This window comes from Antechinus flavipes, chromosome 1 (assembly GCF_016432865.1).
Source record: "Antechinus flavipes isolate AdamAnt ecotype Samford, QLD, Australia chromosome 1, AdamAnt_v2, whole genome shotgun sequence".
Classification (NCBI taxonomy): domain Eukaryota; kingdom Metazoa; phylum Chordata; class Mammalia; order Dasyuromorphia; family Dasyuridae; genus Antechinus; species Antechinus flavipes.
The window spans coordinates 420,877,973-421,166,330 of NC_067398.1; positions in this window are offsets into that span (position 1 = coordinate 420,877,973).

A 288,358-nucleotide genomic window follows, 5' to 3' on the forward strand; every position below is an offset into this window, starting at 1 on the left:
AATATATGCATACTTTCAAACACTTTTATTAATGCATCCAAGGGGTAGTTCATCATCTTTGCTATTAAAAATAGATAAAACACGGTGGTGAGAGTATAATTCTAATTTGCATAGTCCATTCAATCAAGTCATGTTATTTCCTTCCCCCAGTTTTAGTTCATCAGAATCATTCTTTACAATTTTATGAATATTTAGAGCTCAATGACTGAAAACTCTGGTATTTGATAGGGATCACTATAGGATCTGGAATGGGGAATAGCAAGTAATACAAAAAAGAAACAGACAGTCATAGGGCAAGAGAAAACTTGCATAAATCAAAGACTAAGAAGGAGACCGGGACAAAGAAAAGGATGACCTTCCCCTCTCAGTGGTTCAGATCATACCCCTATAAGTAACTTTAATCCTATAAAAACAGCAAGAAAAAGTGTTCACAGGAAAGAGAGTGAGACAGAAAAAGAAAGACTACTTTATTCTGGTCAGTTTAAAGATTTTATGTTGTTGTTGTTGTTTCAGTTATGTAGTCAATCAAATAAGGCTAAACTCATTTAGGTTAGATGCAAAGTGATTCCATTGTAGTTATGAAGGAAGGCTTCAAAATCCTCTCAGAGAATTTCCATGTTAGATCAATAACGTTTACATATGGCAACCTTTCAAGTACTGGAATAACATTGTAAAATCTTTTCTTCAATTGGTTAAAAGGTCCTAGTTTTTTTTTTTTCTTTTTTAAAAATTTAAATAGTATAATCTCAAGGCTTTTCACTATCCCAAGTATCCTCTGAAACTTTATAACATAGTGTTCTCCTTCTTAAACTATGGGGCACACACACACACACACACACACACACACACTGAATCCAGTATTGCAGGTGACCAAGAAAGAGTATAATAAAAATTTAATATATCAGTTCTGGAACCTCTACATCTAGTCTCATTCAAATAATTGTTCTGTGTTTGTTTTGAATGTGTTATTGCCCTGCTGACTTATTGTATCTGCATACAAGGAATGCCCTAGATCATTTTTTCTGACAAAATATTTTATAATCATGTCTCTCCTGTCTTGTGAAGTTTATTTTTTCAACTCATTGTAGCATGCTGCAGAGATCTCTATAAAATTCTAGCCTATATTTTGCTCAATATTCTACTACTTTGTGATATCTTTTATTTGGTATAATCATTATCCATTCCATCTTAAGGGAAACCATAATAAGTGGTTCCAAAAATCCTCCATCAGAACCATTTTCATCACTGTAAATAAGTATTGATTTCAAAATAACAGTTCCCTTCTCTGCTTCCTCCATAAATTAATGGAATTTAATATCATTAATTAGTTTTTATATTTCCAGGAGAGAGAATACTCATATGTCAAGAAAATTATAACCCTCTATCAATCACTGCTCTATACCATATATCTGTTTCAAACTTGTGGTGTATTTATATATGTACATGCATAGATTTGCATATAAATGTGTGTATACAAATATAATCTATGTGTATATACATGTCTTTATATATGTGTATACACACATCCATTTCTTTTGCCTGGGTGGTCAATACTATATTCTCATGACAATATTGCTTCTTATTTCTGCTTCGAATAATTTTCATTCAAATACTTTCAACTATGATTTAACATCAAATCACAAAATAATTCATGAAATTCAAATTTTCTCCAAGATACCATGTTAAGTGATTTGGAAATACAGATAAATCAGACAAGAGCCCTAATTAAAAAGTTGTTAAAACATGTTTAACAAAAAAAACTAAATTATTTGGCTAAATGTTATGAATTCAAAAAAAAAAACCTTCAAAGACAAAATGCAATAAGAATTCTTAAACAGGAAAAGGAAGGAAGGAAAAAAGTAAGGAAAGAAAGTAGGAACAAAGAAAGAAAAGAATGGACAATTAAAGAAAAGACTGGACAATGAAAGAAAAGAAGGAAGGAAAGAAGTGAGAAAGGAAAGAAGGCAGGAAGGAAGGAAGGGAAAAAGGAAGGAAGGAAAGGAAGAAGAAAGAAAGGAAGGGAGGAAGGAGGGAAAGACGGAAGGGAGGAAAAAGGTTAAGGAAGGAAAAGAGAGAAGAGGAAAAGGAGGTAGGGAAGAAGGAAAGGAGGAAGGGAGGAAGGAAGGAAGACAGGAAGGAAGGAAGAAAGGAAAGAAGGAAGATAGTAGGAAAGGAATGAAGGAAGAGAGAATGAAAAGAAGGAAGGAAGGAAGGAGGGAGAGGAGGAAGGAAGGAGGGAAGCAAGGAATGAGGGAAGGAAGAAAGGAAAAAAGAAAGAAAAGAAGGAAGGAAGGCAAGAAAAGGTGTAAGCTTTGGTCTGAATTGACATCAACAGCTCTCTCTTTGGGATTGTCTTCGATCATTCCATTCCTGAGAACGTTAAGTCATTCACAGTTTTATTCCTACCATGTTCATTGGTTCTACTTATATCATTCTGCAGCAGTTCATGAAAAAAAAAAAAAATTCCCACTCTGTAACTCTAATTTCAAAATTATTGAGAACATGGGATTTTCAAATGAATGGATCATGGAATATTCAGTAACTGTGAAAAAGTCCTAGAAACTCATATTACAAATGAATTATTAACATCACTTTCAAGTGAAAATAACTTAATCAAATTCATAATTAGTTACTGCTTATACAGGTACTCTGGGATAGAAATTTTTAAAAATGATTACAAAAAATTAAGAATTCTCCTCCCTTCCCTTTGTCAGAGAACTTCATTGTGAAATTTGAAAGATAACAGTAATTTCTGTTTAGTGTCCTTGCAGTAACAGCTTGCAGTAACAGAAGAGAGGAAAACATATCTACGTCAAGATCCCAGGAAAAAATAGGCATTGGGAGAAGAGTAGTCCCAGGATTTAATAAGAATCTTAGGGAAAAAAAAAAATAGAACCTACGTAAATGAACCTGCCTGAGGGTTATGCAAAAGGGACTCAAATATAAAGAAAAAGGACAGTTTATTTATCTATAAATAAATAAATATATTCACACAGACACACATATATGTACATAGCATGTGCATGTACAAGCATATACATATATATATACACATGTGTGCACAAATATAGATCTCTCGTATGCATCTCACCATTTCAAAAAGAAATGAAATAGAAAGAAAACTCTTATAGTAAACACAACTAGATTTAGTTTTGTCAATGTCAAAAAATATCTATCTTGTTTTAACTCTTGAATCTATCACTTCTATATTAAAAAGCAGTTAGCAAAGAACATCATAAATTCTGCAAATCCATAGTTGGTCTTTTAACTAATAGTAAAGCTTAATTTATTAGAGATTATTTGTGTTGTAGTGTCACTCTGAATATTATGTTAATAGAAAAAATGAATTTTGTAAACTCAAAAATGTATAGTAATACTTGATATAAACATAGTTCTATAAAGTTTGGAAAACATTTTCTTGAAATTAAGATGCACAATTATAATCAACACCCTTTAGTCAGTAAGAAGTGTGGGTTCATATTTCTAATCATATGAAAAGATGCTCTAAATCACTGTTGTTTAGAGAAATGCAAATTAAAACAATTCTAAGACACCACTACATACCTCTGACATTGGCTAAGATGACAGGAAAAGATAATGACGAATGCTGAATGGGATATGGGAAAACTGGGACAATGACAGATTGTTGGTGGAACTGTGAATGAATCCAAACATTCTGGAAAACAATATGAAACTATGTTCAAAAGGTTATCAAACTGTTCATACCATTTGATCCAGCAGTGTTTCTACTGGGATGATATGCCAAAGAGATCTTAAAGGAAGAAAAGAGACCCACATATGCAAAAATGTTTATGGCAGCCCTTTTTGTAGTTTCAAGAAACTAGAAATTGAGTGGATGCCCATCAATTGGAGAATGGCTAAAGAGGTTATGATATATAAATGTAATGGAATGTGTAAGAAACAACCAACAGGATGATTTTAGTGAGGATTGGAGAGATTTACATGAACTGATGCTGAGTGAAATGAGGAGAACCAGAAGATCATTATACATTGCAACAACAAGACTATATGATTGTCAATTCTGATAGACATGAATCTCTTCAACAATGAGATTATTTATGCCAGTTCTGATGATCTTGTGATAAAGGAGAGCATCTATACCCAGAGAGAGGACTGTAGGAACTGAATATGGATCACAGTATAACGTTCTCACTCTTTTTGTTGTTATTTGCTTTCATTTTCTTTCCTTTTTGATCTGGTTTTTCTTGTGCAACAACAGAATTGTACAAATATGTTTACTCATATTGGATTTAACACATATTTTAACATGTTTAATATATATTGGATTATTTGCCAACTAGGGGAGGGAACGGGAGTAAGGAGGGGAATATCTGAAACACAAAGCAATGCAAAGATCAATGTCAAAAAATTATCCATGTATATGTTTTGAAATTAAAAAAAAATTTTAAAAATAAAATTAATGTAGGTTAAGAAAGCTTGTGATTTATTATACATAATTTCCAAATGATGAAGAATTAGCAGCATCAAAATTTGAACATGTTTTAATGCTTTCTCACCATTATTAATTTAAAAAAAATGTGAACATGATTCTTCATGAAAGTGCCTTCACTCTTATATCCAGCACTCTAGTATTCTTAAGTGTTCTCTAGCTCTTAAGCCAATAAAATGATTTTGCGTTCAAGTACATAACAGTTTCTTCAGTTGCTTCAAACTTTTTCATCATTTTGTCAAATTTAGCAGTGGAAATACTTAAGGTAGAATACTGCTGAGATTATGATTAATGGCAACAAGCAACCTGGACCCTCATTGATACATAAAACTGAAAAAAGCCAAGGTTTTTCTAACCACTTATGAGTGACATATTAAGCAGATTAAATTTTTTTGAAAAATGTGTTTATTCATATTATGCTTCATTAGAATATTAAATTTTTAAAGCATTAGTGGATATTTTATTCCTTGTTTTTTATAAGGTTTTATTTTACAATCCAATCTAACTATATTTGGAAATATCATATACACACATATATGCATGTATGCATGTACACACATATACATACATGTTCATGTTCTGTTTTTTTTTGTTTGTTTGTTTGTTTTGTTTTGTTTTGTTTTTGTTTTTACCCTGCAACTGAATGTGTGTTATTTCTCAGCCTTGCTTATTAGTCTCTGAGGGGTCATAATAGACTTGAGCAAAGTGAGACAGTAGACAAAGAGTAGAAATTAAAAAAAAAATACTGCCATTACTTATATTTAACACATTTTAAATGAATTCTCCAAATTATTTATTGAACCCTTAAATAAAGTGGCATTTAAGATGCCCTCATTTTCAGAAGTGCTTCTGGCCTTATTCTATTTCCAGCCAGGTGGCCCAGTATGATTTCCCTAGTGTTCTTGAGCATGAATATAAATTTCAGTTTTAATCAAAGATAAGAAGGAATCACAAACAAAATATAAGGAACTGACACTGAGACAAGAGCTTTTAAAAAAGTATTTGAAAGTTTAATTTAAAGCCTTGTAGAAATAATACAAAAGTCCTATATAAACATATTGAGCAATATCTAAACTTTCTTATAATTTACTGGAAACTGTTTCCACAGAGCACAATAATTGATTCATTATGAAAGCAATCATTCTTTGAGTAAAGTAATAGAATGCCCTAAAATGTTTACCATGATATACAAGATGGTCCAAGATAAAGTCAGTTTAGATAATATTTTCTTAGTTTAAAACACATTGACTGCTGTGTAGCCTAAAATAATATACATATGTATAATTAACAGTTGGATATATCATGTATGTAGTATTAAGTAATCACGTTAATAGTGAATATGGTAGGAAGGCAAATACAAATAGAATTTATACAAGGAATACAGGGCTAGATAAATATAAAAAATTACCATAATTCATCATATCAATAATAAAACCAACAGAAATCAAATGATAATCTCAATAGATGTAGAAAAAAATCTTTTGATAAAAAAACAACATCCATTTCTATTAAAACACTAGAGAGTATAAGGGATAAAGGGAGTTTTCCTTAAAATAATAACAGTATCTATCTAAAACCTACACTAAGCATTATTTATAATGAAAAGAAGCCTGACTCATTTCCAATAAAATCAGGACAAAACAAGGATGCCCATTATCACCACTATTATTCAACATTATTCTGGAAATGTTGGTTTTAGTAATAAGAAAAGAAAAAAGAAATTAATGGAAGTAGAATAGGCAGTGAGGAAATAAAGCTATCCCTCTTTGCAGATGATATGATGATATACTTAGGGAATCCTAGAAAATCATCCAAAAATCTACGGAAATCACTTCACTATTTTAGCAACATTGGAGAATATTAATAAACTCACACAAATTTTCAGCATTTCTATATATTATTAAGAAAGTTCATCAGCAAGAGATAGAAAGAGAAATTCCATTTAAAATTATTGCAGACAAAATAAAATATATGGGCACCTACATACCAAGATAAGCCCAAGAACTATATGAACACTATTACAAAATACTTTTCACACAAATAAAGTCACATCTAAACAAATATAAATATAGTAATTAATCATGCATGGCTAGGCTGAACTAATGTAATAAAAAGTACAATTCTGCCTAAATTAGTCAACTTGTTCAGTGCCATACTAAACAGTCAAAACTTATTTTTTATAAAATTAAAAAATAATATCTAGAAGAATAAAAAAGTCAAGAATATCAAAGAAATTAATGAAAACAATGCAAAGGAGGGTAGTTTAGCAGTACCAAACCTAAAACTATATTAGAAAGCAGCGGTAATAACCATTTGGTGCTATGCAAAAAATAGAGTGGTAGATCAGTGAAATAGATTAGATACTAATCAAGGCCTATAGCAATTTATAATTTGATAAATCCTCAAATTCCAGCTTCTAGAATAAGAATTCTCCATTTGATAAAAATTGCTGGGATAACTGGAAAATAGTTTCAGAAAATCAGCATAGATCTATATCTTCCACCCCATACCAAAATAAGGTCAAAATGGATACATGATTTGGATATAAAAGTTGATGCTAAGATAACAAGGAATAATCTACCTGTCAGATCTTTGGAGAAAGGAATAATTTATTGACAAAGAATAACTAGGAAACATAAAAGGCAAAATGGACAAGTTTGATTAAATTAAATTAAAAAGGTTTTGTACAAACAAAACCAACAGAAAGAAGATTAAAAGAGGAATACAAAGCTGGGGGAAAAAATCTTTACAGACAGAATTTCTAATAAAGATCTCATTTTTAAAATATTTAAAGAACTATGTCAAATGAATAACAATACAAGTAATTTGCCAATTGATAAATGGTTAGAGGATATTACCAGATAGTTTTCAGATGACAAAGTTAAAGCCATTTATGATTATATGAAAAAAATGCTCTAAAACACTATGGATTAGAGAAATGCAAATTAAAACAACTCTGAATTATCTCCTCACATTTTTTTTTCTCAGATTGGCTAAAATGAGAGGAAAAGATAATGCTAAATATTGAACGGAATGTGGGAAAACTGGGACACTAATGCATTATTGGGGAAATTGTAAAGTAATCCAACCGTTCTGGAGAGGAATCTGTTTGAAGGGCTATAAAACTTTGCATACCCTTTTGACCCAGCAGTCCCATTATTGGGTGTGTACCTCAAGAAAATCATAAAGGAGGGCAAAAGGACCCATATGTGCAAAAATATTTGTAGCAGTTCTTTTCATGGTAACAAAAAATTGGGAAAAAAAAAAGTGGATGCCCATTAATTGAGGAATGGCTAAACAAGCTATGGTATATGAAGGTAATGGAATATTGTTGTTCTACAAAAACTGATGAACAAGCTAATTATACAAAGACCTGGAAAGATTTACATGAACTGATCCTGAATGAAAAGTGGAGAAATAAGAATACATTGTACACAATAATAGCAAGAATGTGCAATGATCAACTATGAAAGGCTTAGTTCTTCTCAGTGGTTCTATGATCTAAAGCAATCCCAATAGACTTTGGACAGAAAATGCCATCTGTAACCAAAAAAAAAAAAAAAAAAAAAAAAAAGATCTAAGAAGACTAAATATAAATCTACACATGTTATGTTCACTTCTTTTTTTTTTCCTGTTTGTTACTCTCTCACATTATTTTTCCTTTTTCCTCTGCATTTTCTCTCCCAACATGATTCATAAAGCAATGTGTATTAAAAAATATACTAACTTACACAAAAAAGAAATAATTAAGGTGAATTGTCCTGCTATCCTAAAACCAGAGGATAAAATAGAAATTCAAAGAATTCATAATCACTACGTGAAAGAGATCTCAAAATGAAAACTCTCATGAATATTTTAGCCAAATTTCAGAACTCCAAGATCAAGGAAAAAATATTGCAAGATCCAGAAAGGAACAATTCAAATACAATGAAGCCACTATCCGGAAAACACAAGATTTAGCAGCTTTTACATTGAAGGCCTAGAGGACTGGGAAAATGATATTCCAGATAGCAATGTATCTAGGATTGCAACCAAGAATCACTTAGCTAGCAAAACTGAGTATAAAATTTCTGAAGAAAAGGTGGTCAATCAATGAAAGAGAGGATTTTCAAGGATTTGTGATGAAAAAAAAAAAAGAGTTGAATGGAAAAACTGATTTTCAAATATAAGATTCTAGAGAACCATAGTCAGGAAAATGCTATCTTAAGGGACTTAAAGTTTATCTGTTTGCATTCTTACATGGGAGGATGGTACTTGTAACTCATTAGAATGTTCTCATTTTTATGGCGCTTAGAAGTACATATAAACAGAGGGTAAAAACTGTGAGTTGACAGTTTCAATTTATCAAGGATGGATAGAAGCAGCTACACTCAAAGAAAGAACACTGGGAAATGCATGTAAACTGCATTTTTGTTTTTCTTCCCAGGTTATTTTTTGCCATCTGAATCCAATTCTTCCTGTCAACAAGAGAACTTCAGTTCTGCACACATAAATTGTATCTATGATATACGGTGACATATTCAGTATGTGTAGGACTGCTTGCCATCTTGGGGAAGGGGTGAAGGGAGGGAGGGGAAATGTCAGAACAGAAGTGAGTGCAAGGGACAATGTTGTAAAAAAAAAATACCCAGGCATAGGTTCTATCAATCAAAAGTTATTAAAAAAAACAAACAAACAAACAAACTGTGAGTTGAATGTGAAGAGATATTATCTTTTTTAAAAATTATGATAAATAGAATACTAGAAAAATTAGATATGATAGATCTCTGGAGAAAATGTAAGGGGGACAGAAAGGAGTACACCTTCTTTTCAGCAGTTCATGGAACATATACAAAAATTGACCATATATTAGGACATAAAAACCTCAAACTCAAATGCAGTAAGGCAGAAATAGTGAATGCATCCTTTTCAGACCATGATGCATTGAAAATTACATTCAATAAAAAGCCACAGGAAAGTAGACCAAAAAATAATTGGAAACTAAATAATCTCATACTAAAATGATTGGGTGAAACAGCAAATTATAGACATAATTAATAACTTCATCCAAGAAAACGATAATAATGAGACATCATACCAAAATGTATGGGATGCAGCCAAAGCGGAAATAAGGGGAAATCTCATATCTCTAGAGGCCTATTTGTATAAAATAGAGAAAGAGACGGTCAATGAATTGGGCTTGCAACTAAAAATGCTAGAAAAGGAACAAATTAAAAACCCCCAATCAAACAGTAAACTTGAAATTCAAAAAATAAAAGGAGAGATCAATAAAATTGAAAGTAAAAAAACTATTGAATTAATTAATAAAACTAAGAGTTGGTTCTATGAAAAAACCAACAAAATAGACAAACCCTTAGTAAATCTGATTAAAAAAAGGAAAGAGGAAAATCAAATTGTTAGTCTTAAAAATGAAAAGGGAGAACTCACCACTAACAAAAAGGAATTAGAGCAATAATTAGGAGTTACTTTGCCCAACTTTACGCCAATAAATTCGACAACTTAAATGAAATAGAAGAATACCTCCAAAAATATAACTTGCCTAAACTAACAGAGGAAGAAGTAAATATCCTAAACACTCCTATCTCAGAAAAAGAAATAGAACAAACTATCAATCAACTCCCTAAGAAAAAAACCCCAGGACCAGATGGATTTACATCTGAATTCTATCAAACATTTAAAGATCAATTAACTCCAATGCTAAATAAACTATTTGAAGAAGTAGGGATTGAAGGAGTCCTACCAAACTCCTTTTATAACACAGATATGGTACTGATACCTAAACCAGGTAGGCTGAAAACAGAGAAAGAAAATTATAGACCAATCTCCCTAATGAATATTGATGCTAAAATCTTAAATAAAATATTAGCAAAAAGATTAACGAAAATCATCCCCAGGATAATACATTATGACCAAGTAGGATTTATACCAGGAATGCAGGGCTGGTTCAATATTAGGAAAACTATTAACATAATTGACTATATCAAAAACCAAACAAACAAAAACCATATGATCATCTCAATAGATGCAGAAAAAGCATTTGATAAAATCCAACAGCCATTCCTAATAAAAACACTTGAGAGCATAGGAATAAAAGGACTTTTCCTTAAAATAGTTAGGGGCATATATTTTAAACCTTCAATAAGCATCATATGCAATGGGGAAAAACTGGAACCTTTCCCAGTAAGATCTGGAGTGAAACAAGGTTGCCCACTATCACCATTATTATTCAATATTGTATTAGAAACACTAGCCTCTGCAATAAGAGTCGAGAAAGAGATTAAAGGAATTAGAGTAGGCAATGAGGAAACCAAACTATCACTCTTTGCAGATGATATGATGGTATACCTAGAAAACCCCAGAGATTCTACTAAAAAGCTATTAGAAATAATTCATAATTTTAGCAAAGTAGCAGGATACAAAATAAATCCCCATAAATCCTCAGCATTCTTATACACCACCAATAAAATCCAAGAGCAAGAGATACAAAGAGAAATTCCATTCAAAATAACTGTTGATAGCATAAAATATTTGGGAATCTACCTACCAAAGGAAAGTCAGGAATTATATGAGCAAAATTACAAAAAAGTTTTCACACAAATAAAGTCAGACTTAAATAATTGTAAAAATATTAAGTGCTCTTGGATAGGCCGAGCGAATATAATAAAGATGACAATACTCCCTAAACTAATCTATTTATTTAGTGCTATACCAATCAGACTTCCAAGAAAATATTTTAATGATTTAGAAAAAATAACAACAAAATTCATATGGAACAATAAAAAGTCGAGAATCTCAAGGGAATTAATGAAAAAAAAATCAAATGAAGGTGGCCTAGCTGTACCTGATCTAAAATTATATTATAAAGCAGCAGTCACCAAAACCATTTGGTATTGGCTTAGAAATAGATTAGTGGATCAGTGGAAAAAGTTAGGTTCACAAGACAGAATAGTCAACTATAGCAATCTAGTGTTTGACAAACCCAAAGATTCTAAATTTTGGGATAAGATTTCATTATTTGATAAAAACTGCTGGGATAACTGGAAATTAGTATGGCAGAAATTAGGCAAGGACCCACACTTAACACCACATACCAAGATAAGATCAAAATGGGTCCATGACCTAGGCATAATGAACAAGATTATAAATAAATTAGAGGAACATAGGATAGTTTATCTCTCAGACTTGTGGAGGAGAAAGAAATTTGTGACCAAAGATGAACTAGAGACCATTACTGATCACAAAATAGAAAATTTTGATTATATCAAATTAAAAAGCCTTTGTACAAACAGAACGAATGCAAACAAGATTAGTAGGGAAGCAACAAACTGGGAAAACATCTTTACAATTAAAGGTTCTGATAAAGGCCTCATTTCCAAAATATATAGAGAACTTACCCTAATTTATAAAAAAATCAAGCCATTTTCCAATTGATAAATGGTCAAAGGATATGAACAGACAATTTTCAGATGAAAAAATTGAAACTATTACCACTCACATGAAAGAGTGTTCCAAATCACTATTGATCAGAGAAATGCAAATTAAGACAACTCTGAGATATCACTACACACCTGTCAGATTGGCTAAGATGACAGGAAAAAATAATGATGAATGTTGGAGGGGATGCGGGAAAACGGGGACACTGATGCATTGTTGGTGGAGTTGTGAACGAATCCAGCCATTCTGGAGAGCGATCTGGAATTATGCCCAAAAAGTTATCAAACTGTGCATACCCTTTGATCCAGCAGTGTTTCTATTGGGCTTATACCCCAAAGAGATACTAAAAAAGGGAAGGGGACCTGTATGTGCCAAAATGTTTGTGGCAGCCCTGGCTAGAAACTGGAAAATGAATGGATGCCCATCAATTGGAGAATGGCTGGGTAAATTGTGGTATATGAATGTTATGGAATATTATTGCTCTGTAAGGAATGACCAGCAGGATGAATACAGAGAGGCTTGGAGAGACCTACATGGACTGATGCTAAGTGAGATGAGCAGAACCAGGAGATCATTATACACTTCGACAACGATATTGTATGAGGATGTATTCTGATGGAAGTGGTTTTCTCTGACAAAGAGACTTAACTGAGTTTCATTGGATAAATGATGGACAGAAACAGCTACACCCAAAGAAGGAATACTGGGAAATGAATGTGAACTATTTGATTTTTGATTTTCTTCCTGAGTTATTTTTACCTTCTGAATCCAATTCTCCCTGTGCAGCGGGAGAACTGTTCGGTTCTGCAAATGTGTATTGTATCTAGGATATACTGCAACATATTTAACATATATAGGACTGCTTGCCATCTTGAGGGGGGGGAGGAGGGAGGGAGGGGAAAAAACAAAACATAAGTGATTGCAAGGGATAATGTTGTGTAAAAATTATCCTGGCATGGATTCTGTCAATACAAAGTTATTATTAAATAAAATTAAATTTAAAAAAAATTGTGACATTAGAAAGTGAGAGAGCATTGTACTGAAGAAAGGGAAAGGCAGAAGTAGAATGGTACAAATTATTTGCCTTTAAAAAAAAGAGGCAAGATAGGGGCTTACCCCTTCCTGGTGTGTATCTCTTGTAACTTCCACTTCTGTCTAACTGTGACCACCTCCTCAGATTGTCAGCCTTCATAATCTAGAACCTGTTCCAAGTATTTGCATTGACTTGCCAGGAGTCGATGATTTGAGACCCTCCTAACCTGATCTGACCTCTAGGTGCTGCCTGATTTTGTGGATCAGGAAGGACCTAAAGACTCATGAATTGGTTAATAACTGACAAAGGCCATTTCCTGAGAACTTCCTGTGTACTTGTTGCACTGACAGGAGTTTACTTGGTGTGCCATCCAGAGGGACCTCAAGGGCTACCTTTGTAAGCCCTATATGGGTAATGAAGGGGATTTTTCAAATCTCTGGTAATGTCGACAAGTTTTTCTACAAATTATAACCTATAATCACAAAGCAGATCATGTTTTTGAAGTAAATATTGTAACATTTTCAAAAAGAGGACTGAGATATCAACAGTTCATGACCACCGAGCTTGAGTTGAAGTAAAAAGAAGTTGCTCACTCCATCACAAACAGCTTAGTTTTATGTTTTTGTGGGTTGACTTTTTCTTACCAAGGAGGGAAAAATGCAACTTTCTTAAAAAATCAAACTCTACAAAGAACTATGTTTTTGAGGACCAAATGTATTCTCTGACAATAAGATTGAAGAGAAAATGTCCAGCTCTCATCCTAAGAAGGTTAATAATACACTTGCTGGGAACTCTGTAGGAAACAGTGCCTATCGTTAGCTGTGACCTCAGATGCTGCAGTCAGTGAGATGCTGCAGTCAGTGAAATGGCCTCTGGAGGGAGCGGGGCCACCAAGGATGCAGAAGATGCCTTGGAGTGGATCCAGGGTCTGCTCCAAAAAAAATCAGGGAATGTTTTGCCAGGATTTTGCTGCTCTATATTTTAACAGTATTTTATATGGAAACTATTGGATTTTATTGTATATCATATGCTCTATAAATATGTGTGTGTATGTGAGTGCTTATGTGCATATATCTTTTGGTCTGAATGACTGACTTCACTGAGAAATTTTACACATGTGTACTTTGAGACACTTCATGTATAGTAATAAAAGTAAATCTGATAAATCTAGGCAAAAAAAAAAAAAAGAGGCAAGAAAAACCTTTTACAATGGAGACAAAGACAGGGAGCAAATTGAAAATGAGTGAACCTTATTCTCATCATAATTGGCTCAAAGAGGAAATAACATATATACTCAATGGGGGTATAGAAATCTATTTTATCTTTCAGGCAAAAAGGAGAGGAATGAAGGATATGAGAGGATGATAACATCTTTAAGGAAGATCAGGATGAAATGAGAATGAGAATAAATGGGGGAGGGTATGCAATTAGCAATAAGTGTAAAAAATTTGAAGCAAATTTTTCTGAAAAGATCTCATTTCTGTTTCTCTCTTTTTTTCTTATTAAAGCTTTTTTATTTTCAAAACATATGCATGGATAATTTTTCAACATTGACTCTTGCATAGACTTGTATTCCAAAATTTCCCTTTCTTCCCCCCACCCTCTCATATATGGCAAGTAAGCCAATATATGATATGTATGTTGAAATATATGTTAAATCCAATATATGTTTATACAATTATCTTGCTGCATAGGAAAAAATCAGATCAAAAAGGAAAGGAAATGAGTAAAGAAACAAAATGCAAGTGAATAACAATAAGAATGAGAATGTTGTGTTTTGATACATACTCAAATCTCACAATCTTCTCTCTGTAGATGGATCTCTTCATCACAAAATGATTGGAACTGTCCTCAATAATCTCATTTTTAGAATCACATCCATTATAATTGATCCTTGTATTATCTTGCTGTAGCCATGTAAAATGATCTCTTGATTCTACTCATTTCACTTAGCATCATTTCAAGTAAAGGTTTCATTTCTCAAACAAAAGGAACTGTGTCAAATTTATGAAAAAAGATCCATGCCCCACTTGATAAATGATCAAAAAATATCATCTATGTGCAAAAAGCTGCAAATTCAAACATATCCTTTGCCCTAACAACAGCATTTACTAAGCATAAATTCAAAAACAATTTGGGAAAAATAAAAAAGGAAAATTACCTATATATTCAAAAATTTTTATAGCAGCTCTCTTCTCAAGACAAAAAAAAAAAAAGAAAGAAATTATGGGGATGTCCATCTGTTGGGGAATGATTCAATAAACTGTGGCATCTGTTTGTTATGGAAAATTATTGTTCTATGGAAATGAGCAGAATGCTCTTAGGAAAGAAAAAAATAAGAAAAACCTGGGAAATCCTCCATGAATAAAATGATATATATTATATACAAAATAATAGCAGTGTTCTAGCATAATTAGTTCTAGTATTTTGTTATTCTCAAGACTAAGATCATCCACAACAACTCTGAAGAACTTATGATGAAAAATCCTATCAATACCCAATAAAGGAACTAATTGTATCTGAATACAAATTAAAGCTTTCTTAATTTCTCTATTTCTTTTTAGTTTAATTTTTTTCTTAAAGGTTTTTATTTTAATTAGGATGGATGTTCTGTTTTCTTTAACAACTTGCCTTTAACAGAAATGGTTTGCATACCTTCACATGTGGTTTCTTAATTGTAGGTCAGGACAAAGGAGAGAACTTAGAACGCAAAAAAATCTTAAAAACAAATCTAAAAAAAGTTTTGAATTTAACTGGGCAAAATATATATATATACACTTAATTAAGGCTGTGATGATGGGACTTTTGTCATAGATTCAAGTTTGGCGACCATGAGATTACAAGATCCGTGAACCTCCATCTGAGCTCTCTGAAGGGTGAGAGATGAAAAAAAAAGTTTTTTGATTAATTAATTAATTTAATTTAATTATTTTCTTTAGAAATGTGAATAGAGCAGAAATTAAATGCTAAATGGATATAACCTCCTTCCATATAAAGAAATTCCCTGATTATATCACAAGTTGGTAAACTATAGATCATTGGCCAAATACAGCCAGTTGCCTGTTTTTTATAAAGCTCTAAGGTTTGTATGAAAGTGGGTTGTGGAGCAGAGGTGGTCCCACAATCTATACAATGCCAAATTTTGCTTTAATTTTTCATTTAACCTTGTTAACTTTTAGACAAATAAAAAGTGTTTTATTAAAATTTAAAACTGGTTTCTTCAGAGACTTTCCAGTACATATTTATTCCAAAAATTCTACCATTCAAGTTATGCACCTTGGGAGAAAATAAAGATTTCAATTTTTCAGCTGTCAAAGCTGAAAGTATTTTTGATCTGTAAATTTTTTTCAGAAATTATAATGTTTTCCTTTGTTCCATATAGTGGTAATGATAATGTCTTGAGTATGCATTTTATTTTCCAAACTTCCAAGGGTCCCTTTATTACCAGTTCTGGTTAATAATGTGAGTAATCAATGTAGGCAATACCATTTGAAGTACTGTTTTCAATTCCAGTATCATGTTTTGATTGAGATGTTGACAGGCTGAAGTATTTGTAGTAGACCCAGTAGGATAATGAAGGAACTAAAAATCATATTGATTAATAATAGTTGTCATGTACATGGTAGTCTAACATTTATGAAATGTATAAGATATATTTATAGCATTTAAACCACTGAACAAACCCATAAGGAAGATATTGTAGTTATTATTGTACTAGTTTATATACAATGGCATAATCAGTGCTCTTGACTGTGCAAAGGGTTTTAGCATGGAGTAGGAATTATACTTTTTTAGTAATGGTTGGCTTTTTTCTGCTTTGCCTACAGAAAATAGCTATAGGAACAATAGGTGAATGTTAAATGTAGGGAAATTTCAGTCTAATATAATATTTTGTATATTAATTGTTCAAAATTTTAATGGACTACTTCATCAGGTAGTGAGTTTTATATCAAAGGATGTGATCAAAGATGACACTGAATGATGATTTGTCAGAAACATTTTAAATTAGGTTAATGATTCACCTAGAAATTGGACTAAATTGCCAGTAAGTTCTGTAACAAATATTTAACAAAATATTTGGGATAAAACAATAATTAAATTAGGTTAATGATTCACGTAGAAATTGGACTAAATTGCCAGTAAGTTCTGTAACAAATATTTAACAAAATATTTGGGGTAACACAATAAAGTTTGAATTTGATAATGAAACTTGTCAAAAGAGAAAGACAAAAAGAGGGAAGAGAGTAACAAAGTTGGAAAGACAGAGACTAAGATAGACAAAAACAGAGATAAAGAGACAATGACTAAGAAATAAAGAGGAAAAAATCAAGACAGTATGTGTGTGTGAGAGAGAGAGAGAGAGAGAGAGAGACAGTGACAGAAGAGAGAGAGAGAGAGAGAAAGAGAGAGAGAGAAAGAGAATATGTGTTTATTGCTATAAGTTGGCTCTAAAAGACATTCCAAAGATGAGTTTAGAACCATAATGAATAAAATGTCTTCAGAAAATGACAATTTTGGAAGAATGACATTCATTTTATATTTACTATTCCTCACATATGAGTAACACTTATTTATAATGAAAATGGATACCTAGAGAAAATTGTATGCATCTAGAAAAAATCACTTTAATCCCTCTCCCAATATTAGGGAATGTATAGTATAATATAGCATAATAGTATAGTATAGTATAATAACTAGTATAATACACTTATGCTGTGAAATGAAGGGAAGTAATACATCCAAAAATCAAGATAATCAGATGAGCAAAGGCAAACAAATCTATTTGGGGAGTTAACCAAGAAGAACAAAAGAGATTAAAGTCATCTTTGAGTCATATTCTAGGTTCCCATGTCAGGCATGTCTGATAGCTCTAATATTTACCTAGTCAATCCAGCAGTGAACATTAACAAAGAAAACTGAATAAACTTACTCAGTTGAGTTACATGACATGATCTCTGGGGACCAACTTACTCAGAATATCACTGGCAGTAAAATTTCTAGTGATGAATCTCTAGTTTCATAATAATAGGAATTAGGAAAACATATATATATATATATACTTCAGGGATACTTGATTGAAATAATGTGGGTGGTCGTTTCACATATTGATACTCATAAATTCAATTAGTCAGAAGTTTTTGTTGTTGTTGTTGTTGTTTTTGTTGTTGTTAAATACTACTCTGTGTCAATCATCAAGCTAAGTACTGGGGATAAAGGAAGAGGCTGATAATAATTCCCGCTCTCTTGCCAGCAGGTGTAAATGAGGTAGGATAATATTCCAAGCATGAGAGAGAGAGAGAGAGAGAGAGAGAGAGAGAGAGAGAAAATAATAACTTATTACCAAAATAATCAATGACTGGATAATCTATATCTAATGATGAGTGAATGAAATGAAGTCTTCAATTCCAAAGTATTTCCAGGTTGGCAACACTTTATTGGATTTTGATAAGCATTTTTATTTGCTTACTCTATGTCTACCTCTGTGCTAGTCACTATGGATACTGAGACAAAAATCAAGATTTCCTGTGCAAAAAAACTTCAAATTTTGAAAATTAATGCAAATTACATGCAAAATAATAGATGGTATGTGCTGGGGGAAAAAATGGTAAGGGAGAGGCGAGGGGAGCCTGGGGGGGAGAAACAGAGACACAGAGACAGACAGACAGAGACAAAGAAAGACAAAGACAGAGGCAAAGGGAAAGAGACAGAGAGAGGGAGAAGGAGAGGGAAAAATTGAGATATAACAGTAAAGCAGCTAAATAAGAGAAGAATTACCAAGAAAGATTCGTATTTGAATTCCGTAAAAGGATGAATTCATTTGGAAGGGGTGGTTAGAAGTGCTAAACGTGACAGAGTTTAAATGTATTAAGCCTAGGAAAAGATCACATGATCAGTCATTGAGAGAGAACAATTTCAAATGAGTGATCAAGTCAGAATTCAGAACATAAGGAATGATCCAATGAATAAGATAAAAGAAAGTACAGTGCATAGTTTGGCTGATTTTTTTTTAGGAATCCAGTAGGGAAAAGGGATAAATACCTAGAACAATGTGTTAAAGTAATAGTAAGGACAAGTGAAGGATCTCATTCATTCAATGATCTATCCATTTATCTGTCTGTCTACCAAATTCTATCTATGCTTCTATCTATGTTTTTTTTTTTTTCTATTTATCTATTTGTAGGGTAAGAAATTTGTGACTATTTGTTAACAGAAAAATGACAATAAGTGAAAAGATTAAAATTAGATAGATAGTAAAGAAATAACTATGGACCCTGGACCCTGTTCTTTGTCTTTATTTTTGCAAAAAGTATAATGACATTAGCAAAGAGATGTCATGACTTGAAAATGAATCTAATGTAAGTGATGAAGGACTGTACAAAGTCATCAGCTTCATTTTCTCCTTTGAACTCATCTCAGTCCAGTGGCAATATATAGTTTAGGACAAGTAGAGATGTTCCCTAATGAAGTGGAAGTCCTTGGTCTTTTGTCTCAGTTGACTGAGGCAATGCTCATTCATGATTAAGATCAGGTCAAAAATGAGCTAAAGAATTGGGGTCTTTTGCCTAGTTTAAAAAAAATCAGTGGGGAGTGTTTGGGGAAGACCCTCAGAATTTCTGGCAAAAACAGGAACAATTGCTATTTAAAATTTCTACAAGCCATCAGGGCCCAAACAAAGACTAAGCAAGACTTGAACTGGGAACTACTGTTGGCCAAACAATGAAAGAGAGTGGCTAAACAAAGAAATAAAAATAGCATTTTAAGGCTTGGTCCTTAAGGGAAAAAATATACCTGGTAAACACCAATATATCTTGTGAGATTTTAGCCATAAAAAAATTATTTTCTTTTGGACAGAAAATCTTAAAGTAAGGGTACAATACCTTAAGTGGACATAGGGAAAAGAAGGAGGGAGAGAAGGGGTGGAGTATAAGAGGGAAGTAAGGAAATAAGGAAATAAAGAAGCACGGAAAGAAGAGAGGAAGAAGCTATGGAGGCAAATAGTTTGAGAAGATAGGAGGAGACTGAATTAAAGATACAAACAGAAGATTTCATCTTGAGGCAAACATTAAGAATTTTATTAATGAATGGAAGAAAATAAGGGGAGAATAGATTCAAATTTGGAAATATATTTTACTTGACTTCTTTGATAGAATTTCAGATCTTCTATATCAGTAATATCAAATTCAAATAGAAATGGATCTCTGTTAAAATATAAAGCCACAAAACTGAGTGGCTTTCCCTCAGTTGGAGAATGGTTGAATAAGTTATGGTACCTGAATGTTATAAAATGTTAGTGTTCTATAAGAAATGATAAGCAGGATGATTTTAGAGAGGTCTGTAAAGACTTACATGAACTGACACTAAGTTGTTATGAGCAACAACTTGAAACAAGGTGATAACTCAATGGAATTGATAGAAGCATTGCTTGTGTGCTTGGGTTTGCACCTTTGAGAGTTTACACATTAGCTCACACACATTAATTCACAAGTTTGGAAGATTCACAAGTCTTTACAAGTATGGGAGATACACAAAGTTAGCTTTGTAACTTTGTGAATTCACATCTCCCATAATCCCACTCTCCCAGGAGGAGTCAACCTTTGAGAGAATATAAAAAGGAACTGAGTCAGTGAAGTCAGTTCAGTTTGGAAGATTGCCAAGAGTAGGAGTTGAGCTAGAAGCAGAAGCTGCTAGAGGCAAAAAGATTAGCAACGAGAGCTCTCAGAACCAAAGAAAACTCAAGTGAGTTCAGTTAAGGAGATTGACAAGCTAAAGACTGCAGTTGAAGCTGCAAGAGCTCTTGGAACCAAGGAGGGAGAGAGGCCTCTAAGAAAGTTTTCCAGGCCCAAAGAAAGAAAAACTTGGAAGGAGAAAATAAATGTTTGGATTTTATCAGCTGGCTGCATCTGTGATGATTACTACTTGGAATTGAAACTAAGGCTGCCTCCAGAAAACCTCCCCAAGAAACCTGGTCCCAGAGAACCATCATATATTATAAAAAAGAAGAGAACACCACACTAAGTGAATTGAGTATAAGCAGGAAAGCATTGTACACAGCAATAGCAAAATTATATGATTACCAATTCTGATGCACATGGTTCTTTTCAAGTGAGGTGATTCAGGACAGTTCCAATGGTTTTGTGATGGAGAGAGCCATCTACACCCAGAGAGATAACTTGGATACTGAATGTGGATCACAACATAGTATTTTCACTTTTTTGTTGTTTTTTGCTTTCATTTTGTTTTCTTTTCAATTTTGTTTTCTTTTTGACCTGATTTTTATTGCGTAAATATGTGGAAATATATATAGAAGAATTGCATGTGTCTGGCATAAATAGGATTATTTACCATTTAGGAGAAAGAGTGAAGAGAAGAAAGGGAAAAATATTGGAACACAAGGTTTTACAATTATTTACGTATACGCTTTGAAAATAAAAAGCTTTAATTAAAAAAAACCACTCCTCTCCCAGGACCTTTGGTGTAAACCAAATTAGATAATATTTGTAAAAAAAATTATCACAGTCCCTGGCCCATGATAGATTATTAATATTTTTTGTTTTCTTTTTTTCCTTGGGAAAGAAAAAAAATATATATATATATATATAAAGCCACATATAGATGGGTGAGAATATAGGGTGTGTGAGAGGGTGGATAGGGAGGGTATGTTGGTAGTATGTGGATACACAACCTTATTTATATATATGTACTTAAGCATGTGTGTATATATACATACATATATACATACATGTACTTTGTTTCAAATATTTCCCTATTACCTTTAGTCAAGTTCTGATTGTTTTCAAGGCATTTACTGACCTAACTCTCCCAAAAGCAAATTTGATGTCTCAGGTGTATATGTATTATAATCAATAATTATTGGAACTGTGCCTAGAATAAGGAATTCCTCAATGAGAAATCTTCCTTCACTAATAGAGATTGTCAATTTCACTACAATCTACAGTATTAAAGATTTAGTTCTTAACATTTTGGTTCGATTTGGTATCCTTTCACTGATAAATCTAATGGATATTTTTCATAATTTTACATATATATGTATATGTAAATTACAATAAACAGTATGTAAAAAGAAACCAATTCTATTGAAATGTAATTATCTGTTTATCATATATCCATCCACCCATTCATCTATCTATCTATCTATCTAAAGTTCACATTCCTCAGGATAGAAAAAATTAAATGCTGTCTAAAGCACTGAGAAGGTAATTCTCAGGGTCAATAAGTCAGTTATAAGAGGAAGGACTTGACCTAGCAGTGTGATCCTGGGCTAGTCACTTAACTCCAATTGCCTCAGGGGGAAAAAAAAAGAGGAAGAACTTGAATACATACCTTCTTCTCTTTGAAAGAGTTAATTTACTTACTTTCTCATTTAATAAGGAAGAAATAGTTATGTGAAAAACAACAACCAAAAACTGCAGGTAACTTTGATGGGGAAGAACATCCAGCTGAGGCATAGATAACTTTAAATGAAAGGGTATTATCTCATTACCAAAGAAGATACTGAGCCTTTATTTTTCTATTTAAGGCTTACTTTTAGTCATATTTTAGAATAAAACGATATTGACTTTATCATAACATTAAACAACAGGAAGAGCATCTGTCTATTTGATTTATTTTATATAATTTATTTTACCTTTTATATTCAATTGATTTATTTTACAAATGAAATAAATTTTTAGGAAATATAAAATTAGAGTCTGAATCTCATGACTTTCAATTCTTTCCTTGTTCCAATATATTGTATTCTTTATTTTCCTTCCATTGCATTTTAATTGTGCTTTACATATTTATCTTGAATATTCCTATTGGATTCAAAATTTTAATATTCAACATCTCTGACTATTTTGAGTATGTAAGTAAAATGTTTTATACTCTAGTGACCTGCCATCAATAAAACAGGTGCTTGCTTGACAATGAAGCCATTTTTGTTTTTCATTCAGACACTACTTATAAGAGAGATGCATCTGCTTTTTGCAGCTGCTTGATTACTCTGACATTATTTTAATTGGGCATATTTTAAGCACTGGGAAAAAAAAAAAAAAAAAAAAGGACATTGGGATACAAAGTCCAAGTCAAGATTCTCCACTCTAAGCTCAAGACTTCTGAAAAGATTTCCAATCAATTTGTTAATAATGACAAAACTTCAATGTTATAAGGTTTTTGTTCAATGCTTTTATTTTGAAAGAAAAGAAGTGGCTTTTTAAAAACCATATAAATTTATTTAGGAATATGTACATTTCCTCTGGAAGACTATTGTGAAATTATCACTCAGCTTATAACTATGTAACATTATATCTCCTTTCTCGTCTTGATTTTTGCTTGTCTCTTACAGAATTCAGTTTCCTACAGTCCTGGGACCAGTTAACACTTCCTACATACTATAGATAGATAGATATAGACATGTGCATATGTATATACATGCAGATATATATATGTGTATATATATATACACACATGTTACATGCATGTATTGTATTTGATAGGTAGATATAGGCCCTATTTAAATATACCTATATTTTTTCTTTCTCCCCTAGTAGAAGGCATGTTCTTTTAAGGTTCTCATGCTTCGTAAGTGATGGATAAATGCTTGTGACATGATTGAATTCTGTGGAACATTTTCTTTCACACTCTCCTTTGTCCCTGTATATTAGACATCATGTGACACTTTTATAAATGTTTTATAGCTCTCCTATTAGATTTGAATATCCTTGAGGTCAAAGACTTTGTTCTCCTTCATCATTTTCACTCAACATTTAGTGTACAGTTTTGTTCATTGTAAGCACTTAATGAATATTGAGTTATTGAAATCTTTTGAATGACTTTAATAAGAGTTTTCAAGTTAGGCTGCATATAATAACAGCAGAAATTAGTATTTCATTCATTTTATTTATAACATGGATGATGAAGCAGATTAAAAACAAAGATCATGCACTTCACTAAGGAAGGTTCCCTCCTTCCCCCCTCTCCCATCCCCCCCCAAGGTATTTAGTATTAAGTGACTTGCCCAGGGTCACACAGCCAGGAAGTGTTAAGTGTCTGAGGCCATATTTGAACTTATGTCATCCTGACTTCAGGGCTAATGCTCATTTATGAAATTTTCCATATTAATTATGCCTAAATTCATTATTACAATGCAATGTAAACATGACCATTTGAAAAGCTTTGTGTTCAATAGCACTGATAAAATGACAAATTGACGATACTGACATATACCTTGAGTATATGTTTTGGGTTTTACATATTTTTGGTACTGCATGAACCACAATTTTGTTATCCTATTAATGACACCTAAATAGGAATAATTTCTTTTTCATTTTTTATTGAATTTATTTTTTCTCCATTACATAAAAACATTTTTAAAAAATAATCAGTTCCATATTATCTTTTTATCTTTCTCTTCTTATCACTCCTTGAAAAAACAAGTAATTTGTTATAAATTATATATAGAATTTCATGCAAAACATATTACTATATTAATTATTAAAAAGCACCAAAACAAACAAACAAACAAAAAACTTCAAGATAAGTAAAAGATATGCATTTAGTTCTTTTTCTAAAGGTAGATAGTATTTTTTATCATGAGTTCTTCAGAACTGTCCTGTAATATGCGTTGTGAAGAATAGTTAAGTCTTCCAAAGCTGATCATTGTATAATATTGTTGTTACTGTTTACAAGGTTCTCTTAGTTCTGCTCAGTTGCATCTGCATCAGTTTGTGGGCAACTTTGTAGGCTTTTTTCAATCTATCCTGCTCATTATTTCTTACAGTACATTAAGATTCCATCACAATCATAATGTACAAGTTATTTAAGGCATTTTTCAATGGAGTATTCCCCTCAATTTCTAATTCCCTAGCAACACAGAAAGAATTTCAATAAGCAATTTAATAAATAATAATGTATATATTTTCCTTTGATTTTTCAGAATTTTCAATTTGTTGTTTAACTGGGGAATTTCTTTTATTTTTATGAGTTTTTTTTTTTTTTTTTTTTTTTTTTTTTTACGTTCATTCTCAATTTATTGATTTTCTTTTTTTTTTTTCTATTTTATGATTTCAAGTATTTGCAGATGTAAAATTTATCCTAAATGCTGCTTTTGTTGTACTCCACTCATTTTTATATATTGTCTCATTATTATCATTTCCTGTTTGTTTTCCTTTTGATGTATTTCCTGAGTTTTGTATTTGGACTTTTCATTAGGAATGCTTGAAAAGTCTTCTATTTTACTGAATAACCATTTTCCTCCAAAAGGATTATACTCAGTTTTGCTAGATAGGTGATTTTTGATTGTAATACTAACTATTTTTATCTTCTGGAATATCACAGTGCTCTGATAATTTAATGTAGAAACTACTAAATCTTGTATTATTCTGACATTAGCTCCATGATAATTTGAGTTATTTCTTTCTGGCTGCTTGCAATATTTTACTCCTTCACCTGGAAACTCTGGGTTTTGAGTAATTATGTTTTTTTTTTTTTTTTTTTTCCCTTTCATATTTACTATTTTCTTTTGGAGTCATTATACGTAAAAACAATTTTAACATTCATTTTTTAAATGTTTAAATTCCAGGTGATCACACTTTGACACTACTCAATGTTTACCCCATAATTGAGAAGGCAACCTTTTTTTGTTTTGTATTCTCAACACCTAGCATTGGGCTTTCAATGCAGTAGATACTTGATAAGTGCTTCTAGATTAATTGATTGGTTGTTTCATCAAAAAATTTAAATCCTTAAAAAGACCTACATGACTTGGAAGATACGAGTTATAATGCTTTTTCACACAAATTTGTTATTAGTCATGATGCATTGAAATGTTAAGGAACTGGAATAAGTTAGCATATGAAAGGGATCTGATCTAGGATAAAGATTATAACAAGAAGCTTTATGTAATGAGATATATAATTCCAAAAATAACCAAAAAATGTTGGGAATGGAGAGCAAAAAAAATGAATTTTTATCTGGAACATGAGAAAAATTTGTCGACCTACTTCTCTTGCCCTTAATCTGAACCAACATAAGTGGAATTCTGGTTTGGACCCTGAAGAAAACTATTAAAATTAAATTGAGGATTTAAGGAGCTGGAAAAGGGTGAAGGCCTTCTGATTAATGTGAATCCTACACATTCCCTTACTGCCCCATTTCCTTCTGCATTTGAAAACAACAAGAAACAATGAAGAGATATGGTTAATACATGCCATTAAGAAATGATACTTATTTTAGATAAAAAGAAGGGATTAGGCCCGAGTTGTAAGAAAGAATTATAAAAAAGAGAACAATTCCTATTACTACTAAAATTTAAAACTATGATTTTAAAGCACAAAATAAAGGATCTATTTTTACTATTACTTATTATACCTATTAACTTATTACTTACTATTCATATTACCTATTATTACTAATATCTATTATTATTTTTCCCATTTCCCTTCTCTTAAAATATGATAAAGCTAGCACAATAAAGTGTTAAATACCTCTTCATGGTAGGGTATTATATCCCAGAACTGTTAGACATTGTTATTGCCTCATAGAAATTATAGGTGACCCGGAGTCCCTGTCTAGACTATTAGCATGGCAGTTGGAGCTGGTCAACAGTTGATTAATTAGGTGAGTCACATCTAGTTACCATACCATACCAGTGGAATTGCATGAGAAGACCAAAGGATATAATCTCTTGATGATCAGCTCTCACATGATACATAGAATATGCCGCCCCCCCCCCAACAAATACACACAGGAGATATGCACATATGTACACACATTGACAAACATTAATACTATTGTGGACATATGTGTATATATATTTATATGGAAAATAAAGCAGTAAAAGATATTGAATTTAATTTTTAGAAATAAGTTAAAATCCCAAGTCAGTTTCTCATTTGTGACTTCCACCAGAAAATTCTGCATTATAAATGAGACAAATGACCAGAAATACATAATGCTACTAACAAAATAAAGATATGAATTAGGGACATTTTATATTCATTTGCAAGTAATCCCTAATGTTGGCACTGTAGTGCAAATCAATTAGCTCACATGCATATAAACCAGCCTTAATTTGTAATCTGCTTTGAAACTAAATGTTTAATAACCATTTTGAAAGACAGTTAATTATAGAATGCTCACTTTCCAAATAAGATTTCATGCTATTAGGATGATTTATCTGATTAACCATGTTTAAAGTGCTCTACCCACATTTGAATGCTCAGTATTATCTTCTGTGAATTAGAAGAAAAAAAAAAAAAAAAACCTCTATTTAAAATGTATTAAACTAACATCTATATGTGTTTTATAAATAAATGCACATCTATATGTTTATTTTCATATGTATTTCTGTATATACTCTCATTATTGCTAATTTTGTCATTGTAAAGTCATAGTCCTTTGAGTGTGACACCATATCAGAATTATTAAAAACAAGCCACTGAGGAGAGTACAAAATAATCATTAAGCTTAAATCTAAGCAACACTAAAACATCCAAATAAATGATTCAATAAAAGGCAAAATATTTTATCTGCCTCCCTCCAAACAAAAGTATAATTTTTTTTTTTCTGCTTCTGTCTCTCTCTCCATATATTTATTGGACACTGCTCTTAAATGACAGGGCCCACACCTACTCTGTACTATATCTAAATCTGATCCATTCTTCAGGGATAAGCTGAATTGTAATTTCAGTTTTAAAAATCAACCACAGATTATGATTGTTGATTTGACCTCAGAAATTATCAATAATAATGACTAGTGATATTTCAGATTTTTCAGAACAGCTATACATATATTCATACATGGATACATATGTGTAGATATTAAATACACACAAACATGCACACAAATACGTGGGAGATTGGGGATGGAAGAATCTGGGTCTAGAGATAAGTAAATAAATGATTTATTCCTCCTCATTCAATATCCTGCCTTTAACTTGTCAGTGTGCTTTCTGGACCCACAGACATTGTTATTCCCCCGGCAATGAATACTTTAGAACAACGGAATAGTACAATTCTATATATCAAACCCTTAGGGACTTAACTCTTTACCTCTGAAACTTCCATTCTGTGACTCAAACTGCCCTGATTAGTGATTTCACCTTATAAGTCACCCTAGATAGCTAGTTTTAATCATGCTTCACATTCCACCTCAATTATCTTGTTTCAATCCACTGTCTGCTATTGTACAATTCCCTTTCTTTCCTAATTTCTAGTTTTAAAAATGACAATAATTTTACTGATACTAGAAAGAATGGTCTATGAATCAACATTCTATGAAGCTTTATTTAAAATCACTGTGACTTTGAGAACAAAATATGTAATGTAATACATTTCTTATTTGTATAAATTTTCTTCCTTTACTAGAAGGCAACCTTCTTTAAGGCAGAGTCTTTTCCTGCCTACTTTTTTGTATTTATGTTCTCAGTGCTTTTCATGCTTTTGGATACATAAAAAATAACTTAAACACTTGAGCATTCATTAATTGGAATTGCCTTTTGATTTAAAAGTCACTTGGTGATAAGAAACTAGGCTTATAAACCCTTACATACCCCTTTGGGTTTAATATTTTGAAAAATAATTCATTTGGATTCCTATAAAATTCCAATCAGTATTCATCAATGTTTTGGAATCATAATTGTATTCTCTGTATTAGGCCACAGAGCTATGAGCTTCAGATTCTAAATTTACTTGATTAATTAGAGTAAGTTAAGTAGAGGCTTTCCACCCTTGTTTTTCCTTATCATGGTGACAAATCCCAGTGTGATAGAGATACAATGAAAGTTCTGCAATTTATTTCTGTACCTCTAGAAAATTCTCCTTTGTTCAACAAGTGACCATCTTATGACCATTTTATGACAACTTATCTCATTGACTGTGATAGCTTGCCAAGGAGAATCCTATCCATCTTATGTGTAAATATTCTTTGCTTTGCATAATTCTTGACCCTGCTCACATGTTATTTTGTTTATCTTAGCTTATGTATTGCTTGTCAATTGGTTCTGTGTTGTAGTCATTCTGGAATGTTTACACATCTAATCCTATAAAAATAGGAGCCTGGAAGTAGAGGGCATTTCAGAGCATAAGGAAGATCTAAAGTCCAATTTATTAGAAGGGAGAAATTTTCCCTTAAATAAAGTGCTATTGGCTCAGAGTTCTGTTTTCATTTATTCCAGATAGGACAATTTTAATCTCCACAGTATATTTTACTGATCTTTGTAGGCCCTTAAAAAGTATCTGTCAAATGAGTAAATATTTATGGTGATATAATTTTAGCCATGTAAAATAATTCCTTTATAATTTGATTTGTTTCACATATTTATGTAATTATATTAGTTGCATTTTAGTTATTAATATACATTCAGGAATTAATTGCAAATAGACCAAACACATACATATTAAAATTAGAATTCAGTGTGTAGCTTTATATATATGTAATCTAGACATTATATTTGGAGTAGAAATATACATTCATGCACCTATGTATATACACATACACATACACATACATGTATATATATATATATATATATATATATATACATGCACTACTGTAATGCCAAAGAAACTGAGCAAGACAGAGATTAGAAACCAATTCAATAGTTTATTAAATGGAGAGAGATACTGGGAGCAGATGGATCTTGGTCCCAGGGCTGGACTAGACTATCATCTCAAAGAATCAAGCCCTGAGTACTGGGACAGCAAGCTTTTTTATAGGATAACAAGAACAGTGACATAATGGGGGAGGTACCTGGGTGGAGATAACCTAGTGGTGGGGAGGCCCCTAGGATGACACAATAGAGAGAGGTTACTAATATTCTAATGACATCTAAAATGGATAAACCTTTATCCTGTCAAACATTAAGAAGAAATGTCTATAACCTAAAGATAAAAAACCTTCATCTCATCAACCATTTAAGAGGGAATGATTATAACCTGGGGTTTTGGATCAGACAACTGAGGTAGACCTTTATCTCATCAAACATTAAGAGGGAAAGGTTATAACTTGAGGCAGAATAACTAAATAGGACAATTGGAGAAACTGGATCATGACATTAAAAGGAAACTTTGGCACAGCACTACAAATATAATTCTTACACATAAAATATTTTATATTAAAATCTTTAGATTTTATTTTTAAAAATGACATGACATGAATAAGGAAGTATTCAAAAATGCTACTGAGTGAATATCTTTAATTTGTTTTCAAAATTGCTACTTCTGCTATCAATGCAGAAAGGTTTAAAAAGTTAGAGGATAATCATTTAGAAAAAGAATCAATATGTAATGTTGGAGAAACTGAGCAAGATAGAGATTAGAGAACAATTTAATAATTTATTAAATGGGAAAGATTTACTGGGACCAATGGAGCTTTATCCCATCAACTAAGATATAAGACCTTTATCCTAACATTAAGAAGGAATGGTTATAACTTGAGGCAAAGTGACTGAATAGGACTATTAGAGAAACTGGATCAAGATAGTAAAAGAGAACTGTGGCACAACAAATAGTTGGAAAATTTGTGTTTTTAGGAAAAGTAGAATCAACTGAGTTATCTTCATAAAGAAACTAGTAACAAAATGTATGTCTTCAATACATATGTATGAAGTTATACTACTGAATACAACAGCTATATATCTGTTCAAATAAATATTGGGGAAAAGCCAAAAGATTCAAAATGTGTATGAAAGAATGCAATTTCAAAGAACTTCCTATGACCAATCTTATGTCTCTTTAGTCTGCCAAATTCTGATTGTCAACTACATATAAGATACTATGTCAGGTTCTAGGAATATAAAAAAAAACAAAATTTGAAAAAAAATTCCTCAATTACTTTAATAATAATGATAGACTGAAACACATTTTCTTTGCACAAGGCAATATATTGTTAATATTTTTTTAAACAGACTACCTGTCAATAGGATGGATCAATTGATCCCTCAGTTTAATCAAAGATCTTCAGCAAAATAATTCCTCTTTTATAGGTTTTGAGGAGTATAGAACATTTTGCTATTATATAACCTTCCTCAATGCATGAATCCCTCCTTTATTGTCTCTCCCCCCAAATTTTCCATCCCTCTTTATCCCTTTCCTATTAATATACAGATCTTACTTACTCACTTCCATTAATCTAAATACATTTCTGTACACCATCCTATGCCATCTTTTCCTTCTCTCTTTATTCCTTTCCTATCAGTCTATACACTTGACCTACTGCCATAAATTTCCAAACACTTCAATAACCTTCTTTATCCTATTCTCTCCCTTCCTTATTTCTGTAAAATCTATACAGGTATATTTAGGTTGCTAAATTGTCATAATGATGCAGTTAGTGGCAGTGCAAAGAGTTGTGGGAATCCCTTCTTTGGTCAGAGACACAGATCCAACAGGAAAGAATTCATGAACCTGAAAAGGCTGACTGGCAAAAGGGAAGTTTATTGTTGGCTGGGAAGCCAGCTTTCCTCGGAAAACAGACTCCTCAGTTGCAAGATGTCCTGGCAGAGAAATAACAAGAGGTTATTAGTGGGTTTTGGGAAGGTTTTGGGAAGCAAAGGAGTCAGGAGTCCTGTTAGGCAGCTGTGCCAAGAGGAGAAGTCCCTTGGCAAAGCAAAACTCTACTTCAGACTTCTGTAAGGATTTGGAGTTTAAAATTGTGTTTTTATAAGAAATGTGAGACTGGGATTCCTACTGAATGAGATTCCTTCAATGTTGTCATTGCCCCCAGGCTTAGATTTCCAGTTAAAAGAGACCACTTAATTTATATCAGGTCAGATCTCTGGCTGAATGAGAACACTTAAGTTTGAGCTAAGTAGGGAGTGGTCATGGGCTAATCCAGAGGAGAGTTTCAGAGTTCACCCCAAAAGTCAAGGAGGAAAATTTGAGGTTTCACCTGCATTTACACACACACACACACACACACACACACACACACACACACACACACACATATATAGCAGGCTTCAAATTCTGATTTCATTTCTACCACTCTATAACTGAAGCGCCAAGATGCCTCTATCTCAGGCTACATTACCCCACATGCCCCTTTGTAATATCCCTAATAAATCACCTGTGAAAACCTATCTATTTTAGTCTCAAGTTTTTATTGAGAATATTTTCATTGGAAGATGGCAAACTTGAAGCAGCAAACAAACTGAACGTTCCCAGCATTATCCACCAAACAACCTTATTTTAATCTTTCTTTTTTATTATTATTATAGCTTTTTTATTTACAAGATATATGCATGGTTAATTTTTCAGCACTGACAGTTGCAAAACCTTTTGCTCCAATTTTTCCCCTCCTTCTCCCCACCCTCTCCTGCAGATGGCAGGTTGACCAATACATGTAAAATATGTTAATGTAAAATACAATATATGTACACATGCCCATACAGTTATTTTGCTGAACAAAAAGAATCAGACTTTGCCATAGTGTACAATTAGCCTGAGAAGAAAATCAAAAATGCAGACAGACCAAAATAGAGGGATCGGGAATTCTATGTAGTGATTGACACTCATTTCCCTGAATTCTTTCACTGGGTGTAACTGGTTCAATTCATTATTGCTCTAGTGGAGATAATTTGTTTCATCTCATTGTTGAAGAGGGTCACATTCATTAGAATTGATCATCATATAGTATTGTTGTTGAAGTATATAATGATCTCCTGGTCCTGCTCATTTCACTTAGCATCAGTTCTGTATTCATCCTGCTGGTCATTTCTTACAGGAAAATAATATTCCATAACATTCATATACCACAGTTTATTCAGTCATTCTCCAATTGATGGGCATCCATTCAATTCCCAGTTTCTGGCCACTACAAAGAGGGCTGCCACAAACATTTTTGAACATATAGGTCCCTTTTCCTTTTTTTAAATCTCTTTGGGATATAAGCCCAGTAGTAACATTGCTGGGTCAAAGGGTATAACTTTTTGAGCATGGTTCCAAATTGCTCTCCAGAATGGCTGGATGTTCCTCCAACAATGTATCTGAGAGAGAGAGAGAGAGAGAGAGAGAGAGAGAGAGAGAGGAAGAGAAGAAACAAGAAACAGGAAATGATTTAGTGGTGAGAGCTGGTCCTCAGATGGTCTATTGAGTTTCAGAACCAAATAACAAAGCACACATCAGAAGCAAGACCAAAGTGTGATATAGATTATTTATTAGCCAGATGAACTTCTCCATTTTAAAAACAGAGAAATTGATAGATATTTTACTTACCTTGCTAATAATTTCATCTTTCCAATGATAGTCCAATAGTCCAATAGATTTTTGGACTAGGATAACAGCAGTATGACAGCAATGAAGAGGATACGCTAGACATGAAATAATTATGTGAAAGAATCAACAGGAATAGGCAGCTAATTGGAAGAAAACTTTACTTTCATTTGCTAATTGAAAATGTTTTATCTAGGAAGGGAAATATTTTGTGTCCTCAGGTGGTAAACTTATTTTAAGTGTTACAAATGAAATAGTAAATTTTCTTCAGCTATTACTTGATGTGATGTACTGTATTTCCATTATTTTCCGCTAATTTCTTAGTATTTTTCTCTTCCTTTACTCCTCTTCAGTCATTATATATTAGCAAGATATACTGCACAATTATAATTGTTCTGGTGGGGAGCTGAGGCTTTTCTTTGGCTTAGCTGGAGTAACCTTTATTTGATTTTTTTTTTTTTTCCCCCTTGGTTCACTCCTTCCTTCTTATACCATTGGCAAATTGAAATAACTTCTCATGTTAAACTGGGGAATGCATAAAGGCCAAAAAAATGCAGCAAGATGTAGTTCTTTCTTTTGCACTTAAATATATTGGAATTATAATTTTGATTACTTGTTTTTAATTTTAAACAGATTTTTATGATATCATAACATTGAATTTCCTATTCCCTGGGAATCATTCCTAATAATATCATTAATGACAAAAATAGTTTAAGCAATCAATGCATTGAAAACTGTTCATCATTAATACATAATGTTCAAACTTGAAACAGGCTTTTCTAAGGATTGGGGAGAAGATATGTTTCTTCTTTGGGGCCAAATTATTATTATTTTTTAATTTCTCAACATTTAATGAATTGCTTTTCATATTTGCTGTTCTTTACATTTCTATATACTTGAACTGTGTTCCAAGCAAAGAATTCTCCCATTGAAATTATATAAATATTTTTAAAAAATATTTGTCCAATTCTAAATTATTACCAGAATAATTATATTAATTCAAAATTTAGAATGCATTATTTAATTTAATTTTTTTAGTTTTGAATTCTCTCTTCATCTTCCCCACTCACTGAGAAAGAAAAAAGTAATATTTATAGTCTTGAAAAATAAATTCTTAGATTCATCAGATCCAAAAATTAAGAAAAAAGAAAGAAAATAAGTCATGCTTTAATTTATACATTGAAGGCATCATTTCTGTCAGAATGGACAATGCAATTAATTAGGGAGTATTTGTTTGTATGTTTGTTTTTGTTTTTGGTTTTTTTTTTTTTTTTTTTTGCATTGTAAGGGGACATTGCATTGATGAGAAATCCTAAGTCTTTCAAAGATCATTTTCTTTATAACAATTTTGTCACAAGACAATAGATTGTTCTATTTATCCTCACTTACTTTTCGACCTTTCATACAAGCCTTTCTAGGTTTTTCTGAAGCAATCCCTTTCATTATTTCTTTTTTACCATGGCTGCACTATTACATTCATATAGCAGTTCAGCCTATCCCTAATTGATGATAACCTCATTGTTTTTCAATTCTTTATTACTAAACAAAGAAAAGAAAAAGCAAAACAAATGCAAATTGATTGTTTTTGTATATATGGAATCGTTTCCCCCCCATTCTGTTATTCTTTTGGGGTACATTTCTAGTAGCAGTAATTCTAGCAATAGAAGCTTAATAGTTTTTGAGTGTGGTTAAAAATTGCTTTCTAGAATGATTGAACTAGTTCACTTCTTTAGTGATTCAGTATATGTTTTTCCATATCCCCTCCAACATTTGACATTTTCCATTTTCTATTAAATGTTAGCCAACTTGATGGATATGAAGTGATACTTTACAAGTTTTTTTAGTTGCATTTTTCTATTAGTGATTCAGAATATTTATTATTTGATTACATTCCGTTCCGATTTTTTCTCCTGAAAACTGTCTATTCTTATTCCTTGAATGTTTTTAAAGTAGGAAATGACTCATTCATTAAATTGACTTAGTTCACATGTATCATAGAAATGATGTTATAATAGAAATTTACTATAATTTTCCACATAGATTCCTACTTTGTAAATTTTAATTTAACTTATATTTGTACACTTAAATATGATGAAATGAAATGCTATTCATTTTTATCTCCTATTAACTTAGACTATCTCTTGTCCCTATGCTTAGATCTACTAGGTAATTTTATTCTTGTTTCACTAATTTGCTTTTATGTCAATTGTATCCATATTATTCACATATTGGTATATGGTGTGAATATTTATCTGTACTTTTTTTTTTCAGATTGTTTTCCACTCTTCCAACAGTTTCTGTTGAGTTATGACTTCTTGTCATAATAACTGGGAGATTTGGAGTTTTCATACATTAGATAAATATCATCCTGTGTATATTTTGTGCTTAATCTGTTCCACACATAAAGCTTTTTTTTTATTTTTTATTCAGGATGAGATTGTTTTGGTGATGGTGGTTTTGTAGTGTAGTTTAAGGGCTGATATGGCTACTACACCCTCTTTCTTCCAATGATACTTCATTTATTTCCTTGATAGTCACTATTTAAAATACTTTCACCAGATGAGCTTTATTTTTTAATATTAATTTAATCTATAAATAAATTATTTAGTAGTTTGAGAAAGTTAATTAGTGATTTTTATTATATAGACTCAGACTATTCTGAAGAATTAATATTTTTCATGAGCAGAACCAGGAGATCATTATATAGCTCAACAACGATACTGTATGAGGATGTATTCTGATGACAGTAGATTTCTTCTACAAAGAGAAGATCTAACTCAGTTTCAATAGATCAAGGATGGACAGAAGCAGCTACACCCAAAGAAAGAACACTGGGAAATGAATACAAACTGCTTGCATTTTTGTTTTTCTTCCGGGTTATTTATGCCTTCGGAATCCAATTCTCCCTGTGCAACAAGAGAACTGTTCAGTTCTGCACACATATATTGTATCTAGTATATACTGTAACCTATTTAACATGTAAAGGACTGCTTGCCATCTGGGGTAGGGGGTGGAGGGAGGGAGGGGAAAAATTGGAACAGAAGTGAGTGCAAGGGATAATGTAAAAAATTACCCTGGCATGGGTTCTGTCAATAAACACTTATTAAAAAAAAATATTTGATTTGAATTATTTAATATTGTCTACATTTATTTTAAATTAAAGGTGTTTCTTCCTTCTGATTTCTTTTTTTTTTTTTGTATCAGAGAAAAGGGTTATATAGGGTTATTGTAAATGCTGCAGTTTTTCTGAAAATACTAATTTGATTGATTAGTTTTTTTGAGTTGATTCAACATGTAAATCATCAATATCATCTGCAAAAAATAATAGATGTCTTTATAATAGATGTCTTTCTTCTTTAAATATACTTTTCCCTTGTAATGCATTTTTCTTATCTTTTTTCTATAGATAACATTACTAGTATAATATTCAGTAATTTAGTGATAATGGACATCCTTCCTTCAACTTGATTGTATTTGAAACCTTTTTAGCTTAGCTGCAGTATAGATAATGATTGTTGTTGCTTTTGGAAAAAAATACTGTCTGTCTATCTATCTACCAATCTATCATATACACACATATGATGTGAATCCCATCCTGCTCCTTTGTCAACTCTGATGAAGTCAGTTTCCCAAGACTATACAGTTAGCATAACCTTGGAGAAAACCTAACTTTTCCAGACTGTCTTACTTTGTTGTGAACCAAATCTTTATTATACTATATTTGTATAATTTCTTGTATAATTGTATTCCTGAATTTATTTCTTATTACCACTGTTGGTGCCTGCTTTATCACTACACACATGTATGTAAGTATATATGTATCCGTGAGTGTGCAAATATATATATTTTTTTCTTGTACAGCATGATAAAAGTGGAAATATGTTTTAAAAAATTACACATATCAAGCCTAGGTTGGGTTGATTGTTGATTAGGGGAGAAGTGGAAAAGGAGGGAAAACATTTTAAAACATGAGTTTTTGAAAGGATGAATGTTGAAAACTATCTTCACATATATTTTGAAAAATATAAGGCTATTACTTAAATATATTGAATTATTATATTTCTAAGAATAGCCAAGTATTTCACAATTGATAATCATATAATATTTCTATTTATGTCTATTCCCTTCACCTTGCATCAGGTCATGTGAGTTTTTTAGTTTTTTTTTTTTTTCCCCCTGAAAACATCTTCTTATCTTACAACAATATCTCATTATAATTATATGCCACAATTTGTTTAACCATTCCCCAACCGATGGATGTCCCTTCAATTTCCACAATTAAAAGAGCTATAAATATTCTTGTCCAAATAGATCCTTTACCCCCCTTTAAAAATTCTTTTTCATATATAAAAATATTGCTGGATCAAAGAGAATACACAGTATTATAACCCTTTGGACATAGTTCTGAATTTCAGAATGTTGACATAAGCTCACAAATCTACCAGTAATGCTTTTATGTATGTGTTTTCCAATATACCCTCTACATTTTACCATTCTTTGTTTGTTCTATCAGCCAAAGTGGCAGATAGAAAATGGTTCTTCATTGTTGCACTGATTTCTGTGTCTCCAAAAGATAGTAACTTACTTTTTATAAATATATAGATAGATAGATAGATAGATAGATATAAACATATATCTATATCTATCTCTCTATATATATCTTTGATATTGTCATCTGAAAACAGTTTATTTATCTCTTTTAACCCTTTACCAAGGCATTTATCTTTGAAACTTGATAGCACTGATTTTGTTTGTGCAAAACTCTGTTATTTATTTACCTTTTTATCTATGATTTTGATGTAAATGTTTAAAGACATGTTTTCCCCTAAGTACTGCTTTGTCTTCATCCCAGAACTTTTAGTATGTTTTCTGGTTTTTATTATTCTTTTTAATGAAAATATTCATTGTTTGCTATGATTAATATTTTACCTAATCATTCTTTAAAGTAAGTTAGTAAGTTTCTAAATTATTTTTAATTTATCTTTCTATGACCCTTTATTGGATGTGATTTTTTATACTTTTTGATCTGAAATGAATTTATTTAATTTTTCTGCTTTGTGAATTTAATTTTAAAATTTAATGACCTGATATATGGTCAATTTTTCAGTAGGTTCCATTAACCACTAAGAAAAAGGTATATTACTTTTTATTCTCATTCAATTTTCTTTTGGTATCTATATTATATAACTTCTCTCATATTCTAGGCAAAACCATAACTTTTATTTCTGTTTGAATTATCTACAAATGAGAAGAAAAAAGATGAATAAACATAGTTAAAAAGAGTTCTGCCACAAAACAAAATTATATATTCCTGTAGCTTTTAAATGTTTTTTTTTTTTTTAATTTTTTATTTTCCCCAGTTACACATAAAAAACAACATTTTGGGGGTAAAGAGTGTACACTCTTTTTTTTTTTTTTTAATTATTGTTTTGTTGATTGTCCTGACTTTATTTTTAATTTTTTTTTATTATAGCTTTTTATTTACAAATTACATGCATGGATAATTTTATAGCATTGCCAAACCTTTTATTCTAATTTTTCCCCTCCTTCCCCTAATGCCCTCCCCCAAATGGCAGGTTGACTAATACATAATAAATATTGCACATTCATTTTTAAAAATATATTTCTATATGAATTATGTTGAGAAAGAAAAGTCAGAACAAAAGTGAAAAACCCTGATGAGGGGGAAAACAGAAGAAAAAGAAACAAAAATGAAGATATCACTGGATAACATTTAGTCTCCAAGCTATCTCTAGATGCAGATGGTGTTTTCCATCAAAAGTTTATTCTGATTGCCTTGGATCACTGACCTGCTAAAAAGAAACAAGTCTATGATAGATGAACATCTTAATCTTACAATCGTGCTGTTAGTATGTGAAATCCATTCTAAAATCAAGTTGTTCATCATTTTTTATAGAACAATGATATTCTATTGCTTTCCTATACTGGACCTTATTCAGTCATTTTCCAATTGTTGGGTATTTTCTCATTTAAAAAAAAAAATTGCCCAGAAAAAAAAAAAAAAAAAAAAAAAAAAAGAGTTGCTACATTTTTGGTCCAGTGGAACCTTTTTCCTTTTTTTCTGATTTCTTTGTGTTACAGATTCTGTAGTGGCACTCCTTCATCAAAGAATATGCATAGGTTTATAGCTCTTGGGACATAGTTCCAAATTGCTCTCCAGAATATTTGGATCATTTCACAACTCCACCAACAATGTATTAGGGTCCCACTTTCCCTACGTTGCTTAACACTTTTATCATTATCTTTTCTTCTCATCTTATCAATCTGAGAAGTGTAAGGTGACACTCCAGAATTGTTTTAATTTGATTTTCTCTAATCAATAATGGTTTAGAAGATCTTTTTCATATGACTGTAGATGTTTTTAATTTTTTCATCTGAAAATCTGGCTATTAATTATATTTTTTATAAATTTGACACAGTTCTTCATATATTTTAGAAATGAGGCTTTATAAGAAACATTGTTTGTAAAAAAATTTCCCATAACTTTGTGCTTTCTTTTTAATCTTGTTTTTGTTGGTTTTGTTTGTGCAAACCTTTTTAATTTAACATGATCAAAGTTGTCCATTTTGTATTTTATAATGTTCTTTAATTTTTCTTTCATTATAAATTTCTCCCTTCTCCAAAGATGTGATAGGTTAACTACATCTTGTTTTTCTACTTTGCTTATAATATAAACTTTTGTGCCTAAATCTCTTACCCTTTTTGAACTTTTGATATGGTTTGTGAGATGCAGGTATATAGTGAGTTTCTGACATATTATTTTATAGTTTTCTCAGCAATTTAGTGAATTCTTATTCCAGGAGCTGGAGTTTGTGAGTTTATAAAATATTAGATTACTATGGACTTGAACTTTTTCTAAATATTCATCCATTTCACTTAGATTATCAAATTTATTACCATACAATTGGTCAAAATAGCTACTAATTGTTGATTTAATTTCTTCTTATTTGTTATTGAGTTTACCCTTTTTATTTTTTACACTGATCATTTGGTCCATTTCATTCCTTTTTTCTCGTCAAATTGACAAAATGTTAACTATTTTGTTGGTTTTTACACAAAACCAACTCTTATTTTGTTAATTAGTTCAATAGCTTTTTTAGTCTCAGGTTTATTAAGCTCATGTTTGAGTTTCAAAATTTCTAATTTGGAACTTAATTGGGGGTTTTAATTTGTTCTTTTCCCAGCTTTTTTAGTTGCATGCTCAACTCATTGATCACTTTTTTCTCTATTTTATTCATGTACTATTTAGAGATATAAAATTTTCCCTAAGAATTGCTTTGTCTGCATAGCATAAGTTTTGGTATGTTGTGTCATTATATATGTAAATTTATTTTTTCTATGATTTGTTCTTTGACACACTCATTCTTCAGGATTACATTATTTAAATTTCATTTGATTTCTAGACTGTATTTTCCCTGTATTTCAATTGATTTCTAGCAAGTATGTCTTACTTGAAACAGGTATACATAAATATATTAGCATGGGAGATATTATACAAGCATATAGTAATATAATACAGATTAGTAGTGATGGCTCTTCCCACAGATGGCACAGGCTCAATGTGGTGTAAAAAACATGAATTGTACATGCAAATAGTGATATAACAAACAATATAAATCAATAAGGTATTGTAAAAGATATCCATAAGTCCTAGAAAGAGGGTATATAAATAACAATCACACATATGCCTCCTTCAGCAGCCAAGAGATAGTCCAAAATCAATCTATTGTCCATTGCTTCATGTGTCAGGGAATCCAATAACACCTGCAAGTTTTAAAGTCCTGCAGCAGTCTCATCATATATTAGGAAATCCAATGATTGCTACAGATTTTGAAGTCCTGCAACAGTTTTATTATGTGTTAAAGAATCCAATGATTCCTGAAGGTTTTCAAGTCCTGCAACAATCTAGAGAATCCATATGCTAAACAAGATAACTTTGTTTATTGTCTTATCCATTCCACTGAGTTAACACTTAGTTGTAGAATTAAATCAATCATACTGAGCCATAAGTATATTTCTCCAGAGTTCCTGCCCTTTATATCTCCCATTTTTTGTTTGTTTGTTTGTTTTAGAACACAGGTAGTCATGCCCTCCCTGACTTCTCAAGGAGGTGAAAACCCCAAAAAGGAGGTGAGCATGCACTCCCTGATATCTCAGGGACAGAGATGAAAACACCAAAGGGAAATGGGGAGTCAAACCAGATTTTGTTAGTGGGTTTTCTGAAGGGGCTCATTTGAAATAGTTCGACATCCATCCATCAGCATGAGAGATATTATTCAAGTACATAGTAATATAACATAGGCTAGTAGTGATTTAACAAACAATATGAATGAACATGAGGTATTATATATGTCCATAAGTCCTAAAAATAGTTCAAAACCAATCTATTGTCCATTACTTCATGTGTCAGGGAATCCAATGATTCCTGCAAGTTTTGAATTCTTGCAATAGTCTGATTGTGTGCCAGGGAATCCAATGATTTGTGCAGATTCTGAAGTTCTGCAACAGTCTTAACAACAACTTTTGATGTTTATGGGTCAATTGCCATACACATTGAATAGTCATACTTTTTCAGTGGCACATGTAGTCAGAGGTGGAACTACCCAATATTTCTTGAGTTTTCTCTTTTGTTTCAAGGTTTTTTCTCTTTTTCTGTCTCTCTTTGATGGACAAGGTAAATATGGCTCATTGGCACCCATCTGATTCCTTCTCCATCTATAAAGATACAAGAAAACCCCCTCCCCCAAGCAGTTAATATATGCGGTCAATTCTATTTACTACTTTCTGGATCTCTCCATGTCACCTAGAAATTACATTGAAGCTGCTTTCACTAGATACTGTCCTTCTGTTGGATTATAAAACCTTCATTTTCCCCAATTGTAATCCCTTTCTTCCATCAGATTGCTTTTTGGTTGATTGATCATATCAGAGTACTGAACTTCTAAAGACTCTCTGGGTGTAATCTCAGCTGCCTTCATGCCCCCACTTATTTTTTTTTTATTTTTTTATTTTTTTTGCCTGGAGCCCTAGAGCTGGGCCCTGCCTCTCATTCCCTTGAGTCAATCTACATTCTTAGGCTCAATGGAAGCCTCTGTTGCCTTTTGGACATAGAGTTTTGGGTCTTGTTCTCTCTCCCTGTCTTTTCACTTTATTTCTATGTCAACATTGAGCTTTCAATTGCCCTACTTTATCACACTGAAAGCATTGATGAGTCTCCCCGGAAGCCCCTTTCCAAGAGGGACTTGTCTTCTCATGTTCTGAATCATAGCCTGGGTATAAAAGGCATTTGTGCCCACTGTTGCTCACTGTCTTATGATCTCCTTTAAAGAAGCATCCTTGTGTAGTCTTAGCATAATTCTTCTACAAACCTCATTAGCATTTTCTCTAGCAAGGTGTTTTATCATTATTCCTGTTGCCGCATTTTCATCAATTGTTTGTATGACAGCTGTCTGCAGATATACCACAAGATGAGCAAAGAGTTCATTTGGACCTCGCTATATTTTTGTGAAGGCTTCTCCTCTATCTAGTTTTCTTGGGAGGGAGACCCTTGCTTTGATCGCAGCAGCAGCAATTTTCTCATATACTTTCAAAGGGTAATTAATCTGAACTAAAGTGTCTGCATAATAACCTATATTTGCTAGTTGATCAGAGGTGATTGGTATATTAACTCCAATTTGCCTGTTTTGTTGGTTTTGTAGTCTACAGAGTTCACTATACTCAGAAAGCCACAAGTTTTTCCCAGGTTCTAAACATGTCCTTACTATAGATTTCCTATCACTAGGGGTTGAAATATCAAAAGTCAAATTCTCTAATATCATCTTAACAAAAGACAATGTAGCCCCATAAAGAGTGCAATCCTTTTTCAGATCTTTGATAATTTCCAGATCAAAAGGAGTGTATCTTCTGGCTTGCCTGAAGAATATAATTCTTCAATCACAGGGTATGTTTTTATTCTTAAATCAGGTAAATCCTGTCATTCTTTTTTAGCTTTAATTAGTTCCTTTTGTAATTGTGTCATAAGGGATGGACAAAACTGCTGTATGGGTGATGCTGATTGTGTCACTGACCCTCCTACTCCTTTGTGGAGGAAGGGTGATGAGATGGGGACAAGCACTAGGAACTTCGGAGATTCAGAGTCATGGTTCAGGGTGAGATTCACTAGTCCAGGAGATTCACAAGTCAGGAAGGACAAGCCCATAACCCACAATCCTATTCTTGGAGGCGGAGACAGATTCATTCCAACTTCAAACTTTGTGCTGGATGGAGACATTCGGGAGAAGAGAGGCTGAAAGTGGTAGAGGCAAAAGACTAGAAGCAAGAGCTCTTGGAACCAAGGAGAGAGATAGGTTTCTTAGAAAGTTAACCAGGCTTTTTTGGAAGAGACAATAAATGATTGGAATTTTTAACAGCTGGCTTCATTTGAGATGATCATTACACTGAACTGAAACTAAGGCTGCCTCCAAAAGCTCCCCAAGAAACCTTCTCCCAGAGAAACAATTATAATTTAGAGAAGAGAACATTGTATATATATATATATATTATATATATATATATATATATATATATGTAATGTTTCTTTAGGAATTGAATCAGAACCATTATCATTGTAATATTCAATTTGTTGATCCCCTACTAGTTTTCACTTATCTGGTTCTAATTTTTCTTCCTTAGAGAACCAAGGAGACATGTACTTTAATGTTTCTAAAAGTTCAATGATCTACTTCTAAGTTACAATCAAACCTTCTTTTTCATTAGCTTAACTATACAATCATGTCAGTTGAACTGTTCAGGCACCAAAATGTAATGTCCTGATTAGCTTTCTGGAGGTCTGGGGACTAGCCTTGGGTTCAGCAGAATAATCACCACAAGAATAGTCAGGAATGAAGTTCAAAGTATTTATTATCTCCTTCACAGTCTGTCTTCTTCATCTGGAGCCAGGATAGCTTTCTGAGGGACCTTCAACTGGACTTTGGTCTTACTGGAGAAGTGGTGAAGGGAGGAGAGCCATCATGAGGCTAGTCAAATCTTATCTTTTGTGCCTGAGTTTGTCCCTAGTTTATATACTCTATTACAATTCATTATGCTGAGTAGAAACCAATCATTATATTACTAAGGAACTATTATTTGTTGTAAGATTAAATCAGTCATACTGAACTAGAGAACTATTAATTACCGTGCTAAACTAGATAACCATTGTATTATAAATTCCACTGATTTAAGACCTTGATTTAAGAATTCTTGTTTCAAGTACATTTCTCCAGAGTACTGGTCCATTACAGTCCATACTCAGTTCCCATCATCCTCTCTCTGGGTATAGATGACTTTTTTTATTATTGAACAGTTGGAACTGGTTTGAATCATCTCATTATTGAAGACAGCCATGCAGGAGAGATAATTTAAAATATTTTTTATTTAACTGAAAGTCATGATCAAAGAGAGTGGACATCACCTTTCATGAAATTACCAAGGAAAGCTGTCCTAATATTCTAGAAACCAGAGTATAAAATAGAAATGGAAAGAATCCATTTATCATCTCCTGAAAGAGATCCCAAAATGAAAACTCAAAGGAATATTATAGGCAAATTCAAGAACTTCCAGGTCAAGGAGAACATATTGCAAGCATCCAGAAAGAAACAATTCAATTATTGTGGAGCCACAGTTAGGATAATACAAAATTTATTAGCTTCAATTTTAAGTCCTAGAGGGCTTAGAATATTATATTCCAAAGAACAATGGAGCTAGAACTATAATCAAGAATTACCTACCTAGCAAAACTGAGTATAATCCTTCAAAAGAAAACAAGGGATTTTCAAGAATTAATGATGAAAAGATCAAAGTTGAATGGAAATTATGCACAAATTAATGTATGCTGTGAAACCATCCCAGAGTGGCAGATTTTATTGGCCATGGCTCCAAATTTTGCACATGGATCTCCATTAAAGATAACCAGACTACTGCATAATTGGCAATGGATTTTTGAAGAGAAGGTTTCTAAGGTTCCTCTTGAAGGACCAACCATCTTTACAGACGCAGCCAAACAAAATATTTGTGCTGTATACTCTCATGATTTAACCGTAAAAAGAGTAGTCAGACCTCCTTTTCAGTCCACTCAGCAGAACGAATTATATGCGATCATGCTAGCTCTCACTTATTACCCAGGCAACATAAATATAATATCTGATTCAGCCTATTCAGTAGGTGTGGTACAAAGAATTGCCACAGCCCAAATAAAATTTGCAGCTTCTAATATATATCAGCTCTTTAAGGAACTTCAAGACAAGTGAGAAAGCATCCAGGAAAGATTTATATCCTGCATGTCCACTCACATAGTGGACTTCCAGGTCCTATTTTTGATGGAAATTCAAAGGCAGATAGCCTTTTAACTATGTTGGCCAGTACGCCTTTATTTCAGGAGGCCCAGGAATCCCATTCTAAATACCATCAGGCTACTCGAGCTTTGCGTTTACAGTTTGGGATTACAAGAGAAGAAGCTAGGAGCATAGTGAAAAGCTGTACAGCTTGCCTTCCCTTCCACGCTCCTACACTGCCTCCAGGGAAGAACCCTCGTGGTTTGAGACCCAATGAAATCTGGCAAATGGATGTGACTCATTATAAATCTTTTGGTCGTCTGTCTTTTATCCACGTTGTGGTAGACACCTTTTCAGGATTCACTTTTGCCATACCAGCAGCAAAAGAGACAGCCCGAGTGGTCACTGAATTCCTCATTCAAGCATTTGCAATTATGGGTGTGCCACAAGAAATAAAAACAGATAATGGACCGGCATATACCTCCAAACATTTTGAACACTTTTGTGCACAGTATAAGATTTTACACACTACTGGCATACCCTTCAATCCTCAAGGTCAAGCAATAGTAGAAAGAAGAAACAGAGACATTAAGACACTCCTCCAAAAACAAAAGAAAGGGGGAGCCACGGGTAACCCTAGAGAACTTCTAAATTTAGTTCTCTATACCATTAATTTTTTAATCTTTGATAAAGATGCACTGGCTCCAGCAGACAGGTTTTATAACCCACCAGAAGAGCAGTGTCCAGTGCGAGCAGCTGTAAAGGTGGGAACACAAGCCTTGTCTTGATTAGTTCTACTTAGTACCTTGTTTCAGGTTCTGGCCAAAACAACTTCTTGTAAGATTAGATCAACTCTAATTACTTAGCAGTTAATAAGGATTCCAACAATCCCAAAATGAAAACTCAAAGGAATATTATAGGCAAATTCAAGAACTTCCAGGTCAAGGAGAACATATTGCAAGCATCCAGAAAGAAACAATTCAATTATTGTGGAGCCACAGTTAGGATAATACAAAATTTATTAGCTTCAATTTTAAGTCCTAGAGGGCTTAGAATATTATATTCCAAAGAACAATGGAGCTAGAACTATAATCAAGAATTACCTACCTAGCAAAACTGAGTATAATCCTTCAAAAGAAAACAAGGGATTTTCAAGAATTAATGATGAAAAGATCAAAGTTGAATGGAAATTCTGACTTTCAAATACAGGACTCTGAAGAAGCAACAGGAGGTAATCAGGAAATTGATATCATAAGGAATTTAATAATGTTAAGTGGTTTATATATCCCTACATGGGAGGATACTTGTAACTCCTTAACTCATTTTCATTATTATGCTAATTAAAAGAGTGTAGCCATTCCAGACCTTAAACTACACTACAAAGCTGCCATCACCAAAACAATCTCATCCTGAATAAAAAATAAAAAAAAGGTTTATCTGTGGAATAGGTTAAGCACAAATTATACACAGGATCATATATATATATATATATATATATATATATATATATATATATATGCACAAACACACACACACACACACACACACACACACACACAGATCACAGGTGTGAGTTGAATATGAAGGGATGATATCATTTTTTAAAAAATGATAAAATTAAGTGGTGACAGAGGAATGTACTGGGAGAAAGGTAAAGGGAAAATTGGAATGCTGTAAGTTATCCTCCATAAAAAGAGTCATGAAAAAACTTTTGCAGTGTAGGGGAAGAGGGAGAGCAGGGGGTGAGTTAGTGAATCATACTGTCTTCAGAATTGTATCAGAGGAAATAATATACATACTCATATATATGGCTATTAAAATCTAACTTATTCTGCAGGAAAATAGACAAAAGGACACCGGAAGTGAGAAAAGTAATAAAAGAAAGGACATATTAGGGGAAGGAGTGGTCAATAGTAAAACAATTTTTTAGGACAGACAGGGTGAAGGGAGAGAAAGACAATAAATGGGGCAGAAATACAATTAACAATAGTAATTATAAAATATTTTAAAGAGAGTTCCTCTGATAAGACCTCATTTTTCAAATATAGAAGGAAGTCACATTTATAAAAAAAATAAGTCATACCCAAATTGATAAATAATCAAAAAATATGATCGATGCTCAAAGGACCATACATTCATGCATACCTTTTGAGCTAACAATCCCATGTATGAATATTAAAAGAGATTTTTGAAAAGATAAAGGATGTATATGTACACAAATATTTATAGCCACTCTTTTCTTGGGACAAATATATGGAAATTGAGGGAATGCCCATCAATTGGGGAATGACTGAATAAATCATGTTATGTGTTTTTCATGGAATTATTATGTGAAATGATGAGTAGGATGCTCTTAGAAGCAATCCAGAAAGTCTTCCATGAAGTGAAGCAAAGCAAAATGTACTATATGCAAAATAGTAGCAATGCTCTGAAATGACAAGCTGTAAATGACTTTGTTATTCTCTGCAGTAAAATAATCCACTGCTATACTGAAGTACTTATAAAAAATTTTATCCACACCAAGAGAAGGAACTGATTGTGTCTAAAGACATATAGAAGCATTCTCTCTCCAACTTTATTTTTCTCGAGGACTTCTTTTTGGGGGGCAAAGATTGGAGATCTATATTTTTCCTTCACATTGTTATTTTTATGGCAATATTTTGCATAACTTCACATGTGCTTTCTTAACGATGGTTGAGGGTGGGGATAAAGGAGAGAACCTTGAACTCAAAAGTTTTAAAAACAAATGTAAAAAATGTTTTAAATATAATTGAGGAAAATATTCAATAAAAAAATGAATTTAAAAAAAAATAATTTCTTGAAGGAAAGGCCCAACCTGAGGTCAGAAGGTAAAGGAACTGAAGTTCAGAACTGACCATTGCACACAGACCCCATGTTCCATTTTGCACTTTAAAAAAATACTATACTTGTTTTAAATTGGCTTCGAGCATTTTGTAGTGTTGGATGAGGGTAGAATGGTTTTCTGATAAGAATATTTGCCATGTTTGGCTTCTACAAGGCAGAAAAAATATTTACATCTCCTATAATTTATTCTGTCACATACTGGGTAGAGTTAATGTCTTCTGTTTTTTATAACAGAAAACTTAAGGAAAAGGCAAGGGTGGGTACACTAGCTGTCTGCATCAGAAAGGAAATTGTGTGCCTCAGAGTGCCTCAGAGAATAGTATTACCACACTTTGTGAAGTTTTGATAAGTAAAACTATTATGGATTAGAATTTTCCACTGTTAGTTCATTGTCACTTTTCTTAAACTTCCTTGTCATGTGAATTCAGATATAATCACTCTAATTTTAGTGTATCTGTATTGCTAAGTATATATATATATATATGAATATGTGTGTTTATGTATGCATATGCATATATGTATATGTATGTGTATGAGAAAAAGAAAGCCTTAGCCCTGCAAAACAGTCTTCCATCTTGTTCATTAGAAGACTTTCTCTTAATGACATTTTATATATTTTCTGATAAGTACTGATAAATTAGAAAACAAACAATAAAGTCAAATTTAGTTGTTTTGGCATATAATTTCAGAGTGCCATAAATATGAAGCTTGAAATTGTCTTAATCTATCTTGTTCAACCTCTTTGTAAGAACATTTGTGCATGAGAGGGCTTGTAGTTCAGACAGTACATGAAGGTTTAAGTGGTTCATCACTACATGCATTTTCTCTCTTTCATGTTTTTGTCCCTGATTACTAGTGATATATCCATAAAATATCTATCATGAGCCTCATCTACATAGATTGCTTCAGTACATTTGCAGTAATCCTAGTTAAAGGTTTATTTGATTAATGTTTAATGTGTGACCTTTTTAAGTATATTTTTATTTTGGTGAGAGATTTACAACTTAAAATATCTTAATCCTAATAGAGTTAATTTATAATGATTGTTGTTTCTAAGAAAGAAATTTTTGAAGGCAATGATCATTATTTGTTTTCCTTTAGAATTTTGGAAGAGATCAAAGAAGTTATTTAATACAATTCCAGATGAAAGCATCTACACATTCTCTCAAATCATATCTTACAGCAGCTGTTATATTATAAAAATGGTTATCTAGTTGATGTTTATGGATTAAGAATTTTGTGATTAAATATTGTGATCAAATTCTTCAATCTCAATAAGAAAATGCAATTCAGTATTATTTGTCTTTACTTTTATTTAAATGTGAATTGGTTCCATAATTTAAAATCTTAAAGAAGTTAGTCAACAAATATCTATAAATCTATAGATTTATCTGCCATGGGCCAGGTACTTTGCTAATCACTCTTTCAGAGCTCAGTATTCATGATTTCATCATTTAACCACATTGTTTTCTTTTAAAATTTATCACTCTCCAATATATATATGCATATACTCAATCATATTTGTCTCCAAGAGTCCAAGATTTTCAGACATGTCCTTTTCTTTTCTTTCATCTTCATCAGTAAGTTCATAAGCATTTATTAAGTATCTGCTATGAGTCATTTCAATTTGTTAATTAATTTATGTAATTATGGAAAAATGTAGGCAAATGCTTTGAGTTCTCACTTGGATAGACCAGCAGGAAAGGGAAATAATACTTCAGTCACATTCTAATAAGATGCATATGGTTAAGAAAGTGGAATCTGATGACAGACTGCGTGGGGATGGTGAGCAGGCATCTTGGGGAAAAGAATAAGGAGAGGAAGAAATCATAGAGTTAAATTCATCTCACTCAGAAATATGTATTTAAATGGAGATGGAATGCTGAGAGTTAGGAGAAAGAGTTTGAGATCTCATATTACAGTGTATTTTTGGAGGGGATGATGGTCAGACTATGGGGTTAGTTCACTAATATATTCAAATATTTTTCAAAGTTGTCAGTAAAACTTTAAAGTTAACATATCCATATCATATTCAAGTTTTCAGTAATATTTGGAGTCTTGCTGTTCCTGCTTCATGCTTGCAACTTATCTGAGATTTACATGCTATAAGATCAAGATTCTGACAGCAAAGGCTAAAAAGCCTTTCCTAGTTCAGCATATATTCTATGTATGTGAATTTTGGTTAATATAGAATGCAATTCACAAAGTATACTCTTTTGATCTTTGTGACATTCTATATATGACTTATGAGTTTCTTTTCACACTCTTTTGTCCTGTTGTTACTTTATAACGTCTATTTATAAACTTATTTATGATATTGATTAGTAGAGCAGTTGTGGGTAGTTGAAAGAAAAGAACACGATGCAATTTTAACACAGAAGCATTGTAATAAGCACAATGATAAATAAAGAATAGTTATTACTCTCTAGGAGCAAACATTTGAATGCAGTAGGGGGACCCACATGCTAACAACTATGTAGAATCAATATACAGCTTATGCTTACAAAAATCAATAGAACAATGTCATTAAAATTAAAGGGGAGTGAAAATGGTTTCCTAAAGAAATTGTCATTTTACAAGCCTTGAAGGAAATCAGGGAAAATGAAATAGATAAAGGGGAAAAAAAAGTTTTTCTTTTCTTTTTTTTTTTTTGTATGATGAATGGTTAGTGAAAAAGTTCATTATAAAGAAATTAGATTCTTATTCAAGAACAGAAAGGAAGCCAGTACCAGTGGTTTACAGAATACTTGGGCATAGATGAGATGCAAGGTTTAAGAAAACTGGAAGAGTGTTAGGGGAGGTTATAAAAATCTTTGAACTTTATAATTTGTCCAAGAGGTAATATGGAGTAATTAGAGTTAATTGAGCATAGAGAGAATGTGGGAAGATCTGTGCTTGAGAATGATAACTTAGGTGAATGGAAAATGGACAGGAGTAGAAAGAGACTTGTGACAGGAAGACCAACAAGAACACAATTTCAATGTATTATGAAATCCTGAAGCTTGCATCATGGTTTTGACCATCTTATATTAAAGAAATGGTATATTTGAGATATAAGGGGAAATTGGCAGGCTTCAGCACACATTATTTTTGGGAAGACAAAGAGAATGAGGAAACAAGAATGGCATCAAGGTTTAAACCTATAGAAAGAATGTAGGTTTGGGATTCAAGGATAATGAGTTTAATTTTGGAAATAGTGAGTTGGATGCTTATTATGTAGAAGATATTCTACTATATTGTAGGAATACAAAGCCAAATATTGAGAAGTTTAAGGCCACAAGTAGTCTATTTACTAAATTTTCATTTCATTTCTTTTCAGTTTTGTTTGTTTTTTTTGATATGTTGAAATATATGTTAAATCCAATATGTATAAACATATTTATATAATTCTCTTGCTGCACAAAAAAAAAAAATCAGATCAAAAAAAGTAAATGAGGAGGAAAATAAAATCCAAGTGAACAATGACAGAAAGAGAGAAAATGTCACGTTGTGATCCACATTCAGTTTCTACAGTCCTCTCTCTGAGTGTAGATGGCTCTCTTCATCACAAGATCATTGGAATTGGCCTCATCTTATTTTTGGAAAGTCACATTCATCAGAATTGATTGTTGTATAATATTGACATTGCTGTATACAATGATCTCCTAGTTCTCTCATTTTACTTAGCATCAGTTCATGTAAGTCTCTTCAGGTCTTTCTAAAATCAGCCTCCTGATCATTTCTTACAGAACAATAATATTCCATATCATTCATATACGAAAACTTATTCAGCCATTCTTCAACTGAGGGGCATCCACTCAGTTTCCAGTTTCTTGCTATTACAAAAATAGTTGCCACAAACATTTATATACATGTGGGTCCCTTTCCCTTCTTTATGATCTCTTAGGGATACAAGCCCAGTAGAAACACTGCTGAATCAAAGTTATGCACAGTTTGATAACTTTTTGAGAATAGTACCAAGTTGCTCTCCAAAATGGCTGGATCTGTTCACAGTTACACCAACAATGTATTAGTGTCTCAATTTTTCCACATCCCCTCCAACATTCATCATTATCTTTTCCTGTCATTTTAGCCCATCTCAGAGGTGTATAATGGTATCTCAGAGTTGTCTTAATTAGTATTTCTCTGAGCAGTAGTGATTTAGAGCACCTTTTCATGTGATTAGAAAAAGTTTTAATTTCTTCATCTGAAAATTGGCTGTTCATATCCTTTGACCATTTATCAATTGGAGAATGACTTAAATTCTTATAAATTTGAGTCAATTCTCTATATCTTTTAGAAATAAGGCCTTTGTCAGAATCCTTAAAAGTTAAAATGATTTCCTCATTTATTGCTTCTGTTCTTGGCACCTGAACATGGAGTATAAGAAACATGAATTCCAAGAAAAAACAGAGCTGTTCACCAGAAGGATCCTTCAGAGTTCTTTCGGTAACCCATGGGGAAAGAAAGGAAAAAGACTCCTGGTAACACTTTTTTAGTTGGGCCAATTAAATGGGCCAACACATCAGAGACCCGAGCCAGGAGACTGATGAGAGACTTAAATGTGTGCTCTGACTATAATCCTCTTTTCCATTTGAAAGTTTGCCTCCATGATAAGGTCAACACCTGTTACAATGATCCAGAGGTGATAATGCTGCTTGCATTTCTCAGTGTGTATTCCCTGCTGTGGGGGGAAAATAACAGCAAAAAACAAAAAAATGAGGGATTGTTAAGGGACAGATCAATTCTCCAAGAGACTTCAGAGCTGTGGATTATTAACATCTATTAACATCTGAAGGAGTTACAAGGCAGCCTTTGCTGACATAGGTGTTGCGAACTGGGAATGAAATAAACTGAAGGCAGAGGAAAGAGGAGAGATGTCAGACAATGCAATGACCTCTCAGTCAGAGAGCTGGGATCTTTGGGTTTGACAAACATTAGATTACTATAGTTATTGCCTATTTTGTCCTGTGATTCTAACTTATTCCACTAATTTACTATTCTATTTCTTAGCCTGGACCAAATGGTTTTGATGAACACTGCTTTATAATATACTTTCAGGTCTAGCACAACTAGGCCACCTTCATTAGCATTTTTTCCCATAAACTTTATCGAAATTCTTGACCTTTTTTTCCTCCGGATGAACTTTGTTACTATTTTTCTAGACATGTAAAATAATTTCTTGGCAGTTTTATTGGTATGACACTAAATAAGTAAATTAGTTTAGGTAGCATAATCATTTTTAATATTATCTCAGCCTATCCATGAGCACTTAATATTTTTCCAACTGAATACATCTAACTTTATGTGGAAAGTGTTTTGTAATTGTATTCATATAGTTCCTGACTTTCCCTTGGCAGATGGATTACCAAATATTTTATACTATTGACTGTTATTTTGAATGGGATTTCTTTTTCTATCACTTGCTGCTGGACTTTGTTGGTAATATATAAAAATGCTGATGATTTATGTAGATTTATTTTGCATCCTGCAACTTTGCTAAAGTTGTGAATTGTTTCTAGTCATTTTTAGTTGATTCTCTAAGGTTGTCTAAGTATACTACTTGCAAAGAGTGATAATTTGGTTTCTTCATGACCTTTCTCTAATTCCTTTCATCTATTTTCTTTCTCTTATTGCCAAAGCTAACATATCTAATATAATATTAAATAGTAATGGTGATAATGAGTAGCCTTGTTTTACTCCTGATCTTATTGGGAATGGTTCTAGTTTGTCCCCATTACATATGATGTTTGCTGATTGTTTTAAAATAAATGCTACTGATCATTTTAAGGAAAAGTCCATTTATTCCTAAATGCTCTAGTGTTTTTAATAGGAATGAATGTTGAATTTTATCAAATGCTTTTTCTGAATCTATTGAGATTATCATATAATTTTTGTTAATGTGATTATTGATATAGTCAATTATGCTGATAGTTTTGAACTAGTGCTGCATTCCTGTTATAAATCCTACTTGGTCATAGTGTATTATCTTGGGGATGATTATCTGTAATCTCTCTGCTAATATTTTACTTAAAATTTTTGCATCAATATTTATTAGAGAAATTGTTCTATAATTTTCTTTCTCTATTTTCACCCTACTTGGTTTAGCTATCAATACCATATCTGTGTCACAGAAGGTTTTTGGTAGGGGTCATTCTTCCCCTGTTTTATCATAAAGTTTTACATAGTATTAGAATTAATTGTTCTTTGAATGTTTCTTTGAATTCACATGTAAATCCATCTGGCCTTGGAGATTCTTTTTTCCTTCGGGTGTTGATTAATAGCTTATTCTACTTCTTGTTTTCTAAAATGGGACCATTTAAATAATTTATTTCTTCTTCTGTTAATTTTGGCAGCCTACATTTTTGTAGATATTCCTCCATTACATTTAGATTATCAAATTTATTTACATATAGTTGGTCAAAATAATTCCTAATTATTGCTCTAATTTCCTCTTCATTGGGGGAAAGTTCTCCCCTTTCATTTTTGAGACTAACAATTTCATTTTTTTCCTTCCTTTTTCTAACTAAATTAACTAAAAGTTAATCTATTTTGTTGATTTTTTTCATAAAACCAACTCTTAAGTTTTATTTATTAATTCAATAGTTTTCTTTTTTCAATTATATTATTCTTCTCTTTTAGTTTCTGAATTTTATATTTGGTATTTAATTGAGGGTTTTTGATTTGTTCTTTTGCTAAGATTTTTTTTAGTTGTAAACCCAATTCATTGATCTTCTCATTTTCTATTTTATGCAAGTAAGTATCTAGAGATATAAAATTTCCTCATACAACCACTTTGGCTGTATCCCACACATTTGGGTATGTTGTCTCATTATTGTCATTTTCTTGGATGAAATTATTGATTGTGTCTATGACTTGCTGTTTCATCCATTCATTCTTTAGGATTAGATTATTTAATTTTCAATTAACTTTTGATCTGTTTTCTCCTGGCCTTATATTGCATGTGATTTTTATTGCATCATGATCTGAAAAAAATGCATTTACTATTTCTGTCTTTCTGCATTTGATTTTGAGGTTTTAATGCCCTAATATATGATTAATTTTTGTATAAGTTCCATGAATGACTGATAAAAAAAGTAAACTCCTTTCTGTCTCCATTCAATTTTCTTCAAAAATCTATCATACCTAACTTTTCTAGCATTTTGTTTACTGCCTTAACTTCTTTCTTATTTATTTTGTGGTTTGATTTATCTAGTTCTGAGAGAGTAAGATTCCCCCACTAATATAGTCTATTTTTTCTTGCATCTATCTTAACTTCCCCTTTAGGAATTTGGATGCTATACAACTTGGTGCATATGTGTTTAGTATTGATATTGCTTCATTATCATTTAGTGAAATATAGTTTTCTTCCTTATCTCATTTAATTAGAGTTATCTTTGCTTTGACTTGATCTGAGATCAAGTTTGCTACCCCTGCTTTTTATTTTATTTTATTTTACCTGAAGCACAATAAATTCTGCTCCAGCCCTTTACCTTTATGTAAATGTATCACTCTGAATGTATCAATATGCTTTTAATGTGTTTCTTGTAAACACCATATTATAGGATTCTGGCTTTTAATTCTGTCTGCTAACATTCACAGTCAAAATAACTAGTTCTGTATTCAGGCTGCCATTTTACCCACTCCAAGTTATTCTCCTCTCTCTCCCTTTTCCCTTCCTCCCCAATATCTCACTTTTGCTGACCCTGTCCCTGAAATAGTCTTTCTCCAGAATCTCATCCTTTTTCTTACATTTGCCCTCTAATATTTCAGTTTTGCCCTCTATTATTTTGCCCTCTATTAGTCTCTCCCTTTCTTTTCCTCCTTTCCCTCCTACTTCCCTATAAAATAAAACAAGTTTCTCTGTGAAACTAAATATGTCTGACATTGTCTCTTAGAAAATGATGAGAGTAAGATTCACACAATGTTCATCCCCTTACCTTTTTTCCCTCAATTATAATGTTATCTTTGCCTCTTTGTGAGATGTAATTTCCTTTATTTTATCTCCATTTTCCTCTTTTTTCCCAGTAAGATTCCCTTTCCTCTTCTAGTTTATTTTTCAAATTATCATAATAAAATTAAATTATACCCGCATTCTCTAAGAATACCCATAATAGAAATTCTCAAGAGTCCTTTCCTTTCTTATCTTTTTATTTTTTCCCTTGAGTTTTGTATTTGGAGATCAATTTTTTTGTTCAGTTCTGGTCTTTTCTTAGAAATAGGTGAAATTTACCTATTTCATTGAATATCCATCTTCTTCTCTGAAAGATAATGCTCTTTTTAGCTGGATAGCTTATTCTTGGCTATAATCCAAGATCCTTTGTCTTTCAGAATATCCAATTCCTTACCCTTTGATCCTTTAAGGTGGAAGCTGCTAGTGCCTGGGTAATCCTAATTGCGCCTCCTTTGTATTTAAATTGTTTCTTTCTGGCTGCTTGCAATATCTTTTCCATGTTGCACTAGTTCTCAAATTTACCTATAATGTTCCTTGGGGATTAATTTTGGGGTCACTTTCAAGAAGTGATTCTTTCAATGGCTATTTTACTCTCTGATTCTTAAATATGGGGCAGTTTTCTTTTATGATTTTCTGTAAGATAATGTATAGGTTCTTTTTTTAAAACATGGCTTTCAGGAACTCTAATAATCCTTAGATTGTCTCTTTTAGATACATATTTCCAGTTTTTTTTAGGAGATATTTCATATTTTCTTCTATGTTTTCAGTTTTTTGTTTTTGTTTGACTGATTCTTGAAGTCTAATTGAGTCATTCACTTTCATTTATTCAATTCTAATTTTTAGTGTATTATTCTCTTTAGTTACCTTTAGCTACTTTTGTAATTGGCCAATTAATTTTTTTTCATTGCATTCTTTTTCCATTTCACAAATTTTGTTTTTCAGTAAATTGGTGTCTTTTTTATATCTCTTTTGTAGGGCATTATGTGTTTTTTTTTTTCCCCATTTTTCCTTGCAATGATTTCATTTCATTTCCCCATTGTTCTTCTCTCTTTTAAGGTCCTTTATGCAATCTTTCAAGAAAGCCTTGTGAAATGGGGACCAGCTCCTGTTTCTCTTTGAGGATTTATCTGGAGTTGCTTTGCTTTTAGAAGCCTCAGGCTTTGAGGTCTGTTTTTCTCTCTCTCCATAAAAGCTGTGTATAGTGTTATTCATTTTTTTTAAGGTTTGATGTCTGTTCAATGCAAAGGAGAAAGAGCTGCTCTAATTTGCCCTGGAGAAGTTCTACTGATTGGTTTCCAGTACTGGATAATGGTGGCTAGGTCTGCTGGTCTTCTGGGGTTCAGTGGTTTATAATTTGCCTTTTATAGCAAATCTACCAAACTACCTGCTTGCTACCAGGACAGAGGAGCCTAAAAGATTCCCAGAAGATTCCCAGGTGGAAGATTCCCAGGTGTACTGATCACTCTGATTTCCTGCCCCAGCTTTTTGTTCTGGTTTTTCTGTATTGTGGTCTGGGCTTGACAGACTTGTCCCCCTGTCCATTTGAAACAGATCTGTTCTGAAGTTCTTCCAAGGTTTCTTTTTCTAGAAATGTGTTGTACTCCAAATATGTGTGGATTCTTTGACTTCAAAACCAATTTAGAGGCTTAAGCTGCTGTTGGTTTAAGAGAAATTCAGATGAGATCACAGAAAGTTGTGTCTGCTCTCAGACATCTTGGCTCCACCCCTAAATTTTCTTACCACTTTTAGATTTCCAGTATAATTAGTTGTAAATAAGTGTTTGTTCAGGTTCCCATGTGTGTTTATATGTTTTGCAATAGACTGAATTTATGGTTTAAATGAAACAACAATGTCTTGTTTTGAAATTATCATTTCTCTCTGTATCACACTGACAGTCACTAAATACTTTTAAAATGCCTGCTATGTATCAGTGACTTTATAAGTCACTAGAAGTAGAAAAAGGGAGAGAAAAATGATAGACATTTTCTTTCAATGAGCACACAATAGAATGGGAGAAATAATAAGCTAGAAAACATGTACAAACAAGTATTAAACAGAATGAATAGGCAATAATTAAAAGAAAATTAAGAAAGGTTAGAAAAGGTGTTCCACAGAGGATGGTTCAATTTAGACATAAAAGAAGTCAGTATATAAAGACAAAGAAGCAGGAATATTCCATGCTAAAAGGAAGGCCACAAAAGATACCCAGCACCAAGAGAGTGGGTGTTTTATGCTTTGAAAAACAAGAAGGTTAGATATGTAGAGGTATGAAGAGTATGTAGTAGGGAGGTAAGTTATAACAAGACAGGAAAGGTAGGGGGAGGCTAGTTTTTGAAGTGTTTTGAATACCAAATAGATGATTTTATATTTGATCTGAGAAATTACAGGGTGCCAATGGAATATATTAAGTAGGAAGAGAGGTGAAAAGATCTTTCATCTTTGGAAAAAGTGCTTTAGAAAAAAAAAAACACTTTTATGTCCAAAGAAAATAAAAATTGGAGTGAGGAGAAACTTGGAACAGGCAAACCCTGCCCTCAGTAGGTTATTGCAACAGTTCAGGGATGAAATAATGAGCTCCTGAACAAGAGTGGTGGCAGTGTTAGAGAGCACATTGCCGAGTTGTTACAAAAGTGAAATCCCCAGGTATTGGCAATAAATTGAATATGAGAGGATTAGATGTAGTATAGTGTTAATGATGACACTTAGGTTGCAAAACTGAGGAAATAGAAGGATCTAAGGTCCTTTGAGATTAAGTCTATGACTCTATAAAAGATGACAAGCAATAGCTTTGTTTATGAAGCTTTCCTTCTTTCAGTGTACACAATACTTTTTATACATGTTATCTCATCTGATTTTTCCAAAAGCTCGGGAGATAGTAAGTGACCATTCCCTTTTGAAGATGAGAAAATACACATTGAGTCCTTTTCCCTCCTTTATGAATTCCTTGGAATACAGATCGCAGTGATACTACTCTGTCAAGGATATGCATTGTTTTATAATCCTTTGGATATATATATGAATTATTTTTCTAAAATGGTTAGATTATTTCACAATTCCATGAACAATGCATTAGGGTCCTAGTTTTCCCTCATCCTCTCCAACATTTATCATTATCATTTTTTGTCATCTTAGCTAATCAAAGAGATGTGAGTTGTTGTCTCAAAATCATGTTAATTTACATTTCTCTAATAAATAGTTATTTAGAGAATTTTTCATATGACTATAGATGACTTTAATATCTTCATTAAAAACTGTTCATAAGGGCTTGTTTTTTTAAACATAGAGGACAGAAGTTAGAGGAGAAAAAAACTGCAGTACAGATACTAAAGTCATCTTTAAAGGAAGGGGACTTACCTCCATTTTTTTTTTTACTATAGATACCAGGATTTTGAATGTATGATAGATATAAATCTTATCACTTTGTTATTGCAAACATGTCTCAATCTGCTATTTTGGTACTAGAGCTAGTGTAAATTTTTCATGATGAATTCATGTTACTATTTAAGTACACACTATAACTTATTGATAATTTAATCTTGGACACCAGATCTAAGAGAATAGTGGTAGAAAAAAGATAATGATTAACATGCTTTATAATTTTTTGTATGGTCCAAATAAATCTTATTAGTAATGATGACTAAGAAGGAGGAAAAAAAAAACAGTTAAGCAATCCTTATCACTTATAGGAAGTACCTAGAATATAATGATACAACATACAAGGACATAGTCATTCTGGGTTTAAGAATTTTCCTCTTGTAAATCTATTTCAAATGAATGGAAATTCATATCACAATAGGTCTTCATCATTTGCAAATTACTTTCAAGAGCTTAGTGAGGTAGATAGAATTTTTCACAAACAGAATGAAATAAAGGGAAAAAAAAAACAACAACAACAAAAAACCAGTAAAAACAACAAACAACGCTATTGATAAATGAAACATTCACAAAAATACTGCTTGTATGAAATTTGTTTTAAAAAACTAGATGAAACTGCCATTTTCATTTTAGAATGAGAGAAACTAAATCTCCAAATAGATCTTTGTAATCCTAGAAAATGTATTTAGACATTATGATCTCAGTAGCTTTGTTTTTGTAGCAAGTCTATGTCCCACAGGCATGAAGGTATCATTATATGACTTGACAAGTTGTATAATAGAAATGTCTAGCTTCTTATCTCTTCATACATTCATAAGAGATAATTTATTTTCTGCCATAAGGGGAATCAGGAGGTTGGGTCAAGAAGCTTGACTAGTTACTATCTTCAGAAAAAACATATGCTAAGCTATTTTATCTATTTGTTCCTTAAACCATTTTTGGCCTTGGAGAAATGACCATTCATCTGGTAACAGAAGAGAAATCAGGGAAAGTACACATGAAAGAATATATGCCAGACAATGCAAAGTGAAATAACTTTCTCACTGGGAAATAAGTAACTCAACTAAATCAACCAATAGGAAGTTCTTATAAGTTTGTAATGCAGCAATTTGGAGGGCAGGATAAAGAAGGGAAGTCCTCTTATCTCACCTTCTTTTTAGAGTCTTTTCTCTTCATCAATATGAAGTTTAGTTAGCATCATTTTTCAAAACTGGAAGCCAGGAGTATCTGAATGAACTACATATTGTGAAGACATTGAAGAGACCTGAATCACACCTTTCTCTCTCTATTCTCAACTATGTCCTATCACTTATATGGGTGACAGACACTGATTTTTCATAGAAGTAGCTTTGAGGACTCACTCTACCAAAACTAAATGAGATATTTGAACCAGATACTTAAAAAAAAAAATCTTTGAAGCTTTAAATTTGATTATTAAAATATAGACCAACCTGACATTGAATCCCATACAGTATAGATGTTCACAATTTTCCTATTTACATAGAGGAAATGAGTGGGAAAAAATGAGAAAGATAAACAGACCTTTGTTTTTTCACATGTATGAAAATGTATTCTATTTGAAAATTCTAAACGGAAAAGTCAAACATGAAAGTGTATTAAAATAACATATACCAGAGCAATGAGTTACTCTCAGGAAGAAATCGTGCCTTTTTTTTCTTTTCTGATTAGTCACTTATAACCTTTGAGATCCATCAATAATCTCTTTAATCCCTAGCCAATATCAGAGGTGAGCTTAAGAATCAATCCATTGTCAACCCACACCTAACATCATCTACCAAGATATGATCTAAATGGATTCATGATCTAGACATAAAGAGTGATATTATAATAGAATTAGAAGAACATCGGATAGTTTATGTCTCAGATCTGTGGTGAAGGAAGAACTTTATGTCCAAAGAAGAACTAGAGATCATTATTGATTATAAAATAGAAGATTTTGATTATATCAAGTTAAAAAGTTTTTGTACAAACAAAACTAATCCAGATAAGATCAGAAGGGAAGTAATATATTGGGAAGTCATTTTTACATTCAAGGATTCTGAAAAAGGCCTCATTTCTAAAAGATATAGAAAATTGACTCAAATTTATAAGAATTCAAGCCATTCTCCAATTGATAAATGGTCAAAGGATATGAAAATACAATTTCAGATGAATAAATTTAAAAGTATTTCTAATCATATGACAAGGTGCTCTAAATCACTAGTGATGAGAGAAATGCAAACTAAGAAAACTCTGAGATACCACTTCACCCCCTAAGATTGGCTAAGATGACAGGAAAAGACAAGGACGAATGTTGGAGGGGATGTGGGAAAACTGGCACACTAATAAAAAAGTGGACAAAGATTAAAAAAAATATCATGGAAAACAAAGTGCTCTAGAGGTACATATGTGATCATTTAAAAAGGAAATAAATTAGACAGCTTTCGTCAAATTCTTTTTCAAATTGTTTTATTTCAAGTCATAAAAATTGACATTTTTTTCTCTAGCATTTATGTATTTATCTCACTATGTAGCCTCCAAGTAGGACAAACAATTTAGCCAAATGCCAGGAATGGAAGAATTTCTTACTAAACTTTTGAACAAATGTGAAGAAAAGTTATCTTGTAAGACATTCCCGGGACTTCCGGTTAAGATGGCGGAGAAGAGGTACACAGCTGTGTAAGCTCCGCGCTTTCTCTCACTATCCATTTCATTACAAGCCTCTGAATTAATGCTTGAGTGAAAAAAAAACCACAAATAGTTACCAAAAGAAGCCATCCTTGAGATTCGCCAAGAAAGGTCTGTTTCTACTGGAGGGCTGGGGTGGTTTTAGATCAGGCGCAGGCGGCCGGCAGCGACAGTGAGAGCACGGGAGCAGACTGGAGAGGGGGTGGGGAGTGATTGCAGCCGTCTCTGCGGGGAGAGCTTTGCTACAGGTTTGGATACTTTGCCCTGGCAGCAAGTCAGCAGCCCAGCAGAGAAGCTAAAAACACCGGGGCTGAAGAAAACAACCCCAAACAGCTGGAGTCTCTCGGGACCTGGCCGCCCCCCCCCCCCTTCCCTCCCCACAGTGACTCAGCACGCTCTGGGATCTCAGAGCACAGGCACACACAGTCCTGCTAGTGCCTCACTGCTGCCCCCCGCAGTCTGGAGAGGAAGCTCGGTAACACCACCAGCCCCTCCCCCAAAGAAAGACTCCAGTTATTTATTTTTTTCTTTGCTAGTCTGTCTTTGATTATTAGACAGAATGAGCAAGAAACTGAAGAGGACTTTAACCCTAGACAGCTTCTACACAGATAGAGAGCAGACTCTAAATCCTGAGGAGACTAAAAACAGGCAGTCTCCAGGTAAATCCCCAAAGGAGGAGATCATCTGTTCCTCAGCACAAATGAATCTCATGGAGGAAATTAAAAAGGCTCTCACAAGGGAGCTAGAAGAAAAATGGGAGGCTTGGCAAAAGAGCCTGGAGAAGTCAGTTAAAGAGAGAGTGGATAAAGAAATAAAATCCTTGAAAAATAGGATTGGTGAACTGGAAACAGAAAATAGCTCTCTAAAAAACAAAATTGGCGAAATGGAAAAAAATTCCACAGAACAAAAGAACTCAATGGGACAATTAGAAAAAGATTTTAAAAAAGTGAGTGAAGAAAATACTTCACTGAAAATCAGAATTGAACAATTGGAATTGAATGACTCAAGGAGAAAAGAAGAATCAGTCAAGCAAATCCAAAAAAATCAAACAATGGAAAAGAATGTGAAATACCTTCTGGGGAAGACTAGAGACCTGGAAAACAGATCCAGGAGAGACAATCTGTGAATCATTGGACTTCCAGAAAAACATGATAAAAAAAAGAGCCTGGACACTATTTTCCAGGAAATTATCAAAGAGAACTGCCCAGAAGTCATAGGGACAGAGGAAAAAAAAAAACATTGAAAGGATTCATCGATCACCCACTGAAAGGGATCCTAAAATCAAAACACCAAGGAATATAGTGGCCAAATGCCAGAACCCTCAGACGAAGGAAAAAATATTGCAAGCGGCTAGAAAAACCTAATTCAAGTATCAAGGAGCCACAATAAGAATCACCCAGGATCTGGCAGCATCCACATTAAAGGATCGAAGGGCCTGGAATATGATATTTCGAAAGGCTAAGGAACTTGGTATGCAACCAAAAATAACTTACCCAGCTAGAATGAGCATCTTTTTCCAGGGAAGAAGATGGACGTTCAACGAAGTAAGTGAATTTCACCTATTTTTGGTGAAAAAGCCAGAACTTAACAAAAAGTTTGATCTACAAATATAGAACTCAAGAGAAATCTAAAAAGGTAAAGATTAATCTTGGGAACTATATTTCAACTATATAGATGTATAAAGAATACACGTATACCTTGTTCTAGAAATTGATGTGGAAAGGACATTGTACCAGAAAAAGGGTAAAGTGGGGGTAGTACATCTCATGAAGAGGCATAGGAAACCTATTATATCTGAGAGAAAGAATGGAGGGGGATGAATATAGTGGGTATCTTACTGCCTTCAGAATTGGCCTTAAGTGAAAAATCTTAAGACATATTCAATCTATGGTGAAACTTCTCCCACCTCATTGAAAAGTGAGAAGGGAAAAGTGAAAAAGGGAAGGAATAAGCTAAGCAGAAGGGAATACGGAAACTGGGAGGGAAAGGGGTAAGATTGGGGGAGGAACTCTAAGGCGGGGGAGGGATACTAAAAAGGGAAGGCTGTGAGAAACAAGTGGTGCTCACAAGCTTAATACTGGGAAGGGGGGGAAAGGGGAAAGAAGGGAGAAAAGCATAAACCGGGGTTAACAAGATGGCAAGTAATACAGAATTGGTCATTCTAACCATAAATGTGAATGGGGTAAACTCCCCCATAAAGAGGAAGCGGTTAGCAGAATGGATTAAAAGCCAGAATCCTACAATATGTTGTTTACAGGAAACACACCTGAAGCGGGGAGATACATGCAGGTTAAAGGTAAAAGGTTGGAGCAAAATCTACTATGCCTCAGGTGAAGTCAAAAAAGCAGGGGTAGCCATCCTGATCTCAGATCAAGCTAAAGCAAAAATTGATCTAATTAAAAGAGATAAGGAAGGGCACTATATCTTGCTAAAGGGTAGCATGGATAATGAAGCACTATCTATATTAAACATATATGCACCAAGTGGTGTAGCATCTAAATTCTTAAAAGAGAAATTAAGAGAGCTGCAAGAAGAAATAGACAGTAAAACTATAATAGTGGGAGATCTTAACCTTGCACTCTCAGAATTAGATAAATCAAACCACAAAATAAATAAGAAAGAAGTCAAAGAGATAAATAGAATACTAGAAAATTTAGATATGATAGATCTCTGGAGAAAATGTAATGGAGACAGAAAGGAATACACTTTCTTTTCAGCAGTTCATGGAACCTATACAAAAATTGACTATATATTAGGACATAAAAACTTCAAACTCAAATGCAGTAAGGCAGAATTAGTAAATGCATCCTTTTTAGACCATGATGCAATGAAAATTACATTCAACAAAAATCCAGGGGGGAGTAGACCAAAAAATAATTGGAAACTAAATAACCTCATAGTAAAGAATGATTGGGTGAAACAGCAAATCATAGACATAATTAGTAACTTCACTCAAGAAAAGGATAATAATGAGACATCATACCAAAATGTATGGGATGCAGCCAAAGCGGTAATAAGGGGAAATTTCATATCTCTAGAGGCCTATTTGTATAAAATAGAGAAAGAGAAGGTCAATGAATTGGGTTTGCAACTAAAAATGCTAGAAAAGGAACAAATTAAAAACCCCCAGTCAAACCCTAAACTTGAAATTCTAAAAATAAAAGGTGAGATCAATAAAATTGAAAGTAAAAAAAAAACTATTGAATTGATTAATAAAACTAAGAGTTGGTTCTATGAAAAAACCAACAAAATAGACAAACCCTTAGTAAATCTGATTAAAAAAAGGAAAGAGGAAAATCAAATTGTTAGTCTTAAAAATGAAAAGGGAAAACTCGCCACTAACAAAGAGGAAATTAGAGCAATAATTAGAAGTTACTTTGCCCAACTTTATGCCAATAAATTCGACAACTTAAATGAAATAGAAAAATACCTCCAAAAATATAGCTTGCCCAAACTAACAGAGGAAGAAGTAAATATCCTAAACAGTCCCATCTCAGAAAAAGAAATAGGACAAACTATCAATCAACTCCCTAAGAAAAAATCCCCAGGACCAGATGGATTTACATGTGAATTCTACCAAACATTTAAAGAACAATTAACTCCAATGCTAAATAAACTATTTGAAAAAATAGGGATTGAAGGAGTCCTACCAAACTCCTTTTATGACACAGACATGGTACTGATACCTAAACCAGGTAGGCTGAAAACAGAGAAAGAAAATTATAGACCAATCTCCCTAATGAATATTGATGCTAAAATCTTAAATAAAATATTAGCAAAAAGATTACAGAAAATCATCCCCAGGATAATACATTATGATCAAGTAGGATTTAAACCAGGAATGCAGGGCTGGTTCAATATTAGGAAAACTATTAGCATAATTGACTATATCAATAACCAAACAAACAAAAACCATATGATCATCTCAATAGATGCAGAAAAAGCATTTGATAAAATCCAACATCCATTCCTAATAAAAACACTTGAGAGCATAGGAATAAATGGACTTTTCCTTAAAATAGTCAGGAGCATATATTTAAAACCATCAGTAAGCATCATATGCAATGGGGAAAAACTGGAACCTTTCCCAGTAAGATCTGGAGTGAAGCAAGGTTGCCCACTATCACCATTATTATTTAATATCGTCTTAGAAACACTAGCCTCGGCAATAAGAGTCGAGAAAGATATTAAAGGAATTAGAGTAGGCAATGAGGAAACCAAACTATCACTCTTTGCAGATGATATGATGGTATACCTAGAGAACCCCAGAGATTCTACTAAAAAGCTATTAGAAATAATTCATAATTTTAGCAAAGTAGCTGGCATAAATCCTCAGCATTTTTATACATCACCAACATAACCCAACAGCAAGAGATACAAAGAGAAATTCCATTCAGAATAACTGTTGATACCATAAAATATTTGGGAATCTATCCACCAAAGGTAAGTCAGGAATTATATGAGCAAAATTATAAAAAAGTCTCCACACAAATAAAGTCAGACTTAAATAATTGGAAAAATATTAAGTGCTCTTGGATCGGCCAAGCGAACATAATAAAGATGACAATACTCCCTAAACTAATCTATTTATTTAGTGCTATACCAATCAGACTCCCAAGAAAATATTTTAATGATCTAGAAAAAATAACAACAAAATTCATATGGAACAATAAAAAGTCGAGAATCTCAAGGGAATTAATGAAAAAAAAATCAAATGAAGGTGGCCTAGCTGTATCTGATCTAAAATTATATTATAAAGCAACAGTCACCAAAACCATTTGGTATTGGCTAAGAAATAGATTAGTGGATCAGTGGAAAAGGTTAGGTTCACAAGACAGAATAGTCAACTATAGCAATCTAGTGTTTGACAAACCCAAAGACCCTAACTTCTGGGATAAGAATTCATTATTTGATAAAAACTGCTGGGATAATTGGAAATTAGTATGGCAGAAATTAGGCATGGACCCACAGTTAACACCATATACCAAGATAAGATCAAAATGGGTCCATGACCTAGGCATAAAGAACGAGATTATAAATAAATTAGAGGAACACAGGATAGTTTATCTCTCAGACTTGTGGAGGAGAAAGAAATTTGTGACCAAAGTTGAACTAGAGACCATTACTGATCACAAAATAGAAAATTTTGATTACTTCAAATTAAAAAGCCTTTGTACAAACAAAACTAATGCAAACAAGATTAGAAGGGAAGCAACAAACTGGGAAAACATCTTCACAGTTAAAGGTTCTGATAAAGGCCTCATTTCCAAAATATATAGAGAACTGACTCAAATTTATAAGAAATCAAGCCATTCTCCAATTGATAAATGGTCAAAGGATATGAACAGACAATTTTCAGAGGATGAAATTGAAACTATTACCACTCATATGAAAGAGTGTTCCAAATCATTATTGATCAGAGAAATGCAAATTAAGACAACTCTGAGATACCACTACACACCTGTCAGATTGGCTAAGATGACAGGAAAAAATAATGATGAATGTTGGAGGGGATGCGGGAAAACTGGGACACTAATGCATTGTTGGTGCAGTTGTGAACGAATCCAACCATTCTGGAGAGCAATCTGGAATTATGCCCAAAAAGTTATCAAATTGTGCATACCCTTTGACCCAGCAGTGTTCCTATTGGGCTTATATCCCAAAGAAATACTAAAGAACGGAAAGGGACCTGTATGTGCCAAAATGTTTGTAGCAGCCCTGTTTGTAGTGGCTAGAAACTGGAAAATGAATCCAACCATTCTGGAGAGCAATCTGGAATTATGCCCAAAAAGTTATCAAATTGTGCATACCCTTTGACCCAGCAGTGTTCCTATTGGGCTTATATCCCAAAGAAATACTAAAGAACGGAAAGGGACCTGTATGTGCCAAAATGTTTGTAGCAGCCCTGTTTGTAGTGGCTAGAAACTGGAAAATGAATGGATGCCCATCAATTGGAGAATGGTTGGGTAAATTGTGGTATATGAATGTTATGGAATATTATTGTTCTGTAAGAAATGACCAGCAGGAGAGACTCACATGAACTGATGCTAAATGAAATGAACAGAACCAGGAGATCATTATACATTTCCACAACGATATTGTATGAGGACATATTCTGATGGAAGTGGATTTCTTTGACAAAGAGACCTGAGTTTCAATTGATAAATGACGGACAAAAGCAGCTACACCCAAAGAAAGAACACTGGGAAAGGAATGGGAACTATCTGCATTTTTGTTTTTCTTCCCGGGTTATTTATACCTTCTGAATCCAATTCTCCCTGTGCAACAAGAGAACTGTTCAGTTCTGCAAACATATATTGTATCTAGGATATACTGCAACATATCCAACATATAAAGGACTGCTTGCCATCTAGGGGAGGGGGTGGAGGGAGGGAGGGGAAAAATCGGAATAGAAATGAGTGCAAGGGATAATGTTGTAAAAAAATTACCCTGACATGGATTCTGTCAATATAAAGTAATTATTAAATAAAAATTAAAAAAAAAAAGACATTCCCAGGAAACCCCTGAAGGCAAGAAAAGCATTATCAGTGAAGCATCAAAAGTAGCCCATGTTTCAGGTGTCAGAACTGAGCATAAGGAGATAACAGTGCTTTCATAATCAGATTAGGGTGCTGAACATCATTTTTTTTCCTCATTTGTAACGACTGAGCTAGCACCCAGGACACCCCAGAATCAGCCAGAGTCAGAATAAGTAAAAGTCCTTCATCTTTATTCTTGGTCTTAAACACAAGATTGAACAGGATGGAAGCAAAATCTCCAAGACCACCTTCTCCCTTGTCTACCACCACAAGTGTGTTCCTTGCTGGTCTTATTCCACTCCCTAGTCCCTCCTACAATCCTCTATACACCAATCATTGAGCCAGCACAGATAGTGGAAAGGACCATTTTCCAAGCATATGCCCATAGAGTATTGTCCAATCAGTAGTTAGCCTCAAGTGCTCAGCAGTCATAACCTCAGTGTGTCAACCCAATAGTTTCAGCCCTCTACACTCATTAGAATATAACAAGTATTTTAATAGAACTAAACAAATCAATTGTGATACTCTATAATGCACAGTAATTTTAATGGAAACAGTTCAAGGCAAACAGACACCAAATAATTTAATGGTCAAAATGGAATTCCATCTTTTTTTTTTTTTTCCATAATCAATATTGAAATTTCACCTGGGGAAATTGATAATGAGCATGGTGGTTATGGTGGTGGTAATAGAATGATCTGATAAAAGATACTTAACTTTAGATAACTAAATAATGAATCTATGTGTATATGCATACATACAAAGGTATATATTTGTGTATGTGTGTGTATAGTCTCACATAATGGGATTATAATTTTGAAAAAATGGACCATTAAATAAAACATCTTAAGTGCTTTTATGTACAAAGTACTTTCTTAAGCAATCGGGTGGTAAGATTGTCCCTGCTTTAAAGAAACTCACATAATGAGGGACAACACATGAAAAGATTTCAGCTATAAATCAAATGGAAAAATTTTTGTAGTTTAAGGTGCAGCAGGATATCAGATATCAATGCCCCTTCTTTGATGTCATTTCCAGGGTTATCATCATAGCAGTTTTTGATTTTGAATCATTTAACAGTGCCAAAGATTTTGGTGGCATGAGCAGTCTTTTTTAGATTATTAGTACCTGTGACTATATATCTTACCAGAACATTGCCAGGCTGCATCTCCATAGGAAGTACTTCCCATGATAATAATTCATTGCATGGGAAATTTCTTATTCTCCAAGTTAGTGGGAGAAGGGTTCTGGAATGTGTCCACTGGATGAGATGGTAGATAAGCTACTAATGATGTTTTCTTTTTTCTTTTTTCTTTTTTGCCTAGCACATGCTGTCTTCAATCCTTCTTGTAGTGCCTATTTCTTAAACTCTGAATATAATTAATTATACTATGTTAAATATAATTCCAAAGTTAGGCAAGACAATTATTCTCTGGTCATTATCTATTAGAGAATTCTTTACTCTTGTTATCTTTAACTTCATTGGTCATGGATCCTACTTGAAATTTCTTCTATACAATTATTGTTTTAAAATTTGCTAGAGTTTTCATTAATCTCTAAAAATGCTGAGTGCATTTCCAAGAAAATGATTGCATCTGGTAAAATTTGGTAACTTTCTTAGATTATTTACTCTCTTATTGACACATTTAAGGGAACAAAACAATGTGGTATATATACACATTTTTTTTTAATGGAAATTTTGTACAGTGAGATACCCTTGGGTAAACTCTAAATTCAGCTACAAGAATACTGTGGGGTGTGTGTGTGTGTGTGTGTGTGTGTGTGTGTGTGTATGTGCACGCGCCCGCAAAAAGAACTCAACATATATGTGACATTTAAAAAAATTCAAGAAATATTTTTTTGGTAATTTAATAATTTTATTAATAATGCTAGCCTTTTAATAAATTATGATAATTTGATACTCTTTCTTAGCCTAAAGACCCCTCACAGAAGTGGGCTTACAATTTATATGTGAATGGAAGTTTAGATGCCTTGAAATGGTAATCAATTCTTGCAAGAATAGGGGATTCTGCTGAGAGGGAATACCAAAGCCAGCTTATTGTGCCTTGATACACAATATGTTTTCTACCATGTTGCAGAAACATCCTTGTTGAGCAAGGAGCATTGATTTGTGATCGTGGGAATGAGTGTAAGCTGAGGGTCACATCCAGTGGCTACATGAACAAAGATGTCTGAACAGGACCTCTCGCCTGTGAGTGAGCTACTGAATTGCTGGATTATCTGTCCTTCCATTGGCATGTGTCATGCAAACACAATGCCCATAAGCTGTTTCTCTGAATGGTGTTTGGGGATTACCTACCTTCTATACGCTGATCACACTTGCAAAAATATATATCAACAAGGCTGTACAGGATAACAAACTGGAACTCTTTTCACCCCGTCCCATTCATATCACCTCTAAGAACAAAGGGCTCATAGGTCATGAGCTCTTAAAAGCCAGTCACAACAAATTCTGACTCGTTAATAACTAATAAGAAAAGAATTCTTAAAATGAAAGGGTAAGCTATATTACAATGAGGTTCTTGAGGTACATGACTTGGAACACTCATATCTTGGTTAAAATATATATATATATATATATTTATTTCCTTTTCACTTGTATGACAAAAAGAAGGATCCATATTTCTCCAGACCTTTCTGAACAAATACTGCATGCAGGAATGGATTCATTAGGCTAAACTCAGAATTACTTTTGATGTGTTGATTAGATCTTGGCTTGGGTATATCTTTAAAAGAACTTTCCAACATTTGTTGATTTCTGGATGATAAAGTAGAAAAGAAGTAATATTTGCTTTTAACATAAGAATCAGTTAAATACAAGAGAGAAATACTTATTTCCCAGATATGCTAAACCTATTGACCTCAACAATAATTCTTCAAAGTAGGTGCTATTTTTATCTCCATTTCATGCATGAGGAAACTGAGGAAGAGAGTGGTTAAATGATTTGTTGTGGGTCACACTGTTAATCGTTTTGTAAGCAGCATTCAAGCTTAGGTTATCCTAAGGATAAATTAATTAATTATCTTTACTGTGCCAACTATATGCTTATAAATGCTTTAACTTCCATATGAAAAATGAACAGAACAAAGTTCTAATGCTCTAAAAGAAAGGGCAATTTAAAGAAGATCAATAAATCAATCAATATGAAGACATTAATAATTTACTATGGGTCAGACTCTGTACATGATTGAGGAGGCACAGGTGTCAAGAATGTATTATCTATACATGTGGAATATGTATTCTAAAAATATTATATACATCTGACTTGATCAAATTAATCATTAAGTCAATTTAATTATTTTCTTTTTTTATTGAAATTTATCCCCAATTTTTTTGTTTTTTTCTGTTGAAATTTATTCTCAAAGAAAATTTTTCCTAACTGTGAAATTTCCAGTTTTCATTTGCAATTTTTCCATACTTTGCAAATTAATTTGAAACTGATCAGGCTAAAATAAATATATAATGCATTTATTTTATATAAAAGTTAGTCAAATTATTATTGCTACTCTGAATAACAAAAATAGTATTGTTTGTATTTGCCTTCTGCAGGCATAATTGTGTTGAGACATACAAAGGCTAAACTGGTAATTTAAGTGATCCAGTTATTCACTGTTAATGACTGAATCTTTTTTTTTTTTTAACAATAAAAAATATAACATTCTGATTTGTTAGGTTTTTGGGGTACTCTAATGTAACTCAAGTCAATTTTCCTTCCATTATTCCAAATATTTTTAAAGGACTTATGTTTATATCCAATATGAAGATTTTAGCACTCACATTTATCAGCTCCAAATATGTATAGCATAAGGCATTATAATGACATAAAATGGTCTGAATAATTAATTTAGAACTTCCTACATTATATGATTCAACATCTGGCAAATTTAAGAGATAAAAACATTGGAATTTTTATGAAATGTAGTCTCCATTCTGGTATAACTGATGTTTATGATCTTCATATGCTGAAATATTTGTCATGCTTATCTGTTCCCATCATATTTTCAGTCAATATTACCACAAAAACAACACCAAAGTTTCTTTATTAATTAATCAAAGATTCATTGGTAAATACACTTACACAATACATGTAAGCAACTACCGTGTTTCCCCGATAATAAGACGTATCCTGAAAATAAGCCCTTCCCTTACTGTGTAAGATTCCTCTAAAATAAGCCCTCCCCAAAAATAAGCCCTAATGAGATTGCTACTGTAGTGAAGGTGATCACCTGCGCTACACGCTACATTACTGTATGCACCGTTCCTCCCCACCCTGTCCCTTCCCTCTCCCCTCCCCCCCCAGTGAAACGCACGCTGTGCTCTGAGCTGCATCCAATCAGAGCTACAGCACTGAGCGCGTCATCCAGTTCTTCCCCAGTGATTTGCTTGCTGGTGCCATTGAGAGCAGTGCCGCGGAGGAGAGCTGAGGCAGGACAACATAAAAACCCAGTATGTAAGCGGGAGTGAGGGGGCATGATGGAGGATAAAAGAAGAACTCAGCCAGCACTCACCACGCTAAAGAAAGGAAGAACTTCCTTGCAGAGAGAAGAATAGATCAAGTAATGATTCCTGCAGGAATGACGGCCTATCTCCACACCCTTGATATTGCAATAAACAAGCCATTCAAGTGTTGGAATCCTTACTAACTGCTAACTAATTAGAGTTGATCTAATCTTACAAGAAGATGTTTTGGCCAGAACCTGAAACAAGGTACTAAGTAGAACTAATCAAGACAAGGCTTGTGTTCCCACCTTTACTCATTGGAGTCCACAAGTATGCTAGCTTCACAAAGTAGACTTTCTAACTTCAAGGGAGTCCACACCTCCCTTAAAGTTCATTGGGCCAGAGAGCACTATGGGAGAAAACCCATAATCCCATTCTCTCAGAAGAGGCAGATAAAAGGCCAGCAATGAGGGATCTATGGCAGAATACATTTTTTCCTCTTGGCTGGCTGATCGCGCTGGACTCGAGAGGAACGACTCTGGTGCAGAGAACACTTTGACAGATTTCAGTGGAGCTACGCCAGAAGCCCTCTCTCCACGGCAAGTTGGTGGCTGGGCTCCCCAGAAGGAGATAAGAGAGACCTTCCATCTCTGTCTTGGTTGGAGGCAGAAGAAAGCAGAGGCAGAGGCTGAAGGACAGAACCTTTGGATGTGGAGACATCCGAAGGGCTCCAAGCCTCTAAACCGGCTTTGCCATGAGAAGAACAGGAACTCCAACATTTGAACTCATAACATTTGGCACCCAAGCATGGGAACCAAGGACCCTACTTTCATTGAAGAAGTCTCCAGTGACCAGGAACTGAGTGAGTACAACCTTTTTTGGCTGAAATGGGACAGATCCTAGGTAAAGATTCTCCATCCCCCACCCCAACCCCCCCAACCCCAGCCCCACCCAGGAGTGGTGCTATAGAAAGCCTGCTTAAGCTGATAGAAGATCAAGGGCTACTTGTAACTTTGGGACAGGCAGCTAGACTTCTGGCTACATTAAAACGCACCTCCCCTTGGCTCTTAGAGGAAGAGAAAATCTCTCTAAAAAACTGGGCATTGGTTGGTCAACAGCTCTCCGCATATTACAATGAAACCGGTCCTCGTTCAGTTTCCATTGAAGTATTCTTTTTATATAATACGATACAGATGGCCTTAAAATACTGTACTTGTTCTAGGAGAAAAGGAAAAAATTCTAGGAATAGCCAAAGGGGGAAGCCTGAGATAAAGGAGGAAGACAAAGAACAGATTAATGGCCATATCCCCACAGGGCAGGGAGACTTAAGTGAGGCTCAAGGGTGGGGTGAATCTGAGGCAGCCTCAGCCCCACCTGAGGAGCAGGTAATTGACTCTCCTTCATCAACTCCACCCTCCAGGATGGAGGGAGGAGGGGTAGTGGGGGGGGCAGTGACAGCACCAGCACCTCCCCCCCAGCATCTAGCACCTCCCCCCCAGCATCCAGCACCTCCCCCCCAGTATCCAGCACCTCTCCCCCAGCATCCAGCACCTCCCCCCCAGCATCCAGCACCTCCTCCCCAGTATCCAGCACCTCCCCCCCAGCATCCAGCACCTCCTCCTATGAGTAGATTGCAAAAGGGACTAATTAAGGGCAGAGAAGAAGGGAAAAATGTATCAGAATTTCAACATCACATTTTTCCTGTAATTCAACAGTTTAATTCTTCAGGTCAAGAAAGTAGAAGATACTCACCTTTTGATATAGAAATCCTCAAAGACCTGAAAAAAGCTTGCACTCTTTATGGGGCTACATCAGATTATGTTAAGATGCTATTACAGGACTTCCAGTTAAGATGGTGGAGAGGAGGCTCACAGCTGCATAAGCTCCGCGCTTTCTCTCACCATACACTTCATTACAAGCCTCTGAATCAATGCTTGACTGAAAAAAAACCCACATATAGTTACCAAGAGAAGCCATCCTTGAGACTCGACAAGAAAGGTCTGTCTTTACTGGAGGGCTGAGACGGTTTTAGATTGGGTGCAGGCAGCGGGCAGCGGCAGTGAGAGCATGGGAGCAGACTGGAGAGGGGTGGGGAGTGATCACAGCCATCTCTGCGGGGAGAGCTTCGCTACAGGTTTGGATACTTTGCTCCGGCAGCAAGTAAGCAGCCCAGCAGAGAAGCTAAAAACACCGGGGCAGAAGAATACAACCCCAAACAGCTGGAGTCTCTCAGGACCTGGCCGCCCCCCCCCTTCCCCCCCCTCAGTGACTCAGCACGCTCTGGGATCTCAGAGCGCAGGCACAGCACAGTCCTGCTAGTGCCTCACTGCTGCCCCCTGCAGTCTGTAGAGGAAGTTCGATAACATACCCAGCCCCTCCCCAAAGAAAGACTCCAGTTTTTTCTGTTTTTCTTTGGTAGTTTGTCTCTGATTAATAGACAGAATGAGCAAGAAGCTGAAGAGGACTTTAACCCTTGACAGCTTCTACACAGATAGAGAGCAGACTCTAAATCCTGAGGAGACTAAAAACAGGCAGTCCCCAGGTGAATCCCCAAAGGAGGAGATCATCTGTTCCTCAGCACAGATGAACCTCATAGAAGTAATTAAAAAAGCTCTCACAAGGGAGCTAGAAGAAAAATGGGAAAAGCAGAGTGAGGCTTGGCAAAAGAGCCTGGAGAAAGTTAAAGAGAGAGTGGATAAAGAAGTAAAATCCGTGAAAAATAGGATTAGTGAACTGGAAACAGAAAACAGCTCTCTAAAAAACAAAATTGGCGAAATGGAAAAAAATTCCACAGAACAAAAGAACTCAATTGGACAATTAGAAAAAGATTTTAAAAAATTGAGTGAAGAAAATACTTCACTGAAAATCACAATTGAACAAGTGGAATTGAATGACTCGAGGAGACAAGAAGAATCAGTCAAGCAAATCCAAAAAAATCAAACAATGGAGAAAAATGTGAAATACCTTCTGGGGAAGACAACAGACCTGGAAAACAGATCCAGGAGAGACAATGTGAGAATCATTGGACTTCCAGAAAAATATGATGAAAAAAAGAGCCTGGACACTATTTTCCAGGAAATTATCAAAGAGAACTGCCCAGAAGCCATAGGAACAGAGGAAAAAATAAACATTGAAAGGATTCATCGATCACCCACTGAAAGGGATCCTAAAATCAAAACACCAAGGAATATAGTGGCCAAATGCCAGAACCCTCAGATGAAGGAAAAAACGTTGCAAGCGGCTAGAAAAACCCAATTCAAGTATCAAGGAGCCACAATAAGTATCACCCAGGATCTGGCAGCATCCACATTAAAAGATCGAAGGGCCTGGAATATGATATTCCGAAAGGCTAAGGAACTTGGTATGCAACCAAAAATAACTTACCCAGCGAGAATGAGCATCTTTTTCCAGGGAAGAAGATGGACATTCAACGAAGTAAGCGAATTTCATCTATTTCTGATGAAAAAAACAGAACTTAACAAAAAGTTTGATCTACAAATATAGAACTCAAGAGAAATCTAAAAAGGTAAAGATTAATCTTGGGAACTATATTTTGGCTATATAGATGTATAAAGAATACATGTATGCCTTGTTCTAGAAATTGATGTGGAAAGGACATTGTACCAGAAAAAGGGTAAAGTGGGGGAAGTACATCTCATGAAGAGGCATAGGAAACCTATTATATCTGAGAGAAAGAATGGAGGGGGATGAATATAGTGGGTATCTTACTGCCTTCAGAATTGGCTTTAAGGGAAAAATCTTAAGACATATTCAATCTATGGTGAAACTTCTCCTACCTCATTGAAAAGTGAGAAGGGAAAAGTGAAAAGGGAAGGAATAAGCTAAGCAGAAGGGAATACGGAAACGGGGAGGGAAAAGAGTAAGATAGGGGGAGGAACTCTAAGGCGGGTGGAGGGACACTAAAAAGGGAGGGCTGTGAGAAGCAAGTGGTGCTCACAAGCTTAATACTGGGACGGGGGGGAAAGGGGAAAGAAGGGAGAAAAGCATAAACCGGGGTTAACAAGATGGCAAGTAATACAGAATTGGTCATTCTAACCATAAACGTGAACGGGGTAAACTCCCCCATAAAGAGGAAGTGGTTAGCAGAATGGATTAAAAGCCAGAATCCTACAATATGTTGTTTACAGGAAACACACCTGAAGCGGGGAGATACATGCAGGTTAAAGGTAAAGGGTTGGAGCAAAATCTACTATGCTTCAGGTGAAGTCAAAAAAGCAGGGGTAGCCATCCTGATCTCAGATCAAGCTAAAGCAAAAATTGATCTAATTAAAAGAGATAAGGAAGGGCACTATATCTTACTAAATGGTAGCATGGATAATGAAGCACTATCTATATTAAACATATATGCACCAAGTGGTGTAGCATCTAAATTCTTAAAAGAGAAATTAAGAGAGCTGCAAGAAGAAATAGACAGTAAAACTATAATAGTGGGAGATCTTAACCTTGCACTCTCAGAATTAGATAAATCAAACCACAAAATAAATAAGAAAGAAGTCAAAGAGGCAAATAGAATACTTGAAAAGTTAGATATGATAGATCTCTGGAGAAAATGTAATGGAGACAGAAAGGAATACACTTTCTTTTCAGCAGTTCATGGAACCTATACAAAAATTGACCATATATTAGGACATAAAAACCTCAAACTCAAATGCAGTAAGGCAGAAATAGTAAATGCATCCTTTTCAGACCACGATGCAATGAAAATGACATTCAACAAAAAACCATGGGGAAGCAGACCAAAAAATAATTGGAAACTAAATAATCTCATACTAAAGAATGATTGGGTGAAACAGCAAATAATAGACATAATTAATAACATCACCCAAGAAAATGATAATAATGAGACATCATATCAAAATGTATGGGATGCAGCCAAAGCAGTAATAAGGGGAAATTTCATATCTCTAGAGGCCTATTTGTATAAAATAGAGAAAGAGAAGGTCAATGAATTGGGTTTGCAACTAAAAATGCTAGAAAAGGAACAAATTAAAAACCCCCAGTCAAACACTAAACTTGAAATTCTAAAAATAAAAGGTGAGATCAATAAAATTGAAAGTAAAAAAAAAAAAAACCATTGAATTGATTAATAAAACTAAGAGTTGGTTCTATGAAAAAACCAACAAAATAGACAAACCCTTAGTAAATCTGATTAAAAAAAGGAAAGAGGAAAATCAAATTGTTAGTCTTAAAAATGAAAAGGGAGAACTCACCACTAACGAAGAGGAAATTCGAGCAATAATTACGAGTTACTTTGCCCAACTTTATGCCAATAAATTCGACAACTTAAATGAAATAGAAAAATACCTCCAAAAATATAGCTTGCCCAAACTAACAGAGGAAGAAGTAAATATCCTAAACAGTCCCATCTCAGAAAAAGAAATAGAACAAACTATCAATCAGCTCCCTAAGAAAAAATTCCCAGGACCAGATGGATTTACATGTGAATTCTACCAAACATTTAAAGAACAATTAACTCCAATGTTATATAAACTACTCGAAAAAATAGGGATTGAAGGAGTCCTACCAAACTCCTTTTATGACACAGACATGGTACTGATACCTAAACCAGGTAGGCTGAAAACAGAGAAAGAAAATTATAGACCAATCTCCCTAATGAATATTGATGCTAAAATCTTAAATAAAATATTAGCAAAAAGATTACAGAAAATCGTCACCAGGATAATACACTATGATTTATACCAGGAATGTAGGGCTGGTTCAATATTAGGAAAACTATTAGCATAATTGACTATATCAATAACCAAACAAACAAAAACCATATGATCATCTCAATAGATGCAGAAAAAGCATTTGATAAAATCCAACATCCATTCCTAATAAAAACACTTGAGAGCATAGGAATAAATGGACTTTTCCTTAAAATAGTCAGGAGCATATATTTAAAACCTTCAGTAAGCATCATATGCAATGGGGAAAAACTGGAACCTTTCCCAGTAAGATCTGGAGTGAAGCAAGGCTGCCCACTATCACCATTATTATTTAATATCGTCTTAGAAACACTAGCCTCGGCAATAAGAGTCGAGAAAGATATTAAAGGAATTAGAGTAGGCAATGAGGAAACCAAACTATCATTCTTTGCCGATGATATGATGGTATACCTAGAGAACCCAAGAGATTCTACTAAAAAGCTATTGGAAAGAATTCATAATTTTAGCAAAGTAGCTGGCTACAAAGTAAATCCCCATAAATCCTCAGCATTTTTATACATCACCAACAAAACCCAACAGCAAGAGATACAAAGAGAAATTCCATTCAGAATAACTGTTGATACCATAAAATATTTGGGAATCTATCTACCAAAGGAAAGTCAGGAATTATATGAGCAAAATTATAAAAAAGTCTCCACACAAATAAAGTCAGACTTAAATAATTGGAAAAATATTAAGTGCTCTTGGATCGGCCGAGTGAACATAATAAAGATGAAAATACTCCCTAAACTAATCTATTTATTTAGTGCTATACCAATCAGACTTCCAAGAAAATATTTTATTGATCTAGAAAAAATAACAATAAAATTCATATGAAACAATAAAAAGTCGAGAATCTCAAGGGAATTAATGAAAAAAAAATCAAATGAAGGTGGCCTAGCTGTATCTGATCTAAAACTATATTATAAAGCAGCAGTCACCAAAACCATTTGGTATTGTCTAAGAAATAGATTAGTGGATTAGTGGAAAAGGCTAGGTTCACAAGACAGAATAGTCAACTATAGCAATCTAGTGTTTGACAAACCCAAAGCCCCTAACTTCTGGGAAAAGATTTCATTATTTGATAAAAACTGCTGGGATAATTGGAAATTAGTATGGCAGAAATTAGGCATGGACCCACACTTAACAACATATACCAAGATAAGATCAAAATGGGTCTATGACCTGGGCATAAAGAACGAGATTATAAATAAATTAGAGGAACATAGAATAGTTTATCTCTCAGACTTGTGGAGGAGAAAGAAATTTGTGTCCAAAGATGAGCTAGAGACCATTACTGATCACAAAATAGAAAATTTTGATTACTTCAAATTAAAAAGCCTTTGTACAAATAAAACTAATGCAAACAAGATTAGAAGGGAAGCAACAAACTGGGAAAACATTTTCACAGTTAAAGGTTCTGATAAAGGCCTCATTTCCAAAATATATAGAGAACTGACTCAAATTTATAAGAAATCAAGCCATTCTCCAATTGATAAATGGTCAAAGGATATGAACAGACAATTTTCAGAGGATGAAATTGAAACTATTACCACTCACATGAAAGAGTGTTCCAAATCATTATTGATCAGAGAAATGCAAATTAAGACAACTCTGAGATACCACTACACACCTGTCAGATTGGCTAAGATGACAGGAAAAAATAATGATGAATGTTGGAGGGGATGCGGGAAAACTGGGACACTAATGCATTGTTGGTGGAGTTGTGAACGAATCCAACCGTTCTGGAGAGCAATCTGGAATTATGCCCAAAAAATTATCACTTTGTGCATACCCTTTGATCCAGCAGTGTTTCTATTGGGCTTATATCCCAAAGAAATACTAAAGAAGGGAAAGGGACCTGTATATGCCAAAATGTTTGTAGCAGCCCTGTTTGTAGTGGCTAGAAACTGGAAAATGAATGGATGCCCATCAATTGGAGAATGGCTGGGTAAATTGTGGTATATGAATGTTATGGAATATTATTGCTCTGTAAGGAATGACCAGCAGGATGAATACAGAGAGGCTTGGAGAGACCTACACGGACTGCTGCTATGTGAGATGAGCAGAACCAGGAGATCATTATACACTTCGACAACGATATTGTATGAGGATGTATTCTGATGGAAGTGGATTTCTCTGACAAAGAGACTTAACTGAGTTTCATTGGATAAATGATGGACAGAAACAGCTACACCCAAAGAAGGAACACTGAGAAATGAATGTGAACTATTTGATTTTTGATTTTCTTCCTGAGTTATTTTTACCTTCTGAATCCAATTCTCCCTATGCAACAAGAGAACTGTTCGGTTCTGCAAACATATATTGTATCTAGGATATACTGCAACATATCCAACATATAAAGGACTGCTTGCCATCTAGGGGAGGGGGTGGAGGGAGGGAGGGAAAAAAAAATCGGAACAGAAACGAGTGTCAATATAAATATTATATATAATATTATATATATATATATATATAATATTATATATTCATTTTTAAATATTAAATTTAAAAAAAAATAAAAGATTTAAAAAACAAAACAAAACAAATAAGAGAAATAATAAAAATTGGGGCAAATGAGAATTATGGAATAAGATCATGAAAAAGTGTCAACAGCATAGGAAAAGATAGATAAAAATGTACTGAGGAAAATAACTCCCTAAATCCAGAATTGACTGAATTAAAAAGGAGCTATAAAAGCTCACTGAAGAAAATAATTTCTTAAAAATTAGAATTGAACAAGTGGAAATTAATGACTGAGACATTAAAACACAGTAAAACAAGATCAAAAAAGTAAAAAAAAAATAGAAGAAAATGTGAAATTTCTCATTGGATAAACAACTAACCTAGAAAATAGATCCAGTGGAGATAATATATTGAAACATGATTTTAAGAATCTTGGACAGCATTTTTCAAGAATTATTAAAGAAAACTTCCCTGAAAAAAAAAAAAAGATGCTATTACAAAATTTGTCTTTTGAAATCTTGACCCCTAATGACTGGAAATCTATAGCAAAAATATGCCTAGAAACTGGACAGAACTACTTGTGGCTTTCTGAATATAGTGAGCTCTGTAGGATACAAGCCCAACAAAATATTCAAAGTGGAGTTCATACGGCAATCACCTGTGACCTACTAACAGGTACAGGTCCTTATGCAGATGTCGCAACACAAATTGGTTATTCTGTAGCAGCATATCAGCAAATTGCTGATAATGCTATCAAAGCTTGGGCTTCTCTTCACAATAAAGACGACAAGGGGTGGGCCTTCACAAAAATAACACAAGGGCCAAATGAACCCTTCCCTGACTTTGTGGGACGCTTGCAGACAGCTATCATAAGAACAAATGGAGAAAATGCAATAACAGACATTTTGATAAGGCAACTTGCTAAAGAAAATGCTAATGAGGTTTGCAGAAGAATTATACTAGGACTGCACAAGGATGCTCCTTTAGAGGAGCTCATAAGACTCTGTGCCACAGTGGGCACAGGTGCCTTTTATAGCCAGGCTATGATGAAGACTTCCCAAAATCCAAACATGAGAAGACAGAGTCCCTCTTGGCAAGGGACTTCCAGAGATACTCGTAGATGCTTTCAGTGTGGAAAAGTAGGACATCTGAAAGCTCAATGTTGGTATAGAGATAGAATGGGAAAACAAGGTGGGAGAACAAGACCCCAAACCCCATGTCCAAAATGCAACAGAGGCTTCCATTGGGCCTCAGAATGCAGACAGATTCAGGGAAACGGGATGAGGGGCCCAGCCCCAGGGCCTAAGGCAAAAAACACTTGGGGCATGATGGCAGCCAATGGTGCACCCAGAGAGTGCCTAGAAGTCCAGTACCCAGACATGACCAATCAGCCAGAAAGCCATATGATGGAAGAAGGGGATTATACAGTCAACCAGCCAGGAAGCAACCTGATGGCAGAAGGGAATTACAATTGGGGAGAATAGAGCTGTATGCAGCTGGGACAACTGAGATACCCCCTGGAGAGGTGAAATCTGTTCCTCTCCAGCCTATGGATCCCCTACCTCCAGGCACAGTAGGCTTGACCATTTCACCTCCTTGTATGTACAAAACAGTGTCCATCCACACACTGATGTGGGAAACTGGGGAATGTGTAGATAATATCCAAGTCACTAATACAGGTAGACAATGTGTGACTTATCACCCAGGAGACGTAGTAGCATCAGGTTTACTCATACAGAATCCTAATAAGCAGCCTCATGATAGTCACCCAGGTTCTGACTCCAGACCACAAAAACCAGGAATATACTGGACAGCAGCAGTAACGGCTGACCGACCTATGCTCACTATCTCTATAAATGGCCTACCATTGGAAGGATTGGTAGACACAGGTACGGATCGTACAGTTATTAGAGGTGCCAGTTGGCCCAGTCATTGGCCAAAGATTAAAGCAGATACCTATATGTCTGGAGTAGGAGGATCAATAGCAGCTGAAGTTAGTGCTGCCCCTATGAGATGGACTTTTGAAGGCAAAACAGGAGTTTTTACTCCTTTTATAGTTGAAAAAATTCCCATCAATCTGTGGGGAAGAGACATTTTACAACAATTGGGGTTAAAAATGAGTACTTCGGTTTTTTAAGCAGGGCTGCTGTTGAAGGCCTGCCAACACTTTCACCTATTCCTATCCAATGGAAAACTGATACACCAGTGTGTATAGAACAGTGGCCCTTAAGTAGCGATAAATTTCAGGCCTTATTAGATATAGTACAGGAGCAGCTTGAACAAGGGCATTTACAACCTTCTCTAAGTCCTTGGAATTCATCAGTGTTCGTTGTAAAAAAGAATTCGGGAAAATGGAAGATGCTCACTGATTTAAGAAAAGTGAACGAACAGATGGAAACTATGGGAACTCTTCAGCCTGGACTTCCATCTCCTACTCAGCTTCCTAGAGAATGGCCTCTTTGGGTTATAGACATCAAGGATTGTTTCTATTCCATTCCTCTGGATAAGGAGGATATGAAGAGATTTGCCTTTTCGGTGCCCAGTGTCAATTTAGCTGAGCCTTATAAAAGATATGAATGGACGGTTTTGCCACAGGGAATGAAGAACAGCCCCACTATGTGTCAAATGTATGTTGCTGCTGCTCTTGCTCCAATAAGAAAAGCATTTCCAAAAGTTATGCTATTACATTATATGGATGATATATTGGGATGTGCACCTGAGGAACAAATTCTAGAAGCATGTCTACAAAAAACCATAGAAACACTAAGATACTACAAACTTCATATCGCTACAGAAAAAATTCAAAGGCATGCTCCTTTTTAATATTTAGGATATGAAATATATCCTAAGGCACTTACACTACAAAAACTGTCTTTAAGAACAGAGAGGTTGAACACCTTAAATGATTTCCAAAAATTAATAGGAGATATCCAATGGATGCGTCCAGTATTAGGTTTAACTACCAATCAATTGCAACCCCTATATGACATTTTAAGGGGAGACACTGCTTTAAATTCACCACGCCGGCTTACAAAAGAAGCTCAAGAGACCTTGAGAGAAGTTGAACTGGCTTTATCTAATGTAGTTGAGAGAGTAACTCAAAAACCCTTGGAAATATCAGTTTTTGCTACAAAAGAAGCACCCACAGCAGTCCTTCATCAAGGAGACAGTGTGATAGAGTGGGTGAACCTCCCGGCACAACCAGAACAAAGCCTTACGCCTTACCCAGTGCTTGTGGCTAGGATTCTATTAAAGGCCATTAAGCAAGCAGTACAATTATCTGGGACAAGACCTGCCAAGATATACACCTTCTATACAAATGCACAAATTAATGTATGCTGTGAAACCATCCCAGAGTGGCAAATTTTATTGGCCATGGCTCCAAATTTTGCACATGGATCTCCATTAAAGATAACCAGACTACTGTATAATTGGCAATGGATTTTTGAGGAGAAGGTTTCTAAGGTTCCTCTTGAAGGACCAACTATTTTTACAGACGCAGCCAAACAAAATATTTGTGCTGTATACTCTCATGATTTAACCGTAAAAAGAGTAGTCAGACCTCCTTTTCAGTCCACTCAGCAGAACGAATTATATGCGATCATGCTAGCTCTCACTTATTACCCAGGCAACATAAATATAATATCTGATTAAGCCTATTCAGTAGGTGTGGTACAAAGAATTGCCACAGCCCAAATAAAATTTGTAGCTTCTAATATATATCAGCTCTTTAAGGAACTTCAAGAGCAAGTGAGAAAGCATCCAGGAAAGATTTATATCCTGCATGTCCACTCACATAGTGGACTTCCAGGTCCTATTTTTGATGGAAATTCAAAGGCAGATAGCCTTTTAACTATGTTGGCCAGTACGCCTTTATTTCAGGAGGCCCAGGAATCCCATTCTAAATACCATCAGGCTGCTCGAGCTTCGCGTTTACAGTTTGGGATTACAAAAGAAGAACCTAGGAGCATAGTGAAAAGCTGTACAGCTTGCCTTCCCTTCCAAGCTCCTACACTGCCTCCAGGGAAAAATCCTCGTGGTTTGAGACCCAATGAAATCTGGCAAATGGATGTGACCCATTATAAATCTTTTGGTCGTCTGTCTTTTATCCACGTTGTGGTAGACACCTTTTCAGGATTTACTTTTGCCATACCAGCATCAAAAGAGACAGCCCGAGTGGTCACTGAATTCCTCATTCAAGCATTCGCAATAATGGGTGTACCTCAAGAAATAAAAACAGATAATGGACCGTCATATACCTCCAAACATTTTGAACACTTTTGTGCACAGTATAAGATTTTACACACTACTGGCATACCCTTCAATCCTCAAGGTCAAGCAATCGTAGAAAGAAGAAACAGGGACATTAAGACACTCCTCCAAAAACAAAAGAAAGGGGGAGTCACGGGTAACCCTAGAGAACTTCTAAATTTAGTTCTCTATACCATTAATTTTTTAATCTTTGATAAAGATGTACTGGCTCCAGCAGACAGGTTTTATAACCCACCAGAAGAGCAGTGCCCAGTGTGACCAGCTCCACTATCTTTAGATAATTGTCAGATGATGTGGAGAGACCCAGAAAGTGGTGAATGGAAGGGACCAGATAGGCTAACTGCTTGGGGGAGAGGATTTGCTTGCATCTCTACATGTGGAGAAGGAATCAGATGGGTGCCGATGAGCCGCATGCGCCTTGTCCATCGCAGAAAGATGGAGCAGACCCTTGAAACAAAGGAGAAGACCCAAGAAATATTGGGTGGTTCTGTTGCTGATTGTGATCACCATTGAAAGAGCATAGCTGATAAGGAGACTGTTAAAAAAGACTTTTAAAATCTTCAGGAATCATTGGATTTCCTAAAACAAGATGAAACTGCTTTAGTTCTTGAAAAACCAGCAAGAATCATTGGGTTCCCTGAGATGAAAAATTGTTGATGAGACTTTTTGCAGTACTTCAGAGCTTACAGAAATTATTAGATTCCTGGCACATGAACTAATGGACAATGGATTGCTTATGGACTATTTCTAGGACTTATGGACATGTGTAAATTTTCAGATTGATTCTTGTTATTTGTTACATTACTACTAGCCTGTGTTATATTGCTATGTGCTCATGTAAATTATGTATAATGCCTCCCATATTGATGGATTTATGTATACCATGTATATCTGTTACAAAGTTCTGGCCCATATTGATGGATTTATGTGTACCCCCTCAGAAACCCCCTATGTTTTAAAACAAAAGAAAGGGGGAGATGTTGGAATCCTTACTAACTGCTAACTAATTAGAGTTGATCTAATCTTACAAGAAGATGTTTTGGCCAGAACCTGAAACAAGGTACTAAGTAGAACTAATCAAGACAAGGCTTTTGTTCCCACCTTTACTCATTGGAGTCCACAAGTATGCTAGCTTCACAAAGTAGACTTTCTAACTTCAAGGGAGTCCACACCTCCCTTAAAGTTCATTGGGCCAGAGAGCACTATGGGAGAAAACCCATAATCCCATTCTCTCAGAAGAGGCAGATAAAAGGCCAGCGATGAGGGATCTATGGCAGAATACATTTTTTCCTCTTGGCTGGCTGATCGCTGGACTCGAGAGGAACGACTCTGGTGCAGAGAACACTTTGAAGGATTTCAGTGGAGCTACGCCAGAAGCCCTTTCTCCGCAGCAAGTTGGTGGCTGGGCTCCCCAGAAGGAGATAAGAGAGACCTTCCATCTCTGTCTTGGTTGGAGGCAGAAGAAAGCAGAGGCAGAGGCTGAAGGACAGAACCTTTGGATGTGGAGACATCAGAAGGGCTCCAAGCCTCTAAACCGGCTTTGCCTTGAGAAGAACAGGAACTCCAACATTTGAACTCATAACATTCAAGGACCATTTGCGCATGGAAGTCAATGACTACATTGAAAATAGAATGGAAAGAAATCAGCGTGGAAACTTTGTGAAGCCTTGTCTGCAATAAGTCGTGACTTGGGTGAAGAAGTCATGGGATAAAATTACTGACAGCTGTGGCGCCAAGGCACTATGAGCAGGTTACCTGGACAAGACATGTTCATTTAAAGAGAGCTATATTGCTGGACATGACAGATTGGGTCCACTTCTTCTGAAGGAAATAGAGGCGCAAGACGTCCAGGAAGGAATTCATGGTATGGACACTTATGACGATGTTGTTGAAGAAGATGACATGATCATTATTGAATAAAAGTACTTTTTTTGGTTCACATTTACCTGTTTATTAAAATTGCTGTCAATGTTCATTAAAATAAGCCCTCCCCTTAAAATAAGCCCTCTGGTGTTTTTCTATCCAAAAAATTAACAAGACAGTGTCTTATTATCAGGGAAACACGGTATCTGGTGTGGCCACCAGAATAGTTCAATGTGGCTTAATGTAAAATATGAAGTACCCAGGAATACTCCAATCAATTGATGTTTTGTTCAAGAAGATGTTTTAGAAAGTTTATTGATTTTACCTCTCATAATTATGTGGTGGTAATTACACTATTGGAAAAAAAAAGTCATCTGACATACTATTTACAGAGCTAATGAAATGGGAAAATAATTATCTTCTCCCCTTCTCTACTTAACATGAAAACAAACAGCTATTTGTAGAGTGAAAATACAATGCATTATATGTGAGTGAGAAGATCTGGGTTTGAATCTTAGCTTAGCTATTTATTACTTATGTAATGCTGTCTAAATCTCTGCTGAAATTTTACTTGTTATAGTCCCCTGACAACCCAACCAATCAATATTATAAGTGTATAAGGAGTTAGCATAATGTAACAAATAAGAAAATAAATTAAGAATTATGAATTCCAAGTGGAATGTAATAGTATTTGAATAAAATTGCATCTGAAAACAATCACAACCATATCTAAAGATTATGTGCTAAATTAGGAGAAGCTAGCTAGATCTAATAATGCTGTTTGTTAGCTGTGAATAAATGCTATATACAGGAAGTACAACCAGAGTTAAATGGTATAGCAATGAGCAAAATATGAACTCATGCCCTGCTAAAGAGAGAACCATTTATTGTAAATTTATGAATCTCTTATGTAGAAAACATTAAATATTTTACTTTTTCTTGTAATCCTTCAATTTAAAACAACTAATTTCTAAAAAGATTATACACCTGAAAAAGCAGATCTGGATCAATTTGAAAAGAAAAAAAATATACAACCAAGAATTATCTTTCTCATGGGTTTCAAAGAATCCATATACACCATAAACATATGGTGAAAATAGAGGATAATTTTCCTCTCAAGACATATACCAAATTCTTGAAAGAGTAAAGGTCATATATTTAGAGTTAAAGGAGATTACTTTTTACACTTTACATTTTAATAATGAGGAAATTGAAGCTACAAAATATGTAAGGCTTTAAGTCAAACTACATAAAAGTGGCAGTAAAAATGTGAACCAAAATTCTCTAAATTCCATTCATCATTTTCCAATACACAGTAAAGTCTCCAACCATTCACCTCACAATTCTAGATATGATTGATACATTTATGAAATAGCATATTTTCTTCTTACTAGATTCCTTTCAGGCTCAGAGATTTCATTTAAAATTATAGTTTTTTTTTTCCTATAGTACACTTTTATTGTTCCATTTTTTAGCAAGATTTACCATCCAGAATCAGTTATGTAGAGGAAATTTATCTATTTAAATCTGAGGACAGTTAAATAAATCTTCACTTCATCAAAATATCTCTATGAAACAACACTTTCACTTCTTACCCATGATGAATGCATTCAATTAAAGGAGGCCATTTGAATCCAAATGTTCACCTCTCACATTCTCTTCCCTTACTTGTGATCAAATATTTTCATCAAATTAAAACTTATGTCTCCAAAAAAGCATAATTGAGAGATGTCCCTTAGGAAAGAAAGGGAGAAAGGAAGAAAGAAGGCATGAAGGAAAGAAGGATGAAAATAAGGAATGAGGAAGGGAAGGAAGGAAGGAGAAATGACCATTCTGGAGAACAATTTCAAACTATGGTCAAAAAACTAGAAAAACTATGCATATCCTTTTGCCCAGGATACCACTATGAGGTCTGTATTCCAAAGAAATCATAAAAGAGGGATAGGGACCCATATGTGCAAAAATGTAGCAATTCTTTTTGTGGTGTCAAAAAATTGGATAATTAGTAGATGCCCATCAATTGGAGAATGGCTGAATAAGTTGAGTTTTATGAAGGTAAGAGAATATTATTGTTCTATAAAAATGATGAACAAGATGATTTCAGAAAGGCCTGGTAAGATTTACATGAACTTATGCTGAATGAAGCAAGTAAAACCAGGAATGCTTTATACACAATAATAGCAAGATTGTGGGATGATCAACTATGAAAGACATAATTATTTTCAGTGTTTCAGTGATCCAAGGCAATCCCAATAAACTTTGGAAAGAAAACACCATCTACATCCAGAAAAAGAGCTATGGGGTTTGAATGTGAATCAATACATGCTGCTTTCACTCCCTTTTTTTCTTTTATTTTTTCTTTCATGGTTTTTCCCTTTTGTTCTGATTTTTCTCTCACAAAATGATTCATAAAGAAATGTGTATTTAAGAAGTTAATATACATATTCAAGAATAAAAAATAAATTGTTTTGAAACTGTTAAAAAGTTTTTTGAAAAATTTAAAAATGCAAACGGCTAATGATTAGCCAGTTTCTAATAATGAATATCTTATTTAAAAAAATCTTTGAAGAATGTGTCCCATACACATGGAAATTCATGAGCATTTATTCAGTGTTAAATATGAATCATATATACTCAAGTCTTCACATTGTGAGAGTGCTTCAATAAAAAACTGAATTCTAATTTTATTTTCATAAGCTAACTTCTTAAAACTTCCACTGGCTATTCAAATTTAGCATAGCTAGAATTTTTTGAACCTGGAATTGAAACCAAACCTTCCTGACTCACTTCAGATTTCCTATCCACCATAGTACATTTTTGGATTACAATTTCAAATTCACATTAGTGCTCATGAAACACCATTATTCAAAAAGGATCCCTCCTGCACTCCCCTCCTCCCCCAACTCCATGTTGCCTTTAAACATTTAATACCATGTAAACCTTTTTTTTTTTTTTAATTTTAGCATGAATAACCCTCTACAATGTCTCCATTCTTTTTTTTTTCTGTTTCTACTCCAAGTCATGCTGTCTTTAGTGAGATCCACTGTTCCATGAAAACAAGATACAAGAGTCTCCTTAAATTTTTATGTCTTCTAGCACCTGATGCTCCCTTGTAATTAGTAGGCATATTGAATTGAAGCATGAGCTACTAATGAATGAAACATTGTCATTAATTTTAGGAAAATTTTAAGGCAATGGTCTTCCACTCATGTAAATAGTCTATTTGTGAGTGGATATTTTATAGAATATTATTCTATAGGTGGTGTGTACAGTATTTTAGATTATAAAATCATGTATATTTTTCATGGGCCTTCAGTTTAATACTGGACAACTAATTTATTAAGGGAGCACCAATTTCAATGCATTCATTACACTGTATAGTGGGGTTTTAAAGATCAAAAGTAACATAATTTCTGCCATTTAAATTGAAAACCAAGAATTTATAAGTACCTTCTCTGTATTAGGGATTCTGCTAAGGGTTAAGGATGTTAAAAAAGAATGCAAATGATATTCTCTGCTTTCAAAGAACTTATAATCTAATGACATAGAAAACATGTTAATAATTATAAACAAAACAAGTGCTTTCTTTGTCTCTGTCTCTGTCTTCTGTCACTCTCTGTCTGCCCCTCTCTGTCTCTGTGTGTGTGTCTGTCTCTCTGTGTCTGTGTCTGTTTCTCTATCTCGCTCTCTCAAGACAATATGATAAATAGGAAGTAATAGATAATAGTAACCTGGGGGATGGCACTTGATTGGGCAGGGCATCCAATAAAAGAAGAAATTTTAGATGGAACTTAAAGAAAGTCTAGAGAGGTCAGTCATTGGAGAAGAGGAGGGGAAACATTCCAAGCATGAAGCCTAATCAGAAAAAAATGCCCAAGAATAAAGAAATGAAATGCCTTATCGAACAGATAGGAGGCCAGTGTTGCTGGACTGAAGAAAATGTGCTGGGAAGGAGGGTATAGGAATATAGAAAGTAGCTGTCTAGTTATGAAGATAATTAATTGCTAAATATTACATTTTTTATATTTACTTCTAGAGACAATAGGAAGGCACTGAAATTTATTGAATATAGGGGTAATATGATCAGACCTCAATGTCAAGAAAATTACTTTAGTGGCTAAATGAAGAATGGATTTGAATAGGAAAAGACTTAAGTGGTAAATAGACTAGCTGGTTATTGAAAATAATTCAAGCCTGAGGTGATAAAGACCTGCACTAGAATGAGACAGAGGAAAGTACAGGGAATACAAAAGGTTGCAAATGTGAAATAATAGGCCTTTGAAGCAGATTGTTTAAAAGCGTGAGAAAGAGGAATCCAGGATGACTCCTAGTGACTAGGAGGGATTATTAAAATAATGTTTTCACTACAGTAATAGGCAGAAAAGTTAGAAAAGGCAGAGGAAGAATGGAAAATTGAACTATTTTAGACATATGGTTTTTTTAGAATTTCTACTATATATTCTATTTTAGATGTCTAAAGTATATTAGAAAATGTGAAATTGCTGATTGACAGAGTAATTGGGGCATGATAAAGTGATTCATCAGAATAAATTAGTCCAAGAAAGTTGAAAAGTTCAGCAAGTGAACTATGTCTCTTTGTGTGTCTTTCTCTGTCTTTGTCTCTCTTCCTCTTTTCCTCCCAAGATGAAATGATACATAGTTAAGTCATAAGTAATAGTAAATTAAAAAGACAATTAAAAGTCAAAATTTGTTTCCCTTGATGTAAGAAGAGATCCCAGGGATAAACCTTGAGAGACACCTATAAAAATTATAATGGATTTCATCAAAAGAATAAATTATTTTTTAAACTTTTACTAAAACAAAGTAAATGGCTACAATTAAAATGGATTTTACTTGTGAATATTTTCCTTATTTATGAATGTTATCATTTATTTTAGTAATAAAAAGAGAGTAAATCATCATTTATTTTAAATCCTATACCTAAGATATTGTATGTTTTGAGAAAGCATACAGAGGACTTAGGTTAAAATTTATGATGTTTCTGAATTCCTTTTATGGTAGAAGGGGGCAGAAACTTTGCAGGAAGCAATAGTAATTACCATAAAAGGAACACAGAAACATCATAAATTTTAATGTAGCTATTTAATTCAAGAAAAATATATAATCCTATTGAAAATTGCTTAATCAAATTTTTATAAATATAAAATTTATTTTTGTTTTTTTTAATGCTATGTGGGTGAATTCTAGGTAAAAGGAAAGCAAAATAAGGAAGGAATAATTTTTTTAACCTAATATTACCTAATAAATGATAATTTACTAATAATATTAGTAACATTAACTTCTCAATACATAAAGTTTAGCTTCACATTCTGTATTGATATATTAGCTGGTTTTATTGTTGTTTTGTTAAGGAATGAATTGGGATTATTTTAAAAATGAGGTTTCTTGGGATATTAAAAATACTTCATTTGAAAAATGATAGTGTATTAATGAAAGCAATAATTATTTACTTAATATTAGACCAATTTTCTTTTTAAAGAACTTTGCAATATCTGCTTACTTTGAATATTGAAGTCTACTTTAAAAATGAAAACTGGGATTTATCAGAAATCATAAATGCAATGAACTTTAGTCAGCTTTTAATGAATATTCACCTGAAATAAGTAAAATAAATCTTATTTAAATATAAACATTTTCTTACAATAGTGAAACAACACAGAAAGAGGGAAATGTTCCTTTTCAATGTTTCAATATTTTTCATGTTGCATCCATCTGTTTGCATATGCAACATATACCACATATTTTCCTTTTTAATAAATTGCACAGAGAGAGGGAAAAAGAAAAAAGAAGTGAGTGAGAGGGTCTAGAATGGGTAAAGCGTATCTGCATGAATACAAAAGGCCACATGCTGCTTCTCCTCTGCATTGCACATGTTATTTCCAAATGGAATCTTTTAAAAATCAATGGGAGCTCATTTTCATATTAATAGTAACATTTTGCATTTATAGAGTACTTTTCCTCCAAAGAAAGGCAAAGCACTTAACAATGAAAAATCTCAGCTATCAGCCATAACAAACTTGTGGGGGAATGATTAACAGCAAAGTCAGTTTAAAATAGGAAGTTATTTGAATTCATACTCCTATTAGGGAAAGGAACAAATTTATCACCATCTCCTTAAGGTTTATAACCCTTAACTCCTTTACTGCAGGAGATAAGGGTGAATTCCATAGCTGAAGATCCTGTGGCCAAAAAATATGTATGAGAAACGCAAAACAATATACCTCTTAAGACTGTTTCTAGCCAGCTGATAAAAATGACTATATGTAGCATGACAAGCATGGCTGAGATGGTTCCCTAAGTAGCAAATCTTAACATTTAGAAAAAAAGATGCTGAATCCATTTTGATCAGTATGAAAGAACAGGAAATGTGCTGAAACATGCATACATACAAACAAGTAAACAAAAAAGAGATCATTTTTTACTGTAATATTTTTATGTAGCCATTCTTTTTCTTTATATAAACAAGGAAAATTAAAATGTAATAAAGTTTTCTATTAATACATTTGTATCTGACTACAATCATATTTTTTTTCTTAACATATTCTAATGGATAAAAATTTTAACCACTCATTTATGTGAAAATAAAAAAAAAACATAAATGATAAAAATCACTTTTTGATCCAAGAAATTTACTTTCTCCCAACTTTTCATTAATTCTATTTTTATTATCCCCTGTAAATAAGGTACAACCACAACCCAATTTTATCCAAATCAGGAAGCAATCTTTTGATGGTTAGAAGGTAATTTTTTCAATAAAGTATAAATTAAAATAATTTAGCAATGGTCTTGGTGGAAGACATTCTTTATAAATTCACAAAATAGAGGCTTCCAGGGAGGGGAGCCAAGATGGCAGAGAAGGCACACACGACTCTCTAAGCTCCTCTCATTCCCCTCATAACCAACTATTTAATTCAGCCTCAAAAATAGCTCTTTACTGCTTAAATTCATGAAGATTAGAAGCACTATAATTTATCAGCAGAAGTCAATCTGATAGCTCTCCAGCAAAGGTTTGTACTGAGGGGCCAGGAACAGACTGGCACAGGCAGCAAGAGACTAGCATCCTGAGCAGACCAGGGGCGGGGGTGATCCCTGTGGCTAGAGAAGTTATAGAGAGGACTCTGCTAAAGGTGAGCTGCCCTGCCTTGACTACAAAGCAGTAACTGGAAGAGAAATTAAAGCCTAAAACAGAGGGTACTCTAAAACACACCAAAACCTAATGAGATCTGGCTGTAACCACTCAAACCCAGAAGTGACTCAGGCAGACTTTAACACAGCCCTGCAGCTATACCCTGCAATTCAAGGCTTTTGTGGAGGCAGTTGCAAATCTGGGCAGGGGGGCATAGCCTGGGCAGCCTCTAATCTGCACAGTGGGGGGCTCAGCCTGGTGAAATAAAACTTCTCCAGCAGACTGTGCTTCCCAGGAAGACACTTCTGGTCCCTGCAAATCCATTCACTGCTCAACTACTAATACCCACAGGCTTTGGCTTTGGGTAGTGAAACTCTCACTGCTCAGAGTCTAGCCCCAGGGCAATCAGTATTTCAAACAGTGGGGGTTATTTGCAAAGCACTTTTCCAGCTCCACCCTGCAAGCCTGAGTTACTCCTGGGTGGGGAATTCTTTTCCAGAGCACTCCAGTACCTCCCTGCTTTTTGTAGCCAGCTGGCAGGACAGCTACCCATCCATGCACCTTTCACTGCTCTGCAGAGGAAGCTGGTAACCTCCTGACTCTGAAGGCAGACTCCACAGGGTTTAACAAAATGAGTAAAAAAATCAAAAGAATGATTGATAGTTTCTATAGAGAAAGAGAATAACTTTTCAAACCTGAAGAAACTAATAGCAGACAGTCTCCAGACAATTATTGGTCCCCAATACAAAAGGCTCTCCTAGAGGAGACTATTAAAAACCTTAAAAGAGTACTAGAAGAGAAATGGGGAAAGGAAAGAGAAGCTATGCAAGAGAGTACAGAAAAAGCCTTTAACTCATTAAAAGAAAAATTTGATAAAGCGCAAAAAGAACTTAAATGTGAATTGGAAAAGGTAAAAAACTCCCAAAAAGTGCAGGGTAACAGAATTTGTGAATTGGAAAAAGAAAATAACTCACTAAAAAAAAAAATAGTGAAATGGAAAAAAATTCCATAGAGCAAAACAACTCAATTGGACATATACAAAAAGAAGTAAAAAAAAAGCTAATGAAGAAAATAACTCACTAAAAATCAGAACTGAACAAATAGAAATGACTGATTCATTGAGACATCAAGAGTCAGTCAAGCAAAACCAAAAAAAAAATGAAAGATTGGAAAAAAATGTCAAATATTTACTTGGAAAAGCAACAGACCTGAAAAATAGATCTAGGAGAGATAACCTGAGGATCATTGGACTACCCAAAAATTATGATGAAAAAAAGAGTCTAGATACTATTTTACAGGAAATCATCAAAGAGAACTGCCCAGAAGTAATAGAACTGGAAGGGAAAATAGACATTGAAAGAATTCATTGAACACCTTCTGAAAAAGATCCTAAAATAAAGACTCCGAGGAATATTGTGGCCAAATTAGAATTTTCAGACTAAAGAAAAAAATTTACAAGTAGCCAGGAAAAAACAGTTCAAATAACGAGATGCCACAATAAGGGTCATGCAAGATCTGGCTGCCTCAAAATTAAAGTATGAAAGGGTCTGGAATGAGATATTCCAAAAGGCAAAAAAGCTTGGAATGCAGCCAAGAATAAACTACCCAGCTAAGCTGAATATTTTTTTCCCCCATGGAAGAATATGGACATTTAATGAAATAGAGAAATTCCATTTGTTTCTAAGGCAAAAACCAGACTTAAACAACAACAACAAAAAAAAAAACTGATCAACAACAGGACTCAAGAGAAGTAGAAAAAGGTAAAAGGAACTCTTGAGAACTGCATTTCTGTTGTGGATATACATAAAAACCATAAGTATAATTTGATATTACCAATATTACATAAAAAAGAGAAGCAGAAATGGAAAGGGGATAGTGTCAGAAAAAGGGAAGAGGGGAGATAAAAAGAGGGAAACTATTTGCAACGATGTGGCAAAGGAAACCTAGCATATAAGAGGGAAATTAGAGAGGGGGAGGAACATTATGTGAATCCTACTCTTATCAGAGTTGGTTCAAAGAGGAAATAATTAATATATTTGTTTTACAGAGATTCTTCTCTCACTTCATTAAAAAGTGGAAGAAGAAAAGGGAAAAGGAAAAAGAGTAATAAGGGAATGGTGCAAATAAGGGGAAGGGATTCAAAGCAAGGAAGGAAGGATACTAAAGAGGGAGAGCTGTGTGATGCAAGTGGGATGAATAAGTTTAATACTAGGGAAGAAGGGAAGGAAGGCAAGAAAAAGAAAAGTATAATCTGAGAATATTTGGATGTCAAGAAATACAGAATTAGTAATTTTAACCATAAATGTGAATGGGATGAACTCTCCCATAAAGAGGAGGCAGATAGCAGACTGGATCAAAAGCCAGAACCCTACAATATGTTGTTTACAGGAAACATATTTAAAAGAGGGAGATACATACAGAGTAAAGGTAAAAGGCTGGAGCAGAATCTATTATGCTTCAGGTGAACTCAAAAAATCAGGGGTAGCCATCCTTATCTCAGATCAAGCAAAAGCAAAAATTGATCTAATTAAAAGAGATAAGGAAGGAAACTATATCTTGCTAACGGGTACTATAGACAATGAAGCAATATCAGTATTAAACATATATGTACCAAGTGGTATAGCGTCTAACTTCCTAAAGGAGAAGTTAAGAGAGTTGCGAGAAGAAATAGACAGCAAAACTATAATAGTGGGAGAGCCCAATTTTGCACTCTCAGATTTAGATAAATCAAAGCACAAAACAAATAAGAAAGAAATTAAAGAGGTAAATAGAATATTAGAAAAATTAGATATGATAGATCTCTGGAGAAAACTAAATGGTGACAGAAAGGAGTATACTTTCTTCTCAGCAGTTCATGGAACCTACATAAAAATTGACCATATATTAGGACATAAAGACCTCAAAATTATATGCATGAAGGCAGAAATAGTAAATGCTTTCTTTTCCAATCACAATGCAATAAAAAGAAAATTCAACAAAAAGTTAGGGGTAAATAGATCAAAAAGTAATTGGAAACTAAATAATCTCATCTTAAAGAATGATAGGGTGAAACAGCAAATTATAGACACAATTAATAATTTCACTCAAGATAATGTCAACAGTGAGACATCATACCAAAATGTATGGGATGCAACCAAAGCATTAATAAGGGGAAATTTTATATCCTTAGAGGCTTACTTGAATAAAATAGAGAAAGAGAAGATCAATGAATTGGGCCTGCAACTTAAAAAGCTAGAAAAAGACAAATTAAAAACTTGCAATTAATTACTAAACTTGAAATTCTAAAATTAAAAGGAGAAATTAATAATATAGAAAGTAAAAAAAAAAACTATTGAACTAATAAATAAAACTAAGAGTTGGTTTTATGAAAATACCAATAAAATCGATAAACCTTTGGTAAATCTGATTAGAAAAAGGGGAGAGGGAAATCAAATTAGTAGTCTTAAAAATGAAAAGGGAGAACTTTCCACCAATGAAGAGGAAATTAAAGAAATAATAAGGTGTTACTTTGCCCAACTTTATGCCAACAAATTTGATAACCTAAGCAAAATGGATGACTCCCTCCAAAAATATAGGCTTCCCAGATTATCATAGAAGGAAGTAAATTGCTTAAATAATCTCATTTCAGAAAAAGAAATAGAACAAGCTATTAATCAATTCCCTAAAAAATAATCCCCGGGACCAGATGGATTTACATTTGAATTCTACCAAACATTCAAAGATTAGCCCCAGTGCTTTATAAACTATTTGAAAAAAATAGGGAATGAAGGAGTCCTACCAAATTCCTTTTATAAAACAGACATGGTACTGATACCTAAACCAGGTAGGTTGAAAACAGAGAAAGAAAAATTATAGACCAATCTCCCCAATGAATATTGATGCTAAAATCTTAAATAAGATATTAGCAAAAAGACTACAGAAAATCATCCCCCGGATAATACACCACAATCAAGCAGGATTTATACCAGGAATGTAGGGCTGGTCAATATTAGGAGAACGATCAGTATAATTGGCCATATTAATAATCAAATTAACAAAAACCATATGATAATCTCAATAGATACAGATTTTAAAAGCATTTGATAAAATTCAGCATCTATTCCTATTAAAATCTCTTTAGAGTATAGGAATAAATGGACTTTTCCTTAAAATAATGAGTAATATCTATTTAAAACCAGCAGTAAGCATCATATGTAATGTCGACTAACTGCAACCATTCCCAATAAGATCAAGAGTGAAACAAGGTAGCCCACTGTCACCATTACTATTTCATATTATATTAGAAATGCTAGCTCTGGCAATAAGAGTTGAGAAAGAGATTAAAGGAATAAGAATAGGCAATGAAGAAACCAAATTATCACTCTTTGCTGATGATATGATGGTATACTTAGAGAATCATAGAGATTTTACTAAAAGGTTATTAGAAATAATCCACAACCTTAGCAATTTGCAGGATACAAAATAAACCCACATAAGTCATCAGCATTCTTATACATCACTAACAAAACCCAACAGTTAGAGTTACAAAGACAAATTCCATTTAAAGTAACTACTGATTGTATAAAATATTAAGGAATTTATCTGCCAAGGGAAAATCAGAAACTTTATGAGCAAAACTACAAAACACTTTCCACACAAATTAAGTCTGATCTAACCAACTGGAAAAATATTAAATGCTCTTGGATTGGGTGAGCAAATATAATAAAGATGACAATACTGCCTAAACTTATCTATTTATTTAGCTCTGTACCAATCAGACTCCCAAAAAACTATTTTGATGACCTAGAAAAAATAGCAACAAAGTTCATATGGAAAAACAAAAGGTCAAGAATTTCAAGGGAATTAATGAAAAAAAATCAAATGAAGGTGGCCTAGCTGTACCAGATCTAAAATTATATTATAAAGCAGCAGTTACTAAAACAAGCATTTGCTGGTATTGGCTAAGAAATAGACTAGTTGATCAATGGAATAGGTTAGGTTCAAAGGATAAAACAGCCAATAACTTTAATAATCTAGTGTTTGACAAACCCAAAGACACCAGTTTTTGGGATAAGAATGCATTATTTGACAAAAATTGCTGGGAAAATTGGAAATTAGTATGACAGAAACTAGGCATTGACCCACACTTAACACCGTACACCAAGATGACGTCAAAATGGGTTCATGACCTAGGCATAAAGAATGAGATTATAAATAAATTGGAAGAGCATAGGGTAGTTTAACTCTCAGACCTGTGGAAGAGGGAAGAATTTATGACCAAAGAAGAACTAGAGATCACTATTGACTACAAAATACAAAATTTTGATTCTATCAAATTGAAAATTTTTGTACAAACAAAACAAATGCAGACAAGATTAGAAGGGAAACAATAAACTGGGAAAACATTTTTACAGTCAAAGGTTCTGATAAAGGCCTCATTTCCAAAATATATAGAGAATTGACTCTAATTTATAAGAAATCAAACCATTCTCCAATTGATAAATGGTAAAAGTATATGAACAGACAATGCTCAGATGAAGAAATTGAAACTATTTATAGTCATATGAAAATATGCTCCAAATCATTATTAATCAGAGAAATGCATATTAAGACAACTCTGAGATACCACTACACACCTGTCAGATTGGCTAGAGTGACAGGGAAAGATAATGCGGAGTGTTGAAGGGGATGTGGGAAAACAGGGACACTGATACATTGTTGGTGGAATTGTGAAGACATCCAGGCATTCTGGAGAGCAATTTGGAACTATGCTCAAAAAGTTATCAAACTGTGCATACCCTTTGATCCAGCAGTGTCTCTACTGGGCTTATACCTCAAAGAGATACTAAAGAAGAGAAAGGGACCTGTATGTGCCAAAATCTTTGTGGCAGCCCTGTTTGTAGTGGCTAGAAGCTGTAAAATGAATGGATGTCCATCAATTGGAGAATGGTTGAGTAAATTGTGGTATATGAATATTATGGAATATTATTGTTCTGTAAGGAATGACCAGCAGGATGAATACAGAGAGGACTGGCGAGATTTACATGAACTGATACTAAGTGAAATGAACAGAACCAGGAGATCTTTATATACTTCAACAATGATACTGTTTGAGGATGTATTCTGATGGAAGTGGATCTCTTCGATAAAGAGAGATAATTCAGTTTCAATTGATCAAGGATGGACAGAAGCAGCTACACCCAAAGAAAGAACATTGGGAAATGAATATAAACTGCTTGCATTTTTGTTTTTGTTTTTTATACCTTCTGAATCCAATTCTCCCTGTGCAACAAAACAACTGTTTGGTTCTGCACACATATATTGTATCTAGTATATACTGTAACCTATTTAACATGTATAGGACTGCTTGCCATCTGGGGGAGGAAGTGGAGGGAGGGAGGGGATAAATCAGAATAGAAGTGAGTGCAAGGGATAATGCTGTAAAAAAAAATTACCCTGGCATGCGTTATGTCAAGAAAAAGTTATTTTAAAAAAATAAAATAAATTTTCTTTTAATAGCCTCTAACAAAAAAAAATAATAAACAATTGAGAGACTCCTCCCTGTCCAAAAAAAAATCTTTCCTCTCTCCCCCTTTCTCCTCTTTTCTTGCTTTCCTTTTTTTCCTGTGGAATAAGATAGATTTCTATATCCAACTCAAAGACTATGAGTATGTGTGTGTTTTCACTCTGTATTTATATCTATATGCCTATGTGTACCATATTTATTACTATGTTTCTCTCTCTCTATCAACCAATATTTCCCACTCCGAACCAATCCAAAGAACACAGTTCAAGCATTGTCTGCCATGGCACTCCCACTCCCATTTCGACCTCTGTTGCAAAAGCTCTTCCTTGAATGAATTTTTTATGTAAAATAATTTTATACCAACATCATTTACGTCTACCTGTTCCTATCAATGTAAATAACTTCTAATTGTGCTGATAATTATTTTAAAAAAATAGGAATTACAAGTATCATCTTCCATTTTAGGAATGTAGTTTAACTATATTATGACTTTTATGATTTTTTCATATTTGCCTTTTATGGTTTTTTATGCTTCTTTTTATGCTTCTTTTGAGTCTTATGTTTGAATGCCAAATTTTCTATTCAGCTCTGATCTTTTTAATATGAATACTTAAAAATATTTTATTGCATTAAATATTTTCTTTTCCCCTGAAAAAAAATTAACTCCATTTTGCTCATTAGGTTATTAGTGGCTGTAATCCTATCTCCTTTTTTCATCCATAATATTATATAATAAAATCTTTGTCCCTTTAACAAAGAAAGTGCTAAATTTTGTATGATCATGACTATGTTTCCATGATATTTGAATTGTTTCTTTCTTGGTGCTTTGAACCTTTTCTCCTTCACCTGGGAGCCCATGAATTGGATTATATTTCTTGAATTTTTTATTTTGTGTTCACAAGACATAATTGATGGAGTCTTTCATTCTTTTTTATCCTCTGGTTATGCATAATTTCATGAAATATGATGTTTAGATTACTTTTTTGTGTCATGGCAATTTTTTTTTTTTATTCTCAAAGAAAACCATGACATGCAAGTGATTAGGATTGAAATAAGGGAGATCTGTGTAAAGCCCAGCCTCATTTACCCGCTTCTAGCCATCTGAGCTCAGTGGCATATATAGATCAGGATGACTGGAAGTGGCCCTGGATGCAGCCTAAGACTTCTGTGAGAGACCAGTTGGGCAATACAGTATCTTTTTCTCCTTCCCTTCCCTTTTTCTTTTCTTTACTTTTTTATTTTTTTTCTTTTTTCTTTCTCTCTTGCATATATTGTGCTCTGCCCAAAGGAATGTAAATTGTTATCACTGAAAACTCTTAAGATATCTTGGGATTAACTGACTAGATTTCTTTTTTTCTTTTTAAATTTTAATAGTATTTTATTTTTCTAATTACTTATAAAGGTAGTTTTTAGTATTTTTTGACAAAGCTTTGGATTCTTATTTTCCCCTCTCTTCCTATTTCTGGGACAGCAAATAATCTGATATTAGTTATATATGTACAATATCGTTAATATATTTCCTTATTAGTCATCTTGGGAAAGAAAAGACAACAACCACAAGGAAAAAATAACAAAACAATAAAAATGGAAAAAGTAAAAACAGTATCCAGTCTCCATAGTTCTTTCTCTGAATATGGATAACATTTTCCATCCCAAGTCTATTGGAAATGTCTTAGATCACTATATTGCTGAGAAAACTAAGTATATCATGCTTGATCATTACATTATTTTGTTGTTATTGTGTGCAATTTTCTCTTGGTTTTACTCACTTCACTCAGCATGAATTCATGTAACTCCAAGCTTTTCTGAAGTCAGCCTTCTCATCATTTGTTATATGTTGTAATCTTTACAAACTGCTAACTAATTAGAGTTGATCTAATCTTACAGGAAGATGTTTTGGGCAGAACCTGAAACAAGGTACTAAGTAGAACTAATTAGTACAATGCTTGTGTTTGCACCTTTACTCATTGGAGTTCACAAGTATGCCACTTCACAAAGTAAACTTTGTAACTTAGTGAGTTCACACCTCCCTTGAAGCTCTTTGGGCCAGAGAGCACTATGGGAGAAAACCCACAATCCCTCTCTCTCATATCCCACAATTCATCCCTCTTGTATAAGAGAAACAGATAGAGGCTCTCGGTCAGATTTCAGCGGAATTACGCCAGAAGCCCTCTCTCCGAGGCGAGGCAAGAGAGAATATATTCCACTTGGCGGGCTGGTCGCAGAAGAGAGTTCAGCTGCATTGGAGAGGAGCACTCTGGTGCAGACACAGAGCACTTTGAGAGATTTCACCGGAATGACATGAAGAGTGGAGCTGGCTGGAGGCTGAAGAAAGCAGAGGAAGAGGCTGAAGGACAAAACCTTTGGATTTGGCAACATTCAGAGGGAGCTCTTGGAACCAAGCAGAGAGATAGACCTCCAAGCTAACCAGGCTATATTGGAGATAATAAAAGATCTGAACTCTTAACACCTGGTGGTGTTTTGAGAAGAAGAAGCTCACCACATTTGGCTGTGTTTTGAGAAGAACAAGAACTCCAACCTTTGAACTCCAACAGTTATACAACAGTACTGTTTCATTTTATTCATATGCCATAACTAATTCAGTCTTTCTTCAATTGATGGACATCAACATAATTTCCAATTCCTTGTCACCTCAAAAGCTGCAACAATTTTTTTTTTTCACATATGGGTCCTTTTCTTTCTTTGATGATCTCTTTGAGATACAGACTTAATAATGATATTTTTGAAGCAATCATAGTTTCAAATTGCTTTCCAAAATAGTTGAATCAGGTGACAACTCTACTAACAATGTGTTAGTGTTGCATTTTTCTTATATCCTCTCCAACATGTATCATCATTTCCTGTTAACCTAGTCAATCTTAGATTTCTTTCTTAAGAACCATTCCTTAAACAAAAATCACTATGCCTCTCATTGATTGAACCAAAATAGGTGCCAGGCAAAGGCCCATTTGTCACTGTTTGGGCACTAATTGGATCAGAGGGAAAGTAAACAGTAATTTTGTCTATTTTCAACAGAAACCTGAAAGTTTTCCTCTCCAAGACTGTTTTTTTTTTTTGTTTGTTTGTTTGTGTTTTTTTTTTCCTATGTAAGAAGCAGTCTCTGCCTCATTTCTTTTTTCTTTAATTTTTTACTTTTCCCAATTATATATAAAAACATTTTCCTTATATATTGACATTCATTTTGTTTTATATATTAACTTATGAGTCATGTTTGGGAAAAAAAAAGGAAAAAGGAAAACTATAAAGGAACAATATAGAAGAAAAAGAAGAAAAAAGTAAACATTGGATATGTTGATATACATTTAGTCTCCATAGTTCTCTCTTTGTATTTTGATTGACATTTTTTCCATACAAAGTTTATTTGGACTGCCTTGGATCACAAAACAGCTCAGAAGATTTAAGTCCATTACGTAGTTGATTATTGCACAATCTTGCAGTTGTGTTGAACAATGTTTTCCTGGTTCTGTTTATTCCACTCAGCATTAATTCATGTAAATCTTTACTAATAATTAATAATTAATTATCGTTTCATGTGTATCTAATTTGTTCTGTTGATTAACTACACTATTTTATATCCAATATTATATTATTTTGATGATTCCTGCTTTATAATAGAGTTTTAGTTCTAGTATGGCTAAGCCACAATTTTTTTTTTTTGTATTTTATTCAATCAATTTCCTTGAAATTCTTGATCTTTTGTTTTTTTCACAGAAATTTTGTTATTATTTTTTTCTAGCTCCATAAAGTAATTTTGTGAAAGTTTGATTGTTATGGCAATAAAAAAGTAGACTAATTTAGGTAGAATTGTTATTTTTATTATATTAGCTCTGCCTACCCATGAACAATTGATATTATTGTAGTTCTTCAGATCTGACTTTATTTGTGTGAAATATCTTTTATAATTGTGTTCATATAATTTCTGTCTTTGTCTTGACAAGTTAAAAAGCAAATATTTTATGTAAACTTTAGATAGAAAATGCTATCTGCACTATACAAAGAACAATAAAGATTGAATGTAGATTAATACATGTTATATAAACATTTTTATTTTTTTCTCTCCTATAGTTATTTTTTCCTGTTGTTATGATTTTGCCCTCCCAAAATGATACACAAGGCAAGTGGATTAAATTAGTTAATAAAATTATATTCACACAAAAAGAAAAACAATATCTTCTTCATTCATGGTGAGTTTGCCTTTATCACTTTTGATACTGATTATTTGGATTTTTTTTTAATTTCCTTTTTTCTAATCAATGTAACCAAAAATGTATCTTTTTAAAAATTTTTCATAAAAGCAACTCTTAGCAAAATTTGTTATAGTCGTTCAATAGATTTTTATTTCAAATTTATTAATTTTCTTGATTTTCTGAATTTCTCATTTGTTATTTAATTGGGGGGAGTTAATTTTTTCAGCTTTTTTACTTGCATGTCAATTCATTGATCTTCTGCTACCCTGTTTTAGTTATATAAATATTTAGAGATAAAATTTCCTATAATATTTGAATTGGAAGCATCCTATAAGTTTTGCTTTATTGTCTCATTATTGTCATTTCTTGGATGAAATTAGTAATAGTTTCTATGATTTCTTGTTTACCCACTCATTCTTTTTTTATATTTATTTATTTTTAATACACATTACTTTATATATCATATTGGAAGAGAAAAGTCAGAGCAAAAGAAAAAAAATCATGGGAGACACACACACACAAATAAAAACAAGTGAACATAAAATGTGTTGATTTACATGCAGTCTTCAAAATTATTTTTCTGGGTTCAGATAGCATTTTCACTTCAGTGTCTATTGATATTGATTTGAATTACTGAATCACTGAGAAAAACCAATTCTTTCATAGTTCATCATCATATATTCTTGCTGTTATTTTGTACAACATATTCCTGGGTCTGCTTGTTTTCTTCATCAATGTAGCTATTTAGAGATATAAAATTTCCTCTAAGAACTGCTTTGACTACATCCCATAGGTTTTCATATGTCTCATTACTGTCATTCTCTTGGGTGAAATTATGGATTGTTTCTGTGATTTGTTGTTTGATTCACTCATTTGTTAGAAGTAGATTATTTAATTTCCAATTGGTTTTTCTTCTAGCTTTCCTGATCCTATATTGAACATAAATTTTATTGTACTATGGTCTGAAAAAGAAGCATTTCTGACTTTCTGCACTTGATTGTGAGATTTTATGCCTTAATACATGGTCAATTTTTTGTGTAGGTACTATGAATTACCTGGAAAAGTGTGTAATCCTTTTTGTCCCTATTCAGTTTTTTTCCAGAGGTCTATCATATCTAGGCTTTCTAGCATTTCATTAACCTCCTTAGTTTCTTTTTGTTTATTTTATGGTTGGATTTGTCTGATTCTGAAAGAGGAAAGTTGAGGTTACACACTAGTATAGTTTTGTGTCTATTTCTTCCTGTAATTGGTTTAAAATCCTCTCTTAAAATTTGACTATTTTAGCACTTGGTGCATATGCATTTAGTATTGTACTACTTCTTTATTTATGTTATCTTTTTATACAGATATACTTTCTTTCCTTATCACTTTTAATAAGATCTCTCTTTACTTTTGCTTTATCTGAATCAGAATTGGTATTCCTGATCTTATTTAATTCAGCTGAAAAATAATAAATTAGATTCTAACATTTTGCCTTTACTGTGTGTCTCTTTGTGTCCCTAGTTCTATTTTTTTTCAATAGAAATGAATGAAATTCTCTTAGTTCATTGAAGATTTCCTACCCTGAAAGATGATGCTGATTCTCCCTACTCTTTTGCCAAGAATATAGTATTTCTGGGCCTCCAATTCTTTATTGTAGAAGCTGCCAGATTTTGGATAATTCTGACTATTGTTCCTTGCCATTTGAATTGTTTTTGTCTGGCATCTTGGTGTATTTTGTCCTTGAAATTGTAGTTCTTGCAGCAATGTTTTACAAAAGAGTTTTGCAACATTGTTCCTTGGGGTATTCCTTGTGGGATCTGTTTCTGAACGTGATTGAAGGATTCTTTCAATGAATATTTCCCTTTCTATTTATATAATTTTTGCACAGTTTTCCTCATTGATCTCTTGAAGATGATATCCAGCCTCTTTTTTGCTGGTGATCTTCAGACAGGCCAATGACATGGTTCACATTTTCTTCCATTTTTCCATTCTTTTTAGTTTGGGTGATTTTTGATGTCTTATAAAATCATTAGCTTTCATTTGCTCCATTATAGTTTTTAATGTGTGATTTTTTTCCAGTTTTGTATTTATTTTTCCATTGAATTAATTATACATTGGAAGGTTTTGTTTTCTTCAGAGGATTTCTACTTTATTTTTTTATTATTATTATTATTTTTTTTTTCATTTGGACAGTTGTATTTTTAAGGACTTTTTTTCTTTAGTCATTTTTTTTTCCTTTCTTTTCCCAAACTGTTGAATCTTTTATGTATACTTTTTATTTTTTTTCTCATTTTTCTTCTACCTCTTATTTGTCTTTTAACATCTTTTATAAGCAGTTTCAAGAAGCCTTGTTGGGCTTGAGACCAATTCATATCACTCTCTGTGATTTCTACTGTGGACATTTTGTCTTCATCTAATTTTTGTTTTGGTATTCCCTGTCATCATAGTAACATCATTATCACTTCAAAGGTCTATAGGGCAAATCTGTAATGTATTTCCTCACCTCTCTTCAAAAGACAAACAACCAGGGTTCTGATCCTGACTATTCCTTAACTTGATGGGCAATTATGACAAGGAGGGATTGGAATTTTAAAAATTTCTGAAAACTTGTAAATACTGACTTGACAATTTTTGAAAAGTAGCAATTGGTTTTTCTCTCTTATTCAATAAATATCTAGTCACTGGCTAATGGAGCTATGGTATTGCCCTCAAGGGATTCACAGAAATGACTAGCCAAGGGCTTGGAACAGTTGGAGCAGCTGGAGACCCCGAAGGAAGGAAGATGTACTTTAATGATGTCAATTTCCAAGGACATCTGCATCAGAACACTCTCTGATATATGTTTCACTAGGCAGTTAAACAGTGTATGTTTCACTAGGCAAATGGTAGCTTTGTTGATGTTTACACTTTTCTTTGCTGATGATTAAAACAATCCCACATAACTATTTTCCCTGAAAAACTGGTCCATCTTGTGCTCATTGCCTCATTATTATCATTCTCTTGGATGAAATTATTGTCTCTATCATTGGTTGTCTGATTCACTCATTCTTTAGAATTATATTATTTAATTTCTATTGTTATGTCTTCATTTATGTCTATCTTTCCTTGACTATTTTTATTACTTTATGACCTTAAAAGTATGCATTTACTATTTCTTTCTTTCTTCATTTGATTGTGAAGTTTTTAATGTCCTAATAATATATGGTCAATTTTTGTGTCTATGTCACTTACTACTAACAAAAGGATATAGGCTGTTCTATTGCTGTTCAATTTTCTCCAGAGATCTATCAAATCTAAATTTTCTAAGATTCTATTAAGCTCCCTAGTTTCTTTCTTGTTTATTTTGTGGTTTGGTTGGTCTATTTTTGAGAGAGGTAGGTTGAGCTTCCACTTGGTGCATATTCATTTAATATTGATACTACTTCATTGACTATAGTGCTCTTTAACAAAATATAATTTCCTACCTTATATCTTTAAATTAGAGAAGATTTTGCTTTTGTTTTATCTGAGATCAAAATTGCTATCACTGTGTTTTTACTTTGGCTGAAGCATAATAAATTCTTCTTCACTCCTTTATTCTTATTTTGTATGTATCTTATCTGTTTCAAATTTGTTTCTTATAAATAACAATTTTTAGGTTTCTTTCTTTCTTTTTTTTTTTTTTTTTTTTTTTTTTTTAGTTTGTTTGACTTTTGAAGTCTCATAGAGTTATTTGATTTTGTTTTCCCAATTCTCATTTTTGATGTATGATTTTCTTTGGTTTGCTTTTGTATTTATTTTTGCATTTTTTTTAATTCTACTTTTTTCAAGGTGCTGTTTTCATCAGTGATTATTTTTGCATTTGGTTAGTTTTTGTTTGTTTGTTTGTTTGTTTGTTTTACCAAACTATTTTTTTTCAATTTTTACCCTTTCTTTTCCAAGCTATTGACCCCAATATACCTTGTTTCTTTTCCCAGTTTTTTCTTCAATTCTCTTATTTTCCTTTTAAAATACTTTATGACTGCTTCCAAGATACCTCTTTGGGCTTGAGACAATTCATATCACTTTTTGAAGTGCCCATGTGGGCATTTTTTTCCTTTTTTGAGTTGGTGTTTAAGTCTTCCCTCTCACAATAGTACCTTTTGATGGTTACAAGTATTTTATGTATCTTGCACATTTTCTTTCTTTTTTTCTATTTTTTGAATTTTGATGCAAATTTCTGCTCTTAGGTTTCAATCGTCACTGTCCCCAAAATCTTGTGACACTCTGAACCTTGACTTTTTTTTTATTTAATAACTTTTTTATTGACAGAACCCATGCCAGGGTAATTTTTTACAGCATTATCCCTTGCACTCACTTCTGTTCCGATTTTTCCCCTCCCTTCCTCCACCCCTTTCCCCAGATGGCAAGCAGTCCTTTGCATGTTAAATAGGTTACAGTATATACTAGATACAATATATGTGTGCAGAACCAAACAGTTTTCTTGTTGCACAGGGAGAATTGGATTCAGAAGGTATAAATAACCTAGGAAGAAAAACAAAAATGCAAGCAGTTAATATTCATTTCCCAGTGTTCTTTCTTTGAGCGTAGCTGCTTCTGAACATCATTTATCAATTGAAATGGAGTTAGGTCTCTTTGTCAAAGAAATCCACTTCCATCAGAATAAGTCCTCAAACAGTATCATTGTTGAGGTATATAATGATCTCCTGGTTCTGCTCATTTCACTTAGTATCAGTTCATGTAAGTCTTGCCAGTCCTCTCTGTATTCATCCTGCTGGTTATTCCTTACAGAACAATGATATTCCATAATGTTCCTATCCACAATTTACTCAACCATTCTCCAATTAATGGGCATCCATTCATTTTCCAGCTTCTAGCCACTACAAACAGGGTTGCCACAAACATTTTGGCACATACAGGTCCCTTTCCCTTCTTTAGTATCTCTGGGGTATAAACCCAGTGGAGACACTGCTGGATCAAAGGGTATGCACAGTTTGATAACTTTTTGAGCATAGTTCCAAATTGCTCTCCAGAATGCCTGGGTGCGTTCACAATTCCACCAACAATGTGTCAGTGTCCCTGTTTTCCCACATCCCCTTCAACACTCCGCATTATCTTTCCCTGTCACTCTAGCCAATCTGACAGGTGGGTAGTGGTATCTCAGAATTGTCTTAATTTGCATTTCTCTGATTAATAATGATTTGGAGCATATTTTCATATGACTATAAATAGTTTCAATTTCTTCATCTGAGAATTGTCTGTTCATATCCTTTGACCATTTATCAATTGGAGAATGGTTTGATTTCTTATAAATTAGAGTCAATTCTCTATATATTTTGGAAATGAGGCCTTTATCAGAACCTTTGACTGTAAAAATGTTTTCCCAGTTTATTGTTTCCCTTCTAATCTTGTCTGCATTTGTTTTGTTTGTACAAAAACTTTTCAATTTGATAGAATCAAAATTTTGTATTTTGTGGTCAATAGTGATCGCTAGTTCTTCTTTGGTCATAAATTCTTCCCTCTTCCACAGGTCTGAGAGTTAAACTGCCCTATGCTCTTCCAATTTATTTATAATCTCATTCTTTATGCCTAGGTCATGAACCCATTTTGACCTTATCTTGGTGTACGGTGTTAAGTGTGGATCAATGCTTACATTCTGCCATATTAATTTCCAATTTTCTCAGCAATTTTTGTCAAATAATGCATTCTTATCCCCCGAAACTGGGGTCTTTGGGTTTGTCAAACACTTTGTTAAAGTTACTGGCTGTTTTGTCCTTTGAACCTAACCTATTCCATTGATCAACTAGTCTATTTCTTAGCCAATACAAGATGGTTTTAGTAACTGTTGCTTTATAATATAATTTTAGTTCTGGTACAGCTAGGCCACCTTCATTTGATTTTTTTTTTCATTAATTCCCTTGAAATTCTTGACTTTTTGTTTTTCCATATGAACTTTGTTGTTATTTTTTTCTAGGTCATCAAAATAGTTTTTTGGGAGTCTGATTGGTATAATGCTAAATAAATAGTTTAGTTTAGGTAGTATTGTCATCTTTATTATATTTGCTCACCCAATCCAAGAGCATTTGATATTTTTCCAGTTGGTTAGATCGGACTTAATTTGTGTGGAAAGTGTTTTGTAGTTTTGCTCATAAAGTTTCTGATTTTCCCTTGACAGATAGATTCCTAAATATTTTATACAATCAGTAGTTACTTTAAATGGAATTTCTCTTTGTAACTCTAACTGTTGGGTTTTGTTAATGATATATAAGAATGCTGATGACTTATGTGGGTTTATTTTGTATCCTGCAACTTTGCTGAAGATGTGGATTGTTTCTAATAACTTTTTAGTAGAGTCTCTGGGTGAACCTTGACTTTGGCAGGAGTCTCTTTTATTTTGTATCTTGCTAAAGATCCATTTGCTCTCATCAGGAAATAACCTGGGTGCCTGGCCTGGCAGTTTTCTTCCTGGGCTCATTGCCACATTGACATGCTCTGCTATTGAACCAGAATTTCAAGTCTTCGTTTCTGATCTGCTGTGATTAGCATATTCTCACTGGCCTTCCTGGACATTATCTGAACTAGGCTTAATGCTCCTTTCATTCCAGTGAGATTTGATTTTTTTTTTCAAATCTAATCTATTTCTCGTGTGTGTGTGTGTGTGTGTGTGTGTGTGTGTGTGTGTGTTCAACTGAGGTACTCAAAAAATCACTTCAATTAAAATGGTTCAGAAAAAGTTTCTCAAGGAAGATGGTATTTGAAATATTGACTTGAAGAAAACAAGCAAAATCAGTTGCTTAGCACATCATTCATTGCCACATATATTTTTCCCTTATCATCCTTTTTGAATTTTCTGCATTTATTGACAGTGATCACCCATTTTGCCTCATAAGCATCCATTTCTTCCTTTTTTTTCCTTTTGAATTTTGTCTTAATACTTTTCTTCTTGTCAAACTAAACACAGATTTTTAGTCTTTTTTGGTAGAAAATGATCCTTGTTCATTTAATTTTCTGACCTGGGCCATTTTTCACTTCTCATATTATACTTTCTATAGCTGATTATTCAAGTTTACATTTGTTCAATCATGATCCTTATGAAGCTGAATAATACATTTATAATTTCAGTTTTATTTTTTCCTCTAAATTCCAGTCCCATATCACCCTGTGGAATTCTTAAATGACATGTCCTATTGACATTTAAGAAAAAAATATCCAAAAAAAATCATTATTTCCCCCCAACTTTCCTCTTTTCCTTTTCTGTCTGTAATACATCAGTATCCTTTAGCCCCTCAGATTTCTAATCTCAAAGATAGTTCATTTTTTATCTGATATTCCAATACTCAAATTGCAACCAGTCTTTTTGATTTTGCCTCTGTTAAATATCTAGTCTTACCGTATAGGAAAGTGGAAGAGGAAAAAGAGGAAAAAGAAAAAAAAAAAAAGAGAGAAGGCTAATAAAAGGGAAAACTTAAGTACTAGAGAAAAGGTGTAAGAAAGGTTGAGGGGCTCTAACATGGAAGAGCTGCTTTAAGGAGGTGGTGATAAGAAACAAAATAATGGGGAGGAAGGAAGGGGAAAAGGAAAGAGAAAAGCATAACTTAGGGTAAATAAGATAGCAGGAACTACATAATAAGTAATTTTAACAGTGAATGTGAATGGGATGAACTCTCCCATAAAATGGAAAGGGATAGAAGACTGTATTAAAAGCCAGAATCCTACTATATGTTGTTTACAAGAAATGCATTTAAAGCAGGGTGATACATACAGAGTGAAGTTAAAGGACCGAAGCAGAATTTATTATGCTTTAGGTGAAGTAAAAAAGCAGAGGTAGCAAACCTGATCTCAGATCAAATAAAAGCAAAGATAGATCTAATTAAAAGAGACGGGAAAGGAAACTATATTTTACTAATGGGTACTATAGATAATGAAGTAATATTAATATTAAACATGCATGCACCAAGTGGTATCACATCCAAATTCCTAGAGAAGAAATTGAGAAATGCAAGAAGCAATAGACAACAAATCTATACAAGTGAAGGATCTCAAACTTGCTCTCTCAGAATTAGATAAATCGAACCACACAATTAAATAAGAAAGAAGTTAAGGAGATAAGCACAATGTTAGAAGTTAGAAATGTTAAGTATGATAGATCTTGGGATAAAATTGAATGGAGATATAAAGAAGTTTACTTTTTTTCTCAGTGGCTCATGGAATGTATATAGAAATTGACCATATATTAGGGCATTAAACATTCAAAATCAAATGCAGAAAGGCAGAAATAGTAAATGCATTTTTTAGATAATGATGCAGTAAAAGTTGCATGTAATAAAAGGCCAAGGGAAAATAAATCAACAATTAATTGGAAACAAAATAATCTAATTCTAAAGAATGGATAAAACAAAAATCATAGACACAATAATTTCCTCCAAGAGAATGACAATAATGAGACAGCATACCATTTTTGTAGAAATTTTATATCTCTAGGTACTTATTTGCATAAAATAGAGAAAGAGAAGATCGATGAATTGGGCTTACAATTAAAAAAGCTAGAAAACAAACAAATTAAAAAGCCTCAAATATCAAATTTAAAATGATTAAAATAAAGGAGATTAATAAAATTGAAAATAAAAAATGTTGAATTAATAACTAAAACTAAAAGTTGGTTTTATGAAAAAAAAAGTAGATAATCCTTTAGTTAATTTGATTAGAAAAAAGGACAGAAGGAGATAATATTGTTTATCTCAGACATGAAAAGGGAAAACTTTTTACCAATGAAGAGGAAATTAGAGCAATAATTGGGAGTTGTTTTAGCAATAATATGTCAATAAATTTGATAATCTAGATGAAATGGAGGAATATTTACAAAAATATGGATTACCCAGGTTAACAGAAGAGAAAAAAATTGTTTATATATTCCCATTTTAGAAAAAGAAACAGAAGAAGCTATTAATAAATTCTCTAAGGATTAGGTTCACAAGACAGAATAGTCAACTATAGCAATCTAGTGTTTGACAAACCCAAAGATTCTAATTTTGGGATAAGATTTCATTATTTGATAAAAACTGCTGGATAACTGGAAATTAGTCTGGCAGAAATTAGCAAGGACCCACACTTAACACCACATACCAAGATAAGATCAAAATGGGTCCATGACCTAGGCATAAAGAACAAGATTATAAATAAATTAGAGGAACATAGGATAGTTTATCTCTCAGACTTGTGGAGGAGAAAGAAATTTGTGACCAAAGATGAACTAGAGACCATTACCAATCACAAAATAGAAAATTTTGATTATATCAAATTAAAAAGCCTCAAATATCAAATTTAAAATGATTAAAATAAAGGAGATTAATAAAATTGAAAATAAAAAATGTTGAATTAATAACTAAAACTAAAAGTTGGTTTTATGAAAAAAAAAGTAGATAATCCTTTAGTTAATTTGATTAGAAAAAAGGACAGAAGGAGATAATATTGTTTATCTCAGACATGAAAAGGGAAAACTTTTTACCAATGAAGAGGAAATTAGAGCAATAATTGGGAGTTGTTTTAGCAATAATATGTCAATAAATTTGATAACCTAGATGAAATGGAGGAATATTTACAAAAATATGGATTACCCAGGTTAACAGGAGAGAAAAAAAAATTGTTTATATATTCCCATTTTAGAAAAAGAAACAGAAGAAGCTATTAATAAATTCTCTAAGGATTAGGTTCACAAGACAGAATAGTCAACTATAGCAATCTAGTGTTTGACAAACCCAAAGATTCTAAATTTTGGGATAAGATTTCATTATTTGATAAAAACTGCTGGGATAACTGGAAATTAGTCTGGCAGAAATTAGGCAAGGACCCACACTTAACACCACATACCAAGATAAGATCAAAATGGGTCCATGACCTAGGCATAAAGAACAAGATTATAAATAAATTAGAGGAACATAGGATAGTTTATCTCTCAGACTTGTGGAGGAGAAAGAAATTTGTGACCAAAGATGAACTAGAGACCATTACCAATCACAAAATAGAAAATTTTGATTATATCAAATTAAAAAGCCTTTGTACAAACAGAACGAATGCAAACAAGATTAGTAGGGAAGTAACAAACTGGGAAAACATCTTTACAATTTAAGGTTCTGATAAAGGCCTCATTTCCAAAATATATAGAGAACTGACTCAAATTTATAAAAAATCAAGCCATTCTCCAATTGATAAATGGTCAAAGGATATGAACAGACAATTTTCAGATGAAGAAATTGAAACTATTACCACTCACATGAAAGAGTGTTCCAAATCACTATTGATCAGAGAAATGCAAATTAAGACAACTCTGAGATATCACTACACACCTGTCAGATTGGCTAAGATGACAGGAAAAAATAACGATGAATGTTGGAGGGGATGCGGGAAAACGGGGACACTGATGCATTGTTGGTGGAGTTGTGAACGAATCCAGCCATTCTGGAGATCGATCTGGAATTATGCCCAAAAAGTTATCAAACTGTGCATACCCTTTGATCCAGCAGTGTTTCTATTGGGCTTATACCCCAAAGAGATACTAAAAAAGGGAAGGGGACCTGTATGTGCCAAAATGTTTGTGGCAGCCCTGTTTGTAGTGGCTAGAAACTGGAAAATGAATGGATGCCCATCAATTGGAGAATGGCTGGGTAAATTGTGGTATATGAATGTTATGGAATATTATTGCTCTGTAAGGAATGACCAGCAGGATGAATACAGAGAGGCTTGGAGAGACCTACATGGACTGATGCTAAGTGAGATGAGCAGAACCAGGAGATCATTATACACTTCGACAACGATATTGTATGAGGATGTATTCTGATGGAAGTGGATTTCTCTGACAAAGAGACTTAACTGAGTTTCATTGGAGAAATGATGGACAGAAACAGCTACACCCAAAGAAGGAATACTGGGAAATGAATGTGAACTATTTGCATTTTTGATTTTCTTCCCGAGTTATTTTTACCTTCTGAATCCAATTCTCCCTGTGCAACAAGAGAACTGTTCGGTTCTGCAAATATGTATTGTATCTAGGATATACTGCAACATGTTTAGCATATATAGGACTGCTTGCCATCTTGGGGGGGGGGAGGAGGGAGGGAGGGGAAAAAACGAAACATAAGTGATTGCAAGGGATAATGTCGTGTAGAAATTATCCTGGCATGGATTCTGTCAATGCGAAGTTATTATTAAATTAAAATAAAATTTATAAAAAAAAATAAATAAAAAAAATAATAAATTCTCTAAGGAAAAAAATTTCCATGGTCATGTAAATGACTGTGTAAATTGACATGTAAATTCTATGAAAAGTTTAAAAAACAATTAATTCCAATTATATGCAAACTATTTTTTAAAAAGGGAAATAAGAATTCTTTTTTTTATTTTAATAGCCTTTTATTTACAGGTTATAAGTATGGGTAACTTTACAGCATTGACAATTGCCAAACCTCTTGTTCCATTTTTTCCTTCTCCCCATCCCCTCCCCCAGATGGCAGGAAATAAGAATTCTTAGCAAATTTCTTTTATGACACAGATATTGTGGTGATACCTAAACCAGGTAGGATGAAAACAGAAAAAGAAAATTGTAATGTTCTCTTCTCTAAAGTGTGATGTTCTCTGGGTGCAGGTTTCTTGGGGGGCTTCTGGAAGCAGCCTTAGTTTCAATTCAGAGTAATAATCACCTCAAATTCAGCCAGAAGTTAAAATCCAGTCCTTTACTGTCTCTTCTAAAATAGCCTGGTTAGCTTTTTTAGGGGCCTATCTCCCTCCTTGGTTCTGAGAGCTCTTGCTGGCAGTCCGTTGTCTTTTCCAACTTCTTCCTCTAGCTCTCTCTGAATCCAAAGTCTCCAATCAGCACAAAGATGGAAAATGGAATGAACTGAATCCTCCTCTCAGAGAGTGGGCTTGTGGGTTTCTGATTTGTGAATATCCCAAAGTCCTCAATGGGCTTGTCCTTTAGTGTGCTACTCCTTCTATATGCTCTCTTAAAGGTGTGAACTCTAATGTGTGAATTAATATGTGAACTCTCTTAAAGATAAGAACTCTAAAGGTGTGAACTAAATACATAAGCATTGTCTCTAACCCATAATAGAAAATTATAGACCAATTTCCCTAATGAATATTGTTACAAAAATCTTTAATAAAATATTAGCAAAGAGATTACAAAAAGTCATCCCCAGTATATTACACTCTGACCAAGTAGGATTTATACCAAAAATAGCATGTTTTCATGGGTAGATTGAGCAAATATAATAAAATGACAATATTACCTAAATTAATCTACTTATTTAGTGCTTTACCAATCAAACTTGCAAGAAATTATTTTACAGATCTAGAAAAAATAATAACAAAGTTCATATGGATGAAAATAAAGTCAAGAATTTCAAGGTAATTAATGAAAAAAGTGTCAATGAAGTAATCCTAGCTGTGCCAGACCTAGAAATAATAAGGTAGTAATCATCAAAAATATTTAATTCTGACTAAGAAATAAGGTAAATACTCAAAGACCCAGGGTTTGGGATAGGAACTCACTATTTGACAAAAACTGCTGGGAAAATTGGAAACTTGTTTGGAAGAAACTAGGCATTGACCCACACCTAACATCATATACCAAGATAAGGTCAAAATGGGTTCATGATTTTGAAAAAAACAGTGATATCATAAACAAATCAGAAGGTCATAAAATAGTTTACCTTTCATATGTATGGAAGGAATTTGTGACCAAAGAAAACTGGAATTCAACACCAAAGAGATAATTCTTATTATATTAAATTAAAAAGGTTTTGTATAAACAAAACTGATGTAGATAAGATTAGAAGGGAAGCAATACATTGGGAAAACAGTTTTATACTTAAGGGTTCTGATAAAGATCCCATTTCTAAAATATTTTGAAAACTGAGTCAAATTTAAAAGAATATATCATTCTCCAATTGAAAAATGGTCAGATGATAAACAATTTTCAGATGAAGAAATTAAAAATTCTTATTATTCTTATTATTAATAAAATAAAAAAAGTATTTGTTGTCTTATGAAAAGGTGTTCTAAATAATTACTGGTCAGAGTAATGCAAATTAAGACAACTCTGAGATATCACTACACACCTCTCAGATTGGCTAAAATGACAGGAAAAGATAATGACGAATGTTGGAGGGAATGTGGGAAAACTGGGAGACTGATGTATTGTTGGTGGAATTGTGAATGGATCCAGCCATTCTGGAGAGCAATTTGAAAGTATGTTCAAAATGTTATCAAAAACATACCATTTTATCCAGCAGTGTTTCTATTGGGCATATATCCCAATGAGATATTAAAGAAGAGAAAGAGACCTACATGTGCAAAAATGTTTGTGGCAGCCTTTTTTGTAGTGGTAATAAATTAGAAACTGAGTCTATGCCCATTAGTTGGAAAATGGCTAAATAAGTTATGGTATATCAATGTTATGGATTATTATTGTTAATATTGTTGTTCAGAAATGATTGACAGGATGATTTTAGAGAGTCCTGAAGAGATGTAAATGAACTGATGCTAAGTGAAATGAGCAGAACGAGGAGATCATCGTGCACAGCAACCCTAATATTGTACAATGATCAATTCTATGGATGTGACTCTTTCTGACAATGAGATGATTGAGGCCAATTCCTGTAGAGGGCCACAGGTAGTGGGGGAACTCTGAGTGAGTTCCTTCAGTCCAGAGGAGGAAACCTGCTAAAAATATCAGATTTAGCTTCCCATTTTTCTCTTTGGAATTTCCCACCTGCCTCTACCTCCCCCAGAAGTAAGGGAGAGCAAGACCACCTGTGTTCTACTTGAAGCAAGGATTCTTAGAGCAGGGTGCTTATGGTTAATACTTAGTTTGTGTGATTGATGATATAATGGTTGTCTAGTTCACATATACTTAGTGTGATATAATGATGTAATCACTCTAGTGTAGAATAATGATGTAGTCACTCTACTTGGCATATACTTAGTGTGACGTAATGATGTAATCAGACTGAGGTATTTAAGAGCTGAGAGAATAGGAGACAAGAGCTCAAGCTGGATCTCAAATTCAAACAAAGAGAGGAGAGGCTTAGACATAGAGGAGACATATAAGATAGATACAGAAATAGAGATCCTCATGGTAGCTCTCCTGCCTTCATCACTCCTCCACTGAAGACTAAGGTTCATCCAGAGATCATCCAGATGCTAGTCTGGACATTACAAGTTCCAATAATCTTGTGAGGAAGAGTGCCATCTACACCCAAAGAAAGGATTGTTGATACTGAGTGTAGATTACAACATAACATTCTCACTCTTTTTGTTGTTGTTCATTTGCATTTTGTTTTATTATTCTTTTCTTTCCTTTTTAATCTGATTTTTCTTATGCAGCAAGATAATTGCATAAATATGTTTATATATGTGTATATATGTACATACATACATACACACATACATATATATAGAATTTAACATATATTTTAACATGTATAACATAACATATATAGGATTGTTTGCCATATAGGGTAAGAGGTGAAGGGAAGGAATTGAAAATTTGGAACACAAGGCTATACAAGGGTCAATGTTGCAAAAATTATCTGTCCATATGTTTTAAAAATAAAAAGCTTTAATAAAAATGTTTCATATTTGTTTTAGTTTTTCTACCTGCCCAAATACATCCTTGAAATGCTTATAGAATAAAAATATGGATGAATCCATAAATCTGTATAAGATAATGCAGATTTGAGGTAAGTAGACAATTATATAATTAGTGTGCTTTTGATATTTGTAAAATTTTGTCACATTGATAAACTTTATAATAAAACATATTTTCAGGGTTAGAAAATCTCTTTTCATATTTGACTTTCAAGTTATGGATTGTCATTATATAGTTCTTAATTGACTTACTAGGCATAGCCATGAAAGAGAAGAAGCCTGTGAAATCTTCAATTTTAAATAGTTAAATTCAGGTAGGTTATGCAATATGGGACATGGATCAAGGAAATCTGAGTTGAAATCAAGCCCAAGTTGTTGACAATGAGACACTGATTGACACTGGGACACCTCTGTTTGTCTCAGTTTTATTATCTATAAAATGGAGTTAATTAATATAATTAGTTAATATTTATAAAGAACTTCAAAAAACATTCTATACATATATACATATAAAACATATAGTCATTATTAATATGTTCCTAAATCCTAAGTAAACGTTTCAATCCATTGTAGATCTTTAGAAAACAATAATCTACTCTAGGGAGATGGAAATGATAGTTTTGGAAAATTTTTAAGCTACATGAGGGCAAGCTTTAATGATAATATACTTCCAAATAATTTAAAATGAATACAGAGAACATTTCTCAGCAGAAAAGAAATAAATTAAATACTGAAACACCCAAACTTTACAGTGTTCCTCTAATTCCTCTTTTAAGTTTCACTTTTGGACTTTTAAAAGTTGTAATGTTCAAAAGGGTTCTGGCTATTGCTATCTAACAAGGATTATATATTGAGAGAGGGTACAATTTGTTCATCTTTTATTTTTCCTGTTTTGAGAAAAATCTAGGTTATAGGAATGCATTCAGCTGTAAATAGCAGAGTGAAATCTTTAAGGCCATTAATGTTTATTATTAAGCATTTCAGCAGTCTGATAACTTAAGTGATCTGTACTTTAAAACTCTAGTGCCAGATGGAGTATCAGAAAAAGTGTATGAGGCTTTAATTATTGGGGGGAAAAAGGAAGTTGAAGTGAACTGAACCTTATGATACCTAGGGATTTTAATGAAGAAAGTACATATGTTCTTTTTGCTAATTGAAGATGAGTTGCATTTTAAGGGATTGCATCCTGGGGGAATTTAGATTCAGAGAAAAAGAAGGATAAGGATAGAATGTTAACAACCAAAGTAAACTTTATTAATAACCTAGTCTTGAAAAGCAAAATATTCTAGACTCCCTCTTTTAGCAGTTTTATCTTATGTGCTGACTTTCATCAGTAATGTTTATTCTATTCAGGTCTAGGAAATTATAGTCACTATGCTTTGTACACACAATAAAAAAAGTGAGATTCAATCAATACTTTAAAATTGTAATAGACCTGAGAAAATAATAAGGCTGAAGTTTCAACTATAGTCATCAAATTAATCTCAATACAAAGCAAGCTTTAGACAGTGAAATTAATAGTAGCTGCAGAATTGTGCATGATCAAAACCATAATTTTATTTTAGAGTTTAGAACAGCAAAACTTTAGTAGCGATTCCTTAAAATAACTTCAATTGCTCTGTCATTGTTAAAATATCTTTTTGTAGTAACAACCCAGATTCTAAGCTATTCCCATTTTTTGAATCTTAGAACACAAACATAATCAATTTAACTCCTGACTTTGTACTAAAAGGAGTATATATTCTCAATGGAGTGAGAAGCTTCCTGTAGCCTTTTCATATAATCTCCATGTATACGCTAATTCAGTTCAATTTGGTTACACAAGCAGTAAATTGAATTTCTACTCAATACTAGGTATTATGCTAGGTAAAAATAATGCAAAGGGGGAAAAGTGACAGGAATTTACTCTTCAGAAACTTAAAGAAGAAACTCTTCCCCCAAAAAGACTTTTGACACCTCTTTTGTTAGTGTTTATAGCATTTATCTGGAAGGCATATAAAATCACATATTCCATCTCTTCTTAGAAGATAACTAAGCACATGTCTATGCTGAGACAGTTAACTTTTCTGTTCACAGTTTTATTGCACTTTGTCTGTGGCAATAATTGGCCTTTTTACACCAAAATCTTATACCTCCCTCCCTGTTTGTATGTGCACATTTTAACCTTTGCTTTAGATAAATTAAATCATCATTCCCAGTGGCTAATTTGCAGGTATGCAAAATGAAAGTTAGCACAATGCATTCTTTCTTTCATATTGTTTTGGTTATATTAGGTATTCAGATAATTCTAGTGCCTCCAGCACTCCTTACTCTCCCCCCAAAAAAGAATGCTAATGAAAAAAATATACTTTGTAAACTTGATTTATGAAGAATGATTCACTGGTAATTGTTCAATTCTCTACCTATGTAAAATCAAGGTATATGTTCAGTCTCTGATTTACATAGCATAATTAAAAAGAAACGTAGATCTTTGATAAGTACATCTCATTTGTATGAAATGTGTGTGCAGATGTTTTCACAAAGAATTATAAATCTTCTTGTGGATTTGTTGTGAAGAGGTAGAAAGGTTTAGTTTAGTGATAAGAAGAAAAACTAATTATCATTTCTAAACTTGTGCCTGTGATGTATAATGTTCTGAAGCTACCTATTGATTTTATATACCTGCAATATATTCAGCAAGAAAGAGATGTTAATTGAACATCTTCCATGTTCATATAACTTATCTCAAAAAAGAAAAAAAAACCTGCTCTCAGTGAACCTATATGCCTATATACACCAAACTACATACATTTGGATGCATATGCATATGTAAATATATGTTTATGGGTGTGTGGTTTTGGTTGTATAAATGTAAATTTTTTGGATAATTAATTGAAAATTTATTGTAAAAACAGTTGCCTTGGTTCTTTTAACATTGTATTTTGAGATGGACACATGAAAAGATAAATTCTGTCCTCTATGGAAAATATAAAGATACACATACACATAATATTTAAGTACAGAATATCATCACACTTTTAATTGGACTAGGACTATTTCTTGTGTTGGAGTCAATGCCAAGTTTTGACCTTAGAAACAAACATGTGAAAAATCATTTTAAAATCTTTGGAGACAGATGCTAGATGATTTACCTATAGAAGCTTTAGATCTAGTAGTTTTATTCTATATGCCAAGAACAAAATAGAAGTGAGAATTCCTTTTTTTCCCACCGATATTTGGAAAGAGGAGACTTAGAGAGGATAACTGTAAAAAGGCATTTAGGCATGTCTGAAAAAAATATGAAGCATTATTCTGAAAAACCTAACATATAGGAGAAAAATATACAGGGGGGAAAAAGGTGATAAAGTACATTTTAAATAGTATGGTTTACTCTGAGATCGTCTTGTGAATCTCTAATTACAGGCTACTACAAAATCATTAATGTTTTTCAATTTTAAAAAATCATAGTAATGCATCATGCAGACCTTTCCATTGGTATTACATAAGAATTACATAAGAAGAAGTGAAGATATCAAAGGCCACTACTGAAATTGTCTGGATGAAAGACTGTTCTAGGGTAATAAGGATAGAAGGAGAATATAGATGACAAGTACATAAGTAGTTTTGAAATAATTTCTTAATCTTTATTTTTATTTTTCATACCTTAAACAGAAAATAAAATGCATATAATTAAAGTTTTCAGTGAATATGAATACTTTTACAAAAAAAAAAAAAAAAAAAAAAAAAAACTATGGGAAAAATGTGACCAAAATCATCATCATTATCAACTTCTTCTTTTTCCTCTTTCTTCAATGATAACTGATATATATTCATTTGAAGGTTTGCAAAACACTTCATATGTATTATCTCAAACTTCACAAGTCTGGGAAGAACATATTAAATAAGCAATTGTCACAGGGAGGTTATGACTAACATATTGTATGAAAATATATCAGAGGCAGAATTTAGATACAACTCTCCTGACAATTTTTTTGCCCAATTATAACCTATATTTAGGAAAATTGTCAGCTTTTTAGGTAATCCCCATGTTAGCAAATAATTATATAATAAATTCAGCATAGAAACTTCATCACATAATTTGTCAAAGACCTACAATACTAGCGGGCAACATTTGGTGTTCTCAACATTTACTTTTTTAAAAAAAATTTCATATTAGATGTAAAATGTAGTTTATTAAACTTCTGAACATTTTCATTTATTGTACCTTGTCTGAAGAAAGCTAAAGTACCCTTAAGCATCAATAACTCTGTCTCCAAGTAGATATATTTACAAACTGCAAATAGTTACTTTCTCCTCATGAATCATGCATAGATTCTTCACCTCAACTCTCCTGAATATATGTCAGTGAAAAATTATATCCCAGCTGTACAATATATTTCTATGCTGGTTCTAGATTGTGTTTTTATTAAAATTTACAGTTTAAGTTAAGCATTGTTTTATTAAAGCAATAGCATTTCATTAATTTAGATCAGGTGACTACAAATAATCAAGTTTTAAACTTTAAGAAATATAGAGCAGAACTACATTTAAAGAATAACATAGTAGAGGATCATTTAAAACTAGAAAATTCCAACTTTTCAAAGGAAAAAATAAAGAAAATATGTGGGGGAAAAAGTGATAGCAAATTCCTACTAAGCTATTTGTTATCTTCCAGCGGCAAAGAAAAAGGGAACTTAGAAAGAAAGGGAACTTAAATATAAAACTTATATTTATAACCCCCATATTTTTCAGATCAAGCAATTGAGGTCTAGAGAGATTAAATGACTTGCCTCTTTGCAGAGGCTCTCTTTTATTCCTTATGATGCCTTCCCTTTTTATTTCTGACTCTTCAGTCAGAAAGGTTTAAGACGGAAAATGATAACTAGCTGAACTGGTTCAGCTAGTTATCATTTTCCGTCTTAAACCTTTGATAATCACATTAGTAGATATAGGGTTTTGATCACTCTTGGTTTACAACATGGTAATTATTTTGTTCTTATTATATTGTTGCTCTGCATATTATAATTTTAGTAATTCACTGAAACAGAGTTCAAATTTGCATTGTGTTAAATTCCATAATTATACAGAATGATAGTGTCACTGAATGAATTACTCAGCAAAGAGATGTACTATGCAAGTTGTTTAAAATATGATTATATGTTAAAGCTAGCAGCCTAAGTCACCTCAGTTGCTCAGCGATACATGAATGCGATTATCTCCCTAAAGAAGGTATTTTCCGGGGGATACCTATCGATTGACTGAACAAGTTATAATATATGATTATAATGGGATAGTATTGTGCTATTAGAAGTGATAAGCAAGAAAAAGCCTGGAAAGATATACAAAAACTGATACCAGTGAAGTGAACAGAACCAGGAGAATACCAAACACAATAATAGCAATATTGTATGATCAACAACTGAAAGACTTAGCTATTCTCGCTATTCTCAACAAAACAGTACGGTAAAAAATATTATTCACTTTCTGCTAAAGAACTTAATGCATTTGAATACATATGGAAGCATGCAATTTTTCATTCTTCTTCCATTCCTTCTCTCCCTCCCTCTATGCCTCTCTTTTTCTTTCTCCTCCCTTCCCCTTCTTGCTGTCTCTCTCTCACCCTCTTCCTCTCTATCTTCCTGCTCCCTTCCCTCCTTACTTCTCCCCTTCTTTCTGTTTCTCTCTCTCTCTCTATTTCTCTGTCTCCCTGTCTCTGTCTCTATCTCTGTCTCTCTGTCTCTGTCTGTCTGTCTGTCTGTCTGTCTCTTTTTCTCATTTTTCAAGTTTTCTTCTATAAAATGACTAATATGGAAATAGTTTGCACCATTGCATATGTTTAACTTATGTCAGTTTGATTACCATAACACATAGGTGGGAGGATAGGTATTCACAAATCTTCTCTTTGGAGGATTTCAAAGTACTTAAAGGTACTCAAAGTACAATGTACTTCCAGCTATGTGCTTATTTCTCCTTAAAACTTTCTCTCATTTTGTCTCTCTCCCCAAACTTCTCTTATTTTCACTAACAATTCTGCATTGTTTTCTGTTTAGAATGTATGCTCCTTGAAGACAGAAATGCTCTTTCTTTCTTTTATATTTCTATTCCAAATACTCAGCACAGTGTCTAACACATAATAAGCAATCAGTAAATGCTTATTGACTTCACTTGACTGGAATCAGCCTGTGATATTAAGTCTTAGAATCTGTCCTCCTGAATGTACAATCATTCAATTCCTCTCAAAACTTTGCTATCTTGTTAATAATGTCTTTGTAACTTTGAAGCCCATCCTCCCATTTGTTTGGGCTTATAACCTAGTTATCACTCTTGTCACCCACACCACCATATAGTTGTCAAGTGTTGTATATTCTTCCATTTCAAAATTCCTTTAATATGATCCTAATTTCCTCTGATGTCATAATTCTGGTTTGGTCACTTATTACCTCCCCTTTGAACTTTTTAAATGACCTCTCTCTTTTGTCATTCTAGTTATTTCTTGATTCAGGAGCCAAAATGGATATCCTAAAGTGAAGATCTACTAGTGTTCCTCTCTTCCCCAAATATTCCAATAAATTAGAGGTGAAATGATCTGTTTACATGTAAAACCCTCCTCAAACCAACTTCTTACTGCCTTTCCGATCTTTCTAATTTTTATTTCTTTTTACATGATCTACAACCCATTGACACTCACACAAATGAATCTGTATCCCATTCTCCCCATGACTAGAATTATTTCTTCTCACTCTGCTTCCCTGATTCTCTAATTTCTTTAAACTCTTTGAAAAGCCTACCATTGCTAACAAGCTTTTTCTAGTTCACTCCTTTCCCACTGCTAATGCTTCTTCTGAGATTATCATCCATTTAGAACTTGTGAATGTGTGTGTAAAATATCCATATATACACACACACATACATAGATATATATTACACTTTTTTGCATGTTGTCTCCTAATTTAAATTTATAATTTAAATTAAATTAAATTAAATTAAATTAATTAGTTAATTTAATTTAAATTTACTTTTCTTTTTTATCCTAAGTCTTAAGCACAGTAATAGTATATAAGTGCTTAAAAATCAAGTTGACTTGACTTCTCTCCAAGTCAAACATTGCTGTAAAATCTGGCTTTGTAGACATAATTCCTAGAGTTTTGTTTGTTTGTTTGTTTGTTTTACTAACAAAAGCTCCCCATTCCCACTCTTGCATTGTAAATAATGTTTGATTTTCAAATGTCACTGTCAGAGGGAGATCCTGCAAAATTGCCGGAATAGGTTAGAAAATCCAATCTCTTCAGATCTTCACCACAAACAAAACAACAGAAAAATGACATTCAGTGAATTCATAGACAAATATGAACTTGATAGAAAAAATTATTTTTATAAAGCATTTTATTTTCAAAACATATGCATAGGTAGTTTTCAAGATTCACCCTTGCAAAACTTTGTGCTCCAATTTTTTTCTCTCATCCTTCCCTCCACTGTCTCCCCTGCATGGCAAGTAATCCAATATATATTAAACATCTGAAATTCTTCTATACATATTTTTACAATTATCATGGTACACAAGGAAACTCAGATCAAAAAGGAAAAAGAAATAATAAGAAAGAAAAAATGCAAGCAAACAGCACAACAAAAATGAAAAAATACTACATTATGATGAACACTCAGTCCCTATAGTCCTCTCTTTGGGTGCAGATGGCTCTCTCCATCAGAAGACCATTAAAACTGTCCTGAATTACCTTGCTGTTCAAAAGAGCCATGTCAATAAAATCAATAGAAAATTTAACACATAAGAGCCAACAACAAAGACTAATTTCAAGGGATTCAACAAGGACAGACTGTTTATGTTTTATACATGAAAATAGAAATGGTATGTGCAAAATTGACATTAGTAGTTGGATAATCTAATGTGATTCCAAAAAGCAAAAATGTCTACATGTGTGTAAATGTGAACATATATGTATGTATGTAGATATATGCATTAGGTCTACATGTGTATATTGATATATGTGCCATTATGAGTCATATATTAATATATGAAGTTATGTATATACATAATATAAATATGCATATAAATATATCTGCACTTAAGTTTAGCCTGTTTCCAAGGAATGAAGGAGAAATGAAAAGGGAAAAAGTGCACAGCAGAGAACAAAATAATAACTTGTAAAGATGCAAAGATGAGTGCACATGAATATGATGTCTTCTATAATTATATATGCTGTTTTGCTACATATTTTGCATCATCCCTGATTGTCTGTGGCCATATGACAATTTTTTTGGTTTCTTTTATTTTGTTTTTCCTTTTTCTGTCTTTTTTATTTTGTTTTTCCTGTTTTGTTGTTTTAATTGAATATTTTTTTAATTGAAAAAAGTCATTGTCACTCATTCAATGTTTGCTAGTTCACTTCTAATACCTACATTCTCCCTTATGGCATTTTGGAAATCCATACATGAATGGAAAGGGATAGAAAAGGAAAATAGTCAACCTAAGTACTCTCATTTTATCATTGTTTGCTGATCATTATGAATGTGCTCAAAGCTACATAACTGATAAGTGTACCACAAATTCTGTTTTTCCTCTTTGGAAACATGAAGCTGGAATCAAGGGATCAAATATATATTCTATATATACATATATCTGTAAGTGTTGTTTAAATGAATTACAACCTCTTTAAGAGAAGAAATCATTTTATTTTTTTTCTTCATATCTCTAGATCCTTGAATAATGCCTCTGACTCTGCAATTAAATAAATATTTATTGAATTGCATTTTCTAAGTTAATTCAGTTCATAAGTGGCAGGGTTGAATCCTGGTCCTTTAGCTCCAAACACTTTCTGTGTTAGCTCTACTTCATAAAAAAAAAAAAAAAAAAAACACAGTTCCCATGTAAAACATTTTATTTTTTTTTTCATGACATTTATTCATGGTTATATGGTTAAAGAAAGTTAACATGAAAAAGTATAGAGTGAACCATCAGAGCAAGAGAGATCTGAATCCAGTTCCTGCCTTTGACACAAACAAAAAAAAATTAAGCAAAGCAAAACCAAAAACAAACAAAGCACTGAAACTCTCAGTAACTTAAGCAAATCCCTATTGCTAGAAGTCAAAACAAAGATGACAAACTACATTAGGGAAAGGAATTGATTCATCTTGGAGCTTCCTATATTAATTAAATTAAAGGACTGATTCCCATCCGTAAGTGCATACAGATAATTCCATGTGGTATGATCTTTCTTTTCTTTCTTTTTTTTTATTTATGACATTATTAAAAACAAAATATTTTCTTCTTAGTATAGCACATCTTTATTGCTTTTTTGGTGCTTAAAATTCTATATAAAACTGAGACATTAATGAAGATATCCAGGTATTTAGGCAAAGTACCAAAACAAAAAATTTTTGTGCATTATGCTGAAGATTTCCCAGCTTGCTACAAGCTAACAGAAATGTGAATGTATGGCATATGATTCCAAAAGTCAAATTCAGCATGGAAGACATAAGAATAGTATCTTTAGTGGCTTTCTCTGTCTCTGTCTCTGTCACTTTCTCTCTCTCTCTCTCTCTGTCTCTCTCTCTGTCTCTCTCTCTCTCTGTATATATACATACATACATATATATATATATATATATATATACGTATATATATATGTATATGTATATATATGTATGTATATATATATTTTCCCCTTGGGCTTAAGAGAGAGAATTTTGATCTTTTGTTTTATACAGCTAGTATAGTTTTATTTTTGGCTGGGGATATTTTTATTTTGAATTTATTTTATTTTCTGTGTTAAGTTTCCTGAGACATAATTTTCTCATTAATAAAATGGAGAAAATACAATTTTCTTTAATGATCCTTGATTTAATAAAAACTGAATTTAGACTCTGCTTTGGGTAAGAGACATCCTGATTTCCTAAGTAATCTTAGCATTTCTTGCTAAAGTTCATTTCTTTTTTACTCTTTTTGTATGTTTATGTATCTCTTGATTTGCAATTTGTCTCCCATATTATCAGGTTCCTTAATGGAAGGACTTATTTTAGTGTTTGTGTCTTTTTTTAATATTCTCTATGTTTTGAAAAGACCATAGATTATAAAGCCTTTAACAAATTCTTGCACAATGGTTGATTGGTCATTTTATATGTTAATTTTTAAATGACAGGCATAAACTGTTGCAATTAAGTGTTCGTGTTAATTTTGTAAGTGATCTCCAATGAAGTATAAGGGATTTGTGCTCAAACATGTTCAGTTTGCAAGTTTTATCAGTGAGTTATATAAAAACAGTTATGGAAATTTTAATCAAAATTGCAGATGACCCAAAGATGGGAGAGATTGCTAATGCTCTGTAAAGAAGGCTCCAAAAATTCTTGATGGCTAGAAACTGACATGAAATTAATTGAAAGGAATATTTATTAAGTTATATTCTGTTTTAAAAAATAACTTTTAAATATTGCATAGTCAAAAAATACCTACTAAGTACCTGCTATTTGTTAGACACTTTGATTAAGACTAGAAATACTACAAAAAGAAGAAGAAGAAAAAATAGTCTCTACTCTCAAGAAGTTCATAATCTTATGAAGTAGATCAGATGTAATTAGAGATTTGTCTAAAATATGAGGCAGTTTCAGTTGGTAAAAAACAGTATGATTCAGTATTTTGAAATGAAAGCCCCAACATCTAATGCCATCTTGGCTTTTGTTAAGATAGGCATAGCTTCAAGGGTTAAGGAAATGATAGTCCCTTTGCATTCTCCTCTAATCAGATCACATCTGAATTATTTTGTTCATTTCTGGATATTAAATTTAAGATACTGACGATCTTGAGAGGACTTAAAGAATGAAAATTAGCAAGTTGGAGAACATTGACTAAATAGTAAGTTTGTGAAACAAGGAACAATGGATAGAAATGATCAGAGTCATATTTAGGTATGATGTCAGAAAGAGTTTCCTAATAATTAGTGTCATCAAAATGTGGAAGGGATAACCTCAAGAAGTAGTGGAGTCTCCTTCTTTCAAGATATTACAGCAGAGGTTGTAGGACCACTTTCCACATTTTTTTTTTCTTTTTCATGACTTCTTTAATGAATGCACACATTTTTCCTACCAGAAAATTTTACTCTTCATTTCATGGTGGAACTTATTTTGTGGTAAGTTGAAAGTACAGTAAAAGCCCCAAATTTTTGGTGGACAACAATCCACAGCAATCCAGCAATGCACAATTATTCAAATCTTTTTTTTTTTCCTTTTTTTTAATTTATTTTTTCTATTTTATAATAACTTTTTATTGACAGAACCCATGCCAGCGTAATTGTTTTTCAACATTATCCCTTGCACTTGCTTCTGTTCCGATTTTTCTCCTCCTTCCCTCCACTCCCTCCCCTAGATTAGCAAGCAGTCCTATATATGTTAAATATGTTGCAGTATGTCCTAGATACAATATATGTTTGCAGAACCAAACAGTTCTCTTGTTGCACAGGGAGAATTGGATTCAGAAGGTAAAAATAACACAGGAAGAAAAATAAAAATGCAAATAGTTTACATTCATTTCCCAGTGTTCTTTCTTTGGGTGTAGCTGCTTCTGTCCATCATTTATCAATTGAAATGGAGTTAGGTCTCTTTGTCAAAGAAATCCACTTCCATCAGAATACATCCTCATACAGTATCGTTGTTGAAGTATATAATGATCTCCTGGTTCTGCTCATTTCACTTAGCATCAGTTCGTGTAAGTCTCTCCAAGCCTCTGTCTATTCATACTGCTGGTCACTTCTTACAGAACAATAATATTCCATAATATTCATATACCACAATTTACCCAGCCATTCTCCAATTCATGAGTATCCATTCAATTTCCAGTTTCTAGCCATTACAAACAGGACTGCTGCATATATTTTGACACATACAGGTTCCTTTCCCTTCTTTAGTATCTCTTTAGGGTATAAGCCCAGTAATAGCACTGCTGGATCAAAAAGTATGCACAGTTTGATAACGTTTTGGGCATAATTCCAGATTGCTCTCCAGAATGGTTGGATTCGTTCACAACTCCACCAACAATGCATTAGTGTCCCAGTTTTACTTATGTTATAGCAGCCTTTATTTTTTCTACTCAATCTGATACACTTTTTAAATTCTTTCCACTTAGTCGAAAGTAGATATCTTATTAGTACCTTCCTTCCTCACACCTATACTTATGCTCTTCACAATGATACCAGAACAAGTAAACCTACTTAGGAGAGGCCTTTAGTGATTTTAGATAGATAAGAATCTATCTTTGCATTAGAAACTTACCTATTTTCCTCCGCCAAACTCATCACTTGGAAAATAAAAATAAAGGGAAAGTTCATTCCAATTCCATTCCAAGGAAAGCAATCTCTTCAAAAAGTTTTACTTCTTGCAAATATATTCAGACATGTAAATGCTTTGGATGCAACACTGTGCAGTTTTTCCATTTATGGCTTCTGAGAAATAAACAGCTGGCATAAACAGCAGGCATTTTGAGATACTTTATTTATGTCTCTGCAGAACTTCAAACATATGTCATACTGATAGCATTTACATCATAATATATGGTGTTCCATACAGCTCAGTAAACTCAGAATCTGCCTGGATGTCTGTGGTATGTTACAAAAAGAATAGCTTATCAAATTTCCCTCTCATCTGTTCCAAATTCCAAAGTTGGAACTTTTCTTTAAAATGGTACAACCAAAGGAATCCAAGTCCTAATAAATAATTGAACATTTTTAGCTCCTACTATTAGCAAATGCTTTGCAATTTTAAAACCTGATATAAATGCCAATCATTATTACTTGGTTTTAAGGAGATTTTTTTTCTTTCTTTTCTTTGGGATCTAGAATTTTGGTTAAACTTTCAACATTGAAACATGATTAAAAAGGAATTAAAAAGAATAAATTCTTACTTAAATGAAAAATATATATCAAGCATGAATAATGATTTTTTTTTCTTTTTTAAATTTTATTTATTTTAAATTAAAACTTTTTTATTTACAAAACATATGGATGGGTAATTTTTCAACACTGACCCTTGAAAAGACTTCTCTTCCAAATTATCCCCTTCTTTCCTTCACCCCTTCCTTTATGTGGCAGATAGTCCAATGCATGTTAAATATGTTAAAATATATGATAAATGTATGTATATATATCAATATATGTTATTGATAAATACAATCATTGTATTGATATATTTTTGCATAAAAAGTGGATCAAAAGGGAAAAAAAACTGAGAAAAAACAAAATGCAAGCAAACATCAACAGAAAGCGTGAGAATGCTATGTTGTGGGCCTCACTCAGTTCAAATGGTCCCCTCTCTGTGTGTAGATGGCTCTCTTCATCACTGAAGAATTGGAACTAGTTTGAATTATCTCATTGTTGAAGAAAGCCATATCCATCAGAACTGATCATCCTGTTGTTGCCATGTATAATGATCTCCTAGTTCTGCTCATTTCACTTAGCATCAGTTCATATAAGTCATTCCAAATCCCTCTGAAATCATCCAGTTTGTCATTTCTTACAAAACAATAATATGCCATAACATTTATATACCATAATTTATTCAGCCATTCTCCAATTGATAGGCAACCATTCATTTTCCAATATCTTACACTACAAAAAGGACTACCACAAGCATTTTTGCACATGTCGTTCCCTTTCCCTGCTTTAAGATTTCTTTGGGATAAAAGTCCAGTAGAAACATTGCTAGGTGAAAAGGTATGCACAGTTTGATAAAATTTTAAGCATAGTCCAAATTGTTGTCCAGAATGGTTGGATCATTTAACAGTTCCACAAACAATGTATTAGTCTCACAATTTTCCCACATGGCCTACAATACCTGTAATTATCATGTTTTGTCATTATAACTGATCTGATAGATGTGTAGTGGTATCTCAGTATTGTCTTAATTTGCTTTTCTCAGATCAACAGTGATTTAAGGCACCTTTTCATATAACTAGAAATAGTTTCAATTTCTTTATCTGAAAATTGTGTGTTCATGCCTTTGACCATTTATCAATTGGAGAATGCTTTGGATTTTTATAAATTTGAGTCAGTTCTCTCTATATATTTATATTTTAGAAACATATTATATATATATATATATATATATATATATATATATATATATATATATATATATATATATATATATATATAGAAATGAAACCTTTATCCAAACCTTTGAATGTAAAAATATTTCCCAGTTTCTTGCTTTCTTCTGATCTTTTCTGCATCTGTTTTTAAGTTAATATAATGAAAATGATCTATTTTGTGAGCAATAATAATCTCTAGTTCTTCTTTGGTCACAAATTCTTTTTCCTTCACAAATCTGAGGGGTAAATTATCCTATGTTCTTTTAATATGTTTTTATTATTATCCTTTATTTCTCCAGCATGAACTCATTTTGACCTTATCTTGGTATATGATATTAGCTGTGGATCTATGCTTACTTTCTGCCATACTAGTTTCCAATTTTACCACCAGTTTTTTTCAAATAGTGAATTTTTATCCCAAAAGCTGGGGCCTTTTGGTTTGTCAAATACTAGATTGCTATAGTCATTTGCTATTTTGTTCTGTGAACTTAACCTGTTTCACTGATCAACTAGTCTATTTCTTAGCAAGTACCAAATGGTTTTTATGAGCACTGCTTTGTAATATAGATTTACATCTGGTACAACTCGGCCACCTTCATTTGCTTTTCTCTTCATTAATTCCTTTGAAATTCTTGACCTTTTGTTCTTCCAAATGATTTTTTTTTTTTTTTTTTTAGTTTAGTGAAGTAGTTTCTTGGAAGTTTGATGACCACAGCACTAAATAAATAGATTACTTTAGGGAATATTATCATCTTTATTATTTTTGCTCAACCTATCTAGGAGCACTTCACATTTTTCTAACTGCTTACATCTGCCTTTATTTGTGTGGAAAGTGTTTTGTAATTTTTCTTATATATTTCCTGACTTTCCCTTGGCAGATAAATTCCCAAATATTTTATATTATCAACAATTATTTTAAATGGAATTTCTCCTTATATTTCTTGCTGTTGGATTTTGTTAGTGATATATAAAAATGCTGATAATGTATGTGTATTTATTTTGTATCCTGAAACTTTGCTAAAGTTGCAGATTATTTCTAATAGCTTTTTAGTTGATTCTCCGGGGTTCTTTAAGTATACCATTATATCATCTGCATAGAGTGATAATTTAGTTTCCTCATTACCTATTCTAATTCCTTTAATCTTATTTTCTTCTCTTATTGCCAAGGCTAACATTTCTAACACAATATTGAATAGCAATGGTGATAGTGGGCAGCCTTGTTTAATCCTTGATCTTTTTGGGAATGGTTCTAGTTTATTCCCATTACATATGATGTTTGCTGATGGTTTTAAATAGATATTACTAACTATTTTAAGAAAAAGTTCATTTATTCCTATTCTCTCTAATGTTTTTAATAGGAATGAATGTTGGATTTTATCAGATGTTTTTCTGAATCTTTTAAGATCATCATATGGTTTTTGCTAATTTGGTAATTGATATAGTTAATTATGCTAATAGTTTTCCTAATATTTAATCAAACTTGTATTTCTGTTATAAATCCTGCTTGATCGTGGTGTATTATCCTGGGGAGGATTATCTCTAATCTCTTTGCTAATATTTTGTATAAGATTTTTGCATCATTATGCATTAGAGTGATTGGTCTATAATTTTCTTTCTCTGTTTTCATCCTACCTGGTTTAGGTATCAGTACCATATCTGTATTATAAAATGAGCTTGGTGGGAGTGCTTCATTCCCTATTTTTTCAAAGAGTTTATATAGTATTGAAGTTAATTGTTCTTTAAATGTTAAGTAGAATTCACATGTGAATCCATCTGGTCCTGGGGATTTTTTCTTAGGGAATTAATTAATAGCGTGTTCTATTTCTTGTTATGAGTTCAAATGTTGGAGTTCTTGTTCTTCTCAAAACACAGGGCTTAGAGGCTTAGACCCCTCCAAATATCTCCAAATCCAAAGGTTCTGTCCTTCAGCCTCTGCCTCTGCTTTCTTCAGCCTCCAACCAACACAGAGATGGAATGTCTCTCTTGTCTCCTTCTGGGGAGCCCAGCCACCAACTTGCCGCAGAGAGAGGGCTTCTGGCGTAGATCCACTGAAATCCATCAAAGTGTTCTCTGCACCAGAGTCGCTCCTCTCCAGTCCAGCTGAACTCTCTTCTGCGACCAGCCAGCCAAGAGGAAAAAATGTATTCTGTCTTAGATCCCTCATTGCTGGCCTTTTATCTGACTCTTCTGAGAGAATGGGATTATGGGTTTTCTCCCATAGTGCTCTCTGGCCCAAAGAGCTTTAAGGGAGGTGTGGACTCCTTTGAAGTTAGAAAGTTTACTTTGTGAAGCTGGCATACTTGTAACTCCAATGAGTAAAGGTGTGAACACAAGCCTTGTATTAATTAGTTCTACTTAGTACCTTGTTTCAGGTTCTGGCCAAAATCTTCTTGTAAGATTAGATCAACTGTAATTAGTTAGCAGTTAGTAAGGATTCCAACAATTTCTTTTTCTAAAATGGGATTATTTAAGCAATTTATTTCCTCTTTTGTTAATCTGAGCAATCTATATTTTCATAGATATTCCTCCATTTCACTTAGGTTGTCAAATTTGTTGGCATAAAGTTGGGCAAAGTAACTCCTGATAATTGCTCTATTTTCCTCTTCATTGTTGGATAATTTTTCCTTTTCATTTTTGAGACTTACATTTTGATTTTTCCTCTTTCCTTTGTCTAATCAAATTAAATAAAGGTTCATTTTTTTCATAAAGCTAACTCTTAGTTTTATTTGTTAATTGATAGTTTTTTGTTCCAATTTTATTGATCTCTTCTTTTATTTTATAATTTAAAGTTTGGTATTTGATTGGGGGTTTTAATTTGTTTTTGTTTTTTTCCTAGCTTTTTGTTTGTTTGTTTGTTTCAAGGCCAATGTACTGATCTTCTCTTTCTCTATGTTATGTAAGTAAGCTTCTAAATATATAACATTTCCCCTTGCTACTGCTTTGGTTACATCCCACAAATTTTGGTATGTTGTCTCATTATTGTCATTCTCTTGGATAAAATTATTGATTGTGTCTGACTTGCTTTTTTACCCATTCATTCTTTAGGATGAGATTATTTAGTTTCCAATTTCTTTTTGGTCTATTTTTCCCTTATTGAATGTAATTTTTATTGCATCATGATATGAAAAAAATACATTTTTTTTTTTTGCTTTTCTGCATTTGATTTTTAGGTCTTTATGTCTTAATATATGGTCAAATTTTGCATAGGTTCTATGAACTTCTCAGAAGACAGTGCTCTCCTTTCTGTCTCCATTAAATTTTCTCCAAAAATCTATCATATCTAGCTTTTCTAGAATCCTATTTATCTCTTTGCCCTCTTTCTTATTCAATTTGTGGTTTGATTTATCTAGTTCTGAGAGAGCAAGGTTAAGATCTCCTGCTATCTATCTCTTTTTACAACTCTCTTAAGATCTCCTTTAGGAATTTAGATGCTACACTACTTGGTGTGTATATGTTTAATATTGATATTGCTTCATTATCTATGGTACCCTTTAGCAACATATAGTTTCCTTCCTTATTTCTTTTAATTAGATCAGTTTTTCATTTTGTTTGATCTGAAATAGAATGGCTACCCCTGCTTTTTTGCTTTTTTTTTTTTTTTTTTTTTACTTCACGTACCTTTATTCTATATGTATCACTCTGCTTTAAATGTATTTCTTGTATTAAAAAAAAATAGGATTGTGGCTTTTAATTCAGTCTGCTATCTGCTTACATTTTATAGGGGAGTTCACCCCATTTATATTTATAGTTAAAACTACTAATTCTATATTTCCTGACATTTATTTACCGCAAATTATATCTTTCTTTTTCTTTTTCCCCTTTCCCTCCTCCCCAATATTTTACTTATGAGCTCTACTTGCCTTAAGCTGTTCTCCTCCTTTAGACACCATCCCCGGTTTTTATACCTTTCCCTTACTATTTCTCTTTTCCCTTCTGTTTTGATTATCCCTTTCCTTTTTCCCTTTCCCCTCCCACTTTTCTATAATGTGAGAGATGTTTCTTGGTGAAACCAAATCTGTCTAATATTCTTTCTTTAGGCCAAATCTGATGAGAGTAAAATTCACACAATATTCATTACCCTCTATTCTTTCCATCAATTAAAATGTTTTCTTTGCCTTTTCCTGCTATGTATTTTCCCTCATTTTACTTAAACTATTCTGATTTTTTTCTGTTACAATCTCCTTTCCAACTCTAGTTTCTTTTTTATATTTTAACAGTAAAATCAAATTATACATATATTCTCAATATATACCCATAAAAGAAATACAGTACTTTATTATTTTTTTTTCTTTTTACCTTTTTATTTTCTCTTAAGTTCTATCTTTGGAGGTCAATTTTTTTTTTCTTTAGCTCTGGTCCTTTCATCAAAACACATGGAATACTCCAGTTCCATCTTATTCCCTGAAAGAAAATGTTCAGTTTAGCAAGGTAATATATCCTTGGCTTCATTCCAACATTCTTCACCTTTCAGAATATCAGATTCTAGGACCTTCAGTCCTTTAAAGTGGAAGCTGCTAGTACCTAAGTAATCTTCACTATGGCTCCCCGATATTTGAATTGTTTCTTTCTGGTTGCTTGTAATATTTTTCCTTGTTCTGATAGTTTTCAAATTTATCCATGATATTCCTTGGGGTTTAATTTTGGAGTCTCTTTCAGGAGGCATTCAGAGAATTCCTTCAGTGGTCATTTTACTTTCTGTTTCTATGATAATCAGGCAGTTCTCTTTGATGATTTCCTGAAAGATAGTGTCTAGGTTCTTTTTTCATGTATTTCAGGGAGTCCATTAATCTTAAGATTTTCTTTCCTAGATCTATTTTCCAAGGCAGTTGTTTTCCTAATTATTTTATTTATTTTATTTTTTCTATTTTTTCTTTTTCTTCTTCTTCTTCTTCTTCTTCTTCTTCTTCTTCTTCTTCTTCTTCTTTTTTTTTGTTTTGAACTTGACTGATTCTTGCTATCTCATTGAGTCATTCATTTCCATTTGTTCAATTCTGATTTTTAGTGAATTATTTTCTATATTTACTTTTTTTAAACTTTTTTTTTTTTGTATTTGTCCAATTGAATTTTTAAATGAGTTGTTTTGTTCCATGGAATGTTTTCCCATTTCACAAATTCTGTTTTAAGGAGTTATTTTCTTTTTCCATTTCACAAATTTTATTTTTCTGGGAGTTGTTTTCTTTTTTGATTTTGTCAAATCTATCTTCTAATGTGTTATATGCTTTTTCCCTTTCATTAATTCTATTTTGTAGTGAATTTCCTTTAGATAGTATCTGTGTGGCCTTTTCTAAACCCTCTTCCAAATTTTTCATTTCCTTTCCCCATTTTTCTTTTAGCTGTCTTTTAAGGTCTTTTAAAATTTTCCCTAGGAGAGACTTTTATGATGGGGACCAGATTATATCACCTTTGGAGGCTTCATCTAGAGACAATCTGCCTTTAGTCTGCTTCGGGTTTTGCCATAAAAGCTGTCAATGATTAGAATCCTCTTTATGTTTTTATTCATTTTTTTTTTTTAAGTTAAGGTCTGCCTTTAAGGCATGTGGGATTTTCCAAGCAGCTGTAACTGAGCTGGGTCAGTGCTGATTCACTCCTGTTCCTGGGTGGGTATAGTCAGTTCTCAGGAAATTCTGGTGTTTTGGGGTCTTTTAAGTTTGTCTTGGATGTAAATTCTCTGCTGATCTACTAGCCTTCTACCAGGGCAGAGTGGCCAACACTGCTGTAGATTCTTGTTGATTCCTTCCTTAGATTTTCTGCCACAAAGAATCTCCAATACTGGCATAGTGAGCTACGCTCCAGGGCTCTGTGGTATTGGCACTGGCCTTTGTGCTCAGCTGCACCCCTCCAGTTTCACATTAAAGCAGAGCTTTTCTGATTTGTTTTCTCCCATAAATTCTTTGCCACAAGGAGTCCACAACACCAGTGGGATCCACACTGCACCACAATTCTGAGCTGTCTCCATTGGTGATGGTACTCAGCTGATTGCTCTTTCTGGCTTCCTCCTGTTTCCAGTTGAAACAGATTTTTTTCTGGCAATCTTCACATTTATCTTCTACTGACAATTTGTTGCATTCCCGATGTTTGTGGGTTCTGCCAGTCCAGAGCTAATTCAGAGGCTGGATTTTGTAATTATTGTGAGGTTTGTAAAGAAGGTCAGAGAGAAACATGTGTAGTGACTGCCATCTTGGCTCCACCCCCGAAAGTGGATTCAATAAGCATTTATTAAACACTTACTCTGTTACAAGGCCCTCTGCTTAGTGAAAAACTGAAAATGACATAGTTTTTCCCCTTAAAGTAGTTTATTTATATTCATCAGGAATCAATGTCTTTCATATATTGTGTTTTGTAGGAAACTGAGCAATTTAAAGTGAGAGGATTTGATTCTGATAACATGTAAATCCTCTTCATTTCTTTACTTCTATTTCTTCATCTTAATGAAATGTTTGTGGAACTTTTTAAAAAAATAAGATTTTATTAGGACACAAAATACAGTCTTCTAAGGATTCATCAAAATTTATTATATAGGAGTATCTTAAACTTTATAATTAGTAAAATTATCCTATTCAAAGTATTCAGTTTTTAATAACTCAAATACAATGCAAAGCAACAAATGAGGAAATGGTTGAATTTTTATTCTTTTATTCTTTTTTGCAATTATATAAGGCATATTTCTACATTAACCAGGTGGTTAAATAGATGGGGAAATGCAAAAAAAAAATTTTAAATGGAAATATATATTTCAGTCTACACCCAGAAAACATCAATTCTCTCTCTCTCTCTGCAGATAGAATGATAGCATTTTTTAATGCATTCTTTGGAATTGTCTTGGATCATTTTATTTTAATCAGAGTAATTAATCTTTCACATTGGATCATTTTTACAATATCGCCATTATTCTGTCCAATATTTTCCTTACTTTACTTTGCATGAACTTGTATACATTTTCTTTTTATTTCTGAAACTGTCTTGCTTGTAATTTCTTATACCACAGGAGTTGTTCATAACATACTACAACCTAAGTCTTGGGGTTCTTCTCTATTCCCAGTGCTTTGCCATGATAGATTTATCTACTGTAAATATTTTTGCACAAAAATATCCTTTTATTTGATCTCTTTGGATACAGACCTAGCATTGATATTGTTGATATTTATTTTAATATAATTGAAAATGAAAAGCTTGTTAAATTCATGTGCAAATGCTTTCCCCAGAAAGAGTTAGAATAATGTTATTGCCCTTGGGTCAATTACAAATTGTTCTAAACAAATTGGATCACTTCACAACAGTATCCACAGTATATTTATGTCTGAATTTTCTCAAATCTCCTCCAGCATTTATCATTTTTTTCCTTTTTTTCATGTTAATCTCATAAATATGAAGAGGTTTATTAAAGTTGCTAAATTTTCATTTCTCTAATCAATAGTGATAAAGAACATTTTATGTAACTATTCATAGTATCATTTTTTAATGACCATCTTTATCTTTGGTGATTTATTGATTGTAAGATGGCTCATATTTTTTATAAATTTGACTTAATTTCACATGTATTTATTTATCCATCTATTTATTGATATATATGTGTGTGTGTGTGTGTGTGTGTGTGTGTGTGTGTGTGTATCTTTATTAGATAAGCTTTCCTTATATGTTCTTCCAGATTCTTGCTGTCCCTCTAATTTTGGCTACATTGGTTTTGTTTCTACAAAAAAAGTTTACTTTTAGGTAATCAAAGTTAAACATTTTATTTCCCATGATTCTCTATATCTCTTGTTTGTTCATAAACTTTTTTTTTTTTTTTACATCTGATGGATACATTTTTCATGATGTCCTAATTTACTCAAGATATTATTCTTTATGGTAAAATTATCTACTCTTTTGACATTATTTTTGTATATAATATGAGATATAAGCCTGTCACTGGTTTCTGACTAACAGTTATTAGAGATCATGGTAGGTTTTGTCAAATAGTAGTTCTTATTCTAAAAGCTTAGATCTTTGGATAATACAGTAGATTTTTCATCTCCTTTCTCCTCACTCCACTTTTCAACATATAAAGATGTCCTTTAATAAATAAGTTTTTTTTTTCTTTTGAGCACATTTGAATATGTAAATGTATAATTTATATTCTTTGTGAAAAATTTAGATAATGAGTAGTGGAATGTTTTATAAACTACTAAGTACTATATAAATAGTAATTATTGTTGTCATCACTATTATATATTTTGGTATCATTGAAGATGGAGAGATTGTTAAATTCATGTGCAATTGCTTTGCCCAGATTTTAAAGATATTTGAATGGGTGTGGACATTTTTTAAAAAGTTGTTGTGGTATATACTTCTTAAGGATAAAATGGTGCTATAATTTGTTTTCATAGGCTAGTCTATTTTTCTCTACTTTGGGGATATGGAATAAGTAATTGGAAGAAAGCTGACCTTTGCCACAATTTTAATAAATGGTGAGAATATGGCACTAGACTCTCAACTTATTTGGATGAGTGACTGTTGTATTTTTAAGTTATGTAATAAATGCCTACATCTTTTTTTTTTTTTTTTTGCTTATGCAATTGGATTTAAGTGGCTTGCTCAGAGTCAGACAGCTAGGAAGTATTAAGTGTCTGAAGCTGAATTTGAACTAAGGTTTTCTTGACTTCAGGGTCAATGCTCTATCCATTATGCAGTCTTGTTACCCTTGAAGGCCTACATCTTAAAGAGCAAGTAATTATTGTATAGAAATTTATGCAAACTATACTGCAGAATGGAATGATATAATTATGCATTCGGCATCTAAACTTCAAAGGACATTAGATATTATTAGACATTAAACTCTCTTTGAAGTAAAAATGCCCTGAAAAGCATGGCTGGCAAATGATCAGTAACACTCCACTTAATCACCTCAATAGGTAAATAAATCAATATATTGAAAAGCAATCTGTTCCTTATTTGGACTGTGCCAGTTACAAAAATAATTCCTTATTATATTGAATCAAAATCTTCTTTTCTATAACATGAACCCATTTTTACCAGTTTTGCCCTCTGGGACAAAAAAAAATCATCTTCCAAATACTCAAAGACCCTTTTCATCACCCCTAAGCTCATTCTCCTGAACAGTAAACTTTATTCATTTCTTCCAGTTTTTTCTAACATGGTTATCTTACAATTCCAATCACCTAGCTCTGTGAAGATTCATTTTTTAAAAATTCTTCTAAAATTTGGTGCCTAAAATTGAAAACATTTCCAGTATCATTTGAATATAACAATAATTCCTACTCCTTAATAACTTTTCTCCTAAAAACCCTACAAAGTTTAATATATAAAGCTCTTAGAATGGGATAATATAGATTGATTTATGTGTGATCAATGGGTATGTACTTCAATTGTAACACATGTAATTTTCATATCAATTCATTGTTGGTACCTATTCAATCTTGGTTTTTGCCTTTTCACTGGAACACTTTTCCACATTGGCAGGTCAATATTCCTAGAAAAAGACAGAGAATAATTCATTTCACAAAATTCTCTAGGATATTTGCCCTGTTGTAGGCAAATGTTCACTACTTTAGGTTTTGAATCTCCAACAACACTTTATCCCTTTATGTAAACCAGCAACTTACAATGACACCATCACATTTGAAAATTTTTTAATTAATTAATTAAAGTAATAAATTAAAAAGAAATAATAATGCTATGATAGATCCTCATATATTAAAAACAAATACAGTTAAAATGAAGATAGTAGGATGCCCTAGGAATTTTTTAAAATAGAGAGCAGCTCCCTCCTCACTTCAAAACTGATATAATAAAACCTGACTGCTATCATTCATAAGGACTAGAAGAGTTAAAAATGCAATAGTAACAAGCCCTAAAAGACCAAATAAAACAAAGAGTGATTATTGGAAAAAACTTACTCCACCAAAAAAGACGACTGGAGAGAAAGATCTCACTTGGAATCCATAACAAAATGAAAAATTAACTACATTATTAAGAAACATGTAAATGAGGCTTGGATGCTAGCATTTAAGCTCAGTTCAATTATTTAAAGATTTATTATTTAGCATGCCTTTTTTCTTTTTTTTTGAGTGATAATAAAAAAAAAAAGTTTGTCCACAAATTACTCATGCTTATACTTTGTGCAACATTTTATCTTATCTTTTTTGTTAAACTCTTTCCCCTTTTATTTATTTAATATTTCCTAAGTTACATTTAAAACAAAACAAAACATTTTATATTTCTTTTTTAAAATTTTTGAGTTTTAGAGTCTTTTTTTATCCTCAACTACAGTTACGAAACCACTAATGAAGTTATGTAAAATATTTCCAAAAAAGTCAGATGGTGGAAAAAAATAGATCTCACAGACTCCTCAAGAAAAATTAAGGTTTTATTATTATTATTATTATAGCTTTTTATTTACAAGTTATATGCATGGGTAATTTTACAGCATTGACAATTGCCAATTTTGTTCCAATTTTTCCCATCCACCCCATTCCCTCCCCCAGATGGCAGGTTGACCAATACATATTAAATATGTTAAAGTATAAATTAAATACAATATAAGTATACGTGTCCAAATCGTTATTTTGGTGTACAAAAAGAATTGGACTTTGAAATAGTTACTATTAGCCTGTGAAGGAAATCAAAAATGCAGGCAGACAAAAATATAGGGATTGGGAATTCTATGTAATGGTTCATAGTCATCTCCCAGAGTTCTAAGAAATAATTAAGTTTAAAAAAATAAAGATAGAAAGACAGAATGCTTTAATCTCTATTCAGACACAATCAATTTTCTGGATGTAGACAGATAATTCTTTCAGAACAGTTATGCATTATATTACTGATAATAGCAAAGTTTTGGGTTGGAAATGCAGAAAAGCCACTACAAGGCTGATGAAGATGGAATGTCTCTCTGAGTCCAAGAGCTTCAGCTCCAGACTCCAGTCCTCTGCTCGGAGTCTCACTCTGGCTGAGTTTGTCCCAGTTGATATGGCCTATTACAATTACATCATTTCAGTGTACTGAGTTTAAGACAATCACTATATCACTAGGGCAATCATACTGAACTAAAGAACTTACATGGTAAACAAGATAACCATTGTCTTATCAATTCCACTGAGTTAACATGTAGGATTAAATCAGTCATACTAAGCCTTAAGTATATTTCTCCAAGAATTCTGCCCTTTATAGAACAGGAAGAAAGTTTGAACCAAAATAATTTTACAATTCGCACCTTTTAAGTTACTTTCTCTAACTTTAACCCCTGAGGAACTATTTCTCAGGAATTTGTATGTACCAGTGGAGTACAACTTCTAATGTGATTTATGAAGTTAGAAATGATTAGAGTATGGTCCTGTGAGAAGATTATGTCTATTATCTAAGTGGAAGCCTTACCAAAAATGGAGAAACTAATCAGCAGAAATGTGATTGTTAATAAAATATTTTGTTAATTTTTATTGTTAATTTTTATTAACTTAATTTATTATTAATAAAATAAAAAAGGAAACAAACACACACACAAGGTATTGTTTCATCCTTTATAACATCTGTCTGTCATTCTGCTAATGATGAGTGATGGAAAAAATAGTCCAAATAGATAGAGGGTGCTAAGCATCATAAAGTTTTAATGTTTTTAAATGACTAAAATAATTGATTAACTCATTATTGTTAATGTAACATCTTAGCAGTACACATGGTAAATGCAAATAAAAATACCTAAATATAGATAATAATCACTTATACATGAATTCTTTGCCCGTTGCTAAGATAAAGGAATTCTATGAGGAATCTAGCAAGATAAATCATCAGTATCCATTTAGATGATTGGTGAGTCTCAGTTAAGATAAAAACTAGTAAGGTTGAAGAAAATGACACTGAACAATGGTTTGGTTTGAAGGAATGAAAGAAATCAAAGACTTAAAAGTCATACAGAAACTTTCTCCTTCTTAGGAACATTGTGTACACACGTGTATATTTATGTGTATATGTGTGTGTATACACACACACACATACACACATATGTATATATGTGTATATATAAACACACATATATATATGTGTGTGTCTATGCATACATGAATAAATATTATCATAGTGTTACTGTTAGAGTTCAAATGTTGGAGTTTGTTCTTCTCAAAGCACAGCCGGTTTAGAGGCTTAGAGCCCTTCGGATGTCTCCAAATCCAAAGGTTCTGTCCTTCAGCCTCTGCCTCTGCTGTCTTCTGCCTCCAACCAAGACAGAGATGGAAGGTCTCTCTTATCTCCTTCTGGGGAGCCCAGCCACCAACTTGCCGTGGAGAGAGGGCTTCTGGCGTAGCTCCACTGAAATCCGTCAAAGTGTTCTCTGAACCAGAGTCGTTCCTCTCGAGTCCAGCGCGATCAGCCAGCCAAGAGGAAAAAATGCATTCTACCATAGATCCCTCATCGCTGGCCTTTTATCTGCCTCTTCTGAGAGAATGGGATTATGGGTTTTCTCCCATAGTGCTCTCTGGCCCAATGAGCTTTTAAGGGAGGTGTGAACTCCCTGAAAGTAGAAAGTCTACTTTGTGAAGCTAGCATACTTGTGGACTCCAATGAGTAAAGGTGGGAACACAAGCCTTGTCTTGATTAGTTCTCCTTAGTACCTTGTTTCAGGTTCTGGCCAAAACATCTTCTTGTAAAATTAGTAAGGATTCCAACATGTTAGAATCACATTTTAAGTAATCATACTAAGTAATTTATTTAATGTGTAACATTTGAAACAATGTTCTTCCTTATCTGGTTAATGTTATATTTAACACATGGAAGCAGTTAGACTTCCTGCTTCATGTTTTGAGAAACAATTTATGTAATATTAGGTAAAATATTTATTGAATATTTAAGAAACTTCACAAATAATTATATTACTATTTGGATTCCAACTATTTCTTTAGGAGATGATTTATACATTGATTATTTTATTTCTTTTCTGGTATTAGACTCTGAATAATTACCTCTTCCTCAGTTAAACCGAGTACTTTATACATTTTGTGGTTTTAGACACTTGAAATATACCATCAGGTATTTTGATATGATATTTGCAAAATGCCTTCTAAGATATCTTAATTCCTCTTTATTATCTTCATTATTCATTATCCTTTTTCTTTTTTTCATTTTGCTATTTTTTTGTCCTCTTAACAATCAATTTGGTGAGTTCTATATTTTATTAGAATTTTTGCCATTAGTTTCTGGTTTCAATTGTTTTAGTTTTGTTTTGTTCTTTAATGTTTGGAATTTTATTTTAATATGTAATTTACATATGGATATATATATACATACATATATATATATATATATATATATATATATATATATATATACATACATATATATATTTTTTTTGATTTATTTTCCAATGAATGTTTCTTTGTCTCTTGTTAATGAAAGTATTTCAGAATTCAAATTCTGTCATAAGTGCTCTTAACTGAAACCTTAAAGTTTGGTGTTTTGCCATATTAATGTCATTTCCTTTGATGGAAATTTTCCATATAATTTTATGTATGATTCATTCTCTGACCTACATATTCTTCAAGGTTAAATTAATCATCCTCTAATTAATTGAAGACTTTTAAAAATGTATTTTATTGAATATAATTTAATTATTTTTTCCACTTTCCTTGCATTTTTATTATCTTTTGAATGCTCTGATGCAATTTTTTTTTGTATCATACTTAGGGAAATAACCTTCTGCTTGAAGTCATCTTACATTCAGAATTTATCTTCATAATTTTACATGCATGCACACACACACACAAACACACATATATGTTTATGTATTATATATACACATATATATACATATATACATATATATGTATATATATCCATATAGCAAAATGCATAAAGCTAAATAATTTTTAAAAATGTATTATAGGAAGGAAAAGGCAATACAATTATATAGTGGAAACCTTTAACGAACCCTTTTAGTCTTCCATAAATCTAGCAAAAAGAAAAGCAGGAAGTTTAAAAATATTAACATTGAAATAGATTTCTCATAGAGGTTTCAAGTAGGAGAGGATTAATTTTTATTAAGCACCTGGGGTGCTAGGTAGTGTACTAAATCCTTTAAAAATAGCACCTTATTCAATCCATATAAAAATCCTCTGCGATAAGTGCTATAATCATTATCACTTTATATTTGATGAGACATACAAAAATTAAGTGGCTTGCCTAGAGCCACACAACTAGTAAATATCTGAGACTATATTAAAATGTAGATATTGCTGACTCCAGAACTGCTATATCCAATATTGCTGAGAAATTGCTGAGTCCTTTAAAAATATATGTATTTAAAACTAGATACGAAAGAAGGAAAGAATTGAAAAAGAAAGACAGAAAAGGAAAATAAAACAAAACATAACAAAACACTGGTTTGTGTGATGACCACATATTTAAAATCAACTGGAGTCAGAAATTTAGGTTAAAGGAACAATCTTCAATCTTTATTCTCAGTAGAGGTGAAGAAGGATTGTGATAGCAATATGGGCAGCCGCAACAGGAAGGCAGCCAGCAGAAGTGAAGAGGGATTGCAGGTGAAAAGGGGATTGCAGGTGAAAAGGGGATTGGAGGTGAAGGGCAGTCATGATAGCAATGTGAGCAGCTGTGTCAAGATGCAAGCCAGTAGTCTCTCTTTCCGCTTCCCTTTTCACTCCCTTGCCTCCACCCACCAAAATCGTCATTTCCTATACAACATATCAGGACTTGCACAAAGAGTGGGTGGGGGATATTCTTTCTCCAAGCATATATATTAATAGAGTATCATCCAATTACTATTTAGCCTCACATGCTTGGGACCTCAATGTGTCTGGAAGGGCAGTGTCCAGTGTGAGCAGCTCCACTATTGTTAGATAATCACCAGGTGATGTGGAAAGATCCAGAAAGTTGTGTGTGGAAGGGACCAGATAGGTTAAGTGCTTGGGGGAGTGGGTTTACTTTTATCTCTACAGATAGAGAAGGAATCAGATGTGTGCCAACAAGCTGAATTCACCTTGTCCATTGGAGAGAGATGGAGCAGACCCTTGAAATGAATGAGAAGACCCAGAAATATCAGGTGGTCCCATCACTGTGCCCACCACTGAAAGAACCTGGCAATTATGGCAAGTGACTCATGTATACCAAAAATTGTTAGACTTCAAAACCCTCAGGGATCAGTGGAATCCCTGAGACATGAAAAGACTGTTGTAGGACTTCAAAACCCTCAGGAATCATTGGATTTTCTGAGACATGAAAAGACTCTTCCAGGGATCATTGTATTCCCTGACATTTGAAGCAATGGACAATAGATTCGTTTTGGACTATCTCTTGGCTGCTGAAGGAGGCATATGTGTGATTGTTGTTTACATACCCTTCTTCTAGGACTTCTGGAAATCTTTTACAACATCATGTTGATTTATATTTTTTGTTATATCACTACTTGCATGTACAATTAATGTTTGTTACACCACATTCAGCCTGCACAACCTGTGGGGAGAGTCATCACTAATAGCCTGTGCTTTATTACTATGTGCTTGTGTAATACCTCCCATGCTAATGGGTTTGTGCATACCTGTTTCTACTAAAATCCTTCAGCCCAAAAACCTGCTAACAATAATTAGCTTGATTCCCCACTTTCCTTTGGTGTTTTTCATCTCTCTTCCTGAGAAGTCAGGGAGGGCATGATCATCTCCTTTTGAGTACTTTTACCTCCCTTCCTGAGAAATCAGATGGGGGGGGAGGGCGTGATCACCTCCTTTTCAGTGTTTTCATCTCCTTTCCTGAGAAGTCAGGCAAGGCGTAATCACCTCCTTTTTGGGGTCTCACCTCCCTGAGAAGTCAGGGATGGCATGACCACCTATGTTCTAAAACATAAGAACGCAGGAGATGTAAAGGGCTGAAACTCTGAATAGATGCACTGGAATTAGACAACTGAGCACTTCATTCTAATTAACTATTGGTCAAAACTCTATTAGCATATGCTTGGAAAATGTCCCTTTTCACTATTCTGTGCTAGCTTGATGTTTTGGTGTATACAGACAATTGTAGGTGGGATTAGGGGTGGAGTAAGACAAGCCAGAGTCTCTTTGCAGGAGAATAAAGAGAAGGAAGGTTGGTGGCGAACCTTGTGGAGTTTCATCTATCTCCTTTACTTCTCCCTCTAAAGACTAAGGGCTTTTGCTGATCCTTATTCAGGCTGATCTTGAAGTCAATAGGGAGCTAACTTGGACTTCACAGTTGTAGCATCAGCTGCCATCACCCTCCAAGTATTTTTTGCCTTGGGCCCTGGGTCTGGGTCCCTCATCCCATTTCCCTGAATTAGTCTACATTCTGATGCCCAATGGAAGCCTCTGTTGCATTTTGGACATGGGGTATTGGGTCTTGTTCTCCCACCTTGTTTTCTCATGCTGCCTCTTTGCCAACATTGAGCTTTCAGATGCCCTACATTACCACATTGAAAGCATTGGCAAGTCTCTCTGGAAGGCCCTTGCTAAAAGGCATCTTGTCTTCCCATGTTTAGACCTTGGGAAGTCTGCATCATAGTCTGGCTGTATTTGTGTCCACTGTGGCAATGTGGAATATAGTCTTATGATCTCCTCTAAAGGAACATCCTTGTATAGTCCTAGTATAATTCTTCTATAAACTTCATTAGCATTTTCCTTAGGAAGTTGTCTTATTATAATTTCTATTGCTGCATTTTCACGGATAATTTGTATGATAGCTGGCTGCAGACATCCCATGAAATCAACAAAGAGTTCAATTGGACCTTTCTCTATTTTTGTGAAGACTTCCCCTCTATCTTGTTTTCCTGGGAGAAAGCCCCATGCTTTGAGAGCAGCAACAGCAATTTGCTCATATGCTGCTATACGTTAATTAATCTGTGCTGAAGCATCTGCATAAGGGCCAACAGCTGCTAGTTGGTTACAGGTGATTTGTCTAATAACTTCAGTTTATCTATTTAGTTGGGTTTGTATCCTACAGAGTTCATTATACTCAGAAAGCCACAACACGTTTATATCAGGTTCTAAACATGTATTTGCTATAGATTTACAATCACTAGGCCTTAAAATTCCATAAGCCAAATTCTCTAATAACATCTTAACATAAGATGATGTAGCCCAATAGAGTGCAAGCCCTTTTTCAGATATTTGCTAATTTCTAGATTAAAAGCAGTGTATCTTCTTTTTTTCTTGACCTTAAGAGTTGAGCTATTCAATCACAGGATAAATTTCTTTTCTCAATCAGCTGTATTCTGTCTTTCCTCTTTGGCTTCAAGGAGTGCCTTTTGCAATCGAGTCATGGGGGTGGTGGTTGCTGGGGGGAGGTGCTGGTGATATCACTGCCCTTTCCAGTCCTCCTCCTTTCTCCATCCAAGAAGGTGAAGTTGATGGGGGAATGTCAAAAACCTGTTGGGGTGTAGGCTGAAGTAAAGGTGAGCTATGAGAGTGGGAATCACCATACCCTTTAAATTCCCTGAACTCCCCATGCCTTTTGTAGTACCTTCCCCTTCTCTTCCTTTTTCTCTTCATACTTCCTTGTCTAGCTGGTCTCCTTAAAACTTTTCTTTTCTTTTTTCTTTGTTTCTTTTTTTTTTTTTCTTTTTTCTTTTTTAGAACTTGTGGGATTCTTTAAGGCCAATTGTATTATGTTGTATATATGGAATGTTTCCTTAGAAATTGAATTAGGACCATTATCATTGTAATATTCAGTTTGCTGCTCTCATATTCGTTTCCAAATATCTGCCTCTATTTCTTCTTCCATTTAAAACCAAAGGGACGTGCCTTTTAATGTTTCCAATAGTGTACCAATCTGCTCCCAAATTACAAGCAAACTTTGCCTCTTTATTAACCTAAGTGTGCTTTCTGTAAAGCTTCCTCAGGGTGGGGGTGGGGGTGGGGATGGAGGAAGCTCTTTTCCTTGTATCTGCCCCATTTCATCCCTTAACAAAGTTTCCTGTTTGTCTATTTTAATACTTACCCTACTTCCTGGTCACAGAGATTTCTTCACTGAAATTACGATCAGACTTCTTGCAAGTCTTTAGTCTACTTTGGAGTGCCAAATATAATATCTGGGCTAGCTCCCTGGAGGATCTTAGGATCAGGCAGAGTCAGGAACAGTCAAAGTTCTTGGTTTTTAGGGGGAGAAATGAAGGAGGCAGGCAAGCTCCTCATCCTGCTGCCAAGTGACTGTGACCTCTCTCTCTCAGCCCTGCAATCATTGCCTACAATTATGTCACCACCAAACATTCAGCAAGCACCAATCATGAGGAGAGTCATTACATTACCATACCATCTAAATATATGTATATAGAGCCATTATCACACATCAAATAGGTAATTCGCCTTAAGTGCTCTGCTATCTGATTGAAGCAGACCTTTTCAGAGTTTCAGCCCTCTACAAAAGAACAAGGAAAACTCAAACAAAACAAAACAAACAATCAAACAAAAGAACTATTGGCAATAGAAAATTGCAACCGTGTTATGTCTTTATGCACAGTAAAAATGAAAACAAGCATAGACAATGAGAAAATAGATGGAGAATATCCATAACATGTATGCATAAAATAAATCCTTCGTACATTAATTAGTCAAAAACATAAGCCAAAACATTGAGATAAAAAACCTAATTGATAGATCGTGCTTGGTACTTGGATATGACCAAACTCTTCTGACATGGAACTTTAAACCACAAAACCATATGAGTTTTTCAAATCACTCATAATAGAGAAATTAATGTCAAAGTAGAAATTATATATATACACACACACATACATACACAAGTGTTATGCAAACATGAATATGCCTAACAAAAGTTGCTTAATAAATGCTTATATAATGTAAATTAAAGATAAATTGGCAAAGATATCAAAATTAATAATAGTCAATATTAGGTGGAATGGGAAAAGTTTTTTATTTATTTATTTATTATTTTTAAATAACTTTTTATTGACAGAATCCATGCCAGTGTAATTTTTTACAACATTATCCCTTGCACTCACTTCTATTCCGATTTTTCCCCTCCCTCCTTCCACCCCCAGCCTAAATGTCAAGCAGTCCTTTACATGTTAACATATCATAGTATATCCTAGATACAATATATGTGAGCAGAACTGAACAGTTCTCTTGTTGCATAGGGAGAATTGGATTCAGAAGATATAAATAACCCGGGAAGATAAACAAAAATGCAAGCAGTTTATATTCATTTCCCAGTGTTCTTTCTTTGGGTGTAGCTGCATCTGTCTATCCTTGATCAATTGAAACTGAATTAGATCTCTTTATCAAAGAGATCCACTTCCATCAGAATATATCTTCATACAGTATCATTGTTGAGGTATATAATGATCTCCTGGTTCTGCTCATTTCACTTAGCATCAATTCAATTAAGTCTCATCAGTCCTCTCTGGATTCATCCTGCTGGTCATTTCTTTTTTTTTTTTTTTTTTTAATTTAATTTTATTTAATAATAACTTTGTATTGACAGAATCCATGCCAGGGTAATTTTTTACAACATTATCCCTTGCACTCGCTTATGTTTCTTTTTTTTCCCCTCCCTCCTTCCACCCCCCCCCAAGATGGCAAGCAGTCCTATATATGTTAAGTATGTTGCAGTATATCCTAGATATAATACATATTTGCAGAACCGAACAGTTCTCCTGTTGCACAGGGAGAATTGGATTCAGAAGGTAAAAAATAACTCGGGAAGAAAATCAAAAATGCAAATAGTTCACATTCGTTTCCCAGTGTTCCTTCTCTGGGTGTAGCTGTCTCTGTCCATCATTTATCCATTGAAACTCAGTTAGGTCTCTTTGTCATAGAAATCTACTTCCATCAGAATACATCCTCATACAATATCGTTGTTGAAGTGTATAATGATCTCCTGGTTCTGCTCATCTCACTTAGCATCAGTCCATGTAGGTCTCTCCAAGCCTCTCTGTATTCATCCTGCTGGTCATTCCTTACAGAGCAATAATATTCCATAACATTCATATACCACAATTTACCCAGCCATTCTCCAATTGATGGGCATCCATTCATTTTCCAGTTTTAGCCACTACAAACAGGGCTGCTACAAACATTTTGGCACATACAGGTCCCTTTCCCTTCTTTAGTATTTCTTTGGGATATAAGCCCAATAGAAACACTGCTGGATCAAAGGGTATGCACAGTTTGATAACTTTTTGGGCATAATTCCAGATTGCTCTCCAGAATGGTTGGATTCATTCACAACTCCACCAACAATGCATCAGTGTCCCCGTTTTCCCGCATCCCCTCCAACATTCATCATTATTTTTTCCTGTCATCTCTGCTGGTCATTTCTTACAGAACAATAATATAGAATGGGAAAAGTTAAGGACACAAACACATTATTGATGAATTAGTATAATCATTCCAGAAAAAAAATGTATTTGGAATTTTGTATAAGTTATGTAACATGGCTAGTATATTTGACTCAGACATTTCCTTGTCCAATCTACACTACAGTGAGATTATTGATACACTCATTCCCACCAAATTTAGAAAAAAATGAATGGTGAAAATTTAGAAATAATAGTTTCTATTGATTTTCTTAAGAAAATTAGTCAAAAAGAATGAAATATTCAAGATAATTATATATTTTTTGATGTTATCAGTTTTGTTAATTTATTCCTCTAATTTTTTCTTTCCATTTTTTTTTTCAGTAAAAAAGTAAAAGTTGACAAGAATGAAAGTTTAAGAGAGATGGTCAGGAGACAAAGGGAGAGAGAGAGAGAGAGAGAGAGAGAGAGAGAGAGAGAGAGAGAGAGCTCATGGTGGTAGAAATATAGCTGACAAAACTATATTATACCAAAAAAATCATTTTTAAAGATAATGATGTTTCAAAAAATCAAACTATCTCAAAGAACAATATCTGTCCCTTCAATGTTTTTATGTAAAGTTTAAATCTGATAAAAATATGAGTAACTTAATATAGAAATTCAATTGCACATTTCAAATTGTGTTTGTCATTGTCCTTGCCTCTCTGACCCCCTCTTTCTCTTTTGCTCTCCCTATTCTTTTCCTGTATCTGTTTCTATTTGTCTGTCTGCTTCTATCTCTTATCCACTCCTCACATTCTCTTCCTCCTCTCTTCAGTACACTTAACAAATTGATTTCCATATCCCACAGTTTTAATAAAACATCTCAAAAGTAGTTGTCTATTCATATTGTATGAATTATTTTTTAAAAAGCTGTTAATGTATTCATTACCTGTGTCACTGACTCACATATCATTTTCTACATCATGAAGAATGATAAATTGCCAGTTACATGACCTGTGAAATAAAATATCATTTACCACCAACCTTCCTGTGAGAGTTTGAATAGTGAGATCAATAAATTGTCACTGAAAGAAAGGAGCTTATGAAAGTGGCTGTTCAGTTGATTGGCAGCTCTGTATTTGAAAACTCCTGTCTTGAATGTGAATGTTCGGTTTCATTTAGTTATTTATTTTACAATCCTCTTCGGTATTAAATGTAAATTTCTATAGGGCAATAGAAAGTCACAAAGAGAGAAACACCTGTATCATACTTTTAATTTAATTTTGTTACTAGAATAGACTAGATAATTTGTATATGACTACCTATAGCAAGTTGGAGAAAGCATTGATTACAAAGCAGGGAGTTGGAAAATAGAGAGTTTATTTCTTAGGGCTTTATGAGTAGGAAAGGGGAACTATTTCTTTATGAATTGAGTACAAAAAAAAAGCCTTTTCATTTTCTAAATTGTGTCATTATTTTTAGCTATATTTCTTTGAGAACAACCTTTTAATGTTTGCCTATTAAAAAAAAGTCAGATTCCCCTATTTAAACTTTAAAAAGAAGGATAGAGTAATGCTTATTGATGTACAGGGGAAAAAAAAGAAGTTGAAAGCTTAAAGTTAGATATCTATACAGGATACTGAGGATTACTGATTTTTATTATCAATGGTACTAGACTAATAATATAAAATATGTTTCACTCCCTTCTCAGAAACTAAAACAAACAAATGAATAAATAAATAAAACACATGTCTTTTAACATTCCTAATCGAGGAAAATGGATATTCATTGAAAAGTATTATTAAACTTGTGGTATTTTTTAAATGGAGAAATATAAATTTGGGCATAATGTAATGATAAGTACCAGTTATTGTAAGTTCAGGGTTATTTATCTCTTCCTTTTTATTTATTTTTTAAATTTTATTTCTACTAAATAAATAGATTAGTTTAGGGAGTATTGTCATCTTTATTATATTCACTCGGCCTATCCAAGAGCACTTAATATTTTTCCAATTATTTAAGTCTGATTTTGTGTGGAAAGTTTTTTGTAATTTTGCTCATATAATTCCTTACTTTCCTTTGGTAGGTAGATGCCCAAATATTTTATGCTGTCAACAGTTATTTTGAATGGAATTTCTCTTTGTATCTCTTGCTGTTGGATTTTGTTGGTGATGTATAAAAATGCTGAGGATTTATGGGGATTTATTTTTGTATCTGCTACTTTGCTAAAGATATGAATTATTTCTAATAGCTTTTTAGTGGAATCTCTGGGGAAACTATAAGTTATAGAAGAAAAGAAAAAAAAAAAACTCTAGGAATAGCTAGATGGGGAAGCCTGAGATAAAATAACATATCCCCACAGGGCAGGGAGATTTAAGTGAGGCTCAAGGGTGTGGTGAATCTGAGGCAGTTTCAGCCCCACCAAAGGAGCAGGTAATTGACTCCCTCCCATTAACTCCACCCTCTGGGATGGAGGGAGGAGGAGTAGTGGGGAGGGCAGTGACAGCACCAGCACACACACCCTCCTCCCCCAATATCCAGCCACTCCTATGACTAGATTGCAAAAGTGATTAATAAGGCCAAAGGGGAAGGGACAGATGTATTGGAATTTCAATACCACATTTTTCCTGTAATTCAACAGTTTAATTCTTCAGGTCAAGAAAGTAGAAAATGCACTCCTTTTGATATAGAAATCCTCAAAGACCTGAAAAAGGCTTGCACTCTTCAGGGGGTACATCAGCTTATATTAAGATGTATTACAGAATTTGGCTTTTGAAATCTTGACCCTAATGACTAGAAATCTATAGCAAGGATATGCCTAGAACCTGGACACAACTACTTGTGGCTTTCTGAATATAGTGAGCTCTGTAGCATACAAGCCCAACAACATAGTCAAAGTGGAGTTTATGCTGCAATCACCTATGACCTACTAACAGGTGTAGGTTCCTATGCAGACGTCACAGGACAGATTAATTATTCTATAGCAGCATATGAGCAAATTGCTGTTAATGCTATCAAAGCATGGGCTTCTCTCCACAATAAAGATGACAAGGGTGGGGCCTTCACAAAAATAACACAAAGGCCAAATGAATCCTTTGCTGACTTTGTGGGATGTTTCCAGACAGCTATCACAAGAACAAATGGGGAAAATGCAGTAACAGACATTTTGATAAGGCATCTTGCTAAGGAAAATGCTAATGAGGTTTGCAGAAGAATTATACTAGGACTGCACAAGGATGCTTCTTTAGAGGAGCTCATAAGACACTGTGCCACAGTGAGAACAAATGCCTTTTATAGCCAGGCTGTGATGTAGACTTCCAAAAATCTAAACATGGGAAGACAGTGTCCCTCCTGGCAAGAGACTTCCAGAGAGACTTGTAGATGCTTTCAGTGTGGTAAAATAGGACATCTGAAAGTTCAATATTGGCATAGAGACAGAATGGGAAAACAGGGTGGGAGAACAAGACCCAATACTCCATGTCCAAAATGCAACAGAGGCTTCCATTGGGCCTCAGAATGTAGACAGATTCAAGGAAATGGGATGAGGGGCCCAGCCCCAGGGCCCAAGGCAAAAAACACTTGGGGCATGATGGCAGCCAATGGTGCACCCAGAGAGTGCCTAGAAGTCCAGTACCCAGACATGACCAATCAGCCAGAAAGCCATATGATGGGATAAGGGGATTACACAATCAACCAGTCAGGAAGCAACCTGATGAAAGAAATGAATTATAATTGGGAAGAATAGAGCCATATGCAGCTGGGACAACTGAGATACTCCCTGGAGAGGTGAAATCTGTTCCTCCCCAGCCTATAGATTCCTTGTCTTCAGCCACAGTAGGCTTCACCATTTCACCTCCTTTTTATATGTACAAAACAGTGTCCACCCCCACATTGCTGTGGGAAACTGGGGAATGTGTAGATAATACCCCAGTCACTAATACAGGTAAACAATATGTGACTTATCACCCAGGAAAAGTAGTAGCATCAGGTTTACTCATACAGAATCCTAATAAGCAACCTGGTGATAGTCACACAGATTCTGACTCCAGACCAAAAAATCCAGGAATATACTGGACAGCAGCTGTTAACAGCTGACCTACTTTTGCTCACGATCTATATAAATGGCATACCATTAGAAGGATTGCTAGACACAGGTATAGATTGTACAGTCATTAGAGGTGCTAATTGGCCCAGTCACTGGCCAAAGATTAAAGCAGACACCTACATGACTGGAGTAGGAGGAACAATAGCAGCTGAATTTAGTGCTGCCCATATGAGATGGGCTTTTGAAGGCATTTTACTCCTTTTATAGTTGAAAAATTACCCCTCAATCTGTGGGGAAGAGATGTTTTACAGTAATTAGGGTTAAAAATTAGTACTTCAGTTTTTTAAGTAGGGCTGCTGTTGAAGGCCTGCCAACACTTTCACCTGTTCCTATCCAATGGAAAACTGATACACCAGTGTGGATAGAACAGTGGCCCTTAGGTAGTGATAAAATTCAGGCCTTATTAGATATAATACAGGAGCATATTGAGCAAGGGCACTTACAACCTTCTCTAAGTCCCTGGAATTCCCCAGTGTTTGTTGTAAGAAAGAAATCTGGAAAATGGAGGATGCTCACTGATTTAAGAAAAGTGAATGAACAGATGGAAACTATGGGAACTCTTCAGCCTGGACTTCCATCTCCTACTCAGTTGCCTAGACAATGTCCTCTTTGGGTCATAGATAGTAAAGACTATTTCTATTCTATCCCTCTGGATAAGGAGGATAGGAAAAGATTTGCCTTTTCAGTGCCCAGTGTTAACTTAGCTGAGTCTTATGAAAGATATGAATGAACAGTTTTGCCACAGAGAATGAAAAACAGTCCCAATGTGTGTCAAATGTATGGTGCTACTGCACTTACTCCAGTAAGAAAATATTTCCAAAAGAAATGTTGTTACTTTATATGTATTATATATTTGGATGTGCACCTGAGGAACAAATGTTAGAAGCATGTCTACAAAAGACCATAGAAACACTAAGATACTACAAATTGTACATAGCTGAAGAAAAAATTCAAAGACATGATCCTTTACAATATTTAGGATACGAATTATACCCTAAGATACTTACAGTACAAAAACTGTCCTTAAGAACAGAGAAGCTAAACACCTTAAATGACTTTCAGAAATTGATAGGAGATATCCAGTAGATGCAACCAGTGTTAGGCTTGACTACCTATCAGTTACAACCATTATATGAGATTTTAAGGGGAGACAGTCCTTTAAATTCACCATGCAAGCTTACAAAAGAAGCTTAAGAGGCTTTGAGAAAAGTTTAACTGGCTTTATCCAATGTGGTTGAGTCACTCAAAAACTCTTGGAAATATCAGTTTTTTTTCAACACAAGAGCACCCAGAGCAGTCCTTCATCAAGGAGACAGTGTGATAGAGTGTGTGAACCTCCCGGCACAACCAGAACAAAGCCTTAATCCTTATCCTGTGCTTGTGGATAGAATTTTATTAAAGGCCATTAAGTGAGCAGTACAATTATCTGGGACAAGACCTGACAAGATATACACCTTTTACACCAATACACAAATTAATGTGTGTTGTGAGACCATCCCAGAGTGGCAAATTTTATTAGCCATGGCTCCAAATTTTACACACAGTTTTCCATTAAAGATAACCAAACTTTTACATAATTGGCGATGGATTCTTGAAGAAAAAGTTTCTAAAATTCCTCTTAAAGGACCAACTATCTTTACAGATGCATACAAATACAATATTTGTGCTGTATACTCTCATGACTTAACTATAGAGTAGTCAGAACTCCTTTTCAGTCCACTCAGCAGAATGAATTATATACGAGTATGCTAGCTCTCACTTATTACCCAGGAGACATAAATATAGTATCTGATTCAGCCTATTCAGTAGGTGTGGTACAAAGAATTGCCACAGCCCAAATAAAATTTGCAGCTTCTAATATATATCAGCTCTTTAAGGAACTTCAGGAGAAAATGAGAAAGCATCCAGGAAAGATTTATATCTTGCATGTCCACTCACATAGTGGACTTCCAGGTCCTATTTTTGATGGAAATTCAAAGGCAAATAGCCTTTTAATTATGTTATCCAGTACGCCTTTATTTCAAGAGGCCCAGGAATCCCATTCTAAATACCAACAGGCTGCTCGAGCTTTGCATTTACAATTTGGGATAACAAAAGAGGAAGCTAGGAGCATAGTAAAAAGCTGTACAGCTTGCCTTCCTTTCCATGCTCCTACACTGCCTCCAGGGAAGAACCCTCATGGTTTGAGACCCAATGAAATCTGGAAAATGGATGTGACCCATTATAAGTCTTTTGGTCGTCTGTCTTTTATCCATGTTGTAGTAGACACCTTTTCAGGATTCACTTTTGCAATACCAACAGCAAAAGAGACAGCCTGAGTGGTCACTGAATTCCTCACGCAAGCATTTGCCATTATGGGTGTGCAACAAGCAATAAAAACAGACAATGGTCCTGCATATACCTCCAAACATTTTGCACACTTTTGTGCACAATATAAGATTTTACACACCACTGGCATACCCTTTAATTTTCAAGGACAGGCAATAGTGGAGAGGAGAAACAGACATTAAGACACTGCTTCAAAAACAAAAGAAAGGGGGAGTCACAAATAACCCTAGAGAACTACTAAATCTAACCCATTATACTATTAACTTCTTGATTTTTGACAAAGATGCACTGGCTCCGGCAGACAGGTTTTATAACCCACCTGAAGGGCAGTGTCCAGTGCGAGCAGCTCCACTATCTTTAGATAATTGCCAGGTGATGTGGAGAGACCCAGAAAGTGGTGAATGGAAAGGACCAGATAGGCTAACTGCTCGGTGGAGAGGGTTTGCTTGTATCTCTACAGGTGGAGAAGGAATCAGATGGTTGCCAATAAGCCTTATTCACCTTATCCATTTCAGAGAGACGGAGCACACCCTTGAAATGAAGGAGAACACCTAAGAAATATCTGCTGGTTCTGTTGCTGATTTTGCTCACCATTGAAAGAGCTTGGCAGTTATGGCGTTTGACTCATGGACATAGAAAATTGTTGGACTTCAAAACCCTCAGGACTCTTTGGATTTTCTGAGAAATGATAAGACTGTTATAGGACTTCAAAATTTAATGGAATCATTGGATTCTCAGAGACATAAGATTGTTGTAGGGCTTGAAATCCCTCAGGAATCAATGGATTCTTTGAGACATAAGACTTCAAAGCCCTCAGGAATCATTGGATTTTCTGAGACATAAGACTGTTGTGGGACTTGAAAGCCTTCAGGAATCATTAGATTTTCTGAGAAATGATAAGACTGTTATAGGACTTCAAAATCTGCTGGAATCATTGTATTCCCTAAGATATAAAAAGACTTTTGCAGGATTTCAAAATCTTGGGGGGATCATTGGATTCCCTGATATGTGAGGCAATGGACAATAGATTGGTTTTGGACTATCTCTTGGTTGCTGAAGGTGTATATGTGACGGCTGTTTATATACTCTCCTTCTAGGACTTATGGCTTTTACAACACCATGTTGATTTATATTGTTTGTTATAGCATTACTTGTGTGTACAATTCATGTTTGTTACACCACATCAAGCCTGCACTGATTGCGGGGAGAGTCATCACTAATAACCTCTGTTATTGCTATGTGCTTGTGTAATACCTTCCATGCTGATGGGTTTGTGCATACCTGTTTCTAATAAGACCCTTTAGCTCAGAAACCTGCTAGCAACCCCCACTTCCCTTTGGTGCTTTTCATCTCCCTTCCTGAGATTTCAGAGAGGATGTGATTATCTCCTTTTTAGTGCTTTCATCTCCCTTCCTGAGAAGTCAGGGAGGTTGTGATCACCTCCTTTTTGGGGCTTTCACCTCCTTTCCTGAGAAGTCAGGGAGGGTGTAATCACCTCCCCTTGGGGGATCTGACCTCCCTGAGGAGTCAGGGGTGCCATGACCACCTGTGTTCTAAAACAAAAGAATGTGGGAGATGTAATGGGCTGAGGCTTGAGTTGATGCACTGAGGTCCCAAGCACGTGAGGCTAAATAGTAATTGGACCATACTTTATTAATATATATGCTTGGAGAAAAAATGGCCCCCACCCACTCTTTGTGCAAGTCCTGATGTGGTGTATAGGAAATGACTTTTTTGATGGGTGGAGGCAGGGGGGATGGAAAGGGAATCAGAAAGATAGACTGCTGGCTGGCGTCTTGACACAGCTGCTCGCATTGCTATCGCGACCGCCCTTGACTTCTGATCCCCCTCTGCTAGCTAGCTTCCTGTCGCAGCTGCCCATATTGCTTTCTTCAACGCTACTGACAATAAAGATTGAAGATTTTCCCCTTAACCTGAATTACTGACTCTGGGTGATTTTAAATACATGGTCATCATACAATGACTTTTTTTCTTTCTCCTCCTATATTGCAGATCATCATCACGTTTGCTTTTACATACCTTTTGTTTTCTTTTATTTTTTCTAATACACACACACATACACACACACACACACACACACACACACACACACACGCATACATTTTTTGTTCTCTCAAATAGCCATTGACTTTTATTATATCCATCCTAATTTTTAAAGTATTTGAGGATTGATCAAGGATTTGTAGCATATGAACCAAACTATTAATTTTCACTTTAATGCTTAATTCCTCTTTTAACGATATGTCATATTTATCAAAAATATATTTAGCTATTTTTGAAACTTTTTCTTCATGTATTGCAGTATTAGTTTAAATTAGTCTTTTGAGATTAAACACAGACTTAATTTTCCTCTGAGATTTTTCTTGTTGGAGTGTTGTGTTGGAGTAATTCTTTTTTTTTTTTTTTTTTTAAGTTTGTGTCTTGAGAATATTTGTCAAAAAATAGTAGTATATCACGAGATGTTTTTCTTTGTTGTTGGGATATTATTCCTGCCTAATTTCTAACTTCATATTTTATTTTAGGACCAGTGTCTGTGTACTTATTGGGGGGGTGGAGCCTGGGCTGGTCCTTCTGTTGCTTTGTTTAGGTTATTGAGTATTGTGTAGTTTCAGGTTTTCATGGACATATCACACTGGGGATTTGTGAGATTTCAACATTAACAATGTGGTCTGACACAGGGCAAAATCTGATCCCTTGTGCTCTAAAACTTTTAGAAGTTCTGTTCAAGGTTTGTTTTTTAGTGACAACAGCTTTGGTGAATTTTGTTCTTATCAGATAGTTGGAATTTTTGCAGGTTGAATGATACATTAAGATAAGTGTATCTAATTAATTAAAATAATTTTAGGACATATGTTTAAACATACATATATACTTACAACACACATATCTATTTTAGATATACATATGTTTTCCCCAGAGAAATTCCACAAAGCAATTTTAACTTTTTCTAGTACTTTTTTTCATTCTGTACCTTTCTTGAGTACATTTATATTCAAATATATTAGTGCATTTATATTCAAAGACAATATAATAGTCACAAATGAAAAAAAAAGTTTGCTGATTTCATCTTTCAGAATCAAAGCTCAATATTTTATTTCATTTATTTTAACTTTCAATTGGCCAGTTAATGTACAAGTAAAGTACAAATGTGTTGGAATCCTTACTAACTGCTAACTAATTAGAGTTGATCTAATCTTACAAGAAGATTTTGGCCAGAACCTGAAACAAGGTACTAAGTAGAACTAATTAAGACAAGGCTTGTGTTCACACCTTTACTCATTGGAGTTCACAAGTATGCCAGCTTCACAAAGTAAACTTTCTAACTTCAAGGGAGTTCACACCTCCCTTAAAGCTCTTTGGGCCAGAGAGCACTATGGGAGAAAACCCATAATCCCATTCTCTCAGAAGATTCGCATATAAGGAGAGAGAGCTATTCGGGAATACATTTTTTCCTCTTGGCTGGCTGGTCGCAGAAGAGAGTTCAGCTGGACTCGAGAGGAGCGACTCTGGTGCAGAGAACACTTTGACGGATTTCAGAGAAGTTATGCCAGAAGCCCTTTCTCCGAGGCAAGGCAAGAGAGAATACATTTTTCCTCTTGACTGGCTGGTCGCAGAGGGGAGTTCAGCTGGACTTGAGAGGAGCGACTCTGGTGGCAGACGAAGGGTTTTCAGAGGATAAAGCTACGAGTGGAGAGTTCAGTGGACAACCAGATTCATCTTCATCTCACACCACTGTAGTTGGTGGCTGGGCTCCCCAGAAGGAAACAAGAGATTCATTCCATCTCTGTGCTGGTTGGAGGCTGAAGAAAGCAGAGGCAGAGGCTGAAGGACAGAACCTTTGGATTTGGAGATATTCGGAGGGCTCTAAGCCTCTAAATCGGCTGTGCTTTGAGAAGAAAAAGAACTCCAACATTTGAACTCATAACACAAATGGTTATTGGATTTATTTCTGGAAGAATATTAACATATGCCAATTTTTGGAAATTCATCAAAAATAAGTGAGTCATATTAGCTACAGTGTTAGAAAAAGGAACAAAATGATGATGCTATGTTTTGGAGTATTATCATCCTAATCAGAGGAACTAATAATATGTTGCTAATTATTTCTCTGGGAGAAGAATTGAGTTCTAAATATTCTCTTTATTTTTTCTACTTTTTGTGTGCTTTAATAATAGCTTTATACTTTAGAAAGTCAAAAGTGTCATTTGGATATGCATGGCATGTGAATAGTTGGTGTTTAAAAGGAAAACAGCATAAAATGGAATTCAGGAGACTCAGATTTTATTTTTGTCTTTGCTGATAGTGGCATGACTTTCATGAAAATAAAAATTATGTAAACTTTTGAACCTCACTTTTCTGATCATATATATATATATACATACATATACATATATTATGTATATAGATTATATTTAGGGGTGTGTGTGTGTGTGTGTTTTGCATTACTTTTTCCAATTATATATGTATATTGCTTTACTGTACAAACACACACATATTTATACAAACACACATGTATATGTCTTTGTATTCATTTGGAAAAAAATACTTAGTAGCTATTTCTTCTCAGGACTTTGTAGGAAAACAATTGTACTAAAATTGCTATTCCCATTGAAAACATCGGTTCTATATCTTCATCTTATGTTTCAATCAATTCCTGTTAGCCACTGGTACGTATTAATATCTTGCATCTGTAACCTATAGACAGTGTTTTACTTGTTGCTTCCACAATCTCAGTGACTAATCTTCAGAGCAAGCAAGTGTATTTCTTTATTATGCTACCTACTTCTCTACCTTACTTCATAAAAAGGGTAAAACAATACACCTGCTTGAATTCTACATATTTTATGTCCTTATTTTGTCTATCATGCCTTTTTAATATAATTATAATAATTTAAACTCATAATGATTGCTTTCTTTGGCAGTATTGTATCTGTTTTCATAAAGGACCTCAAAATGTTAACTATCACCCTAAACATAATTTCAGAAACTATTTTTCCCTGAAAAATGAAAGTAAATTAAACCGTTTAAATGTATTTTCTCCATAGATGAAAGCATCTTTTATAGTGCAAATGTTTTTAAATTCAAAAATCTGCATTTAAAAATCACATTCCTGGGAAACTATTCTTATTGATAGTAGCTTCTGGACAAATAACGCTAATATTAAAATGCCTATCTTCCAGAGAAATCATAAATTGTTCTGTGAAGTATTCCTGTATAAATAGAACATGGAAATACTCCTGCATTGTCCTTTAAATGGAACTAGTAGCTTAACCTTTGTTCTTAAATGTAGCTTGGGTGCATAAAACCAAATACACCTTGAAGGTAACCAATGGCTCTTTGATGCCTTATTTCAAAGCTTCTGAAGGAAATTAGTTGATTCTGTTTATCCTACTTTTTCCCTTGCTAGTTAAAAAGACACTATTGGAAATGTGGGTGTTTCTAAGATCTCATTGATGAAAAAGTGAAGTTCAGTAATTTTAAAGACAACCAAAAATTTTATTTCTTCTTAATGCATCTCATTTCATTCTTCTGACTATTTCGACTATAGAAACTGATTATTGTTAACTTTCCCTAACACTTTGAAGAGTAATCTGAGTCAAGGGAAAAAGAATCAGTGAACTTGGAGACAAACAAGTTAAAGGAAGGATATGAGTAGTACCCAGAGTTTAATCGCAATTTGACATATTTAGTGAAAACTTGCAAGCTTTTGAAATTCAATTTGCCAAATTTTTCTGATGAATTAATGTTATACACCTCGCCAATATGCCCCTATCCAACCTAAGGTAGAGTAGTTGAAACCAGTAGCAGAAGATTTTCATCACATTTAAGGTACAGAAAAGGAGTCAAAAAGAAAAAGGACTACATCAGTTATATAGACTTATTAATATATGAATATTTGGAATGCTGTAGACTACTAGTGCTCTATTTTATTAATAATTTGTGTGATTATATTTATGGTCTGGACTCCTTTATACTCTTAATAATTATTGTGCGTTACAAAAAAAAAGTTTCATTTATTTGGGTTATATTTACAAATGTAGACCATATTAGAAATTGAAACATTTTGTTATTATTTTGAAAATAATTTTTACCTCATGACACTTATGAAAAATATCTCAAGGGTTCTCAATGTATTCCTGAAATATACTAAAAAGCAATGGATATGGGTACAGTAACAGAAGGTAGTAGTCATCACCATTACTGTCATTATCATCATAATAGTAGTAGTGAACATTTCATATAGGTGTTTGGCAGTGTGAAGTCGAAGATGCAATTAAGGAACATAACAATGAATAAAATAACAACAGCAAACTTTATTTCATATTAATAAACAATTAAAGGTCAATCAATTTATCTTATTTTTTCTAGGCAAATAATTTTCAAATGTCAATTTGCACATTGCTAATAATTATAAATAGACACTTAGGAGGAGTCCTTTTTTCCCCCAACTGATTTGTTGAATCACTGTTTCTCTTTCTGGATAAGGAAGCCATATAGATACAAACTTTATTTGTAGTAAAGAAATCTATTGGGCTGTGTGATACATTCCAGAAAGATGTCACTTTAACGCCAATTGAATATTATTCTAACACACTTCTGAGTTGAACTTTTCATGCTATTAAAGAAATAATGAAAATAAAGTGTTCTATGAACATTATTTGAAACTCACAGCTGAAGTATAAAAGTTACATATCAAACTTTAAATTGCTTTCTCCTTTACTGCTCAGCTTCTGGCATGTGTTAGTATTCTGCAGGTTGGGAACTTTAACATCACACAATATATCCAGCTAATGAGATTGCAAGAACACTGTGCTCTTCCATCATCTTCTTATCAGTGACAGCCAGTCCATTAAAAGCTGTAACCCTGAGAAGTGAACTCCAGTCTTAAACTTTTGCATTCTGGAAATGGTCTTCCCTTGGCTGCTAATAGATAAGATGGACATAGCATTTTGTGACAGTACAAGACACATGCTCTCCAAGAAATGTTTTGAAATCAACAGACCTGTTATTTTTTAAAAAATATTTTTCTTCTCCTTTTTAAAATAGAATAATATTTAGTAAATGGTGTTATACTCAATGCTGTTTCACTTGTATGGAAATGAGTTTCACATTCTTTTTTGCAATATTATGCAATAGTTAAGGGACTTATTTATTATAGTTTCAATGCATATCTCAAGGAAATTTGAAAGACAGATACATAAAAATTCATATAATAAGGCTTTTGAGAGGGCTATTTTGAGTTCAGAGAACAGAAAGAATATGGTCCAATAATCCACCTCTAGATATTTTTCCAACAAGGGAAAATTATTCCTAATTTATAATACTCCTAGAATGCTGAAGTCTTCCTATTCTTAATATGATAATTCAAGTGGTGAAAGAATAACAACCTGAAATGTACAATATTTTACTCAAATCAATATCTGTCCAGCCATATAGTAAAAGTAATGGATACTGATGAAAGAAAAGAGGTAATAGACACTATGATTACATTAAGGAGCATTGTATTACATAATTACAATTTTTAGAATTGTAGCAGTTTTGTTTCTGGTGGGCTGCTTAACTCTACATTCATCATCTCTTTTGACGATAATTCCTTTCATAATCACATTTAGTCAATCTTATTTGACAATAAATAGTTCTGTAATGATAATAATAATTATTATTATTGACAAGTAGCATGTTACATTTATTAAACATCTCATGTTATTTTAATATGTAATATTAATTAGAATCATAATTCATACAGTATCATTTATTATTATTATTATCATCTTTCTATGGATAACGGTTTGAGATTTGGGGTGATTTGCCTCCAGCCCAATAGCTAATGTATTTCAGGGAACAGATATAAATTGAGGACATGGTGACTCCAAATACAACAGTTTTTTGTTGTTATTGTTCTCCTCCAACCCCCAACGCTGCACCGGTGAGTGACTTAGGGATAGTAGAGGATTGTCTCACTTTTGTCCTTATGTGACTCTGAAGAAATTTTGTCTTACCAATGTGGAAAACAAGTCAAGATGCTTTACGTGTGTGTTTACACATATATATATACACACACATATACTTCCATACACATATACACATGCACAAAATTATCTCCTCAAATACACACAAACATGTATGCACACATGCATACACAATACACATACCTCCACCTACAGATATATATGCAATTGTCATCATTGTTGTTGTTCAGCCATTTCAGTAGCATCTGATTCTTCATGGTCCTATTTGAGCTTTTCTTGCAAAGATACTGGAATGATTTGTCATTTTCTTCTGCAGTTTATTTTACAAATGAGAAACTCAGGGTTAAATCATTTGCCCAGACTTACACAATTACTCAGTGTCTGATGAGAGATTTACTCTCAGAACAAAATATGAGTCTTCTGATTCTCTCTCTATCCCTCTATTTCTCTATGTGTCTGTCTCTGTCTGTCTCTGTCTCTTTTTGTCTCTGTCTCTGTGTGTGTTTGTCTGTCTCTGTCTGTCTGTCACTGTCTCTTTCTCTGTGTGTCTATGTCTCTGTGTGTCTCTGTCTCTCTGTCATCTTTCTGTCTGTCTGTCTGTCTGTTTGTCTCTTTCTTTCTTTGTGTGTGTATCTGTCTCTGCCTCTGTGTGGGTCTCTATCGCTGTCTATCTGTTTCTGTTTCCATCTCTGTCTCTATTTCTCTTCTGTCTCTTTCTCTCTGTCTCTGCCCCCCCTTTCTGTCTCTGTCTGTTTCTGTCTTTCTCTGTCTTTCTGTCTCTATCTGTCTCTTTCTATATGTGCGTGTATCTCTGTGCGTGTGTCTCTGTCTCTCTTTATCTCTCTGTCTCTGTCTCCCTGTCTCTGTGTGTGTCTCTGTCTCTCTGTTTCTGACTCTCTCTGTGGGTTTGTTTCTCTCTGTCTCCGTCTTTGTCTCTGTCTTTCTCTCTCACACACATACACACATATTTTATTATATTATATTATATTATATATAATATGGGAATTAACAAAGATACCAAGGGTGATAACAATATATAGAACACTGTGCCTGGAGTCAGGAATAACTGAGTGTAAATATGACCTAAACCATTGTTATCTGTGCCACCCTGGGAAAGGCAGTAAATTTCCATTTGCCTGTTCTTCCTGAGTTGTAAAAGGGGGATCACACCTAACTCATAGGGATTTTGTGATAATCAAATGAGACAATTATTTCAAAGCACTTAACATAGTTTGTAGCATAAAGTAGAAACTTGATAAATGTTTATTTCCTTCTTTCCTTCCTAATGTGAGTGCCTGTAAAACACTTCCTTTGGAATATCTTTCATTTTTTCTAAATATTCTTGTTTTTGGTTTATTGTTATTTTGATATATTTTTATTACTTTATATTAGTTCCAAGATAATAGTTAGTATTTGTTGAAGAGCTTTAAAAACTTTTATATACAGCATCTCATTTTATCTCTCCAACAACAACCTTTAGAACCAAATGCCAATTTTATTTTCATTTTACATATGAAGGAATGCATTGTGAGAAATGTTAAGTGACTTGTACAGGGTCACATAGATAAGATATTATCTGAAGTATGATTCAAATTCTAATTTTCTTCATTTCAAATTGCAATATCTCTCTATTAGGTCAAAGGTATTGACAGTGTGCCTTCAACATCTTGATGGAGTTTTTGTGGAAAGAGATGGACAAAAATATCAAAAATGAGAAGATATAGAGAGGATTTTAGGTCTATATTATGGGAATAAAGGCTGCTATTAGTGAAATCATGAAATGTTTTTGAAACTGTAGAACTTCTAAGTGAAAGCATGCTGTGTACATGGTGACTTTAGAAACTCATTTTCTCTTCTGTGCTTTAAATTTGTAATTATAATGTTTATGTTTTATAAATACATTTGCAAAGTTGTCCCTAGCATATTATTAGAAAGTGCTTTTGATATTTGACTCCTGCCAAGCTCACTGTGTTTGCTCTTTATTATTCATTCCAATAATCCATCAAGAATGCTACATAAATGAAAAGCTAGTTTTTCTTTCCTTCATCACATAGAACTACTATGCTATGCTATATACGTGCTATGTATATAGAACCTAATCAAAATATTGAACATTTTAAATAAGTATAAAATTAACAAGCACAATAGACAAATTTTCTAACAAAGATCATATTATGCATTGAACATCTTAAATGTTCTATTTATATGTCTCCTTGTGTGTGTGTGTGTGTGTTGCATTTGTGTGTGTGGTGTTTGTGTATATGTGTGTAATAAACAACTCAGTTCTATCTATTTGGCTTCCTTTAAATCCCACCTACAATCCGTTCCTTTATAGCAGCCTATCCTATTTCTTTTTAATTCTAATAGCTTTTCCATATGATTAGTTCCTATGTATTCTGTACATATATACACACACAAACACATATACACCTTGTAAACAGGCACACTATTTTGCCTTTTTGTTATCCTCAACTCTTAGTATAGTACATATCATATAATCTATGTTTAATAAATAAATAATAAATTAATGACTGATTGTTAAAAATACACAAATGTTCTTGTTTTGAAATCCTTTTAGATTGTTGTTTTATTTATTGTAAGAGAATCAATGAGTCTTCCCTACATAAAATATCACTAAACAATTAAATTTATTTAAAGATTTATATTCCTCTTGATAATTTATGTTTGCTTCATTATTTCATAAAACTATTTCCAAGATAAAACAGAGGAAGAATACATAAACAAATACAAACTTATGTTTTTGTATATCTTATTCCATTCAACCGACATCAAAAAATGCACTACTAGAGACTACTGTTGATATACATGAGGAGTATTTTGGATTAACTTTGTTTATGAAAAGAATTAATGTGTATGGAAACATGTCTAAATCTTCCTCGAAAATATTTTTTTATATCATGAAGACATTAGACCCATGTCAGCATGTAGGCAGATGTTTGTGTACTTACTGAAAAATTCAGGGACAAGTGATATAGATGAAGTCTTAGAGTACTATGGATAAGTGTTTCTTTTTGTCAGTTTTTTATACTGAAAATTACGTTTTGGAATAGTTTGGAATATTGTTCCTATCTGGCCAAAATATCAAACTATTCACTGGTCATGAATTGTTGGGATTTATTTTCTAACCATTTATTTAAAAGTATACCATGTCAGCTTGCAATTAGCTTGATGTTCCTCCAAATTAGGCTGTTACTTTAGAACAATTTGATCTTCAAAATAACCTTTCCTGTCTTATTAAAAGCTTATTAAACACTTTCACCTTTGGAAACAAAACCGCTCTTCCCATGTGTAACTAACTTGAACCTCTAAAGATCTAAATCCAATTCCAAAAGAGAACTTAAAGATTCATTCTATTTTTAGTAATGTGACATGTTCTAGTAAAAAAATTCAAATGATCTTGTAATAAAGATTAGAATTTCCTTAAATATTTGTTATATTTTATAGTCATTACAAAGAATGAGTATAGACTTTAAACATGAACATGAATTGCAATGAAAGTTTTAAATTATTAAAACATATCTTTAAATTTAAATAAAAAGACATGAGTTATTATTTTATACACCCCACTCAGTTACATTTTCTATCCAGATAGAATATCGATTAGAAGAAACAATTAATTATAAATTTAAATATCTATTCTTATATTCTGGTGTGAGAGTCTGATTAGTAAAGTGTATAGAGGATGGGTAACTGATACAGGAATATGGAAATTAAAACTCTACTTCCTACATATATTGGCTGTTTCAATCTTGACAAGTTATTTAATATTTCAATACACTAGAGAATGGGTTCAAACTCAAACAGAAAATGGCGCTGATGAAGTATATGTAAAAATCTCTGCTGGCCATTAAGTAGCATATTAATTTGGAGATTCCATATTGGCATTATCTATGTTTTGTTGCAATTTATTGATTTTGTAAAATATTTCCAAAATTGTACTTTATTTAGTTCAGGCTGTAAATTTTGCCAGCTGCAATATCAGAATATAATGATGGGCTGCATAATTGACAAATCTGCCTCAGGCAATACTAAGAGATAAGAAAGCTACAAATATTATGCTAAGCTGCACTTATAGACAGTTCCCTAATCAATATCTATCTACAGACTAGTTTAACAAAGTTAATGTAGGATGTGAAGTATAGTATATTACAAACATAGCTTATGAAAGACTTAAAGGTAACTGATTTTATATATTTATATATTCTATAGTATTAATAATATAGTCTACTTATTGTCATAAGATAATTCAGGGCTGTTATTTTAGAATTTGAGTATTTATTATTGCTTTTTATTATATATTATTATCATTATTATTATAATTATTGATTATTTATCTTCATCAACAGATTATTTATGAGATACAAATAGTCTTAAGCAATTCCGTTTTTCTTTTTTCAAGACAATTATCAAGTTGACCAGAATCTCCAGATTATATTTCCTCTATATATTTATGTCCTACCCTGATTACTCATATATTCTTAAATGACACTTGTGTTCTATAGTGTATACTACAAAAGCATGGAATATAACATCTCCCACTAACTTGAAGGGTTTTGGACATAATAATGTTAAAGATTGTTAATGAATGTCATATAGCAATCACCCTAGCAAAGTTCATCACAAGATTAGAAGTTTTTACATAATGGCTCAACACACTTACGGGAATAAGGCATGGAAGAATTGCACTTAATGAAAGAAGTTCCCATTTGGCGGATATAACATATTGAATACCCAGCTGAGAGAAAGCATGACATGATAGGAATATAATTATTGTTAAAATAAGAAACTCTTGGATTCTATTCCTATTGCTAATAAATAATGGCTTTGTAACCTTGCATAAGTGACAGAACATGTTAATGCTTGAGACTATAAGTTATACAAAATATGACAACTAACATTGATCCAGGTAGTTCTTAAACATGACCTGCCTTTATTATGGAAATTTAAGACCAGTTCCTCTCTATTCCTATCTTTATCAAACAAAATTAATGGATTTATATGACTTTTTTGGTTTGTTGTGATGTTCTATCTATTTTGAAATACACTTATCCTGTATTTTATAGTATTTAGATCTATATTTCCTACAAATAATCTAGTATAGTACCTACCAGATAGTATATACTAAGTAACTGCTTAAATTTTTAATTTAAAGATAAATAATAATCTTTAAAAATTCCATGTTATGATCCAAAAGATAGGCTAAGTTTGATCCCTTCATTACACTATAAGTCTTTCTATCCAAAGTGAAACTCAAACATTTTTAGCAATATTAGAGAGAAATAGATCCATTTGTGTTATCCAAAAGTATGTCACCTTGTATTTGGATGCATATAGAACTTTTTAAAATTAGTTTGGAGTGCTAGAAATAGCTGCAAATTTTCCAGTAATGAATAAAAATGAACAAATGTATTTGTCAGTAATTTAGTAATTTTGACATACCCTGCAATGTGATATAGCACCATTTTTTCAATTTCATTTTTGCTATTATAGTTACAAATATCAGATCTAGGAAAACTGGGAATTTTGGTTCTGAAGTACTATAAAAGTAGATCTTTCAGGGTCATTTTCCCAATGAAAGAAAATAATTATATAGATTTTGTGATAAAAATGAAATGGTTATTCATGTACACTAGCCCTCTATAATTCTTGGTGTGTTGAGCTAAGAGTTAAAAATTGGAATGCTTTTCAGTAGAAGTTTTGTAGTATGGAAACAAATATTTGTGATTCTATCCTATTCTGTGTACCTAACCTTGCATATCTTAGCAATTATGTGATATTAGTAGTAGCATTTTACTCTGAATACTATAAAAAAGTTACTTAGATTGGATATTTTATTCCTTGAGACACTCAACATGAGGCCAAAAACATGAATGGAAGGAGGATATTTCAATTATCTCATTATTTCTATGTATCTTGATATTCAACAATATTGACAAAACCTACAGCCCAGAGACTATAAATTCTATCTGTGTATTGAAGTGTTTTGTTTTGTTGTGTGTTCACATATGAAGAATGAAAACAAATCTTGGCTCAACCGGCAGAGCTAGTCAACATAGTGTTTGTTTAATTGATTGTTGTTTTTTTTTTTTTTTCAGTTTACTGAAGTTCTTCTGATGAATAGGTGTAGACAGAATAGTTTTACAACTTTTCAGTTGTTCTTCACATATCATCAAAATAATGAGATCCTCTCTTGACCACGGTCACCATATGATGCCCTTGACAGCTCAAATGATATAATTTATTGGACTTCAATCTTGAACATCTTTTAGTCCACATTGTATTATTTTTTTATTTAAAAATAATGATTGTGGTAGTTTTATTTTGTCACCACTCACAATTTTGTTGCAATAAGCTAATTAATTTGATAATGTTATTAGCAGAAACATCAGACAGACAATTAATTAGTTAAGCTAAAAGATTCATATTTAATGAGAAACTTTATGGACTAGGAATAAAAAGATAAAATGAAGACTTCAGCTGTAAGTCAGGATTAAAACATTTATCGTTTCCTAGTTTTTCAAGAAAATAAATTAAATATATTTTCAGCAAAATCTATATCTTGCTGATCTGAGTAAGTTTCTGAGGTTCCCACTGCTACTAGCTAGTTACCTTGTAAAAGTGAGGTATTCCTGGGGTTCTTTCATCATTTATAAAAAGAGAGATTTGGACAAAATGATCTCCATGGTTCATTCCAACTATCAATCCTATAAATCTACCTTTTAAAATTTAACCTAAATGACTTTGACCTAGGACATATTCTTTACTAATTGATATACCTTCATTATTCTCTGACTTCTCACTTAAAACATTCTATTGCTGGGGACAGCTAGGTGACACAGAGGATAGAGGACCAGCCCTGAAGTCAAGACAATGTCAGTTCAAATATTGCTTTAGACACTTAACACTTTCTAGGTTTTTGACCTTGGAAAAGTCACTTAACCCAATTGACTCAGGAAAAACAAAAACAAAAACAAAACATTCTATTGTTATATTGGGCCATTTCCTTACTTTATCCACTCACTTAAGACATTTACTGCACTTAAATCATGCTACTGAATGTGCATCTAGATGTCTGATTCTGGAAATCACAGTTTCCCTTTTTACCTCTACCTGCATATCTAATGATTAGAGTACTTTTTACAGTTTCATACAAATTCAGAAATAAAACATTAAGGCAAAGCTATGAGGAGTTAGGTGAAAAAGGAACAATCTGCCCTAGATTGGATATTATTCCTAGTTAATAATTAAATAATTTTTGATCCTCCTATTCAGTCCTATATTGTTCAAGCACATTTTACAACACACTAGGCCAACTCATCCAAAATGATTTTTCTTCATATTGGAATGTCCAGTTACTGATTATGTAAGACTACATTCATTCTCAGGCAATTTGGAAATATCCTGATTTGTATGTATAGTAGGTGTACCAAAGACCTTTCTACCAAATATCTACCTTTTATTTGATCTCAAGTATAAGAATACTGATAGGTAAAGATTTGTTCTGACACTTCTACATTATAGAATATTTTCACATACATTTTGCTCCCAAAGTTTATAGAGGTTAATTCAATCACTTCCATCATACTAACAGAAAGATTTAGCAACCTCCATATCTGCTACTACATTACTAAACTCATATCTGCTAATTTTTATATAAAGTTATTCTTGTGTTTTACAACACAGCACTTGGCTAACTATATAACTTGTAGATTGTTTTGTATTAAAAAGCTTAATTTTCTCATGTTATGAGGTGAATTGATCCTTATAAAGCTTGGGATATTTCTTAATAACTGTAATATCCATCACATCAATCAATGTTGTCTTTCTAAATAGAACTCTACCCTTAAATAGCTAGTATTTATATGGTGCTATCTTATGAAATCAACTGCATTCTCTTATAAGAATCAATTGAATCAGAATTCTTCTAAACAATATATATCATGACCTAATGGTGCACAGTCTTTTTTTTTTTTTTTTTAATCCCTTGCTGAGGCAATTGGAGTTAAATGACTTGCCCAGAATCACACAGCTAGGAAGTGTCTGGGTCCGGATTTGAACAGAGGTCCTCATGACTTCAGGGTTGGTGCGCTATCCATTGCACCACCTAACTGCCCTGCATAGATAATCTTTCTTTTTGGTTAGGAGTATATTTTTTAAATAAGCCGTAAATTTAGACTAAAAACCTGAAATGACAAAGTTTGGGCTGAAGTACTTTGTAGAAGTTATTCATTTGACAAAGCAAACATTAAATTCCAAACTACATATTAGGAACTAAATTAGCATCTAGTATAAAAAAAAAAATAAATAAAACAATGCTTTCCTTCAAGCAGTTTGCATTCTTATAGTTAAGACAATCTCTGCATTTTTTCTTTTTATTTATTTATTTTTTATTGTTATAGCTTTTTATTTACAAGATATATGCGGTAGGTAATTTTTCAAAATTGACAGTTACAAATCCTTTTGTTTCAACTTTTTCCCTCCTTCTCCTCACTCCTTCTCCCAGATGGAAGGTTGACCAATACATGTTAAACATGTTAAAGTATAAGTTAAATACAATATATGTATACATGTTCAAACAGTTATTTTGCTGTACAAAGAGTTAGATTTTGAAATAGCATACAATTAGCCTGTGAAGGAAATCAAAAATGCAGGCAGATAAAAATAGAGGAATTGGAAATTCAATGTAATGGTTCTTAGTCATCTCCCAGAGTTCTTTCCCTGGGTATAGCTGGTTCAGTTCATTGCTGCTCTATTGAAACTGATTTGGTTCATCTCATTGTTGAAGAGGGCCACGTCCATCAGAATTGATCATCATATAGTATTGTTGTTGAAGTATATAATGATCTTCTGGTCCTGCTCAGTTCACTCAGCATCAGTTCATATAAATCTCTCTAGACCTTTCTGAAATCATCCTGCTGGCCATTTCTTACAGAAAAATAATATTCCATAATATCCATATACCACAATTTATTCAGCCATTCTCCAATTGCTGGGCATCCACTCAGTTTCCAGTTTCTGGCCACCACAAACTAGGCTGCCACAAACATTCTTGTACATACATGTCCCTTTGCCTTCTTTAAAATCTCTTTGGGATATAAGCCCAGTAGTAACACTGCTGGGTCAAAGGGTATGCACAGTTTGATAGCTTTTTGAGCATAGATCCAAATCGCTCTTCAGAATGTCTGGATGTATTCACAATTCCACCAACAATGTATCAGTGTCCCAGTTTTCCCACATCCCCTCCAGCATTCCGCATTATCTTTCCCTGTCATTCTAGCCAATCTCACAGGTGTGTAGTGTTATCTCAGAGTTGTCTTAATTTACATTTCTCTGATCAATAATGACAGAGCATCTTTTCATATGACTAGAAATAGTTTCAATTTCTTCATCTGAGAATTGTCTGTTCATATCTTTTGACCATTTATCAATTGGAGAATGGCTTGATTTCTTATAAATTAGAGTCAATTCTCTATATATTTTGGAAATGAGACCTTTAACAGAACCTTTGACTGTAAAAACACACATGGAGATGAATGAAAAAAATAATTGGAGAATATAAATCTAGAATGGAAGTCACTAATATATATATAGTGACCAGGAAAGAATTCATGCAGAAGTACTTAAGATGTTTGACATGGGTCTTAATGGGACTCATGGATTCTAAGAAACAAATATGTGGAGAGACAGCATTCTAGGAATGGAAGAGATACTGTGTAAAGTCAGAACGGTGGAAAGGGAATAAAAAGGAAGAACAAGTATTAACAGACATAAAAGATATTGGAGTAGCAGTGCTTAAAATGACTGCACAGATAGGTTGAGGCAAAGAAATGAAGAGCTTTAAATATCAAACTGAGGAGTTCATGTTTAATTCTAAAGGCAATAAGCTACCATAGGAATTTATTGAGAAAGAGGGTAACACACTTAGATCTTGGTTTTAAAGAAAGCAATTTCATATCTATTTAAAAGATGAATTGTATTTGAGTGATGGCAATTGTGTAGAAAATGAGTTTGATTTGAGAGATACTTGAGGCAGAAGGAACCAATTAGGAGAGTATTTCAATAAATTTGTTGATGAGAGTAGGAATTAAGAGAGTGAATGTGATATAAAAAGATATCTATTGTGAAGATGATTAGTAGGACAAAAATAAGGAGTTGAGGATGATAGTGAGGGGAAAAAAAAAAACATAGGTAACTAGATGGATCAAGGTACCCAACAGAGTAACATAAAAGTTCAGAAGAGGAGTAAATTTAGGGGAAATGTGATGATAGTTGTAAATATATTATATTTAAAATACTTCTAACACCTGGAGTACAGAATGCTAATGAAAAATGAAGCTCAGGACAAAGACAAGGGCTGAATAAAGAGATTTAACAATCTTTCAGATAGAAATGACAACTGATTACATAGATAGAAAGCCATTCTTCATTTGATTAGTGGTCAAAGGGTATGAAAAAGGAGTTTTCATACAAAATAATCACATCTGTCTAGAATTGTAATAAAATGTTCTAAAACACAAAATGCAACTGAAAACAACATTGAGATTTCATATCATAACTATCAATTTAGCTAATTGCCAGAAAAGGAAAATGACAAATGTTGAAGGAAAAAAATGTTTAATTTATGTTTCTTTTTAATTTTATTAATATAATGTTTTCATTATTATATATGCTTTTTGATTTAAAATATTTAATATTTTACCTAGTTATATTCAAAACATTTTTTCACATTTTTTTAATGACTTGAGTTCCAGATTCTCCCCCTATTAAGAAACCACATGTAAAGTTATGCGAAAAAAAAAAAAAATCCATCACAATTAAGGTATAAAAGAAAACATAGATCACCTAATGAAAGCAAAAACTCTTAAGAAAAATTAAGTTGAAAACAAAGAGAGAGATAGAGAGAGCAATACAGAATGCTTTGATCTATAGTCAGACACAATTAGTTCCTCTTCTGGGTAGGGAAAGGATTTTTCATCATAAGTCCCTCATAGTGAGTGTGGATGATTGTACTACTTTGAATAACAAAATCATTTACAACTGCTCATCCCAAAACTCTGCTATTACTTTGAATACAATATATTTATTTCACTTTGTTCATAAAGGACTTGTTTCTCTTTTTCTTGAGAGCATCTTGCTCATCCTTTCCCAGATAACAATACAATTCTACCAGAGAAACTTGCTTCAAATCTTTTTTTTTTTTAAATTACTATTGCTAATAGTATTTATTCCTATTTGTTCTTTCTCATTTTATACTTTCTCTCCTCAAAAGTGTATTCCTACTGACCACACCCTTCTCAAATATACCCTCTTTTTTAATACCCTCCTGCCTTTCCATATCCAATTCCCCTTAATTGCAGGGCGAGCTAGATTTCATACATGGCATATCCGAGTATGTATGCCATTTTTCTCTTTCAGCCAATTCTCATGAGAATAACGTTCACTAATCCTCTCCTCCTCTTATCCTTCATTGTAAAAGATTTTTCTTGCCTCTCTGGAAGATCATTTGCACCATTCCACTTTTCCCTTTCCCTTTCTCCAAGTACATCCCTCTCTTGCACTTTAATTTCATCATTAAAAAAAAAAAAAAGATAGTATCCCTTCATATTCAAATGACTCCCATGCCTTATATAATCCTTCTAATTGCCATGATAAAGAGAAGATTCTACTGAGTTACAATTATCGTCATCCCTTCTAGGAATGTAAACTGATAAGCCATGTGATATCAATCTACTGATTACCTCCTTATGTTTCTCCAGAGTCTTCTATCTGAAAGTTAAGTTTTCCATTCAGCTTTGTTCTTTTTATCACAAATGTTTAAAAAATATTCTGATTCATTGAAGAACCACATTTTCTTTTGAAAAATTAACTCACTTTTACTGGGTATGTGATTCTTGATTACAATACTAGCTCCATTGCTCTCTGGAATATCAAATTCCAAGCCCTTCTACACTTTAATGTAAAAGCTGCTAAATGTTGTGTTATCCTGATTGTGGTTCCATTATACTTGCATCATTTCTTTCTGGATGCTTCCAATATTTTCCCCTTAACTGAGGAGTTCTTGGAATTTGGCTATAATATTCCTGGGACTTTTTATTTTTGGATCTCTTTCAGGATGTGATTGGTGAACTCTTTCAATTTCTACTTTTGCCTCTCATAATAGAACATTGGGACAGTTTTCCTTTATAATTTCTTGAAAGATGATGCCCAGCCTCTTTTTTTTTTTTTTTTTTGACCATGACTTTCGGGTATACAATAATTTTTAAATTATCTCTCCTGGATCTATTTTCCAGGTCAGTTGTTTTTTCTAATGAGATATTTCACCGTTTTCTATTTTTCATTTTTTAAAAAATTTGCTTCATTATAAAGTTCTTATAAAGTCATTTTTTATTTCTTATAAAATCATTAGCTTCCATTTGCTCAATTCTAATTATTTAAAGAATTATTTTTCTCAGAGAGCTTTTGTACCTCCTTTCCTAATTGGTCAATTTTGCTAAGGCATTCTTCTCCTAATTACTTTATTTTTAAATTAAATGCATTTGTTTATTTATTTTCACACACATTGCTTTTTAGATCATGTTGGCAGAGAAAAATCCTAGCAAAAAGGAAAAAAAAAAAAAAAAAACATGAGAGAGATTGAAAAACAGGAAAAAAGAAGTCAATATATCATGTGTTGATTTATAATTAGTCTCCTTAGTTCTTTTTGTGGATGTAGAAGACATTTTCTGTTCAGAGTTTATTTGGATTGCTTTAGATCTCTAAACCATTGAGAAGAACCATATCTTTCATAGTTTGATCATCACACATTCTTATTGTTATTTTACATATTGTATTGCTGGTTCTGCTTTTTTGGTTCAGCATTAGTTCTTATAAATCTTTCCAGACCTTTCTAAAGTAAATTTTTTATTATTTTTATAGAACAATAATATTTCATTACCTTAACATACCATAACATTTTCATCTATTCCCCAATTGATAGGCATCTATTCATTTTCCAATTCTTTGTTACCACACAATGGTTACTACAAATATTTCTGTACATGTGAGTTCTTTTCTCTCCTTTATGATTTCTTTGGGATATAGACCCAGTAATGACACTGCTGGGTCAAATGGTATGCATAGTTTTATAGTCCTTTGGGTATAGTTCCAGATTGTTCTCCAGAATTGTTAGATCATTTCACAACTCCATCAACAATGCATTTGTGTCCCACATCTGCTCCAACATTTATTCATTTCTTTTCCTGACATCTTAGCCAATCTGAGAGGAGAGATTTGACTCAGAATTGTTTTAATATGAATTTCTCTTATCAATAGCTATTTAGATGATATATATTATATATCATATATTTATATAATTATAGATGATATTAATTTTGTCATCAAAAAATTGTCTATTCATGTCATTTGACCATTCATCAATTGGAGAATGGCTTAAATTCTTATAAATCTGACACAGTTCTTTTTATATTTTTGAAATGAAATTTTTATTGGAAACACTGGCCATGAAAGTTTTTTTCCCCCCAGATTTGTATTTCCCTTTTAATCTTGTTGCTATTGGTTTTGTTTGTGCAAAAACTTTTTAACTTAATGTAATCAAAATTGTCCATTTTACCTTTCATAATAATTCTTCTTTGGTCATGAATTCTGCTCTTTTCAAAAATCTAATAAATATATTATCCCTAGTTCTCTTAATTGGTTTATACTATCATCCTTTATGTCCAAATCATGTACCTATTTTGACTTTATTTTGGTATGGTGCTAGTTTTTTTGGATTTCCTATTGCACCTTTCTCAATTCTTTCCTTATTTTTCCTTGATCTCTTTTACTCGATATTCAAAGTTTATTTTGAGCTCTTCTATAGCTTGAGCCCAATTCTTATTTTTCTTGGAGCCTTTGGATGTAGGAACTATGACTTCATTATCATCTTCTGAGTATATGTTTTGATCTTCGATATCACCATAATAACTTTGAATGTTCAGAAACATTTTGTTTTCTGCTCATTTTCCTAGCCTATCACTCCATTTTAAACTCTTTGTTTAAGTAGGTCTCTGTTTCCAATATAGAAGGTGCACTATCCAAACTTCAAGGATTTTGTGCAGCTTTTTTCAGAAATCTTTCTAGAAATCTGACTGACCACAAAGCACTCTTTTCTGTCCTGGAGCCATTAGGTGTGTCCTAGGTACACTGTAGTTGTAAGATCTAGTGTGTAGGTGCAGGCTGGGGCTTTACTGACCAGGGATTCCTGGGATTGCACACCAGATCCTCACCCCATTCTCACAGCCCCTTTCCATTGACTTTCCAAATCTCCCCGGTATTTCTAGGTTGAGAGGTGGAGAGACATCTAGCACAACTGCTGATTCTGTGGTCCCACCTTGCTGATGCTGGGGTCTGGGCTGGAGCTGAGGTTGACCTGCACTGGGATTACACCCTAGGTCTCCTGCTGTGTTCCCACTCTGCTTCCACACACCTTTTCTTCTGACCTTCCACCTTCTTTGTGATGTATTTGGGCTGAGAGGTCTGGACATCACCAGTACTGTTGCTGATTCAGAGATCAGGCCCTAAAGAGCCAGGCTAGAGCTGGGACTGGGGCTGTCCAAGACTCCCACTCTGGTTTCACAGACCTTTTCTGTTAAGCTTCTGTTGTCTTCAAATTGAAAATGCTCTACTCTATTTTTTGGTATTCTGGTGCTCTAAGTTTGTGTACAGTCATTTTTAAAGGAATTTGGAGCAGTGTGGTAGAAAGGTTTAGCAAGTTTCTACTTTTACTCTGCTACCTTGGCTCTTAGCCCCCATGTAGGCAAATTGAGACACTAATGTACTGTTGATGAAGTTGTCTACCCATTCAACCATTTTAGAGAACAATATGAAATTGGTCCTAAAGGGCCACAAAACTGTGCATACCCTTTGATCAATGAAAACTACTAGTTGGTCTGTACCACAAACAGATTTTAAAAAATCAGAATCAGATCTAATGGACTATTTATCTATATCTATAGCTATATCTACATACCTATATCTATATCTAGATAAATAGATAGATAGATATATGACAAAAATACAGCAGCATTTTAGTAGTGGGTAAAAAAAAAAAAAAGAAATTGAGAAGATATCCATCAGTTAGGAAATGCCAGAACAAATTCTAGCACTTGAGTTTGATGGCATACAATTATGCTATAAGTCTTTATAGCTTTCTCAGAAAAGAAAAGAAAAACTTTCTCAGAAAATTCTGGAAAAACTTATAAGAACCAATGCAATGTGAAATGAAATGAATGAAAAAAATAAAGCTTTCAGAGAGAAAAGCAGATTTATAGAGTGATTAGCTATTTAAGAAGTGAGAATAGTAAAATTTCTATTCCATGGTTTCTAAATAGTAGCAGTAACAATAGTATTCTCTTTAATAATAGTAGTAGAAGTAATAAGAGCTGCTATATCACTGATAGGTAGAAACAGTAACAGAATTAGTAGTAATACCATTGGTAAATAGTCAACTATTTAATATTTACTAATCACCTATTAACTGCCAGGCATTGTGCTAAGTATTGAGAAAACAAAAGTAGGCAAAACCAACAACAGCAACAAAAACAATCTCAGAGCTTATAGTCTAATGAGGGAGATAGCATGCAAATATATAAAAACAAGTTATGTACGGCAAAAATAAGAAACTATTAAGAGTGGAAGGCATTAGAATATGGAGACATTGGATAAGGTTTCCTATGAAAGCATCTTGTATTTCTTTCTTTCATTCTTCCTCTCTCCCTTGCTTCTTTTCTTTTCCTCCTTCTCTTCCTTTCCTCCTTCTCCTCATCCTCCTTTTCTTTCTCCTCCTCCTCTTCATTGTTGTTGTTGTTGTTTGTTGTTTTCCTCCTCCTCTTCCTCTTTTCCTCCTTCTCCTCTTCCTCCTCCTCCTCCTATTTTATTAGTTTTTTCATAAAACCAACTCTTAGTTTTATTTATTAATTCACTAGTTTTTTTATTTTCAATTTTATTAATTTCTCCTTTTAATTTTAGAATTTCAAATGTAGTATTTGATTGGGGGTTTTAATTTCCTCTTTTTCTAGCTTTTTAAGTTGCAAGCCCAATTCATTGATCTTCTCTGTCTCTATTTTATGTATGTAGGCCTCTAGAGATATAAAATTTCCCCTTATTTACCACTTTGACTGCATCCCACACATTTTGGTATGTTGTGTCATTATTGTCATTTTCTTGGGTGAAATTATTAATTGTGTCTATGATTTGCTGTTTCACCCAATCATTCTTTAGGGTGATATTATTTAGTTTCCAATTTGTGGTCTGTTTCCCCCTGGCTTTTCTCCTCCTCCTCCTCTTCCTTCTTCTCCTCCTTCTCTTCTTCCTCTTCCTTTTCCTTCTCCTCCTTCTCTTCCTCCACTTCCTTCTCCTCCTCCTCCTCCTTCTTGTTTGTCTTCTTTCTCAATTTTTATTTACTCTCCCATTAGACTGTTAGCTACTTGAAGTTAGGAGCTTCTCCACTCTTTTTATATTACCAGTGCTTACTGGAGAGCTTGACACACAGTAGGCATGTAATCAATGTTTATTAACTGACTGACTAACAATAGAAGACCACTGTTCTTTTTGCCTCCATTTTTTCCTCTAGGTATATAACATTCTTGAACTTTTTCAGTTTCAGAAAAAAAAAAAAAAAAGGATCAGCAGCTAATAAGTTACTAAATTAGCCGATTAGGGACTCTTTATTCAGTTAATAATTTAGGGAGGTTAGTGAGATAGGAAAGAATAATCATTTGATACTTGTGTGTGCCCTGAAATACAAATGCATTGTATACTCATAAGTACCAGTCTCTTTCATTGCTAGATCTCTTTATATTTATATCCATGTATAGATATACAATGTAGGCACACACACACACACACACACACATATAATTTTTTCATTTATATATAATGTATACATAATGTATATAATCTCCCATATAACACCTGATATAATTTAAAGCTTTTTATAGGAATCAACAAATAATGTATAGAAAATCTGCTTTCTAAAGCACTATGAATATTAAGTTGGGTGAGTCAGCATTATTTTAATTGAAAAATGAATGAATGGAATAATTATAGAAAGTAGTGGGTAAAGGATTTCAGATGCAACATGGTTGAAAAAACTAGAGTCCTAATTAAAGCAAATGATATCTACTTGACTGAAAACATGAATTCAAGCTGTAGTTTGAAAAACAATTCTATTATGTTTATAGTTATACTATGTTGTCCCTAAAACTGTCCATGCCATTCTAAGAAAATGCTATTGACATCCTATGACTATCCAAGGTTCATTGAAATACATGGGCTTTTTTCCCAGTTTTATAATTCACAGTGGCTCTCATGTTTTTCCCATTAATCTCAATTGTAATAAGTTATGATGGAGTATTTTTTAATTATGATAGTTATTTGGCATTAAATCCATTTATTATATCATTTCTCAAATTGAATTTTAATCTGTCTACATAATACCCCTGACAACTTGAAAAACATTTAATATAGTAAAAAAAAAAAAAAAATACACAGTATACATCTAGTCACACTTCATGATGAATCAATAGTCATATCTTCTAGTTGGGTTGTAAGAAACAACAAAATAGGTTTCAGAATTCAGGGAGATAAGCTTATGTTGATAATTGATAATTTCCTATTCTTCTACTGGTCTTTTTAATAACATTCATTTTAGATACTGAAAAAACCCTATGCAGAATATTAGAGTAGATATATAAATATTTATGAATGTTTAAGTAAATCAATCAAAATTAATAAGTCTTCTGGTTATGATTTATACTTTATTCAAAAAATTAAGATCTGTCCAATGGACATCCTTATATACACAATATAGGGATACCACAGGAATGCTATGATATTCTGAATATAGACAAGGTTTGCTTACCTATGTTTAGAATGTCAGATATTTTTTTAGTTTCTTCAATGAATTTGGAATCAGAAAACTTATATTCATGTCTGTGTTCTAGTCTTTAACATCATTCCCATCACAGAGTAAATTTTTGGTTATTAATTTACTGACTGATTTAATTTGATTCCTGACTCAACCATTTACTCTTTGTGTAGTGTTGATTAAATCACGTTTTGGAAACTGAGTTTCCAAATTGAGACAATCTCCAAATTGAGATTGAGACAAGAAAAGAGTTTGGTACAGCCATCACAATCACATCATTATCTTCTGTTCTCCCCAAATAAAGGATAACTTATTGCTTATCCATTATTTTATCTAAACACAGAGGATGAGAGTGATAATATGCAATGAGTGATTGGACAGAGGTCATAAGGTCATATTATTCTGAACATATTTTTAAGAGACAATTTGCAAATCCATGGGAGGTAGATATTAGTATTGTTTCTATTTTATTGGGGCATAAAATTAATCAGAAAGTCATTAAATGCTTTCCCCAAAGTTAAACAATTAATTTTCTTATCCCTGATTTGAACTTGAGACTTTCTGATGCTCTCTCAAATATGTTACCTACCTTCAATTATGTATGGATATATATATATATATATATATATATTCCCTCCTTCAAGCAGTATTTGATCCAATAAACTCAAAATTAGTAAATATTAATTTAGGATTTAGACACTGCTTGAGAGGAAGAAATTATACACTAATCAATGTTAGAGAGCTGGGCCCAATGCGGGAGCATCTACTTCTGGTCCAATAAATATGTTTAAAAAAAAAATATATATATATATATATATATATATATATTCTCTACCTTTCATGATATTCTGAGGATCCAAACTTAAGCAAATGATGTTAGCCTGTGGATAAGGTACAAAGTGATGAGGTCAATTTATCTGCCTCCAATGGCTCTCACTCCCCTAAAAACTGATGGACTTCTAAGCCACAAAAAGTTTAGGAAACTGTCTAAACCACTATATTTTAGGCTTCACAATGAAGCTTCTTAATCTAAGAAATAGGTTTTCTGTATGAATTGTGAGCCAGATAGGACCTGAGCACAAGCTAGATGATGAATCTTTTCTCCTTGAAATAAATTCAATCAGAGAAAGGAAGGACAAAGAATGTATTATCTTTGCTATAATTTCTTCTAAACACTCAAACATTTAGGCCCTTAATCTCATAACACTGATTTATTTATCCCTCAAATTATCACTACCAATGTTGCTATTAGGTGGGATTATGCTAATTCCCCCAAATCATTCCTAATTAGGTTTTTAATAACATATTAGGTGAAAGTCAGAATATAGCAAGAATTGGATTTAAATTTAAAATTATTTTTAAATTAAAATTTTCAATTTAATTCTTTTGTGTGGCTGCATTAACAGAGGAACCTGCAGAGTGGAGACCTGTTAGCAGCTTCTCTTGGAAATCCTTAAAATTACAATGGTCATCAGAGATTAGCCTCAGACTTGTAAATCTCTGTGGATTTTATTTTGTTTTGTGTTTTGGTTGTGAATATAGTTTTAAAAAGACTTTTTATGTTTTATTTCTATTGATATCCTTGTTGGCTCTCTTGACTAAAATATATATTTTTCACCAATATTCAAGTAGGATAGTTTCTCCTTTACCACATTAGAAGAGTTCATTATTTTTATTCTAATCCAATCACCTTCTTACCCACTAATAAAAATATAATATCCCAGGGAAATTTTTGGAAGGAGAGAAATATCATAAATTTTCAAGAACTGATATAGTGTATGTAATTCTGTCAATTAAGTGCATAGAGTGCACAAGATAAATTCTAAAACAAGTGACTTGTAATTCCTATTTCAAAGACCCACTGTACACCCATATTACAAGAGTTGTAAAAGTAATCACTATTTCTAATTGACAACAAAATTGAGATCTTATAAACAGAAGAATATGCTGTATAAATTACAAGGGTAGATTGATTTGCAAAATTCTGTTTACATAGAAAAAAGAAAATCTAGATCTAAAGGAGAAAGGAGTGTATCTTTATGATAATCCAAGGGGAAAACCCAGAGAGAGTCACTGTACATGAATGTTTGCTTTTGGTTTAAAAGATGAGTAAAATCTTCAGTAAACACTGAAAAAAGAAACCTTCTTCCAAATTAAGGAATAATTTTTATATGTTAAATTACATTCTAATTGTCTAATAGTTCTCTCATATAGTCAGATTATGTCTTTCTTGACCTTTCTGAAGTATCTAATTATAACTACCCTTTTTTTTTTTTTGATATTATCTCCAGCCTGGATTATCATGATACTGAAACCTTGAATTTTTTTAGAAGACTCAACCTCTTCAGCTTCCTCTTCCTCCCTCTCCCCACCCCCAGAAAGGTATTACAATCCATGTAGAGATATAGTTCAGAGATCTTGCTTGGACATAATTTATGACCCTACATTCTCTCTCTTTTAGTGAGTTTATAATCTCCATGCTTAGAAATATTATGATGTTTATATTGATAATTCCAAAATCTAGTTATCAATATTGTATCAGCACAGTCCCAAATATTTAGCTAGTTGTTTCATATATCCATATGATTTCTTATAGGCACTTCAAAATGAACATATTTCAAAAAGAACTGATTATCTTTCATTAAAGCTCTCTTTTCTTGCTTTGCTATTTCTCTTAAAGGTTACATTATTTACTACCCATTACTATTTGAAACATATAAATTTTCCTTAAAACTTTCAATTAATTTCTGTATCCATTCACATCCTAATCTGAACTATTTTATTTTTACAACAAATTTTCCATTCATATTCTGGTGAAGGTTTTTATGGCCAATCATTTGGATTATAACTATATATTTTTTCCTAATTTATTTACCTGAATTCAACCTAATAACTCTGTAGTCATTCAGGAATATAAAATCAAACAAGTTGATACTTGTTTGAAGGGGCTTCAAAATTTATAAAGTTGAAATTATAGAAAATTGTGTAGTATTTTGATCCTTTCATACAATTTTATGCATGCTAAAATCTCATTGTCCCTGGGCTCACATCTCATAAAGCATTTTGTCCATGGATTCTACCAATATATCTTGTGACTTTTTGATTTTTTAATAAAATCAAGGAAATATGCAAGACTCTGCATACATTATTTGTGTTTATCTACCGTAAACTTTTTTGTGAATGGTCAATTTCCTCATGGTATTAATAATTTCAGTTCTGTTTCTTCTTTGTAAGTATCATATCTAGGAGATAATTCCCTTTCATTGTTTCTTGGATCCTTTAAAGAATAATGCAAAAGTGGTGTTTAATTGAGTCAATCAATCAGATTCACCCCATTACACTTTGTCAGGTAAAACACCAACCAATCAGATATGGAATGAATGTGAACAATATCTAGATATTTTTATTTAATACATAACCTAATCACAGGCTTTCAAATAGATGCAAAAACCCTTGATTAATTTGGAAGCTATGAAAAAAATGAATAAAATGAAATTGAGCAGGAAATATGTTCATATTAGTATAAAAATCTTATTTATTCCAAGGAAATTTTGTAGAAAATGGAAAGCAATTTTGAAATATGGCCATTCAAGTATCCGGCATCAGTGAATAGATTGTCATTTCAACAACACTTTTGAGAAGGGGTTACTTGATAGAAAGAGGAAGTATCCTGGGCTTATAAAGAACATTTTTTCTCTCTCTTTCCATCCTAAATTACTAGATGGAAAAGAAGTTGGTCTTTTCATCAACTTTCTAGCAGTTTGCTTATGACAGCAACAGTTGACAACAGAATTTATATCAGAAGCGAATGTGAACAAATAGTTTTACTATTTGTAAAATAGTACAAAGAATGAAAGCATCAGTATTCTAACAGGAGCATAGCAAAAACTATAATATGTCTAATGAAATGAGTGGGATTCAGAGGGGGATTAATAGAGAACACTCTTGCAGATGTTTGAATAATTGAAGTTCCTCAACACTGCTATATCATACTGCTGTGTCATATTTATGATTTTTTTCTAAAGACTTTTTACAATCCATCATTCTGCCTACATGATTTATTATATATTCTCATAAGAAAACCTCACCTGGTTCTCGTTCCTATTATTTCATTGAATTTTAAAGTTCTCCAATTAAGAAATCCAAAAACTTAATACAGTGCTTAGAACATAATAGGAGTGTAACAATGCTTATTCACTACCTCTCTTTTATCTTCACACTCATTATGTTAGTCATGATTCCTCCCTTGTTTTCCTGTATTTCTTCATATTCACATATCTTCTTAAGACATAGTTGTACCCTCTGATTTTATCAATAATCTTTCTTTTTAATAAGTAGTAGCAGAATCCAGTCACAGATTTCATCCTATTATGTCTGCAGTTGCAATAATCATAGTGGCTCATTTTTTAAACAACTTGAAGTATACTTTAAAAAAATCTATTTTTAGAGGGTTTTTTTTTGGGGGGGGAGAGAGGAATCTATGCTTTCTTTCACAACATGATTTTTATAGAAATGTTTTACATAACTTCATATGTCCCTTCTCAGTGGGGAAGAGGGAGAAAGAAAGGGAGAAATTCTGAAACTAAAAGTTTTAAAAAATAACAAATGTAAAAAATTGGTTTACATGTAACAGAGAAAATAAAATATTTTTAAAAGAAAAAAAAAAGAATGTGGATGCTATATGACTTGATGTATATATGTTTAGTATTGATATTGTCTTATTGTCTATGGCACCTTTAAGCAACATGTAGTTTTGTTCCTTACACCTTTTAATTAAGTCTATTTTTGCTTTTACTTTGAAATCATGATTACTATCCTTGCTTTTTCTTACTTTAGCTGAAGTATATTATATTCTGTTTCAGTCCCTTATTTTTATTTTTTTTTTTTTTTTTTTTTTTTTTTTTTTTTTTTTTTTTTTTGGGGGGGAGAGAGGAATCTATGCTTTCTTTCACAACATGATTTTTATAGAAATGTTTTACATAACTTCATATGTCCCTTCTCAGTGGGGAAGAGGGAGAAAGAAAGGGAGAAATTCTGAAACTAAAAGTTTTAAAAAATAACAAATGTAAAAAATTGGTTTACATGTAACAGAGAAAATAAAATATTTTTAAAAGAAAAAAAAAAGAATGTGGATGCTATATGACTTGATGTATATATGTTTAGTATTGATATTGTCTTATTGTCTATGGCACCTTTAAGCAACATGTAGTTTTGTTCCTTACACCTTTTAATTAAGTCTATTTTTGCTTTTACTTTGAAATCATGATTACTATCCTTGCTTTTTCTTACTTTAGCTGAAGTATATTATATTCTGTTTCAGTCCCTTATTTTTATTCTTTGATCAATATATTGTAAGATTCTGTTTTTTTTAATCTACTTTGCTGTCCTCTTCCATTTTATGAGTTTATTCCATTCACATTCAGAGTTATGATTATCACTATATTCAGAGTTATGATTATCACTATATTCAGAGTTATGATTATCACTATATTCAGAGTTATGATTATCACTATATTCAGAGTTATGATTACCACTATATTCAGAGTTATGATTATCACTATATTCAGAGTTATGATTATCACTATATTCAGAGTTATGAGTCTTACCTCTGCATATACATTCCACCCTATTTTTCATCCTTTTTATTCTCCCCTCTCCTTTCAGCTTTTCACTCCTCATTAGTATTATATTTCAATCTACCACCTCTTTCCCATCTATCTTCCCATCTGGTAATCCATCCCCATGCTTTACTTAATTTTTTCCTCTGCTGTTTAGATATGAGTTTATTTGTGTGGAAAGTGTTTTGTAGTTTTTCTCAGATAGTTCCTGACTTTCCCTTAACAGATAGATTCCCAAATATTTTATACTATCAACAGTTATTTCAAATGGAATTTATTTTTGTATCTTTTGATGTTGGATTTTGTTATAAAAATGCTGATGATTTATGTGGATTTATTTTGCATCCTGCAAGTTTGCTAAAGGTGTGGATTATTTCTAATAGCTTTTTATTAAAAGCTCTTGGGTTGTCTAATTATATCATCATATCATATGCAAAGAGTGATAATTTGCTTTCTTCATTACCTACTCTAATTTCTTTTAATTTCTTTTTCATCTCTTATTGCCAAATCTAGCATTTCTAATATAATATTGAATAGTAATGGTGAAAATGGGCAATCTTGTTTCACTCCTGATTTTACTGGGAATGTTTGAAGTTTATCCCCATTACAAATGATGCTTACTAATGGTTTTAAATAGATACTACTGATTATTTTAAGGAAAAGTCCATTTATTACTATATTCTCTAGTGTTTTTAATAGGAATGGTCATTGGGTTTTATAAACTGCTCTTTCTGCATCTATTGAGATGAACATTTTTTGTTGTTGTTAATTTTGTTAGGGATATAGTCAATTATGCTAATATTTTTTCCTAATATTGAACCAACCCTGTATTCCTGGTATAAATCCTACTTAGTCATGGTATATTATCCTGGAGGCGATTTTCTGTAATCTTTTTGCTAATATTTTATTTAAGATTTTTGAATCGATGTTCATTAAGGAGATTGGTCTATAATTTTCTTTCTCTGTTTTTGTCCTACCTGGCTTAGGTATCAGTACTATGTCTGTGTGATAAAAGGAATTCGGTAGGACTCCTTCATTCCTTATTTTTTCAAATATTTTATATAGCATTGGAGTTAATTGTTCTTTAAATGTTTGGTGGAATTCACATGTAAATCTATTTGGTCATGGGGATTTTTTTTTAGGGAGTTGATTAATAGGTTGTTCTATTTCATTTTCTAAAATGAGACTATTTAACCATTTTATTTCTTCCTCTGTTAATCTGGGTGACCTATATCTTTGAAGATATTAATCCATTTCATTTATGTTATCAAATTTATTGGCATAAAGTTGGTCAAAATAACAACTAATTATTACTCTAATTTCTTCTTCATTAGTGAAAATTTCTTCCTTTTCATTCTTAAGACTATTTAATTTTTCTCTTTCATTTTTCCAATCAAATTCACCAAGGATTTACTATTTTGTTGTTTTTTTTTCCCATAAAACCAACTCTTAGTTTTATTTATTAATTCAATAGTTTTTTTTTTAATTTACTTTTGATTTTATTGATTTCTCCTTTTATTTTTAGAATTTCAAGTTTAGTGTTTTTTTTTTTTAATTTGCTCTTTTTCTAGTTTTTGTTGTTGTTGTAATCCTAATTAAATGATTTTGTCTTTCTCTATTTTATGCAAGTAAGCCTTTCTCTATATATATAATTTCCCCTTATTACCACCTTGGATGCATCCCACACATTTTGGTGTGATTTTTTCATTATTGTCATTCTTTTGGGTGAAATTATTAATTGTGTCTATGATTTGCTGTTTTCCACAATCATTCTTTAAGATGAGATTATTTAGTTTCCAATTACTTTTTGGTGTATTTTCTCCTGGTTTTTTATTGAATGTAATTTTTATTGCATTGTGATCTGAGAAGGATGCATTTACTAATTCTGCCTTTCTACATTTGAATTTGATGTCTTTATGTCCTAATATGTGGCCAATTTTTCTATAGGCTCCATAAACTACTGAGACGAAAGTATACTCCTTTCTCTCTCCATTCAGTTTTCTCCAAAGATCTATCATACCTGTCTTTTCTAGTATTCTATTTACCTCTTTAACTTCTTTCTTACTTATTTTGTAGTTTGATTTATCTAGTTCTGAGAATACAAGGTTGAGATCTCCCATTATTATAGTTTTGCTATCTATTTCTTCTTGCAGGTCTCTTAACTTCTACTTTAGGAATTTAGATGTTATACCACTTGGTGCATATATGTGTAGTGTTGATATTGCTTCATTATCTATGTTATCCTTTAGCAAGATATAGTGCTCTTCCTTCTCTCTTTTAATTCAATATTTTTGTTGTTGTTGCTTTTGCTTGATCTGAGATCAGGATGGCTACTCCTGCTTTTTTGGCTTCACCTGAAGCATAGTAGATTCTGCTCCAGCCTTTTTTCTTTATTCTGTATATATCACCCTGCTTCAATTGTGTTTCCTGTAAACAACATAGGATTCTGGCTTTTAATGCAGTCTGCTATGTGCCTCTGCTTTATGGATAAATTTATCCCATTCACATTTATGGTTAAAACTACAATTTCTGTATTTGCTGCCATCTTACTGCCCCCAAATTGTGTTTCCCCCTTTCCCCCTCACAGCCTTCCCCAGTATTAGACTTATGAGCACCAATTGCCTCATGTAGCCCTCTTTCTTGAGAATTCCTCCTTCCCCCTTGAAGTCCTTCCCCTTTTTTTAAACCTTTTCCTTACTATTTCTGTATTCCCTTCTATCTACCCCACCCCTTCCTTATTCCCTTTTCCCCTCCCACTTTTCAATGAGTTGGGAAAAGTTTCTATGTAAACCATATATGTCACAACTTATATATAAGTTGTGATGTACATCACTCACCTTGATGAAATCTTGCCTAGCCTTTTGGAAGAATTGAAGAGTTTTTTTTTTTTTTTTTTTTTTTTTTTTTTTTTTTTTTTTTTTTTTTTTTTTTGTAGGTGTGGGGGTTGGAGAGAGCAAGGAGCAAATAATATGGACTAAAATTAAGATGAAAATGAATGCTGCAAATTGCTAAAAGAGGTAAGCAGAATCAAGTCATCTAATGAAGTCAACTCATCCTGGACAATGGTACCCAAGACTTGTGTGAATAGATTAAGATGTGTTTTTTAGAGGGCAGCAGTTTTCTCACTGAATCTTTATTTCGTTTTATTCCTATCAAAAGCCATTTTCATTGCTTAAGTTGCATCTAGTTTTGAGTTAGGCACCTTTGGGAGTTGAACTATTACTCCCAGGTGGTCAAATCAGCACCAGTTAATGCTCATGTGCATTAGCATAATCTCTGGGTGGTAGAGACATGTGACTTCAGCTTTTTATTGGACTAACTGATCTACATGAATTCTAATTCTGGAATCTTTAGCAACTAATCAGAAGAAATAATTTTCTTACTATAAATTTCCTTATTTAATCTATTCTTATAAAGTTCTTTAAAAAACCAACTAGGTATTTGTTGAATTTCATATACTCTGCCAAAGAAAATATTAATTTTCTCTTTGAGCCAAATCTGATGAGAGTAAGATTCCCATTATGTTCATCCCTCACTCTCATTCCCTCAGATATTATAGATTTCTTTTGCCTCTTTGTGAGATGTAATTTCCCTCTTTTTTCCCTCCACTTTTCCCTTTTTCTATTACAATTTCTTTTCCACCTCTAGTTTCTTTTTTATATTGTAACAGTAAACCCAAATTATACATGTACTCTTTATGTATACCCATAACAGAAATACAGTTCTCAAGACTTTTTACCTTTTTCTCTTTCTCTTGAATCCTATATATGGAGGTCAAATTTATTGTTTAACTCTTGTCTTTTCATCAGAAATAAAATGGAAGAAAATGCTCAGTTTGGCTGGGTAAGTTATTATTGGCTGCATGCCAAATTCATTTGTCTTTCAGAATATCAGATTCCAGGCTCTTTGATCCTTTAATGTGGATGCTGCTAGATCCTGAGTGATCCTTATGTGGTTCCTTGGTATTTGAATTTTGTGTTTGTTTGTTTGTTTGTTTTGTTTTATTTTTTTGGTTTTTTTTTCCTGGCTGCTTGTAGTATTTTTAGCTTGGTCTGATAGTTTTGGAGTTTAACCACAATATTTTTTGAAGTTTTGATCTTGGGATCTCTTTCAGTAGGTGATTGATGAATTCTTTCAATGTCTATTTTGCCTTATGTTTCTATAATATCTGGGCAGTTCTTTTTAATGATTTCTTGAAAAATAGTGTCTAGGCTCTTTTTTTTCGGCATGATTTTCACAGAGTCAAATAATGCTTAGATAATCTCTCCTAGATCTATTTTCCAGGTGTGTTGTTTTCCCAAGTAGGTATTTAACATTTTTTTCTTTTTTTTTTCTTTTGGTTTTGCTTGATTGATTCTTGGTGTCTCCTTGAGTCATTCAATTTTTTTTTTTTGGTTCTATTGGGTTTTTTTCATTTTGAAAAAAAAAATCCATTAGAACATATATATATATATATATATATATATTTATTTATATTTCTTTTTCCAGTTCACACAATAGAAGCAAAATATATATATATATATATATATATATATATATATATATATTTATAAAGTTTTCCTTTCCTTTTCCTGTTTTTCATCTAGCTCTCTTTTAAGATCTTTTTAAAATTTCTTCTATGTAAGCCTTGATCATATACACCTTTGGAGTTAGAGACAAATTGTTTTTAGTCCCCTCTTTTTCTGTATAGAATTTATCAATAGTTAGAGTCACTTTGCTTTTTTGCTGATTTTGAAAACAAACAAACAAACAATAAAACTAAGGTCTGTTTGTTCGGGCAGTGGGGTAGTTTCAAGCTGCCTATACAGACAACAGCAAGTGGCAATGAAGGGGCAGTAGGGCAGCACTCGCTGGATGTGCTGGGTCCTGAAATCAGGTCCTGAAATCCGCAACAGCAGAAAGGCAGTTATTAGGACTAAGTTGAGACCAACTATTGCAGCTGTACTTTGATCATGCTGTGTCACTCTGAGTCATTGGCTAGGTGTGGTTAGGTCCCAAGTGACTCTAGCCTTTTGGGGTTATACTTTTTACCCACTGTGTTTATAGCTTCTCTGTTAATCTACTGGCTTGCTGTCAGGGCAAAGTAGCTCAAACACTGGTAATGTTCTCCCCCTGCAGATTTTTCTGCTGGCTGAGATTACACCCCACCCCCCTCTGGTCTGTTCAGCATGAGCTGTTTCCTATGCTCTCACTGCCTGCCTGAGGTCTGCACTTGGCCTATCCCTGTTCTGTCCCTCTCGCAAGCAAAAACTGGAGAATTTTGAGAATATCTTTGGTTGGTAATTTGATGTATTCCCAATATTTGTGAGATCTGACAGTCAAGCACTAATTCCAAGGCTGAATTTTGTTAAAATAGCTTGAGGGAAAAGGAGAGTATAGGAAGATGTGTGTGTCCTCTCTTCCATCTTGGCTCTGCCTCTTCAGATGTTCTTTTTAGGAATAACTCTGGAGGAATCAAAGACTTTCGAAGCTATAGATGTATAGAGAAAGCCAGTTCCTCAAGAAAGAGAGAAAGCCAGCTCTCAACATCCATCTGATTTCTATCTTCCCCACCTATAAACTTCAGGGAAGTTACCTTTGAGTAAGATTGTTACCGCCAACTATGTGTCTGTGTCTGTGTCTGTGTCTGTGTCTGTGTCTGTGTCTGTGTCTGTGTCTGTGTCTGTGTCTGTGTCTGTCTGTCTGTCTCTCTCTCAATGTCTCTCTTTCACACACATATACATGCACAGAAAGAGAGAGAAGCATGGTTAAGTCTTATCTCAATCCCACTAGAAGAACTCACTCATATATATATTTTGGTATACTACAAACTATATAGATTTATCATTTCCCCTTTTTTGTTTTATTTAAATAAATATTTAATTTCTATTATTTTTGTTTGTGATGTTTTTTGTGTAGGCACTGTTCAGTGGAAATAAACTAATGAATATACAATAAAGGTTACCAATCCCCTAAAAAAAATTAGTGACCAGGGAAATAACCAAGTCTGCACAAGTTGCCAAAAATGTAGTAAGATATAATTTTAACACAACAAATCTCTTGACTACAGCTGAGAGAAGAAGCAGTACCTAGTAATGATTTTTTAAGATAGAAAATTCAATCCGTTATCGAGAGAAGTAAGTCAGAATTTAAAGGTATCTGTTTATGACTCAGAAACACATCTATACATCTATACATTTAGATAATGCATGTAGACACATGTGTGTAAAATTGTATGCGCTGTTTAACCAATATCTAGTTAAACACAGGTTTACATCACCTTTTTGCTAAATTCACTTTATCTGCTCCATATTATTTAAGGGAGAATACAGAAATTCTTCTGTTCAAAATTTAAACCCTGTGACTCTCTGACTTTGACATATCATTCCAGAACTATTATATTATTCTTTCTCATATCCACTAGATTTTATTAACAATGTTTGGCATAGATGGAGAAGGGGGTCAAGAACATTCAAGAAAGAACTAATAGTGTAGAGAAAACAGAGAGATATCCATAAGAATTGGTAAGTTCTGGTTTTTTCATCAGAAATAGATGAAATTCGCTTACTTCGTTGAATGTCCATCTTCTTCCCTGGAAAAAGATGCTCATTCTCGCTGGGTAAGTTATTTTTGGTTGCATACCAAGTTCCTTAGCCTTTCGGAATATCATATTCCAGGCCCTTCGATCTTTTAATGTGGATGCTGCCAGATCCTGGGTGATCCTTATTGTGGCTCCTTGATACTTGAATTGGGTTTTTCTAGCCGCTTGCAATATTTTTTCTTTCATTTGAGGGTTCTGGCATTTGGCCACTATATTCCTTGGTGTTTTGATTTTAGGATCCCTTTCAGTGGATGATCGATGAATCCTTTCAATGTTTATTTTTTCCTCTGTTCCTATGACTTCTGGCAGTTCTCTTTGATAATTTCCTGGAAGACAGTGTCCAGGCTCTTTTTTTCATCATGTTTTTCTGGGAGTCCAATGATTCTCAGATTGTCTCTCCTGGATCTGTTTTCCAGGTCTGTTGTCTTCCCCAGAAGGTATTTCACATTTTTCTCCATTGTTTGATTTTTTTGGATTTGCTTGACTGATTCTTCTTGTCTCCTCGAGTCATTCAATTCCACTTGTTCAATTCTGATTTTCAGTGAAGTATTCTCTTCACTCACTTTTTTAAAATCTTTTTCTAATTGTCCAATTGAGTTCTTTTGTTCTGTGGAATTTTTTTCCATTTCGCCAATTTTGTTTTTTAGAGAGCTGTTTTCTGTTTCCAGTTCACTAATCCTATTTTTCAAGGATTTTACTTCTTTATCCACTCTCTCTTTAACTGACTTCTCCAGGCTCTTTTGCCAAGCCTCCCTCTCCTTTTCCCAAGCTTCCTTCTCCTTTTGCCAAGCCTCACTCTGCTTTCCCCATTTTTCTTCTAGCTCCCTTGTGAGAGCCTTTTTAATCACTTCTATGAGGTTCATCTGTGCTGAGGAACAGACGATCTCCTCCTTTGGGGAATCACCTGGGGACTGCCTGTTTTTAGTCTCCTCAGGATTTAGAGTCTGCTCTCTATCTGTGTAGAAGCTGTCAAGGGTTAAAGTCCTCTTCAGCTTCTTGCTCATTCTGTCTATTAATCAGAGACAAACTACCAAAGAAAAACAGAAAAAACTGGAGTCTTTCTTTGGGGGGGGGGCTGGGTGTGTTATCGAGCTTCCTCTACAGACTGCAGGGGGCAGCAGTGAGGCACTAGCAGGACTGTGCTGCGCCTGCGCTCTGAGATCCCAGAGCGTGCTGAGTCACTGAGGGGGGGAAGGGGGGGCGGCCAGGTCCTGAGAGACTCCAGCTGTTTGCGGTTGTGTTCTTCAGCCCCGGTGTTTTTAGCTTCTCTGCTGGGCTGCTGACTTGCTGCAGGTTCCAAACCTGTAGCGAAGCTCTCCCCGCAGAGACGGCTACGATCACTCCCCACCCCCTCTCAGCTCTGCTCCCGTGCTCTCACTGCCACTGCCCTCAGCCTGCGCCCGATCTAAAACCGCCCCAGCCCTCCAGTAAAGACAGACCTTTCTTGGCGGATCTCAAGGATGGCTTCTCTTGGTAACTATATGTGGGTTTTTTTCAGTCAAGCATTTATTCAGAGGCTTGTAATGAAGTGGATAGTGAGAGAAAGCGTGGAGCTTATGCAACTGCGAGCCTCCTCTCCGCCATCTTAACCGGAAGTCCCAAAACTATGAAGGTTGAAAGCAGATGAAAACATAGTATTTTCCAGTTTTTATTTTTTCCCCTTTCTCATAATTTTTCCCTTTTCTCTGATTTTTCCTTCACAAGATGATTAACATGGAAATACATTTTCCCCTTTTTCTCAGTTTTCTTTTACAACATGACATATGTTGAAATGTGCATTAAAATAATTGTACTTGAATAATCTACATCACATTGTTTGCTATTTTGAAGAGTGAGATGAAAAGGGGGGACATGGGATTCAAAATCCTAATGTTGAAAATTATCTTTATGTGCAACTGAAAAAATAAAACATTATTTAGTGCAAAAAATAGAAATAAAAAAAAAAACATTGAAGTGCATCTAGACAGCAGAATTTTGTAATTTCCCCCCAAGTCCATTCATCAGTCATGAATAAGAGTTAAGATATCCATTGGTGGGAATTATCCAAAGTTGAGATTTATTCTCATTCTTCTCCATGTTCAGACATTTAACAGTACAGAGGGCTGGAATTTAGGAGAAGTATACTTGAAACAAGGACATTTACAACAAGTTGTTAATTCAGTGGAATTGATGAGATGATAATTCTGTAGCATACATATACTTAGTACTTAGCATGGTGATGTAATGATACCCTCGTTCACACATAACCAGTATGCTGTAATGATGTAATTCCAATAAGGTATATAAGAGCTAAGAAGGACTGGAAGAGAGGCATTCCATTTTTCACCATTCTCCTGGTGGCTCTCCTGTCTCCTGCACTCTTGCACTAAAACTAAGGTTGGTCCTGAGTTCCTTCAAAAAGCTAGTCTGAATATTACATTTTGGCACCTAAATGTGGATGTAAGGACCTACACTCAGTAGCTTGATTGATGTGATCATAAGTTCAATAAAGAAATCCCTGTGACAAGGAAATAAGGTGAGTAAACTAGTCACTTTTGTTTTTCAGCTAAAATTGGGCAAATACTAAGAAATGAGCCTTCCCCATCACAAGGGACTTGTGTAGCAAGCATAGTTAGGTTAATAAAGAAGCAAGATTTGTTGCTAACTTGGGAGCAGATCATTGGACTCTTAGAAATATTAGAGAGCTAGTCTTCTTGGTTTTCTAAGGAAGAAAATTTAGAGCCAGATGAGTGGAAACTAGTGGGAGATCAACTAATTGAATATTACAACAATAATGGTCCTGATTCAATTCCTAAGGAAACAGTCCAAATACAGAATATATTACAATTGGGTTTAAGGAATCCCACATGTTTTAAAATAAGGAAAAAAAGGAAGAAAAAAAGATCAAGAAGGAGTGTTACTGACAAAGCAGTTGAAAAACATGAAGAATTTGACAAGAAAGGAATTTATTATAGTGCTGATGAAATTAAGTAGTGTGGTGCTTCTCATTCAGCACCACCCATGCAACACCTTTGTTCATCCCCTATGACACTATTACAAAAGGCATTAATGAAGACTAAAGATGAAGTACAATATACATCTGATTTGAAAATTAAAGTATACTCTGTGATTGAAAAGTTTGACTCTCCAGGTCAAGAACAAAGAAGATACACTCCTTTTAATTTATAAATTATGAAAGATCTGAAAAAGACTTGTACTCTTTATGGGTCTACATCCTTTTTATGTTAAGATGTTATTAGATAATTTAGCTTTATAAGTTTTAACCACTGATGAATGGAAATCTATAGAAAGGACATGTTTAGCATCTAGACAAAATTGTTGTGGCTTTCTGAGTATAATGAATTATAACAAGTATAATGAACAGACTACAGGTCCAATGACACAGGAAACCTGGAATTAATATACCAGTCAGATTTGATCAACTAACAGGTTTAGGTCTTTATAAAGACACTTTATCACAGATTAATTACCCTATAGCAGCATATGAGCAAATTGCTGCTGCTGCTATCAGAACCACTAAAGCTTTCAAAGCACTGTCCCAGGAAGACGAGATATAGGAAAAGATTTCACAAAAATAGTGCAAGTTTCAAATGAAACCTTTGCTGATTTTGTGGGATGTCTGCAAACATCTGTCATATGAAATATTGATGAAAATGTAGCAACAGAAATTATAACACAACTTGCTAAAGAAAATGCTAATGAGGTTTGTAGAAGAATTATTCCAGGACTACACAAGGATGCTCTCTTAGATGAGATAATAAGATGCTGTGTCACAATGGACACAAATGCCTTTTCTACCCAGGCTATGATGAACAGGGTCCCTTTTGGCAAGGGACTTCTAGACTCATCAGTGCTTTCAATGTGATAATGTAGGGCATCTGAAAGCTCACTGTTGGCATAGAAGACAGGGAGGGAGAACAAGCCTCAAAACCCTATGTCCAAAATGCAACAGAGGTTTCTGTTGAGTCTTAGAATGTAGATTGATCAGGGAAATGGGAAGTGGGGCTCAGCTTTAGGGCCTGAGACAAAAGCACTTGGGGCATGATGGCAGCCTGTGTTACACCTAGAGAGTCTTTAGAAGTTCAGTACTCTGATATGATCAATCAGCTGAGAAGCAACCTGATGGGCTAAAGGGATTACAATTGGGGAGAACAGAGTTGTATGAAGCTGGAACTACTGAGATATCCCCTGGAGAGGTAAAATCTGTCCCTGTCTGGCCTATGGATCCCCTGCCTCCAGCTACAGTAGGCTTGACCATTTCACCTCCTGAGAGTGCTTACAAAACAGAGTCTGTACATATACTGATGTGGAAAACTGTGGAATGTGTAGCTAATATCCCAGTCACTAATACAATGTGTAACTAATTAACCAAGAGAAGTAGTAGCATCAGGTTTACGATGCACACTCCTGATAGGCCTTTTGGTGATATTTATCCAGATTTTTACTCCCGGCAACAGAATCCAGGAATATACTGGTCTGTGGCTATAACAGCTGACTATCCTATGTTCACTATCTATGTAAATGGCATTCCATGGAAAGAGTTGGTAGATACAGGTGCAGATTATACAGTCATTAGAGGTGGCAACTAGCACAGTCATTGCCCAAAGAGTAAGGCAAATACTTATATGTCTGGCATAGGAAGACCAATAGCAGGTGAAATTAGTGCTAACCCTTTGAGATGGATATTTGAAGGTGAATCAGGAATTTTTACTCCTTTTGTAGCAGATAAAATCCCCATCAATTTATGGGGAAGAGACAACAGTTAGGAATACAATTGTGTATTTTGGCTTTTTAGCCAGGGCTGCTATTGAAGGCTTGCCAGCACTCTCACCTGTTTCCATTCAATAGAAAGCTGATACACTAGTATGGGTAGAACAGTGGCCCTAACAAAATGAAAAAAAATCCAGGCCTTATTAGATATAGTACAGGAAAAACTTGACCAAGGACACTTACAACCTTCTCTAAGTACTTGAAATTCCCCCATATTTGTTGTAAGAAAGAAATCTGGAAAATGGAGGATGTTGACTGATCTGAGAAAACTAAATGAACAGATGGAAACTATGACAATTCTTCAGCTTGGAATTCCATCTCCTACTCAGTTGCCTGGAGAATGGTCTCTTTGGATTGCACATGTTAAGGATTGTTTTTATTCTATCCCTCTGGATGAGGAGGATATGAATAGATTTGCCTTTTCAGTGGCCAGCATTAACTTAGCTAAGCCTTATAAAAGATATGAATGGACAGTTTTGCCACAGGGTATGAAAAATAGCCTTACTATGTGTCAAATGTATGTGACTGCTGCTCTTACTCCAGTAAGAAATGCATTTCCAAAAGTTTTGTTACATATCTTGGAGTGTGCACCTGAGGAGCAAATGTTAGAAGCCTGCCTACAAAAGACCATAGAAACACTAAGGAACTACAAATTGCATAAACCAGAAAAATTCAAAGACATGACCCTTTTCAATATTGAGGATATGAAGTATATCCTAAAGTACTTAGAGTACAAAAGCTTTCTTTAAGAAGAGAGAGTTTGAACATTTTTAATGATTTTTAGAAATGGATAGGAGATATCCAGTTGATGCATCCAGTGTTAGGCTTAGCTACCTATCAATTACAACTATCATATGGCATTTTAAGGGGAGACAGTGCTTTAAACTCATCATGCCAGCTTAGAAAAAAAAGCTCGTCTTTGAGAAAGGTCAAACTGGCTTTATACAATGTGATTGAAAGAGTTACTCAGAAACCTTTGGAAATGTCATTTTTTGCTGTAAAAGAGGCATCCTCAGCAGTCCTTCATCAAGGACATGGTGTGATAGAGTGAGTAACCTCTCAGCACAATCAGACCAAAGCTTTACTCCTTACCCAGTGCTTATGGCTAGAATTTTATTAAAGGCCATTAAGCAAGCAGTACAATTATCTGGGATAAGACCTGACAAGATATACACCTTTTATACCAATGCACAAATAAATGTATGCTGTGAAACCATTCCAGAATGAAAAAAAAAAATATCGGCCAATTGATAAGATTGTTGTAGTACTTCAAACCATCAAGAATCATTGGATTCTCTGACACATGAAAAGATTGTTGTAGGACTTGAAAACCCTCAGGACTCATTGGATTTTCTGAGAAATGATAAGACTATTTCAGGACTTCAAAATCCTGGGATCATTGGATTCCCTGACACATGAAAAGACTGTTGCAGGACTTCAAAAACTTGCGGGGATCATTGGATTCTCTGACGCATGAAGCAATGGACAATAGATTGGTTTTGGACTATCTCCTGACTGCCAAAGAAGGCATATGTGTGACTGTTGTTTATATACCCTCCTTCTAGGACTTCTGGAAATCTCTTATAATACTATATTGATTTATATTATTTGTTATATCACTACTTTCATATAGAATTCATGTTTGTTGCACCACATTGAGCTTGTACTGACTGTGGGGAGAATCATCACTAATAGCCTGTGCATAATTGCTGTGTGCTTATAAAATACCTCCCAAGCTGATGAGGTTGTGTATACCTGTTTCTAATAAGAGCCTTCAGCCCAGAAACCTGCTAGCAATCCCCATTTCCCTTTGGTGCTTTTCACCTCCCTTCCTGAGGAGTGGGGGATGGGAGGGGGTATGATCACCTCCTTTTTGGTGTTTTCACCTCTTTTCCTGAGAAGTCAGGGAGGGCATGATCACCTCCTTTTGGGGACTCTCATCATCCTGAGAAGTCAGGGATGGCGTGACCACCTGTATTCTAAAACAAAAGAAAGAGGGAGATGTAGAGGGCTGAAATTATTGAATTCAATGCACTGAAGTCAGGACTGCTGAGCACTTGAGGCTAACTACTGATTGGACAATACTCTGTGGGGATATGTTTGGAAAATGGTCCTTTCCACTATCCATACTGACTCAGTGATTGGTGTGTAGAGGATGGTAGGAGGGAGTAAGGGGTGGAGTAAAGCTAGCCAGGGATACACGCTTGGGGGTAGACGAGGAAGAAAAGCAGTTGCAGAGAATCTGCTTCTATCCTGTTCAACCTGGCATCTGGGGACCAAGAATAAAGATTAAGGACGTTTGCTTATCTTGACTCCGGCTGATTCTAGGGTGTCCTGGGTGCTAGTGTGGTCAATACTCCAAATTTTACACCAGGATCTCCATTAAAGATATCTCAAATATTACATGATTGGCAATGTATTTTTAGAGAAAAGTTTTCTAAGATTCTTCTTAACAAACTATCTTTACAGATACATCCAAATATAACATTTGTGCTATATACTCTCATGACTTAAGCATAAAGAGACTAGTCAGAACTCCTTTTCAGTTCACTCAGCAGAATGAATTGTATGCAGTCATGATAGCTCCTACTTATTATCCAGGATATTTAAATATAATATCTGATTGACCCTATTCCATAGGTGTGGAACAAAGAATTGTCACAGTGCAAATAAAATTTATAGCTTCTAATATATATCAGTTTTTTAAGGAATTTCAAGAGCAAGTGAGAAAGCATCCAGGTAAGATTTATATCTTGCATGTCCACTCTCATAGTGGACACTTAGGTCCTATTTTTTATGGAAATTCAAAGGCAGATAATCTCCTAACCATGTTACCAAATACTTCTTTATTTCAGGCAGCCCAAAAAATCTCATTCTAAATATCATCAAGCTGCTAGAGCTTTATGTTTGCCATTTGGAATAACAAAAGAGGAAGCTAAGAATAGGGTAAATGCTTGTATAGCTTATCTTCCTTTCCACCCTGCAACACTCTCTCCAGGAAAGAACCTTCGTGGTTAAATGAAATTTGATAAATGTATAAATTTTTTGGTCATCTCTCTTTTATCCATGTTGTAGTAGACACCTTTTCAGGATTTACTATTGCAATACTAGCAGCAAAAGAGACTGCTTAGTATTCAATGGATTCCTTATACAAATTTTTTACAATTATGGGTGTGCTACAATCAATAAAAACAGATAGTATACCTGTACTTCTAAACATTTTGCACACTTCTGTGCACAATATCAGATTTTACACACCACTGGCCTACCTTTTAATTCTCAAGGACCAGCAATAGTAGAAAAGAAACAGAGGCAGACACTCCTCCAAAAACAAAAGAATAGGGGAGCCAAAGGTAACCCTAGAGAACTTCTAAATTTAGCTCTTTATACTATTAATTTTTTTTTAATTTTTGTTAAAAATGCACTGGCTCCAGCAGACGGGTTTTATAACCCACCAGAGGGAAGAATCAGAAAGTGGTGAATGGATGGGACCAGATAGGGTAACTGCTAGGGGAAGAGGTTTTGCTTGTATCTCTCTACAGATGGAGAAGGAATCAGATGGGTGTCAGTGAGCCATATTCACCTTGTCCATTGGACAGAAAAGAAGAAGACCCAAAAAACATCTGCTAGTTCTATCTCTGACTACAAGTGCCACTGAAAAAAAATATGAGATCCTCTGGAAAGCTAGTCAAAACATTATGTAATAGTTATGACTGAACTTTGTCTTGGTTATGTTCATAACTGTACTTTCTTTTGATTCAGTTCCTTTCTGCATAAAATCTTCTAAATCATCTTGGCTGATTCACTATGTAACTAAGTGTAGGTAATAACCAATAACTTTTGTGATCCCTCTGTATATTCCATTAATGTGCAGGTTATCTCCCTTTACTGGAAGACAAGTTCTATCAGAGCAGAAAATATTTTGCTTTTGTTTCTTCAGTATCTATCAAAGTTTCTAAAACACAGAAAATAGCTAATAAGATGTTTCTAGATTCATAGATTTTATATGATACTTCTTGATTACACAATTTGATCACTATGGGATAGAGTAATATCATTTTGATATTTGCTAGATCAAATCAGAATCTATAATGAATTTCAAATCCATATGTAACCTATAATGAAGAAATATTTGTTAATTGTATGTTTAGTTATACATATTATTTAAAGATCTAAATATATATTTAATGTTTCCTTTCTTAAATATCATTTTGCTGCTTTTTTCCTAGTAACAAAACTGAGTTAAGGAGGTAGCTAATGCCTGAATTCTAAGTATTGGCTAATGTTGAGAATACTGAACAATTTGACTAAGCAGTGGAAGAGATAAATGAGACAAATAACGGAAAGTGGGTTGTGGAAATGATAGTGTCCACTTCATATCTTGACCTTCCTTATATACATCTGTATAGACCTGTTTTCTTACTATATTTAAAACAATTAAAAGAGAGGCTATCACATGAATTTAACTTATTCTGCTATGTTATTTAATAATGGCAAAAAAAGAAAGCAATGTCAAGGGTTTTGTTTTTCAACTAAAATGATTTCATTTGGGGAAAACATCTTCAAAATGTGCTATGTTATATTTTCATGGAGTTGAATCTTTGAACTAAAGACAATAACCCTCACTTAAATGTGAATTAATGAAAAGATTTTGTAAAGTCTCCAAAACATTAAACATTAGAAATGTCTTTTTATTCATTGCTGTCATTGCTGGCTTGTATCTGTAGGTAATGGATAATAATAATTTAAAAAAATGAAATTCCAAACACTGATTTTCAAAGCTACATTCAAATTAAAAAAAAAAAAAACTACAGAAATTCACAAACCTTCAGGCTTATGAATCAATTGTATTTATTATTATTTAAATAGATAGTCAAAGGAGGTAGTGGCATCTCTCCATTTGAAGGGTAAATCACTTTGCTAGGATAAATTGAAGCCCTTGCATATTGACTCCAAAACACACAGTCAAATGTGCCATATACTCCCAAAGTAATATGTTACTTTGCAACTATTTGAATTAGTGAAAATAACAGAATTGGGAAAGTTAGCAAGCATTCATTTTGCCAAATATTTTAAGGTTATCAGATCTATGCATTAAATACTATATGATAATAGGAATTCAAGCCAGCCTGTTTTCTCCCTAAGACCAAAATTCCTTAATCCACTCTGAGTGCATCTCCCCGAATCTCCCCTGATTTTGGTTCTCCAAATCTTCCCTGAGTGTGTATTACACATATTTTTCCCTGACATTGTCCTCCAAATCCTCAAACATTCAAAACTGGTTTCAAATATTAGTGTGGCCCTGCACATGTCAATTAGTCCTGTTTCCTCAATTTCCATATCTAATTAGTCAACTGGAAAAAGAAATAGCAAACTATGCTAATATCTTGAATAAGAAAGCACCAAAGAAGCTCACAAAGACTCAGACATGACTAAAAGAACTAAACACTTGACCCAACACTGGATAATTATATAGAATTTTGGAATTGATCTATCAAGAATTATTTATAATTAAAATCAGCTTGGAATATACTGATCTCTCATTCAGATTTAGTTACTGGTTTGGGAATTTACTAGATAATTTTTGTTCATATAATTTTAAAAATTAAGTCTCAGTCCCTTTATCTTTTATTTTTATCTGTTTGATTCTGAATGTCTCTGTCTCATTCACACTCTCCCAAGACAGAGTTACATAGTTAATCAAAGAAGTAGCCCCTTCTCTTATTAATTGGGCAATGAAAAAATTGAGTCCTTAAAATTTTGAAGCATAGTTTAAGGGGGAAATCATAGAGTTTTTATGACCATTGAGACGTCAGTGAGGACTGAGAATTTCATTACTTCTCCTGAAATATTTTAAATTGTTAGTACCAGCATGATGCTTCTAAAATTGTAACAACAGTAGAAAAATATTTTGTAGTTTGCCTGCCTCAGTGTGTGTGTGTGTGTGTGTGTGTGTGTTTGTGTGTATGTATATGTGTGTTTGTGTGTTTTTTATATATATATATGTGTATATATATGTGAAACTTAAATATAACTATATTTGCAAGAGATAAATACCCTACTTGAAATACTGTTGGGAAAATGTGAAAGAAATATAACTAAAGAAGAAAAAGTGCTCTGTGGGAAAGAAAGTAGGGAAGAAAGAACAAAGGAAGGAGGGAAGGAAAGAAGGAAAGAAGGAAGGAATGAAGGAAAGAAGGGTGAGAGAGGGGAGGAGAGAGGGAGGAAACAAGCAAGGGAAGGAATAAAGGAGGAAGGGAGTGTGGGAGGAAGGAGGAAAGAAAAAGACGTTATTGGAGCAAGAAACAAAAGAAGGAGAAGGGAACAAGGTAGAAACAGGAGAGGGGAAGAAAGAAGAAATGGGCAGGGTAGAACAGGACAGGGGAGGGCAAGGAAAGGAAGGAGAGATGAGGAAATAGAAGAGATTATAACAGTCAATTTTAAAAAATACCTTGGGCATGATTGAAGGATGAATTAGAGCAAGGAGAGAGGTGGACTAGGGAGGTATACAAGGTTATTGTAACATTCTCAGTAAGAGCATAAGAGGACATGAACTAAATTGATATTTGTGTTTATACAGAGCATGGATTGTATATAAGAGTTGTGGTGAATGTATAATTGATAATATTTGATATTGGATGGGATGTGTGGGGTGTTTGAGAGTAAGGAGTCATTGAGAAAGTTTATAAAGCAGGTTAATTGGGCGATGGTGGTTCCACTGACAGTGGGAAGTTCAAAAGAAAGTAAGGGTTTTTGTTTCTTTGTTTGCTTTAATGGAAAGAGGGGAGTAAAGGAAATGTCCTCTGCTTTGGAAAAGTTGAATAAAGATTACTACTATACATTCGGCTTAAAATGTTCATTGGAAGTTGATTTGTGCTCACAACTCAGGGAAGAATTCAGATTACTCTATACCTGGTAATCATAGACTAGATATCATAATTGAACTGCTGGGAGATAAAGTCTCAAAGTTACATTGCATAGAGAGAGAAGAAAAAAAAAAGATCCAATAAGGAGACTTGATGTATATTCAAATTTATTGATCATGACATGGATAAAAAGCTAGTAAAGGAGACTAAAAAAAAGTCAGTTAATTAGGAGGAAAAACAAAGAGAGGACAGTGACAAAAATATTTTTAAAAGAAAGAGTTCATGGGAAATCATAGTGATCAGCAGTGTCAGATGTGATAACATAACAAAAAATCATGATACAGAAAGGAAAATAAAAGGTTTTGAATGTGAGAGAGAAATGAATGTTTAAATGAAACTAAATAAAGGGAAACTGTAATCAAATCAATTTTAAGAATACTCCTTCTGTACAGATTTGATGAAAGAAAAATTCCACAACTAATTATTCTTTTTTTTCAAATATTTTGCTCAAAGTAACATTGCCAACATTTGGCAAATGTTATTTTGCCTTTTTATTTTCAAAGTGTTTCTGACAATTAATGGATGGATTTTTAAAATGAGTTTCCTTGATGTGTTGACTAGAAAAAAAATTCTCAATATTCTTTGTTTCTTTTACAAAACTGTGCAAAAGGCAAGTTTTAAGCAATTTTGCCCGACCATTTTGGAATCTTTGATGAATACTCATTTGGGTGTGATTTTAAAGCAAGCAAGAAAATAAATACACAAACAAAATGTCACGGAATAGTTCTGTTTCCATAGTGCCAAACATACTTTTTAAAATTGCTCCCAATTTGCTGCAATAGAGGCCACTGCAATCTGGCCATTACACATGCTTGTCAGGATCAACAGCCAGTCATTAGATGCATTTGTTGGTATCAAGGGATTTAACTATTGTAAAAGTAGCAACCACTATATTTTGTTTTTTGGACAAAGCCCTCAAAAAATGACACTGTGGAAATGGATTCAAGTAATGATAGTTTCATTGCCATGGCAATTAGGTTCCAGGAACACAAACCTGATATTATTTGGTAGGGTTATGAGGAAATTAAGTCATTAAAATTCAGTGTTGCTATAATGGGTTTCATAAATCATAATGAATTTTGAAAGCATTTCTGGGTAAGGACTAAGTTTAGCCTGTATAGAGTCACTCTCAGGTAAAATGTTTTGGCTATATTAGAGACACCTAGTCTCAGGTCTTTTCCTTCTTGAAGGGAATATGCTCTTCACTTTTCAATGGGCTTGCAAAATTTCAACTGTTTCATAATTTCATCAATGAAAGCATTCATTCCAGTAGCACATATAAATTGCAATGCCATCTCATTAGACATATCTCCTCTCTATATTTAATTGGGCGTGTACTTAGTTTATTTGTCTAATAAATCCTAAACAGATTTGATATTTTGTTTGCTGTCTTCAACACTCATACACCTTTACTTTTTCAAGTATATGAATGTAGGAAAAATACAGAAAAAAGTAAAATCTATGAAGAATTTTTTTTATATTTTTTATAATTTTATATATATATATATATAAATGTATGTATGTATGCATCTAATAACAGAATGAAATAGTCTTTTATGCATATATATGTGCATAGAAATATAAACATGCATTTATACATATATAATACTTAAAATTGGTGGGTTTTAACAATTAAATAAATCAGTAATAGCCTCTGAAATAGTTATGACTTACATTGTGATTTTAAGTGAACAGGGAAGTCTAACAAGTAAAAAGGTAGACATGGAGATGGGAAAAGGTTCCATAATTGATATAGACCAAGTATAACAGTTGACACAGAATCCATGAAGAAGTTATATAAAATGATATTGTAAAGGATTGCTAGTGCCATACTACAAATAACTTTAAATGACAAATAGAAGTTTTTGTAATTCTGTTATGGGAAAGAACTCTAAAGCAAGGATTTTTACAAGGTGTTAAGTCAGTGGAATTGATAATATAATGGTTATCTAGTTTAGCATGGTGCTTAATAGTTCTCTAGTTCAGTACATGTATCTACTACTTAATATAGTACTACAAGATACAATTGCATCATTATAATTAAAATTATAAAGCTGCAACAAACTCAGCCAAGTCAGAGCCAGAGACAGACTCAGAAAGGTTTGGAGAGAGACTCAGAAGGGCCAGACACAGACTAGGAAGGGAGACAGAGACAGATTCATTCCATCATCCACCTTTGTGGTGGCTGGAGGCTAAAGCACAAGCCCTCATTCATTCATTAACTCCATCTTACACCAACATGGGGCAGACCTGTCCCACTTAGCTTCTCCACTGAAACCAAGACCTCTAGAAACTACATAATTCCATCTATGAAGCAAGAAGTCAGCAATAAGAATTTTTAGCAATGAAGTAGCACAATGAAAAAAATGCTTAAGGAATATCATTTCGGAAGAGAATAGTTGGAAAAGAAAGGTGATGAATAAAGAAAGAATTCTTGGAAAAGATCATAGCAGACTGGAGAAGAGGAGAAAAAGACCTAAACTGAGATGATAGTAGTAGGAGTGAAAAGAAAGGGAGATATAGTTATGAGAGACATTAAGGAGGGAGAATATGAGGACAGAGTAAAGATTAGATACTGATAAAGTATGAAAGGGTAAAGTTAAATGTGATAGCTAAGTCTCAAACTCTGCCATTTTTTTTTTTTATTTTTGGGAGAAATGAAGAATCAAAAAAGAAAGTTTAGTACAGTCAGAATAAAGATCTTTAATTGGAATACAGTGAGCTTGATATACCTATGAAACGCTGAAACAGAAATGTTTAGCTGATACATAAGACTTTAGGTCTGGAGAGATGAGAGTCTGAAAAGTCAAATTATTGTTTATTTGCATAAAATGAGTACATGGCACAAAGACACACTATGGACCAAGAAGAATATCTCTCTCTCTCTTTTCCTCTCTCTCTCTCTCTCTCTCTCTCTCTCTCTCTCTCTCTCTCTCTCTATATATATATATATATATATATATATATATATATACATATAATATATATATATATACATATATATATATATATAATTACTTGCAGAATAGCATTTTAAAATTCTTGCCTGCTATTTTTTTCAAAAATACTTGGATATAAACATAGAACATGCTTATAAAGATTTTTAGAAATGAAAAAGCATGTCTATCTATCTACATCTAACTATATAAAATATAGATGTGTAAATATATGTATCTATGTATCTTCATCTATTTATATTTATCTATATATCTCTATAGAGATATAAATATATCAATTGAAATAGCCATATCTACCTATATTTACTGATAGATATAGATAGTTTCAATTGAACAAGAATTGGTCTCCAACTTGTGGGTGACTAGAATTGAAAAAAGCAGATTAGAAACAGGATAATCACCATTCAATTAAAAGTTTAATTACAAAATGAGGGGAATAGTTTTAAGCAGAAATCCACCTTCCTGAGAAGGAGAACTTAAACCTCATGAAAAATCTCATTAAATTGGGACCCCAAACAGTCATTCTTAGGTCTTGAATAAAAATTCCTTATGATAAACGCATGCATGTAGGCATATCCTGCAGAAAACAGTATCCACGTTATTAGAATTGTTGGTCCTTGTAATATCTTGACAATTGGTAGATATTGATAGATAGTGTCAATAGTTTTAGATAGATAGAGACTTATCTATATCTTTCTATTCTTGTAACTACTGAGATTCTGTTTGTTTAGTCTATTTGTAGTAATATTATTCAGAATTTCTCTCATTTTTACCTGTCTTTCCCTTTTCAGATAATTTTAGAAAATGTCTTTTAATATTGTTTAACTTGAGAAATTTGAATTAGAATAAATTTTAGAGACATAAATTTAAAATTAATTTATTATAACTATTAAGAGGCAAAACCAAATAGCAGAGTAAAGGCAGAGATTTCCCCAAGGTCTTCTCCAAATACCTTTAAATAATGATTCTAAACAAAATTCTAGGTATCAGAAATCACATTTAGATAGAGTGGAATTTTTTTCCAGCCAAAGACAATTTAGAAGGTCAGCAGAAAAAGTCATTGTACCAAGATGAAAGTACAACACAGTTACAAGACTGGACAGCATAACTCCAACTCCATCACATCAGGAACAGACCTTGAGGCCTCTGAATAAGTGGCAGTAGTGGCAGTTTTCACATTTCTCTGCCCATAGTTATCAAAGACAAATTGGAAAGTTGTCAGGAAAAGGTTTTCCATCTAGAGAGTAAAGGCATACCCAGCAAACCAGGAGCAGGTGTTTGGAGCCACTGGATTACTGGCAGTGGTTTCTAGGGATTTTAGCTCTGGGACAGTAAAGGGGTTGAACAGATGGTCAGAAAGAGATTACAGGTGTCTCTTTGCTATGCTCAAGGAAGGACTTTGTTGCTTTGCCCATACTCAGATCTGGATAGCAGTACTTACAGTCCCAAGGTGAGAAGTAGCACTAGCATATTGGGACTTACAATTAGTGTGGAGTGGGGACTCTTTTGAAAGTTCCAGGGCAGAAAAAGAGTGCTTGTGCTCATTCACAAAAGAGCTAATAGGCCAGGAGAGTAGTAAATATACTTCTTTTTGGATCATAACACTTTGGAAGATCTGAAAACTTATAGTTCCCTACAAGTATATCTGAAAACACTTACACAAACCTCCTCAAGCTTAGGACATTACATCATCTACCCTGATAAGGGAACTCCAGCTTAATATTAACTTTAAGTAGACAAAAAAAAAAAAAAATAAACCAAAACCAAAACAAAAACAAACCAAAACAAACAAACAAACAAAAAACTTTGAAGTCTTCCATAAATTCGCAAAAGGGAAATGTACTATGCAAAAAATAATAGCAATGTTATAGGATTATCGTTAGGTAGGGAAGAAGGAAGAGAATCTGGGAAGTCAGTTTTAAAAACAAAGGTAAAAAAGTTTTACATGTAACTAAGAAGCTATGGATTATAGCTGTTTCCATTTTGTAGGAAGAAGATTTACAGGAGACAATAATAATGTCCAGAAATAAAACCAGTTGAGGAATGCTGTCCCTGAAAATCACCTTTAAATTAGGGGAAGAAAGGGCTACAAGAGACAGGATTTGCTAAGGAAAATTGAGTTTCAAAATTGGTTTGATCTTACAGAATGATGAGTTTTCAGAGATTAAAAGTCCAGTGGATGGAAGTCCAATGGAGTAGTAAGGTGGGAAGTATATCTCTGACATACTTCTTTATTACACTGAACACTCCTTTTAGGAATAGATCTGTTTATTTTTCATCATTGTATCTCAACACATTATTTTGAATGCAGCAGATGTTAAGTACATATTTGTTCTGCTGAAACAAACAACTGAAAATACTTAGACAAATATCAAATTATCCAAGTAAAATTCACCTAGCAAATATTCTTTGAAACTTTAGAAACTTTTGGAAATAAATATTATAATCATAATTGTTTAAAATATGAACATTATCATAGTGCAATTTTGAAATTAGGATAAGGCAGAATACATATTAAAATATTAATTTATTACCTTGTGATATTTTATTTATACTGTACATTTAACACATTACTGTCCTGGTCATGTAAAACTATCATTACAATTAATTAGATCGTGTTCAGTAAGTGCTATTGGCTCTGTATTTCCTGGAAAGACATATACCTGAAAGTTTTCTAATACAAATAACATTTAAAAATACTGTCTTTTTCTTTAAACCACATTTGACCAATCATTAGTGAAAATAGGAACTAAAATTTACTAATGGGCCTTCTTTCAAGCTCTGAAGGCCTTGATAGTTTACAAAAATGCTCTATTGATTACTGTTTGAAAAAGAAACTAGAAATAAAAATTGTGTTAGAATGAAAGTATTCATGCAGACTAGTAGAGTAAAGTAGCCTTATTGTAAATCATTATGATGTTTTAGAGTGGTTAAAGAAAGATATTTGGTTGCTATGCATGGAAAAGAGAATATTAAATGTAATCTGTAGAATTATTCTTGAAAGCCTTTGAAAGAGAGTGAATATAGTTATTAACATATAAAAAGAGTTTGAGCCATACATTAACTTAAATGGGAAACTAGATGCATTGGTAATATAAGGTCTTAGTTTCCAAAATATATTAAAAGGCTGAAGTCACATTTTTTTTTCTTAAACAATTTTTGGTTATGGTTTCTAAGGATAATATAATATATTTGATATGAAATAGCATGTTGCTGTTTCACAAGTTAAATTTGTCCTATTATTCTGGATGAATTGGTCTATATTGAGATGAGGAGAATTTCTGCTAAATTTGTTGAAAGTGAAATTCACATTAACATATACATATTCTTCTTAATATCCCCCTTCTGATTCTCTTGGGTACAACAAACCATACAAAGATGCAAAACAAAGGAAGCTATTCCTTTTTTCTAATCTTATGATTCCCAGTTTAGGCAAAAAACTTCAAAGCTATGAGCTGAGTTTCTCTTAGGATAAAATATGTCCTATAAAGATCAAATTTTTCTTCAGAAGTATTGGAAAAAGTACACACCTTTAACTGGATAAGGTCTTAGGCAGGATAAGACAAAGTTCTTCAACTTTGATGGAAATAGATTGTAATATTACTCTCTTTTTTAAAGTTTTAGAATAAAGAGGAATTAAAGACAGATGTGTATGATATATTACACTAGAATATAAGATAAATCTTAGAGATATTTTCTCACAGAATGTTTTAAAGTATTTGAAATAAATCTTTCATTTTTTTAAACTTTTCTTTTTAAATTAAAAAAAAATCAGTTACAAATTCTCTCTTAATTCTCTACTCCTTCCCTAATGAAGGCAAGAAAGACAATGGTAATTATAGAACCAAAGTAATGTGGAATATATCCCACAGAAACCATGGTGGGGGCAGAGGAGAAAGCAACAAATATAAAGTTAAAAAATATGCTTCAAAATGCACTCAGAGTTCATGAGTTTTCTTGACACGTATGTAGCATTTTTCATCATGAGCCTTGTAAAATGTAATGAATATAATAATCTTTAAGCCTAGTTAGAAAACACAGTCATTATAAAATCAATGTATTGTTATTTTAAATTTTAACTACTGTATAAAATGGAAGAATGTTAAATAGCTTTCCTAGATGATAATGATTAATATGTGGCATTTGCAATTTTCCTCTTTTAGTTATGTTTAGCTGCAATGAAGATAAAATTGGGTGTTTCTTTTAAAGGTTAAAAAAAACACTTTCATTGTATTGCAAAATATTGAATTAGTATTCATAACCACAGGTATAATCAATATAGCTACACTTCATAACAGACATGGAAAATATTTCCTTCCCATTAGACATAGAGATTGTTTATATAATTTCTAAATAAACCATTGCAGTCTCTGATAGTAAACCAATAACTACAATGTATTTGAGAAATTCACCTTCATTATGGAATTGATTCAGATGGACTATTACATTACGATCCAAAAATATCTCAAAGCTCTGAATGATAATGGTTATTATAATGAACATAAATTATAGTCAGTAAGTGGCTTTTAGACATCTCAAATTTCTTTTTATGTAAAATTTATGTAGGAGATTGTATAGTAAAACAATGTAGTCAACTTTTCACCATGCAATCTAGATTACAATCAACTATCTATAATATTTTCATTGAAAATATCCTCAATTTGGGAATCTATACTGAAGATTTAGGTAATATTCTTTCCCCTTCTTTTTTCTCCTCCTGTACTTTTACCTTCTTTTCTCTTTTTTCTCTGCCTTCTTCACTTTATCATTTGTCTCTGCTCATTTCAAAAATTGGCATCCTTTTGTAGCTTTCTTTTCATATACTCAATATTATTTTCAAGAACATTCAAATTTCAAGAATGTTTCATTATCATAAACACATTGGTTTGTCTTGTTCCCCTCAACTGCATCAAAATAGATTTTTAGTATTTTAATGACATTTTCCATTTTAATAAAAAATTAAATTGATGTTACCATGAATTGGCATTTTTCAGATTTTTAGGCAAATAGTTAAGTGTTGGAATCCTTACTAACTGCTAACTAATTAGAGTTGATCTAATCTTACAAGAAGATGTTTTGGGCAGAACTTGAAACAAGATACTAAGTAGAACTAATTAATACAAGGCTTGTGTTCACACCTTTACTCATTGGAGTTCAATGAGTTCACACCTCCCTTGAAGCTCTTTGGGCCAGAGAGCATTATGGGAGAAAACTCACAATCCCTCTCTTGAAGGAGCATAAATAGAGCTTCAATGGGCCAGTCAAAGAAGTTCTTCAGAGTGAAGAAGCTACAAGTCCAGATTTCACCGGAATGACATGAAGAGTGGAGCTGGCTGGAGGCTGAAGAAAGCAGAGGCAGAGGCTGAAGGACCAGACCTTTGGATTTGGCGACATTCGGAGAGAGGTCTTGGAACCAAGCAGAGAGATAGGCCTCTAAGCTAACCGGGCTATATTGGAGATAATAAAAGATCTGAACTTTTATCACCTGGCAGTGTTTTGAGAAGAAGAAGCTCACCACATTTTGGCGCCCGAACAGGGACCGACAAAATCCTGATTCCAGGGAAGGCACCCAGAGAGAACTTTTATAACATTTTGAGAAGAACAAGAACCCAACATTTGAACTCCAACAAATGTATAGGAAGAAATCTGTGGAAACTTTAGCCACTATTTGCCGTTACTACCACTGCCATTGTCACTGTTGATTCAATGGCTTCCAGGGTGATTGGTTTCCCAATATTTCTTTGTTTGCTGGTTTCCCAAGGTCCTCTCATCCCAGTGAAACATATCTCTCCTGGAACCTTCCAATCATCTTTGGGATCTTTGGGTTCAGAACTCTGGAAAGTGCCAGTTCTACTGCTAATTCAAAAGGTCCAAGTCCCACTCCAAGTTTTATAGTAACAGGACTGTGCTGGCACAACTTGTGCTAGGACTATGCTGTGCTTTCACCCTGGTGCAACAGACCTTTCCTGTTAACCTTTAAAGTTGACATCAGCTGGAAAATTGTTTCACTTTATCTTTTTTGTGGCTTCTAAGTATATTAAATTTGTTTAGAGTCATTATTAAAAAAATTTTTTGGAAACATTTGGGGAAGAGCTGTGATGAATCCCTAAATTTACTCTGACATTTTGACTAAGCCTCTTTCATGCATAATTTTTGAAAAAGGACAAAGTCAAATAATTTGGGATAGGAAATATGACTGTTAATATAAGCTTAACTGTTGTGATCTAGTTTGGGCGCCAAAATGTGGTGAGCTTTTTCTTCTCAAAATGCAGCCAGGTGATAAAAGTTCAGATCTTTTATTATCTCCAATATAGCCCACTTAGGTTAGAGGCCTATCTCTCTGCTTGGTTCCAAGAGCTCTTGCTGTTTTGTCCTTTGCTTCTGCCTCTGCTTTCTTCAGCCTCCATAGCCAGCAACACTCTTCATGTCATTCTGGTGAAATCTCGACTTGTAGCTTCTTCACTCTGAGGAACTTCTTTGACTGGCCCATTGAAGCTCTATTTATGCTCCTTCAAGAGAGGGATTGTGGGTTTTCTCCCATAGTGCTCTCTGGCCCAAAGAGCTTCAAGGGAGGTGTGAACTCATTGAACTCCAATGAGTAAAGGTGTGAACATAAGCCTTGTATTAATTAGTTCTACTTAGTACCTTGTTTCAGGTTCTGCCCAAAACATCTTCTTGTAAGATTAGATCAAGTCTAATTAGTTAGCAGGTAGTAAGGATTCCAAAATCTCCCCCTTTCTTTTGTTAGATGAAAACACCAAAGGAAATAGTAAATCTAATCAGATTAGTGGGTTTCTGAAGGGGTATACATAAATCCATCAATATGGGCCAGAACTTTGTAACAGATATACATGGTATACATAAATCCATCAATATGGGAGGCATTATACATAATTTACATAAGCACATAGCAATATAACACAGGCTAGTAGTAATGTAACAACATGAATCAACCTGAAGATTTATACATGTCCATAAGTCCTAGAAATAGTCCATAAGCAACCCATTGTCAATTAGTTCATGTGCCAGAAATCTAATAATTCTTGTAAGCTCTGAAGTACTGCAAAAGGTCTCATCAACAATTTTTCATCTCAGGGAACCCAATGATTCTTGCTGGTTTTTCAAGAACTAAAACAGTTTCATCTTGTGTTAGGAAATCCAATGATTCCTGAAGATTTTAAAAGTCTTTTTAACAGTCTCCTTGTCAGCCATTAGATTCTTTCTCCATCTGTGGAAATATAAGCAGATCCTCTTCCCCAAGCAGTTAATCTAATTCCCTTCTGTTTACCAAATTTGGAATTTCTCCTCATCACCTGTTAATTACATTGGAGCTGTTTGCACTGGATATTGCCTTGTTGTCTTAAAAGGCCTGTATTCTTCCCAACTGTAATCCTGATTGCTTTTCTGTTGGTTGATGATCTGGCAGCATCCACATTAAAAGATTGAAGGGTCTGGAATATGATATTCCGAAAGGCTAAGGAACTTGGTATGCAACCAAAAATAACTTACCCAGCTAGAATGAGCATCTTTTTCCAGGGGAGAAGATGCACATTCAACGAAGTAAGCGAATTTCACCTATTTTTGATGAAAAAGCCAGAACTTAACAAAAATATTCTACAAATATAGAACTCAAAAGAAATCTAAAAAGGTAAAGATTAATCTTGGGAACTATATTTCGGCTATATAGATGTATAAAGAATACATGTATACCTTGTTCTAGAAACTGATATGGAAAGGACATTGTACCAGAAAAAGGGTAAAGTGGGGATAGTACATCCCATGAAGATGCATAGGAAACCTATTATATCTGAGAGAAAGAATCGAGGGGGATTAATATAGTGGGTATCTTACTGCCTTCCGAATTGGCTTTAAGTGAAAAATCTTAGACATATTCAATCTATGGTGAAACTTCTCCCACCTCATTGAAAAGTGAGAAGGGAAAAGTGAAAAGGGAAGGAATAAGCTAAGTGGAAGGGAATACAGAAACTGGGAGGGAAAGGGGTAAGATAGGGGTAGGAACTCTAAGGCGGGAGGAGGGATACTAAAAAGGGAGGGCTGTGAGAAGCAAGTGGTACTCACAAACTTAATACTGGGAAGCGGGAGAAGGGGGAAAGAAGGGAGAAAAGCATAAACCGGGGTTAACAAGATGGCAAGTAATACAGAATTAATCATTTTAACCATAAATGTGAACGGGGTAAACTCCCCCATAAAGAGGAAGCGGTTAGCAGAATGGATTAAAAGCCAGAATCCTACAATATGTTTTTTACAGGAAACACACCTGAAGCGGGGAGATACATGCCGGTTAAAGGTAAAAGGTTGGAGCAAAATCTACTATGCTTCAGGTGAAGTCAAAAAAGCAGGGGTAGCCATCCTGACCTCAGATCAAGCTAAAGCAAAAATTGATCTAATTAAAAGAGATAAGGAAGGGCACTATATCTTGCTAAAGGGTAGCATGGATAATGAAGCACTATCTATATTAAACATATATGCACCAAGTGGTGTAGCATCTAAATTCTTAAAAGAGAAATTAAGAGAGCTGCAAGAAGAAATAGAAAGTAAAACTATAATAGTGGGAGATCTTAACCTTGCACTCTCAGAATTAGATAAATCAAACAACAAAATAAATAAGAAAGAAGTCAAAGAGGTAAATAGAATAAAAGAAAAATTAGATATGATAGATCTCTGGAGAAAATGTAATGGAGACAGAAAGGAATACACTTTCTTTTCAGCAGTTCATGGAACCTATACAAAAACTGACCATATATTAGGACATAAAGACCTCAAAATTAAGTGCAGGAAGGCAGAAATAGTAAATGCTTTCTTTTCAGACCACGATGAAATGAAAATTACATTAATAAAAAAGCCAGGGTAAAGTAGACCAAAAAATAATTGGAAACTAAATAATCTCATACTAAAGAATGATTGGGTGAAACAGCAAATCATAGACATAATTAATAACTTCACCCAAGAAAACGATAATAATGAGTCATACCAAAATGTATGGAATGCAGCCAAAGTGGTAATAAGGGGAAATTTCATATCTCTAGAGGCCTATTTGTATAAAATAGAGAAAGAGAAGGTCAATGAATTGGGCTTGCAACTAAAAATGCTAGAAAAGGAACAAATTTAAAACCCCCAGCCAAACACTAAACTTGAAATTCAAAAAATAAAAGGAGAGATCAATAAAATTGAAAGTAAAAAAAAAACTATTGAATTAATTAATAAAACTAAGAGTTGGTTCTATGAAAAAACCAACAAAATAGACAAACCCTTAGTAAATCTGATTAAAAAAAGGAAAGAGGAAAATCAAATTGTTAGTCTTAAAAATGAAAAGGGAGAACTCGCCACTAATAAAGAGGAAATTAGAGCAATAATTAGGAGCTACTTTGCGCAACTTTATGCCAATAAATTCCACAACTTAAATGAAATAGAAAAATACCTCCAAAAATATAGCTTGCCCAAACTAACAGAGGAAGAAGTAAATATCCTAAACAGTCCCACCTCAGAAAAAGAAATAGAACAAACTATCAATCAACTCCCTAAGAAAAAATCCCCAGGACCAGATGAATTTACATGTGAATTCTACCAAAAATTTAAAGAACAATTAACTCCAATGCTAAATAAACTATTTGAAAAAATAGGGATTGAAGGAGTCCTACCAAACTCCTTTTATGACACAGACATGGTACTGATACCTAAACCAGGTAGGCTGAAAATAGAGAAAAAAAATTGTAGACCAATCCCCCTAATGAATATTGATGCTAAAATCTTAAATAAAATATTAGCAAAAAGATTACAGAAAATCATCCTTAGGATAATACACTATGACCAAGTAGGATTTATACCAGGAATGCAGGGCTGGTTCAATATTAGGAAAACTATTAGCATAATTGACTATATCAATAACCAAACAAACAAAAACCATATGATCATCTCAATAGATGCAGAAAAAGCATTTGATAAAATCCAACATCCATTCCTTATAAAAACACTTGAGATCATAGGAATAAATGGACTTTTCCTTAAAATAGTGAGGAGCATATATTTCAAACCATCAGTAAGCATCATATGCAATGGGGAAAAACTGGAACCTTTCCCAGTAAGATCTGGAGTGAAGCAAGGTTGCCCACTATCACCATTATTATTTAATATCGTCTTAGAAACACTAGCCTCGGAAATATGAGTCGAGAAAGATATTAAAGGAATTAGAGTAGGCAATGAGGAAAACAAACTATCACTCTTTGCAGATGATATGATGGCATACCTAGAGAACCCCAGAGATTCTACTAAAAAGCTATTAGAAATAATTCATGATTTTAGCAAAGTAGCTGGCTACAAAATAAATCCCCATAAATCCTCAGCATTTTTATACACCACCAAGAAAACCCAACAGCAAGAGATACAAAGAGAAATTCCATTCAGAATAACTGTTGATACCATAAAATATTTGGGAATCTATCTACCAAAGGAAAGTCAGGAATTATATGAGCAAAATTATAAAAAAGTCTCCACACAAATAAAGTCAGACTTAAATAATTGGAAAAATATTAAGTGCTCTTGGATTAGCCGAGCGAACATAATAAAGATGACAATACTCCCTAAACTAATCTATTTATTTAGTGCTATACCAATCAGACTTCCAAGAAAATATTTTAATGATCTAGAAAAAATAACAACAAAATTCATATGGTACAATAAACAGTCGAGAATCTCAAGGGAATTAATAAAAAAAAAAATCAAATGAAGGTGGCCTAGCTGTACCTGATCTAAAATTATATTATAAAGCAGCAGTCACCAAAACCATTTGGTTTTGGCTAAGAAATAGATTAGTGGAGCCATGGAAAAGATTAGGTTCACAAGACAGGATAGTCAACTATAGCAATCTAGTGTTTGACAAACCCAAAGACCTTAACTTCTGGGATAAAAATTCATTATTTGATAAAAACTGCTGGGATAATTGGAAATTAGTATGGCAGAAAGTAGGCATGGACCCACACTTAACACCATATACCAAGATAAGATCAAAATGGGTCCATGACCTAGGCATTAAGAACGAGATTATAAATAAATTAGAGGAATATAGGATAATTTATCTCTCAGACTTGTGGAGGAGAAAGAAATTTGTGACCAAAGATGAACTAGAGACCATTACTGATCACAAAATAGAACATTTTGATTACATCAAATTAAAAAGCCTTTGTACAAATAAAACTAATGCAAACAAGATTAGAAGGGAAGCAACAAACTGGAAAACATCTTCACAGTTAAAGGTTCTGATAAAGGCCTCATGTCCAAAATATATAGAGAACTGACTCAAATTTATAAGAAATCAAGCCATTCTCCAATTGATAAATGGTCACAGGATATAAACAGACAATTTTCAGAGGATGAAATTGAAACTATTACCACTCATATGAAAGAGTGTTCCAAATCATTATTGATCAGAGAAATGCAAATTAAGACAACTCTGAGATACCACTACACACCTGTCAGATTGGCTAAGATGACAGGAAAAAATAATGATGAATGTTGGAGGGGATGTGGGAAAACTGGGACACTAATGCATTGTTGGTGGAGTTGTGAACGAATCCAACCATTCTGGAGAGCAATCTGGAATTATGCCCAAAAAGTTATCAAATTGTGCATACCCTTTGATCCAGCAGTGTTTCTACTGGGCTTATATCCCAAAGAAATACTAAAGAAGGGAAAGGGGCCTGCATGTGCCAAAATGTTTGTAGCAGCCCTGTTTGTAGTGGCTAGAAACTGGAAAATGAATGGATGCCCATCAATTGGAGAATGGCTGGGTAAATTGTGGTATATGAATGTTATGGAATATTATTGTTCTGTAAGAAATGACCAGCAGGATGAATACAGAGAGGACTGGGGAGACTTACATGAACTGATGCTAAGTGAAATGAGCAGAACCAGGAGATCACTTTTCATTTCGACAACGATATTGTATGAGGATGCATTCTGATGGAAGTGGATTTCTTTGACAAAGAGACCTAACTGAGTTTCAATTGATAAATGATGGACAGAAGCAGCTAGACCCAAAGAAAGAACACTGGGAAACAAATGTGAACTATTTGCATTTTTGTTTTTCTTTCCGACTTGTTTTTACCTTCTGAAACCAATTCTCCCTGTGCAACAAGAGAACTGCTTGGTTCTGCAAACATATATTGTATCTAGGATATACTGCAACATATCTAACATATATAGTACTGCTTGCCATCTAGGGGAGGGGGTGGAGGGAGGGAGGGGAAAAATCGGAACAGAAGCGAGTGCAAGGGATAATGTTGTAAAAAAATTTCCCTAGCATGGATTCTGTCAATATAAAGTTATTATAAAATAAAATAAAATATTTAAAAAAAATAAGACATTAGCAAAAAGACTACAGAAAATCATCCCCAGGATAATACACCATGATCAAATAGGATTTATACCAGGAATGCAGGGCTGGTTCAATATTAGGAAACTTATCAGTATAATTGGCCATATTAATAATCAAATTAACAAAAAACATATGATCATCTCAATAGATGCAGAAAAAGCATTTGATAAAATCCAACATCCATTCCTATTAAAAACTCTTGAGAATATAGGAATAAATGGACTTTTACTTAAACTAATCAGTAGCATCTATTTAAAACCAGCAGTAAGTATCATATGTAATGGGGACATACTGCAACCATTCCAAGGAAGATCAGGAGTGAAACAAGGTTGCCCAATGTTCAAATCTTTACAAACTGCTAACTAATTAAAGTTGATCTAATCTTACAAGAAGATGTTTTGGACAGAAACTGAAACAAGGTACTAAGTAGAACTAATTAATACAAGGCTTGTGTTTACACCTTTACTCATTGGAGTTCACAAGTATGCCAGCTTCACAAAGTAAACTTTCTAACTTCAAGGGAGTTCACACCTCCCTTAAAGCTCTTTGGGCCAGAGAGCACTATGGGAGAAAACCCATAATCCCATTCTCTCAGAAGATTCACATATAAGGCGAGAGAGCTATTCCAGAATATATATTTTCCACTTGGCTGGCTGGTCGCAGAGGAGAGTTCAGCTGGACTGGAGAGGAGTGACTCTGGTGTAGACAGAGAGCACTTTGCTGAATTACACCAGAAGCCCTCTCTCCGAGACAAGGCAGAATATATTCCACTTGGCTGGCTGGTGGCAGACGAAGAGTTTTCAAAGGATAAAGCTACGAGTGAGAGTTCAGTGGACAACCAGATTCATCTTCATCTCACACCACTGTGGTAGGTGGCTGGGCTCCTGCACGCCCCCCACTGAGACCAAGCTGGTCTGAAAGACTCACCAGAAAGCTAGCCAAGCTCCAAAAGAAGGAAACAAGAGATTCATTCCATCTCTGTGCTGGTTGGACGCTGAAGAAAGCAGAGGCAGAGGCTAACGGACAGAACCTTTGGATTTGGAGATATTCGGAGGGCCCTAAGCTAAACCGGCTGTGTTTTGAGAAGAACAAGAACTCCAACATTTGAACTCATAACAGCCCACTATCACCATAACTATTTAATATTGTATTAGAAATGCTAGCTTTGGCAATAAGAGTTGAGAAAGAGATATAAGGAATAAGAATAGGCAATGAGGACACCAAATTACCACTTTGGTGCTATGATGATGATATGATGGTATACTTAGAGAACCCCAGAGATTCTATTAAAAAGTTATTAGAAACAATCCATACCTTTAGCAAAGTTGCAGGATACAAAATAAACCCACATAAGTCATCATCATTCTTATATATGACTAACAAAACCCAACAGTTAGAGTTACAAAGAGAAATTCCATTTAAAATAACTACTGATTGCATAAAATACTTAGGAATCTCTCTGCTAAGGGAGAATCAGAAACGTTATAAGCAAAACTACAAAACACTTTCCACACAAATTAAGTCTGATCTAATCACTTGGAAAAAAATATGAAATGCTCTTGGATTGGGCGAGCAAATATAATAAAGATGACAATATTGTCTAAACTAATCTATTTATTTTGCGTTGTACCAATCAGACTCCCAAAAAAACCATTTTTATGACCTAGAAAAAATAACAACAAAGTTCATATTGAAAAACAAAAGGTCAAGAATTTCAAGGGAATTGATAAAAAAAATCAAATGAAGGTGGCCTAGCTGTACTAGATCTAAAATTATATTATAAAGCAGTAGTTACTAAAACCATCTGGTATTGGCTAAGAAATAGATTATTTAATCAATGGAATAGGTTAGGTTCAAAGGACAAAACAGCCAATAACTTTAATAGATAATGTTTGACAAACCCAAAGACCCCAGTTTTGGAGATAAGACCACATTATTTGACAAAAATTGCTGGGGAAAATTGGAAATTAGTATGGCAGAAACTAGGCATTGACCCACACTTAACACTGTACATCAAGGTAAGGTCAAAATGAGTTCATGACCTAGGCATAAAGAATGAGATTATAAATAAATTGGAAGAGAATAGGATAGTTTACCTCTCAGACCTGTGGAAGAGGAAGAAATTTATGACCAAAGAAGAACTAGAGATCACTATTGACCACAAAATAGAAAATTTTGATTATATCAAATTGAAAAGTTTTTGTACAAACAAAACTAATGTAGACAAGATTAGAAGGGTAATAATAAACTTGGAAAACATTTTCACAGTCAAAGGTTCTGATAAAGGCCTCATTTCCAAAATATATAAAGAATTGACTCTAATTTATAAGAAGTCAAGCCATTCTCCAATTGATAAATGGTCAAAGAATATGAACAGACCATTCTCAGACGAAGAAATTGAAACTATTTATAGTCATATGAAAATATGCTCCAAATCATTATTAATCAGAGAAATGCCAGTTAAGACAACTCTGAGATACCACTACACACTTGTCAAATTGGCTAGAATGACAGGGAAAGATGATATGGAATGTTGGAGGGGATGTGGGAAAGCAGGGACACTGATACATTGCTTGTGGAATGGTGAACACATCCAGCCATTCTGGAAAGCAATTTGTAACTTTGCTCACAAAGTTATCAAACTGTACATGACCTTTGATCCAGCAATGTTTCCACTGTGCTTATACCCCAAAGAGATACTAAAGAAGGCAAAGGGACCTCTATGTGCCAAAATGTTTGTGGCAGCCCTGTTTGTAATGGCTAGAAGCTGGAAAATGAATGGATGACCATCAAGTGGAGAATGGTTGAATAAACTATGGTATATGAATGTTATGGAATATTATTGTTCTGTAAAAAATGACCAGCAGGATGAATACAGAGAGGGCTGGCAAGACTTACTTGAACTCATGCTAAGTGAAATGAGCAGAACCAGGAGATCATTATATACCTCAACAATGATACTGTTTGAGGATGTATTCTGATGGAAGTGGATCGCTTCGATAAAGAGAGCTAATTCAGTTTCAATTGATCAAAGATGGGCAGAAGCAGCTACACCCAAAGAAAGAACACTGGGAGATGAATATAAACTACTTGCATTTTTGTTTTTCTTCCCAGATTATTTATACCTTCTGAATTCAATTCTCCCTGTGCAACAAGAAAATGTTCGTTTCTGCACATGTATATTGTATCCAGCATAAACTGTAACTTATTCAACATGTAAAGGATTGCTTGCCATCTGGGGGAGGGGGTGGAGTGAGGGAGGGGAAAAATCAGAACAGAAGTGAATGCAAGGGATAATGTTGTAAAAAATTACCCTGCCATGAGGTCTATCAATAAAAAGTTATTTAAAAAAATAAAATAAAAAAGTCTCAATTTCTTGTCATGAAGCTGATGGATTGTCAGGGTTTTAAAGGTAATATCAGTGAAGTCAACACAATGAAAATATAGACCTTCAGTTTGGTAGGCAATCTAAAACGACGTTTTCCCCACACTTTCTTTCAGAGACTCCCAAATATCTTACTCTCTCTCTCTCAATGAAAGCATAAACCACATTATCTATGTATACATTCCTGAAAAGTAGTTCCAAGGTTAAATTCACTTATCCAAACCATTTAAATTTCTCAAATTGCTATAAATTATGGTTTTATATATACATGGTTTTGTGCTGACAGGTGGAGAACCTTGTGGTATTAATTATTAGACCAAAAGTAGCACAAATAGAAAAACTATCCATATTCTATTGCATCTCAACCTCAGAAATTGCATTGAGTGCACGATTATCACTGAAGAAAAAGTCATACCCTAATTCTACTTTAATCTTAATATGTAGATGCTTCAAGTTATGTTATTTTTAATTGGTGTGATAATTGACCTTAATATCATTTCCAAACTTTTTGATGGTATCTAAAAATATCCATGAAAACAGTTTGCTAAAAAGCATGAGAGCAAGTGCACAGCCATGCTTCCCTCTATGGGAGTGAAAAATCACAAGAGCATTATTCATTATACAGAACCTATGGACCATGATAACATGAAATTGGCATATGATATTGATGAACTTCTCCATGCAAACAATTACTACCATGATCATACAGAAGTATGTTGCTTGCATTATTAAAGTTCATGGTCAAATCAGTGAATACTCTGTGTGTGTGTGTGTGTGTGTGTGTGTGTGTGTGTGTGTGTGTGTGTTCTGATTCCTGAAATTCTTCCTTTTTGTTTGTGGAAGGCTCTTATCCTATTTTTTCCTACATGTAAAATGGTATCAATATTCATTTTATCAAAATTTGAACTCCAAATTTTTCTTGCATCCCTCCACTTTCTCCCCTCTTCAACACAAAAAAGTGATCTTATATAGATTATTCATATACAACAAATAAAATATATTGGCACATTAATAATGTTTTTAAAGAAGAAACAGAACTAAAAGGAAAAGACAAAAAAGACAAAAACAAATCTTAAAAAAGAGAGAAAATTATGTGCTTTTTTCTGCATTCACACTTCATAGTTCTTTCTATGGATTTGGATAAAATTTTCTATGATGAGTCTTTTGGAATTATCTTGTATTGTGTTGTATAGAGCTAAATCAGTTGTCATTGAGTTTTACATAATGTTGCAGTTACTATGTACAATATTCTTCTGGTTCTGCTTACTTTACTCAGAATCATTTCATATGAGTTTTTGTCATGTTTTATGAATACTGCCCACTCATCTTTTCTAATACAACAATAGCATTTTATTACATTCATATACCACAACTTTCTGAGTTAACCTTTTACCAAATGATAGACATTCCTACAATTTCCAATTCATCACCACCACTCAATAAAAGAGCTATTATAAATATTTCTTCTATGGAGATCCTTTCCCCCTTTTTATGATTTCTTTGGGATACAAGCACGTAATGACATTTCTGAATAAAAGGATACACACACTTAGTCATTTGGGAATAGCTCCAAACTGCTCTCCAGAATGATAGTTCAGTTCACAACTCAATCAATAATGGATTAGTGCACCGATTTTCTCATATGTTCTCCAACACTGAAATTGATAAAAAGTTTATCAGGTTGAGAACAACTTGACCAATACAGGAAATGGCTTTAGAGTTGGTTGATAATGGTATTTTTAGATCATTATGGAAGTATTCATTTTATTTCTCAAAGATCATGTTCTTATTATTAATCAGTGTGGCTCCATTTCCAATAAATAATTGAGATGCACCCTTTTCCTGGCTCATACATAGATAATTGCTTTAAATAATTACTACCAGCATAAACAACAATGTATATTTTATTATATCTATATATGTGACATATATATATATATATATATATATATATATATATATTATATATATGTTACATATGTACATTAATTTTTACATAGTTTCATGAGTCAGGTTGAGAGGAAAAAAATATAACAAAAGGGAAAAAACAATAAGAAAGAAAAAAAAAGGAAGAGAACAAAAGTTCAAAATAGTGTGTGGATCCACTTTCAGTCTCTGTAATTCACTCTCTGGTTGCAGATGGCATTTTTCATTTGAGTTTTATTGGAATTTTCTCAGATAACTGAATTGATAAGAACCATATTTATCATCGTTGATCATCACACAATCTTGTTGATGCTGTGTACAACATTTCCCTAGTTCTGTTTGCTTCACTCAGCATCACTTCATGTAAATCATCCCACCTTTTATTTTTAATTATCCTGTTCATCATTTTTACAGAACAATATATTATTTTCGTATACCATAACTTAATTGCCATTCCCCAATTGATAGGCATCTACTAATTTTTCAGTTCCTTACCACCACAAAAATTGCAGCTACAAACATTTTTTCACATGTGGACCCTTTTTCCTTCTTATATGATCTCTTTAGGATATAGACCCAATAGTGGCACTGCTGAATCAAAGGGTATGGAGTTACATAATCTTTTCAGCATATTTCCTAATTGAACTCCAGAATGATTGGATGAGTTAACAACTGCACCAACAATGCATTGTTTTCCAGTTTTCCCACATCTCCTCCAACATTTATCATTCATTTTTCCTACGATTTTAGCAAATCTGATAGTTGTGAGATGGTACCTCAGAGTTACATTTTTCCAATCTAGTGATTTAGAATATTTTTTATATGATTATAGATAGATTTAATTTCTTCTTGGAAATTTTTCTGTTCATATCCTTTTCTCATTTGTCAATTTGGGAATAACTTGTATTTTTATGAATTTTATTCAGTTGTCTAAATATTTTAGAAATGAGGACTTCATTAGAAACACTGGCTGTAATTTTTCCCCAGTTTCTTTTTTCCCATTCTAACTTTGGCTATATTGGTTTTGTTTGTGCAAATTCTTTTTTAATTTAATGAAAATTAATCAAATTTATTATTTGATTATACATTATCCATTTATAATTATAAATTATACATTATCCATTTCATAATATTCTCTACTTCTTTGGTCATAAAGTCTTCACTTCTCCAAAAATATCACAGGTAAACTATCTCTTTACACCTAAATCATGTGCTTATTTTCATATGGGATGTGAGATGTAGGTCAATGCCAAGTTTGTGCCATGCTGTTTTATAGTGTTGCTACCAATTTTTGTCAGATAATTGGTTCTTATCCCAGAAACTATAGTCTTTGGGTTTATCAAACACTAGATTATTATAGTCATTCATTATTGTGTCTTCTGTATTTAACTCATTCCACTGATCTAACACTTTTTTTTCCCCCAGCCAACATCAGATGATTTTGATGACTGCTGGTTTAAAATAAAGTTCCAGGTCTGATACTGTTGGCTACCATAATTTTCATTTTTTTTTTTCATTAATTCATTTGATAGTATTAACCTTTTCATTTCCCAGATGGATTTTATCATTTTTCTAAATGTAAAAAAAATGTGCAGTTGTATTGATATAACACTAAAAAAGTAGAATAACTTAGGTGGATTGCCATTTTTTATTATATAAATCTAACAACAAGTAAATGATATATATATTTTTAATTGCTTGGATCTAATTTTATTTGTGTGGAAAATGTTTTGTAATTTTGCTCATGTAGTTCCTGGGTTTGTCTTGGAAAATGGACACCCAAATATTTTATTTTGCCTGCACTTATTTTAAATGAAATTAAACTTTCTCTTTCTTGCTGCTGGGTTTTGTCAGTAATACATAGAAATGCTGATGATTTATGTGTGTTTATTTTATATTTTGCAAACTTTGCTAAAGTTGTTGTTTCAAGTAATTTCGGATGGATTTTCTAGGATTTTCTAAGTATACCATCACATCATCTGGAAAGATTGATAGTTTATTTTTACCCTTACTCTGTATTTATCCCTCTCTTTCAAATGTGTTTCTTGTAATGGGCATATTCACACTTATGATTACCAGCCTTTTATTTAGCTTCTTTTCCCCTGTATATACTTTTTTCCTCTTTTTCTACTCTTTCCTTCCTAAGCAACCTTTTGCTTCTGACCCATTCCCCCCTCAACCTAACCTCCCTTATGTCACCCCATTCACTCTTCTATTACCTCTTTATTATGTTTTTCCCCTTTCCTTGTATCCAGCCCTTCCTTTTTTTTTCCTCTTTGTCCTCTTACTTCCTCATAAAGTAATATAAATTTCTATACCCAACTGAGTGAAAATGCTATCGTGTTTCCCCAATAATAAGACCTATCCCGAAAATAAGCCCTCCCCTTACTGTGTAAGATTCCTCTAAAATAAGCCCTCCCCCCAAAATAAGCCCTATTGAGATTGCTACTGTAGTGAAGATGATCCCCTGAGCTACACAGTACATTACGGTACCCTCTGTATGCACCGTTCCCTCTCCTCCCCCCCCCCCCCCGGGTGAAATGCACACCGTGCTCCGAGCTGCATCCAATCAGAGCTGCAGCAGTGAGCACATCATCCTGTTCTTCCCCAGTGATTTGCTTGCTGGCACCATTGAGAGCAGTGCCACGGAGGAGAGCTGAGGCAGGACAACGTAAAAACCCGGTATGTAAGCAGGAGTGAGGGGGCATGATGGAGGATAAAAGGGGCATGATGGAGGATAAAAGGGGCATGATGGAGGATAAAAGAAGAACTCAGCCAGCACTCACCATGCTAAAGAAAGGAAGAACTTCCTTGCAGAGAGAAGAATAGATCAAGTAATGATTCCTGCAGGAATGACTGCCTATCTCCACACCCTTGATATTGCAATAAAAAGACATTCAAGGACCATTTGCACATGGAAGACAATGACTACATTGAAAATAGATTGGAAAGAAATTAGCGTGGAAACTTTGTGAAGCCCTGTCTGCAAGAAGTCGTAACTTGGGTGAAGAAATCATGGGATAAAATTACTGACAGCTGTGTCACCAAGGCACTACGAGCAAGTTACCTGGACAAGACATGTTCATTTAAAGAGAGCTATATTGCTGACAGATTGAGTCCACTTCTTCTGAACGAAATAGAGGTGCAAGACATCCAGGATAGAATTCAGGGTATGGACACTTATGACGATGTTGTTGAAGAAGATGACATGATCATTATTGAAAAAAAGGTACTTTTTTTTGTTCACATTTACCTGTTTATTAAAATTGCTGTCAATGTTCATTAAAATAAGCCCGCCCCTGAAAATAAGCCCTCTGGTGTTTTTCTGTCCAAAACAATAATAAAACAGTGTCTTATTATCCAGGAAACATGGCATTTCCTTTTGAGACAAAGCTGATGAGATTAAGCTTCAAACAATGCTGTCTTCTGTTTTTCTTTCTATTGTGATAGGTTTTGTTGGGATCCTAGTGTTAACTTTGTGAATCTGCCATACTTGTGAACTCCAGTGAGTACTTAAATACTTCTTGATTATATGAGCTCTCTAAAAGCATTGTATCAATTCCATTGAGTTAACACTAGGATTCTTACATCTCCCTTGAGTTATCACCTTGTTTCAAGTTGAGTTAACACTAGGATTCCAACAAGGTTTTTTATGCCTCTTCATGTAATCTAATTTATTGCATTTGACCAATCCTTTTCTCCTAGTACAATTCTTTTTGCACCACTTAACTTCTTTTTCTTTAATATCATTATATCACATTCAATATATACCCACATTTTTACCCATATATGACCCCCCTAATTGCTTTAATAAAATGTGTAGTTCTTAAGATTTACAAGTCTCATTTTCTTATCTAGACATGTAAACAACATAATTTTTAAATAATCTTTTCTCTTTCCTTCTTGTTTACCTTTCTATGCTTCTCTTGAATCCTGTAGCTGAAAATGAAATTTTCTAAGTAGTTCAGGTCTTTTCAATAGAATTGATTGAAACTTCCTTGTTTCATGAAGATGCCTCTTGTCTCCTGAAAGATAATGCTCAGTTTCTTTGAGTAGTTGATTCTCGGTTGTAATCTCAGGTTTTGATATGATATTCCAGGCCATACACTCTTTTATTGTAGAATCTGCCAGGTCTGAGTAAACCTAACTGTGGCTCCACAATATTTGATTTTTTTTTTTTTCTGGCTGCTTCTAGTATTTTGTTCCTTGAGATTATAGAATTAGACTTTTACAACCATGTTTCTTGGAGACTTCTTTCTAGAGGTGATTAGTGAATTCTTTCAATGGCTATTTTGTCCTCTGCTTCTAGTATAACAGTTTTCCTTGATGATCCCTTGATATTAAGAATCTTTTTTCCTAGTTGTGGCATTTAGGTAAACCAATCTTTTTAAATTGTCTCATCTCAATCAATTTTTCAGTGAGGCTGCTTTTCCAATGAAGTATTTTATATTTTCTTCCATTTTTTTCATTCTTTTTTGTTTCTTTGACTGATTCTTGATGTCTCATAAACTCATTACCTTACACTTATTTGGTTATAGTTTTTAATATATGATTTTCTTTAATTAGTTTTTGTATCTCTTTTCCCATTTGATTAATTCTAATTTTCAAAGTGTTTTCTTTACTGTATTTTTTTTTTTTTTGCATTCGGCCATTTTTTTAAAGGAATAGTTTTCTTCAGTTAGTCCTTTTCTTTTTTCAGTCCTTTTCCAAGCTATTGACTCTCTCTGACATAGCTCCCCTTTCCTTTTCCAATTTTTCTTCTATTTCCTCTTTTATTTGCCTTTTAAAATCTTTTAGGAGTGCTTCCAAGGAGGCTCTTTGGGCTTTTGACCAATTCATATTACTCTTTGAGATTTCCCATGTGGGCATTTTGTCCTCTCCTGAGTTGGTGTTTTGGTTTTCCCTTTTACCACAGTAGCTTTCTATGGTTAAGGTTTGTTCCTGTTTCTTTCTTATTTTCTTTCTTTTTTCCCTTTATTTATTACTATTTCTTATTACTCTCCTAGCATGGAGGGAGGGGTGTGCTGAATATTCCTTTAAATTGACCTTTTTTGAAATACTTCAAATCTTTCATTTCCTCAGACCCTGTTTGGAGACATGGTTTCTTCTGTTTATTTGAGGGAATCTGGGAAAGCTCCAGCAGCTTTCTGGCTTTGCTCCACCCTCAGAACATTAGATTATTTTTATTTTTTAAATATAGAACAAGAAGTACCCCACTCTAATTCTGCCTGTTGTTGCCTGCTTTCCTGGGCTGGAAATTTGCTTTCTGTGCTGGGACTGGAAGTTAGCCCTACTATCTGCTTTACTACTGCTTTACTGAGTCAGGACCTCTCACTGGCTTTTCCAGACATAATTTATTCTGGACTGCATACCCTTTTATCCCAATAAGACTGACTTTTCTTGAAGTCCTTCCAGTCTATGTTGAACTGGAGAATATTTTCATTTTGTTAGACTCTCTTCAGAGGTTTGGTTTCATGTGATGTTTGAGGAAATGGGGAAAACTTAAGCAGCTTTCCAGTTTCACTCAGCACTCATTGGCTCCACTTCTGGTACTCCTTTTCTGGCTTAATTCTTATGTAACATAATTTCTATTTGGATTTGTTTCTATCAAATGGAGACGAAGTATCTTAATTTAAAAAGTCCAATGTCTCTCACTTCATCCATTATCATCTCTAGTAACCTTGATTTATATCTTGCCACTGTACCTTGAGAGCTGTGGAGGAAAATAAGGCTTGTGATTTTGCATAGCCCTTTCTCTTTTAAATCCAAATTTTAGAGATCAAAACATGTACAAAGGTGGAGTAGAACATTTTCTCACTGAAGGCAACATAGAAGTTCAGAAAATGTCTGTAACAGCAGTATGGGAGTACAGCTTGCATTCATGGTCCAGGCACAGCAGTGCAACCCTACCCCTAGTCTCAGCCCCAGCCTTGTATCACATCACTAAAACAGGAATGCAGGAGCCAGAAAGTTTCTCAGTATTGGCCAGTCTTGAACTGGGAAATTATTTCAATCTGACTCTCCAAAGACCCTATTATTATAGACTCTACTCAGAGGCTTGCAAACTTTGTAAAGATCTTGCTTTTTGCATGATAGCATCAGAATTTCCTTTTTCTTTTTGTCAAAATAATCTTGATGTTATGAGTAGTCCAGCCCAGAAGAATAAATATGGTGCTATATATTAATCTCTAAATGCTGTGCTGTTTACTTCTTTTCTGCTTCACTCTTGGTAAGAGTAATTTGACTAAGCTTCTCTGAGTTAGCAATTGTTCCTGTAGAGGAAGTACTCTAATCTGTTGACCTTTCATCTTCTGGTAGTTGTTTTGATTTTCAACTGTTTCTTTTGTCAAATATAATTGTTTTGCTTGCAGAGACTTACTCTGTGATTGGTTAAGAATATTGTGCCTCACATCACTTTGATATAACCGATTTATCTTTTCTCCTTATAATGACAGTCTATTAAGTATCAGTGTTTGCTGCAAGAATGCATCCATGAAGTTCAATTATAGTTAGGTAAATGGAAAACAGTGTTGGTTTATGAGAAGGTCATGAAATGTACCCATCTTCAGTAGGCACTGTCCATTGATGTTTCTAATTTTACTCCTTTCAAGTACTCCTTGCCAGATAGTCTGGCAACTCTTATGTTAACATTATTCCAAATGTTAAAGTTATTTTCTTTCAGCACATTTTTTCTTTGTCCTCATCAAGGTTCATAATGTACAAGCATAGAAAACAATAATGGTGGCATGGCAGTTTCCTACATGTGTCCATCATACTGTCATGATCCCATCATTCACTTCTATTGTAATATCTATAAGCTGGCTAACTAGCTAGATTAATTTTTATTGTCAAACTCATGCCAGTCTCACAGTGCTCCCCATTGTGGTAATTACTTTAGGTAAATAGGAATCCAGCTCTGACTTTTGTAAGCTGGTTTTCAGCTGCCAGTCTTATTTCACACAGGGCTGCTATTTGGATGCAAGATCTATTGAGTTCTCTCAAAACAAGTGCCCTTTGTCTTTCATATACATTGTACTTTGTATTATCATAAATATAGACACACTCCAATAATTAGTGGAATCATAGTTTCATTATTTTTTTTTTTATATTGTTCTGCATTTCAACACAGGATATTTTCTCTACATGCCTCACTAAGCAGGAGTTAGATTAGGTGAAGCACACAATTTTAGGGCACCTTTTCTAGACCCTTCATCATGTTAGGAGATGAATAGTGTGATCCTTTAAAAAGGTTGCTAGACTCTCAGGATCTGCTGAATCCAAGTGCTTCTTCGGTCCGTTGAGAATACAATGCTTTCACCTAGGTCATCTCTCTACAGGGTTATGACTATAACTCTCCACTTATCTTCACCTGTTGCTTTGTCATTAACTTGTCAACACAAGATTTTGAGCTAGGTAAAAATGTTAAAATGGTAGGGCTGGATACTTCCGGCCAAGATGGCGGAGAGGAAATACACTGCTGTGTAACCTCCGTGTTTTTCTCTCACTATTCATTTCATTTCATGCCTCTGAATTAATGCTCGACTGAAAAAAAACATACAATTACTTTCCAAGAGAAACCATCCTTGAGACTCGTCAAGAAAGGTCTGTTTTTGCACGAGGGCGGGGACGATATTTAAATCGGAAGCATTCTGCAGGCAGCAGCTGCAGCTAGAGCACAGATAGCAGCTCAGAGCCGAGTAGAGCAGAGAGGGGGTGGGGCGTGATCGCAGCCGTCTCTGCGGGGAGAACTTTGCTACAGGATTAGATACTTTGCTCCGGCAGCGAGTCAGCAGCCCAGCAGAGAAGCTAAAAACACCAGGAGTGAAGAATACAACCCCAAACAGCTGGAGTCTCTTGGGACCTGGCCACCCCTCCCCCACAGTGTCTCAGCCCGCTCAGATCTCAGAGCGCTAGGATCTCAGTGCGCAGGCGCCATAGCACAGTAGGACCCGTGCCTCACAAATACCCTGCCCCTCCCCCAAAGAAAGCAGCCTCCATTCAAGGGGTTTTTTTCTTCTGTTTCTTTGATAGTTTGTCTTTGATAATTAGACAGAATGAGCAAGAAACTGAAAAAGAATTTAACCCTGGACAGCTTTTATACAGATAAAGAGCAGACTCCAAATCCTGAGGAGACTAAAAACAAACATTCCCCAAGTGAATCCCCAAAGGAGGAGATCATATGTTCCTCAGCACAGATGAATCTCATGGAGGAAATTAAAAAGGCTCTCACAAGGAAGCTAGAAGAAAAATGGGAAAAGGAGAGGGAGGCTTTGCAAAAGGAGAGGGAGGCTTGGCAAAAGGAGAGGGAGACTTGGCAAAAGGAGAGGGAGGCTTTGCAAAAGGAGAGGGAGACTTGGCAAAAGGAGAGGGAGGCTCTGCAAAAGGAGAGGGAGGCTTGGCAAAAGAGCCTGGAGAAGTCAGTTAAAGAGAGAGTGGATAAAGAAACCAAATCCTTGAAAAATAGGATTGGTGAACTGGAAAACAAAATTGGCAAAATGGAAAAAAATTCCACAGAACAAAAGAACTCAATTGGACAATTAGAAAAAGATCTTTAAAAAGTGAGTGAAGAAAATACCTCACTGAAAATCAGGGTCGAACAATTGGAATTGAATGACTCGAGGAGACAAGAAGAATCAGTCAAGCAAATCCAAAAAAATCAAACAATGGAAAAGAATGTGAAATATCTTCTGGGGAAGACAACAGACCTGGAAAACAGATCCAGGAGAGACAACCTGAGAATCATCGGACTTCCAGAAAAGTATGATGAAAAAAAGAGCCTGGACACTATTTTCCAGAAAATTATCAAAGAGAACTGCCCAGAAGTCATAGAAACAGAAGGCAAAATAGACATTGAAAGAATTCATCAATCCCCTACTGAAAGGGATCCTATAATCAAAACACCAAGGAATATAGTGGCCAAATGCCAGAACCCTCAAGCAAAAGGAAAAAATACTGCAAGAGGCTAGAAAAAACCCAATTCAAGTATCAAGGAGCCACAATAAGGATCACCCAGGATCTGGCAGCATCCACATTAAAGGATCGAAGGGCCTGGAATATGATATTCCGAAAGGCTAAGGAACTTGGTATGCAACCAAAAATAACTTACCCAGCGAGATTGAGCATCTTTTTCCAGGGAAGAAGATGGACATTCAACGAAATAAGCGAATTTCATCTGTTTCTGATGAAAAAGCCAGAACTTAACAAAAAATTTGATCTACAAGCACAGAACTCAAGAGAAATCTAAAAAGGTAAAGATTAATCTTGGGAACTATATTTTGGCTATAAAGATGTATAAAGAATACATGTATACCTTGTTCTAGAAACTAGATGTGGAAAGGACATTGTACCAGAAAAAAGGGAAAGTGGGGGTACTACATTTCATGAAGAGGCATAGAAAACCTAGTATATCTGAGAGAAAGAATGGAGAGGGATGAATATAGTGAGTATTTTACTGCTTTCAGAATTGGCATTAAGAGAAGAATTTTAGACATATTCAATCTATGGTGAAACTTCTCCCACCTCATTGAAAAGTGAGAAGGGAAAAGTGAAAAAGGAAGGAATAAGCTAAGTGGAAGGGTATACGGTAACTGGGAGGGAAAGGGACAAGTTGGGGGGGGGAACTCTAAGGCGGGGGAGAGGGATACTAAAAAAGGGAGGGCTGTGAGAAGCAAGGGGTGCTCACAAGCTTAATACTGGGAAGGGGGGTAAGGGAGTAAGAAGGGAGAAAAGCATAAACCGGGGTTAACAAGATGGCAAGTAATACAGAATTGGTCATTTTAACCATAAATGTGAACGGGGTAAACTCCTCTATAAAGAGGAAGCGGTTAGCAGAATGGATTAAAAGCCAGAATCCTACAATATGTTGTATACAGGAAACACACCTGAAGCAGGGTGATACATGCAGGTTAAAGGTAAAAGGTTGGAGCAAAACCTACTATGCTTCAGGTGAAGCCAAAAAAGCAGGGCTAGCCATCCTGATCTCAGATCAAGCTAAAGCAAAAATTGATCTAATCAAAAGAGATAAGGAAGGGCATATATCTTGCTAAAGGGTAGAATGAATAATGAAGAAGTATCTATATTAAACATATATGCACCAAGTAGTGTAGCATCTAAATTCTTAAAAGAGAAATTAAGAGAGCTGCAAGAAGAAATAGACAGTAAAACTATAATAGTGGGAGATCTCAACCTTGCACTCTCAGAATTAGATAAATCAAACCACAAAATAAATAAGAAAGAAGTCAAAGAGATAAATAGAATACTAGAAAAATTAGATATGATAGATCTCTGGAGAAAATGTAATGGGGACAGAAAGGAGTACACCTTCTTTTCAGCAGTTCATGGAACTTATACAAAAAATGACCATATATTAGGACATAAAAACCTCAAACTCAAATGCAGTAAGGCAGAAATAGTGAATGCATCCTTTTCAGACCATGATGCATTGAAAATTACATTCAATAAAAAGCCATAGGAAAGTAGACCAAAAAATAATTGGAAACTAAATAATCTCATACTAAAGAATGATTGGGTGAAACAGCAAATTATAGACATAATTAATAACTTCATCCAAGAAAACGATAATAATGAGACATCATACCAAAATGTATGGGATGCAGCCAAAGTGGTAATAAGGGGAAATCTCATATCTCTAGAGGCCTATTTGTATAAAATAGAGAAAGAGAAGGTCAATGAATTGGGCTTGCAACTAAAAATGCTAGAAAAGGAACAAATTAAAAACCCCCAATCAAACACTAAACTTGAAATTCAAAAAATAAAAGGAGAGATCAATAAAATTGAAAGTAAAAAAACTATTGAATTAATTAATAAAACTAAGAGTTGGTTCTATGAAAAAACCAACAAAATAGACAAACCCTTAGTAAATCTGATTAAAAAAAGGAAAGAGGAAAATCAAATTGTTAGTCTTAAAAATGAAAAGGGAGAACTCACCACTAACAAAGAGGAAATTAGAGCAATAATTAGGAGTTACTTTGCCCAACTTTATGCCAATAAATTCGACAACTTAAATGAAATAGAAGAATACCTCCAAAAATATAACTTGCCTAAACTAACAGAGGAAGAAGTAAATATCCTAAACACTCCTATCTCAGAAAAAGAAATAGAACAAACTATTAATCAACTCCCTAAGAAAAAAAACCCAGGACCAGATGGATTTACATTTGAATTCTATCAAACATTTAACAATCAATTAACTCCAATGCTGAATAAACTATTTGAAGAAGTAGGGATTGAAGGAGTCCTACCAAACTCCTTTTATGACACAGATATGGTACTGATACCTAAACCAGGTAGGCTGAAAACAGAGAAAGAAAATTATAGACCAATCTCCCTAATGAATATTGATGCTAAAATCTTAAATAAAATATTAGCAAAAAGATTACAGAAAATCATCCCCAGGATAATACACTATGACCAAGTAGGATTTATACCAGGAATGCAGGGCTGGTTCAATATTAGGAAAGCTATTAACATAATTGACTATATCAACAACCAACCAAACAAAAACCATATGATCATCTTAATAGATGCAGAAAAAGCATTTGATAAAATCCAACAGCCATTCCTAATAAAAACACTTGAGAGCATAGGAATAAAAGGACTTTTCCTTAAAATAGTTAGGGGCATATATTGTAAACCTTCAGTAAGCATCATATGCAATGGGGAAAAACTAGAACCTTTCCCAGTAAGATCTGGAGTGAAACAAGGCTGCCCACTATCACCATTATTATTCAATATTGTATTAGAAACACTAGCCTCTGCAATAAGAGTCGAGAAAGAGATGAAAGGAATTAGAGTAGGCAATGAGGAAACCAAACTATCACTCTTTGCAGATGATATGATGGTATACCTAGAAAACCCCAGAGATTCTACTAAAAAGCTTTTAGAAATAATTCATAATTTTAGCAAAGTAGGAGGATACAAAATAAATCCCCATAAATCCTCAGCATTCTTATACACCACCAACAAAATCCAAGAGCAAGAGATACAAAGAGAAATTCCATTCAAAATAACTGTTGATAGCATAAAATATTTGGGAATCTACCTACCAAAGGAAAGTCAGGAATTATATGAGCAAAATTACAAAAAAGTTTTCACACAAATAAAGTCAGACTTAAATAATTGGAAAAATATTAAGTGCTCTTGGATAGGCCGAGCGAATATAATAAAGATGACAATACTCCCTAAACTAATCTATTTATTTAGTGCTATACCAATCAGACTTCCAAGAAAATATTTTAATGATTTAGAAAAAATAACAACAAAATTCATATGGAACAATAACAAGTCGAGAATCTCAAGGGAATTAATGAAAAAAAATCAAATGAAGGTGGCCTAGCTGTACCTGATCTAAAATTATATTATAAAGCAGCAGTCACCAAAACCATTTGGTATTGGCTTAGAAATAGATTAGTTGATCAGTGGAAAAGGTTAGGTTCACAAGACAGAATAGTCAACTATAGCAATCTAGTGTTTGACAAACCCAAAGATTCTAAATTTTGGGATAAGATTTCATTATTTGATAAAAACTGCTGGGACAACTGGAAATTAGTATGGCAGAAATTAGGCAAGGACCCACACTTAACACCACATACCAAGATAAGATCAAAATGGGTCCATGACCTAGGCATAAAGAACAAGATTATAAATAAATTAGAGGAACATAGGATAGTTTATCTCTCAGACTTGTGGAGGAGAAAGAAATTTGTGACCAAAGATGAACTAGAGACCATTACCGATCACAAAATAGAAAATTTTGATTATATCAAATTAAAAAGCCTTTGTACAAACAGAACGAATGCAAACAAGATTAGTAGGGAAGCAACAAACTGGGAAAACATCTTTACAATTTAACGTTCTGATAAAGGCCTCATTTCCAAAATATATAGAGAACTGACTCAAATTTATAAAAAATCAAGCCATTCTCCAATTGATAAATGGTCAAAGGATATGAACAGACAATTTTCAGATGAAGAAATTGAAACTATTACCACTCACATGAAAGAGTGTTCCAAATCACTATTGATCAGAGAAATGCAAATTAAGACAACTCTGAGCTATCACTACACACCTGTCAGATTGGCTAAGATGACAGGAAAAAATAATGATGAATGTTGGAGGGGATGCGGGAAAACGGGGACACTGATGCATTGTTGGTGGAGTTATGAACAAATCCAGCCATTCTGGAGAGCGATCTGGAATTATGCCCAAAAAGTTATCAAACTGTGCATACCCTTTGATCCAGCAGTGTTTCTATTGGGCTTATACCCCAAAGAGATACTAAAAAAGGGAAAGGGACCTGTATGTGCCAAAATGTTTGTAGCAGCCCTGTTTGTAGTGGCTAGAAACTGGAAAATGAATGGATGCCCATCAATTGGAGAATGGCTGGGTAAATTGTGGTATATGAATGTTATGGAATATTATTGCTCTGTAAGGAATGACCAGCAGGATGAATACAGAGAGGCTTGGAGAGACCTACACGGACTGATGCTAAGTGAGATGAGCAGAACCAGGAGATCATTATACACTTCGACAACGATATTGTATGAGGATGTATTCTGATGGAAGTGGATTTCTCTGACAAAGAGACTTAACTGAGTTTCATTGGAGAAATGATGGACAGAAACAGCTACACCCAAAGAAGGAATACTGGGAAATGAATGTGAACTATTTGCATTTTTGATTTTCTTCCTGAGTTATTTTTACCTTCTGAATCCAATTCTCCCTGTGCAGCGGGAGAACTGTTTGGTTCTGCAAATATGTATTGTATCTAGGATATACTGCAACATATTTAACATATATAGGACTGCTTGCCATCTTGGGGGGGGGAGGGAGGGAGGGGAAAAAAAACGAAACATAAGTGATTGCAAGGGATAATGCTGTGTAAAAATTATCCTGGCATGGATTCTGTCAATACAAAGTTATTATTAAATAAAATTAAATTTTCAAAAAAAAAAAGAAAAGAAATGGTAGAGCTGTTGTCATTTATCTTATGCATAAATAATATCTAAATAAGGCTGAGTTGTGCAAGGTCATCAGTCCCATGATCTCTTCTAGAATAATCAAATTTCAGAATAATCAAATAGAAGATGTAAGACAAAAGTAAAGATGACTATCATGATGTAGTGGATGATCTTAGCTTCTTCAATGCACAGCCAAGTTCTAAGAGCTCCAGAGTATATGCATTTACTACCTACATGGGTCATTGGAACAAATTGTTCATGTTTATACATTCCAATAGAAGTCTTCACGTATTTGGGGTAAACATACACACAAACACAGGCACAAATACAGACACACAGACACAGACACACATGCAGTGTAACTGATGAGTTTGAGACCTGTCGGTTGCTATTTACCTAGTTTAGTCTGTTTAACAAGACATTTTAGTGAAGTATGCCCACTAGGTAAACTCCATTTTCTTGAAATCACAGATAAAAGTTACATGGCAGATAGAAATCAAAGGTGGAGAGGAATTCTACAAAGGGTTTAATAGACCTCACACCAGAGATAATAATTTTCTCTGAACACCTATACACCCCAAATATAGACACATACACATATACATACCTACATGCATACATACCCATTTAGCATTTGCTTATTATAAAGAATTTTGCCCTATAAAAATCGAAAGGGAAGGAGAGAGGGATGATAAAAATAAGGTCAAATTAGAGAAGACAATGGTCAAAAGATAAGGCATGATGTGATAAAATGAGAGAGAGATAAGGAAAAATAGAAAAAAAAATAAGATGGAGGAAAGTTACTACTGAACATTGTGAATGTCACTGCAGTAAGCTCACCATAAAACAGATTAAAATAAAATGAATTAGAAGTAGAATTAAATAATATGTTTTTTTTTTTATTAGAGACTCACTTGAAACAGAATGATACACAAATATTAAAATAAAGGATTAGGTAAAATAATATTTTTTTTGGTTGGAGTAAAAAAAACAAACAAACAATGACAACAATCATCATTTCAGGCAAAGCAAAAGGAAACAAAACCCCTTTATTCCACTGTACATAAGTCCTAATCAAAAAGTTCATTTTGTCCTAGAATGGCATAAGTTCTTGAAGCCATTGCCAGCAGGATCTACCAATATAGAAAAGCTTTAAAGATTGATCCAATACCAGACTATAGATATATCATGCCAACATCATTCTGGATAAATTTGGGGATTTTTTCTCACTAGTCAATTTTTTGAAACCACAACAAGTTTGATAAGATACAAAGAATCTAGATCTGTGGAAAGAATATCCATGATTTTGAAATCAGGATCTAAGTGAGCATTTTCCTTAAAACTCAGGGCTTCCTCTTCAAAAAGGACACACTTGACAATTGAATGAAACTTTTTTATGGATTAGCCTATTAGTGCATTAGCTTTAACTGTCCGAAATGCATGATCATTTTGAATAGGCCTTGATAAAGCATCAGCATTTTAATGAACTTCATTGAGCCTCCCAGGTAATTAAGTTAAGTCTTTCCAGAGTGAGTTTCTTCATTTTATTTTCACAATATTTTATCTGTTGCATAGGTATTAAACTTTAGCCAATCCATATCTGTATTTGAGATAGAAATCCTTTATTAAATGATATCCTATTGCAATGGAATGACTCATGACTGACCTAATAGTTCATCTGACAGACTAATGTGGTACTTAAAAATGATATGAAACATGAGTCTGGTTAAATTTTGACATATTAAAAACTTGGTATAGTCTTGAAATGTATTGTAACATTAACAGACCTAATGATGTCCCATAGCAGACAATTTTTAAAAAAAGAATAGTAAAAATTTATACATTCTTTCATAGTATTAAACTTATAACAAGGTTATAAAATGAAAGGGAATAGAGAAGTGTTCCTGTAGCATGAGTTCCATTTCCTTTATTCAGGCAGTTATTTAAAACTAAAATTTAGTTAGTGACCCATTTTAAAAATAACCTTTGCATGTATAAAATAAACTGAATAAATAACTGAAATATGTTTATGTCATAGAGAAAGCATTGTTAAATTTCAGTATAAAGTGAAGATGTTTTTTTTCTTTTAACATTTTCTCTCACCCTTCTAAATTATCCCTTAATTATTAAAGGTCTGATTGAAAATCTTAATTAAACTGTCCACATTTTAGATTTTAAAGACTGAATTTAGTTTTTCTAAGTAAAATAAATCTTAACATTTCACAGGAAACGTTGTTTGGGGTCATAAGTGAAGAAGAGAAAATGTAACATTTAAACATTTTCTTTTTTTTTTCTTTTCTTTTCTTTTCTTTCTTTCTTTTTTTTTTTTAAATAACTTTTTATTGACAGAACCTATGCCAGGGTAATTTTTTACATTATTCCTTGCACTCACTTCTGTCCCTCCACCTCCTCCCCCAGCTGGCAAGCAATCCTATACATGTTAAATATGTCACAATATATCTTAAATACAGAAGGTAGAAATAACCCAGGAAGAAAAACTAAAATGCAAACAGTTTACATTCATTTCCCAGTGTTCTTTCTTTGGGTGTAGCTGCTTCTGTCCATCATTGATCAATGGAAACTGAATTAGATCTCTTTGTCAAAGAAATCCACTTCCATCATAAAACATCCTCATACCGTATCATTGTTGAAGTATATAATGATTTCCTGGTTCTGCTCATTTCACTTAACATCAGTTTATATAAGTCCCTCCAAGCCTGTCTGTATTCATTCTGCTGGTCATTTCTTACAGAATAATAATATTCCATAACATTCATATACTACAACTTACCTAACCATTCTCTAATTGATGGGCATCCATTCATTTTCCAGTTCCTAGGCACTACAAACAGGGCTGCCATAAACATTTTGGCACATAGAGGTCCCTTTCCCTTCTTTAGCATCTCTTTGGGGTATGAGCCCAGTAGCAGCACTACTAGATCAACGAGTATGCACAGTGTGATAACTTTTTGGGCATAGTTCCAGATTGCTCTCCAGAATAATTGGATTCCTTCACAACTCCACCAACAATGCATCAGTGTCCCAGTTTTCCCACATCCCCTCCAACATTCATCATTATTTTTTCCTGTAATCTTAGCCAATCTGACAAGTGTATAATGGTATCACAGAGTTGTCTTAATTTGCATTTCTCTGATCAATAGTGATTTGAAACACTCTTTCATATGAGTGGAAAAAGTTTCAATTTCATCATCTGAAAATTGTCTGTTCATAACCTTTGACCATTTATCAATTGGAGAATGGCTTGATTTCTTATAAATTAGTGCCAATTCTCTATATATTTTGGAAATGAGGCCTTTATCAGAACCTTTAACTGTGAAGATGTTTCCCAAGTTTGTTGCTTCCCTTCTAATGTTCTTTGTATTAGTTTTGTTTGTACAAAGGCTTTTTAATTTGATGTAATCAAAATTTTCTATTTTGTGATCAATAATGCTCTCTAGTTCATCTTTGGTCATAAATTTCTTCCTCTTGCACAAGTCTAAGAGATAATATTCTATCTTTCTCTAATTTATTTATAATCTCATTCTTTATGCCTAAATCATGGACCCATTTTGGTCTTATCTTGGTATATGGTGTTAAGTGTGGGTCCTTGCCTAATTTCTGCCATATTAATTTCCAGTTATCCCAGCAGTTTTTGTCAAATAATGAATTCTTATCCCAAAAGTTAGGATCTTTGTGTCTGTCAAACACTAGATTGCTATAGTTGACTATTTTGTTTTGTGAACCTAACCTATTCCACTGATCAACTAATCTATTTCTTAGCCCATACCAAATGGTTTTGTTGGCTGCTGCTTTATAATATAGTTTTAGATCAGGTACAGCTAGGCCACTTTCATTTGATTTTTTTTCCCATTAATTCCCTTGAGATTCTTGATCTTTTGTTCTTCTATATGAATTCTGTTGTTATTTTTTCCAAATCATTAAAATATTTTCTTGGTTTTTGTTAGTTTGTTTATTGATATAGTTAATTATACTAATAATTTTCCTAATATTGAACCAGTCCTGCATTCCTAGTATAAATCCTACTTGGTCATAGTGTATTATCCTGGGGATGATTTTCTGTAATATTTTTGCTAATATTTTATTTAAGATTTTAGCATCAATATTCATTAAGGAGATTGCTTTATAACTTTCTTTCTCTGTTTTCAACCTACCTGGTTTAGGCATCAGTACCATGTCTGTGTCGTAAAAGGCATTAAGTAGGACTCCTTCAATCCCTATTTTTTCAAATAGTTTATATAACATTGGGGTTAATTGTTCTTTAAATGTTTGGTAGAATTCATATGTAAATCCATCTGGTCCTGGGGATTTTTTCTTAGGGATTTGGTTAATAGCTTGTTCTATTTCTTTTTCTAAAATGAGACTTTTTAGGATATTTACTTTTTCCTCTGTTGATTTGGGCAAGTTATATTTTTGAAGTATTCTTCCATTACATTTAAGTTGTTGAATTTATTGACATAAAGTTGGAAAAAGTAACTCCTCATTATTGCTCTAATTTCCTCGTCATTAGTGGCAAGGTCTCCCTTTTCATTTTTAAGACTAACAATTTGATTCTCCTCTTTCCTTTTTTAAATCAGATTTATTAAGGGTTTGTCTATTTTGTTGCTTTTTTCATGGAACCAACTCTTAGTTTTATTAATTCAATAGTTTTTTGTTTTTTTTTTTTACTTTCAATTTTATTGCTCTCCCCTTTTATTTTTAGAATTTCAAGTTTAGTGTTTGACTGGGGGTTTTTAATTTGTTCCTTTTCTAGCATTTTTAGTTGCAAGCCCAATTCATTGACCTTCTCTTTCTCTATTTTATGCAAATAGGCCTCTAGAGATATGAAATTTCCCCTTATTCCGCTTTGGCTGCATCCCACACATTTTTGTATAATGTCTTATTATTGTTATTTTCTTGGGTGAAGTTATTAATTATGTCTATGATTTGCTGTTTCATCCAATCATTCTTTAGTATGAGATTGTTTAGTTTCTAATTATTTTTGGTCTATTTTCCCCTGGCTTTTTCTTGAAAGTAATTTTCATTGCATCATGTGGTCTGAAAAAGATGCATTTATTATTTCTGCCTTACTGCATTTGAGTTTGAGGTTTTTATGTCCTAATATATGGCCAATTTTTGTATAGGTTTCATGAACTGCTGAAAAGAAAGTGTAGTCCTTTCTGTCTCCATTTAGTTTTCTCCAGAGATCCATCAACATTTTATTTTCTAAATGTAAAGCAAATTAATTTTCCTAAATTGCCTAAATTTTAGACTTGCTAAAAATAGAATATTTTATGTTGAGTTTTCTTTGACTCTTGAGTACTTATATAAGTTTCACGTTTATTTTAACTATATTTAAATATTTGTTTGAATAAATTAATAAATTAAAATATTTGAGACATTATTGTTGTGTAAGGACTCAGATTTTTATTATATTAAGCAACTTTTCAAAGTGATCTGAATAAAAGTATAGAACTTAAATTAAATGCTATATCATTCCTTATAATAATGTTGGAATAATACAGTCTTAGATTATTGTAATTACAAGAAAGCTTAAAAGTCATATAATCTGACTGCCTGCTTAGTTCATGTATATCCTATCCAACTCCCTTTAGAAATGAATGCCAAGAAAACCATCACAATTCAGAGCAAAATATACTGATTTTAGACAATTCTATTTCTTAAGGAATTCTTCCCCATACTTAAAAAAAAACAAAGAACAACAACACTAACAAAACAAAACAAAATACTTCTTTGCAGTTTTCATTTTTTTTTTTTTTTTTTTTTGCTTCCCAGTCAAAACATCAAATATTGAAAACAGGTATCTTGTTTTTTTTTTTTTTTTTTTTTTTAAGTCTTTGCAAGGTTAAATAGGTGTAATTTGTTCGGATGCTTTTTGGAGAGGATTATTTATATCCTCATATTCCTCTTAAGCCCCCTCAATCAGGATTTAGACTGTTAATTTAAGATATAACATGTGTCATAACATCAATTAGTAGAGAAAGGAATCCTTTCACCTCATTATGCTATAATTTAAATTTATCCATATTTGTTGCATCTTTTTGCAATGAATGTTTATTCTCTTTGAAAGAAAAAAAATGGAATGAAACAGAACTTGATTAATTCTCTGATCTCTCTCTTTCAATTGTTTTATTGAAGTATCCCCACCAAGCTATAAGTCTAGAACATTTGTACAATTAGTCTCAGCTTTAGTCTTTTAGTGGATCTAAGCAATTCTGCCCTTTAGCTCATGGTTGTGAGTACATATTTCTATCATTTATATATCCATGTATACAACTTTTGACTACCACTTCCTGTGCATTACCTAGGTGTCTTTAACTACCCTCTACATCCTTTTTATTTATTTTAGGAAATTACTTGGTATTGAATTTGTAAACCTTTACTTTTTTTTTTTTTTTTAAAGATTTTCATCTCTCTCAAATTGTCTTTGCTTCTGAACAATTACTATTTGCAAGATCTCAAGAATTTAACTTAACTTTTTTTGGCTCCAAACTTGTCAATGGGAGAATAAAATAGTTAAAATCTCAGAGGCCCCTTCTAACTTGAGAAGCACATGATGTTTTAGGTATATTTTCACTGGATCACAATGATATTTTCCACAATTAAAAAAATAAAAACTAAGATGGATAGATCTATTCTCTTTCTCACTCTGTCTCTTTGTCTCTCTGTCTCTGTCTCTCTCTCTTTCTACCTTGCTTTCTCTCTTATGCTTTCTCTCTTTCTTTCTCCACTCTCTCTGTCTCCCTCCCCATCTATCCCTGTATGTATGAGAGAAATACATTGAGGAATATACCAGTATATAAAATACATAGAAATAATAATGTAGAAATACAAATATGTGTTTCTACATGTTTATCTATCCACCTAATACATCCAAAAATGTAATAAATCAAAGGTATTCAATAATTCCTATGATATTAAAATTTACAAACAATTGTTATCTTTTATGACAGAGCACAAAAGTTGAATTTTCCCATTAAGGCTACAGCTTGCATCAGTACCATTTATTCTATTTTTCTGAGCTATGTATGTTCAACCTATTCCTGTATTTCAGCAAAAAATAGTATTTTATGCTTCCAACACTTCTATTTCTTTCATATTTATCCATAATGTTTATTAAATTCTCTTAATCATCTTGGCTCAGTTTTGTGCAATTATGGGCTAATATATAAAATGTGATTTTGCTAGTTTAACCTCTATAGATTAGATTCTGGTTCCTTGCTCATTGACTTAGAGCTGGGAAAAAATGTAAAAGGTTACCTAAATTATTTTAATAATTTTAGATTAGCAAAATGAGGGAAAAGACTCCTGCTTAAGATCACTGAAATAAAATAAATTATGTTCAAGAGTCAATTCTCTTTTTTATTGTACCATATTTTCTTATTCAGTGACTTTGAATAAGATTTAGGCTTTCATTACCTTATTTCATTTTTTCCCCTTTTGTCCTATAATACCATATTTTTTTTACTTATATTAACACATAAAGATTATTTTATTATCATATGTGTATATGTCTATATTCAGACATCCTCTAAGATTATGTATTATATTTATAACAATTTTCCTACTTTTATGCAAAGTATAAATATCACTTATGATATTTGTACAATAAAAATGATATCATTTGTGGCTAGAAAAATTGAAGGCATCTTTTATATTATCTCAAAGTCTTTTCAGAAAAGTTTACATTATGTAGAAATATATTGATCATTGTCTCTCATGAAAAAATTTGACAAAATGTAATCCTCAAGTATCAATGAATAATCTTTTGTCATCCTGCATTGCAGAAAAATAGTAGCTAGGATTTTCAAGGACAAATACAAGCTTTACTTATTTTTCCTAATTTTCTTTTAGATATAAATTTCATTTGTGCTAAATATTTTCAATTACATATATAAATTTAAGAATCATTTAAAATTTTATAAATTACAAATTTTTTCCTCTCATCTCATGAGAAGTCAAGCAATATGATATAAATTATCTTATATGAATAATTATGGATAATGTATTTCCATATTAGCTATCTTATAAAACAAAACATACAAAAATAAAAAGTTTTTTAAAGTATTTTTTAATCAAAACTCAGAGTTTATCAGTTATCTCTTTGGAAAGAGATAGCATTTTTTCATCACAAATCCTTTAGAATTGTCTTTTTCTTCCCCTAAATTTTTTTTAAAGATTGACTAATTGTGCTAAACTATTCTCTATTCAGACAAATTTCTAAATCCCTAGATTGGTTTTACACACACACACACACACACACACACACACTCACTCACTCTCTCACACACAGCCACACAGTTTTTATGCACTCTTACTATATATTTAGCTGTTGGCCTGAAAGTAAGTAAATTTTTACTAGTCTAATCATTTTACAATTGAGTATTTGCCTAGTGTCAGTTCAACAAATAGGTGATCCAATCTCTAACAAATGCAGTGACTAAATATTCAGAAACCATATTCAACATCAACAACAATGAAATCACTCCTGTCTTCTTTAGGCAAATTTCATATTTGGTGTGTCTATTCACAGACACAGATAAAGAATTTTAATGTATTAACTGATTTCTTTAATAATCTGATAATTTTAGCCAAAATTAAAGAATATAAGACTTTATTGACTAGATCTATATGTGGATCTATATTACGTCACATCTATAATATGAGTTCTAATAGGAATCTTACTGGAAAGTAAAAATAAAAGCTTCATTTGACATCTGACAATCTGAGGGGTGAAACACTTTTCATTATTTAGGATGACAGCCATCAAAATTAAGAAAATATCAGACATTCTTCAATAGAAACTTCAATAAAGTTTTTAATACATAAAGAGAACTTTGGCAGAGTGAATTTTTGTTGAAGGTGACAAATTATTTTTCCTTTAGTAGAATTCAATAAATAATTATGGTTATTATCTCAAACTAAGCAATCATTTTGTTAATTTGGGTCAGAACACAATCAAATTAATAGTTAGAGAAAGCCACTCATTAAGGAAGATGAGTTAGAAAGTGGAAAATGGCTCCTTATGAAAGTTCCTATAGAACATTCAATGAAAAGCCTATGGTTCATCCAGTGACAGAAAAATATCTATTTCCTTTAACTAAAATAGGACAAAGAATAGACTTTTTTTTTTCTCTTATAGTGAAATGTTAAAGGGCAGGAGATTCATTTATTTCTGCTTGACTTCACTGCATTTATAAATGGTTCACTCTTTGACTGACTGCTGCCATGGATGGCTTGTTACAATGCTCAAAAATCCACCCTGGTGAATGACTTTGATTACTGTGAGTCCATTTTGCTGTTAAAATCAAGTACAAATAAAAGAATAGATACCTTTTGGTAAAACAGAAAATGTCAAAATCTTTTCATTTGAGGGGCAAAACAAGCTTAAGTTTCCTTACTATGTTATGTTCAAGAAATGGCTTTAAGACCCCTCAGAGTATAAGCAATGTCTTTATAAGCTAAGTTGTATTATTTTCTCTGAGTAAGGTGACACAATTTGCATTGCTTCTCTTCGAAGCATCAAAATTTGAGTGTATAGATTGGACAATTTGCTTTTTGGAACATACTTATTGTTCCTTGCTAGAGGTGTTCCTATATGGAAGTGCATGATTATAACAATAATAGTAGTAGTAACAGTATCAGAATCAGTAGTAGTTGTGACTGTAATATATACCATACTTATAAAGAAGGACAAATTACAAAGAAGGGGTATGAAAGCAAGGATGATGTATTTAGGAAATTTTAATGCCTTGAGATGATTGTGGTAAGATCACTGCTAAAAACTTATATCCATCAAAAACTAAAAAAATATTATATAATATTATTACCAAATTAATATTTGCGATAAAACCACTTAAAAGTGAGGAATGAAAAGAATATGCCAAAAAGTTTCAGAAATATAGCACCAATTATTGTCAATTCACTGATGGAAAATAGCATGACATATCTTTTGCCATTTTGAGTGTTTCAAAGCCTTCATCTGATTAGCTCTCTCATGGTTTATTTATCTGTCGAAAATCGATAATATGGACATGAATTAATTATAATGCTAGAAATTTTAACACTACCATGAAAAATAGCATATTATTTAAGACACAATATCAAAAATATAATATAAAGAAAACTCAAATAAAAATAAAATGTCATAGAGATATTTATTTACATTTAAGTTAATGACTAAATCTTAATTCAGTTATAATTTCTCTTATACAACAATACAACAAAATATATCTTCCAATGTAAAAGATCTGAACTAAAATATCTTAGAAACTACATTGTATATAGAGGTGATATGCACATAGATAGTTTCATTAAGAATATAAAAAGCAGGCTTTTTATTTTACCTCATAATAAACTTGTGTTTGATATGAAAATATAATTCTGGTTTGATAAATTTTCACTTCTGAATTTATATGACATAAATATAGATATTGAAAGCATTTATCTTGAATGAAGAGACAATGCTGAATCTATAGTGGAAGGTAATATCTACAAATATTTTTGTCAATTTTAAGCAATACATATGACAAATAAATGTATCAAGCTGCTTACTGACATCCTGAAATCAAACCTAAATTGTGTGGTGGGTTAAAGATGAAATGGCTGAAGGAACAAAATTTTGAGCTTCCACGCATATTGATTTATTAATAATGTATTTCAATTTCTGAACAAATCAGGACCAAATTTGGCACTAGGCTTCAAATACAAAAACAAACTTTTATCATGCATGAAAAAAAATAAATAAGACCAATTAATTAAAAAAAAAAATTAGAATTAGGTTGTAAAATTAGGTAATCTACTTTTTGATTGGAAGAAAGATTAGGGATTTTTCAAATTGGAAGCAGGAAAAAAAACAGGTGCACTTCCAAGAAATTAGAAAAAGAAGTGTCCCAATCCCATCCATTTTTTTTCCAATCAAAGAGAAATGAGAATTACAATTAACTAAGTAGTACTGGCCCAGGTTTCAAATAAAATTTATGACTTATTTAAGACGTATAATTGTAAAAAAAAAAAAAAAAAAAAAAGTCTTGTTTCACTTTGAATCTTATCAGATTTATGGTTCGCATAACTTAGGTCCTTAATTAAGGATCTTTAAATAGAATGTAGAGGTGGTCCAGCTTTCAAGCCACACAGAGATAAGTTCAAACAACGAAATACATTTTTGAAGAATTCCACAACTGAGTAACATTTTCTAACAAAATAGAAATTGATATGTAACCATAATTGAATAGAAAGCTAGCTCCAGAATTAAGTCACAAGATGGCATCATTGTGGTTCACTCAATTCTCACAACCAACCTGCTGCACTGATGCCCTCAATTTTCCCCTTTTGATCCATGGGGAGAGTGGGCTTGCAAAATATAGATCCCTAGCAGAGAATATTAAAAAAAATTTTTTGGAATGGATTTATGTGCTTTAAAGATTGTTGCCATTCCTTCTACTGAAGTTGTGACAGAAATGATTTCTCTGACCTTACAGAGAATGAGCTTTTATTGTGACATACTTATATAGCTAAACTATGAAATTTTTATTCAACTATGAAATAGAAATTCTATTCACATTCATATTGATAATATTAAGGATAAAGGAGTAATAGAAATATAGAAATATATCAGAAATGTTTCACCGAAATGTATAAAACTGTAAAAATTAGATTATGATAAACTATTTTTTTCTAGAATACTATTATGTAAGGAAATTTTTAGAAAATGTGTAACATTTCACTATTGGTTTTAAAACAAAATAGAAAATTTAGTAATTATGCCCTAGTTGTTAGGATTATAAATTAGATGTTTGCTATTTTATGTAATTCAGCAGATAGCAAATTCCTTGCATTAAAAAGATACCAAAACTAACTTGAAATTGAACATAAAAGCTTAATTATATATATAACACAAATTTTGTCATATCTGTAACATTTCCATAGCTATATAATTATACAAATTCATGGATGTAACATTGACTTCTAAAATTAAATTAATAGATGACATCATGACATTTATTAAATACCTAGTACATGTCAGGTATTATGAAATTAATAGGTTTAAAATACAGGGATCTAGAAAATAAAATTTAAAAAAAAATTGAGAAAATATGTTCAGGTTCCATGTCATCTCTATAATTCTATCTGCTACAGAAGTTATCCTCAAAACATTTTCAACAAACCTATAGAAAGAAATTTCTCAAGACTGCTTTTCAATTACCAAAATATGTAGTTATTCATCTGTACAATAAAATGATATAATAAAAATATAATTATATGTGTATGTAGATAATGTTAATATAGAAGAAACTAGTAAGAGATATACTTTACTAAGTTTATTTCTAATTGAACTATACTGAAAAGTTGAAAGGGATGATATTATAATCATCCCAATAGTAATAGTAGTAATGGTAGTAATAGTAGTAGTAGTAGTTGTAGTAGTAATAGTTTTAAATTATGTATGGGTCATATAAATTACATAGGAATGTCAATAAGGGTTGTCTAAATGCAGTTTCTGAGAGGCATTAATTGATACCTTTGGGATACTGACTGCTCTCTTTCCAAAGAGAACATATGTCCTCCCCAAAAAGAATCTGGTGAAAGATCATCAGTAATGAAACTAGAATAATGTTGTGTCAGGTTGCTTCCTCTGAATATTGCATTTGATGATCCCAGTGCTTTCAAAACACAGCCTACTTCTCTGATATACTGTATTGTATACTATATGGTATTATACTATTCTATAAAGATGAGGTGGAGATGATAGAACCAAGATTATGTTATTTTGGTCCCTTCCTAACAAACACTTGTTATACAAAAGGGCATTATAAATAGTGAATGAATCCTTCATACAGGCAAAACAATCAGAAATTTGAAAAGGAATAAGATATTCATGTGTGTGCATGGATATACATATAAATATACATTACACACATATATAATACATTTATAGATATTCAAATATGTATATAAATGTAAATGCATTCAGATATTTATTCATTCACAAATGTGTGAGTATGCATGTACCAAAAAAATTCATCAAGATTGAATGGCTTTTTATGATGAGACAATCTAGCACAATTAAGAAAGACTAGTCAGCTTCAAAAAGTATTTCTTCCTCTGAAGTCACTAAGAAGGTACGATAGAAATTATGGACTTGTTGAGTATTTAATTTTTCTTCTAAATCTGTAGCTTCAAAAGTCTTTCACACCAAAAATATTTGAAATCAAATTTTACTCTCAAAAAGTGTGCTGTGTCACTATGTAAGTGTTTGTGCCAATTACATTTCGTATGCAATCTCAAAGCATTCTTTTTATCATATAGGATGCTTCTTCTCCATATAGGCATAGAAATCATTGTAGGCTTAAAAGACTCACTTACAAAAGAAAAAAAAAATGAGGACCAATAGAACAATAAATACTGATCTTCAGGATAAAAAATGACGGTGCATAAAGCCTGGATGTAAAGTGATTCTTGGAAAACATAGATCAATAATGTAGTTGCAAAGACGTATAATTCTTTCTAGTTCTATTAAGATGGTCTTTAATTATGTATTTCCTTTTGGCTCCTACTTAAGCCATTTGAACTTCTTTCAAAATATTTGTAACCCCAATATTTTATTATTTTAATATAATAGTATTTCTAATAAATTCAAAATATGTATCTTCCCATGGCATAAAATAGTATTCATTTTACATATACTATATTATATGTAATTAATGAAATTACTGAGTATTTATGAACTCATTGCTATCTTCATTCAGTGACAAACAAGAACTTTTAAGATACCTTATATATCAGGAGAACATTATAATAACTCCTAATATTTCAGGGGTTTATTCCTCTTTTACTTAAGTTCCCTTGACAGAAATATATTTTTCTTTATTCTTCAGGTATATGTAAACCTTTTATTGTTCACATTTTTGCATTGACAGAAATTATAAAGAGACTTCATGACTTATCAAAATGGCTTTTCATATGTGTATATGTTTATGCTTATTCTTTAGAGGGACATTTTTTTTTTGCCATGAGTTTCCAAATTATATAATCAGATACAATCTTATTTTCCTGAATTATATGCTTGATGCACACTTTTGTCTCTTGCATAAAATATTCCTAAAGTTTAAAATTTTTACATTTTTTCAGGACTTTTAAAAATAATTTCATTGGAATAAAATATGTTTTCTGTATAAATTAAACATTAACAAACCTCAAACCAAAAAAAAATTATTTAGAAGGTTGCTTTATTTAAATAATGTATGTAAGAAACCAATTAATTCTAAAACATTCAAACTATTTTAAGTATCAGCTACTATGGGGAGAACATTATGTATTCAGCTCTAATTCTGTAAAACAAAATTACAATGTCCTGGTGGTAAAGTGGTACTTTGGGCAAATGAGGTCCCTCTCTTTCTTCATAGCATCTTAAAGTCTCTAAAGAACAACTAACATTTATTTCTAAGTGGCTGGTGATAAAATGCCAGGCTTACAGTAATCCATAATTAGATACATTCAGCAGTGCACTTGTGTTAGTTCTGCCAAGATTTTATTTGGATATAGGGATGTAGATTGGCCAGGGAAAGACACTGTCCCTAAAGTCATTTGATAAGGGTCACTAGCTCTCTGTCTTTACGATTCACTACTGACAATTGTATGTAATATCAACTATCCACTTAATACAATGCATTAGACTTCTGGTGCTTCATTTATTAACAAACTACCCATTGACATATTCCCTACAGAGTCTAATCAGTGATAAGCAAGTTTTTATTATGATAAGACTTAAAATATTAATTACAATGTTGAGAAGGCTTGTCCATGCTCACTTTCCAGTATGATACTTATTAAATCTGTCCTACCACTGAAACATCCCCAGGGGAATAGTCATAAAAAGTCTTAAAGTTATAGTGTAAAAGACAAACAAAAAACACAAGACTCTAATTCTTTCAGATAGAAGCATTTACCCAAGAGCTGTTGAAGCATATATTATCTGAAGTGACAGGATATCAAGAAAAAACATTTTTTGGAAAGCTTTGAGTGCTGTTTCCCTTAAATTGAATATCTCCTTCCCCAAACAACTGAAATCAACAAGAATCTAACATTATAGAAGTTTCATAAAAGGCTTCAGTATAATATAGTAAAATAACCCTCTGTTCTGTTACTTAAGGTACTACAGAACAAAGAATTTAAATGAATTACTGATAATCTTCATCTCAACTAATGAAATATGCACAATATTAGTCTAAATTAGTGATGAATAAGTTAACATGCCCAAGATGGATTTAAAGCAAGCAATATTAATATTGCAGAAAATACATTGGCATGAATATTCAGACAAGGATTATAATCAATTTTCCAATTCTCCAATTCTCTGCATAGCCATGAAGTGATTCCTTGAAATGATTCAAGGAAATTTTAATAGAACTGTAGTGGAAAGAGTCACCCACATCTAGAGAGAGGATATGGAGTTTGAATGAGGATCACAACATAGTATTTTCAATGTTGTTGTTCTTTACTTGTTTGTTTTTTTTTTCATTTTTCCCTTTTTGATCTGACTTTTCTTGATCAGCATGATATGTATGGAAATATGCTTAGAAGAACAGCACATGTGCAACCTATATTGGATTACTTGTTGTCTAGGGGAAGTAAGAAAAGAGGCCAGAGGGAGAAAAATTTAGAACACAAAATTTTGTAAAAATGGATGTTGAAATCTATCTTTACATGTATTTTCAAAAACAAAAACCTATTATTATTAAAATATATCAGCATAAAAATCTATATTTTCTATCCCTACATATTCAAAATCATAAAAAGACAATTAAATATGACTCTGAGTTTCCATCTCACTTGCATAAGATCAACAAATAAAAGAGATAGGAAAATGACATATGTTAGAGGGATTACAAGAACATAGGTTCAGTAAATATCAGATTACTATTAGATGGAGCTGTTATTCATTCATACCATTCTGGAAAGAAGTTTGTTATTATTCCTAAAAGAGCCATCAAACTGTTTAAACATTGACCCAGTAGAAATACTTATAATTATATACACTAAATATGTTAGAGAAAAATATAAACATTTATAATATATATTTGCATGTGTGTGTTGATTATAGTGTATAAAGTTAGTCTAATATTGTAGCCTAAGAGTTGACAAAATGCACATATTAATATAAAGTTGAGAAATCCTGTGTGTAAGTGAATAAAAGGAGCACAATTTATAAAATTCCAAGATCATTATGAAGGAAAAAAGTGTTATCGAATTTAGAATTCTGAATAATAAATTAATAATCCATCACTTCTAGGTAATAAACATATTTATTATTATTATTATTATTGTTATTATTATTATTATTGAGGCCATAGACACAAAATTCAATACTGATGAAAAATTAGAGACATTATAAAGTAGGTAACTGTCTTTTTTTTCTTTCTGGTATTTTAATCAACTTCAAATATTGCTAAGCTCCTAAGTCACCTCCAAATTGGAGTAGACTACACTTAGTTTTGTAAAACTCACATCCATTAGAATTGATCATCATATAGTCTTGTTGTTGCCATGTAAAATGATCTCCTGGTTCTGCTCATTTCACTTTGCATTAGTTCATGTAAGTCTCCTCAAGCCTCTCTGAAATCAACCTGCTGGTCACTTCTTACAGAACAATAGTACTCCATAGCATTTATATACCATAATTTATTCAGCCTTTCCACTCAGTTTCTAGTTTTCTACCACTACAAAGAGGGCTGCCACAAACATTATAATAATATATATTTTTTAATTTCCCCTGTTTCATCTTCATTATTTTATATAGTCAATGATAAAATTGCAGACTTGAGGCAGATCCTATTTCATAAATACTTACAAATTCACATAATCTACATACATTTACATGTATTTCTAGAGGCATCAAAATACAAACTCATGAATGTATGTCCACTCATACATGTATAACATTACTGGGTAAAATGTGGATGAAGAATGCTTATTCAATATTCTATGTTGTAGAATCAGACTACAGTAAGGATATAGATAGGCAAAGGATTTTTATTTCATTTCATTGACACAGAGGAATCCCAAATAAGATTTTTTTTTTAACCAGAGAAATACTGGATCATCTAATCTTAGAAAAGTGAAATTTTAAGTGACTTATGAGGCCAATAGAGCCAATATAATTCAAAATGAAAACTGAACCAAAATCTCAGTAGCTTTGTGTCTACTTATTTGACCATATATTTAGAATAATACTTTTTTTGGGAATTTTATAATTTACTTACATAAATTATTTTGAAATGTATCACTTACTTTACAATTCATTTCATCTAACAACAAAACTTATGTAGACTTAAGCATACAATAAAATGACCCTACTTTCAATCAATATTCTGGGATTTTTAAATGAAAATAAGTATATTTTTTGAAATAGTTGACACAGATTTAATATATTCAAAACATTTTATTTATAAGATAAGAAAAAAGGTATGTTACATACTCTCCTATATGAAACAAAGAAAAGAGGGGATAATAGAATTAAGTAGATATAGTTAAGATTATGGGGAAAAGAATAATGAAGCTAAAATTAATTTGCATGGGAAGAAGGGAATGTGTATATATAAGAACACATATAATGTTTGTGTAATTTTAAGGAAAAGGATTACCTCTCCATATTAGATGAGGCAGGAGATAGGTAAGAAGATAGGAGAGAAATCTCTTAAGTGATATAAGAAAGGTATGAGAAAAAAGAGTTGACTGAACAAATGATTTCAAGTTTTAATATGATGCAGAAGAGCAAATTAATATTTGGGTAGAGGGAATGAAAATGTCACTATATTTTTGAGGAAGAATAAAGACATTTATGATTATTTCTAGGGAAAGTGAGGCAAATAACTAATTATAGAAGGGGGAATGGGCTATCTTGCTGCAATGATGGTTCAGTTAAGGCTAATTATATAGGAGATCCAGTAAGAATGGTTCATTATTTTCTCCATCTCCATTCTTTTGTTTTGAGCAAACAGCTGGTACAGTGGCTAGGACAACAGGTTGGAAGTCAACAAGACTCATCTTCCTGACTTCAAGTCTGGCTTTTGAATCTTACTACATCTGTAAACTTAAGCAAGTCTTTAATCCTATTTATTTCATTTTATCATCTGTAAAATAAGCTGGAAAGGACATTGTAAATCAGTCTAGGATCTTTGCCAAGAAAACTTTGAATGCTGTCATGAAAAGAAGAACATAGCTGAACAACACACACACACACACACACACACACACACACACACACACACAGATAGATAGATAGATAGATAGCATCTCTACAGTGTAAGTGGTAGGTGATTTCATGATTTCAAAGGAAATGTACTGAAATGAGCAATAGATATGACCATTAAGAACTCATAAAATATCCAGATGTTAGTAAACCACCAAAATGATAAAGATTATTTGAATTTACATTATAAAATTGTATGTAAGAAATAAATCCTGTCCTTAGAGCATTATGATGTAATGATTTAAATTAAAACATAAAATTACTCACTTTGATGGAAATCTCTGAATTATATAATCAGGATCTCATTTGCCACTTTTTTCTAATGCAGATTTTTTTCTTATCTAATTTTACTTTAGCATTATTATTTTTACTTCTATTAAATTATTTAAAATAGTAAACACAAATCTTTATCTATTTGATACATGGATTCCAAAATCATTTGATTCATATTAGTGTAAGTGGTAATATATTACTAAAGAGTAGTGAATCAAAGAAGAGAGATTGAAGAAAGAAATGCTTCTTTATATATACCTGCAAAATGATAAAGCAACTACTGTACATGAAATTTTCTTCAAATTTAATATTGGCAGATCAAATAAATTTTATACTCAAAAGAAAATTTTCTAATTTTCGTGGATTTAGGGAACAAAACAAAGACTGACTTGAGAAGGTTTTTCACATGCTGTTTATGACTAGTATGTTTTGTGAAGCAATTTTCTTTTTTGCTTGACATCCAATATGTATTTGACAGGTCTTCATTTATGAGACAATCATCAAAATGTGTGTGCTATCAGTCTTTCAAAAAGCTCAGAAGTTCCAAGTGAAAAGTTTCATTCATTTCACAAGTATGATTTATAGAGAAAGATACTTCATAGAAAATTTACCATTAACTTATAATAAGCAGGAAAATATCAAATAATATTTAACATCTGAATATAATTTAAATAAAATTAATTGATAAGCAGTATTCAGGTTATTTACTTACACAGTTGAAATAACTTTTAGCTAATGCTACACAGACAATAACAAAAATAATACTTAGATCCAGGCTATCCTAACACATAGTGTGATTTTTCTTTTAAATTAACCCATAGTCATTATAACATTGTTAAATTAGATATCCATTCAAGATAAATAATATCCATTCAAGGTTTCTGGAGATAAAAACAAGGTTTTCTGAAGCATATACATATTAAATCACACACACGCAAATACATACACACATATTATGCTTTAGTGAAAGTAAAATCATGTTAAAGTATAATGGATTCTCTGTCAATTTAATCAAATGACTTCTCAGAATCAAGTTACTTCTAATGGCATAAAATGAAATTACTTTTATTCTTGATTTTATTCTGTGGGCAAGAAATGTGTAGCTTATACATTTTTTCATACTTGAATTGAAAGGACTATCAGGGGAGCTTCTCTTCATGTAATGAATGCTTCAATGAATGAGCCAGAGGGATATTTTTATAAAAAGAATTCTCTGTATGAGCCCAAGAGAATTGGAGCAAATATATTTTTTTTAATCTCTTATAGACAACTCAGATGAGACTCTATCAAGCCCAAGGGCCTTTTTATGCTTTAAGGATTGTACAATGCAACTAATATTCTAAGGGCATATTGGAAGATCTAAGCCCTTCCTCTCTCTCTGGATCTATCATCACTTAAGGAGATGCTTGAGGCTTCAATTTAAGATGACTAGAGAATTGATTTCTTTTAAGATGTTAAACTTTTGTACTTAGTTCTTTCTTTTCTGTAAATTTACATTTTTTAAAAAAGTATGTCATGAAGCAATAGCAAAATATTTTTCTTAGTGTAATCTTAAAACAGAATCTTTCATAAAAATGAAAAAAAAATCAACAAAATATATTTTGATAGAAGTTCTTTCTAAAAGATGTAAGTGGTATTTAACAGATAAATATACAAATAGCATTTGTACTGATTTAGAAGCCAGAAAGTCTTCATGTGTGCTATGGATTGAATATTTATTATCTATATATAGATGTGTACAGATCAATATTAATATATTAAGCCTCAGATTCCTAATCAAAAGAATGGGAATGCTGTTAACTTGACTATCTATCTCACTTGAACAGTTCAGATAAAATGTTTAGGAAGTGCAGGTGGGAAAAAAGAGAGAGACAGAGAGACAAACAGAGAGATAGAAAGCAAACAAGAGACAGAAAGTGATAGAAACAATGACAGAGACAGAGATAGAGAAATAGAGAGAAAAAATATATTATTAATAGTAATGAATTGTTAGCATGCAATTTACTGTCCTAAAGGAAAAAAAAAAAACAACTCTCTATCTCTGCATCTTCCTCTCTCCCTCTATCCTTCATCTTGAATTTTTATTTTGGAGAAGAATAAAATTATTATAATGTTAGAAGTTAAATTACATCAATTTATTTATTAACATCAAAGCCTTGTATATTCTATATAGAGAAGTGACTCAAATTTATATGAAACTGAGCTATTCTCCAATTGATAAATGGTCAAAGGATATGAATAGACAATTTTCAGATGAAGAAATTGAAACTTTTTAGTCATATGAAAAGGTGTTCTAAATCACTATTGATCAGATAAATTCAAATTGAGACAACTATGAGATAGCACTACATACCTCTCAGAGTGGCTAAAATAACAGGAAAAAATAATGATGAATGTTGGAGGGGATGTGGGAAAACTGGGACACTGATGCATTGTTGGTGGAGTTGTGAATGAATATATCCACCTTATCCTATTCCTTTCCTCCTTATTTCTTTAAACATTTTGGAGAGTGTAATCTTCTTGGTTGGTTTTCTGAAGGTCTCTGGCCTTCTTTTCAGTTGATTAATCACCAAGAGAATAGCTAGGTGTTAAAGTCCAAATTCTTTATTGTCTCCTTGTCTAGGGCAGGGCAGCTTTCTGGAGAGCCTTTCAGACCCACCCTGGTCTCATGGGGAAAGTGCAGGAGGCCAGCCACCAGGGTGGTGGGAGATGGAGTGAATATGTCTCTCCTTGGCTCAAAGAGCTTAAGTTCCTGCCTCCAGTCTTCTTATCTTCTCCAAGTCTGTCTCCCAGCCTCTAGATCCCCTGAAGATGGAATGAATATCTCTCCTTGACTCTGAGAGCTTGAGCTCCTGTCTCCAGTCTTCTGTCTTCTCCGGCTCTGACTCTGAGTTTGTCCCAGATTTATATGCTCTATTTTAATTACATCATAAGTGTGAATCTTGTAAAACTATATTAAGTACTAAGTACACGTACTGAATTAGAGAACTATTAATCATCATGCTAAACTAGATAACCATTGTCTTATCAATTCCACTGACTTAACATCTTGTAAGAGTCCTTGTTTTAAGTACAGAGTTCTGGTTCATAACAGGAGGGCGTTATACCCTTCTTGGCATGTGATTATATGTGGGCAGGGATATGCATAATAAATCTATGTGTATATATATGTATGTATGCATATATGTGCATATATTTTCCCTATTTAGCTCATTCTGGATGTACCTAGCTTTTTAGAATTACTAATCCTGTTTCTCCATCTAATTCCTCTGTGTCAGTTCTTGCCTTCACATCTTCTTCATATAGCACAATTATTTTTTTTTTTCCTACTTTTTCCTAGATACTTTTGCTTTTTAAAAAATCACATCATATTTAGGTCTGCCCTAATCAGTCTTTTGGAGTACCCAAATACTCATGTCATTCAAAGATATATGCTTTGTATTTCCAGGTATAAGACATAAAAACTTGTCCTCAATGAATCCCTTTAAATTAATTTAGCTGCAGGAAAAGGGGAAAGACCTGAAAATCCTAAGGCTAAAAAAGCAGGATTAATTACAAAGTAATATGATCCATAAGAATCATCAGTAGGTCAGTTGATAGTGCTGGTAGTACAGAGAACAGAAAGTTATATTAGATGTTAATGCCTGATGAATGTTAGGGGGAAGTGATAATTCAAATACTAAAGATTGTTGCTTTTCTTTTATCTGACTAGAAACAATTAAACTAGTGATTTTCTTATATCTTATCCATGGATGGTGATTAGTATAGAAAACTATGGACATAGAAACCTGTTCTAGGCAACTTTTAAATAAGCAAACTTTTAGTTGTAAAAGTCATAACAGTCTATCTAATTTATGGTATTCATGAATTGTGTTAGAATCCTGAGAAATTAAGTTACTTGTCTTAGTTGCATAGTCAGAATCTGTCAGATATATAATTTGAATTCTTCATCATCATGACTTCTGGGTCACATCTTTATCTACTACATTATAATTCATCTCTAGAGAGATAAAAGCGAAATCAAACATATGTCCTGCCCATCAAAACTTACAAGAACTAACCCAAAATATCCTAATATTTATGATTAAAATAATAATGTGACTAATACAAAGGAGATATCCATAGGAAACTAATGATAAATATAAAGATATAAGTTAAAGGTAGAATATTAAAGGGAAGGATCTCCTAGAAAAATGGTGTCAGATGATTCATGAAGAAAGTTGGGAAGTGGCTTTAATATATTAAGATGTAAATGTGGTGAGTTTTTTTTTAATCATCACATAGACATAAAGAAATATGATAGGATGAGGATCAAAAATAGAAGAATACTGAATAGAATAATAATCCTGTTTTCCTAAGGACATAACATTAAAGAAGTAGTACAGTAAATGATGAAAATAAGAAACTAATTTTTAAAATAGCTTTTTAATTTTCAAAATAATGCAAAGACAGTTTTCAACATTCACCCTTGCAAATCCTTGTGTTACCATTTTTTTTTCTATTTCCCTACCTCCCGCTCCCCTACCCTAGACAGCAGGTAATCCAATATATGTTAAATAGGTGCAATTCTTCTATACATATTTCCACATTTATCATACTGTACAAGAAAAATCAAATCAAAAAGGGAAAAAATGAGGAAAAAAACAAGCAAGCAACGAAAAAAGGTGAAATACTATTTTGTCATGCACATTCAGAACCCATCTTTCTAGATGCATATGACTAACCATTACAAGTTTATTGGAATTGGCCTGAATCACCTTATTTTTGAAAAGAGACATTTTCCTCAGAATTGTTGTGGCTAAATATAATATTTTCTTAGTTCTACTTATTTCTTTTGGCATCAATTAAAAAAAACTACTTTGGAACAGAATTTAAAGTAAAAAGTGACTATAGCTTGCTAGGCAATATAGGAAAAAATTATCATGACAAAAAGGTTCATCACTTCCTGGAAAATCAAAAAAAAAAAAAGTAGAAGCAATGTTGGATTTTTTCCATTTGTATTCAGACATAACTGTAGACAATGATTGCAGCCATGAAATTAAAAGATAGTTCTTTCTAGGGAAGGGAGCTATCTCAAATCCAGACAGCATAATAAAAAGCAGAAATATTACATTTTCAACAAAAGCCCAAAGCTATGATTTGACTATCTAGACCAAGGACCCTTAAACTTTTTAAAAAGGAGGTCTGTTCACTGTCCCTTAGATTGTTGGAGGGCCGGATTATAGGAAAAACAAAAACTTTGTTTTGTGAGCCTTTAAATAGAGAAACTTCATAGCCCTGGGTGAGGGGGATAAAGGACCTCAACTGCTGCATCTGGCCCATGGGCCATAGATTGAGGACCCCTGATCTAGACTATGTGGGGTGATTAGAGGATGAGGTTGATTGCTTAGCTTTAGTCAGGAAATACTAATCATGATGAGTTCAAATCTGATTTCAGACACTTACTAGCTATGTAATCCTGGTCAAGTCACTAACTCTGTCTCAATATCCTTATCTGTAAAATGAACTGGAGAAGGAAATGGCAAACAATTTCTTTATCTCTGAAAAGAAAATCCCAAATATATCATGAGCAGTCAAACATAACTATTTTTTTTAATACTAAAGTGTGACTGATAGATGAGTATTAAAAAAAAAATGACAAAAATTGGCACTTTTAAAAATTAGGATTCTGGAGTAGACTTTTGAGGGTTCCTTAAACAGCAAGGAAATAAAATCAGTCAATACTTAGATTAATTTAATTTAAATAATTAACTGTTACCCCAAAGAAAGTAAGAAGATTGAACAAGAAAATCACAGCAATAGCTTTGCTAGTACAGGGGAAGAATTATCTTGCTTTTCCCATACTCAAATCCAGGTTGCAATCTTAGGTGGCAGTTCCAGGTTGAGGAAGAGTACTAGAATAACAGAGCTTGCAGCCAAAGTAAAGGAGGGACTTTTCTCAGAGTTACAAAAGAGTTCTTGTGGTTACTCATGGATCAAAACACAGGCCAGAAAAGGAGAAAACACACATTTTTAACATCATACCACGTTAGGAGACTTGAAACCTTATAAATCCCTGAAAAGAACACTGAAAATGGCTGTCAAAAATCCTTGTAACTTTGGAAGATGAACTCTACAACCTGAAAACAGAGAGCCTGACTTTAAGAAAGGATTAAAAGTTGAGTAATAAACTGGGAAAATGGGCAAGCAAAAGAAAAAATATTCTGGTAATTTAAAATGACTATGTGACAAGAAAGAGCAAAACAAACACTAAGAAGAAGATAAGAGATTAAGCTCCTATTTCTGAAGCTTCCAAAAAACATAAGAATTAATGTCAAGCAATGGAAGAGTTCAAAAATCATTTTGAAAATCATATAAAAGTCGTACAGGAAAATTGGGAAAATAAATAAGAGTGATGCAAAGAAATTATGAAAATAAGTCGAAAACTTTGTGAATGGATTAAAAAAAGTAAATAACAAAAACAATGTAGCCAATTTATAAAGAAAATACAAAAACAAACAAAGAAACAAAAAACAAGAGACTATTATAATAAGCAGAATGGGCCAAATGGAAGGAGAAGAACACAAATTTACTGGCAAAAAATTTCCTTAAACAGGAGAGTTAGTGAGGGTGAAACCAAAATGGTTAACAATAGACACATCTTTATTCAAACTCCTCCTAGTGTCCTTCAGATCAACATCACATCAAGACTCTGAACTGATTTTTGAGTGACAGAAATCACAAATATTTGGAGTGCAACAAGTTTCCAAAAGAGGATACCTTGGAAGAAGTTCAGAAAAGGTCTATTTCAACCAGGCAGTATGAGAGGCTGCCAAGTACAAGGAACTTGGGGAAGGGAGCCAGGGCTTTGCACTTCCTGCAATGGAAACCTACTGGGAAGCTGTTAGGTGAGTTTGTCCTAGTTACAAGCCAATGGATCAGTAGATTAGCTGTGAAACACCCAATGCAAATACAAAAGACAAATAATGAGTCTCTGCACCCCCCCCCAAAAAAAAAAAAAAAAAAAAAAAAAAAACATGGGACCTGGCTATGCCTACCCAACACTGACAGTCATTTAGCAAACTGGCTCCAGGGAAACCTAAAATCTCTTAAAAATGAGCAAAAAAGGAAAAAGAACTGTGACTATAGATAGATGTTATGGAGAAAGAGAACAGACCTCAAATCCTGAAGATTATAAGGTCATCTCCAAAATAAACTCCAAAGAATGATATGAGTTGGTCCCCATTTCACAAGACTCTCTTGGAAGAATTCAAAAAGGATCTTAAAAGAGAGAAGAAAATTGGGGAATGGAAATGAGAGCTTGGCAAGAGAATTTGAAAAAGGAAAAAGAGAAATTATCTGAAGAAAACTCCTTAAAATAGATTTATTGAAATGGAAAAATGGCTATAACTCCTTAAAATAGATTTGATGAAATGGAAAAGGCAAATAACTCCTTATAAAACAGATCTGATGAAATGGAAAAAGCATATAACTCCTTACAAAATATATATGAAAAAGAAACCAATTTGTTGAAAAACAGAATTTGTAAAATGGAAAAAAAAAATAGAATGCCACGAGCAAAACACATCATTTAAAAGTTTAATTAGCCAAATGCAAAAGCAGGTAAAAAAAAAAAACTGATTGAAGAAAATAATTCACTAAAATTAGAATTGAAGAAATGGAAGAGAATGATTCAGAGATTTCAAGAATTAGTCAAATAAAAGCAAAAAAAAAAAAGAAAAAAAAAGAAAAAGAAAAATGAAAGAAAGAAAAAGAAAACCCTCCAACCTGTAATGTCTAAATGGAATAGAAAAACACTTGTTTACTTATTTTACTATTTTTATTCTCCTCTTCCATACTTTGTTTCCCCTAGAAAGCAGTGCATATTTAAGTTAGAAAAGAAGAGAGCCACTCATTCTTGAAAGAAAAGGAAAAAAAAAATTGATCTATGGGCAGAGCCATAATATTAGAAAATATTACCAAGTAGTGCTTCTATCACAGTAAAAATTCTAATGAAGGCTTATTTTTGTCAGTGGGTGTTGGCCCTTATAAATTGACCCAGAGACAGATGTAGTTTTTGTGCCTTTTGGATATACCTAAGATATGGTACATAGTAACATAATTCAGAATAACCATCAAGTTATCAAAATTAGCTTATTTTTAAGTTATGTCTTTTTTTTCCTCTTGCAAATCAGAATGACAGTTAATAATAGGAAAAAGAGAAATTATTTAGTAAGTGCTTAGAATGCAGTGAAATGCTATATAAATGCATCTTTTTTTAAAAGAATTTAAAAAATAATAATTATTTAACCTTTGAATGACTCTATTTCTTCTCTTGTCAATTTGAGATCATGTTTTCCATTCATAAAGCTGTTTAAAAGTAACCTCATTAATGTCATATCACTTTGTGTGGCTCTGAATTGAAAGGCTCTATAGAAAATACTACAAAGGATAATAGTATGACATTCAATTTTCAAGTATAGGAAGTAAGATACTGAAAGATCTTGAAATTATTTTTCAAAGATATTGTATAATCTCAGGTACAATTTTTCAGAGAAGCTGAAATTAATTAACATATTCTCTACTTCATCATATCTTTATGAGGAAATGAATATTATGCAAATAATTCCCTCATGCTCAAGGAAAAGCCACAGAAATAAATATTTCTTATTATGCTTCCATGGTATATTATTAACTTTTATATTCATTAGCTTTAAAAGAAAGAAATCTTCAGTTAATAGCTTGATGGGAATGTAGGAACATTTAAAAGACATTCACTCTGCCCTTGGAACCATCTGTAGCATGTGACAGAAAGTTGTTCCATTGTACTGTGAGAATGTGATGATGGAAATTAATTAAAGTCTCCTCACAAGATTTTCCCCTTGAGCAATTCAATATGCAGAAGTAGCATAATAGTATATCATCTATTCTCTAAAGTTACTTATTAAATAACTCAATTGGGTTTAAACATATGTCATTTTTTCATAACTAGCCCATAATTTTTCTCCTTGACTATATAACCTGACCCTGTGAAGTAATAAGACCTATGTGATGATAATTAACTTTCATAATCCTATAAAAGGACAAGATAAAAATGTGACAATGTTCCTCTGAGTCCACAATTTCATATTCTAGAAATTTATTTTTAAAAGAAATATCAAGTATAAGAATCTCAGAGATATTATAATTGTTTTCATAGAAAAAAATAAGAATTCTGAATGAATCCTTGAGATATGAAAAAAGGCAAGAGTATATATTATGCTCAAAATATATTATATAAAAATACATAAAATACATATGTCCATAATATACATAAACTTCTTGGAATTATTATTATGACACATATAGAACTATATAATGTACTTACATATACTATAAAAAACAATAAAATTGCTTATATTTTCAGAATCTACATCTACATCTACATCTACCTAACTTCCCCCTTCATTTTATTACATTTCCAAAATTTTTAATGTTTTACAACTATTTTTTTTCTAAGCACCAGACACAGTATGTGGCACACAATTCTTCTTTTTTTTTTTTTTTTCTTTTTTTTTTTTAATTTTTTATTTAATAATTACATTATATTGACACTCGTTTCTGTTCCGATTTTTTTCCCCCTCTCTCCCTCCACCCCCTCCCCTAGATGGCAAGCAGTCCTTTATATGTTGGATATGTTGCAGTATATCCTAGATACAATATATGTTTGCAGAACCGAACAGTTCTCTTGTTGCTTAGGGAGAATTGGATTCAGAAGGTATAAATAATCCGGGAAGAAAAACAAAAATGCAGATAGTTTATATTCGTTTCCCAGTGTTCTTTCTTTGGGTGTAGCTGCTTTTGTCCGTCATTTATCAATTGAAACTCAGGTCTCTTTGTCAAAGAAATCCACTTCCATCAAAATATGTCCTCATACAATATCGTTGTCGAAGTGTATAATGATCTCCTGGTTCGGCTCATTTCACTTAGCATCAGTTCATGTAAGTCTCGCCAGTCCTCTCTGTATTCATCCTGCTGGTCATTTCTTGCAGAACAATAATATTCTATAACATTCATATACCACAATTTACCCAGCCATTCTCCAATTGATGGGCATCCATTCATTTTCCAGTTTCTAGCCACTACAAACAGGGCTGCTACAAACATTTTGGCACATACAGGTCCCTTTCCCTTCTTTAGTATTTCTTTGGGATATAAGCCCAATAGAAACACTGCTGGATCAAAGGGTATGCACAATTTGATAATTTTTTGGGCATAATTCCAGATTGCTCTCCAGAATGGTTGGATTCGTTCACAACTCCACCAACAATGCATTAGTGTCCCAGTTTTCCCGCATCCCCTCCAACATTCATCATTATTTTTTCCTGTCATCTTAGCCAATCTGACAGGTGTGTAGTGGTATCTCAGAGTTGTCTTAATTTGCATTTCTCTGATCAATAATGATTTGGAACACTCTTTCATATGAGTGGTAATAGTTTCAATCTCATCCTCTGAAAATTGTCTGTTCATATCCTTTGACCATTTATCAATTGGAGAATGGCTTGATTTCTTATAAATTTGAGTCAGTTCTCTATATATTTTGGAAATGAGGCCTTTATCAGAACCTTTAACTGTGAAAATGTTTTCCCAGTTTGTTGCTTCCCTTCTAATCTTGTTTGCATTAGTTTTATTTGTACAAAAGCTTTTTAATTTGATGTAATCGAAATTTTCTATTCTGTGATCAGTAATGGTCTCTAGTTCATCTTTAGTCACAAATTTCTTTCTCCTCCACAAGTCTGAGAGATAAACTATTCTATGTTCCTCTAATTTATTTATAGTCTCGTTCTTTATGCCTAGGTCATAGACCCATTTTGATCTTATCTTGGTATATGGTGTTAAGTGTGGGTCCATGCCTAATTTCTGCCATACTAATTTCCAATTATCCCAGCAGTTTTTATCAAATAATGAATTCTTTTCCCAGAAGTTAGGGGCTTTGGGTTTGTCAAACACTAGATTGCTATAATTGACTATTCTGTCTTGTGAGCCTAGCCTTTTCCACTGATCCACTAATCTATTTCTTAGCCAATACCAAATGGTTTTGGTGACTGCTGCTTTATAATATAATTTTAGATCAGGTACAGCTAGGCCACCTTCATTTGATTTTTTTTTTCATTAATTCCCTTGAGATTCTCGACTTTTTATTGTTCCATATGAATTTTGTTGTTATTTTTTCTAGATCAATAAAATATTTTCTTGGAAGTCTGATTGGTATAGCACTAAATAAATAGATTAGTTTAGGGAGTATTGTCATCTTTATTATGTTCGCTCGGCCGATCCAAGAGCACTTAATATTTTTCCAATTATTTAAGTCTGACTTTATTTGTGTGGAGACTTTTTTATAATTTTGCTCATATAATTCCTGACTTTCCTTTGGTAGATAGATTCCCAAATATTTTATGGTATCAACAGTTATTCTGAATGGAATTTCTCTTTGTATCTCTTGCTGTTGGGTTTTGTTGGTGATGTATAAAAATGCTGAGGATTTATGGGGATTTATTTTGTAGCCAGCTACTTTGCTAAAATTATGAATTATTTCCAATAGCTTTTTGGTAGAATCTCTGGGGTTCTCTAGGTATACCATCATATCATCTGCAAAGAGTGATAGTTTGGTTTCCTCATTGCCTACTCTAATTCCTTTAATATCTTTCTCGACTCTTATTGCCGAGGCTAGTGTTTCTAATACGATATTAAATAATAATGGTGATAGTGGGCAACCTTGCTTCACTCCAGATCTTACTGGGAAAGGTTCCAGTTTTTCCCCATTGCATATGATGCTTACTGATGGTTTTAAATATATGCTCCTGACTATTTTAAGGAAAAGTCCATTTATTCCTATGCTCTCAAGTGTTTTTATTAGGAATGGATGTTGGATTTTATCAAATGCTTTTTCTGCATCTATTGAGATGATCATGTGGTTTTTGTTTGTTTGGTTATTGATATAGTCAATTATGCTAATAGTTTTCCTAATATTGAACCAGCCCTGCATTCCTGGTATAAATCCTACTTGGTCATAGTGTATTATCCTGGTGACAATTTTCTGTAATCTTTTTGCTAATATTTTATTTAAGATTTTAGCATCAATATTCATTAGGGAGATTGGTCTATAATTTTCTTTCTCTGTTTTCAGCCTACCTGGTTTAGGTATCAGTACCATATCTGTGTCATAAAAGGAGTTTGGTAGGACTCCTTCAATCCCTATTTTTTCAAATAGTTTATATAACATTGGAGTTAATTGTTCTTTAAATGTTTGGTAGAATTCACATGTAAATCCATCTGGTCCTGGGGATTTTTTCTTAGGGAGTTGATTGATAGTTTGTTCTATTTCTTTTTCTGAGATGGGACTGTTTAGGATATTTACTTCTTCCTCTGTTAGTTTGGGCAAGCTGTATTTTTGGAGGTATTTTTCTATTTCATTTAAGTTGTCGAATTTATTGGCATAAAGTTGGGCAAAGTAACTCCTAATTATTGCTCTAATTTCCTCTTCGTTAGTGGTGAGTTCTCCCTTTTCATTTTTAAGACTAACAATTTGATTTTCCTCTTTCCTTTTTTTAATCAGATTTACTAAGGGTTTGTCTATTTTGTTGGTTTTTTCATAGAACCAACTCTTAGTTTTATTAATCAATTCAATAGTTTTTTTACTTTCAATTTTATTGATCTCACCTTTTACTTTTAGAATTTCAAGTTTAGTGTTTGACTGGGGGTTTTTAATTTGTTCCTTTTCTAGCATTTTTAATTGCAAACCCAATTCATTGACCTTCTCTTTCTCTATTTTATACAAATAGGCCTCTAGAGATATGAAATTTCCCCTTATTACCGCTTTGGCTGCATCCCATACATTTTGGTATGATGTCTCATTATTATCGTTTTCTTGGGTGAAGTTATTAATTATGTCTATGATTTGCTGTTTCACCCAATCATTCTTTAGTATGAGATTATTTAGTTTCCAATTATTTTTTGGTCTACTTCCCCCTGCTTTTTTGTTGAATGTAATTTTCATTGCATCGTGGTCTGAAAAGGATGCATTTACTATTTCTGCCTTACTACATTTGAGTTTGAGGTTTTTATGTCCTAATATATGGTCAATTTTTGTATAGGTTCCATGAACTGCTGAAAAGAAAGTGTATTCCTTTCTGTCTCCATTACATTTTCTCCAGAGATCTATCATATCTAACTTTTCTAGTATTCTATTTACCTCTTTGACTTCTTTCTTATTTATTTTGTGGTTTGATTTATCTAATTCTGAGAGTGCAAGGTTAAGATCTCCCACTATTATAGTTTTACTGTCTATTTCTTCTTGCAGCTCTCTTAGTTTCTCTTTTAAGAATTTAGATGCTACACCACTTGGTGCATATATGTTTAATATAGATAGTGCTTCATTATCCATGCTACCCTTTAGGAAGATATAGTGTCCTTCCTTATCTCTTTTAATTAGGTCAATTTTTGCTTTAGCTTGATCTGAGATCAGGATGGCTACCCCTGCTTTTTTGACTTCACCTGAAGCATAGTAGATTTTGCTCCAATCTTTTACCTTTAACCTGCATGTATCTCCCCGCTTCAGGTGTGTTTCCTGTAAACAACATATTGTAGGATTCTGGCTTTTAATCCATTCTGCTAACCGCTTCCTCTTTATGGGGGAGTTTACCCCGTTCACGTTTATGGTTAGAATGACCAATTCTGTATTACTTGCCATCTTGTTAACCCCGGTTTATGCTTTCCTCCCTTCTTTCCCCTTTCCCCCCCTTCCAAGTATTAAGCTTGTGAGCACCCCTTGCTTCTCACAGCCCTCCCTTTTTAGGGTCCCTCCCCCCGCCTTAGAGTTCCTCCCCCTATCTTACCCCTTTCCCTCCCAGTTCCCGTTTTCCCTTCCGCTTAGCTTATTCCTTCCCTTTCCACTTTTCCCTTCTCACTTTTCAATGAGATGGGAGAAGTTTCACCATAGATTGAATATGTCTTAAGATTTTTCACTTAAAGCCAATTCTGAAGGCAGTAAGATACCCACTATATTCATCCCCCTCCATTCTTTCTCTCAGATATAATAGGTTTCCTATGCCTCTTCATGAGATGTACTACCCCCACTTTACCCTTTTTCTGGTACAATGTCCTTCCCACATCAATTTCTAGAACAAGGTATACATGTATTCTTTATACATCTATATAGTCAAAATATAGTTCCCAAGATTAATCTTTACCTTTTTAGATTTCTCTTGAGTTCTATATTTGTAGATCAAACTTTTTGTTAAGTTCTGGTTTTTTCATCAGAAATAGATGAAATTCGCTTACTTCGTTGAATGTCCATCTTCTTCCCTGGAAAAAGATGCTCATTCTTGCTGGGTAAGTTATTTTTGGTTGCATACCAAGTTCCTTAGCCTTTCGGAATATCATATTCCAGGCCCTTCGATCTTTTAATGTGGATGCTGCCAGATCCTGGGTGATCCTTATTGTGGCTCCTTGATACTTGAATTGGGTTTTTCTAGCCGCTTGCAATATTTTTTCTTTCATCTGAGGGTTCTGGCATTTGGCCACTATATTCCTTGGTGTTTTGATTTTAGGATCCCTTTCAGTGGGTGATTGATGAATCCTTTCAATGTTTATTTTTTCCTCTGTTCCTATGACTTCTGGGCAGTTCTCTTTGATAATCTCCTGGAAGACAGTGTCCAGGCTCTTTTTTTCATCATGTTTTTCTGGGAGTCCAATGATTCTCAGATTGTCTCTCCTGGATCTGTTTTCCAGGTCTGTTGTCTTCCCCAGAAGGTATTTCACATTTTTCTCCATTGTTTGATTTTTTTGGATTTGCTTGACTGATTCTTCTTGTCTCCTCGAGTCATTCAATTCCACTTGTTCAATTCTGATTTTCAGTGAAGTATTCTCTTCACTCACTTTTTTAAAATCTTTCTCTAATTGTCCAATTGAGTTCTTTTGTTCTGTGGAATTTTTTTCCATTTCGCCAATTTTGTTTTTTAGAGAGCTGTTTTCTGTTTCCAGTTCACTAATCCTATTTTTCAAGGATTTTACTTCTTTATCCACTCTCTCTTTAACTTTCTCCAGGCTCTTTTGCCAAGCCTCCCTCTCATTTTCCCAAGCCTCACTCTGCTTTCCCCATTTTTCTTCTAGCTCCCTTGTGAGAGCCTTTTTAATCACTTCTATGAGGTTCATCTGTGCTGAGGAGCAGACAATCTCCTCCTTTGGGGATTCACCTGGGGACTGCCTGTTTTTAGTCTCCTCAGGATTTAGAGTCTGCTCTCTATCTGTGTAGAAGCTGTCAAGGGTTAAAGTCCTCTTCAGCTTCTTGCTCATTCTGTCTATTAATCAGAGACAAACTACCAAAGAAAAACAGAAAAAACTGGAGTCTTTCTTTGGGGGGGGCTGGGTGTGTTATCGAGCTTCCTCTACAGACTGCAGGGGGCAGCAGTGAGGCACTAGCAGGACTGTGCTGCGCCTGCGCTCTGAGATCCCAAAGCGTGCTGAGTCACTGGGGGGGGGGGGGGGAGGGGGGGGGGCGGCCAGGTCCCGAGAGACTCCAGCTGTTTGGGGTTGTATTCTTCAACCCCGGTGTTTTTAGCTTCTCTGCTGGGCTGTTGACTTGCTGCCGGAGGAAAGTATCCAAACCTGTAGCGAAGCTCTCCCCGCAGAGACGGCTACGATCACTCTCCACCCCCTCTCCAGTCTGCTCCTGTGCCCTCACTGCCGCTGCCCGCCGCCTGCGCCAGATCTAAAACCGCCCCAGCCCTCCAGTAAAGACAGACCTTTCTTGGCGGATCTCAAGGATGGCTTCTCTTGGTAACTATTTGTGGGTTTTTTTCAGTCAAGCATTGATTCAGAGGCTTGTAATGAAATGGATAGTGAGAGAGAGCGTGGAGCTTATGCAGCTGTGAGCCTCCTCTCCGCCATCTTAACCGGAAGTCGACACAATTCTTCTGAGTAATGAAATGCCATCTCAGAAATTCAGGAATCCCCTCTGTGTTGATCATCATACATTTGTGCCTATGTTAATTTTAACCATATTGTTACAAACCTTCTTCACAAGGGACAAGAAAATTTTTTGGAAATTTTCCTCAACTTCTTCTGGTATTTAAAAAATAACAAGGAAGCTTTCTGGTTGTTCACATGTCGTTCATAGATAGATTATATGTCGTTCATAATATAGATTATACTGCATAATAATCTTGTCCTTTCTCCCTATCTTGTAATTCGTTGATGATGTCATTTACACCTATTCTTCTTTAGAGTTTCTAACTTCTCAAAAACAGCCTCGTTGTTTACAACATATTTTGTCTCCCTTGTCCTTTATATGATAGATACCTTTGGACATGATTTTTTTTTGGCAGGGTCAGGGCATGTCACAAAAGTGGTAAAATATTAATATTGAGAATAAGAGCTTTTGCTTTCATCAGGGTCTTCAGGCCAGTTAAAAACAGAGAAGAACAAACTTTTTTAGTTTCCACAAAGTAATCCAATCCATATCTTTTGCTACTATTCATTTATTCTAGATGTGTTTTGTTCATATGTAGAATGTCTTCATAAATATTCAAAGGAATTTTGAAACCTGGGCAACTAACCATATATCATTTGATGATTCCTGTGTAGATGTACAAGAAACACTCCTCTGTATATTTACAGAAGGCTCTGGAAAATACTGGGGTGTGATACAATCAGCATAAGTTACCCCAAAATTGGAGCACTGAAAAATCTTATCATATAGAGAAATTGCACTTTCATTTTATATTCTCTGTTGATTTTCCTCCATCAGAGTGGTGTGCATTATTTTGTTCAGCATATATCCCTTTGGTTTACAACTTTTGTATTATTTATCATAAGAATTGCATTGAATAGAATATTTCTGCTATTATATCCACTAAAAAATTTGGCTTCATGTTGACTTATTTATGAGAAAGGATTGTTCTAGAAGTAACAAGTGATTTTGATTACTATCAGATTAATTTCCAATATATCTATGTAACCAATTTCTACTCTATGTCTATGAATTTCCTGTGCCCATTATATGCATATGTCATATGTTTGGTCATATTTATATCTGCCAGATATGAAAGGCAGTTTTCCTCACAGTTCATATGAATAAACAATTATGCAAAAAATAAAAGGAAAGTATTTTCTTTTCTTCCAAACTAAATGGAGAGAACAAAGATGGTAAAGAATAGTCAAGAAGTTATTCTCCCCAGTTTCACTAAACAACAAATAAAAAACAATGTTAAATAAAGTTTTTAAACAGAAAACTACAAAAGAGGGAATGAAATAATTTTATAACTTGAGATGGCTTAGAAGGACTTCAGAAAAGATCTCTTTCCCTGAGCTAAAAGGACACAGTCTAATGAAGTTCCAGTTTCAGCAAGTCATTAGAAAGGTCTTAGTAAGAGGAAAGATCAGCAATTCAAATCCCTTGATCCTATATTAACAAGCCAATGGCACAGACAAATTGCTAACCTGAAAACTCAGGCAACTAGATGCAACTGCTTTAGTTCTGTGAGCAAGCTACCAGAGCCTGAGGACCCAGATATCAAGGGTTTAGCACACAAAGTCAGTGACTCCCCCAAAACATGCTTACCAACACAAGAAGTTTAGGACAGTGGTTCCTATGACCCAGGAGCAGAGATCTATTCTTAAAGCCACAAAATAGGTAAAAATACATGAGCAAGAATGAAAACAAAACAAACAAAACAAAACAAACAAATCCAAACATTTGCACCATAGAACCAACGTGAGAAAAATCCACTGGGGGAGGGGGAGAGACAACATCCAAAAGGTAAAATTAACCAAATGGAAAAGAATGTGCAAACAACTGAAGGAAATCAATTCTTAAAAATCAGAATTAGGCAAATGGAAACTAATGACTATATGAGACATTAAGAATCAGACAACCAAAGTCCAAAGAATAGCAAAATTATAGACAGCAATCCAAGAGAGATATTTTAAGAATTATTTGACTAAATCACAAACAACAATAACAAAAACAACAACAAAAAACTAACAAAAAAGCTTGGGTAACACCTTTCAAAAATTCATCAAGGAAAACTATTCTTATGTCCTAGAGCCAGAAGATAAAACAGTCTTTGAAAAAAATCAATCACCTCCTTAAACATATTCTAAAATGAAAGCTGAAAGAAACAGTGCAATCAAATTTTATAATTCTCTGGTGAGTAAAGGCAATACTGCAAATTTTACTCTTTTGTTGTTGATTGCTTGCATTTTATTTTGCTTTCATTTTTTTCTGTATTAAGTTGATTTTTCTTGTGCAGCAAAATAATTGTAATAATCTGTATGCACATATTGGATTTAACATATATTTGTACCACATTTAACATATATTGGACAGCTTTCCATATAGCAGAGAGAATGGGGAAAGGAGGGAAATTGGAACATAAACTTTTGCAAGGGGTAATGTTGAAGAATTGTCCATGCATATGTTTTGAAAAATAAAAAGCTTTAATGAAAAAAAAATCCTGCAAGCAAACACAAGCAATTCAAATATTAAAGAGCTACAGTGCAGAATACATATGACATAGATATTTCTTCATCAAATAATTGAAAGGCCTGGGATATGATAAGACAAAGGAGCTTGGAATCAAGCCCCCAAGCATCAACTATCCCACAAAATGTCATTATAATTTAGAGGAAAAGATGGAATTATATAACATAGGAGAATTTCAATAATTTTTGTTGAAAAATCTGAACTAAACAGAAAATTAGATAAGTTAAATAATAATTAAATACAAATATAAGGGAAAGCCTAATAAGAAGAGTAGAAAAGTAAAACAATAATAATAATAACAAAAGTAACAACAAATATTATTCAAAGGTTAAATTATTTATATCCTTACATGGGTAGAAGATACCTGTAACTAGTAAGAAATGTTTTTTTGTGTCAGAGCCAAGATGGTGCACAGGACACATATTTCTTTCTGACCTTCTCCCACAACCCACAGATAATTATCAAATCCAGCCAGTGAATTATTTCTGGATTGGCAGAATCCATGAATATCAGGAGTGCAACAAATTACCAGCAGAAAATAATTCTGAAGATAGCTAAAAAAAGATCAATTTCAATAGAGCACAGAGAGAGACAGACAAGCACAAGGAGGCTGAGCACAGATTCTGGGGAGTGCAGGCAGCATAGGCAGAGTTCCAGGACTATACACACTGGAAAATCTACAGGAGATATTTACAGCAGTGTTGGCTACTCTATCCTAATTGTAAGTGAGTAAACAAGCAGAGAAGTTACAAAACATCTAACATAAATGCAAAAGGTAAATAGTGAACCCCCCAAAGCCAGAATCTTATGGGATCTGACCATGTCCACCAAGGACCAGAATTAAGTAAACTCTGACTCAGAACAGCCAGGACTGACCCAGTGCAGCCACTGCCGCTTACGGAGGAAGCTTGAACAACCCCCCCCCCCCACCCCTGCCCTAAAAACAGATCTTAACTTTATAAAAAAAAATAAAGAATTAAAAAGCAAAAAGAATTCTGAACATAGATAGTTTTTATGGTGAAAGAGAAGAACAAATTTCAAGTCCTGAGGCTACTATAAGCAGATTGTCTCCAGATAAAGCCCCAAAAAGTGATATAAATCGGTCTCCATCATACAAGGCTCTCCTAGAAGGAATTATAAAAGTTGTTAAAAGAGAGTTAGAAGAAAAATGGGGAAATGAAATGAAAACTTTGCAAGAGAATTTGGAAAAGGCGAATCAAAACATACTTAGTAAAATGGAAACATATATATATATATATATAAACATATATAACATATTAGAAGATAGATTTGGCAAAATGAAAAAAAAAAAAAAAACTCCCAGAAAAACAAAACATGTGAAATGAAAAAAGAAAATAACTCCTTAAAAACAGAATTTGTGAAATGGAAAATCATTCCATGGAGCAAAACAACTCATTTAAAAATTCAATTGGACAAACACAAAAAGAAGTAAAAAAGTAAATGAAGAAAATAATTCACTAAAAATCATAATTGAACACATGGAAATGCCTGACTCAATGAGACATCAAGAATCAGTCAACTTCAAAACCAAAAAAAAAAAAAAAAGTAAAATACTTAATTGGGATAACAACTGCCCTAGAAATTAGATCAAGGAGAGACAATCTAAGAATTTTTGGATTTCTAGAAAACCAGGATGAAAATAAGAACATAGAAACTATTTTTCAGGAAGTCATCAAAGAGAACTGCTTGGATGCCATAGAATCAGAAGGTAAAATAGTCATTGAAATAATACACTGACCATACACCAAGATAAGATCAAAATGGATTCATGACCTAGGCATAAAGAATGAGATTATAAATAAATTAGAGGAACATAGGATAGTTTACCTCTCAGACCTGTGGAAGAAGAAGGAATTTATGACCAAAGAAGAACTAGAGATCATTACTGATCACAAAATAGAAAGTTTTGATTATATCAAATTGAAAAGATTTTTTGCACAAACAAAACTAATGCAAACAAGATTAGAAGGGAAACAATAAACTGGGAAAACATTTTTGCAGTCAAAGGTTCTGATAAAAGCCTTATTTCCAAAATATATAGAGAATTGACTCTAATTTATAAGAAATCAAGCCATTGTCCAATTGATAAATGGTCAAAGGATATGAACAGACAATTCTCAGAGGAAGAAACTGAAAATATTTCTAGCCATATGAAAAGATACTCCAAGTCATTATTAATCAGAGAAATGCAAATTAAGACAACTCTGAGATACCACTACACACCTGTCAGACTGGTTAGAATAACAGGGAAAGATAATACAAAATATTAGAAGGGATGTGGGAAAACTGGGACACTGATACATTGCTGGTGGAATGATGAATACATCCAGCCATTCTGGAAAGTGATTTGGAACTATGCCCCCAAAATTGTCAAACTGCATACCCTTTGATCCACTGTGTGCTGCTATTGGGCTTATATTCCAAAGAGATCTTAAAGAAGGGACAGAGACCTGTATGTGCAAGAATGTTTGTGGCAGCCCTCTTTGTAGTGGCTAGAAACTGGAAACTGAGTGGATGCTCATAAATTGGTGAATGGTTGAATAAATTGTGATATATGAATGTTATGGAATATTATTTTTCAGTAAAAAATGACCAACATGATGATTTCAGAAAGGCCTGAGAAACTTATATGAACTGATGATGAGTGAAATGAGCAGGACCAGGTTATCATTATTCTATACTTCAACAACAATACTATATGATGATCAATTCTAATGGACATGGTCCTCTTCAACAATGAGATGAAAAAAAATCAGTTCCAATAGAGTAGTAATAAATTGAACCAGCTACACTCAGTGAAAGAACTCTGGCAAATGAGTATGAACCACGACATAGAATTCCCAATCACTCTATTTTTTGTCTGCCTGCATTTTTGATTTCCTGCACAGATTAATTGTACACTATTTCAAAATCTGATTCTTTTGTACAGCAAAGTAACTGTATGGACATGTATACATATATTGTATTTAACATATATTTGAACATATATAACATGTATTGGTCAACCTGCCATCTGGGGAAGGAGGTGGAGGGAAGAAGGGGAAGAATGGGAACAAAAGGTTTTGCAATTGTCAATGCTGAAAAATTACCCATGCATATATCTTGCAAATAAAAAGCTGTAATAAAAAAGATAGCCAAAAAAAAAAAAAAAAAAAAAAAAGAGTCCTTCTTTCCCTATTCTTTTTTCAAATACTTTAAATAGCTTTGGAATTAATTATTCTTTAAATGATTGGTAGAATTCATATGTAAATCCATCTAACCCTGGAGTTTGTTTTTTGTTTTCCTTGAGGAGTTGATTAACAGATTTTTCTATTTCTTTTTCTAAAATGGGATTATTATTTAAATAATTTATTTCCTCTTCTGTTAATCTGGGCAATCCATATTTTGTAGGTATTCCTTCATTTCACTTAGGTTATCAAATTGATTGGCATAAAGTTTGGCAAAATAACTCCTAATTATTGTTGGAATTTTCTTTTCGTTGGTGGAAAGTTCTCCTTTTTCATTTTTGAGATATTTTTTTTATTGAGATATTTATTTTACTGAGACATTTCATTTTGAGCCAAATTAACTAAGTGTTTATCTTTTTTGCTGGCATTTTCATAAAACCAACTAAGCTTTATTCATGAATGCAATATTTTTTTATTAATCTCTGATTTTATTTTTACATTGTCTATTTTGGTCTTTGATTGGGGCCAAGTTAATTTGTTTTTTTTTTTTTTTTCTACCTTTTTTATTTTCAAGAGCAATTCATTGATCTTCTCTTTCTCTAGTTTATGTAAGCTTATACATCTAGAAATATAAAATGTCCCCTTATTACCAGTTTAATTGCAGCCCACAAATTTTGGTATGTTTTCTCATTATTGTCATTCTCTTGGATGAAATTATTAATTGTATCTATGATTTGCTATTTTTCCCATTCTTTCTTTAGCATGAATTTATTTATTGTATGAGATTATTTAGTTTCCAATTACTTTTTGGTCTCTTTTCCCCTGGCCTTTTATTGAATGTAATTTTCATTGTATCATTATCTGAAAAAGATGAATTTACTCTTTTTGCCTTTCTGCATTTGAATTTGTGGTCTTTATGTATTAATATATGGACAATTTTGTACAGCAGGGGGGGCACAGGGCAGGGCAGCCTCTAATCTGCACAGTGGGGGTCTCAGCTTGGGGCAATAAAACCTTTGGTGGGCAATTTGCTTCCAGGCAAAGACTTCCAGGTAGAGACTTCCAGTCAAAACTGGGCTATTTGCTGGTCACCTGCTAATACCAAAATAATCTGATATTCCCAAAGGCAAAAGAACTAGGAATGCAGCCAATAATAAACTGCCCAGCTAAGCTGAGGGTTTTCTTCCAGGGAAGAAGATGGACATTTAATGAAACACGTGAATTCCATTTGTTTCTAAGGAAAAAAAAAAACAGAACTAAACAAAAAAATTGATCTCCAATCATAGGACTCAAGAGATGCATAAAAGGTAAAAGGAACTCTTGAGAACTGTATTTCTGTTGTGGATATAAAAAAAGACGACATGTATAATTTGATTTTACTGATATAACATAAAAAAGGGAAGTAGAAATGGAAAAGGGATAATATCAGAAAAGGGGGAAAGGAGGGAACAAAAGAGAGAAACTACATCCCATGAAGAGGCAAAGGAAACTTATCATATCTGAGGGAACTCAGAGAGGGGGAGGAACATTGTATGAATCCTATTCTTATCAGAGTTGGTTCAAAGAGAAAATAATTGACATACTTGTTTTAGAGAAAATCCTCTCTTGCCTCATTAAAAAGGGGGAGAGGAAAAGAGAAAAGAAAAAGAATAATAAGGGAAGGGTACAAGGAAGGGGAAAAGATTCAAAGGGGGAGGGAGAGAGGGATCCTAAAGAGGGTGAGCGGCATGATACAAATGGGGCACATAAGTTCAAAATTGGGAAAGGGTGGCAGGAAATACAGAATTAGTAATTTTAACCATAAATATGAATGGGATGAACTCTCCCTTAAAGAGGAGGCGGATAGCAGATTGGATCAAAAGTCAGAACCCTATAATATGTTGTTTACAAGAAATACATTTAAAGCAGGGAGATACATACAGAGTAAAGGTAAAAGGCTGGAGCAAAATCTATTATGCTTCAGGTGAAGTCAAAAAAGCAAGGGTAGCCATCACTATCTCAGATCAAGCAAATGCAAAAAATTGATCTAATTAAAAGAGATAAGGAAGAAATTATATCTTGCTAAAGGGTAGCATAAACAACTAAGCAATATCAAGACTAAACATATATGCACCAAGTGATATAGTATCTAACTTTCTAAAGGAGTAGTTAAGAGAGTTGCAAGAAGAAATAGACAGCAAAACTGTAATAGTGGGAGAACTCAATCTTGCACTCTCAGATTTAGATAAAACCAATCACAAAACAAATAAGAAAGAAATTAAAGAGGTAAATAGAATATTAGAAAAATTAGGTACGATAGATCTCTGGAGAAAACTGAATGGTGACAGAAAGGAGTATACTTTCTTCTCAGCAGTTCATGGAACCTACACAAAAATTGACCATATATTAGGACATAAAGACCTCAAAATTAAATGCAAGAAGGCAGAAATAGTAAATGCTTTTTTTTTTTCAGATCACAATGCAATAAAAACTACATTCAACAAAAAGTTAGGTGTAAATAGACCAAAAAGTAATTGGAATCTAAACAATCTCATCTTAAAGAATGATTGGGTGAAACAGCAAATTATAGACACAATTAATAATTTCACTCAAGATAATGACAACGATGAGACATCATACCAAAAATTGTGGGATTCAGCCAAAGTGGTAATGGGAGGAAATTTTATATCCTTAGAGACTTACTTGAATAAAATAGAGAAAGAGAAGATCAATGAATTGGGCTTGCAACTAAAAAAAACTAGAAAAAGACCAAATTAAAAACCCCCAATCAAATACTAAATTTGAAATTCTAAAATTAAAAA